General features: G+C 43.2%; 4 protein-coding genes across 9 annotated transcripts; 3 read left to right on the forward strand and 1 right to left on the reverse strand.

Moving 5' to 3' along the window:
• Positions 1-16,254: 16,254 nt before the first annotated feature.
• Positions 16,255-44,919, forward strand: TXNRD3 (thioredoxin reductase 3). Of its 2 annotated transcripts, none has more exons than XM_033141070.1 (16): positions 16,255-16,404; positions 26,754-26,814; positions 30,419-30,528; positions 31,558-31,677; positions 33,022-33,094; positions 35,634-35,753; positions 36,655-36,797; positions 37,379-37,494; positions 37,583-37,808; positions 37,999-38,091; positions 39,126-39,202; positions 40,126-40,282; positions 41,369-41,476; positions 41,976-42,071; positions 43,579-43,713; positions 44,213-44,919. In XM_033141070.1, exons 1-16 carry the CDS (start codon positions 16,282-16,284, stop codon positions 44,273-44,275), a joined length of 1,821 nt encoding a protein of 606 aa, XP_032996961.1. In that variant the 5' UTR covers positions 16,255-16,281; the 3' UTR covers positions 44,276-44,919. The 2 variants fall into 2 exon arrangements, with proteins under 2 accessions (XP_032996961.1, XP_032996962.1); XM_033141071.1 differs by lacking the exon at positions 16,255-16,404 and adding an exon at positions 16,666-16,694.
• Positions 44,920-52,598: 7,679 nt separating this feature from the next.
• On the forward strand, positions 52,599-123,791 carry LOC117042324. Its single transcript, XM_033141871.1, has 33 exons — positions 52,599-52,806; positions 55,065-55,133; positions 56,781-56,866; positions 57,032-57,118; positions 59,775-59,884; positions 62,310-62,432; positions 65,805-65,881; positions 67,291-67,508; positions 70,113-70,278; positions 71,487-71,693; positions 72,058-72,219; positions 83,422-83,502; positions 85,101-85,263; positions 86,555-86,629; positions 87,326-87,478; positions 88,524-88,614; positions 91,773-91,875; positions 93,715-93,920; positions 94,701-94,789; positions 96,307-96,381; positions 96,645-96,777; positions 98,609-98,763; positions 100,116-100,401; positions 101,985-102,052; positions 103,763-103,864; positions 105,268-105,328; positions 109,715-109,746; positions 110,617-110,639; positions 115,594-115,668; positions 117,284-117,411; positions 120,599-120,734; positions 121,370-121,510; positions 123,441-123,791. The coding sequence occupies exons 1-33, from the start codon at positions 52,739-52,741 to the stop codon at positions 123,586-123,588; spliced, it is 3,897 nt and encodes a 1,298-aa protein (XP_032997762.1). The 5' UTR covers positions 52,599-52,738; the 3' UTR covers positions 123,589-123,791.
• Positions 123,792-136,608: 12,817 nt separating this feature from the next.
• CHST13 (carbohydrate sulfotransferase 13) lies at positions 136,609-184,265 on the forward strand. Its single transcript, XM_033141072.1, has 3 exons — positions 136,609-137,006; positions 178,435-178,517; positions 182,723-184,265. The coding sequence occupies exons 1-3, from the start codon at positions 136,913-136,915 to the stop codon at positions 183,566-183,568; spliced, it is 1,023 nt and encodes a 340-aa protein (XP_032996963.1). The 5' UTR covers positions 136,609-136,912; the 3' UTR covers positions 183,569-184,265.
• Positions 184,266-198,190: 13,925 nt separating this feature from the next.
• On the reverse strand, positions 198,191-242,127 carry SLC41A3 (solute carrier family 41 member 3). 5 transcript variants are annotated; one of them, XM_033141074.1, is made up of 11 exons: positions 241,796-242,127; positions 235,945-236,259; positions 223,556-223,663; positions 221,344-221,415; positions 219,310-219,454; positions 216,837-216,983; positions 208,148-208,292; positions 205,827-205,906; positions 202,068-202,202; positions 201,518-201,666; positions 198,191-199,928 (listed from the first exon to the last, which is right to left on the reverse strand). In XM_033141074.1, exons 2-11 carry the CDS (start codon positions 236,233-236,235, stop codon positions 199,743-199,745), a joined length of 1,458 nt encoding a protein of 485 aa, XP_032996965.1. In that variant the 5' UTR covers positions 236,236-236,259; positions 241,796-242,127; the 3' UTR covers positions 198,191-199,742. The 5 variants fall into 5 exon arrangements, with proteins under 5 accessions (XP_032996965.1, XP_032996966.1, XP_032996968.1 ...); XM_033141075.1 differs by lacking the exon at positions 241,796-242,127 and adding an exon at positions 238,133-238,311; XM_033141077.1 differs by lacking the exons at positions 235,945-236,259; positions 241,796-242,127 and adding an exon at positions 238,133-238,310.
• Between the last annotated feature and the right edge of the window lie 46,231 nt (positions 242,128-288,358).

Here is a 288,358-nt window from a genome sequence, read left to right on the forward strand (position 1 = left end):
CCAGCTGTTAACTGTTTAGGTGAATCCTGCCCAATGAATTTTTGCCACTTTGGATTCTTAGCAGATCAAATTCCAACTAGAATAAAGAACTGGATTGGAATGACACAGGGTGGATCTGTAACAGATCAGGTTGTTTCCACATGATACAGATACGTGGTGAATTGCTGCACATCCCTTAAATCTAGAACCAGAATCTCAGACCTGCTTAGCTAGAGCTAAGTTCCCAGTGTAGAGCTTCTTCCAGATGTTGGGGCAATGCAAACAATGGGTTAAACCACACAGCACTTGGTCTCTTGTCTCTAGTTAGCATATCCCCCACATCTGGATGTTCAGAGATAATAGAGCAGATGCACTGGGTTACCATAGCAACACCAGCAAGGTTGAGGGTATGACTTGCTGAGTCATTCACCTGCCTGTTGGTTCAGGAGTGGGTATAACAGTCTCTAGGGCATTGCTTTCATTGTGTCCTGTTGCATGTTTGTGTCCTGTCCTGTTTGCTGTCAGGGTCTGACTCTGAATCTTCAAGAGTCGGGGGAAGAGGCTGTGGGTTTTACACAACAGCATTAGCAAGTATGATGATAGTGTTAGTAAATCTCTCTATACATATGTATCTGTATTTCAAAGTCCAGAAGAACAGTATATATTAGATATTCTGAAGAAGTGTGCATGCACACGAAAGCTCATACCAAGAACAAACATAGTTGGTCTGTAAACCAACTAAGAGATTTTACATTCTTGGGCTCCATGATCACTGCAGATGGTGACAACAGTCACGAAATTAAAAGATGCCTGCTTCTTGGGAGGAAAGCAATGAGAAACCTAGACAGCATCTTAAAAAGCAGAGACATCACCTTGCCGACAAAGGTCCGTATAGTTAAAGCTATGGTTTTCCCAGTAGTAATGTATGGAAGTGAGAGCTAGACCATAAAGAATCGCCGAAGAATTGATGCTTTTGAATTATGGTGCTGGAGGAGACTCCTGAGAGTCCCATGGACTGCAAAAAGATCAAACATATCCATCCTTAAAGAAATCAGCCCTGAGTGGTCACTGGAAGGACAGATCCTGAAGTTGAGGCTCCAATACTTTGGCCACCTCATGAGAAGAGAAGACTCCCTGGAAAAGACCCTGATGTTGGGAAAGATGGAGGGCACAAGGAGAAGGGGACGACAGAGGATGAGATGGTTGGACAGTGTTCTCAAAGCGACTGGCATGAGTTTGGCCAAACTGTGGGAGGCAGTGGAGGATAGGGATGCCTGGCGTGCTCTGGTCCATGGGGTCACGAAGAGTCGGACACGACTGAACGACTGAACAACAACAACAACAAGGTGCTACTGGAAGGATTATTATTATTATTATTATTATTATTATTATTATTATTATTATTATTATTATCATCATCATCATCATCATCATCATCTGACTATGGCAGACCAACACGGCTACCTACCTGTAACTGGAAGTATATATTAGATAACAGTGTTTAGCTTTGTCTTATGTCTGGAAACAATAAGCACTTTGTTACTTTGAACTGTGTGGGAGAGGAGTTTTTCTAAACCAGAGACACTGGAAGAAGCAGTTCTGCTGGAAGTGGGAAATCTCTGAAGACACTGCTAGGGCTCCGCATACTCTGTTGATAGAACGCACTGGCTGAGGTGTGGTGAATTGCTAACCGACTTCCACAAGTCACCAACACCAAATAGGTGTTCCTGGTGGCATCGCTGTTCCTAATGCATGCAAGATTCTCTTAAGAGTCCATGTGATGTCCTCTGCACCAAAATGCTGGGTTGAATTCCTTCTCATTGTGTGTGTGTGTGTGAGTGTGTGTGTGTTAGATAATAAAAAACACTTCAGAATACTTTGCAAAGTAGTACTGTACTATTATCACCATTTAGTGGGGAGGGGGAGCAAAGGAATTAAGACTGAGAAATAGGCCCAGAATCAATTAAGCTGATATGCTTGCAGAAGCCAGTACAAGCACAGTAGGGCTTTCCCCTCTTCCTCCCATGTGTCCCCCATATCTCCCCCAAATCCACTCTGGAGGGTCGGGAGATCCTGCAGAACACTGGGGGAAGAGGGGGCTTGTTCCATCTGCTAAGCGGAAACACTTGCACTGACAGACCAATTATCATAGTATACCTTCAAATTCTTCCCATACTGTTTACAATTCCCTCCAGCCATGTGTACATATACCTGAACTCAGGATAGCACATCTGATGAAGTGGGCTGTCATCCACAAAAGCTTCTACTATTATAAACTGGCTAGTTTTTCAGGTGCCACAAGACTCCTGGTTGTTTTTACTGTATTTTCCTGCTCTTCTGTGGAGAAGCTTATCTCTTTTCAATTTGTAAGGCAAAGGGAGCTTCTAACTGTGCCCAAGCTGTTTGTGGGTTCCCTGATCTCATACCCCTCCCAGTTTGGAAGGCAAATTTGCTGTGTGAATCACACACAGTTGCAAGTTATAATTTACTTAATGGTGCCAACATATGTGAAACTGCTTCAAAGATCTTTTAGCATAATTTGCTACCAACGTTAGTCTGTAAATCTGAGATGACAGCTGTTTCCATGTCACCCAAATGACCGGATACCAATGAAGCTTGCAACAGTCTTCTCTGGAATGGCTGCCTCATTTCATCATTACGCCTGCAAAGTAGATCAAAAGTCCTTAGGATAAATATCTAGGGCTGCCTTCCAGAGTATGACTGATTCATGTGGTTATGTGCGTAAGGTCAACCCATTACCATCTATTTCAACAGAGGTACCAGTTCCTGGTTTTCTCCAACGGATGCCTTCAGCACCTCAGGTGCATTTTTGCATTTGTTTCCAAAATACCTACACTGACTTTCCAATGCAATTTGCTCAGGGTAGGCAAAAATGTACAAAGCTGCTTTGTCCATTTCGGCACTGACATTGCTTGCACAGATTGGCCACTCCAAGGTTTCAGGAATGTTTCCCAGCCTTACAAGAAGAGGCCAGAGGTTGGACCTGGAACCTTCTGCATGCAAAACCTGTGTTATATCACTGAGCTATGGAAGTACCAGTACATAACAATAAAAAAACATGAAACCACAAAGTATGTAAAAGCTCATAAAATAATTAGGAAAATATCACTTTAAAGAGCAACAGAAAAAAACTTATTCAGGAGTGGTCTGTGTGGCGATCACCCAAACGTAGGCTTGGCATACAAGGAGTTAAAAGGGAATAACCAGTAAGAACCTTTAGGGGGCGGAGTTATGTGGGCTATATAAACCCCTCCCGGGGAAGGAAGAGGGTTCTTTAGTCGGTTCTTTGGTTCTTTAGTTCTTTGATCTTGGGTTCTTTAGTCTTGAGTCTTTTGGGCTTGTCTTCAGGCTTGTCGTTTGTCTTTAGCCAGGGGGCTTGTTGTGGGTATTGAGAGGTTGGAAGAAGGGTGGCAAGGGAAGGAGTAGGAACAGGGGTGGGAGAAATCGTTGGACACTGTTGTTAATAAGAACACAACCAAGAAAATACTGTTTATTCAGAAACCATATGCTTATGTATTAAACTTCAAATAAAACAGTTTTGTTCCAATATTCTCCTTGACTGAACTGAGTGAAGTAAATACCAGACAGACTGGTTGGTGGCAGCGGTTAATTAATAAAGTGGTGAGTGCAGGTATCAACGGACCGTTAAACGTCTGGGGGACCTGTGCAGGTTGAGCGAACTGCCACAGTCTGCACCTGGCTTTCTTACTTTTGTTTGTTTCAGCATAGGAAATCTGTACTGTGATCCTAACTGCTAACTTTCCCCTTTCCCCTTTTTCAATTTTCTCTTATTTGATCAAAATATTATGGCTACAACTGGACAGAAGTTTAGACATGCAATATATCATCCATGCAATTTTTATGCGTGTATATAAATATTTTCTCCCAAGCATTTATCTGCACTCTACATTCTTTTTTATATATTCCCCAGAACGGAAATTTAGCTTAAAAGAGAAAAGGCATTTCTCAACACTGTCCTCCAGGTGGCAGATTTTGCCAGGTTTTTGCAATCCTGAGCTCCAAAAACACAATATAAAAAGCACATGTATGTAAAAAGTTTGCAGGCAGATGTTTTAAAGTATCGCATACATCTAGGAGAGTTCAAACCATAGTCTTGTGACATGTTAAAGGCTAACATATGTACTGTACGTATGTACTGTACTGCTCCCATGGGTTAGAGTCTGCTTCATCAGATATCTGTGACAGCTCCATGTGAAGCTTTAAGATAAACAAAGTTACTATTTCCAATAGCACTACATAACATAAGCAGACCAGTTTCGCTATGTTAATTAAGACCTGTAGCAGGACAGGAAACCATTATATGGGTTCAGGCCCAAAAGGATACAATCAAACTTCTTCGTAAGTTCAGCAATTTCATTTTTATCATTTTTATTTTTTTGCTTGGAGAATGGCAATTAAGGACTTAATCAGGGATACTCCTTCAGCTTTACAATTTGTAGGAATAAGAACAGCCTGCCCAACTAGTCCAGCATCACTGTTCTCACAGTGGCCAACCAGATGTCTGTGGGAAACCTTTAAGCAGGATTCAAGCACAAGAAGAAGAAGAAGAAGAGTTTGGATTTGATATCCCGCTTTTCACTACCCGAAGGAGTCTCAAAGCGGCTAACATTCTCCTTTCCCTTCCTCCCCCACAACAAACACTCTGTGAGGTGAGTGGGGCTGAGAGACTTCAGAGAAGTGTGACTAGCCCAAGGTCACCCAGCAGCTGCATGTGGAGGAGTGGAGACGCAAACCCGGTTCCCCAGATAACGAGTCTACCGCTCTTAACCACTACACCACGCTGGCTCTCAAGAACAAGCTTCCCTCCTGTGGTTTCCAGCAAATGGTATTCAGGAGCATCGCTGCCTCCAACTGTGGAGGGAAAGCATAGCCATCATAGCTAATAGCCGTTGAAAGCCCTCCTCCTTGAATTTGTCCAATCCTCCTTTACAGCCATCTTGGCAGGGGGCCATCACTATCATGGGAGCAAGTTCCATAGGTTATTATGTGAAAAGGTACTTCATCTGTCCTCAGTTTTCCTACATTCAGCTTTATTGGATGTCCAACAACAGTTCTAGTAGTATAAGAGAGTGAGAAAAGTGTTCCCCTAACCATCATGCGATGCATAATTTTATTAACTTCTGTCATGTCACCTCTCACTCACCCTTTCTCTAAGCTTAAAAGTCCCAAACGCTTCAACCTTCCTTCATAAGGGAGTTGCTCCACCCCCTCGGTCACTTTGGTTGCCCATATTTGCTTCAAACATGCAAAACATATTTTGAAATTGAACATATTGTTACGAAGGTTGCTCACCACCCAAAATCTCTGCTGAGCAGTAGCAAGATTACAGTAGCAAGGTTCCAGGCGCACACCCAGGGTAGTGTTTCTGTTGGGGAAATCGAGGCACAGTGGAGGCTGGTGTCTTTAAGAAAGATGGTTTGTTTTACACATATTTACACCTAAACTCTTCAATGGAGGGGGTGCAGAACATTATACCCCAAGAGCGTCTCTCATTGTCCCTTTCATGGCTTCAGCAAGCTTGGGTCCAAGACAGCAGTCATGGTCTCTTGGTGCAACCTCCTCCAGCCAGCGCTGCATGGAGTCCTGCATACTTCCTCCTCCTTGTTCCCAGAACACTTTTAGATTTCAAAAAGGACACATTTTTCTGTGACATCATGCCCTCTGTCACCTTGGCAACCTCCCAAAACTCCTGTCTCAGTCTGTGCTTCGGAGCAGGAGGGGAAGGATAGCTTTTTGCATTGCCAATGGCCTCAATGACACAGTGCCTGGCTTCCCGTTGTTTCTCAATAGCTCTGCACTTAGCTAACCCGGCTAGGATGCAGTTACAGGTAGGTAGCCATGTTGGTCTGTCATAGTCAAAACAAAATAATTTTTTTAAAAAAAATCCTTCCACTGGCACCTTAGAGACCAACTAAGTTTATTCTTGGTATGAGCTTTCGTGTGCATGCACACTTCTTCAGATACACTGAAACAGAAGTCACCAGACCCTTATATATAGTGAGAGAGTTGGGAGGCATATTACTAGGATGGTTTGCATAAGCTAACCAAGGAATTTCTTGTCTGCACAGTTCTGCAGCTTGTATCTTCCCTTCATATCCCAAATATTATCTAAATACTACCGTATCACTTTCTTGGGTTCCATGATCACTGCAGATGGTGACAGCAGTCACGAAATTAGAAGACACCTGCTTCTTGGGAGAAAAGCAATGACAAACCTAGACAGCATCTTAAAAAGCAAAGACATCACCTTGCCGACAAAAGTCCATATAGTTAAAGCTATGGTTTTCCCAGTAGTAATGTACAGAAGTGAGAGCTGGACCATCAAGAAGGCTGATCGCCGAAGAATTGATGCTTTTGAATTATGGTGCTGGAGGAGACTCTTGAGAGTCCCATGGACTGCAAGAAGATCAAACCTATCCATTCTCAAAGAAATCAGCCCTGAGTGCTCACTAGAAGGACAAATCCTGAAGTTGAGGCTCCAGTACTTTGGCCACCTGATGAGAAGAGAAGACTCCCTAGAAAAGACCCTGATGTTGGGAAAGATGGAGGGCACAAGGAGAAGGGGACGACAGAGGATGAGATGGTTGGACAGTGTTCTCGAAGCGACTGGCATGAGTTTGGCCAAACTGCGAGAGGCAGTGGAGGATAGGCGTGCCTGGCGTGCTCTGGTCCATGGGGTCACGAAGAGTCGGACACGACTGAACGACTGAACAACAACAACAACCGTATATTAATTTCTGCCGTTCACTAACAGACTCAGGTACCCCAGATCTACAATATGCGGTCATTATTTTGAAATTTTTCTCCATACAAGGCAACACTATATAGCTTAATACAAGGCAAGTGGGCATGGCAAAGGCATTTCAAGGAGAATAACACCAGCTATATACAGATTATAGCCTTGTGGTTGCTTATTCATCAGTTATTCCAGTCAATTGATTTGATTCCACAAAGTTCGTGTGGAACTTTGTTTTCTAGTAAGATCAAGCAGGCTTTGCTAAATATATTCATGGATCAGAAAAAGTAAGAATATTACTGAATGTAATTACAGCAAATAAACAAAGAATCCTCATGCGTTAGGAATCTTGTCATCAGATGCTGAAAAATATTTTGTCTGTGTTAGTTTTTTTTTGCTAACTCCCTATTTATTCACTATTGAAAACAGCCATGTCATCATTATTTTTCCCCATGCTAACTCCTTGATGATACCTGATGGGTGCTTATTTTTATATGTTTTGTTGCAAATATTGTGTATGTGTGTTTTAAATTTTATATTCCCTCTCTGATTGTTTGCGGGGAGTTATTGGGTTGTTCCTGTTTTTATTTTGATTATGTATTTTTTGTTTTAATATTGTGATTTTATCTTGTGAACCACCCTGAGACCTGTGGGTATAGAGTGGTATATAAATTTAATTTAACAACAACAACTGTCCAGCATCTACTACAATAATCATCAATGACTGCTGCTTCACATTATTTGTTTTGTGCAGAGATACAAAACAGCATTTGCCCTCATCTCTGTTTTGGTTAATCTTGCACTAGAGTAACTTGTGCAGTTCAGTAGGATAAGAGCCTGCTGGATCAGGGCAATGGGGCAATGGCCCTTCCAGTCCAACATCCTCTTCTCACCGTGTCCAGCCAGATGCTCATGGGAAGCCTGCAAGCAGCACATAAGCACAACACTCTGCCCACTTGGGATTCCCAGCAACTGGTATTCAGAGAAATGCTGCCTCTGACAGTGTAACTAGAGATTAAGATAAGATGGAGGCAGACCAAAATACTTTTATATGTAGATGGCAAGCCTTTCACACTTTCACATATTGAATGGTTTTTGGAACTTACTAACAGCTTCAGTGAAATGTCAAGCTTGCAAAATTAATTGGAGGAAAGTAGTACAGCAGGTCCCAATCTGCTGGTTAAGTAGCTATAGGATTTGGCAGAAGCATATGGAGACTGGCTTTGGTTGCAGAAGGCCCCTGCTGCCTTTCTTGGTAGGGCTGGGAATGTCCCCCACCTAAAACCCTTGAGACCTGCCTCCTATTAGTGTAGACAACACTGAGTTAGATGGACTCATGGTCTAACTCAATATGCAGCAGTTTCTTATGTTCCTAGAATACCAGACACGTGCCACCATGACAGATGTACCAGAAGAACAGCCTTGATACACCCATTGAACAATCCAGCAAAGGTGTGTCAGTGGGACAGTTAACTAGGGGAGTCATTTACATGGCATGGACGCAGCACCGACTCTGTATCCTACACTCCTTTAATGTGAATAAAGGATTGTGTACTTTGGTTCCTTAGGTTCAGTATGGCACAATCCAATATGGAACATGGGAAGTAAAGTCTCTACTGGGGAAGGGGAGAGACCTACAAACCTTTGAGGAGGTTACCAGTAATAATGGTGTTCTGCCAAGTTTTGTAGCATGCCAAAACAGGTGTTCTTTACCATCCCACACAAATGGCATTACTTCATTTGCAGCTTATACATCTATTTGACAACAAAACCCAGTGCGAGATGCTTGTGCAATTTCAGAGACTCCATCAGCATTAGAATTATTACAAAATACACCAGAGCCACCTCACCCAGTGGTGGCAATTTATGATGCGTAATATTTCAGACGCACATGGAAGCTTCAAGTAAGGAGTTCAAAAAGGCAATTCAGCCTAATCAATGGAAGGCAGTGTTGCAGCCCATTAAGCAAACAAGACTGAGGATAAGATTATAATTAATACTACTCCAAATTATTTGCAGTGTTTCCTGCATGCCTCAGTAACATGCAGATAGAAACCAAATTGCTGATTCAACAAGCTGAAGATGCTCTGCGGTGTGTGCTTGTTTTATCAGTTCTGTGTAAACTTGTTTTATCAGTTCTGCAGTGAGGTGACTGGCATTGAATGAATTTGATTTTGAAGAAGGTAGTAGATTTTAAATATAACTATCATATGTACTTAGACAGTTACAACTTGTGTGGTCCCTATTTAAGCATTAGTGTCATAGAGTGGTTGGACACAGAGGAATATTGGGGGGAACCAAATGGGGAACCCCCAAGGGAAGAAGACTCAGAACCTGGGGATTTGTGGTGGGGCAACGATGGGTGGTCAGAGCGAGAAGAGGAGAAGACTGGGAGGAGGAGGTGTCAGAAGCTGAAGAGGTAAGAGGGCTTGGTGAGCTAGGAGAGTCTATGACAGAGAGAAGTCCAGAATCAGAGTCAGAAGTTGAAGCAGGAGAATGGGATAAGGGAGAGAAAGAGGCAGAAATGATCCTGCTGTGATGAGCTCACCTCCCACATTGTTTCCCAGAACCAGAAGACACATGAAAAGGGCAGAGAAGCGGTTGTCTTCACACAGGAGCATTCTCTACTTGCTTGAAAAAAGCCTTGGAGAGAAGGGAACTTAGACGGCGGTGGGGACTTTCAGTCTCAGCAAATAATCCATGGGGCATGACCTACTGGGGATGAGCTGCTGTGTTTATTAGGCCTAACACTCCACCAAATCTGTGCAGATCGTATTCTTGCTAATAAAGAGCTAACTCCAACTTGCATGGTATGAGAGCCAGTGTGGTGTAGTGGTTAACAGCAGTGGACTTGTAATCTGGTGAATTGGGTTCGCTTCCCCGCTCCTCCACATGCAGCTGCTGAGTGACCTTGGGCTAGTCATACTTCTCTGAAGTCTCTCAGCCTCACTCACCTCACAGAGTGATTGTTGTGGGGGAGGAAGGGAAAGGAGATTGTTAGCCATTTTGAGACTCCTTAGGGTAGCGATAAAGCAGGATATCAAATCCAAACTCCTCCTCCTCCTCCTCCTCCTCCTCTTCTTCTTCTTCTTCTTCTTCTTCACTCCTGACAATTACATGCCAACTTCTGTTTCAACTCGACTGACCTTTTCATGACCACAGCAGTTGTGAAAGACCATCTGTGGGAAAGCCTACAGAGGAAGGGAGGGAGAGAAGTAATATACCCATTACACGCCTGATTTCCTGGAACAGCTAAAATCTTACTCTTTTCCTGCACTCCTCCCACATGATCAGAGGAACTATACATTTTCTATGTTTTTTTGTTTGTTCAGCTTTGCGTTCTGGAATTCACTGCTTGAAAATTCTGGCCTGTTTTCCCCTTATATATATCCCGCTGCTCCTTGCATACTGGAAAGGGACAGACACATCTGTCAATTTCAGTTTCTTTTTTTTTAGCCTTAAGTTCAGTTCTCCATATTTCCGTATAAGTTGGCATTTTTTTAAAAAAAAAGTCATCATGAGAATTCACCAGGATTTTAGTGTAATTTTTTCCTATTATCCATCTTCCTATGCAATTTTCCATAATGTACACATTTTCGCAAAGCAATCTTCCCTTGTGCATTTTTGTGTGTTATTTTCATTAATCTATGCATTCTTATGCACACTTTACCCAAGTGTGTTTTTTTTTTGGTAAACATTATTGGCTGGAGAGCTGCATTGCAAAATTTGGAGTAGTGCCAATTTCAAAAGCTGTGTTTTGGTTTGTGTATTGATTCAGAAGCTGCAAATTTGGTAAGTCAACCTTTAAGCATGGGCTGAATCATATTTATTCCCCATTCCTAATTATTGTATTCTAATGTGTGTGTGTGTGTGTGTGTGTGATATTTATTTATATATAATTTTATATATAAATATAAATACTATATATAATATTTTTTATTATAACATTTTAATTGAATGTTTTAATGTTTTGAGAGTCGCTTTGAGGACTCCTGTGCAAAAAAATGAAAATCTATTAAATAAATACAAATAAATGCTGTGGTTTGCCGCACCTTCTGATTTTTTTTTCAGGTTTTGGGCGTGCCCACTAATTAGCCAATTTTGTGGGGGGAAATGTGTAAGTTAATAAAATGAAATTACAGCTTATTATTTCTCAATCGAGTCTCATGTGTTCCTACTACATCATTTCAAGAATTTTGCACTTGAAAGAGATGAATAATGAGTTGATGGCCGCAATATGTGCCTTGCAAGTTACTGGAAAATATATTGCTCCTATTTCAGACTATTTTGGAAAACATCTCAAAAAGTTGGAGTTCTTGATGAATTGATGCAGGAAATAATAGAGTAACAAGAACTCAGGCCACAGTAATGGTTTGAATAATTTCAGTTTTACAAGTCTTTAGTAAATTTATTTCTTAGTATTTATATGTCGAGTAGAAACAAAGCACCAGGACAAGGCCCTGTTCCCGAAATTCTTCCTTCTTCTCTAAACAACACATTGGTACACGTAGACCTTAAGACTTCAATACTTAATTAGCTGAAGAAGGAAGAATTTCCGAAATAGGGCCTTCTCCTGGTGCTTTATTTTGGAAAACATGGCATATTTTGAGAAACATGGGGAAACGAAAGCAAATTCTGATTTTTTTCATAAGAAAGTGGTATTTGTTTATTTATTTATTTAAAGAGTTTGGGAACAACGAATGCCAGGGTGCTGTACACAACAGTATTCTTTATATTATGAATCATTGTGTCTGATTAGTGGATAGTGAATTTTGTATATGAATGTTGTCTTCATTGCAAATATACAATAAAGAAAAAATACAAATTAACACAGAGCACAGAGATTCATCACTGTTGGCAGCAACAGAACACCCAAGTACTGAGTTCATGAGAAAAGACTGAGATGCACCTGCAATCTAGGAACAGGCAATGAGACAAAAGGGTTCCTTCATTTTGTAAAAAAAGACATACTTTGGATTTACTTTTTTGGAGTCCATCAACAGCTATTGCATACTCTCCAACATTTCTCCGATGAAAACAGGGACGTCCTATTCCATAATAATAATAAATTTATTATTTATACTCTACCCATCTGCTGGGTTGTCTCTGCCACTCTGGGTGGCTTCCAACATAATAAAACATTAAAAATTAAAAAAAAAAAACTTGCCTTCTGAAGATTGTATGATTACTTATCTCTTTGGTTCGGGGGGAGGTCACATTGTAGCCTTTTTTGGCAGACCTTCTCCGTTAACCCTGGGGTTCGCGTTGCACCACGAGTTGAGGGAGAGAGAGTCAATAATGACACCGAAGAATTGAGATAGAGAAAGAATTTATATTCTGACTGCCTAGGACAGCAGAAGGCATCCGCGTGATAATGCACAGCGAAATACCACAGGTGAAAAGATACATCCAGCTTTTATACCCTTTCAGAATCCCTCTCCCCTAATTCAGCCTCATGAGTTCATGCACGTCACACCATTAGTAACACCTTTGAAAATCCCTGTTCTTATAATCCCATCTTCAAAGCAAAAGGTCACTTTAGCCTCGAGTTCCTGGTGCCTGCCTGTCTTCATGTGCCAGGCCATCTATCTCTGGCTAAGACAGCCCTGAGTTCATTATTGGATGAATGTCAAAGCTTTTCACTCTCAAGATATGGGCCAGTCTGCCCTTTGGCTGGCTCCAGTGCCTCTCTGCCTTTCCCTCTAATTGGTAGGATCACCCATCAAAGGATTATCCAATCCCCTTCACATCTCTGGCCAATTTCTGTACCTTCCATGGGAAGGGGCTTTCTGACCTACAGCTTCCCATTGATTAATGATATGCCAGCGAACAAAGGTATGCACCAAGAACATGTTTCACAAAAGGAGCTTACAGAGAAAGCTGAATATTAAATGGCCAGAAAATTATATGAAGCAAACAGGCAAAATCTAAACATCAAATAAAAGGAAAGAGAACCTACAGAAAAACTGAACATTATACCAATAACATAAAAATACAAAGGCCAGAAAATAATACTAAATAAATCAGGCTAAAGTTTCACAAACTCAGGTGACATCAATACAGTGTACTTAAAAGGAAACATTAGAGAGGTTTGCACTAAGCACAAAGAGAGCTTTCAGAAAAAAGCAGGAAGGTCCATTAGGAGGACTTTTAGAAGGGGCTTGCCAAGAGATTTTTTTAAAAGGGAGAAAAGGGAATTTCAGAAAAGGATTTAAGAAGGAAAATAAAAGAGTATCTTTCAGAAAAAGAACTTAGAGAAAAAGGTAAAAGGGGCAACTTACATCAGGCTTTCCAAGAGGCTTTCAATATATAATCATAGAATAGAATCATAGGATTGGAAGAGACCACAAGGGCCATCCAGTCCAACCCCCTGCCAAGCAGGAAACCCCATCAAAGCATGTCATTTTTTTTTTTTTAAATTTTTTTTTTATTGTTTTTGCAGCTTTAAAACAAAACAAAAGAAAAACATAACACAAATACACTATTGTCGTTCTATATGTTATACAAATTAACATAAACTCCGCCGAGTTTTTGACTTCCCTCCATCACTACATTAGTTTTACAAGATACATCATTCGTCCGCTTTTTCTTCATTTTACCTGATTATATCTGTCAACATATTTCCTCTAAATTTCTCCTTTTTCCTTCTGTTGCTTTGCAAGAGTTTCGTCACACCTGTAAGTGAATTACACATTTCTACTATCTTTTAAATACTCTAAGAATTTACTCCAATCCACATCTATCTGCTGATCTCTCTGATTTCTTATTCTACTTGTTAATCTCGCCAATTCTAAATATTCCAAGAGCTTCCTTCTCCACTCTCCCACCGTTGGTAAATTTGGTGTTTTCCAATTTTGGGCTAGCAAAATTCTTGCTGCCGTGGTGGCGTATAAAAAGAATCTTTGGTCTCTCTTTTTAATCTCATTTCCCACCATCCCCAGCAAGAAAGCTTCAGGTCTTTTTGGAAAAGTGTATTGGAGCATTTTTTTCAATTCATTATATATGATCTCCCAAAATATTTTGACTTTATCACATGTCCACCACATGTGGTAGAATTCTCCATCTTTCTTGTCACACTTCCAACACCTCTTATTATTTTTCCTGTACATTTTTGCTAGCTTCACTGGAGTTAGATACCAGCGATACATCATTTTCATGATGTTTTCTTTTAGTATCGTACATGCAGTGAATTTTAAGTGGTAATTCCATAATTTCTCCCACGTTTCCATCTGAATGTTATGCCCCACATCTATAGCCCATTTTGTCATAACTTCTTTGATTTCCTCATCTTTTGTGTACCACTCCACCAAATAATTGTACATTTTGGATAATAATTTCTCTCCAAAGCATGTCAATGGCTGTCAAGCCTCTGCTTAAAGACCTCCAAAGAAGGAGTCTCTCCTTGGTAGCAAATTCCACTGCCGAACAGCTCTAAAGCCAGCCATATGAATATCAATTAAAATACTTCCAGCTCAGAAAACTGAGAACTAAATATTATTTAAATGCCTTTCAGAAGAAGAACTTACCTGTATTCAGAGAGAAGGAGGGTCTAGCTTATCCAGGGGAAGCCTTCCTTCCCAAAGGAAATTTCTAGCCCAAAACATCCAGCTCAAATTCCAGAATGAAGAAATCCCTTTCTCTCTTTAGAAAGGCAACATACTGACTTCTCAGAGAGGTGAATGCGCAGCTCTGAACCACAAAAAAAAAGGAACTTTCTCTCAAAACAGAAAGTTGGCAAATCTCCCGTGCCAGGCAGAGCTTTTTAATTGGAATAGACTTTTCATGCCAGGACTTCTTGGAGCTTTTTAATTGGAATTCGCTTCTTGGGTCAAGATGACCCTATCATGCTATGCAGAACCAGGAAATAATAATAAGGGCCTCTTAGCTGCTCACTCTAATTCACAGCATGTCAATAGAGAATATATGAACAGAGCTAGAATATTGATACAGAAGAAAAAAACTCCTATAGGTCTTACAGGCTATACAGAAAATTATAAAACTGAATTAAAAGACTAGAGAATAAAACTAGAGAGTTAAATTCTCCTCCTTCAACAGGACTCCATATCCTCCAACATTTCTCTGATGAAAATAGGAACGTCCTAAGGAACAGTGGGACATTCTGGTATCAAATCAGAAACTGGGGCAGCTTTTGTAAATCTGGGATGGTCCCTGGAAAACAGGGACCCTGGGGGGGGGGTCTGCAATTGTTATTGCTTGCTATATGCAACCTCCTGCATCAGACGAGCCATGCTTCTCAATGTCAGTTGCTGGGATACAACAGAAAGACTATTGCTGGATCCGGCCAATGACCCATCTAGTCCAGCATCCTGTTCTCACCCAGCAGCCAACCATAGGCCTGCAGGAAGCACACAAGCAGGACCTGAGCACAAGAGCACTCTTGTCACCTTGCGATTCCCAGGAATTGATAATCACGGGCGGAATGCCTCTGAAATTGGGGCAGAGCTCGGCCCTTGTGTCTAGCAGCTGCTGACATAGCCCTCCAAGTTGGTGGCTGTCACTGCCTCTTGTGGGAAGGAGTTCCACAGCTCATGCATTGCGTGAAAAAGAGATTCTTAGAATCTTAAGAGTAGGAAGGGACCCATGCGTCTTCCAGAGGAATGCAGGAATCTCAGCTAAAGCATCCACAACAGATGGCCATCCAACCTCTGCTTAGAAACCTCCAAGGAAGGAGAGCTCACCACTTCCAGAGGGAGTCCATTCCACTGCCGAACAGCTATGTCAGAGAGTTGTTCCTGATGTTGAGTCGGAATCTCCTTTCTGGTAACTTGAAGCCAGGGTGCTTCAAGGTGCACAACAGTATTCTTTATATGCATCCCGAAACTTCCAGCATTCAGCTTTCTCGAGTCTGAAAGGCGTTATAACAGAGCAAATAAAACTTTTGTCTACTTTCCCACGCTTTTTTTCTTGACACGAAAAAGTCCTATATGATGCAACCTTTCATCATAGGGAAGCAGCCACATCCCCTTGGTCATTTTGGTTTCCCTTTTCTGAATCTTTATTATTATCATTATTTTTAAGAGAGAGAGATTCCACATTTGGGTTGACGGAGGGAAGAGAGTGCGAGCCGGGGAAGGTCCTTTGAGGTCTCCACGAGAGTAACCCTTAGTTTTACCAACTGCGCAACACGGGGCAGAGAGAGGCAGGGAAAGCTTTGTGCGGCGCCAGAATCCTGACTTCCTTCACCTCCCGTTTTGCTCAAGGGCTCATCCCTGGAGAGGGCTTATCCTACACGCCCGCCCCGAGGAAGTCCGAGGGGTTCAATCGTCCCTCTCCCGCCTCCTCTCCACTCCCCTTCGCGGGCCCGCCCGCTCCCCTGGGGGGGGAAGGAGGAGAGGGGCGGAGCCGAGGGCCGCACCCACTGCCCATGCGCAAGCAGGGCGAGTGAGTTTACCGCCTCAGCAGCAGCCGCTGGTGCATTTAGCCGTAGCGGCTCTTCGCCGCTGACACCGCCGCCGTCTCTTCTGCTCCTCATCAGGCCAGAGAAGCCAGCCAGCCAGCCAGCCATGCCGCCTCCGGGTCAGGTCCGGATGCCGGACTGGGACGCTCTGAAGCTCCGCGTGCGGAGCCTGATCAGCTCCCACCGGGTCATGATCTTCAGCAAGAGCTACTGCCCCTTCTGCAGGAAGGTGAGGCGCGGAGGGAGGAAGCGGGCGTCGCCTTGGCAACGACCCCGGGAAGGGCAGCGGGGGCGTCGGAGGCCCGAGGAGGCCGCGCTGCCCGCCGCCGCCGGTAGAGAGGGGGAACTAGGCCCCCCAGCTCTCGGGGGAGCGCCTCTTCAGGGCGCAGGCTCACGCCGCTCGGCTGTGAAAGTGAGGGCAGGGCGCGCGCAAACAGGGCCCTGCAGTATCCGCGGAGGCGCCCGCGCATCCTCCCCGCCGGACAGCCCGCTCCCTTGAGGCTTGGCTACGGTTGCGGGGTGAGTGTCCCGGAGTGGATCCGCCGCCAGGGTCGGCTCTGTGAGCGTCGAGTGACAAGAGCCTAGCAGGAATGGCGAGGGGCCTCGGCCGCCCTCTGCCTAGGTGGATTTTATTGGTTTATCTCTAATGGCATTCATATTGCATCCACCTTTTCCTCGCCCTCCTCGTTCTTGCAAGGCTACCCAGATGCTCGGAAAGTCTGGTGCGAATTCGAATGTGATTCAGTGTTTTAACTTATTGTATGCGTTAACGAGACCTCCGGGTAAAGGACAGTACTGTATATAAATTCAATTGATGATGTGGATGTGTAGCAATTTCCGCGTGCCCCCGGTTTTATGGTTTTAGCTTTTTGTAAACGGTTCTGAGGTTTGCTTGCAAGCAAGCTGTGTATAGGTTTTATGAAATAAACAAATAGGCTGAAAAGCGGTGTCTGGGCCAAAGGTCACTCAGTGAGCTGCATGGCTGAGTAGAGATTCATTCACACTCTTGCCTCTGACACACTAACCACTACACCATACTGTCTCTTGATGTTGACCTAGTATTGCTTTATTGGGGATTCAAGGTGGGCCTGAACTAGAAGTCCAAGTCTTCATAACCCACTGCCCTCCTGCTTCTGTTTTTTAAAAAATAATCAACTTTAATGCCAGGGTTTTCTAATTAATTATCAAATGGACTAAAATTTTAAAGGTGCTGTTTTGGAACGAAACCTCATTGAAATAACTGAGACAACTGTGTCCAGGATCAGCCTTCAGATCTGTGTGTAGGTCGTATGTCTTTGATCGGTTTGTGAAATCCAGTTGTGATTCCTGACTTTATGTGTTAGAGGTATGGGGCATAAGATTGGAAATAGAAAAGGCACTAAAACAGTATCTATTAAATAGGGATTAAATGTGGTTTTTTTAAAGACATATTTGGGATCTGTAGCTCAAAATAAGTTCACTTCAGCTGACTTGAAGATAGCTCAGCTGTGTTAGGCATTTAACTGGCTAAATCTGTCATTCAGGGGAAATAAGTTTTGACCATCAGAAGCCTGTTAAATCTTTCCAGTGGGGGGTGAAGATCCTGAAGTAATCGTAGGGTTGTAAATAAATTAATAATAATAATAATAATAAGGAGAAGAAGATTAATTAAGGTGTGTATTTTTCTCTCCCTTTGGTGTGTCACTCTCAGGCACCCACATCAGAGCTTTTGAAATAAAGGTTTCCCTGATGGAACTAGGGATGGGCAACAAGTTGAACCGCAAGAGACAGTCTGTAACTTTATCTTATGTTTGCGGCTGCAGCTAATATGTATGCTTTAAGCAGATAAGCTGCTGATTAAAGCTTCTTATATAAAATTATCATGAGGAACAACAGATCAGTTAGATCAGTGTTTTTCAACCTTTTTTGGGCAAAGGCACACTTGTTTCATGAAAAAAATCACGAGGTACACCACCATTAGAAAATGTTAAAAAATTTAACTCTGTGCCTATATTGACTATATATAAAGTAATTCTCTTGAATTTTTCAAATTTTCCCACGGCACACCAGGCAACATCTCGCGGCACACTAGTGTGCCACGGAACAGTGGTTGGAAAAACACTTAGTTAGATGACTTGTTTATCTCTGATTACTTGTGGACTTTCTGACATGTCACTGGAAATGGAAGTTTTGTATTAAGAGATGTGTATGATTTAATTGGGTTACTTGTCAAAATATTGTTTATGGACCACCGTAATGTTTTTAAGTGTGGTTAGTTTTTGCATGTAACATTGACATGTAAAGGAAAGGTTAGGGAAAAGAGGAAACAGAACTTTGTGGTGAGCAAGTGCTTTTTCCTGGCCTTGTACAGCTCTTACCCTTGGTATGGAAAGTCATAACTGGTCCAAATCAGGAAGCAATCTAATACCAAAAATGAGTCATAGCAGAGCTAAAAAATTATGTGGTTAAAAGGTCATATGTTCTTCTTGAACTGGTTGTCAAGACTGAGTATAGGCTACTGTATGTTGAAATCCCCTTCCACTACCAGAAAACAATAAAATAACATAGTAGTAAGCAATTAGGGAGCTGAAGTGAAATGTTGATAGTGAATTAACACAAGTAAAACCAGGTAATAGTTACCTAAATAATAGCAAAGGCGCAAACCAACAGCAGAGTGAGAAGGTACCGTTAAATGAAGATGTCTGGGTCAAAGAGGGGACTTTTTCGAGATTAGGAGACTATGTGGCTCTAGATACATAGTACTTTTTTAAAAAGCTGGTGATTGTTTCTTCATGCAGCATTATTTGGCTAACCATATAATAGAATCAAATATTATGTTTCCCCCCACTGTCAGTTATTAGTTACAGTAAGCTGTTTTTCAATGTATAAGGAAAAGGCATGAAAATATAAAGTATTGAACCCAACAGACAATTACTTGGTTGGTTAGTTCAAAGGAGAGAATTTCAATCCCTCCCTTGTTAGGGTTTAACAATGTAAAATGTGTCATTTATAGTTAGCGTATAATACATTGTACTGCTTGGTATATTTATGAAAGGTTTAACATCACGAGAAGAAGCCATCATGAGCAACAGTTCTTTCCCATCCCCTCCTATTCCTGAGCATTCATGAAAAGCTTCTCTGTGGGGTTTGGGGGAACATACCAAACATTATGGGCTGTGTCTTATGATGCTGTAGTGCAAGGGGGAAATAGCCTACTGCTGAGATCTTCGGGTGAGTGTTGTAGTATTCCTTTGCCTGATTTGGGGTGATTCCATATCCCGTTGTAACCTTGTTAAGACACAGCCCACAATGTTGGGCAAGTCCTCCGGAATCCTGCTGGAGAGCGGGTATGGGTGGGGAGGAAAAGATTGGTTGCATAAGGTCCCTTCCACTCTTGTGATGTTGGATGCAACTTGAAAGTCACAGAGCAATTATTTCAAAGTTTTCTCTGACGTATCTTTTTAGTGGAGCTTACACTCAGATGAGCATGCTTTAGATCAGTCTCAGAAGTAGAAATGCCTTAGTTCAGGGGCCAGCAAACTTTTTCAGCCATGGGCTGGTCCACTGTCCCTCAGACCTTGGGGGGCGGACTGTATTTTGAAAAAAATAAATGAACGAATTCCTATGCCCCACAAATAACCCAGAGATGCATTTTAAATAAAAGCACACATTCTACTCATGTAAAAACACGCTGATTCCCAGACCGTCCGCGGGCCGCATTTAGAAGGCGATTGGGCCGCATCCGGCCCCCGGCCTTAGTTTGGGGACCCCTGCCTTAGTTCTTTACATTTGTGAATATATGTACAGTCGTACCTTAGTTTTCAAACGCCTTGGGAGTCGAACGTTTTGGCTTCCGAACGATCGAAAACCAGAAGTGATTGTTCTGGTTTTTAAATTTTCTTTGGAACCCGAATGTCCAGCACGGCATCCAATTGGCTGCAAGAGCTTCTGCAGCCAATCAGAAGCCTCACGTTGGTTTCCAAATGTTTTGGAAGTCGAACGTACTTCCGGAATGGATTCCATTTGACTTCCAAGGTACATCTGTAATACTAGAGATAACTGTAGATAGCTACATGCGGTATGCTTGTTTCTAGTATCTCCAGGTAGCACAAAGATCACCTGAAAAAAGCAAGAAGCCATTCAGAAGCCACCAAGACCCTGTTTTCCTGCTTGCATATAAACAGCAGCAGCAAGGTGCAGAAGTGCATCTTGTATTTGAGTGTTGTATGTAATAGTATTTACAGGAATTATCATTCTCTAATGATATAGATTGTCATACACAAAAATCTTCACATGTAAAACGTTTTGAGTAAAGCCTTGTCCTTAAACCATTTCACTCATCCCAGATGATAAATATTCCACACTCTAACCAACTGAACTATCCAGAGGAGTTGTTTTCAATGTTCCTCAAAGCATTTTTCCATTTGGAAAAAAACTGAAGAGAAGTCTTCAGGGGACGGTTTCCAATATTTCTCCAAGGTTTTCCCCAGGTTTCCACATTTCTGAGGTAAGCTTTTTCTTAAGCTCTTCTTATATCAATGCAGTGATACAAGTTTTCTGGAAAAAATTAAATTAGAAACTTTCCCCATTACTCTAAATTGATTGGCTTATGATAAGCAAAACAAAATGCCATTTAAGCATGTTATTGTTTTTATATGCTGTTTAAAAACTGTCAGAATTTTTAGTGGCCAAAAGTATTGCCCTTACAGTGCAATCCTATGCATCTCTGCTCAAAGGTTACTGCCATCTAAAGGTGTATAGCATTGCAGGCTAATGTCATTTGGAGTTTATACATTCATTTTGAAATATGTTTTGTTGAAATACTTATGTTTTAAAACATAATTCAGTAGCATGCACTTGTTACAATTTTAAGAAAAAATGAAGTCACAGAAAAACGACACAATTTTAGAGCAGAGACCACAGCTTTGCATACACAGGGTCATGGATTCAAATGCCAGCCTCACCAGTTACTGCTGCGAAAGATTCTTGGAGATGTGCTGCAAGCTGGTGTAGACAGTACTGAGCTAGATGGACCCAGTGGTCTGATTCATTATAAGGTTGTTTCCTCTAGTGTGTGGCTGGCTGCTTTGAATCCAGGGAGTTGGTCTTTCTATCCCCTTTTTTACATTCTCTGTAGTAATATAGCCCAGGCCTGCAGAGCTTCATGTAATAACCATTTGGCAGAGTCACTCATAGGCCAGTCGTCTTGGATGATAAGTACTGGAGAATTGGATGTGGCTTAGAGGTCATTGCTGGCTGCTGCTTTTACTTCTATTCTAATTATGGATGCTTGTTAGTTTTAACTTTTTCTGTTGGTTACAGCTTCCACCACTTTTTAAGTTCTGCTATAGGTAAAGATATAAAATACCTTTGAATGTTAGGGGTGGGACATTCCCCCTGCCCCAAAAACTGATGTCAGAGTGGGACAAGTAGATACGTGGCTGGATTGGCTGCTCACGTGGCATATTCCTGCAGAAAGCAGGTTTGATCTCCCTGCCCGTCAGCTGATAGGTGTGGAGTTCAATTCTGCTTAGTTTTGCTGTGCAGTGAGTTCCCCACAAGGAAGTCATTGGCACAGCTGATCTCGACAGAAAATGGGATTGAAGTCCCCACCCGTAAGCTGATGAGCAGAGAGTTCAGTCCTGCTTTGTTTGGGTGCACAAACTTGTTCACTTGTGCAACCTATCACTGCAGAAAGCAGGATTGAACTCCTTGCCCATCAGCTGAACACCCACCCACCTGTCAAAAGTTGGGCCGTGGGAGGTGAGGAGTTAAAATCTAGCCTCCTAGGCCAGAAAGCTTCTCCACTCCTGTTGTAGACAATATTGACCTAATCAGTTAAGACACCTGTGAAGCCAAAAAGTCAGATAGAATTATTGTAATAAACGCATATGAATTATGACAGACTTTCTCTACAGAAAACCTACACATATACTGGGTGATGCCCAGTGTGGGTCATACTTGAAGTAGACACATTGAAATCAATGGACTAGTGCTAGAATTTTATCTTTGGTAAGTCATAATCCACAAACCACTTTTTCTAATCACTGTAGCACATTCTTGTTTTCTGAGGTTGTAATAAACAGGCAAAACACAATCACAAACAGTCTGGAAACTTGAGATTTGTGAAAGGATTATCGCATATGCCCATCACATTCAACAGCAATTTTTTAGCATGCTTGTAGGATGCCTGCCTGTCACCTTTGTTGCATTTCTTTAGGCGCCAGACAAAAATGTATCTCCATAACCAGGCCTTTGGCTGATTTAACATTCAGTGGCCTTTTAATTTTTTTGGGGAGGGGGTTATTGGTTTGTTTTGGTTTATTTATGTTATTTTGTGTTCTCATTTTGTATTTTTATGTTGTAAACTGCCCTGTGATATTTGGATAAAGAGTTGTATACAAATTTAATAAATAAAAATAATAGTGTGTATATGAATATAAATATGTGTGCATGCATGCATATAAGTAGTATCCAAGTCAGCATGATTTATGTTACAAAATCCTAATTGGCTCATAAAGTAGCAGTCATGGGAGCCAGCTAATTAGCTGCACAGCAGTTTTTAATGTAGGTGAACTGGTTTAAAAAAAAACAAAAAGCAGATCAGATGCCAAGAATTGTTCTGGAAAGTAGAGTATCACACCAGACTCTCTTAAATAGTACTGTTCATTTAAACTACCACAGTAGCTGCTTCTGTTGAATATTATACTAGCAATATTTACATTAAATTCTCATTTTATGAGAGAGGAAATAATTCAAGGGTAAAATAAGCACTTGTCAAATGTCCCTATGCAGTTTTTCCTTAATATTGGGCCTGCAGTCTGTGGCCCAGAAATTAAGGATTTGTTGAAGGGAAGACTTGTTCCCATCTGCTTGGTTCCTTATTGCACCCTTGTTAACATCCTTAAAATGGTTAAGAAGAAATAAGAAGAAGGAATTGCTTATTACTAATGATATCTTCACCATCACTCCAGCATTTGCAGTTGCCTCATAATGTTGATCGGGTTATGCCATTAAGTGTAGGCTAGTCATTTGGGCACCTAACCAGTTCCATTTTACATTGCACAGTTTCATCAGCCTAGTGGGTTGATGAGAATAAAGCAGGGTGGATTATTTTTGGGGAAAAAATCTTATTTAAAACCATGATAAGACAGCTTGTAGAAGACCAAAAAAACTAATGAAAAGCCTGATAGGTAATCCAATACAAGCAATGGAAATATGCAAATTCAGAATTATATTCTGTTTAACATTCAATACTTCCTTCACAAAAAAGTTTTGTTCTGTTTTGTACCTAAGAAATGGGTGCAATTCTTTAAAGAGCTTTCTGTTTTTAGTCCATTTCACAATATTAGTTTTTACTTTAGTGTGCCTCCATTATTCTGTTGAGGAAAGAGCTTGTGACAAATACATTTGCAGCAGGCTTCAATTATACCAAGAAGTTTCTTTCCATCATTTTTTTTTTTATAAAAATGCTTTATTTTAATGTTTCAAATTATAATACATACACATATTTCCGACAAAACATACACAACCTACATACATTTTTCAACATCTTAAAAACCAAACACTCCATCATACTTTCCTTATCTTCATCACACTCTACCCACCACCTTCCAACACCCCACACCCCACCCTGTGCATGACTTCCAGTCAACTCAGCTATAATTTCTTTCTGTTTCTCCTCTTTCTTTCTTCTAACACACTATTATTCCAATTTCTCGTTTATTTACAGTTCCCCTTTGTTGTCTAACTTATTTAATATCCAATAGTTGTAACGGAACTTGTTCATTATAATAGGAGATTTGACTTTTCAACATAATTTTTCAAGTATCCTCTGAACGCTTTCCAATCTTTGTCTGCCCTTTCTTTTGTGGTCCTTCCAATTTCTTCCATTATTTTAGACATATTGTGATATTCTAGAAGTTTGGCGAGCCATTCTGTTTTTGTTGGGATTGCTCCACTTTTCCAATTTTTTGCTATCAGTAACCTTGCGGCTACTGTTGCATATAAGTATAATGTTTTATCTTCCTTCTTTCCATCATTGCATATTTGACTTTGCTAATCAATAGCAGCAAACGGCCATACATTACTGCATTCTGTTATCTTTTTAATAAATCATAACTAACTGCAAACACTTCAGCTGTTTGCATGACAGCTCATTCACATGTAGCAATATGCTTTGCTCCTTCCTGGTGCAAGTGGGAATGAGAAGCCTATAAACCATGGCTTATTACATTTAAACCTAGGATCATGTGTTTGCTCGAGAACAAACCAGTATCAGCAAGCTAAGATCAAGCCACAACTTCATGGTCGTGGTTGGTTTGGGAGAAACAAACCATGTTTGTGGGTTAATGACAAGCCCATATGGCTTGTTGCTTTCAGTTAAACCATGGCTTGTTATTAATCCACATACACTGGATCATTGTGAGCTATTCTTTATTATATCTCCATTAAGTTAACCAGAAAATTGCAGACATTATATTCATTTGTAAAGGTAAAGGTAAAGGGACCCCTGACTGTTAGGTCTAGTCACGGACGACTCTGGGGTTGCGGCGCTCATCTCACTTTATTGGCTGAGGGAGCCGGCGTACAGCTTCTGGGTCATGTGGCCAGCATGACTAAGCCGCTTCTGGTGAACCAGAGCAGCGCACGGAAACGCCGTTTACCTTCCTGCCGGAATGGTACCTATTTATCTACTTACACTTTGACGTGCTTTTGAACTGCTAGGTTGGCAGGAGCAGGGACCCAACAATGGGAGCTCACCCTGTTGCAGGGATTCGAACCACCGACCTTCTGATCAACAAGTCCTATGCTCTGTGGTTTAACCCACAGCGCCACCCGCATCTCTACTATCCATTTGTACTGGTGTGTAATACCAATGAAACAACTAATTATTAAAAACAAAAACAAACTTGAAAAGCTACATCCAAAGAGTAATGGAGCCCTTATACTAGGGCTGCAATACGCCTGGATTTTCCCAGACATTAATGGGATTTCAGAGGCGGAATTGACACCCAGAGGGAATTTCCGAAAGGTGGCACTTTGTCCTGGATCTTAGACAAGTCAGTGAAAAAAATCATGTTTTTTGATTGGTGTGTTAAAAAAACAACAACTCAATAACTGGGCTTTTTCTAAAAAAAAGTTCAACAACTTATGGAGTTTCCTGGTTTTTACTTTTTGAAATATGGTAACCCTACCTTATACACACACAGTTCCTTTGGTTGTCAGAAATACTAGGTAGAAAGGGTATTGCCATTTAACCCAGACAATATCATTGCCTGGTTTTAGAGAGTATTTTAGACATTAACTTACTTTATAAAAGTAAGGTACAAACAATCTAGGACTTGGATGCTGAGATGTCTTACATGAGCAGAAAGGCACTTCTACTTGCACAAAGCAGTCCTGCTGAACTCTGATTTCCCTGTTCTTCTGCAGAGGAGGAAGGTGGAATGCAAGCGGGGGTGGGGGCGGAGAGCCACAAACTCTTGTGTTGCATGAGTGGAGTTCTGTTCTGCTTTCTCTAGATCTAGCCCTAGAAGTTCAAATTTGATATGGTCGAATTTGAAGTGTTGCACAATTTTGAAGATGGTTTATTTGAAAATAATAAAACAACAGTGGGTTAAAATCCACTATGATACATCACTTGGTATAACACAGATGTACATTGGTACCTCGGGTTACAAACGCTTTGGGTTACAAACTCTGTTAACCCGGAAGTAGTACCTCGGGTTGCGAACTTTGCCCCAGGATGAGAACAGAAATTGCACTCCGGTGGCAGCGGGAGGCCCCATTAGTGAAAGCGCGCTCAAGTTAAGAATGGTTTCGGGTTAAAAACGGACCCCTGGAATGAATTAAGTTTGTAACCTGAGGTACCACTGTATTCTCAATAAAATATCTTACAAAGAGATAACCAGTAGATTGAAATTATCTAGCTTTCTGCCTCCGTAAATTGCTTTCACTTGATAAGTGGCATTAATGGAAAAAATATCTGCTACAAAATAGTATTTTTTCTCTTGGAGAATGTGTGTGTGATATTAATATATTAAAATATTCCCACAAAAGGTCTGCCTTACAACTAGCTTTGTAAGGGGTTTGTGACGTTAACTTTCCAATCCTATAAAGGCCTACACATAAGAAAGTCCCATTCAGTTCAGTGGTGCTTTCTGTGAAGCAGGTGGGTATGGGATTGTAATGCTATCCAGCCCCACAGAGGTGATGGGAAAGGGGTTAGGATAGCACATAGTGATCCCTCTGCTAGTGGAGAGGAGCATGTCTGGTGGGAAGTCTATGCCCTGACCAAAGGAAAACTGCTGTTGGTGGTTCTTCCTCAGCCATTAGCCAGTAGAAATGCTGAAATGGGACATTTCAGGACAGGATGCCAATGGCTTTGTGTGCTTTTAAATTACATAAAATAAAACTAGCAATCTTCCGTATAATGTATCATAAACAGTTATAGCCAACACTTGCTGGTTACCAACATACAGTATGCACTCTATAATTTCATAAGAATTTTTTTGCACTATTATTCAAAGAGAAATAAAGGTTCCATTTCTTGCCTTTCCCTGGTGTCACTTATCAACAAAATACTGTTTTTTGCAGGTGAAAGATCTCTTTCAATCTTTGGCAGTAGAATACAGTGTTCTGGAACTTGACAAGATTGGTAAGTAAAATTGACTTGCTATTTCATTGTTGATAACCATATATACATTACACACATGCATACCGTTTTACTGAATAAAGGCATCCTTTCAGTCTGCATGAAAGAAAACAACAAACAATGTATTTTTTTGGCCAGTTACTTAATTTTGGATTTTAAGTTTTTTGTTGGGAAGTAAAATTTTGTTGTTTTTTGGAATTTTGAAGGACTGTGTCTGCTCTGTTCGTATGAAGCTGTTTCTGTTGCAAATGTAAATGTACACTCCTTTATTTCAAATATTGTCTATTGTATTGGTTGCCAACTTATTAAGGATTGACATATCTAACCTTCAGACATAAAGTTGCTGAATCATTGGCAAGAATTCTAGCACCAACTATAATCTGAATTTATTGTTGAGCCCAGGCATTCTGAGATTGATAGTGCTGATTCTGATCCATCCTGGGGAAATGTTTCAGAAGTTCCTGCTTGCCAGTGTGGTGTAGTGGTTAAGAGTGGTAGACTCGTAATCTGGGGAACCGGGTTCCTGTTTCCACTCCTCCACATGCAGCTTCTGGGTGACCTTGGGCTAGTCACACTTCTTTGAAGTCTCTCAGCCCCACTCACCTCACAGAGTGTTTGTTGTGGGGGGGGGGGAGGGAAAGGAGAATGTTAGCTGCTTTGAGACTCCTTCGGGTAGTGATAAAGCGGGCTATCAAATCCAAACTCCTCTTCTTAATTCTTTCATGTATTTTGTACTGCATTGGCTTAGTTTGGAGTGAATGTTTTGGCTTTTTAAAGCATGGTTGTATGCTTGCTTACTTAGTAAAATCCACCATTCATTGGGGCTTTTACCTAGATAATGTTATCTTTGTAAGATTTATTACAGAGAGCTCTCAGGCAGAATAAAAGGTAACTCATTGGTATGGTGAGAACTTGCTTAATTATTTTTACCAATATAAGATGACCAAATTAAATGTTTTCCCCTCATCTGTTTTGTGTGTTGCATTATCTGGACCAATACAGCAGCATGATGCTGATTTTGGATTCTTTTAGCTTTAATCAATGTGTCAGGTGCCAAAACATTAAATGAATAGTTCGATTTGATGCATGTTCTGCCACATTTTGCTTCACTTTTCTCTGCATATATATTGTCAACAAGTTAAAAGAAAGCTATAGTAATAGTAGAAGAAGAAGAAGAAGAAGAGTTTGGATTTGATATCCCGCTTTTCACTACCCGAAGGAGTCTCAAAGCGGCTAACATTCTCCTTTCCCTTCCTCCCCCACAACAAACACTCTGTGAGGTGAGTGGGGCTGAGAGACTTCAAAGAAGAGTGACTAGCCCAAGGTCACCTAGCAGCTGCATGTGGAGGAATGCAGACACGAACCCGGTTCCCCAGATTACGAGTCTGCCGCTCTTAACCACTACACCAAACTGGCTCTCCAAACAAAACATTTTTTTAGATACAACCAATTAACAAAGTAACTGCTGCCTTCATAGGCTATATTCTTTGTAGTGTAGATTGAGGTTTGTTTTTGTTTTGAACATTCATTTGTTTTGTTGATCCCTGTATCCAATTTGTGAGCTTCCTTGGAGCCTCAGTCTAGGTCAAAAGGCAGACTAGAACATTAAAAACAGGGGTACATTTGGAAGAAAGGGCTGGTGTCGTTTTGAATATATATTGGCTTTTAATATGCATCAAAGTTGAAAAGCAAGGCTGAGGAAACAAGTGAGTTCTTGTCTCTTATATGAAACCCTCATGCAATAATTGAACATGAGGTTTAGTAAAACCCTTTTGAACTGTATCACTATATCCTAAGGCTTACAATTCTACAGAGACATAATTTTTATGAGTTTATAATTGAGACTGATCTTGTGTTTGAATTATGACTTGAAGTACAAACAGGATTCTACTGACTTAGGCTTAAGCCCAGTGTGCTCTAAAATTACATCATAGCTAAAAATAAGCCATGGTCTAACATGAATGAGCAACATGCTTGGAGCTCACTTATTAAATTGTACCCACCCTGCTTTAGAAAACATATTGGAGGCTGGCTTTATGTGCAAACCAACACTCATGCCCCTGCCACCAACCCAACTGAGTGCTGTTTTGCATGTATTGTTAAGCCAGTCTGCAGTATATTTCTTCCTAGCTTTGGAAAGGGAGAAGCAACGGGGTGTCATTTCAGCAGTGTGCATCAACACACTACTCATTTGTGATAAATCCTGGTTTATATTAAATATGGTGTTACGTTACATGTGAAGCAGGCCTTAATGATGCAACGTTAAGGCTTTGAGATTGTGAGGATCTAAAGGTGGTTTCACCACCCATCTAACACACTGCTGGGCTTGTGCTGGCAGGTTGGAGGAGTGCTCTTGTGCATCTCCATCTACTTTATGGGGATTAAAAAACAACAACTTTCCCCTCCATTGGAAACAATGTGAGTGGAAGAATAGGAAGAGATTTAGACCAGTTTGTGAGCTGGTCTAAATCTCTGCATTTTGGGGATGTATTGGAACACTGGGATTGTTTTGGATCCAAGGCACTCTGTCTTTGAGCCACAGTCACACAAAAAGTTGCTGCAGGGAAGGGGGAAATTTGACATCAAAGCTCACAATCTGATGTCAGGGAGGGAAATCTGATGACAGATCCCCTTCTCTACCACTGCAGGATCTTCCTTGGCCATGGTGCAGCCAATGTTGGGACTCTGGTTTGGCCAAGGCCAAAAGGTGGGCATCCTCCCAGGGGCCATAGATTGCTACCTCAGCTTAATAGGTCTTGCCCTCTGCACAGTGCTTTGTAGATTGATCAGTCTATTTATTTCTCAGCAAGGTACTTTGCATTTCATACTGTACTGGAATGTTAGATTTTGGATTTAGAGAATTTCCAGGTTCCTATTAGATTCATGATGTTAAGTGACTTCTTTCATGTAAACTGCCCAGAATGAATGAATGAATGAATGAATGAATGTACAGTGATACCTTGGTTTACAACCATAATCCATTCCGGAGGTCCAGTTGTAAACCAAAACAGGTTGTAACCCAAGGTGCGCTTTCGCCAATGGAGCCTCCCCCCCAAAATTGGTTGTAATCCAAAAAAATTGGGTTGTAATCCAAAACAGTTGTAATCTAAAACAGTTGCAAACCAAGATACCACTGTATCTGCAATCTGCTTCATTGCTGGAGCTGAGGCACACTGATCAATCTTACATATAATTAGTAAAGACCAGTCAACTGCAAAGCATAATTTATGAAGTTGTCTTGCTTCAAATAATCATAGTTAAGATTAACTACGTTTTTGGACTATAAACTAAACAGCAGTTAATCTAAAACAGATGCAGAAATTTATAATCTGCTTGTGACCATGTTGCAGAAGAAGAGGGAGCATTGCTGAAGATCATTCTCCATAATGCTAAACCATGATGAGTCTTTCATGTGGTCAGTCTGAACGAGATGTTTTCCTGATGCTTATCTGCCATACTTATGTAATGACTTTACATAAATTATCTCACCTCTGTGTACTTCTGTTTTAAGTGCCACTTTTATCATAGCTGGAGGAATAGTGTCTTGCAATGCATAGATTTTAGCAGAGTTGTATGTTTTAATTCTACCCTCCCCCTTCTCTCTTAGACGAGGGACCCAGCATTCAGGAGGTGTTGCTAGAATTGACAGGTCAGAGGACTGTTCCTAATGTATTTGTAAATGGAACTCATGTGGGTGGATGTGATCAAACTTTCCAGGTAATCTCGCTCTTCCTCCTCTTGGCATGAAAATGAATTGTTATGAGATAATGATTATGCTTTTGTAGCCAGCGTCTCCAAACTGTGTCACTTGTGCTATCTTGTTATACAATGCATAAAGTTTGGAATTCATAAAGTTGCAAGTATCCTTTGTATCAGGCTTAGGAACTATATGTACAACTAAGAAGCAAACAACCACCCTGTTTTATATGGGTTCTTTTTATCAGGAGGACTTAAGGTTACATTATTGATATCTACATTTCCTAGTATTGCTCTTTCATTGTTGTTGTTTTTAGATGTGCAGCCAGAAACTATATATGTTTACTTTTGCCTTCTATGTTCTTTCCCAATAAAGAGTATATAGAATTGTGGTACTAGCTAAGTTTTCTTAAAGGTCAAGCAAGTGCTGGGATGCAGCAGGGCTTCCTTATCAGGCAGCTTCATCTTAAATGAGTAAAACAGACCCTGATTTTAAAACATCTGTACACAATGAATTTGTATCCAACACACACACACACAAATTCCTTCCAGTAGCACCTTAGAGACCAACTAAGTTTGTTCTTGGTATGAGCTCATACCAAGAACAAACTTAGTTGGTCTCTAAGGTGCTACTGGAAGGAATTTTTTTATTTTGTTTTGACTATGGCAGACCAACACGGGTACCTACCTGTAATTTGTATCCAACAGTTCTACTGCTCACAGAAGGCTCTTGGATATAGTGGAGGATTCAATGAATGGAATGGGGAGGCAGGTGTTTTTGTTCTGAGTTTCCCTTACTTCTGAGACAGCCTGTGTCCCCAAAAAACTACTGGTATGCTTCAGAGGGCAAGGTAACCCTCTGGAGCAGAATGGAAGGTGGTGCAGGGCACTACAGAAAAAGGTAGAATTTGTGGAAAGTTGCCTCCTCCTGCTGCTGCTAGATTAAAGAGCTGTCCATTTCTAGGAGGAGAGCATTGGATATAACCTGGCTTTGTAATACTAACAAAGTATTCTGTATTCTGATTTCTGTGTCTTGTGTCCTTTTTACAGGCTTACCATAGTGGCTTATTGCAGAAGCTTTTAGGGGATGGGAAAGGTGAAGAGATGGAAGCCTACGATTATGACCTAATTGTTATTGGTGGTGGTTCCGGTGGGCTTTCATGTTCTAAGGTATAAACTCTACAAACAGGTTCCAAGCATATAGTGAATTGTATGTGGTTTGATTCCCCCCCCCCAACCTACTCCTTAATTTTTAAAAATCTTAGCAGCATTTCATATCTGGGTGGGAACCACAGTTCAAACAGCTTGCCTAAATCTTTTGACCTTGCAGCAAAAGAGCTAAAGAAACCTGGCCTGGTTTGTGGGTGGGTGGGTGTGATGATGTTTCTCTGAGAGATTCAAGTTGCATTCTTCAAAACAAAACTAGGATTAAGTTTCATTGAATAAGTTTCCGAGCAAGCATGCATAGGATTGTGCTGTCAAGACTTTAATGTTATCTCGGAGCAACCAAGAAAAAGGGGGTGTTTGTATATAACAGCAAGGGAAAACCTGTGACCTTCCAGATGTTCTTAGAATCCCAACTTTCATCAGCCGCCACCAGTGTAGTCAGTGGGACAAGGATGATGGAAGTGGTAGGGCAACAGCATCTGGAGGGCCACAGGATCCACATCCCTGAAGTATGCCATCCAAGTTAGCTTTACATACAAAAGACCCTGCAGTCTAATTACTAGGAAATAGCTCTTGAGGATCTTGTCATCTGATTTTTAAGAGAGTAGCTAATGGATTGCTAGGTTTTGTGTTGTGTTCGAGAACAGTTGTTCCCAAACATTTCTCCCCGTGGATGACTTGAAAATGACTTGTGGATCACTGATGGTTGTTTAGTACTAAACTGGTTTGAGAATTAAACCATTCATAACACATTCCATATGTTTAAGTTTAACACCCCTTCTCTTGGAGAAGGAAAAAGATATTAAGTGACAGAAGTCTCTTTCACCTGTATATCGTGATACTACAACACACCTATTGTACATATTTAGCCAGTGGCAACTTCTTATTCACATTTTGCATTACCCTCAGTTTGAACATGGAGGGAGGCGGTATTTGTATGTATGGGAAATCTTTGCATTCTACAGAGAGTGCCGGGGGGCATAGGTGAGAGTCCTAGGAATGAAACTGCTTAGAAAATAACCCTAATGTGGTAGAACAAACCAAAATTTAAATCAACTGTGAGAGGTGAAAAAAGAAATGTTTTGTGTAGGGTGTGTCTATGCGTGGGAGAAATAAGGACATATGGCTAAGAATGCTAGTGTGAATTATGTGCTAAATTGCTGTGTTGAAGAAACATGAATAACTGCATTTCAGCCAGTGACTGTTCTCTTCCTTGTCACAAATGTTAACTTTTCTGTTCCTTAGGGCATAACTGTTTTCATGAATGTGAACTGTTAAACTGCACCTAAAAAGGGACAGTCTTCTATATCTGCATAGGTCTGATGTTCACTTGTTGGTTATTTACAGGAAGCTGCCTCCTTAGGAAAGAAGGTCATGGTGCTAGACTACGTTGTGCCAACACCACTGGGTACAACATGGGGTAAGTAGTGATTTGAATAGATTTCAGTGTTCTACTTAGTCAGCCACCTAACATGCTGGTGGGTTGTTTATTCATTAGTGTCTGTTTTGCTGTGTGCTCTTGAACATAACATATAGCTTTCTCATTTCAGCTTTATTCAAATCCTCAGCAAACCTTTCTGTAGATCTGTGTCCTACAAAAAGTATTCTTTGGCTAATGTTTTTGTTAGTATGGAAGGACTTGAATATTTCTCATCAAATGAACTCTTAAACCTATGCAGCACAAAATTGGAACCATGGCCATGATGTTCCTGTTACATAAGCACATACTGGTCTTGTGACTGTGACATTGGCTTCCTTGTTCAAGGTTACAGCAGTAGAATAATGACTTTAACAATTTAGGGCCTCTAATCCAGTGGAGGTTGCTGCTGGAGGGAAGCAACTTTTGCCAATCCCTCTTTCCTTACCTGCAGCCCACAGTCTTCCACACTGTTCCAAAGGATCCCCCAATCCTCCAGAGCAGCTGTAGGGGGGAGAAGGAACGGGGGGCTGATTTCTGCTCCGGTCGTGGTTGGTCTGATCCAGCCCAACAACTAGTAGCAGAGATGTTGAAGGTTTGTTGTAGAAATGTTGACTAGTTTTTATTCTGTAAGGTTATTTGAAGCATGTGGTCTTCACTGTAAGCCCTGGAAGTTCACTACTGGCAGCTTTACAATAGCTCAGAGGGATTGTGCAATCCCCTGGTGGCATGACAGGATTCCTTGCCAAAGTTGATTGTATCTGAGATATGCTTAATGTACACTCTTTGTTTCTGATATTATTGGGATAGAATTAAACCTTTCAACAGCCATTCAGCTACTGGATTTTATGGACCCCTGGTGATGAGTGTGCATGTAAGGTCTCAATTCATATTTAAATCTTCCTGATGTATAACCTGCATGGTTATGAGAGTTGCACCATCTAAGATATTTGGATATGTATTTCTTAGCTTCTTCCTTTCCCACAGGCATGTGTTGCTCCCCATCATGTACACATACTGTATATGGAATTGGAAAATTTAGTCATTTTTAGTTTGGTAAAGCCATTTCTGCTAGTGTGAGGCTTGTTAGTAAAAATAGTTCATTGCATTTCACTTTCAATTTGTATACCGCCTTTCTATGTTACTATACACAAGGCGGTTTGCAGCAACAAAACATAAAACACCGAACTCGCACTTTATAGTAATCTGATCCAATACAGAAAGTCACAATAAAACATAACTTTACAATGTGACTACTTATATCAAATTACCATATTTTTCGTTCCATAAGACACACTTTTTTCCTCCTAAAAAGTAAGGGGAAATGTCTGTGCGTCTTATGGAGCGAATGCATGGTCCCTGGAGCCGAATTGCCTAGGGGCCAAAAGCAGATTGTGCTCTTTTTTTTTACAAAGAGAGAAGGGAGTGTTGAAAGGAAGCTGCTGAACAGCTGTTCAGTAAGTGATCAGGAGAGAGATAAGGCTCCCTTTCCAGCTCCGCCCCCTTGCCCAGGCCTCCATTGTTGAATGCAGAGGGAGGCTGCTTGTTTCCCCAGCGACATGTGACTGGCTGATTAGATTATCTGTCTGGAAACTGTAGAAATGGCCGTAGGACTAGAAGCTGCAGAACTGTGAGTTGAACCCCATAAAAACGGGCCTTTTCCTCTTTGAAAAAGAAGCTGCACCACTTTCAGCTGATCCTCAAAAAAGCAGGGCTTTTCCCTTTGCAAAAAAAGCTGCACCACTTTCAGCTGATCCTCAAAAAAACAGAGCTTTCCCCCTTTTCTCCTCTAAAAACTAGGTGCGTCTTATGTTCAGGTGCGTCTTATGGAGCAAAAAATAGGGTGATATTCAATAATCATTATCAAGTGCCTCCTGTTTCACTTCTGTCTGTGAAAGGATACATAGAACAGGGCAAAGGCAGGAAGCCTAAATATGTGAAGCTGTGTAAGTTGTCAAGTCTTAACCACCTTTAATACTGCAGCTGGAACTGGTGAGGCTGGGGAAGAGGTCTCACCAACATTGCCCTTTCATTGCTGCCAGCCTCCTATGCAGGAGATAAGATTAAGATGGCTGTGAATAATCAAGCCTGGTGAGAAGAGTCACTCCCTCTGAACTTAATTTAAGCCAGACTGCTGAGGTTTGGAGTGCAGTCAAAACCAGCAGCTAGAGCTTTATTTATTGTGTGTTACCTTTCTTTTTTTCCTTTGTTCTTATGTATTTAAGCCTAGATTATTAGTTTTGCAATAATGAATTGAATCAATGTTTGACGGGTTGTTGATTTTGTCCTACGTTCTGTAAACTGGAAGACATTAGTTGCAAGCAGCTTTGGGCATAGCTCCATATGTAAAGTAGGCATATAAATAAATAAACTTGATCAATAATAAATGTTGCTCGGCATGCAGTAAGGGTTTGTGTTGTTGATTGTGTATGTAAGGTATCTAAGATACGCCAGCAGTTCTGTGCATCATAATAGTAGGTCTTAAGTATTACAGTACAGTTAATGAGAAGTTTCTTAATTAAATGTACACTTTGCATTTTAGGACTTGGTGGCACTTGTGTAAATGTTGGCTGCATTCCTAAGAAGCTGATGCACCAGGCAGCCCTGTTGGGTCAGGCACTGCGAGATTCAAGGAAGTTTGGCTGGGAGTATGATCAGCAAGGTTTGTAAGAAAGCAAATAATGTATTTACAGGGGGAAAGAGCAATTGGTTCCTTTTTTTTCTTTTGGGACCAAAGCCCTGAAACTGGTGTAAAGTTAACTAGGCTACTAGCATGTACTGGTGAAGGAATGTAAGGAATTTGGGGTGCTGCTTTCTCTCCCCCTCCCTTCAGTAGGCTATTTAATGGCACCAAGTGATTGTTCTACATAAACTTGTGCTTGTCTTCTTTATACATCAGTATTTGGAATCTTAGAGAGTCACTTGTCACTATCTTTTCAAAAGTTGTTGGTATAGGCAAATTTTATTGCAACTACTATCGGTATTTATCTGCAAATATTGAAACATGAGACCTATGAGATCATTCTGAGTACCTGCATTTGTTTCAGTGGCGTAATGGAGCCCAGTCCTGCTATCTGTTTGCTCGCTATATGAAAATTCACTTATCTGCATTTAAAGACTTCTGCCCAAGCCTCACTATACACTCCGCAGAGTCATATATATGAACATCCGGCTTCCTTATTTCCTTGGTTTTTTGTGCGGTGCTGGTTGGTGGCAGCCATTTTCGGGCAGAAACCATGGGATGGGGGAGCAAGATCAGACTAATCAGAGTAGGAAAAGTCAAACAAGTTTGTTTGATTGTTTGTTTACTTTGTCTGTCTCTCTCTTGTTGATATGCTGCAGTGATTTCAGGAAGAAACCATCGAATGGAGGGGGGGAGGAGAGTGAGCAAATCTCACATTGGAAGTGTTCTCATAGGAAATAATGGAAATTGTGGACTCACTATGCAAATGTGTGACTAATGATTTCATGGGAAGGCATTGTGTTCATTAAGCAGCACATGCATGCTTTGGTTTCATTGGTGGGATCTGATAAATTAATTTTTGTATGAACATTTCTTTTAGTTAAACACAACTGGGAGACCATGGTAGAAGCGATTCAAAATTATATAGGATCATTGAACTGGGGATATCGGGTCGCCTTGCGTGATAAGTCTGTGACATACCTCAATGCCTATGGAGAATTTGTTGGACCACACAAGATTAAGGTACCTGCAGACCCTTGTCATTGTTGGCATTTGATCTATTCAGAAGTGTTGCTTATACAATCATCACTGTGTATGAACAAGTTAAAGTGATAGATTAGGAAAAGCAATGCTGTTTAACCTATTTTGTTTCAGTTGCAACTGTATGGTCTTGTACAACATCAAACATCTCAAAAGGTATTACACAAATGACATAATGGATATATGATTAGCCACAAATGAAGTTGCTCTGCTGAATACGTTTTTTCCTAAATACTGAATTAATTAAACTAGGGCAAATATTTTGCTGTGTGAAAAGAGGCAGTTGAGAAACAATAACTTCAGTTTGTACTAAGTTGTAATTGCAAATTCAATTCAATACTGTAACTACATGAAGATTATTTTAATTTTTAGTGTTAATTATTCACAAGTAAAACAACATAAAAATCTGCGTGATGTAATATTGGTTGATAGATTATTCAGATCAGTGTGTCTTACTGCCTTGTAAGTAATTCTTGGTAAAGTTATTTGCTGGCAATATCTTGGGGGAAATGCATTGTTTTGTGGAAGAATACCAGTTCTAAAACTTTATTTCCGTTGACTAGGCAACCAACAGAAAAGGACAAGAAACGTACTGCACAGCTCAGACATATGTTATAGCTACAGGAGAAAGGCCTCGATATCTAGGTATCCCAGGAGACAGAGAGTACTGTATTACAAGGTGAGCTTGAATTAAATGACTGCTTTTCTGTAGATTAAAAGGGCTTCTCAGTATTTAAACATTAGTGCTAATACTGTTTCATTTTCAGCGATGATCTCTTTTCTCTGCCCTACTGCCCTGGAAAGACTTTGGTTGTGGGAGCTTCTTATGTAGCCTTGGAATGTGCTGGATTTCTTGCTGGACTTGGTTTGGATGTCACAGTTATGGTACGCTCTATCCTTCTTCGTGGCTTTGATCAAGAAATGGCAGAGAGAGCAGGAGCCTATATGGAAACCCATGGTGTAAAATTCATCAAGAAGTTTGTTCCTGTTGAGGCAAGTATGGTTATGTCAGATAGGAAAACGCTGAAGTTTGAAATCTTTTTGTGCAACTTTGAGCAATATAGCATATGTGTAAACACTGTTGGGAGGGGTTGCCCTGCAAAGGCTAATAAGTGAACATTGTAATAAAACGGTATTATGTGGGTTGAGATAAAATTCCTAAGTTTATGACTGTTCCATGCAGGTTGTAAAGTTGGAGGAAGGCATGCCTGGAAAACTGAAAGTGATTGCAAAATCCACTGAAGGAATACAAATGATTGAAGGAGAATACAACACTGTAAGTGCTCTGCTTGTGATTTTTGTTTTGTTTTGTTAAAATTTATTATTGTGGTGGGGAAGTTGGTAAGTTAGTTATTCTTAACTTGGCAGTGCTGACACACTTAGGCCAGAATCTAGCAGTAACCCTAACACTTTTGCAACCAAGTTCATTACTGGATCGCTCCCTTTTGCTGTCTGTCTAGGTTCAGTCATAGAATTGGCAAGATGGTAGCTTGTCATGAGCATGTTGGAATCTATTTTTAGACCCTGAATAGTTTTTGAACTCCTTTTTAAACCACTTGTGGGGAACCTTGGGCCTAGGAGCCAAATGTGGCCCTCAAGTCCTTATCTGTGTGGCCGTTGGGTACTATTTCTGTGCCACACCCCTAACCACCCTTGTGTCATCCCCTCCTTGTGTGTGTTTATGCCTGGTTAGAATATAATTAATAATAATAATAATTTATTTTTTGTACCCCGCCCATCTGGCTGGGTCTCCCCAGCCACTCTGGGCGGCTTCCAACGAAGATTAAAAATACATTAAAATGTCACACATTAAAAACGTCCCTAAATAGGGCTGCCTTCAGATGTCTTCTAAATGTCAGGTAGTTGTTTTATCTCTTTGACATCTTGAAAGGGGGGCGTTCCACAGAGCGGGTGCCACTACCGAGAAGGCCCTCTGCCTGGTTCCCTGTAGCTTTGCTTCTCGCAGTGAGGGAACCACCAGAAGGCCCTTGGCGCTGGACCTCAGTGTCCGGGCAGAACGATGGGGGTGGAGACGCTCCTTCAGGTATATGTCCTTGAACTCTGATAACGGCTCTTGTTTGCCCCAATGAAAGATGGAGAGGGGTGTCAGTATGTAAAGTAGCTCTGTCCAATTGCTCTGTCCACTTTTGCCTCTGGCCCCACCCTCCACTGGCATGTAGCCACCTGTAATTGCCTAGAAGACAGTGCAACCCTTGAACTGGTTTAAACCAAATAGTGCTGCTTGGATTACATGATAGACTTTTCAATACAGGACCACCAAAACAAGATACCTGATTCTTTTTTGTGCAGGTTTTGATAGCTGTTGGCCGTGATGCTTGTACTAGAAATATTGGCTTGGACAAAATTGGTGTGGCAGTTAATGCAAAGTAAGTATTCCAACTCTTTAATTAATCTTGGTACATACTGAAATTTGATTAGAAATCAGCTTTGGTCTTTTAACAGACTTCCTAGAATATCTACTTTCAGAAGTCTGTTCTAAATTATCACCTAGAACCCGTGAGCTCTTAAGGGTGAAACTAGGTATCTTAAGCATGCTGACAAAATTAGTTTAAAACTAGCACTTTATGCCTATAAATTCCAGCATTTCACTATTACCAGTTGTTAAGTTGCAAATCCATCTGTAGAGCATGAGAATCTTAATCTCAGGGTCGTGGGTTCAAGCCCCACGTTGGGCAAAAAGATTCCTGCATTGCAGAGGGTTGAACTTTATGATCCTTGTGGTCCCTTCCAACTCTACAATTCTATGAAAACCTGCTTAATTTTTCAGTTTTGAAACTTAACTACAGCAGGCTTTATTTATTTTAAATTAGTATGAAGCCAAGCAAGAGAGTCCACTTCCCATTTAATTAGTTTAATTTGTTTTATAGCTTAACACTTAGAGAAGCATCTGATACTATTATATCGAGGATTAAACATCATATAGCCTAATGAGTTTGGCTGTTGGAATCTGCTCATTGTAGAAATTGATCTGGCCTGACAAGTATGAAAAATTGTGTGGTACTCATTAGACGTTAATTTTCTTCAATATCGTGCAACCAACTGTTTTCACATATAGTAATGTCCAAGGCTGCATGAGCAGATTTCCCTTTGCTCTCTTTTCCATGTCATCCTAAATCTGCTCCAGAGGTTCCACAACCACTCTGGAGCAGATGGGGGCGGATTGCTGCAGGAGAGAGAAGAGGAAGTTGTTGCCTGAATGGATTGACTTAGTTGGATGTCTCTCATTATTAAGTGTAATCAAATCGTTGCACTGTCAGTGTTAACTCCCCTCCCCCTTCCATGTCACAAGGAATGGCAAAATACCTGCAAATGATGAAGAACAAACCAGTGTGCCTTATGTCTATGCTATTGGAGATGTTTTGGAAGGAAAGCCAGAACTGACACCAGTTGCCATACAGGCAGGCAAGCTGTTAGCTCGCAGACTTTTTGGAGGGAGTAATATAAAGGTAAACGTGTGATTTCTTATGGTTATTACAGATTGCATGTTCAGAAAAATAGTTTTTTGAAACGGTCTTCAGGTATGGTTAAGATGCTTGGATTTGGTTCATACTTAAAGCTATTCCATGTTAGTGTCACCACTTTAAGTAACTTCTGGCCCAGCTTATGCACCATATCAGTTGCTAATATAGCATTGGACTTATGAATCTTAGTGGAAAGCACTGATCCCTGTCCAACTCCTGGTATAGCCACAGCCATTTTTTGTATTTATTTATATTCCACTTGATTACAGTAGTCTCTAAGCTGAGTTGTGATTGCATGGTGACTATCTTATGCTCCTAACAAAATTTGGAAGTACTACACGGGCTTTTACATGAATTGAACTTTGGAAGAGTTTCCAAGGAACTCTTCTCATTGTGAGACTTTTGTGGGTGAGTTGAGAGTTTGTTGGACCCTGTGTGAGAACCTGGAGACTGAGATGGAGGGTATGTCAGAAGGAAAATGAATTGATGTTGATAACTTTGTATTACCGCAACATTTGTATGTGTAACACTGTATTTTTCTAATATTTTGTTTAAGTTGTCTGTTGTTGCTTTAGTTTTCTGTTTAGAGATATTTATAATATATTAAGTGGTATAGAAGTTAAATAAAGCAAATAATGAAAAGGACAGTGCTAGTGACTGCATCATATTGCAGCACCCTGAGAGTTGGTGGGGTGAGCTTGGAAACATATACAGTCGTACCTTGGTTTTCAAACAGAATGCATTCCAGAAGTCTGTTCTTCTGAAACGTTTGGAAGCCATGCCGGATGTTCGGCTTCCAAGGCAAAGTTCGCAAACCGGAACACCTACTTCCGGGTTTGCAACATTCGAGTTCCGAGTTGTTCGTGAACTAAGCTGTTCGAAAACCAAGGTACGACTGTACAGAGCAGTATCTATGCCCTGCTTTAAGTGTTAATCTTGGGCTGCTGCTTTTGCTGCAAGAGTATAAGCCACTGTTTGTACTATGGCCAGTGCAAGTTTTATAGAATTGTTGTTGCATTTTCATCTCAATTGCTTTTATGTGTGAGTCATAGTGTATGCTTTCAATTTTAGTGTGACTACGTCAACGTACCAACTACTGTGTTTACACCTCTGGAATATGGCTGTTGTGGATTATCGGAAGAACGAGCCATTGAACAACTTGGACAAGAAAATTTAGATGTGAGATTGAAATCTTAAAACTTTGCAATTAAATATGGGTTCTCTTCAGGGTATTAATATATGTGCAATCATATTGTGCCTTATAATCTAGTTTATTTTTGTAGGAACAGTAGCTGACCTGCTATATTCTCCTTCCTGAAGAAATCACAGAATTTGAGGAACTGTGTCCTCTCAGCCCTGTTTCCCTAGCCCAGTGTTTTTACTGGTGGAAGGGTAGTCCCTAGCCCTCTGTTGAGGTTCACTCTTACACACAGGCTTTTTCCTTGACAGCATAAATGTGGGGGTGGGGACATTCTCCCACATGCTTTTTTCCTTTTCCTTTTTGCAAGGATAGGGATAGCAGCTTCCCTTTCTTTTCCATCCCGAGGGTGTAGGTTCCCGAGATGCTTGCACGCACCACTTTAGAGATATTGTAAAAAGTGCAAGGGATATTATTAAAAGTGCAGTACAAAGTTATTAAAGGGAAAACAAACTTTAAAAGCCTAACTTTCTTTTTCAGGTGTATCACGCACTGTTCTGGCCACTTGAATGGACAATACCCAATAGAGACAACAACACTTGCTATGGAAAAGTAATTTGCAATAAGCTTGACAATGTACGTATTCTGCTTTAAAAACACTTGTTTTCTTGCATGTTCATATTTTCCAAAATATAAAGAAAGGCAGGGGACATCCACTTCAAAGTTGTGTGGATTGTTCTGCCCAGGGTGCTAAAATGTAGGAACAGAGAGAGTTGCCCTATAGCGAGTCAGACCATTGATCCATCCTGTTCAGTATTACCTATACTGACTGGCAGTGGCTGTCCAGATTTTCAAGCAAGAGACTGCCTTAGCCGTACCTGAAGATGCCAGGAATTGAATTTGGGACCTGCTGTAAGCAAATGCTGTACCACACTGACCTACAGCCCTCCTCCAAGTGTACTGTAACTTAATTTATCTGTTCTATTTTAAAACTGTACTAAAAGCAACTTGCAGCTTCTAATTCCCTGGCTTTATTTAGCTGCTGCTTATTGAAGCCACAAAGCAGCTCAGCTTCTTGGAGGTGTCCAGCTGAAAATACCCTATTGGTGCACAACTTGGCACAGTTTATGAAGTTGTCTCACTCGTAACTGGATTGTAACCACAACCCTGTTGTCTAGACTAGCCAATGTAGTGCTCTCTAGATGTTGTGGGCTACAGCTCTACAACATTCCCTAAACATTCAATCCTTGAATGGATGGGGTTGATGGGATTTACAGGTAATCCAGAGTATACGGAGGGCAGCCCATTGGCTATCACTGGTGTAGTGACACACTTTCAATTAACATAAATTCATAGTGTATTTTAAAGGTAAGCTTGCATAGTTCTATATGTATTTAAGTTTGGGTCTGTAAGCAAAACTGCATTCATGCATGAGGTCAAAACTCACTATCACACTGGAAGCAGGAATCTGGGCAAAGCAAAGCTTTATGAAAGATGCTACTGCTCTTCTGAAATGGTTTTCTTAAAGTAGTGTGAGAAAATGTATTCTTGTCTTCTGTTTTTACGATGCGTAACTTTCATTAGTGGAGCTAAGTCATCAAACTAATTATAGGAATGATGAAAACCATCCTTCCTATAATTTCAACCAGCTTGTTAGGGTTAGACCTGTTCCATGTTCCTTTCATGTAGTGGACAATAGAACTAAACCTTTTGATTGGTTTCTACCCAACTTCTCATTAATGTGATGTATCAGTGATTACCTTTATTCTCATTTATTTTTACAGTAAGTAAATACATTTTTATATGAGCTTGTGGCTTAGAAATGAATAGATACTAATAATTCAGTTTAAGTACATTTAATAGCAGTTCTAAGCATCTCACTTTTGTATTTTTTTCCTGTTCTTGATTGGTGTAACATACTAAGGTAGTGTCTGGTATGGTAAAATTGATTGCCATCTTATTCATGTTGAAATATTGGAAACTAATTCAATATTCAGATTGCAGGGTGTTGTTTTTTTTGCAAATGATACACCAGAAGTAGGCAGAACATCTAGCAAATAAGCAGCTGCCTACAATTTAAGGAGAAATACTAACTGGGACAACTTACCCCTCTCTTCTCCCTTTCCCCCCCTTTTAATTGAAGAACCGTGTGATAGGATTTCATGTTCTTGGACCTAATGCAGGGGAAATTACACAAGGCTTTGGAGCAGCAATAAAATGTGGTCTCACAAAGGAATTACTTAATGATACAATTGGTATACATCCAACTTGTGCAGAGGTAAGAGTTTCAGTACCACTCTTACCTTATAACATACATTTGTGGCATTTTGAACTGATTTTCCTCTCTACAATAACTTATCTCTTAAGGATCTCCTATCTTTAAACAAACAACCACTCCTTGTCCTGTTACATCTCTTTGTTGCAATGCGTGTTTTCTTTTTTCTCCCCACTCCCTTGTGATTCTTCTCTAGACACCTACAGTATTTACCTTTTTCTCTCTCTCTTGGGGGTCCTGGGATAAACACTGCTTAGGAGGCATGACACTGAACATTACTCTTTAAAACAAGTCTTTGAAAGCACATTCATAATTTTTTGTGCTAAAAGAATCACTGCTGCTCTTTTTTCTTACGCATTGGAGATTGACGCTCACAGTAAGAGAATTCTGTGTTGGGCTTTTAGTCCAGTTACAGAGTTGCAGCAGGAATGGTGTTGAATGGAATGTGGATTTTGAATAGTATTAATAAAAATTATTTGTGGATTTCCCCCCTCTCTTGCAGGTGTTTACTACAATGGATATTACAAAGGCTTCGGGGCAAGATATCACTCAGAGTGGCTGCTGAGGTTAAACCCTGCTGTTTTAAACTGTTTCCTGTTGGTCCCACTTACCTACATTGAAGATTTTAGGAAGCATTCAGATATACACAGGTAAATGAATATCTGAATGCTGTATTTTGCTACCACAGACATTGATTTTCTAAAACTTCAATGGCAGGTGGTGGTGTCTGCAGGAAATGGCAAAACAGCAGGGGTAAACTTCATCCTGACTTGCTTAGAAATGACACTCTTGTGTATTTTTGAAGCTTTGGCTCTGAACCCCATCTGGAGGCGAGTCATGGCTGATGACTTCTATGCAAAGTTGGGAAAACCTATTTGTCCAGTCAATAGAGATTCCTTCCAGAGGAACTTCTGAATCATCCAAGTGAAGTTTAATTCTATTAATTTCAGGGCTTTTGTACAAATGCAACAGGCACAGTGAATGTATAGTTAATAACATTGACTAGCAACAGCTATTGACTTTGATGGGTCAGTAGTGCATGTTGTTAATTGTTAACCTGAATGGTGAGATGTTTGCAATGTCTATAAATAACCCCGTTTACACGGTCATAAGTTGGAGAGCGAGTTTACGAAGTTAATGTGTTATGTCCCCATATGCATCATAGCTCACAGGACACAAAATGGGATGACTTGATTTTTTTATCAATAGGTACTTGGTCACCAGAGAAAGCAGTCATCCTAAGTCACAAAATTATCACTCTTGCATCCCCCCCCCCCCCGGAGTTTCTCTAGTTTTTCCTTAATAACTTTACCCTAGATTTTAACCCTGTATTTGACTACCCAGAAAAGAAATTCCCAAGTAGAGTCAAAATTGTTTCATGGTAATATTAATATGTTCCCTTTTTATGCAATAAGTACATTGTTTCAGCCATAAAATGGAATGCATTTGGTCTAGATTACTTGTATGCAGGTGATTAGCTTGAACTGAGTCATAGCAATAAACACAGGTTTATTGTGCTTTATAAAAATTCCAGTACAGTGAAAACCTGAAGCCCCATTGGCATTCCCTACTTACTTTGAGAAACGTATGCTTGAGTTTAGTTTATTGTGATTAAAAAGTATCTTCTGAAATGTATTATTTCATTATCTGCTCATTATCATATGAACAGGTTTTTTTAAATCTATTTATGGTGTATCATGAATTTAAAGTTCAGTAAATGAGCAATGTAATGTGTTGTGCACTGTCTCATCCCTGAGGAAAAACTTACCTCTTTTCAAAGAGAAATATCTCTTATGACTCAACATTTGGAGACCCAGAAAAGTGTATGGGATGGGCATGTTACTTCCCCATGCCCCACCAATCATAAAAAGCATCGTCCAACAGTATGAGCAGTCTAGCCTTAATGGCAACCATCGTCTTTTCTCTTACTGGGGCACTGAGTATGGTGGGTGGGGAAAATGGCACAAAACCTAATGTTTTAAAAGGGTGCTTTAATAGTGGTGTTGGAAATATTTTAAATACAGAAACTTGAAGCCCTCAGTTTCTCAAATGCACAGAAATTCCAAGTGAAAAATTTGCTATTGCTGTCCCTCTTAAGGATGCTCCAGCAGAGCTGTCTGCTAATGTAAGAGGAGGAGGAGGCACCTACTGAATCAGTGAGCTACAACTGTTTTACAAAGATGTAAAAAATATTTTAAAACAAAAATCTGTTGCTCACAAAGGGAATATTAACAGCAACATCAGACACCAGAAGTTTTACATGCCTTACTGGAGGCAACTGCTAGATAGCAGATGTGGTTCAAACCAGATTTAGCAGGAAGAAGACGATGTCTTTGCACTGAAAGTATTAGCAGCATGTGAATAATTCCAAATTAAAATCAAAGTATCAATGTGTAAGGTTCGCGTGATGGTGCTTCACGAGTAATGGAGCAAGAGCCCAAACTGTCTTTTGCAGTTTTATTGTGCAAACTATTTACAGTGCAGAGCTACAAAAAGCATGTCTGTCTCAGTCACTGGCAGAATCCGGGAGTGGCCCCTTCCGGCTTCTCCCCCAGCATAATAACTTTGGCACCCCAAGTCTCCTCCTACCCTCCTTGTTTCACCCCTCTGCGCAGCTGGGGCACCGGAAATGGTGTGCCTCCCTCCTGACTAGCCGGTTGAGGTGAGCGCAGGGTCTCGGCAACATCTCCCTGCTTGCGGCTCCTGGCTAGGAAAGGCGCTGGGGCTCTCAGTAGCATCTCTAAGCTCTCTCCCTGCCTGGCCGGTTCCTTCCCTCTCCTCCCTCTGGAGGTGTGGCGGCTTTCCCCGCTGGAAGAGGTGCTGCTGCTGAATTGGCACCAGGGCTCTCTGTATACTAACAGACCCTCCGTTCCCCTCAGCGGGCCAGGTGGCAGTTCCCTGACACAATGCTATTTAAATTTCTGTCTTTCTCCCTGCTTATGCACCACCCTTTTACTTACCATTGATTTTAAACCTTTTTTGTCATAAGCAGGGATAAACATGTGCAAATGTTTTCTGTAAGTTGGCTGAATGCTAATATGCTCTTCTGATTCTATAACCTTCCATGTTATTCATTGGACTTGTTCTCCTTGGGGCTTCTTCACAAGTGTATACACACAAAGGAAAAAACTGCACACTAAGGCAAAGCAAATTTTGTACTGTGACGCACACTTTACGCGTACATGCGCACATGCACATACACACACATCTGCCCTGTGGGAAGGGTTGCAACAGAGGGATGCAGGCCAAGACCCACTCTGAGCCTGTGCCAGCTGGACTGTCCCGTGCTGCAGAGTCTTTCTAGTATACTAACTGCCCTGTGGGAACGAGCCTTGTGACCTTCTTGTATGTTCATATTTTGTGTGTGTTTATAAAATTGTAATGTTAATTTGTATGCCACCTTGGAAGGATTTGTATCCTGAAAGGTATAATATTAAAAATTGTAAAAGAATAAAGAAAATTGAAGCAGTTGCTGAAGGGTACAGTAGCCATGCTCTCCATGTGACAGGACTGCTGTCACATATGAACTTGTAGGAAATCTGTCAGTTGCTGCTTTCCAAACACAATACTCAATTCATCAATATAAACACTTGTGTAATATGTGACCTGATGGGTGAACATTGCATTGGGTGTGCGTTTTCTTCATATTTCTTGCGCCAGTTCTTTGGTTGAGCAACGATCCTCTCTTCACATGGGTTAAAGAGAAACACATTGACTACCTCGGGCGGGGGGGGGGGGACAGAAGTCGCAGCTACTTCAAAACACTAAAGAAGCCTTTATAGAGCCTACCTCCTACTTTATGCTTTCTACAGTAATTCAGATCAATAACAAGAAGCAGAGTACAGGACCGTGTTGATAATTACATTTAGCTAGGTTTTTCCCCCCGTTTCTATGTCTGAGAACATCAGTAAAAGAAAGGCTGAGACCTTACATGATTTTGGTTTATGTTTTAGCCAAGTTTTGTTAGCTGAAAAGTGCTCTACATTTTTAGCTGTAGTTTAAATGCTGCAGGAAAACACAGGATTGACTCCTGAAGGTGTGGAGCATTACAGATCTTTGCCCAAGGCCCTTGTCTATTTTTACTGGGCCAGCTCTCGACAGTGTTGGGCAATTAGTTCTATCTTGAACAGAGTTGTGAAACTCCCAAGGATTTTGTTCCTGATAACAGTTACGGGAAGGCTTGATCAAATTTTAGATTAAATACATAAGCTCACACCAATAGTATTTGTCAAAGTATTTCAAGCTTCTGGTAACATATAATTTTAGGACAGTTCAGTTGGTAGATCATGAGACTCTTAATCTCAGGTCATGAGTTGGAACCCCATGTTGGGCAAAATATTCCTGCATTGCAGGGGTATTGGTCCCTTCCAACTTTATGATTTTATGCCAGCTAAATTTGGTGTATCAACTAAATCATTGCACTACTACAAAAGAACTTACCCTTCTACCCTATATGCCCCCCCTCAGTCTGTTCTGGGGTTTCCCTCAACTCTGGAGCAGAATTGGGGCAGTGTAGGGTGGGGGGGGAGGGAAAGTTCCATTGTTACCCTGCATGCACAATGATTTAGTTGTATAACCATACCTCTGTAAATGATGATAGTCCCTTACCATAGCAGCCCAAACAAAAAAAAAAAAAAATCCTTCCAGTAGCACCTTAGAGACCAACTAAGTTTGTTCTTGGTACTGTATGAGCTTTCATGTGCATGCACACTTCTTCAGATAGTGTGCATCCACATGAAAGCTCATACCAAGAACAAACTTACCGGTAGTTGGTCTCTAAGGTGCTACTTACTGGAAGGATTTATTTTTTATTTTGTTTTGACTATGGCAGACCAACACGGCTACATACCTGTAACTTAGCAGCCCAAGTTTGGGTAAACATATGATTCTATTGCCATGTTAACATTGTAAATGAAGCTGTGTTGGCCCATGGGAAATTCTGAAGTCCGTATTAAGGCAATAGCTTTCTTCAGCCAACCAAAATGACAAAATAGTGCACACATTTTCTCATCACCTAAAACTTCATTGGACCCTCCAGCTGTTTTGGGACAGTTCCCATCAGCCCTGACCACTGGTCCTGTTAGCTAGGGATGATGGGAGTTGGTCCCAAAACAACTGAAGGGCCAGGTTTGGGGATGCCTGGACTAGATGGTAAGCTGAGCAATGGGGGCGAAATAATGGTCTGGTGTAGAAAACCACGTCTGCATTGAGGAATGGGTGAGGAGGCCAACCTGATGCCCTCTAAGCATTTGGGATAACTCCCATCATCCCAGACCAGTACAGCTGACACACAGGGTTGATGCGAGTTGTAGTCCAAAACAAGGGTACCAGGGTGCCCTCTGGGAACATGAAGCATTCGCTTTAGTTAAGTCGGAAGCACTGTATCAATAGCAGACTAGGGGTTGCACCTCGGGGTCCCTAACAATTCTATGATTGACCACTGCGAAAACAGGAGGGCCCATTGGCCTGATCCAGCAGCAGGCTAGTCTCATGCTCTTCTGGTCAAGTCTCTCCGGCGATCAGGCTTTGCCCTGGAGAGGAGATGGATTTCCTTGCTGTCTTTCGCGCTCCTTCCTCGTCTCTGAACAGGCCTTTCACGGGAGGACCAGGTTGCGCTACCCGCTCCGCTGAGAACCGGCGCACCTGCCCGCCCTTCGCGTGCCTGCGGAGAGCCTCGGCCTCCAGGCAGCTTTCAGAGAGCCGAAGCCCCGCCGCGCCGCCCTTTCCAGCGGCTTCACCTCGGCCTTGGGTGGGAAGGGGAGAGCATAAGCATCCCGGCGTGTCCTGCTTTGGGCCCCGTCTAGCCCTGGCTGCCTCTAGGCTCGTAGCAAGAAAGCCGCCGGTGGGGGAAGCGGGCACGCCCTCCTCGGCCGCCCACGCTCCTGGAAGGTTCGGGCGGGTTCCGGAGGTGGAGGGGGCCCGCGGGCGGTTGCCATTCCCACCTTGCCATTCGCAGGGCCGCGGTGTGAGAGGGCTTCCTTCTGGAAGGGCTTCGCCAGGTGGCGGGGGGGCTCTTCACACCGAAGTGGGAGCCGGAGAGGCAGCCTTTCAACCAGCAGGAGACAAGGCAAGGTCCCCCCCCCCCATTCACTCAGCATCCTCGGACCCTTCTCTTCCACACAGCCCTCCCTTCTTCTCATTCCGCACTCCCCCCCCCCCCTCGAAGCAGGGCAGGATTAAGACCTTGAGAGTACCCAAGCACTTGGAAGGTTTGGGTGTTCCCATAGGCCTATTATATATGCATCTAGTTCAAAATATAAACAATCAACCATAAAATGAAACGAAATGAAGTGAAACCTATGGCAAGATGGAAAATAATGCTTATTTTTGTGTACTTCCACTTTACTTGTATTTTGTGGGGGGGATCTTCCCCACTTTTCTAATTGCAAAGTCCTTGATAAGATCATCAAAACTAAACTATACTTAGTAGAGATAAGGCATCCAGCCTGGTAGGGACGCCAACTTGAATAAAATATGGGGGCGCAAGTAAGCCCTTCCCTGCATAATCAGTCACATAATGCAGTGCACATTATGGCAATGCCCATCAGTTTTGGTTGGGCCCAGAGCCTGCAAATATATATATGGGGGGGGGGCTGAAGACCCCTCAGCCCCTAGGAGTTGGCTCCTATGCAGCCTGCCTTGTGTAGTTCTGTTGAGATTTTTAATATACAGTACCTCGACTGAGAAAATGAATGCTCAGCAATTTGTGACCATTAATTTTTTTAAAAAACTAGCAATGGAAAATTGCTGAGGTGCGAGGCACCTGGTGCCTGCCACTGCCCCTACCCACCCTCTGCCCCAAATTTACTAATAGTAAGTAGCAGTACAACTGCTGGACTTGGAACTGTGGCATCACCTAACATATCTTATTGTGCTGCCTTTGGTGCCGCAAGGGCCACTAGCTTCTTGTTCTTTCTGTAGTGTCATTTGTGCACATGGTGCTTTGCAGAGATCAGGTGTGAGGTTCCCTGTCCCATGGGGCTAAGAAGAAGGAAGACAACAGCAGCAGAAGTAGGGAAATGGTGGAGGAAGGGGAGGGAAACCCAGGCAGGGTTAAATAGAGGATTATTTCCATTGCACATACTTTGTATTCGCCACGTTTGTTTATTTATTTCTCAGTTCAGAATCAGAACACGGTATTTCCTAAGAAATGGGAGGATAGATATTACTGTGACTAACGTTGTTGTGGGTACACCGCTTCCGAAACCAGTGGTGGGGACACAGTGGATGCAGAGTAAATGGGAGTGTGTACATGACCACTGTTACTGGAAGAAGTTGCCTTTTGTTCATCTGAAGACCTGTTCTGGCTCAGACCAAAGGCTCCTCTAGTCCAGTATCTTGAGACCGCAACAGAGCCAGCCAAATGCTTCTAGGAATTATTCAAGCAGGGAATGAAGGCATCCACCCTTCCCTCATCAATTGAGACCCCAGCAATTGTTACTCAGGCAGTGCACTGCCTTTGAACATGGAGCTTCCATTTAGCAATGATAGCTAATAGCAGTTGGTACACCTATCTTTTCAGGACCTGACTGCATAAAGCCTTTTAAATATAATCAGGGATTATATTTCAACACATCTTGTAGCAGCAAAGCCTATTAGTTAACTATGTATTGTGGAAAGACGGGCTACCTTTCTTTTTGTCTTGAATGTACCTCCAGTCTGTTCTACCAAATGATCCATAGTTCTAGAATGAGAGAGGGGGAAAAGCTTCTGTCTTCTTCTCAACACGATTAATAACGTAGTACATTCCAGCTCTTTTCTACCTCCATCATTTGATGAAAAATGCAGATTCCATGGCAAGTGCATATCAGCAACAAAAAGAAACTAGGCAGTTATTATATTAGGAAAAATGGAGATAAATTTGGGTTTTAAAAAGTCAGTACAAGCCAAACTGGGGGGTTAAAGTGTCCTTAGAGAATAAAGCCCCATCTTCAGGTGCCATAATTTCCTCCAGTTTCAGATCCTGCTGTTTGTTTGTTTTTTAATGTTACTTATATTGACTACCTGCCTTTAAAAAAAATATTTTCTTGTTATGTTTTATTGCTTTAATCCTTGTTGTGTTCCACTTTAAGAGTCTTTACATTAACAGTTAGCAGTTACCATATTGGAAGGAGTGAGGGCCTGGTACTACTGCAAAAATAAAAGGGCAGGGCAGGGATACCAGTGGGGTGGGGTGGGGTGGGGTGAGGCAGCTGCTAGAAGACCACAGGTGAGTAAGGAACAGGAACAGGAGATCAGAAACAAAGGGAAGAGTAATAGGTCCAGCTGGTGAGCCAAGCAGTGGGATAGCAAAACTTGGGATGGGGGTGAAGAGCTCAAAGTAAGTTATCAAATGTGACACAAAGCAAGCAGAATGGGGAAGAAAGAAACAATTTAAAACTTCCTTGGAAGGTGGTGGACTCTCCTTCATTGGAGGTTTTAAAGCAGAGGTTAGATGGATGCCGTGGATGCTTTAGTTGAGATTCCTGCAGGGGGTTGGACTAGATGACCCTCAGGGTTCCTTCCAACTTTCTATGATTCTATGAAAACCGGCACCTTGAACCAGACCCAGAATCAAGATGGCAACTATTAGGTAATATACTTTTAAAGTCGCATTCGTGTCATGTCCTTCATCTGCAGCAAACATGGAACTATTCCATTTTATCTTAACAACAGCCAGTGATAATTGCTAACAGTTTATGACTTCCACCAGGAACTATTCTTATAAAATGTTGATTGTCTATAGACTACAGTGCAACCTTCATAAACAAGGAGGTAAGTTGTGCATTCTTCAAAACCCTGGGGTTTTGTGTTGTTGTTTTTTTTAGTATTTTTTAGTATTGAACTGAGTTTGTGGAAATACGCAAACAAAATCCAAGCTATTTTTTACAAATGGGATTTTCCACTTCATTATGTAAATTCATGTTTTTGGTTTTTGAATTTCAGGTAAATGTTTCATTGCTTACTAGTATAGTGAATCTTCTGCACCAGCCAGAAATCAGCATAGGGTCTTATTTGTTCTGCACCTACTAGTCAATAGCTTTTGGTAATGGATATAGGCCAAGGGATTACCAGTGCTATAAAAAAGCAAAAACGAAGAGGTTCCAAGAAAAAAAGGTGAATATGGTACTATATTAAGATTCAACATATTAACTTTTACATTATCCTTTTGGGTTTATGTGCATGTAACTTTGAAAACATTTTTGAGTGATGCACCCTTATACAGTATGCCTCATTGTCACATTTCTAAAAAGAAATGGGTTGGGTTCAAGTCTAACTTGATCATTTTCTAAGTCTTTAAGCCCTTTCTGCTATTATATATTATATATTAATTATATTATATTATATTATATATAAAAGGCACCCCCTTTCTCATTATTTCATATGTCCATATACTGAGCCCTAAAACAATCCCAAAATTCACAATAAATATACCCCCCCAGCTGAAAGACCAATGCTGAAAGTATCACATAATGTCTAATGTAGGCTCCTGCAAACAAAAATTAGTTAAAATGTTAAGTGCTAGTAAGACCAGGTTAAGGCTTTTTTTTTCTTTAAAAACACCTCTTAATTAGGAAGTTTGTTTTGTAGAAGTTTGTGGGCGAGGGGGTACTTTTTGGCATGCTAGACTCACTGGGATTGGTGCATCCTAATGCTTAAGGCAGGAATGTACTTAGCTTTCAGGAACTTTTAACTAGCTGACATCCAGAAGAGTTACAGTTCCTGCCTTCTGCTCAAGGCAATAGCTTGGCAGTCTTTCCAGCATTCCTGCAGTCAGACGTGTGTTTCTTGTGTGCTTGGGATCCTGCAGACTGTTTGCTGTGTTTTGTTGGTGTGCTTGCTTGTCTTTTGTTCCAAGTTGTGCATTTTAGTTCCCCTCAGGAGGGAACATATTTGTTCTTGCAATTGTTAGAGCTGGCTACTGGAAGCCAAAGCTATGTTGCTGATTTTGCAGTTATGTTTGTTGTGTTAACCTTTTACTTCTATTTTCTGATTGCTAACTGCCACATTTGTTTTGAGATTGCATCTGGGGTCTGTCCGTCCCCCATTAGTCATCACTTCTGTTATACAGTGGTGCCCCACTAGACGAATGCCTCTCTAGACGAAAAACTCGCTAGACGAACGGCATTCGTCTAGCGGAAGCTGCCCCGCAAGATGAAAAAGTCTATGGGGCTGCTTCGCAAGACGAAAATTTTTCGTCTTTTTTCCGTTTAGTGGAGCGCGGCTGTCATTGCTGCTTTGCTAGACGAAAAAACCGCTAGACGAAAAAATTCGTAGAACGAATTATTTTCGTCTAGCGGGGCACCACTGTATATGTGTAACATATAAGATGTGTTGCACGCCACCTCAATCTCTGATAGATGTGAGATTCTTAGGAGTTCCAGGTGCTCATCTTGGGTTCATGTTTCCTTTTGGAAATAGGGCACAGTGGAGACTTTGGTGTCTCTATGATATCTGGTTTATTTACACACATATACAACCTGAACTTATGGTGGAGGGGTTCACAGCATCAACACCCAATAGGAACTTGTGTCTCCCAAGGCCACAGCCTTGGATTCAAACAAAAATCAAACATTGCTTTCTGACCCTCTGCATGCTGCTTCCCATCTCCCCACCCAAACTCTGACCTAAAAAACTCAGGCTCCCCCCCCCATTTAACCATCTGTGGGCCACCATTTGTCCTCTATCCCCTTAATGGCCCACCCCCCAGGCAATGACCTCATGAGGAAGCTAGCCTGGTTTATATTTTAACACTTGCTAGGGTAATACAGATTAGAAGTCTGACACCCACAAACTCATAACAGATGCAAGATATAAGATGACCTAGTTTCTGAGGAACCATAATGTGGTCCATAACTCATAATAAAACATGACAATCGTGTTATTTGTGATTAGCTGCATGGCCCTTCAGCTGTGAAACCATTTTGAATTAAATGTATAGTTAAACTGGTACTATATTAATCTTGTTTGGGATATTTTGCCCCGTGGTAGAATTGCTGGAATATCTTTATGTTGGTCTTTACACTTTTTTAGGCATGTTTTGCCTTATAAGCAATCATGGCTGAAAGCTATATTAAAATTTAGAGTCATAGGAAAACAAAAGTGCACTCTCTTTGAATTCTGTGGTTTTACACATGAGGGCATAAAAAAAAATCTTCCGTTCCTTAGTAAGTCTTAAAATTAGGTGAATGCAACCTCAGATGAGCAACAACACATGACATATCACACTGTGTTGTGATTTATTTAACAGAAATAAAGCCAACGTGGAGATGCTATTGTTTCATCATGTTAAATGTGGTTTCTCTTCCGTTTTCACAAACTGCATTGTAGTATATTTCTTACCTAATCCAAATTTCTATTTCATTATTGTGAAGATTAACTTTTGAAGATGAGGCGCCTAGAACTGAAGAGCATCTAAAACCAAAGGCGATACCACCTCAGGTGTAAGTATATACACACACACACCACACATATTATCTCTGGAGATCTGTCTCGAATAGAATCTAAAATTTGTAGCATATGAGCACCCTTGTCACTTGTATACCAAATATGTTTTAATTCTGTTTTGCTAGCATTTTTGTGCCTGTGTAGTAATCGTGCCCCCCTTAGCCCAACAGTTTTCCCACTGCTGGCGCCCCGGGAGCACGCGTTACTCTGTCTGTTTGAATCCCAGCCCCTCCAGGCTGGCCCAAACGCTCTTTTCGCTGCCACCACCCTCTATAGATTTCACCTTAGCTGCGAACTCAGGACAGGGACAAGAGGGCAGTCCCACCTGTGCTGGTCACGCAGCCTCCCGGCTCAAACCAGAGCCACAGATAATTATGTTCCCTTATAGTAGCATGGACTCACGGCAGACCTGGATTTAGCCAAGCATAACTCAGAGATGAACAAAAACCCAGAACAATAGTTCCTTTAAACGTTTATTTAAAAGTTACTAAAAAGATACCTAAAGTATAGTTCCCAATAACAGGTTACATGCAAAGAAAACAAAAAAAAAGCATTCTAGTATGCTAGCATTAAAGACTCACTTAATCCTTCTCCCTTGAGCGGCAAGGATCTGACATTTAGCTGAAATCTACATCTCAAAGAAAGGTAGCTCTCTCTCAGGCGTCTCACCCTAGAGGCTCCGGCATGATGACCTTAGGTTCCCATTCTGAGATGTTTCCAAGTTCCTCGGCTGTCTCTAAGTTCCTAAGCTTCTAAGTTTTTCCATCACAAAAGGCCAGACAATTATAGGACTTTCCCCACGTGTCCTCCCGATTTTCCTCCTATGAGAGACAGTTTCTTAACCTCATTGACCAATCCACACCTTTTGATCATTACTCTTCACCTGTCAGGGAAGAAGGGCAGCTGTAGCCTCTTTTTGATGTTCACTCCTTAATTTCTCACAGCCTTGACAATTACCAGCTGGCCCCTAGTGCTTATCAGGGTATCAGAGTGACTCACTGCAGTTGTGAATCTCACACTCCCCAGCGCAGTGTTTTTCAACCACTGTTTCGCGGCACACTAGTGTGCCGCGAGATGTTGCCTGGTGTGCCGTGGGAAAAATTGTTTCTTTGATTCCTATTCAAGAGAATTACTTTATATTATAGTCAATATAGGCACAGAGTTAATTTTTTTAACATTTTCTAATGGTGGTGTGCCTCGTGATTTTTTTCATGAAACAAGTGTGCCTTTGCCCAAAAAAGGTTGAAAAACACTGCCCCAGCGGATCTGCCGGTTGTAAAAGTCTTAAAGATAACCCTCTACATTCTTAGCCGAGGGCAATTCTTGGTCAGTTTCCCATAGCAAAGCAACCCATGATCCCCAGCACCCACAATCCCTTGCTTCAGAACCAAGGAGTTTTTGGTCTTACACTACAGCCTGAAAACAACTTTTCCACTCCAAAAAGGGTACTTTGGTTATTTATTTGGGTTCACATACTATATAAAAACTTGCTTTATTTCATTTTGTTTTTTGTTTTTCCACTTGAATTTTAGAACTTTGAGTTCAATGTGGCCAGTGGAAATAGGGTATGCTTCAGTCAGTTCCATTTTCCCAGTGCTGTTTATGTATGTCTCTAAAAAGTAAAATTATTCTTCCTGTTGCAGATTTATAGGAAAGGGCACTGCCTTTCTTTCTTTTGGCTTCAGATTAATTAAGAGCCACACCCAGCAAGGTTTAGATATCATTGGAGGTAAGAAGCGGTAAATTCTACCCCGTTAAAGATAAAACGCCTGTAGAAACATTAGGATCCACCTCCCCTTTCTTTTGTGTATCTCAGTATCCTTCCAGTCATATAAATCCACAAATGTTGTTTGAAGTCAAGGCCTAAAACCATCTTCTTCACAATTCCTTTTAGCAACCTATTGTAACAGGAGCAAACGACTGGTGTTGTTAGATGGGAAAGGATTTTTCAGTCTGGATTTGCTTCCTACTAATCGTTCTGGTAAGGTAAATCTATAGTCTGCTTTCAATTTCATTTCACATTTGTGTGTACTTTCAGAAGGAAGAATTAAACAAAGTACCAAATAGTGTGCCCACTAAGAACTTTATACCAGCCTCTGCCACTTCACATTTGACTAGTGTCTCTAATGACCTGTCTTTTGTTGTTGTTGTTTTAAACTATTTTTCTGATGACATCTGGCAATATTCAGCAAGTAATTGTGGAATGGGTCTCACTTGTGTGTGTCATACTGCAGGGGGTTGGGTTGAGAGAAACCCTACAACAGATTTAGGAGGGGTGGGGTGCGGTGCGGTGGGGAAACCCCGTTGTGCGATGAGAAATCCTTGAGTTGACAGAATGCCCGCCTTAGTGCTACATTGAATTCCACCTTTAATGGTTTTGTTTTCAAGTGTATTTTCATTTTGTGTCAATCCTTTTGATCAAGTAGATCAGATTTCTCCCTTTTAAAAAAGGGAAACAGAACATTAATTTCAGCATTAAGGTTATTTTTTGATCAAAGTAAGTATTAGATGTTTTGTTTATTTTCTCTTCCTGTATAGTGTGTGCGTATAGATGTCAGTAGTATTGTGAGGGGTGTCAGTTTGCATTTCTTAGTGCAGAAAGTATTGATCTGATGTGTAGAGATCTTTCCTATTCTAATTAATTCAAGAGGGTTATGGCAGCTTCTCTGTGTGAAAGAAGCAAGCAGACGGTTCGTGATGTTTGGGTTATTCCTTCAGGGAAGCTGAGGACAGATGGTTTAATCTGGTTCTCTTATCTCTTCTGTCAAAGGTCATGCTGACTATATAAGTAAGGCCAGAAGCCTGGGTTTTACTTTCTCTTTCTATCTTTTTGTAATGGTGTGGTATTCTGTTCTGTATATAGTGTTAAGGTTTAGTTTTATTATAAATTCTTGTTAGTTTGAGATTAATCTGCTGCAACTGGAATTCTTATGGACAGTGCCAATCCTGAATGTATTGAATTTGTGACCATTATGCTCATTTGCCTTCAGTAGCAGTAAAGCTCTGCTAGATGAAGTACAATTGCCTCTGGTCTATTTTTGGGAACTCTGCAACATGTTTTAAGTTTTTCCTCCACACGCACAGCCCTGGAACCAACCTCCTGACACCTACGCCACATGGCTCTGACCTTGCCCCCAGCCTGGTCCAGGTAAGCAGCAGTGACAATGGTGTCAGGAATGTGGTTCTGCAGCTCTTCCTCACCAGTCTCTCTCTCACACACACTCTCTCTCTATCTATGTTTGTTTATTTGGTGGTTGTATTCTGTAACATGTCATTGACACAATAATAGCACATTAGTGGTGGATTTATACTGGACTGCCCAGACATCATTCCGCTTTATTACTTGTTCTGCGATGTTTCCCTAATACCACATTACTGCCGTCTGGAAGGGCAGCACAACAAAAGTGGAGCTAAATAAACAAATAATTGGAACATTTTGCAGTATGAAAAGTTACAGGATTTCAGCAGGAAGTCACAGCCCTGTTAGTGTACATGCAGGTCCCACAATCTGCCCACTCGCAATGTGAAAATTCACCTATCCAAATGCAAAGAATTATGCCCGAACCTCACTATGCACTCCGCAGATTTAGCCCACTCCCTTGCTTGTTTGTGGTTGCTGGGCAGTGGCAGCCTCTTTTGGGAAGAAACCATGCAAGGAGGGAGCAAGATCAAATAGAATCATAGAATTGTAGTGTTCGAAGGGACCCTGAGGGCCATCTGGTCCATTGCCCTGAAATTCAGGAATCTAAGCTAAAGCAAAGGAGAGCAGGAGAGATCTGACAGATCAATTTTTCCTTTGTCTCTCTTTTGATGGTTGGCTGCAGCCAAACAAACCATGGAGAGAGATTGGGCAACTCCTAGATTAGAAATGTTCCCATAAGAAACAATGGTGATTATGGACTCATTATGCTAATGCTTGTCTAATGAACGGTTTCCAGGGAACACATTGTGTTCAATAAACTGGACTAGCTTTTATCTTAATCTATTCTTTGAGGTCTCCTAGGTAAGGAGCCATTTATATTGATAAATCTGCTCTATTCAGTGTCCCAAACCATTTTCCATTTCTGTTCTGCTAGATACAAAGCATGAAATTGTTCATAATCCTATACCAACTCAAGTTAGTCATGTTAAATATAATTTTAAATATTTATTCTATGGAATTGTAGAATATGAATCTTCTACTGATTTTAATGACTATATTCTGAGTAGTTCCATTGAAGATGGAGCCAATAGTATAAAACAGTTGGATTAGCTGAGTTTGTACTGTATTCAACTACTTGCCAGGAAGACATAGGAAACCAGAAATTCTATGCAGATGATTGAATGGACTGGTGGAAGAAGACAGATCTCACCACCTCTCCTCTGCAGAACTACTTGGTGGAAGGCTAGTTAGAAAAACCTGCCTGCTAAGTGGTAGCACCTTTGCTGGCTGCAGAGGAGAACACTTCCCTTTCTCTGTAGCCAGCATGGAAACACATGCTAGTACTGTAGTGCCTTTGCAGCTTGTTTCCCCCACCCCCTCCCTATCTAGTAATGTTTGTGGATTTATTTACAAGGCTAGATTAGATTATTATTATTATTATTATTATTATTATTATTATTATTATTAAAAATATTGTTTGTGTTCAACTTTTCAGTTAGAAGAGAGTTGGAGTTTCCAAAGTCTCAGCTCAGCTCGGCAAGAATCATCACTTACTCTGAAAAGTATAATGTCTACTTTGTTCTGCAAAAAGATTTCTCAATTAAGGTAAAATTGTGTTTTGTCATTCTTGATGCAAGTATTTTGTTTTTTTCCTCATGAGAAGAGAAACGATTTGCAGATTCTGGCAGCAAAGTAATAGGACTTCAGTATCTGCCTGTTAGGGAAGATTTGCGCAGCATGTGAGCATATGGAACTAGCTATATGTCACTTTCAGAGAAGTGTAACCGAGCCCAAGCATTTTATTTTAAAGTTCAAAGCAGCTTGGGGAGAAGGGAGTTCTGAGTGGAGAAACTGGGTGTGGAAAGGGTTAAGTGCTCCACTTCCATTTGCAACATCTCTGCTTTAAATTATACACTTTCAAAGCCACATTTCACTTTTAAAAGCAGTGTTGAAGCTCAGTTGCGTGCCTTTGCATGTGACATGTGAAAACTGTTGTCTGCTTGAGCTGCCCCTATATACCTGAAACTCCAGTTTTTTAGTAACTGTCCATGGTAAATCTACTGTCTCTGCTTGCATATTCACCCCCCCCCCCATTTTTTTCCTTTGCCTGTTTGGGGAGATTTTGTGGGTGCCTTCTAAACATTTACAGAGCAATCCTAATTATAGGAAGCCAGTGTAATTTAGGCTAGCCTAACTCACATCCACATAAACTATCCCATTCCAAACTCCATTCAGGAGCTTTTGGCAAGGGCTAATGCCAAGTGTAGGAGACCAAGTTTTGAGGTGTGGGCCCTGAGTCACATGACCAAGCTGAACAGGGTTTGGAATAGGTGTAAGTTTCTCTTTGCCCCAACCTGCGCCCACTCTTCCTCTGCAATGTCCCTTTTAGTTCAGCAACATCTGGCAGACCAAAGGTTTCCCACACCTGCCTTAGCACATTACTAGCAGGTAAGGCTTACTCATGTTGGCCACATGGCCTGGAAGCTGTTTGCGGACAAACGCCGGCTCCCTTGGCTTATAGAGCGAGATGAGCGCCGCAACCCCAGAGTCGTCCGCGACTGGACCTAACAGTCAGGGGTACCTTTACCTTTTTTAACTTTAAGCTTTACTGAATCAGCGGGCATTGAGTAAGCATGCTTAGGATTGCAGTGGCAGTTTTGCTTTGTAACCCAAAGCACAGGCATCCCATTTGCTTTTTCATTCAGTTCAGAGACACTTTTGCAAAGGTAATGAATACAGGCATACAGCAGTCACAAAATAGCCTTTAAAGAGGTTCTGACATTGATGCTTCTGTGAGGATAGGAATGAGACAGGAACACAAGAGGGTCCCTGTTTCCACTTGCAAGATGCTAGAATCTTCAACACTGCTTATTACTTTGGTAATCCAGACAGCATTTTTCGTCTACTCTCCCATATCTGAGCTCATCAATCTGGTTTGCTTGTCACAGCAAGCCAAACTATAATGTTTGTGGATGTTGTTCACAATTCAGAGTTTGAAAATACCGTATTTTTCCGTGTATAAGACTAGGGTTTTTTCCTAAAAAAAAAAAATGTCCAAAATTTGGGGGCGTTTTATACACGGATAGATCTTCCCCCATTTTCTTAAATTGGAGTCCCCCAAAATACATATGGGGCGGAAAAATACGGTATATATGTATCAGGAGACATATTGTCTCAAAACTATGCAGAACGTTGCTTTCTTTTGGGTTGCGAGAAGAAACGGGTTATAAACTGAGGGAAAGATTTAGGATTCTTGATAATGTTTGATATTCTGTAGGATATCTGGACAGTGAGTCATTATTTTTTCATTGTACACTAGTATAGAAGAAAATTATTTTATAGTAATAACCAGATGATACACGACTGTCAAGGCTGGTCTATTCCTCTTCACATTACCACACAAACGTCTCTTGGTCTTTTATAATTTTTATTAAGAATTCACAAACAGTATTAATAAATAGTTCTTAACTTCAACTATCACTCCACAGAGTCATTTAGTTCAGATACCTTCTGAGCTCTGCTACTCCCCTGACCAGCAACTCTCAAAAGGCTTTTCCCGCTCTTTTTCTAACCTCCTAGTGAGGACTGGCTTGTACCTCCCCTCATAACTTAACCCTTGCCTCTGTGAACATTCTAACTCTTTTACTAACTCTACCCTGACAACGACAACAAAAAAGTTCCATAAAATGAATGCAGTGCTTAAAACGTGAATCTAATACTGAAAGGGGTTTTCCCCCTCATTCATGGTGAAAGCATGAGAACGCAAAGAAATTTTGGATACAAATTAAACAGGCCATGGAAATAATAATGCAGAAATAGTAATAATACTAAATTATAATGCAGTAATAATAATAATAATAATAATAATAATAATAATAATAATAATAATAATAAATAATTAGAGCCCACTTTATTTTTACTGACAAAGAAAGAAAGTATGTGCACATTAAAAAGAGTTAACGTTAGATGTAATTTGAAATGTTGTAAAATACAAGATCTTTGACATCAGTATTTGTTTTTGTTTTTTAAGGTTTACAACAAGGATTATAATGAGACTTGTTCAGCAGAAAATCCAGGTTTTGGACGGCTAAGCTTTATGTCATTCAACCCAGTGAGAGATGAACTCATCTGTGGAGGAATCGGGGGAATAAAGGTATTGCCATTGTCATTTTATTTATAAGCCACATTTCCCACAAATAAATCTGTGCTCAACAGTGAGTTCAGGGGGGGGGGGGGGAAATCAAAATACAACAATACATAGTAAGCCATATAATAACAATGCAACATAGCACACACAAACAAATCACCAGCAATTAACAGTTCATTTGACCTAAACATTTAAATAAACATACACATTACTAATAGATCAAGTCAAAATATATATTAAGCAACAGTTGCTCTTCCCTTCTGAACAGTTGTTCCCTTCTGAAGGCTTTTAGGGCTGGATGGAGGGGCAAGACCAGTAGAGATAGCCATCCTCTGATGTCCAACACAGAGTCTCTCACCCCTCACAGTTATTCCTCTGGAAAAAGCTCCCTTCTGAAGGGATGTAAAAACAATGCAGAGGCCTGGGTAAAGCGGGTACTAAAATTCAAAAATGACCTGGGCAAAAGAGGAGAGAAAGGCTAGTCTGCTCTCCGCATGGTACCTGTTTTGTAACTAGCCAGACTCAGCCATAGAAATATCATTTTGTGGTGGGTGCCCATGATGTTTTCCAAATCTGCCTGCAGGCCCAGTAAGTTTGGCAAACCCTGCTTTTTGTTGGTTTGTTTATTATTTTAATAGTCAAGTTCATGATTCCATGATTACAACACTGGATACTTTCAGGCATAAACAAGACAATCCTTGTAACATTTTAGACAGAAGGCATCTTGTAAGTTGGTTAATCGCATCAATTCCGTAAAGAGGTGTGCTGAAAGCATTGTTGCCAGTCAGTCTTCAGCCGAGTGGACATTGTAGGTGCATGAACACTAGAATTATGTTTTCCTGCATTAGGTTTGAAGGCATGACACCAAATTAATGTTTACTACATGTTTAGGGGTACTGATCAGGAAAATCAGGATATATGAGGCCTCTTATTTTGTGAATCAATCACTGGAGTCCAGATTTTATCACTTATGTGTATATGCATTATTATTCCATGGGCACTTCTGATTATGTCACTTGGTAGATGGCAGATCATGCAAAAACTATTGAACAATTAATTTTGATTTCTGATCCACATACCGGTAAATATTTATTATTCTTTTTCTGCTGAATTACTGAATTAGGTGGATTCAGTTAAAGAAGAAGAAAAATATTCTAATGTTTGTTTGGTACAGAAACATGCAAAACTATCATTGCAGCTCACTGATGAATATTTTGCCTGCTAATAAAAGATTTTTGAGAATAGATTTTTTTTGGGGGGGGGGGTTCATTAATTATAATATATATATTGCTATTTTAAAAGAACATGAGTATTTCTTCTGTCTGGTTCTAGCAGTGTCCTTTCTAATAAAAAACAAAATAGCGACTTCCGGCGGCGACGCAATCGCCGGGTGGTCGAGGGCTGCTTCGGGTCCGAAGCGCCCTGTCCATCCCGGGGGTCAGGAGCCCCGCTACCGCAAAGCGGGGCTCCGGTTGGGGTGCGGGAAGAGCGTCCCGCACCCTGGGCTCCCCGGCAGCGCCCGCGGAGGCTCCGAACCCTTCCCTCGCTCCCCCTGTAAAGGGGGAGTGGGGGTGAAGGGACAACCGGAGCCGGGCTTCGGGGACATGCCCCAACCGGGATGCAAATGCGGCGACAGAGCCCGCGGTGAGCGTCTAAGTTCTACCTGTGAAGAATGGAGCTAAAGGAACCCGGTGGTCGTGAGTAAAGAATTTGAGTAGAAATCGTGCTTTTGGGACGATCCGGGGGGAAGGAGAAGGGCAGCCTGCCTCCCTCCCTTCGAGCTCAAGAATCTAACCAATTTGAGTGATTGCTGCTACAGAACTGGTTACAATGTATTTAAAATTGACACATGAGACTGGCAAACTTTTTTTTTTTCGGGAAGTTAACTAGAGGAAAATATCTCCATTTAAAGTTGCGGTATTTGCGCTCCAGCTCAGGAAAATGGCGACGAACAAAGAGGGGAGTAGAAATATGACACCCACTTCCTCCTCCTCTGCCAGTATGTTGGGTCTCGTCCTTGAACTGGTATTGAACTCTGGACTAACGGATGAACAGAGACTCACTGCCTTGAAGGTGGAACTGCTTTGCAGAAAAGTCAAAGTCTTGTGTGGGGGTCTGAAATGGAACCAATTGCCCACAGAGGAGGCTTTTAAAACTTTTGACATTTTGGAAGAATGCCTAGCCAAGGAGCTGAGAGGGTTGATGCAAAGTTGGAGAGAAATGAGTGAGCTACTTCGGAGAAGAAATTCGCTTTCTGGGGGTGGCAGCCCCAAGGCGACGTCAAGATTTCCTATATCCAGTCCCCGAGGTGTGAGCTCGGGGGCCAGGGACAGAGAATTAAGGTATTTACAAGAAGAAAAGAAATGTTACAAAGAACCGAAGAAGCTGAGAGATGATGAGATGGATACCTCTGATTTCGTGGCAAGGAGAGATTTGGACTGTGCCTGGATCTGTGGACGTTTGGAGAGGGAAGCTACATGGAAGTTTAGTGCTGAAGCCACCAGGAGAAGAATAATGGACAGAGGGGGTGTGGGGTGAAGCATTAAGTAAAACTTAAGGTAGCCTGATATGGTAAACTGAAATCGGAGGGTGAATACTGTCAACAATCTTCTGTTATATTTTTTATTTGAACATGAAAGGAGATATTTCAAGTTATCATGTTATTAGCAGCAATCTTAAGGATAGGAGAGATAGATTTGATCGAATGAGTTGTGAAGATCTGTGAGGGGGAGTATAAGTAAAGTGAATTTAAGTGGATTAAGTTTATGGATTAAGAGGATTGAGATCAAGATGTAGATTAAGATAAGAAATCGATAAGAATAAATGAAGAAGAATTATGACGAGGTATTATTATGATGATGTATTTTTAGTAAAATGTTGAAGATATAATTGATTGTAATTACACAACTGAATTTAATTTCTTTTTTCTTTTTTAGGAGAAATGGTTATAAAATAGATTAAGGATATAAACTCGAAGGTGAAAAGGCAGGGGAAGTCAATAGTCAAGATATGGAAATAGAAATTTTTTTTTTTCTAGAAAGATGCAATAAGAAAACTTGACATTGTTTGTATTTGTTTTATTTGTTTTGCATTTGTTTAATTGTAGGTGTGGGTGTGGGTATATGTTGTTATAGAAAAATGCCAATAAATTCTTATAAAAAAAAACAAAAAACAAAAAAAACAAAATAGCACACTTTCTGAAATGTAAATCCCTTGCCAAAAAGATTTCAACACGGCTCAATCATATGCATATTTACTTGGAGATAAATCTCACAGCGTTCCAAGTAAGTGTCCATAGGCCTGCAGTCTTAAACTTCTAGATTTCCAACTGATGCTATTTAAGCTTTTCAACTAAGTTTATAATATTTTCTATTTTAGATTTGGAAGTTTAAAGAAAAGAGGATCTCAGAAGAATCTAGCATCTATCCAATGTGCAATTATGGCCTCTTCCCCAGGTACATGAGTTTGTTTGAATTTTGGAATGAGCATTTATACTGAACAGCCCAGACCCAGAAGCCTGTATATGTGCACCTTATTTCTTTGATGCAGCCCATCACAATTTATGTATGTGAGTTTGAATGTACAAATATGTGGAAGTATAACTATGAGAAAAGTATCACCCTTTCCATTTGTGATTCAAGCTTTCTGGTGCTCATGGAGCTGCAGCCAAAATATCATCACTCACACACAAGAAAAGAGGTGTCAGCAGACTCAGAGTAACCTGAGGTTTGCATATATGCAAGCATTGTTTAGAATATACATGAGGGACCAACACCCCTGCCCCAATAGCCTCATCATAACCATAATAATGTTGAGGGACTGAGAGCAGGGGAAACGGGCAACAGATTAAGAGAGGAAATGGAATTAAGTAACCGAAGAGAGGAAGAGACACATAGATAAGAGAGAGAGAGAGAATGAAATATCATATTGTCTCAATAGATCAGCTCCTGGTTAATACTGAGAAGCTATTTTCAAATATGCTTGGGGCAGAAGTGAAAGTTGCCAGTATACATTAATGGAGAAACCAAAGATGTTAATTCAGCTGGGATCTGACAGATGTGTGTCTTCCCCTCCCCCCCAAAAAAAGTTTTCACAAATTCTATTTTAGCTCACAGCTTTGCAAATGGAATGAGATTTTTTACTTAGGCTGAAATCCTATACGCTTCCAAGGATAAGCTCCATTGAACAGATCTTTTGGCAGGCTTTGGGCAGAGATGTGGAGTGAAGTGTTAGGTGATATTTTGCTGCCAGACTTTTGTAGAATGATGAACAATTTAATGCTGATTTTTTATTGTTTTGTTGGAGATATTGTTTGTATTATATTTTATTTCAGTTATAGAATATTGTTTAGTATTTTTATTGGTGTGAACCTTTCTTGGGCCTATTCATAAATAAATAATAGTATGCAATACATTTAGCAGTGTGTGGCTGCATCCATGACTTGGGTCCAGAGTTTTCATGAGCAGATCTTGGTTCATGGGGTGCTCCAAACTGGATGGAGGAAGGGAGGAGTTGATTTTTGCTGATTCCTTCTTCCCTCTGTGGCCCTTAGTGATGCTTGAAAAAATGTGCTGGAGGGTTGAGGAAGTGACCCTGGCTCCTGCAGCTAAAGGAGAATTTGTGTGAATTGCTTCTTTCCTTCCACCATTGGATCTCGGTGTCCTTTCCACAAACAGAAGCAGCCCTTCCATTTGTAGAAGCAACACATTGGATCCAGCCATATATTTCTTGCTCAGTAGTGACAGTTCATATAAAACATCTGGCTCTAGCAGATTTTCTGTTTTTATCAGATTCAAATAATTCCGTCCCACAGTTTTTTCACATTGCTATGTTTTATTTATATATACATATATATTTAATGCAGTAGAGAATATCCACACATGGGGAAAAGGTGGTGCACAAATATGGATTTTGATGTCCTTATGCAAAGATACTACTGCTTTTCTGAATGTCATTTCACCTGCTACAACATCAACGGGAAAATGCTATTCGAGATACCAAATGCACATACAACCGATATTACCTCTTGTGTCTACTCATCTGACTTTAACGTTTTGGTTACCTCCTGCAAAGGCAATGAAAGTAAGTTGTCCCAGAGAAGCTGCAAATAATCCAATGTTATCTTCATACTTATCTTCATATTTTATAGCACATTCTATTGCTGTTAAGTAAAAAAATACAAGGGTTTAAATCAGGGGTCAGCAAACTTTTTCAGCCATGGCTCGGTCCACTGTCCCTCAGATCTTGTGGGGTGCCGGACTATATTTTTTTTTGGGGGGGGGAATGAACAAATTCCTATGCCCCACAAATAACCCAGAGATGCATTTTAAATAAAAGCACACATTCTACTCATGTAAGAACACGCTGATTCCCGGACTGTCCGCAGGCCGGATTTAGAAGGCGATTGGGCCTGATCTGGCCCCCGGGCTTTAGTTTGCCTACCCATGGTTTAAATCAACAGTCTCCGATTACTGTTAATTTAAATGTGAGATTTGTAGGCGTACTTACTTAAAATATTTTTATCTTGCCCTTTTATCATCACTGATTTCTGGAGGGGTACATGCAGTAAATTCATAAAATTAAACCTCAGCAGTGAAATACAATACAGTACATAAATGAAAGCAACTAAAATACCATGGTTAAAAAATATTCTTTATAACAGCAGGGCAGACTTCATCCTTCCAGTCTGAAACTATGAAACTTATAACCAGCAGAACCCTGGGCAAATGCATAAGTTTTCAGTTGGCACCAACCTTGGTACCATAGATGGGCTGCCACCACAGAGCAGGCTGCTTACCACATCACTGCAAAATGAACTTTTTGTCAGACAAGACCTCAAAAGGGCCTCTGACAACTGCAATGCATGTTTTAATTAGTACAGGAGGCACTTCTTCAAACAAATTAATACATTTCGTGTATTATTTTATACATCATTTAAACCATCCATATCCTGCCTTTCCTTCAAAGTGCTCAGGATGGCTGCCAATAAATATAAAACCACAAGTTACCAATGAAAAGTTTGTTAAATGCTAAAGCAGCAGCAAGAAATAAGGAAGTGTTTAATGAAATACAAGCTTTCACACAAGAAAGCCAGAAACTTAATGGGGACAATGGATGACAGATCACAAGGTGCAATGTAGCCTGCACTATCTCCGCATGGAATTACCAATGGCAAATCGTACAAAAATAACTAGACTAGATGCACTCTTAGAAAGGTAGGCCCTGAATTGGCTCTGATTCTATTTCTCATGGAGCCAAATGACACTATGGCCACACTTGCCAGTCCAGGAAAACTGCTTTCTTGCTGCTGTGACTATGCTAACAGTGAAATTTATAATTTGGTGGGATAAAATATTTCTCTTTAATCCAAGTTCTCAGTTTTGACGCAGTCATGAAGAGATCAGTTATGGAAGTATAGATCCCCCCACCCCAAAAAAATAAGACAAGAATTTTGGAGTTCACGTGTTACAAGCTAACTGTTATCTCTTTAGAGGAATACTTAGTACCAAATCAGTAATGGATTTATAAGCAGGCCAGATTTGTCTGTTGGATTTTAGAACTATCTACTACTTATGCGGGTGGCACTGTGGTCTAAACCTAGGGCTTGCTGATCAGAAGGTCAGCGGTTCAAATCCCCACGATGGGGTGAGCTTCCGTTGCTCGGTCCCTGCTCCTGCCAACCTAGCAGTTTGAAAGCACATCAAAGTGCAAGTAGATAAATAGGTACCGCTCTGGTGGGAAGGTAAACAGTGTTTCGGTGCGCTGCTCTGGTTCACCAGAAGCGGCTTAGTCATGCTGGCCACATGACCCGGAAGCTGTACACCGGCTCCCTCAGCCAATAAAGCGAGATGAGCGCTGCAACACCAGAGTCGTTTGCGACTGGACCTAATGGTCAGGGGTCCCTTTACCTTTACCTTTACTACTTATATGAAATATAGACCTCTTGCAGCATTCACTAATTGGGACTTCAGATTTGGAGATGGTTATCAGTAGAATTTAAAACTGGATGTTTGCAGATAGAATTATTTGGGGCTATGGCTTAGATCCAAGAAAGATATTGCAATGATAAAGCCAGACTAGATGTCACTCAGGTCTCTTTCAGCTTTAGAATTTTATGACCTTACATTACTGGAGAGTAATTTGCTGATATAGAGTTGGATCCAAGTCTTTGTACAATGTACAGAAGGAGTTTCTACCAAATCTCTTTCTCTGTACTTCTCAAAACCCAAGCTACTTAAATCCCAAAATCCCACTCCTAACTCCTCTCGCTTTCAGCCAAACTACCCACAGCCTTCTAAAAAAGTAGTTTATGGAGCTATCATAAAAGGTAAGGAAACAAGTCAGATCCCCTCTTTCCCCTTGTACTGTAATTCAAGCACTAAACATAGGATAGATCTTGACAGAACAGTGCAAAGCTGGAGACTGGACTGTCCTCCTTAGCCAAGCAAATAGCAACATGATAGAGCGATCCTGGTGAGTTTCCTTGCACAGAAGTGGAAGGCATACCACACCCTCTCTAACATCCTAAAACTGCAACTAAAGAAGCCACCATAAAAGGAAGGCATTGACATACCCAATTTCAAACAATGATTTCAATAACAAAATCTGTGGATCCAACTCTGTATTCATAACTGAATTGTTACAGTTTTACTAATTTTGTGTTTTCCTGTTATTCTTTTTACCCAGTAAAATCTTGGAGTGACCAAGGCTCCTTGCTGCACACATTTCAAGGTCATTCCAAAACTGTCACAAAGCTTCTGCTGCACCCAAACTCTACCTCTTTATTTATCTCTGGATCTCTAGATGGATCAGTCAAACTCTGGTCATTTGATACAATGGACATTTTTTACAGGTAGTTTAAACAAGGTAGTACTCCCTAATTTATAAATATATGGGTTTATGTCTGGGGGTGCATCCAGTTCATACATTTTACACACCAGGAGGTTGACTAGCATTTCATACAGCTTCTAAAATACTAATGTTGTAATCCTATGGACACTTACTTGGGAATAAGCTCCATTGAACTCACTGGAACTGATGTCTGAGTAAACATGTGTGGGATTATGCTATGAATTTGTTTTGAAATTCTCCCCCCTGAATATATTGATTGTGAAAGATAATGCATCACTTACTTTGTATAATTCACTATACCTGTAAATCATTCAAAAATATATATAATTATAATGACTATTAAATGGCTTTTGTAGGGACTGATGTTATATATTGCTTATGGTAGCATTTTTCTGTTATATTTGCATATGATAAAAACAGTAATTACCTATTGTTACAAAGTTCCTTCTTTTTGCTGGCTGTTTGACAAATGTGCCAAACTGACTGATGATGTTGCCCTCATCGACTTAGCATCAGTATTTGCACATAATGTGGATGACAAGGACAATTTTAATGGATTTGATGTGCTTCCAAGAGTGTCATGTCATGAATTTCAACCATGGAGTGGCTGGATGCGGGGGATTGGTGGGAGGCACTAGCTGGGGAACCCCCAAGGGAAGAAGACTCAGAGACAGGGGACTGGTGGTGGAAAGACAATGAGTGGTCAGGGGGAGCAGACAGGGAGGAAGAGGTATTGGAGGCTAAAGAGGCAACAGGGTTTAGTGAGCAGGAAGAGGCTGTGTCAGAGAGCAGTCCAGAATTAGAGACAGAAGCAGAGGCAGAGGGGAGGCAGGCTGCTGAAGAAGCCAGGGAATCTCCCCCCTCCTGCTATGACCAGCTTCCCTCACACTGGTCCCCCAGAACATGCAGAGAAATGAAGAGGGCGGAGCAAAGAGAGACAAGACAACAGAGGCTGGGGAAGGACCCTGGGGAGATCCTTAGATAGCATTGGGAAGGTGGGTAACTTCAGTCCTCACAACTGCCTTCGTGGAGCAAGACTTAGTGGGAAGAGTTGCTGTGATCACTAGGCCTGCCCTGTTTTGGTTTCTTTGAATGCAGAGTTAATTTCACTGACACCAGGTGTTTTATGGCTGATCTACTCCTAATTCCAGCTCCCAGCACTTTTCTTCAGCTCACATCTGGCCTATAATACCATTCTTTTATATCCAGCATATCACCATTCAAGGAAGGAATACGTTGGATTGGCACAGTGGATGATAAATTTCTGTACTGCTGTTCTCCCCGCAATCTTCATATATATGATCTGAACTCATTTACTACCTTTTGGACTCATTTCAACAGTCCAGTAACTAAACTCTACGTCTGTAGTGCACATGAGAAGTCCAGCAGGGTGGTTGCTATGGGTGCTGACAACAGGTATGTTGAAATGTTGGGATTTCTGTAAAACAGGTTTCTTAAAAGGCAAATTCTTATTGTTTCCAGTGTGAACACATTGTGATCCTTCCCAAAATAAATATATTTATATTACTATCTGGATGATAGCAAATGGTTCAGAGTCATTTTAAAGTGTATACCAGTGTTTCCCAAACTCAGCCTTCCAGATGTTTTTGGACTACAACTCCCACCATCCCTAGCTAGCAAGACCAGTGGTAGGGATGATGGGAATTGTAGTCCCAAAACAGCTGAAGATCCAAGTTGGGGAAACACTGATGTATATAATAGTTGACCTATAGTTTGTTTGTTTTTTAACACTGTTTGCTCTCTGTTTTCCCCCCCAAAGTTTAAGAATATTCTCACTTCAAGACGGGGAAAAGTTATGCACAGTTCTGCCACCTCCTTATCCTGCTCTGATCCAGCCAATTCTAAGTTTTACCTACAACCGAGCCAGTGGAACTGTTTTCTTCCTCCTGACACCTTCAGAAATATGGGTCTACACTGTAAGGTAATCATGTTAACCGTTTTGCTTGCCGTTCCAATTACTGCATCAATCCAACTCTTACACAAGTGTGGTTCACAATTTGTTCAGCGGGTGAGGAAGCCCTGATGAATACAGAGATAAATTAACATATTTTATCGCTTCTGCAGCAACTGCACCGGCTGCCTGTGCTCATCTGAACCCAGTTCAAGGTGCTAGTGCTTACAGCCCATCATGGCATCAAATCCATATATCTTACCTGATCAACTCTTCCCATATTAACTCCTTTCTAATTAAGATACTATGACCAAGAGCTACACTGTTTACGTTCTTTGCATTAGATGAAATCAGCAGCAGCAAGAAACAGGACTTTACAGTAATTAAGACCACAAGAAGAGCATGCTGGATCTGGCCAGTGGCCCATCCAAGCCAGCATCCTGCTCTTACAGTGGTCAACCAGGTGTCTGTAGGAAACCAAGAAGCAGCACCAGAACACTCTCCCCTCTGGCAGTTTCCAGCTACTGGTATTCAGAAGCTAGTAACAACTGATGGCCTTATCTTCCATTAATTTGTCTAATCCTCTTTTAAAGCTATCTAAGTTTGTGGCTGTCACTGCCTCCTGTTTGAGTGAGTTCCATAGTTTAACAATGTGCTTTGTGAAGAAGTGCTTCCTTTCATCTGCCCTGAATTGCCCGGCATTCAGCTTCCTTGGATATTCATGAGATCATGGGAGAAAAACTGTTCTCTGTCTACTTTCTCCATGCCATGCATAGTATTATAAGCTTCTATCCTGTAGCCTTCACGTGCCTTTTTTCTAAATGAAGAAGTCCCAATTGCTGCAATCTTACCTCACTGGGCAGTTGCTGTATCCCCTTGATCATCTTGGTTGCCCTTTTCTGAACCTTTTCCAACCCTACAACATCCTTTTTGAGGTGTGGCGACTAGAACTGTACACAGTGTTTCAAATGCGGTCTCGCCATTGATTTGTATGGCATTATGCTATTGTCCCTAAGGCCGTCGAATTATCTCCCTTGGAAGTCAAGACCTGTGAGGCAGGCTACAATCCTAATCCCTCGCTGGCTGGGTTGGGGACTGATGGGGTAACACAGCCAGCACTGTATGCTCCTCAGCCCTACCAGTTTGACTGGCCACGACAAAAGTGGGTGGGTAGGTAAGGAAAATGCCCCTTCGGTGTTCCAACTTCTAGGCAGGCATAGTGGAGAGGCTTAGGTTGAGTCTAATTGCTATCATGTGATAGCAGGACCCAGCAGATCCTATAGCAGCCAATCCCCACTCCCCAAATGGTCCATTTCAGGACTTTTCATTGACTGGGATATCGCCAGTGGTAGCTTCTGGCTGCCATTTGGGTGGATGCATTGGGGTGTTCCTCACTGGTAGGGGCTTCTCTTCTGATAGAGGCAGGCAGGACTGGACACCTCCGCTCTATCCAAACTGCCTCCAGCATGGCGGATCTGGGGTGTAGATTGCTCTTCCTGGCAGTTTGCTAGCTGGAACTGTCTTATCTGTCACTGGGTGAAGATTGGGGTCACGGGGTAGGGGAAGCTTCCACTTATTGGGGTAGAGTAGCAGAGGGCAATTCAGTCAGCACCATACAACCATGTGGTTGTGGACAGAGTAACAGTGGCATAGCTTCAGTGCCACTTCTTACCTGTTAAAGATAGGACCAGCTTTCACCTCCCTCTTTGATCGACTCACATCCATCATGGGTAGCTTTCCACAGAGAATCATTTCACTAGCCTCTGCTCTTTGTGAACTTTCAAAGCAGCTGTGAATCCCTCTTTTTCCATGTGGTTATTTACTTATTTAGCATATTTGTTATGCACCCTTCACCAAATGTTCCCAGGGTGAGCTACGTATAACAATAAAGCAGTGACTTAACAATATCATATGTGCAATACTAACACGTACTGTACATAAGAGCATTCCTAACAGCCTAAAAAAAAAAAACAGCTGATGAATAAATGCCAACAGTTCAACATTAAACCTCACCTGGAGGTGAGGCTGGAGTCCTGGAGGCTGACTGAATGTGGGGCTTGACTAAATTATTGTTTTGCTGGCTGCTGAATTATTTTAAATGTCTTGTTTGCTGTAAAAAGTATGCTAGTCTCATTTTATTGCGGTTTTATGTTGTTTTGTGGTACTTTTATATAAACAGCTTTGAGCCAAGTAAATGCAATATTTAAATATTTTTTTAAAAAAACTAGTTGAGTAGAGTAGGTTAAAGAACAGGCCATTTGTAATTTGAGGGCAAGAATGTGTGTATATACGCCCCTTCGGTACTTCTTCAACTGCAGAAACAGAAACAACATGGTGAAGCCTAATGCAAAAGGTGTAGGCCTAATTTACTGTTCCAGTTTACAAGGCACCTCTAGCTTGTGGTTCTTTGCTCCACTCATCCAGCCATAGAAGTTGACTCCAATTCCCTCTGTAAAACCTTTTGTTGTGCCCTTTCAGCTCTTGCCAAAATGGCATTGTCTCACACAATGTGCTCAGTGAATTGTAGCATTTTTGGCTTAAACATGAGCCCTGGTGATTGATAGTAATCATCCACCCTTAATTCCAAAGAATTAGTTTGGATTAACTCTCGAGAGATTTTTTCCCCTCTATTGGGTGATGTTAGCAAGTGACACTGGGGAATTTTGAAGCGCCTGAAGATTTTACTGTTATTAGGTGCTGAAGGTTTTTAATAGAAGCCAAAAATAAATTTGCTGATGAGTAAGATAAACTTGCATTCCCACTGTAATATTGAGAACAGTTGATTGTTCAGTTTGTATGTGTTGCTGCAAGTTAAAAAGGTATAGAAAAATGAAATGATATTTTCCATATTGTTCATTCTAAGGCAAAGAGGCAGTGAAGTGAACATTACATCAAAATACTACATTACTTGTCTATATTGACCTATTTGAGGCACATTTGTAATGATATTTGATTTGTAGACATCATTCTTAAAGGTGGTACAGAATTTAAGGAATCTGTCCCCAGGGAGAAGTTTCCTCTGTCCCCATGTTTAGCTACATGTTGATAGCTTTTAAATATTTGATTCGCACTGCTTTAACATATTGTTTTATGCTGGTTGCTGTGTAGGATGTGTGTGTATTCTTGGTTTCTATATTTTTACTTCTGGATATGAAAGCCACTCGGATTACTTGTGTAAACAATATAACAATAACCTGAAATTAATTAAATGTTCTGGATTTTGGAGAAGGAAACGAAACAGTTGAGGATACTTATGCCAGTAGATACTTATGGTGCTGGAGGAGACACTTGAGAGTCCCATGAACTGCAAGAAGATCAAACCTATCAATTCTGAAGGAAATCAGCCCTAAGTGCTCACTGGAAGGACAGATCCTGAAGCTGAGGCTCCAATACTTTGGCCACCTCATGAGAAGAGAAGACTCCCTGGAAAAGATTCTGATGTTGGGAAGGATTGAGGGCACAAGGAGAAGGGGATGACAGAGGACAAGATGGTTGGGCAGTGTTCTCGAAGCTACCAACATGAGTCTGACCAAACTGCGGGAGGCAGTGGAAGACAGGAGTGCCTGGTGTGCTCTGGTCCATGGGGTCACGAAGAGTTGGAAATGACTAAACAACAACAACAACAATACACCAGTAGAACACGATAGTGTTATAAATATGGCAACTACCTGTGTCTAATGCTCTGAGGCTAAATATATGTGTTTGCAGTAAATTTGACTGAAATCCAATGCTTTTTATGGCATTTTCCATCCTAATATTGGTGCTCTCAGGTTTATTTATTTTTTTAAGTGAATTCTTTAGGACATTACTTGAAAATTTGTCATCTGTAAGTTGAGTTACAATGTATTCTTTTTGAATAAGTCCTAACTGTAGGCCTATATAATTGTACAATAAAACTGAATATGTCTCCTTAGGGAAAACAGACAGCTGTGTCTTCCCTATCCATTTTCTCCCTTTCTCTGTGTAGATTTCCTCCTCTGGTGATGTGTCATTGCCCGCTTCAGATGGTTCTTCCTGGCTGGGACAGTGGCACCTTCAATATTGGCACCTCCAGTGATGTTATACTTCAGGTACCTGTGATATAGTAGGCCTAGTTCTCATACAAACAGCATGTAAATAAGTGTCTGGACTGTAGGGATTTTTGTATAGTTGGAAGAAGGTTCAGAAAAGGGCAACCACAATGATCAAGGGACTGAAGCAATGCCCCTGTGAGGAAAGCTTTGAGACATTTCAGTTTAGAGATAAGACGAGTAAGAGGTGACATGGTACCAGTGTATATAACATCATGCATGGAATGGAGAACATGGATAGAGAAAAGTTTTTCTCAGGACACTAGAATTCACGGATATCTAATGAAACTGAAGATTCAGGAAAGCGGCATTATGGAACTCGCTCACACGAAAGGCTACCAACTTGGATGACTTTAAAATAGGATTAGATGCGCTCATGGAGGTCAGAGCTTTCAGTGGCTTGTATGCTATGTTCTTCCTCCATGGTTTGAGGCATTATGCTTTTCAGTACCAAATGCTGGAAACCACAGGTGGGGAGAGTCCTGTTACTCTCAGGTGCTGCTTGTGGGTCTCCCACAGGCACCTGGCTGGCCACTGTGAGGAGAGGATGCCGGACTGGATGGGCTACTGGCCAGGTATAGAGGGCTCTCCTTATGCTCTTAGGTGCTGCTGCTTGTTCTTGAACATGTTGTTCTTTAAAGTATTGCTGAGCAGATGCACACCTGTTATATTAGTTCAAATATGTTTAAAAGTGTGGTGGAAATATATCTGGGCTTTGCAGAATTTGGTAAATTATGTTTTGCTGTATCCTCAGTGAAAGACAATGGTAGAACACAGAGGCAGTTCAGGGAATCTCTGCTGTGCTCAAAATGGAGCTTATTCCTGGAAAATGGTGGGTATCACCTCCTACTCAAAAATTTCCTGGCCAAAGGTGTGGAAACCGTTCCTGAAGTGGCTTATGGGAACAGAATGGCTGAGCAATCCCCAAAATGGAACATGATGCGGGGAGAAAACCCGACAATGAAAACAAAATTAAAGCCTGATATATGATGAATGCATTTCCTCTGCAATAGTCTGTCTGGTGTTAGCTTTTGAAGCAGGGTTAGTTAGAATCTGACCGTAGTGGTTTTCAATATTTTTATTCCTATTTTTTTACATCTATACTCCACTTTTCAGACTTTTGTGGTTTCAGTTTTTAAAAAAAGCTTTAGAATGTTCAAACTCACAGTTTCACATTCAGCAACGTTTGTTGTGGGTGTGAAATGGAAACCAGTGCACCACTGTGCATACTAATATTTTTTGTATATTAAAGGTAAAGGGACCCCTCACCATTAGGTCCAGTTGCGCACAACTCTGGGGTTCATTTCTGTTTCATAATGGGGTGTGTTCATTTCTATTTCAAGAATGAGGAACCTGCCAGCTTTCCCCTTTTGAGCAGAAGACAGTGGGGCTTGTCTTTAGAATTAATCACCCCTCTTCCTTGAAGCCTTGAAAAGCGATATCTCGTTTTTGCCTTTGTTCTGGTCAGTTTCAGTTTCTCCGCAGCTTCATAAGTAAAGTTATCCATTCAAGTAAACTGGATAAAGCTGAACTTGCTAGGTTAGTGGTTTTGAAACATGGAAACTCATAAGGGATTCCTCAAAGAACAGACTGATAACAGCAGACAAACCTGTACAAGCTTGCACACTAGTATTCATGTTCTGTAATGAGCAGATGGAGGAGAAAGTTGTTTGCGTTCTGGGAAACAGTTTAAATGGGTCACTGGAAATGCTCAATGGACCACACACCTTAGAAGATGATGCCCAAACCTTCTGCTGATGTGCAAGGATTCCTCATGTGACAAGTCAACGTGGAAAGGGCTGGGTGAAGCCAGGAAGTTTTATAACGAGTCTTCTTGGGAGTTGTGAACCTTTTCAGCTTGTTTTAATTGAGAGAGTTTTTCTCGATTACATCAGAAGTATCTAGCAGATGAAAAACCTTTCAAGCAGCTATCTAGCTGCTGAGACTTGGCAGTGTTGTTGTTGTTTTTAAATCATCCTTTCTACAAATCAGTCTCGGCAAGGGTATATACATGAGAACATACAAACAGAAGAATAATGTTTTTCAGCACTGCTTGGCAGTATGAAGGCCTGTGCATACTTTTCCCTTTCAGTGTATTTAGGAATAAGACCTGAATGAATGGACATACTGTATTAAAATAGCTACAGTGGTTTCATTTTCTTGATTATGGTTGATTGCATATGGTAATCGCAGAAGACCCACAGAATATAGAGAGTATCTAAATTTTCATCTTCTGGATACCTGATTTCTTTCCTTTTAAAAATCAATTTTATTAAAGGTTTTCAACCTAATGTACCATAAAATTCAAACTAAACTAAAGAGAATAAAAAACCCAATATATCAAACAAAAAACTAAAGAAAAAGTAAAATACATTAATAATAACCCTCAAATGATCCTCATAAAACACAAAATTATAAATATATGTAGCACTCAGTATACCTGATTTATGAATTGCTTCTCTTCTGCAACATTTTGTAAAATCCTGTACAAATGATAACAACCAAGGACTAACAATAGTTTGGATGGGAAGGTGAATTTTGCCAATTCTGTCCTACCATGAAGCCCCCTCACCACCGTCCACTGACTCTGGTCCTAGGAGTTGGGGAACCCTCCAGAATGTTGTGGGAGGTGGTGATGGGGGCTACTGGGGAAAACAGGAGAAACCACCTTCTCATCTCTGCCAGCAAGCTCCTTCTGCTGAATCAGAAGGACCTTTTCCATCCAAGGCACAAGTCAGCTCCATGGCAAAGAGTGCCTTTTACCAACACCAACTGCATTTATTCCTGGGCCAGGGATAGTAGTAGTAATAGGAGTAGTAGTAGTAGTAATTAATAATAATTTATTATTTATACTCTGCCCATCTGGCTGGGTTTCCCCAGCCACTCTGGGCGGCTCCCAACAGAATATTAAAAACATGATAAAACATCAAACATTAAAAACAGGGCTGCCTTCAGGTGTCTTCTAAAAGTCAGACAGTTGTTTATTTCCTTGACATCTGATGGGAGGGTGTTCCACAGGGGGGGGGGGGGGCGCCACTACCGAGAAGCCCTTCTGCCTGGTTCCCTGTAATGAATCTCACTTCTTGCAGTGAGGGAACCACCAGAAGGCCCTTGGTGCTGGACCTCAGTGTCCAAGCTGAAAGATGGGGGTGGAGATGCTCCTTTGGGTATACTGAGCCGAGGCCGTTTAGGGCTTTAAAGGTCAGCACCAACACTTTGAATTGTGCTCGGAAACATACTGGGAGCCAATGTAGGTCTGTCAGGACCAGTGTTCTATGGTCTCGGTGGCCACTCCCAGTCACCAGTCTAGCTGCCAGTCTAGCTTAGTCACAGTGGTCCATGCACTGGTAGCTTCACAGTTGGATCTCTGCAATGTGCTTTATATAGGTCTGCCTGTGGGCTTGGATTGTGAGTTGCAGCAGGAACAGAAAGCAACAGTAAAGTTGGTGGCTACCCACAAACTTAACACCAGTTCTGGAGGAACTGTACTGACTGTCAGTTAGTTACCAAGCTCAGTGTGTTGCATTAACTTACAAAGTCCTACACTGCATAGGACCTACCGGTAGGTGTTTGCTTGACTGCCAACCCTTGTAAACACCAACCCAGTATTTGAGATTGGGTGGACATTAAAAACCCTTGTAGAAATATTTTCTTCTACTCAGGCATTTGGTTTGTTGATTGTAGATGTTTTGTCACTCATGGTGCTGTAAAGTAAGTTTGATTTATTGCTGTTGCAGCTTGATTTTTGTTTTTGTTTTATTTCATTATGTTTTTTATGTTGTGCCTTGCTGTGGGAATGAATTTAATGAGCAGTGGGTTTTAAATTACCTAAACGCAGCACAGCTCTAAATTACCTAAACACAGCAAAGTGTTTAGGTACTTTGAATTTGGTTTTAAAAATACTGAAAATATAACTCGGATGATTTTTGTATAAAAGTAGATGACATGACTTCTGTATTATGAAAGTGAGTTAATACCATTTGTTTTAAATATAGCAAGAATGACAGACTTATTATGTCCCAGTTTGTTCCTATTGTTTGGTAATGAATCCGTGTTTCATTTTACACATTCAGTGGGATAATGCGTAATTGCTAATTAACATGTGACAAACATAATGCTTGAACTCATGATGAGCCATTCTAATAGTCACAACCCTTAACGCCTTGAGAAAATGGGGTTATTGCTTAATTAAGTTACACCCATTGTTATTGATGCGTTGAAGATTACTATCGGGGACTTTGTACATACTAAGGAACAAATCTGCCGAAAGCACTAACACTGAATACAATTTTTTTTTAAGTGGGTAATTTGGCTCAAAGGGAGAGGCTGCATAGTGAAATTAAGCAGATGTAAACTTAATGAACTCAGAGTTGTATTTGATGTAGCACTACGGCAAAGGTTCCATTGGTGCAAGGATTTTCCCTACAAAACAGAACCTTCTCTCCCCCCCCCTCCTTAAATCTGCTGTGGGGATCCCCAAACCCTCCTGAGCAGATCTGGGAATGGTATGGGCCGAGGAGAGGAGGAAGTTCCCATTGCACTCTCAAGAATCTTTGTGCTGCCTTCCACTAATGCAACAATCTGATTGAATTTGGCCCTCATTGCCTTAGGCTGTGTACAAAGCACCAAGCAAAGTACAGAGGCACTTGTAGTACAGAATACCAGACCCTCTAAGTGCCCCTATTTTCCAGGGGCAATCCTGGATTTAAAGAAGTCATCCCGATTTCTTATTTGATCCCAGAATGTCCCACTTTTCCTTAGGATGTCTCTGTTTTCATCAGAGAAATGTTGGAGGGTATGGAGTTATGCAACCCCAGAACTACTATACAACCTTTAGAAAACATTTGACAAGGCAACACTGTATAGGGAATTTTTTTTTTTAATGTTTAATGTTTTATTATGTTTTTATGTATGTTGGAAGCAGCCTGGGACAGCCCAGTCAGATGGGTGGGTATAGATAATTATTATAGTTTGTTGAGACAGAAGCACTCTTCCCTTTTGTAACTAATGTTCAAATGTTTCTTTCTTAATAACTAGCAATGAGCTAAATCTAATGGTTCCTTGCTTATATAAACTACCATAAAAGTTGTCCAAACTGCCCTAAAACTGAATTTTTAGCATCTTATGCCACTGGGGATTTAATAATGAATTTCTGTTCTATTAACCCTATTGATTTTCGGTTACCTTATATAACTGTGATTTGTGGTGTAATATGCAAGGATTTGAGAGATTATATTGCTTTGAGGTTTGACTAACTAGTTCCTAAACTGTTTCTAATCTAATATTGTAAATGTCACTGTCATTTTTAATAGAGGATGTGCTGTTTATTCTGGGAGGTTGTGGTTTATGCACATGCATATCAGAAGCCATAAAGGGGGGGGGGGGAATTACTTGCTGAGCCAGCAATCCTAGGACGTGCCCATTTGAACAGCAGTAAATAAATTTTGGTAGTTTCCAGTGGAATTTGAGTGGAACTTTTGCTTGGCTTCCTTCTCAGAGTTTTGGCCAACCTGTCATGAGATGCAGTGGTCATGTGACTGTGCTGCCAGCTAAGAAGCATTCAACTTCACTGGCTGCTTCCATGAGAGCCTCCAAGAGGGAGGCTGACCATGTGTTTTCACCTTGTAGGCATGAGGGCAGCGTGGCAGTCTTGGTTCCCCCCCCCCTGCCCCCCAAGAAGGAAGAAAGTAAGCTTTCAGGCAGTGAAGAGGTGGAGGAGGGGTTCAGCTCTTCCCACCTGTTCTCTGCAAGGGACCTCAAGCCATTGTTGAAGGAGGCCTTATCTTTGCAGATCACTTCTGGGGGGAAGGGATGTTGTTGTTGTTCAGTCGTTCAGTCGTGTCCGACTCTTCGTGACCCCATGGACCAGAGTACGCCAGGCACGCCTATCCTTCACTGCCTCTCGCAGTTTGGCCAAACTCATGTCAGTAGCTTCGAGAACACTGTCCAGCCATCTCATCCTCTGTCGTCCCCTTCTCCTTGTGCCCTCCATCTTTCCCAACATCAGGGTCTTTTCTAGGGATTCTTCTCTTCTCATGAGGTGGCCAAAGTACTGGAGCCTCAACTTCAGGATCTGTCCTTCTAGTGAGTACTCAGGGCTGATTTCTTTGAGAATGGATAGGTTTGATCTTCTTGCAGTCCACGGGACTCTCAAGAGTCTCCTCCAGCACCATAATTCAAAAGCATCAATTCTACGGCGATCAGCCTTCTTTATGGTCCAGCTCTCACTTCCGTACATTACTACTGGGAAAACCATAGCTTTAACTATACGGACCTTTGTCGGCAAGGTGATGTCTTTGCTTTTTAAGATGCTGTCTAGGTTTGTCATTGCTTTTCTTCCAAGAAGCAGGCGTCTTCTGATTTCGTGACTGCTGTCACCATCTGCAGTGATCATGGAACCCAAGAAAGTGAAATCTCTCACTGCCTCCATTTCTTCCCCTTCTATTTGCCAGGAGGTGATAGCATTCCCCAAATGCAAGTCCTTCACGATAAGGTTTCCTTTTCCAGAGAACTTTAACTTTTTGTTAGTGTGGGGGAATGCCTGGATCCCCCAAAGCTTCCCACTCCTTGCTCAGGTGCCTTTATCTCTAAGATAAAACTGAGGAGGATTTCTTGAAGATCAGAAAGACTCTTGCATGATCTCACTTTAACGTTTGTTGTTGTTGTTTAGTCATTTAGTCATGTCCGACTCCTTGTGACCCCATGGACCAGAGCACGCCAGGCACTCCTGTCTTCCACTGCCTCCCGCAGTTTGGTCAGACTCATGTTGGTAGCTTCGAGAACACTGTCAAACCATCTTGTCCTCTGTCATCCCCTTCTCCTTGTGCCCTCCATCTTTCCTAACATCAGGGTCTTTTCCAGGGAGTCTTCTCTTCTCACGAGGTGGCCAAAGTATTGGAGCCTCAGCTTCAGGATCTGTCCTTCCAGTGAGCACTCAGGGCTGATTTCCTTCAGAATGGATAGGTTTGATCCTCTTGCAGTCCATGGGACTCTCAAGAGTCTCCTCCAGCACCATAATTCAAAAGCATCAATTATTCGGTGATCAGCCTTCTTTATGGTCCAGCTTTCACTTCCATACATCACTTTAATGTTAGAATAGTAATTTATGTAAGTTCAGAATGTTGTGGGAGGGTTTAACACCTGAAATATGCTTTGATTCTAGGACTAATCCAGCATGTAGAGCAGCAGTATGGACTATAGGAGAGCTACAACAACACTTGCATAGGAAACATCCCTTTGCCTCGTAAGTTTCCTTAATCTGTTCAGTAGTCTTTCTAATTGTTGTTGAACTACTTTTTCATTTGGCATAGGCTTCAGTTCATTAAATATTTTTGTCTGTTCAAGCCTTCTTTGGTTGCATTGGTAGAGTGTATTAAGCCAGTTAATTTCTTCAGGAATAGTTTTGAAGTAATTTCATTCCACATGACTAGAGCACCATATGTGATCCCTAGTCAACAGGGAGTGATGAATGTGAACAGAATTATAAAAAGGGTTTACAGATAAGACGATGCTTATATTCAAGAGATTTTTACCTGCTGAATATTTCTTACATGACAACAGAATCCCCTGTCCTGACAGCCTGGGGAGTCAGGATGAATTATTCACTTCATTAGTGGGCTTGGACTTCAAGCAGACCTATAGAGGTCTGACTGAGTCATAAACTGCCTATGGAAGAAATGACATTTGCATTTTGATGAAATTTCAGATGAGCAACAGGGGAAAAAATGGTTTTGAACAAGTCACCGTCCTAGAATGGTGTGTTGACAAGACTATAATGCATGTATCACTCACACATCCAAAAGGAGAAAGAAAAAACACATAACAATATTATGTTGATGTTTACTGTCCTGGGCTTCTTTGGGAGGAAGGGTGGGATGCAAATGTAATTAATAAATAAATATTTTAATTATTAAAAAGCAAAAGTTATATGAAAAAGGGTTCTTTTTGCATATACAGTGGTACCTCGGGTTACGAACTTAATTCGTTCTGGAGGTCTGTTCTTAACCTGAAACTGTTCTTAACCTGAAGCACCACTTTAGCTAATGGGGCCTCCCGCTGCTGCTGCACTGCCAGAGTACAATGTCAGTTCTTAACCTGAAGCGTTATATCTGGGTTAGCAGAGTCTGTAACCTGAAGCGTCTGTAACCTGAGGTACTACTGTATAGTTTTCTGTGACATTCCATTTATGGGTCCCCAGCTTTTTGAGACCCATGGCCACATATGGGATTTCTAAAGAGAGAGAGAGAGAGAGAGAGAGAGATGTGGGCAACACCACAAAATTGTTGTTTCGGGAGGCTTTGCTAGTAGCAAATTGTTGGCAGTAACCCTGCTTGCTCACACTGTGTGCTTCTTGGGTGCTGGAAGGGATGCAGACAGGCTGGGAGGGAAAGAAAGAAAGAAAGAAACTACAGAGACCCCCCCCCCCCAAAAAAAGGAGAAGGGAGCTGCCCCCCTTAAAAAGACCCCAGAGATGGAGGAACTAACAGACACCCAGAGAGGAGGTGGCAGCAAACAAACCTCTCAGAGATGAGGAGGAGGACCAACTTCCTCTGGCAGATTCCCATAGTGGGACGAAAAACAAATACTGATTCTCTCCACCTGCCCCCTCCCGCAACTGGCAAAATGAGAGGCGGGAAGGAATACAGAGGCTTTCTGGGTGCTGAGGGGCAGGGGCTTCACAGGTACCATTGGGTACTCTGCACCCACTGGTATTATGTTTGGTGCAGCAATTTTACTGGCCAATTTTTTTTCCATGAAATACTCATCTCTTGTGCCCATGTCACTCGTATTGCATCCAGTGTGTGCTCCCACCTTTGAAGTTGCTTCAATATGTCTTCCTAGCTGTATTCAGAAGAATGAACATTTTCAACATACTCGAAAAAGAAATTTCAGGACTTCAGTGAAATGCGAATGCCTCTGCAGCTTGTCTTCGCCATTGTGCTACTTGATAGATGAAGGAGTGGTGTTTGCAGATAATCAAGAATTTCTGGTTCTTGGTATGCAGGTAAAAAGCCAGATGATATATGCATAAAATTAATTTAATCAACTAGATTTGTACTTGCTGGTATAGGTTAGTGTGTATACATTTGCATGCTTCACAGGGGTTGGAAATGCAAATGCTGAATTGACAAATATTTATTTTGGTGCTTAAGGTATGTTCATAGGCTAAGTCAGCTTCTTATGGACTAGTGTTAAAGAAACTAGCACCTTCCAGAATATGTTCACCATTTTAATCTGCTTTATGCAGTGTTCTGCTATGGGGGATTTTTCATCTTCTTCCTGGAGGAACTGCCTGAAGACAGAGGTGTGCGTGGGCAGGGGAAATAGGGCATGCTTTTAGAAATGCAAAGTGGTTACAAAGACACCCAGAAAAGCTTATTAAGATAACATCCAAATGTAGTCATATGAAACTTAAAGTCCTCAAATTAACAAATTGTGCATTTGATACAAACGGGTGGCGCTGTGGGTTAAACCGCAGAGCCTAGGGCTTTCTGATCAGGAGGTTGGCGGTTCAAATCCCCGCGACAGGGTGAGCTCCCATTGCCAACCTAGCAGTTCGAAAGCACGTCAAAGTGCATGTAAATAAATAGGTACTGCTCCTGCAGGAAGGTAAACGGCGTTTCCATGGGCTGCTCTGTTTCACCAGAAGCGGCTTAGTCATGCCAGCCACATGACCTGGAAGCTGTACGCCAGCTCCCCCGGCCAGTAATGCGAGATGAGCGCCACAACCCCAGAGTCGGACACGACTGGAACTAATGGTCAGGGGTCCCTTTACCTTTACCTTACCCTTACATCTGTTGGTCATTCATCCCACTTTTTCCTACTCTGGCAGGCAGTGTCTTTCCAGTGTCATAGCCAGAGGTCTTTTCCTGATAGGTTTCCAGAGGTCCTTTTCAGGGTCCCTTACATTTTAGATGCTAGGGTCTGAGGTGTGTGTTCTGCTCCCTGAGCTATATAGTCCCTCCCTTGATAACAGATCGGCAAACTTACCACTGCACACACTATTTCCGGTGTACTTCCGGGTTGGTGGAGCACCAGAGGCAGCTTGTGCGCATGCGCTATGCAATGGGTATGATGCTTGCACAAGCTATTTCCAGCTCTCCGCCAACCCAGAAGTGGGCCGCCACGCCAGTAAGAGCGGGCTGCGGCAGCGGGCGGCAGGGGTCACCAGAGGGCAGATAAATGAGCCCCTTGGGCCGTATCTGGCCCCCGGACCGTAGTTTGGGGACATCTGGGCTGGAGCAACCCAGTCGGATGGGCTGGGTACAAATAATAAATTACTATTATTATTAAAGGATGGACGAATTCTATTTCTCCATACATCAGTACAGAATTTGGTTTATTATGAAATGACTGCTTATACAGATCCAGTAAGTACGCTTTTTCTAATCTTACTTTTATCAACAATATGTAAAAATGCTTGTTTTAGTCTAAATATAACCTTTTTTATACTGCTTATTTTTGAGAACTGTCGGGTTTGTGAAAGATCATCACGTTACATTAATTGGTCCAAAAAGGCTGCTACAAGAAGTGTCCTACATGTATTATCTTGAACTGCTAATTGTCCTCCTCATAGCATATATTTTAAAGGGTGAGGCACATCACGTGCACTTAATTGGCATAATCTAGTTGTTCCGTGTCTGCACAAAATTTCCTCTAGGCAGGGCAAAGCTGGGAGTAGAAAGGCATGCCCCTTTCCACACAAATTATCCAGCTAATTCCTTAGTTATCCAGCTAATTCCTTAGTTATGCAAAGACTAGCCACTGAGGCCCATCAGTGCTAGCCCTCTCAGCAAAAGGGAACTCTGGCAGGCTAAGCTTGTCCAGCCAGTTTGAATAATTATAGAGCCGCAGTCTTAAGAAGCAGGGTTTTGGAGAGATCATCCAGAGCAACGTATCTCATTAAATGTTAATATGAAACATTATTGTGAAACCTAATCATACCAGCACCTTTCCAAAGAGTATATGAAAATGTGCTCTAAGTGGCCCGCTGATTTGGTTTTTTAATTTTTAATTTTATCCATTCAGGAACTGCTATTTTAAAATATAAACATCAATTGATTTAGGTGGTCCATTTAAGACACGATGTGGCCCATCAGCAGCTAATAATTATGTGCCAGAGCCCAAGATGCAAACAGATACACTTCAGAAGCTTACCTGGTCTAGAGCTCGTGTCGCAAGTGAACACAGCAAATGATACCATTGTTTTCACAAGGCTTGTGAGTAACCAGAACAGTTGGGTGCTAGTGTGAGAATGTATCTGTGTGACACGTTAATGGAAATGCTAGAGTTACTGTGCTGTGTCAAGCTGCAGTTGCTGCAAAAACACTGCTGCATGGTTGCTCTCTGTGGCAACCGTGTGAAAGAAACCTTTGTTGAATGGATTGCAGTAGCTGCCAGTTTGCTACCAGCCTAGATTCAGTGTTTTACTACTGGTGTATACCTCTCCTCCTACAGCCCACCCCAATCACTTAGGTCTGTGGTTGAAAATCTGTTGCTGGTGTGCCCCCCTCCACACAAGGTAAAAACTGTTGTAACTTGAGCATTGTGGCACCAGTTGTCTGAAATCCTCTTCCCTTAGAAATGGAACAAGTCCCAACTTGATTATGTTTTTGACTTCTGTTGAAAACTTCTTTTCTCCCTTGCCTTCCCAAGGTAACCTATTTTATCTCTCCAGTTTTTAATCCTTGTTGAATTTTATGTTTTAATACTGTTTTGTGACTTGTTTTGTTTTATTCTACTTCTGTGGTCACTTTTTATGCTGGCTTATTGCTTATCTATACTATATTCTGTATTTTTACATCTTACCAGGTAGAGTTGGTTTTTATTGGAGATAGTAAGCTGCTTTGTGCAAGGGCGAAACTAGGCATACACACCCATGCACATTTGCGTACACACATGCTGGGAGCCTCAATGATGCCCTTCTGGAGGCTTCACCCAGGGCAAAAAACCTGGCTAGCCCCCCCCCCACCCCACCCCATAGCTATGGTTCTGCTTTGTGGAGCAAGTTCCTTTAAAAAAATAGTATAAAATTTTAACTAAATAAAAACAAATAAACCCTTTTCTTATAGTCATTGTAGAAGCTGTGTAAAAGGAAGAATTGGGTTGAAGGAAGATGAATGGCTTGATAAGATAGTCATGAAGGAATGTTCTCCATAAAGGGGTGGCAATCTGAACACCATTCTTTTCTTGACTATAAGTTACTAGACCTATAAAGAACAGTGAGTTTGTATATACCGAACTAAAATTATATACCTCTTTCAGAGCAATTCACTCTTCATTGGCATGACATCTGGAAGTGTGGATATTTTAAAAATAAAAGAAGACAGCAAAACAAAAGATGGGAAATATCATGGTGAGATCCTTTTAAAATAATTTAATATACATACAAATAGGAAGAGTGAAACCATAGCCTTTTTATAGTAAAATTGTTAATGTCTTTTTTGGAGATTTGAACACATTCATGCTGCAATCCTACACGTATGTCTGAGAAGTGATGACAGGATTGCATAGTAAATGAGCATCAAAAATAAAAGTTAAAACATTGTTCCCAAGTTTTACTCAGTAAATTATGCTGCTATAAAGGGCATGACTTAGCCAAAGTAATCACTTTTAAGTGAAGAAAGCGTTCAACACACATTTAAATCTTTCCCACTGAAGACAGTGGGATTATATAGAGGCCAATTTTGGCAGAGTAGCTAAATGTTGGTGACATTATTTCAGGTCAGGCCGGCCCTGTCCTTGTGGAATGTCCAGCAGGCATTTTAACTGAATTCTAATATTATCATTTTAACTGATCTTTTTGTCCTAAGTAACTTGTATACTGCTTAGAGCAGTCATCCCCAGCCTGCGGCCCTCCAGATGTTTTGGCCTACAACTCCCATGATCCCTAGCTAACAGGACCAGTGGTCAGGGATGATGGGAATTGTAGTCCAAAACATCTGGAGGGCCGAAGGTTGGGGATGCCTGGCTTATATTGCAATTAAGCAGTATATAAATGGTCAAAATAAATAAAGTAATAATCAGACATTCCCCCCCCAAAAAAAACCCTCAAATAGTGCAGCCTGTTTCTACTTTCGCTTGAAATAAGTCCCTTTGATTTCCATGGGATGTACAAGCCTGTGTGCATAGGATTCCAAACTCATTCTTTTGGCAGATGGAGAAATCCTTAAATTACCGTATTTTTCGCTCCATAAGACGCACTTTTCCCCTCCTGAAAAGGAAGGGGAAATGTCTGTGCGTCTTATGGAGCAAAGGCACTGGACGGCAGCGGGATCCCTCAGCGGCGCGGGAGGGACAAGCAGCCTGAAATTGGGCTGCTCCCCCTTCCCCCTCCGCCTCTGCCGGCAGCAGAAAAGTGGGAGAGATGGAAGCAGCCTGAAATTGGGCTGCTTCCCCTTCCCCCGCCAGCAGCAGATTCCGGTCTCCTTTGTACAAAGACTACTTTGTAGGCACCCCCTATACACACACCTTGACTTGATTCAACACACACACACACACACACACACAGCCCTTGTGGGGCAACAGCAGCGGACAGGCTGTTTGCTGTTGCCCCACGCTCAGAATATCTCCAAGTATCTTGAATAAACATCCTGAAGTTGCACAACTGGACACTGTGGCTGAATATCTGCAGAAGGTGTGGGGAAGCTTCCTCTCTCAGGTCAAGTTTCCTAGGGCCAACATGACCAGAGTGGGGCCAAAACATACATCATTCTCACACGGGTATCGAATTATTATGCAAACACCTACCATTCTGTCTGGTTTCTCTTGCTCGCTCACACACCCCGCTTGCATTTAACCTCTGTGCACTGAGAAAAGGCCCGCTGCACAACTATATCACTTCAGATCACACTAGGCATGGACATTGGACAATGTGCTCCTCTCAGCAGATGGCTGAGCTTTAGCATCCTCCAGCCTCTCCTCTCACATGCACCAGGAGGTATAGCGGGCCAGTGGAGCAGGTGAGAGAACAGACAGTGGGCATGACATTTGGAAATAAACAAAGCGAAGCCAGAATATTTTAGTAATAAAGTAGTTGTTAGGTTACAGAAAGAAATGGAAACAATAAAGCTTTCTTGGTCCTCTAGCACAACATATTCTGCTCAGGTGTTGGTGTTGTGCTAACATAATTATTGAGCGGACATCATTCTGTGAGAACACTAGATAAGTAAATGAATGTGTGTAGTTCTAATCCGTTCAGTTATCTCAGTAGATCTTTTCATGACATAATTGTTTCTTCAAAGGCACAACTTCTTATTGGGCGTCCTGTGAACAAGCCTGCAATCCTTAACTGAGAGTCAGCCACACTAAATATCTGAATAAACATGCATAAGATTGCATGGTCATCCTCATTCTATATTTGGATATGTGTGATATCCAGTGAGAATATTGATTATTTCAGAAAATTATTGATGCAGTTTCACATTCAGCTGTTGATACAACCTTCTGGCCATGAATGACTAACCTGAGCAGCTATTTCATGATCAACAGTAGCACTGACTTTTCCCATGCCTAACCTTGTGTACAGAATTAGCTTGCCATTTAATTCCACCCACATATTTTAGTCCGTAGCAGATCTTTCGAGTTTTACTGAAGTTTTGTAATACCGTACATTTCATAAAGGATTCACACTTTCATTCTGTAGGTGCTGACTTGCTAGTAACCTATTTTTAACTAGTTGTTACTAGTAATGGGTTCTTTTAGTTCATTTCTTCTGGGGTTTTTTGCACTCTTTTATATTGATAGAACTTATAAAAACAATGAAGAGTTCAGAAACTTACAAAGAAGTAATATATCTGTGTTGTTTCATATACGTAAGCTTCTGGGTTTGTTTGTTTGTTTGTTTGTTGTTTTGAGATGAATGAAGGTTGGAACATTCTGTATTTCGGTTTCAATGGCCTGGGAGTATCTGGTTAGAAAACAATTCTTTTCCTTTGGCTAAACATGGGCCTATTTTATAGTTTAGATAGGATCAAACCAATTGTGTTTGGTTTTATAAAAAAACATTTTTAAAACAGGGGCAAGAGTCAAATAACTTGCTCACTTGCTCAACTGATAAGTGGCCATTTAGGGCCAATCTGTACATGACAGAGACAAACATAACTCTGCCTCAGGTGGAGAAAGTAAAAGTAGATTGGTAGAGTTCCAATTTTAAGAGTAAAAGAAGCACCCAAATGAGGAGTGCAGAATTCCCACCCACCCTGAGCAGCTTATCCTCCAGTGTTACTTTACCCACTGGAGAGAGAAGTGGGGTGAGGGAAGACCAGGGGGGGAGGGGGGACCCAGGGCAGACACATCGTCATTATAATGTTTTCCTGACGGTGCCCACATTGTTTGGGAGAGGGTAAGGTGAATGAATAGCGCCCCACCAAGGCTGCTCACAGAGCCCTGCAGACCTTAAATCCACCACTGTTCTGGCATATGATAATATCATTTCCTGACAAGGGTGGATTCAGAATCTGAAATCAGATCCTCAAATTCACAAATTATACCAGAGTATTCCTTTTCTTTAAGGGGAGAATGAAGAAGAAGAAGAAGCTTTCTCGGACAAGTACCACAATGGCCGTGTACTGGCAGTGGATTCCTGCAAGAATTATTCTCTCTTTTTAAGTTGTGGGTAGGTGAATAGTTTAATGTTACCTTTTGTAACATGGGAAAAGGGAGACAGGATGATACATGTGCTATAAAATCCATAAATCTATATTATGGCTGCATGCCCCAGACCAGCATCCAGCATAGTGGGGCAAATGCCACCACTGCTGACACCAGCATTATTTTAATCTTTTCTTTAAAAAAAAATCTTAAATTTTTTTTTTTAAATTAAATCTCCACCCTAAGAAGAGAAGTACTGGGTAGGAGGGAGATGGCTTCAGGCAAAGCTGGCATGCTTTATCATAATTTCAGTATTGTTGTTGCTTTTTTGTTGTTGTTTTTCAGGTGGGGTATCACTCTTGTTAAAGAGTATTTGAAAAAAATAAATAAAAACTAAGTGGAAATAAATATTATTCCCCGCCTCAAAAAGAGTACAAGTCTCCATTTTGCCCATTGTGAAATATGATAACTTGCAGACATCCAGTGAATTTTTATTTATTTATTAAGTGTGCAACCTGGAGATAGAGAAATGCCTGTGTGCATGGAAGAAGGTTGCAGGGGGGGGAGTGATTTAGGGGAGGGACAAAATAACACAGCCCAGACACATTCCATTAAGCCCACCCACTGGTGTGGGCAAGTAGCTGCAGAATAGTAATATAGTCAATATCTATTTGGGTTTTTAAATGAGTGTGTAGAATCCAATCCCCCATGCAGAAAACCAAATCTGAATGACCTGCTTGTGTTTCTTGAAGCATCTCATACTAGAAGCATGGGGAATTAGATTTAGCTGGCAGGCCAGATCTTCATTTACCCCAGCCCCTGTGGGTCAACTTTTTTCAGGTGGTTGATAATGTCCACCAGTCAATCACCTGCTGCCATAACAAGAGCATGTAATTTCTTCACCCACCCACCCCCGCTCTGCCTCTGCAGAGAAAGATATTTGGATTCAAAGCACCTCCTTCAGCAATTGAAATTGCAACTTCTAGAAAAAAAGAAAATGCAGCATTTTCTCTCTCCAGGGGGAACAGAATGGATTCAAAGCACTGGAGGAAGATCTTTGAATCTATACCACTTCTACCTGACCCCTTGGCTATACTAGGGAGTTCCCAATACTAGTTGATTTTGGGGGCTGCGTTTTGAAGCACTGGCAATCAGCTGATTGACACCTGTGGAGGGCTTTTTTCAAGCACCTATAATTAGCTGATGTCTAGCTGATAGTACGAGCTTCAAATTGCCTCTTCTTTGAAGCTCTCTTCGGCAACAAGCTAAGAGAGAGGGGTATGGTGCTAACAGGTAGAATTAGTTGGGGGTATGTGCTTTTAGCTCACTGAAATCAAAGAGTGTGGCCAAAGTATATGAAAACATTTTTTTAATAGGAATTTAAGCAGGAAATGAATAACGTGGGGAGGACAACAATTTTCCTTCAGCCTCCCATGCCCCTTCTAAATCTGTTCTGCAGAGTCTCTTACCCCCTCTGGAGAAGATTTAAGTAGACATGGGGGGTTGCAGGGTAGAGGGAGAATGACTTAAAATTACTTCTTCCCCATTCTGCTCATGGAAGTCTTACCATCAGCTGAGCAACACTGTTGGATACAAGATTGTGTGTCTTTTATAATTTTGTTTTATTTTTCAAACGTAGGATTTCATTTATTTAATACAAACAGTAAAAACTCATGATTTTAGAAAAACCTTCATCCTGTAATCAGGAACCTGGTATACTCAGTGCTAAACTGAAGTTCACATGAAATGTGTATGATTTAATTCCAGTTTGCTTTAGTACTGTGTTGGTCTTGAAAGTAAGCTTCTGCATAAGAGTGAGTTAAATTCTAAGACCATTTCCTATGATGTTCCCTTTATTTTCTAGTTCAGATTCCACAATAAAGCTATGGGATACACAGAAGAATTTGGTGGCAGATATCACTCTCGATAACACTTTAAGCACAGCCTGTTTTCTGAATAGTTCGGGTGATATTTTACTGGCTTTCAAAAATGATATTTACGTCTTGTCTCACAGTAAGACACTGGGCTTATTGAATGCAAATATTGATGCCTCTGGCATCTCAGCAACAGGTAACCTCTATAATTATATTAACAGAATTTCTTCATTTTTAAATAATATGTCATACTCAGGCAGTCTGATCCCATCCATTTTTACTCAGAAACAAGTCATACTGCATTCACTATGGCCTATTCCCGTGTAAGTGTGTATAGGATTGCAGCCTTTTCTGCTAGTTGGTGTATAGGATAATTTGGCATGATACAATTAGCAAACTTATCTCTAACCAGCATTTAGTATTCATAGGTACACCAACACTAACCAGTATTAACAGAAACCAAGGTTTCTGTCATAACCATGTTTTGAAATGGGGTTTGAACTCTTGGTCTGTGTCAATCATGGTAAGTACGTCCTGGAATTTCTGAAAGTCGGCACTTTGACTTGTCTTGGGCAAGTCAATCGAGAAATCGTGTATTGTACATGGGGTTTGCTCAACAATTTTGGGTTTGAACCTATTATTAAAGAGAAGAAGGATCCATTCTGGAAGAGGAAGTGTACTTTGCAAATTGGGAACCAGACTCAGGAAATCATGGTTTTCAGGGAAATTGCCTACCCTGGCTCATTGTGGTATCTTATTTGGCAGTGTTTTACTGTTCATTTGAGTCAAGAACAGAAAAATTAGTTGTTGATAACCAATCTGCATGTGAAAAACAACTCATATTTCTTTTTATTGTTTTCGGGGGTATAATGCTAAGTAAAAATTGTAAATAAAATAAAAGTGGTTTATCATTACGATTTCATGTTGCAATGTGAATGCTGCAATATAAATGCTGCTATCATGATCTCTTCTCCAGAATCCTATATTTTTGAAAGTCAACCTGTAGAAGACCTAGACAGAGGGAAAACTTACATCTCGAAGCCTGTTGAGATGGCATCATATCTGGTATGTTGTAACTGGCAGAGCATTTTTAGCAACATGAAGAAACAGAGGTTGCCTAAATACTGTGCTCTTGGAGACATGATTCACTAAACTGAATTGCATCTAAAATCAGGTGCAAAGTCTGCCACCCGCTGTTAGATGCAGTACATTGCAATAACTGCAAAACTAACATGTGTTTTAAAACTTAGATTTGGAATCTGTTATTAACAAAATAATATACAGTGGAACCCCGGGTTACATACCCCCCCCCCCGTGTTGCGGACGTTCGAGTTGCAAACGCCTGCAACCTGGAAGTGTTTCAAGAGCACGCGCGACCCCCAGATGTGCAGCAGCATTCTGCACACTTCGCGCATGCGCAGAAACGCTCAAATCGCGCTTCTTCCGGGTTGTTGTTTTTTGCGTTTGTGATACGCACGCCCGCGTTACATCCCGTGACCCGGAACGGATCGCTTACGTAACCCAGGGTATCACTGCCCCCCCCCGTATGATATGTTGAAAACTAGATTGCCACAGTTTATTTAAGTAAATTCAACATTATGTAATGTTTCTAGAATTAATTTATAGTAGATATGTTTTGGGGCCGTTTGAAAGCACGTAAAGTGCAAGTAGATAAATAGGTACCACTCCAGCGGGAAGGTAAATGGCGTTTCCGTGTGCTGCTCTGGTTCGCCAGAAGCGGCTTTGTCATGCTGGCCACATGACCCGGAAGCTGTACGCTGGCTCCCTTGGCCTATAGAGCGAGATGAGCGCGCAACCCCAGAGTTGTCCGCGACGACCTAACGGTCAGGGGTCCCTTTACCTTTACATTACTTCGGTGCAGATCAATTTTTGTATAGGATCAGATTTCACAAACTTGCAATAAATACTTTTCATAGTCTCACTCTCTTAAGTCTTTAAGGCTAAAATATGATAACCACGTACTTGGTAGTAAACATAGGCGGAATCTACACACGTGTAAAAACCACTGTGAAAATGCTTTTAAAACAAACATTTTGAAAAATACATTGAATTTTACATTGCTTACTGTTTACATCTTGTGTCACATTTGTATGTGACTTTACACACTTTACAACACATTTAAAACATTTTATTTGCAGCTGTGTAGCTGAGTCCATAATTTAACTCGATGGGACTTACCGTACAGTGGTACCTCTGGTTAAGTACTTAATTCATTCCAGAGGTCCGTTCTTAACCTGAAACTGTTCTTAACGTGAAGCACCACTTTAGCTAATGGGGCCTCCTCCTGCTGCTGCCCCACCAGAGCACAATTTCTTCTTTTCCTGAAGAAAGTTCTTAACCTGAAGCGTTATTTCTGGGTTAGCAGAGTATGTAACCTGAAGCGTATGTAACCTGAAGTGTATGTAACACGAGGTACCACTGTACTTCTGCATGTATATATATAGGATTGAACTATGACTTGAACACACTGAACATCTGTAACACATATTCCTGTTCATTAATAGCAATATTATAAAAAATAGACTTTTATCATACCATGAATATCTTTTCTATTTCTCTAGGTACCTTACAAGGGATATGCCTTCACTGAAGACTTCACATCAGACTTGTTGGTTTTACCAAAGAAGAAAGGAAAGGTTGGGTTATAGTGTAATGAAGCATATTTTGCACAGTTATGACACAGATCCTTCAATATCACAAAAGACACCTATATTGAGTTTTAAGTTATATCAACAGCTATTTAAATTTAATTGGCAAATAATGAATTAATCCGTTAAAGGGCATATAATTAGTTGTAAACAGGTGAAGTAATTTTAGATGTTCAATTATAAACAATTTTATAAATAATAATAATAAGCAGATTACATGCATTTGGTTTTTTTTTCCTCTTCCCTATTAGCCAGTCTGGAGATTACCAGTGGCTCCCTCAGCAATCTACTGCTCTCCCTGTACCTCAGACGTTTCTCTGAATATATGTGATTTCCTGCTCCAACCTGCAACTCCCGACTTAGAAGAACGTGATAAAGCTGAAAGTAATGGTTTTAAAATAAATATAATCAGGGGGAGCCGTTCTTTTAATGATCTTTGGGTTTGCTCTCCCCTCCATCTTGGAAACCTATCCCAAAACAGTGCAACTGTGTTTTTCCCTGGCATGGCAGAGCCTGTTCCTTATCAGCTTGCTTCAGCACACAATACTAGAAGTCCTTTGTGACTCAGAGAAGCTGGGAACTGGTTTCGCCCTTTTCTACCTTGCATCTTGATTGCTCCTGTCCATTCCATGGCCCCATTTTCATTTTCATTTCACACCCATTCCCCTTTTGTTCCCTCGGTGGTATCTGCAGTGCTTCTAACTGTAGCTGAGGAACGGTGTGAGCTGATGAATTTATTGGCTGCTTGTTAGGGCTTGTTATTTTGTTCACAGTCAGAAGCACAGCTGAGCGAAGCATGGGCTCTATCACACTGGTCTTCAGCTGGTAGGTCAGGACCCAAAGTGGGTCACAGCCTGATTTGAGGTGGGTCATAGCAGGAGCACTACTATCATGCGGATATGTGGTATAAGATTAAGAAATGGGCGTGCATATTTGGATTCTAAAGGGGTCCTGGGTCTGGAAAGATTGAAGATATTTACTCTATCACATTTCTTTTGGTGCTGAACAGTGAAAAACTGCTATGCAATATCTAGCAAATTACTCCTTTTAATAGCAAGGTGGGGGGCTCCCCTGTTGGTTGACTTGGAAGCAAAGCAGGGCCACCCACAAATACAAAAGAGGCATCTGCAAGTTGGGGGCAACCCTGAGATTTTACAGAAATAAGTCTTTCAAAGTTAGATTCCCAAGGGAGTCCCTGTGCAGCATGTCACAGTCTCATTGTTCTTCATTGCAAGTCCACAGCAGGGCAGGCTACAACAAATAGCAAGTACCCTTTTAAAACAGATAAAAATCACTACAGACCATTCCTAAATGAAACAGAGAAATAAAAATTCAGCAAGGGAGGTGAGTCACAGAAAACAAAGTCCCTGAACTATCAGAGGTCAAGGTAAAGAGGTATGACTTCAGCAAATTATATAATGAAGGCAAATTATATAATGAAGGCAGTTGATGCAGTTCTGTGGGGAGGGAGATCCACAGCTTAAGGGCTGCCACGGTGAAAGCCCACTGCCAGCTACAATTCCCCACACTTCTGAGGGAGGCGGAACTACTGAGCAAGATTTCTCTGCATATCGTAACTCTCGAGAAGGTCGGTAGGGATGGAGATAGTCTTTCAGATATTTGGGGCCTACGCCAAGCACAAAAGGTAAAAGCACATCTCCACCAGACCAGCATTCTTGGAGGTTACTCTCATTGTAATAAATTTTCAGGTAATTGCATTTAGGAACATTGTTTGCAATAAAGCAAAGTTAAAAGTATATATAGTCACACATCACTCAGTTCTATTTTCAGTGTTTTGATGATATAGATTTCCCCTTGTAAATGTGAGAGAAATGTTCTAGGCTGCACACTGCATCTCCAAGAATGAGTCTTGGCTAAGAAAGTAGGCTAGTAATTAAAGATAGGTCAAACCAGAAGTGGGGAATATGAAAGAAGGACCAAATGAATGTAAAACTGTTGGCTGAAGAAGTGTGCATGCACACGAAAGCTCATACCAAGAACAAACTTAGTTGGTCTCTAAGGTGCTAGTGGAAGGAATTTTTTATTTTGTTTTGTTTTGATGTTGGCTGAATATTTGCTTTGCTTAAAGAAGCGTGCTATCTCACTTTGGTCTAGTAAAGTCTATCTCCCTAGTCAAAAGTTTCATTGACTCTTAAGATTGCAGGGAGCAGAAGCAACGGATATGATTGGAATTCTCACTGTTTTCTTTCCTCAGTGTCCGAAAGAATGGTTGTGACAGAAGATAAGAAGTATGTGCCTGGGCCAAAATTTCCAGCACAAACTCATTTAGAAATACCTTTCTTTGGAGTTTCTCCATGTTCATCTGTAGTCTGTGAAGAGCCCAAGACAGAAACACAACCGAAGGAGCAGGTTTGTATTACCTTCTTTATAGCTGATTTAACTATACTGTTAGAGTAGCAGGCTTCACTTGGAGAGTGGAAAAACAGAAGCTATAGGTTTCTTTGTCTCAATATCCTGGGCATGCATCCCCTTTTAAAATTTTCATTGGAGCCAAGTTTGTTATATCATTGGCTTACTATGCAATTTTAAAAGAAATGTTCCTGCTGATTTGAACTGAAGCGTACAGCAATACTCTATATCTCGTGTGATACATGACTCAGATAAGACTTGGACCCCTTTAAGAGACACAGGGCTAAGGGACACCACAACCTCTCATCTGTGGCTAAGGGAGCACTTTTCCCCAGTACTCCTAGAGTTGCTAAGAGAGCAGGTGTCTGTTCGAAATATCAGAAGACTGCTCTCATTATGGGCTGAGTTTACAGCCCCACTTCCTTGGCTCAGAGGACCTCAGTGGGAACTTCTGTCTGGTATGACACCAGGGCAGAGCTGTCAACCTTTTCCCTTTTTTGTGGGAAATTCCCTTATTATAGCATTGGGAAACAGCAGGGAGGGTTGACAGCTATGCACCAGGGAAGATCAAGGGCAAAAAAATTATGCCTTAATAATCCCAATTCCATATGTGCACCATGTAATTTATGATCCTGTACTAGATTTTGAGCATGGCTTTATTTTGGGAGTCTTTTGTAAGCTGCTATGGCAACCTAGTTTGGACTATAAAGCAGGATAGAAGAATTCTAAGTAAGTACCTCAGAACATTTGCTCTACTACTTAATTTTAATGGCAGCGACCTCGTATGTATTGATTCCCTGAATTTGTAGACAGGTGGCCAAAACAGAGATGTTACGACTACTTTATACCATATGTGGACAAGCTTTTCCCATCAAGGGTAAAAAGCCACAGGAAAATTGTTTGTAAGGTCAGATAGCCAAGAACACTCTTGCAGAACACACTATGTTCACAAGAGGGGTTTAAGAATTGCCTTCTTTGGCACATGTCTATTAAATGGCAGCTTCCTATGACTTTGACAGAAAAGTGATCAACTTCACCAGGTCCCATAACTCCAGATTCAGCAATTAGCTATTCTGCTTCACTTGTATGCTAATATTCTTGAGAGGAAAACATCTCCTTTTGCTCTTTCACTCGCTCTCTTGCCCTTTCCTTCTTAGCTGTCTGGACTTATAAAACATGGAACGTTTCCACAATTTTTGATTTAGCTGGGGTCTACATTACAGTTACAGGATTGCCAGATTTTATGTTGCCAGACCTTTGGAAATCTCAGAAAATGTGTGTGTTTTTAAGGGTGTTGGAACTGAATCCTCTTCTTCTTCCTGAAAACTAATGCTACTTTTATGCTTGTTAAGGTTGCTTCAACAGAGAGTGTGTTACCCATAGTGGAGCCAGTACAGGACATTATAAGTAAAGAGCTGTGTTTGATAAAAGAAGAAACAGTCCCAGAAGCTCCAGAAGATTCAGGAGCTGCAGAAGCTCCAGAAGATTCAGGAGCTGCAGAAGCTCCAGAAGATTCAGGAGCTGCAGGAGCTCCAGAAGATTCAGGAGCTCCAGAAGCTCCACATTCAAAGCAAGAGACTATCCAAACTTTGAAGAAAAAAAGGACCTCAGAGGGCTTAGATTCAATTCCACACATAGGTATTCCAAGTTATCTACTTCCACTATTTGCTTTCAGTGGAGTTTCCTTTTCCTGTTCTTGACCATGCCCCCCCCCAATGCCTCAGGTTCACAATTTGGCTTGAAAGATGCCTTTCCTTGGCTAGAAAAGGAGGCATTGTTCAAACCTAGTTTCAACAGAGGGGCAATTTCAGTTGCAGCTGGCGAGGAAAAGATTAGCCTTATCTCACCAGCAGAGATACACGCTCCTGTACATTGAAATCCTCCCCCACCAGCCGCACTACAATTGCACTTGAAAGAAGCCTTCTATTATAGCCATGGGGGGGGGGATGCAGGCCTAATTACTGGCACAAGAGTTTAAGCACATCTTTTGTTTTAGTTTCATTCTTTTCTATGGGAAGAGGGCATTGGAGGGCATTCCTTCAACTGAGGGTGATATATCCCCTCTGATACATATAGACAGAGTCCAGTTCTTCAGGTGCCTCTCCAGAGGTAGAGCTAGCCTTCTGTTCCAGATCAACCCTGCCTCGCACACAGAATGCTTGGTTCCTGCTTGAACTTTCAAGAAGCTGGCTGTTTTCCTTCTTCAGGCCTAAACTTTAAAAAATCGTTTCCTTACAGTGTATTTCCCTCCCTGCCCCTTTCCCATTCTCAACCCATCTCCCAATGCATTGAGCACAAACTTGAAATGGAGGACCACAAACCAGCAAATGGGTTTAGGAGCCTTCCTCACTCCACCTGCATCAAGAAGAGCCCTTTACCAGGTAGTGCAGTGGCATTGCATCCTCTTCCTCAGCACCAACAACTACCCCATAAAGCACCCATGACAGACAGTTCTGGATCAGTGGCACCATCTGTAGCTCACCCAGAAGCATCCCAACTCCCTCCCCTTCATATAGGGCAGGTAGAGGACAGCCCAGCAGAAGTTGGAGCACTGCAAGTCCAGTGAACTGGAACAAGGCCAGGTGCCGGAGGAAGTCTGGGAATAAGTACTCAATTTAACACAAGCCCAAGCTCACTTTGAACCTCTCTGGTGAGAGACCTCCCAGAGTTCATACAATGAGCCAAATACTTAGTGGCTCCATGAGCCGTTCCATCAGAGGCAGCCAGTTCCTTATGTATCTACTCCATGCCTCATTCACCCCCTTATAAACACAAGAAGAGCAAAGCAAAAATTGCTGTATTGATAGACCAAGACATAAACTTAAGAAAATCCACAGTTCCCAAGGATCTCAGACTGCCCTTTGTCCAAGTGGCTTCCTTCCTCTGCCACGATGTCCCTTGACCATGAGCACGTGTCCTCCATGCAAAAAGACCAAACATCTCCTGAGAATCAAGGCAAGTAGACGATAGTTCTCCAAACTGGTCATAGCATAAAATAGGGTCATATTTCCCCCCTCCGGGATCCTCTATCTTGACTTGGATGCGCAAAAAGGAGAAAGAAAGCATCTGAAGAATTGGACCCTGCCTATCTCTGCCAGGTGTTAATCCAAGGTTGAAAGAATGCTTCTCATGTCAGGGCACCTTTAGATCCAACCCTTTATTTTCATGTAACTGGTATGAAGTCTCATAAAACTGAGAGGCTTTTTCATAATTTTTTGTAGATTCTTTAATTTATGAAACAACCAAAGGAAGATATTTGCACAAAGACAGACTATTCGAGCATGTAAAGGTATTAATCATCCTGTTTAATATTTTCTTTCATGTTGTTTAAATTCCATTGATTTAAACAGAAGCATTGATCATAACTAACTCCAGTTGAAAACAGTAAACATAAAGATACTTAATATTGGCCAAACTATATCACTAATTTACAGGGATGATTTTGGGTACGTGCTTTCTAAAGGCTATCTTACTAACTTACTACATAAATATCCCAGTGTTGATGTGAAGTATAGGTTTCACACCAAATGAAGCATGAGTTCTCAGCTATCCTTCTCTGGAGATCAAAAGTATAAAACAAGAACAAGCCAAACTTAAAACAGGCATAGGCAAACTCAGCCCTCCAGATGTTTTGGGACTACAACTCCCATTATCCCTGACCACTGGTCCTGTTAGCTAAGGATGATGGGAGTTGTAGGGGACATTGGTGCAAAACATCTGGAGGGCCAAGTTTGCCTATGCCTGACTTAAAACAAAAGCAGGCCTACAGCTCTCTGCTAGCTTCAGACTCTCCTTTCATTTTCTCTCCTAGACAGAACAACCAGGGGGTGATTCTTAAAGATACAGCAACACCAATTTATTGAGATTTTGTTACTTCACAGCGGAGGTTGATTGAAAATTACAGTTCTTTTAATTTTTTACTTGCCCACTTTACTGTAATCTCCAAAATGTTAAAAGTCCCCCCTTTCTTTCTCTGCTGTATCATTCTTAAGCTCAGTAACACAACCACAGCATAGGGCAAAACTTAAATTAGAGCTTACTATGCAATGAAATGGTAGTTTCAGTGATATAGAAGGATGGGTCACTGTGCAATGCACAATGAGAGGAGAGATTTCCCCCTCCCCACTCACTTCATTGCGCACTGAACAGCGATCTAATTGTATCCACCACATGATTGTAACATGCAATCAGTATGATTTTGGTTTTTCATATCCGTTCTTAGTTTGACACATGGAAGTTGCCTTTGGAGAGGACTGAAGTTAAGTAAACAGTGAAGGTCTCTGAGGTATATTTTGAGCTATCCAGCTCAATCCTGGGTAGAGAGAGATGTGGCCCGGGTGTTCAGGCATGCCAGTTGAACAATGCATCCACTTCCAGCATTAGCATCTCTTCTATGCCTGTACTGGGTGACTTCTAAAGCATTGGTCTTGGCCCTAAAGCTGGCATTGGTGCAAGACTCATGAATGCTGCCATCTACAGTGGCACACTGTCCTCTGTGGCATTGGCCGCATCTCTGTGGCAGGGCTATGTTCCTGCCCTGAGGATACAAGGTGTGTCCCATCAATGTTTACCTGGAGGTGGGACTGTGCTGCTTTCTCCTGGTGATGCTCACTTCCCAGGTGCTGGTTGTGCTTGTGATATTGTTGCTGTTGCCATGGAAGAGCTTCATTAGATCAGGGTAAGGTGAGATGCTTAACAGAAAGAAGCAGCACACTACATTTGTAGTGTTTGAATATAAGGCAGTGGTGACCAAACTCAGCCCTCCAGCTGTTTTGGGACTACAATTCCCATCATCCCTGACCACTGGCCCTGTTAGCTAGGGATGATGGGAGTTGTAGTCCAAAAAAGGCTGGAGAGCAAAGTTTGGCCACCACTGATATATGGGGTTTCTAACTGGGACAACTAGTTATATCATGTTTCTTATAAGATTAGGTATTTGAATTATGTGACGCTATGAAATATGCTGCATAATTTTTCAAAATCTGTGTGATATGCTTAGGAACCCAAGAAGCTCGTGCCCAAGAAGCTCCTGAAAATAGGAAGGTTGAGTCTCAAAACGATGCGGACACCCAAACATGCAAAAAAAAGTTTGCTTGCAAAGGTACTTTTTGTTATTCTAACAAACGAAATCATCTGGATTGCCGGTTGTTGGGGTGGAGGTGAAAGAAAGTTTGTTGTCATTTACATAGTAACTTTGCATGAGAGACACTTTTTTTTTCTTTCTCCCAAAGACAACACTTCTTATAATATGGCTTGGGTATAATAAGATACATGAGTATAATAAGATAAATGAGAGCCAGTTTGGTGTAGTGGTTAGGAGCGGCAGACTCGTAATCTGGGGAACCGGGTTCGTGTCTGCACTCCTCCACATGCAGCTGCTGGGTGACCTTGGGCTAGTCACACTTCTCTGAAGTCTCTCAGCCCCACTCACCTCACAGAGTGTTTGTTGTGGGGGAGGAAGGGAAAGGAGAATGTTAGCCGCTTTGAGACTCCTTCGGGTAGTGAAAAGCGGGATATCAAATCCAAACTCTTCTTCTTCTTCTTCATTTATTATTATTATTATTATTATTATTATTATTATTATTATTATTATTTTATTTTACACATTAATTTCTTTCTTGGATACTGGCAGCCATTCCACCTGGCTGCAGCAGACACACAGGTGAGGCAGCGCACCCACTCCATTGGGTCGATTGGGATAAGCTGCTATTTGATCTTCCTCCTCTGGAATTGTCTCCTTAGTGACTGTTCCAACTGGTCATTGCACAAGGAGAAAGCTTTGGAACCCAAATTGGCTTGTTTTTATTTCTCTTTCCATACCTCCCCCTTTTTTTCATCATGTCTTTTAAATTGTACATTTGAACACAGGGCATTATAATTATTTTTAAAAGAAATAATAAGGTACATATTATTGGGGAATGAAGGAAGCTTCAGCAAAAATGAGAGCCAGCTAATTTTCTTCAAGAAATGAGTATACATAGTCAGCCCCCAAATGCAGCACTTCTGCTTCAGACAGCTTGCTCTTAGAACGTGGGGCATGGTTGGTTCAGCATTGGGTGAAGTGAGGAAGGGAAATGCAAGCCAAGGACTTAATTTCAGTGGTCTCACTGTGCACCTGGGATAGTTATGGGCATGCTTGCGAACTGCAAATGACCCTGCACACTGCACCGAAGCCTCTGGCCACAGGAGTAGCGACACCACTGCTTGACAAAGGTGGACTGTAAGTGACCATTCCCATGCTTTTGTTCAAACTACTGGAGTTACAAGTGCAGTGGAACCACAATTCTCTTTCTAAGCAAAGTGGATTTGCAAGTCCTGGTTATAATTGAATGTAGTTGGTGTCAAAATGAAAGCCAACCATGGGTGGGAGGGAGGGAGGGTGGGTGGGAGAGCCCAAGAATAAGCTTCTTCCAGCATCCCAACCATGGTGCACCCATGATGTATGGCTTCTCCTGCAGAATGCTTGCTGCGGAAAAATAACTTTCCTTCTCTTTTGCCCTCTAGAGTGCTATGAGATCTAGAGACCACACATACGCCTCATGTGCCAAATCAGCTATTTCTGTTGGTAAGATCATATGTAGCGAAGGCAGGAATAAAAATGAAGAAGTAATATTTCACAGTACATTGGGAAAACATTGGTTTAAAAACAAAGGTTGGAATTCACCATCATACTAATTTGATTGTTCTGTCAGCACAAGCATTTTTGCTTACCTCCCTTCTCCCCACCCTGTGTGCTTTTCTGGGCATTGTCTGAACCCCCAGAGTGAACTTGGAGAAAATATGGGGCATGCAGGAAAAGGAGGGGGGGAGCCCCATTGCACTAACAGGAGTCCTCTCCTGGCTTCTGCTAGTACAAAAGGTTCGTTGAATCCGTTCCAAAGTACTGCTTTTTGTTTTGTTTTGTTCCATAGTACTTTCAATCTTTAGAGATGAATGAAGACTGTATTTAATTGATATTTTTTTATTTATTGAATTTATATACCGCCCTATACCCAGAGGTCTATTTCTGAATTTTTTATGCCTTTTGTTTTTTAAAAAATTACAATTATCTGTTGAGTTTATGGGAATACTATATTCTGTTGGGAATCTTGTATAAACTAGTTCTTTTCCTCTGCCTCATACATTTCCATTTCAGATTCAGTGGGTTGGATTCAGGCTAACTGAGCAGTCCTAACATGGCAATAGTAGGGGAGATATCACCATCTTATTAAAATTACATTTGCCTTCCTTTCGTTGGTTATTCTACCAGTTGCAACAATTGGTGATAGCTTGAGTTCCTAGAAAAAAGCCTTACGCTGTACCGTTACCATAAATAACCAGAAGATGGAGCATATGCTACACTGTTTGGGAAATGTGAAATTTGTGGATGCAGTTACTTGTTGAACACTGTAGAGCAGTGGTTCCCAAACCATTTCTCCCATGGACCAGCTTGAAAATTGCTGAGGGTCTTAGCAGACCACTTAATGACTTTTCTGACTTGTCACACCAACTGCAGTGCATTGTGCTACATGCTGTATGTTTTTAAACTATAATCTTATTGCTTCTTTCATTTCTTACATTGTATTTTATTGTATTGCAATTTGCATTTCGTAAAATTCAAACTGTAATGCAATATAAGAAAGAAAAGAAGCAATAAAAATACAACTAAAAAACAATACTGTATGCCTATTTAATGCAAGACATGCCATGGTCCACCTGGATGAAGCTCACATGGGAGGTCCAGGGACCACAGTTTGGTAACTCCTGCAGTAGAATGTCATGGTCATTGTCTTGCCAAAGAGAAGCATAGTGATATGCCTGGTGAATTGTGGCTGAAAGCCACACAAATAAAGACACTGTATTTTCTTTAATAGTAAGCACCATGACCCAAACTTACTGAAGGCCCAGTTTAGCACTTACATAGCTGTTTGAATTCATGAGTAATTCTATTCATAAAACCTCAACACTATATTTAAATTCACACTGGTATGTAATCTAATATTTCAAAATGCTAAGAAGGAGATATATGAAGGATATGTAGTATTTTTTTAAAAAAAATGGCAGGTAGCCATGTTGTTCCATTAAAAAACCAAAATCAAAAGTAAAAGTAGAACCTCCAACTACTATTAGAACAAACTAAAAAGTTAATGACAAATTGAAGTGAGCGGGTTGCAGTTTCATCAACAGTTTCATCAACAGTTTCATCAGTCTGGATATTAAGGAAACAGTTGGTGTGGGGTCAGAAAAGACTAGGCTCCCTCGGCCTATAGAGTGAGATGAGCGCACAACCCCAGAGTCATCCACGACTGGACCTACCGGTAACGGTCAGGGGTACCTTTACCTTTAGCTTTAGCTTTAGCTTCCATGGTTATTAGTGTCAGCAAGCTGGCCCTACATTCTTAAGCAGCCACTAAGCTGAAATCCAAAATATTAAAATGGTTAACTGCTTATCCTGTATGGAATAGCTCTGATACTTCCTTAAGCAGAAAAATTGTCTCTTTTGAAAAGGGGCAGCAGGGAAGGCAGGAGTTTCTCTTTGGATCACTGTCCAATCAGCACCCGTCGGAGCCAAGTTCAACACTGCAAGCCAATCTATGATTTTACCAAAATTCCCACCCTTGTATGGGCACTGACTGTTGTTTCTTTTGAAATTAGAATTCACTCCATATGTTAAGAGTGGGTCCAAAATTCACCAGTTTAGATTCCTTATAGGATTAAAAGTCTGGCCAGAAGAGTTCAATACTTCAAAGGCACAGATGCACCATTAAACAGAGTGATTGTTTGGTGAGAAAAATTGGTTGACAAATGGCAAACACACCCCAGTGTTCTCATTGAAGATAACAAGAATAACTTTAGCAAAAAGAAAAGATTAGTCATTGGATTAAAATTCACATCCCATGCCCTCTGTTTACATTAAAGCTGTTTACATGGGATGGCTGCTTCCTCTGAAAGTATACACAAAATGTGTTTTTATTTCCCCAGTCATGCAAAATCCTTTAAATGAATTCCTATGCCTTAAATGCCTTGTGGAGGACAGGGACCCTGAGATTACCCTGAAAGTAGCGAAATACTGTGTAGCAGCCATGAGGCTCAGAGAACAAGCAGTGTTATCGCTATGAACAGAACCCTAAATGGCAATTTTTAGGCAATATTTTAAATGCCCCGATTCTAATCCATATATTTTAGATGCTGCTGTATACGTGCATATACGTGTATGGTATTTGCTGTGCAAATTTTAATGTATCACTTTTGTATTGTTGATTTAATGAGTTGGTCTGTGACCGTAAAATAAATTCATTCATTCATTGGTATCAGGTGCAATGACAATTATACAATAAACAAACAAACAAACCACCAAAACTGGCTTATGAATATAAAGGTCAATGTTTACTAGAATAGGTATATAAACTCATAAACCTACTAAGCAATGAGCAAACTAAAGTGCAATGTGCATAACCAAGCCTGGAGATACTCATAAACATAGAATGAACTAATGTCTCTCTCTTAAGTATACCGGTTGTGTGTGCAGTAAGTATTACAATACACAGCTGGAACAAACAAATCGTTCTTCAAATAGTCGTTCCACATTGCACTTTAGTTGTATAATGCTTCCTCTGAAAGCAATCTTGGGGTCCAGGTTACAGATGGCTGTTGGTCCAAATTTTGTCTCTATGGACTTTTCCATCACAGTACACTCCCCTCCCCCCAGTGACACTGCTCCTGCTATTGTGATGCGATGTAAAGCTCATTATAAAAAAAAAGGGTTACTCTCCACCAGTTTGACAACATCATACTAAGGCAAAGCAAATGAAGGGCAAAAGAAACTAAGCTAAGGTTTTTAATTCCTATACTATTTTTAAAATTATAATTGCTATCTCAAGCATTTTCTGAAGGTTGAAAATTTGTGTAGCATTCTGACAGGCTAATGTTTTCACAATATCATATGTTCAGAAAGTCTGTAATTGAAGGAAGTGCCACGGAGAATGTTTTGTTCTTTCTGCTTGAAAGATATGAAAGTAGAATAGCTGTATAGTATAGTATAGTACAGTATAGTAATTACAATACTATACAATATGAACTGCTGAACTTGTCAGTTGAATAAAGGCAATGGCTTTAATCAAACTCATTAAATGTTTTTTTTCTTTCTGGAATGAGCTTATATATAGTGATGTCAGCATGTGACTTGTAGGTGAACCTCTTTTACCAGCTAAGGTTGCTTCCTCTCCTTTGCCAGTAGGAGTGTCTTATGAGTTAAATTCCACTCAGCTGATCTTCTGGCTGTTGGGGGGAAAGTGACAATCCATTAGACTATTAATACAACATAAATTATTTATGAGTGCGTTCGTAATGAGGTAAACTGAAGTTATTTGGGACAGACTCACATTTCCAAGCCACACCATGGCCTTAACAAGGCTTGGTTCACACACAATGCTAAGGCATGGTTGTTTAAAGCAGTGTTTTTCAACCTTTTTTGGGCAAGGGCACACTTGTTTTATGAAAAAAATCACGAGGCACACCACCATTAGAAAATGTTAAAAAAATTAACTCTGTGCCTATATTGACTATATATAAAGTAATTCTCTTGAATAGGAATCAAATAAACACAATTTTTTCCACGGCACACCAGGCAACATCTCGCAGCACACTAGTGTGCCGCGGAACAGTGGTTGAAAAACACTGGTTTAAAGCATGGTTTATATACGTAGGAGTGTCTGAACCCAGCCTAGCAGACTGGTCACTGTTTGTTTTCTGACCTTCAGCAGCAGTGGAAAGCCCTACATTCATATGGGAAATAACAGTGCACATGTTTCTGGAAAGAGGGTTTCATTTGGGTATAACATGCAAGAATAATTAGACTGCTTGTCTCATCCTATTCCAGAGCAGGCTATTTAGGTAATATTAATTAATGGATAAAGATGAACCACATATGTTTGAATTGGTTCCTGATTTTCTCTCTCTCTCTTTGTACCAGGACAAAAACAATTCCCTGCCCTTGGGACTGAGGTATGGCATACTGTATGTTATATTCAGAATAATGGGATTGATTGTATGTTTTAGAATTTATTACCAGGATGTTATGCTTTGAAAGATTGCTGTTATGCTTTGGAATTTTGAAAACTAATTGAAACAGCAAAACTGAAAAGGTATCTTTTCCACTTATACAATACATTTGCTCTTGTTTTGGTAGCTTCATCATTGGTAGTCTTGCCACCTGTCAATAACCAAATTGTCCACGCCCAGGCAAATTTGTTTACAGGTACATTCTTTATACACAAAGCAGCATACATCAGTTTAATCAGAACCTCCCATCAACCCACCTGACCCATAGGTGACAACTATCCAAGGCTTATAGCTAGCTCCCTTCTCTGAGCCAAGATCCCAGGGCCCACAGATAAGCATAATATCAAAACAAGCCAATTACCATGTATCACAGCAAGTTCATAAACATAGGGGAGCTCATTGTTGCTGCAACTACCAATTAGTTTCAGGCTTATCCTGACTACCAAGATAGGGTTTGCAGAGCTTCTGGAACAGGCCCACCTTTGCTTCAACACATACTACAAATGTTTGGATTCCCCAAGCCTCTCAGTTGTGCATGGTGGTGCCATGTGGTTAGGTAAAGATTGACAGAGCATGTTTACTTTTAGTTATGTTAGAAATTGTTGGGGATTTTTAGTGGTGGTGTGCATCTAAATGGGGCAATGGGAGAATTTCCATAATCTTTCCCAAGGAGCGCACCAAATTAGCCTAGGTCTTGAAGGCCTTCAGTAGAAGTAATGAACATCCACGTTTTCTACTTAAGTAAACAGCTGTTAGGATCATTATTTTAAAATTTACAACCTCTGTTTTATGTTTTGTTTTTGTCTGTTTTAGGGTTTGGTACTTGCTGACAAAAGGTATGTGTGATGAAAGTACGATTAAAACACGTATATTTTCACAAGATTTTGTTTCTCATTTCATTATCATTTGTATACTTCCTTTCTACATCGCTGTGCTCAAGGTGGCTTGCTCATGCCTTCTGGCAGGCAGCGACACTCTGCTACAGCAATAAACCAGTAGTGTAGCTCACTAGCAACTGGTAACCTATCCCGTTTCTCCCTTTCCACTTGCCACCACCCACTGGCAAGGGGTGAATAATTACAACTGCATTGCGGTGGTATACTTGGGAGCAGCCAGCTGAATTCCAAGATTTCTGTTTGGCAACCTCAGCCAGTCTCCCCTCTAGGTCCCACTCTCTCTCTTTTAAAAAAACCCTTCCAGCTATTTGAGGCATTTTAACCACTGGTTGCATACCCCATGGTCCAAGTAACATTGGTGTGAGGACCACCACCCCTAGAGTGTGCCCATAAACCAGCACAACCCAGAAATCTAACTGAGCAGCTTATTTAAAAGGAGTATAGAAAACAGGGCAAGGGAGAGAAACAGAGTAGGCATGAAAATTAAACACTTAATCAGACTATTGATCCTATACTAGGTACACTATCATAGCAAAAGTTACTCTCAGTGGTCTCCTCTAGTGCTGGTAGCTTCTGGAGTTGGTTGCAGGATGAGGGATCAAGAATAGAATGTAGAGACCATTTTTGTGGCTTTTTTGTGCCCAGGTAGCTTTGAGTTACAGGTCACTAAGCCCAGCCAATCTCAGGATGGGCATGCACTAAGGAAAGAGAGTTGAGAGATAAGGCTGTCAAGGTGTTAACTACTAATGGAGCTCCCCATCTCCCTGTGAAACAACAAATCTTTCCTTGTGGGGGGTTGTTGGAGAAACATGGACTGTCCGCCACCAGGTAATGGAAGTTGAGACAGGTGAGCCAACACATATGTGGTCCTTATTTCTTTGGGTGATGTGTAGCCAGAGTAAAATATTTCTTTAGGATTTAAAATATTTATAAATGTTGGAGGAAAAAAATGTAATTAGAGCAGCTTATGCTATAGAGCATAACCTGAGCCAGATCTCAGAAATATTCCTCTCTAATTATAACCAGATATATATCATACATGATAGATAGATAGATAGATAGATAGATATAGTGTTTTACAGAGAATTGTACATGCTGAAAAAGTATTGTAAAAACAATCAGAAGCCAGTGCTGCTATTTAAAGTTTGTTTGATGAATCAACAACTATTGTGAAGGAAAGCTGGATATATTTTTCATCATTTGCTTGAAGCTATTCTCTACTTTTTTGATCCTTCAGTGAATTTCAAACTAGTTTGCTTGCACAATGAATGATAAGGGCCTGGGGGTTTGCATTTCTGCTACGAACATCCAGAGAATTCTTTTAATCATGCTTGCAGTGGTGCTTTCTGTGGTCGTTTCTCAGCTGCCGTAGCCCTTGCTTTCATCCTGTGAGCTTTTGAAACTGCTTCTAAAGTTCAGGGCAGGATGAGGATGTGAATATGATTCTGTTTGAATCCCACCATTTACTATATAGAACCACATCCTCGGTCCTTGTGGTTCAGCTCAGGTGAACAGGGTGCTCCGAGACCCATCTAAAATAGAGTTCAGTAAAGTAGAAAAATCTATCGCATAATGTATCCAAAATATCGAAGCTGTTTAAACTTTACTAAATATTCCAAGGTACAAAAAATAAATGTGACGGAGATGTTTTTTGTTTTTGTTTTTAATTTGAAGCCTGTCCAGTGATGAAGCTGTAGTTAAAAGTTCACAGAAAAAAAGGGATTTGGGACTTTCAAGTGCAGGCATGCATGTGACAATATGTATCTTAGAACACAGGTTCAAAATGCAAAGTGAATTTTGCAGCTTCTCCTGATCTACATTTTCTAGATAAAATATTATAAAGTAAAGAAAGTGTGCGGGGTTGGGATCAAAATCAGTTCTTTCCATGAGTGAGTCACACACACTTGCAGAGTTAAAGCTATCATTCCTTTTTCGTCTACTTAAAAATGTATAATGGAGTGCTCAGATTTCTAGAAGTCTAATTCGTTGCCAGCTGTGAATATCAGTATGATGTGGGAATTTATGCCTCGTCTATTTTTATTTTCCCATGCAGCAGAGTGATCACTGCATGGGCACCAACTATTATTTATGGCAGACATTTACAATCTTTGCTTTTACAGTTTTTTAATTGAGATTCATAGATTCAGTTAGGATTTCATGCCTGTAAGTAGTAAACTGTGTGACTCAGAAAGAACTCATCGTGGTACTTGGGTTGAAGTCTGACTATAAAGAATGAATTTAGCGGGTAGCTATGAAAAGCAAAATGACTTTGTGTGACATATCTACAGGTACCGGTATATTATAACACTTACCTTAGGTCACGGTTCAGGGCTTAAATAAAACAGATTGCATAATCTGCAAAAGTTTAAATATTCCTCCCTTAAATGGAAAAACCTGCCATGGCTCTATGCCAAGGAGAATGGGCACTGGGAATTTGTTGCTGCTAGGGTTGTAGCCATGGCCACAGGGTGAGAGGTAGAGCTGTCAAGGCATGGCTGCCTCTGGGGTTTCTCCATATCTCTTCCCCGAATTTTCAGCTTCCTTATTTATTTCATGAAATGTATACACCACTTGATTCTTTAAAAAAAAAAAACTTCAAGACTGTTTACAAAAAGATTTTTTAAAAAAATTAAGAAAAAAAATACAACCATACTTTAAAACATACAAAGGCAAAATGCTAAAACAGATTAAAATTACCTCAACATTCCACGCATCTGGGTAGGCTTGTTGAAACAAGAATGTTTTAGCAGATGCATAATTTTTTGCAGTGAATGTGCCTGCTGGATATCAATAGGCAGAAACTTCGAAAGTGTAGGTACTGCCACACTTAACGTTCAAGTTCTTACAAATGCAATACAGGTATTATGTAGCGCTGGTGAGTAGTGCAGATTCTGCTGATTGAAGTGGTCGAGTGGGCACCTGTGAGCTGGTAGATAAACTGGTCCCGAACCGGCCATTAAATAAATCTCCAGCCATTTTATTTGTGAAAAGGAAGCTTTACAATCAGTTCTTTGGCCAGTGTAATTGACAAGCACCAAGGCATTTGTTTTTAAATTTTGTAAAAATTCAATGTTTTATTATTACTTCTGAATACAATTACACAAATTCAAACCTATTCAGTGCTCTGCATTTAGGTTATTGATGTTCTGCAGGGATCCTGTCCCCTGCTTTCTATCCTGTTTTTCAAGAATGCAAGACTTATTTCAGGGGAAGCTTAGCAGTTAGCATCATGTTAGTGGTTATCACAGTAGGCTCAATCATAGGTACTTGCCACATCTGGTAGAGTCTCAGCAGAAATAGTCAGGTGGGGGTAATGACAGAACTTTCAAGTTCAGGTTAAACAGGTTAGGACCTTGGATAGCTCCCAGAGACTGCACCATGCTTGTGGGTATGGGTGTCCTTCCCTCCTTAGGCAACATGGAGCCAACTGTGAGGCAGACAACACCTCTTCTGCTATGGGCCCCACCTTCTAGAGGGAAAATGCTGCCTGTACTCATTGTCTGATTTTGCATTCTTCAGCTTCTGCAAAGCTGAGAAAAGGTGATGTGGCTCAGAGCTTTTCCTCAGAGCCTGAAGATGGTGGTTGCACCATCCGGTCAGTAGGACATAAATTTGCAACCGAGAAAATGATGCTTTAGAAAATAAAAAGTTTAAAATAGGATCAAGAAGTTACTTGGTATCTATGATGGCTATTGTCAGCATTTTCATTCTCTCCCGTTGCTGGGTGTGGTCTGAGGTCTTGAGATATACGCTGATGCAAGTTTTGGAAGTGATCCCACAGATGGGAAAAGCACTTCAGGAGTCTGTTATATACATAATGACTGTATGTTTGATTGTGTACGGCTGCGTTAGGTAATACAGCAACGGTTACCATGAAAAGGGGGAGGATGTTAGCATTTTCATTCTCTCCCGTTGCTGGATGTGTGATTATTACATCACATGTCTGTGTTTGCATTCCATGCTTGGGAAGTGTGAGAACGGAAGCCAGCCCTATCTCTTCCGTTGTATTGTACTTTTGTATTTTCTCTCTCTCTCTCTCTCTCTCTCTCTCTCTCTCTCTCTCTCTCTGAGAACATGTGTGAGGGCACCATGATTGCTTTGTCCTGTATATATTGCTTAATAAATATAACTTAGATGTCACACCTCATCGCCTTAGCTTCCAGTTTTACTCTGCTGTGTGAGTGTGCACATTTTTCGGATATGTGTCACTGCTGCACACCAGGACGGAAGAATTGTGAACGTCCTGGGCTGCGCTCCACAAGGAAGACGCCCGGAGAGGTTTGTCTCAGTTTGGGGGCTGTGCAGTGCCCCCCACCCCCCGGCGCTTCCAACAGCTATAAGGGTTTAGGCAGTCTGTAAACTACTCTAGACCCAAGTTCTTCAAGGACCTTGAACCTGGCTTGGCTGTAATTGGGCAGCCAGCCAGTGCAGATGTGACGCTATTGCTAAGACATGTTGCCAGCCCTGTCACACCCCACCCCCGCCACTTCAGCAGCTGCATTCTGCACCGGTTGAATCTTCTGAACCAGGCCCAAGGGCAGCCCCACATAAAGCACATTGCAGTAATCCAGCCTCAAGGTTACAAACACACAGGCTACAATGGTCAGGCTACCTCTGTCCAGGCATGGCCATAGCTGGTGAACCAGATGAAACTAAGAAAAGGTACTCCTACCTACTACTACTACTACTACTACTAATAATAATAATAATAATAATAACTTTATTGTCAATGTACAACCTGTGTACAATGAAATTATATTCAATCAATTTTGCTTAATAAACAATCGCTTCATAAATCAGTTTCCACATGATGTTAGTTAGTTTGTTCTTACATAAAGCATCGATGCATTAAAGGGTGACTTAAATTTTATTTATAAATCTTTTTATTTCATAGGCCCCATCCAAGAAAGAAGACCATCCCGCAGGAAAATGAAGGTTATGAGACCTCTTATGAAAGAGATATTTTAAGGTTCAGTGTTTTTTAAAATTAATTTGTATTTAAATGTTAATAATCTGCCTTTCTGTCACTAGGGATGCTCTGTGAGACTCATGCTAAACCATAAAATACTATGGGATGTATTCAACTGGCTTTTACTTGGAGTAAATCAATTGAAATTAAAGGGTCTGCTCTGAGGAAAAGTAAATTGAATACAACACAGTATTAATAAAATACTAATTAGGGACTAACCCTAAGCCTCCAAGGAACTATTGGATGCTGCCAACCTCCCTCTCTGACATCAGAGTGAACACAAAAAAGGGGCATTCCAGAAGAAGAAGAGTTTGGATTTGATACCCCACTTTATCACTACCTGAAGGAGTCTCAATGCAGCTAACATTCTCCTTTCCCTTCCTCCCCCACAACAAACACTCTGTGAGGTGAGTGGGGCTGAGAGACTTGAGAGAAGTGTGACTAGCCCAAGGTCACCCAGCAGCTGCATGTGGAGGAGCGGAGACGCGAACCCGGTTCACCAGATTACGAGTCTACCGCTCTTAACCACTACACCACACTGGCTCTCAGAGATGTGTCAGGGGTGTCTTGGATCCATTGGACTGAACATCCCTTCTTCCCAGTGGGCCTCATGAAAGGTTAAAATGTTGTGAAGGCCTGGAACTGGCTTAGTTATTAAACTTCCCATTAGTGCCAGTCAAAGTGAGGGAAATGGAGTGGCTTAGGAAGTACTGGTTCCTCTGTTGTGGAATCTCATATACCATCACCACCTTAAGATCGCTCTGTTAAAACAACAACAAAATCAAATTCAATGGAAACTAATGCAGCAGCATATAAATACCCACAGCCAAATCCCTGATGAAATGGTTCAAAATTTTAATTACTTAGTTAGCACTGATTGTATATAGCACAGCTCCTTGGGAAGGAATTCAGATGTTAAACCATCTTAGTTTTATCCACCTTGCTCTCCTTAATTGTTTCCATCAGCACACCATCCGCCCAACAAAAGTAATTTTAGCCATCCAGGAACAGCTTGACTGGCATGCAGGGTTCTTGCTGCCTTGCATGTAGAAATCAAGGTGACAAGTCTAGCTGAGGGCGATGGATTTTGACATGCCTCCAAGTCTCAGATTTTTATGTACGTTTTGCATCATTTGCATTCAATTTCCCCTTAGTCTTAGGGAAACTTTTATGTGCATTTTACATATCTTATTTAGAATTCCCCTTAAGAATGCGTGAAGTTTAAATAAAATCCCCCGAGTGGAGATTGAATGAATACACAGAGAGAGGGTGGGGGGGGGGGAATATGTAGAATTCCCACTGAAAGTGACGGCACATCATCAAGACTTGTGATTCCCAGTGGGACTTGTGGCATTGATTTCAGTATGTGTGGCAGCATGAGCTCAGTGCAATAGCGAACCCCTCTTAGACAGTTGAAATTACTTCTTATGGAAGACAGACAAGAAGTCCTCAGATCACCTGGTATGGAAAACTGGAGAGAAGTGCTGCCCTGATCTCACATTGGTCCAGGCAGATAAGATCATGTGTGTCCACCTGGGAACCACAGCTCATTGGATTCCCCCAGCCCTAATTCAAACTAAACTCACAGCAGCATACAACTTTGCACTTTGTTTAGGGTGGTGGCCTGGAGGAGGAAACAAAATGAACGGATTCGCCAAGCAGAGGAGCGGCGTCTGATGCATGAACTTGCAAAAAGGTCGTGTTCCCGGAACCACTGTTTCACACCTAGCAACTCCCAGCAGTGTAAGGCGGTTGATTTCATTAACACATTGTTATTAAATGTAGAACGTGGGGGAGGGAGGGATTAGGAATGACCTGTGTCTAAGGCTTTGCTCACGCAGCTCTTAATCTCAGAGTTTGGGGTTTGAGCCCCATGTTGGGCAAAAATGAGTCCTGCACTAGATGATCCTCGGGATCCCTTTCCAACGCCATGAATCTATTATTCACAGCATTGTAAGGGGTCCCACCCAACTTTACAATTCTATGGTTCTTCCGTGAAATAGGTGTCAGGCTAAAGCAGAAACTATGACTTAACAGAGCTATTTTCTTAAATGCTCTTAGCCATCTTTAACACTGAGATCCCCTGCAATTGCACAGTCATGTAGTGAGATCTGCAATTTGCTATGTTTGAGATAGGATTTGGACCAGAGAAACCGAAGAGACAGAAGGAAAGGCTTAAGCATCCCGCCTTCCCTACGCTCCTTCACTTTGAGTTCCCTCTTTCCAAAGAGTCTTTTGTTCTGGGTTTTTTTTTAAAAAAAAAAACAAACAGTAACATTGGGGCTTGTTACACATATATTTGCCTAGAATGTGGAATTAGCCTCTCACTGCCCTAAGGAATTTCAACATGCATGCTAAAATTAGTTCCTCAGGTTGGCTCTGCACATCTTTGCCTGAGGGAAAACTGCAGTTCTGCTTTAAGTCGCCATTGGCTCAGCATACGTACACTATGACACACATTTGATTTCATGATCTCTCTGAACTTCCTTTAAAGCTCCAATAATGTGGGGTTTAGAACAGGCATTACTGTTGCCAGAGGCATACCCAGGGGTTGAGTAGGTTGGCCCCCGCCAAGGGAGCAGGCCTGAGGAGGGGCACAAAAATTGTGCTGCTGCTTGGCACCCCTTGGGCAGCAATGAGTTTTCCTGGGGCAGTGGAGGGCACCAAGCTATCACTGCCTTTGCCTCCACAGCAATATATTTCTCCCCTGCCCCTGGTTTGCCCCCCTCTTTCCTCCCAAGGATCCATCAGTGCCACCTCTTAACAGAACGTCTTTCCTTATGCTTAACACTTGTCCTTACATAGCGACCCCCCCACTCAGAAGGAACACACTGCTTCCTGTAGAAATATGCTAAATTTTAAAAGTCACCGAGCACCTGGAACTAAGAATCACAGTACTGGTTTTCAAAGCAACCCATCAGAGCAGGCGTGTGTGTGTGTGTGTGTGTGGTTCTTTTTTGGTGGAGCCACATATTTGCACGAGCAAATGAAACAATCGTTGGTGCCATCTCGTTTTTGTTTCTTGACATGCATGTATGTACAACAACCCCACATCCGTTTAAACAAAATGAAATGTTTCTGATCTTGTTGGACATTCCAAAATATTTTTCAAAAATCTGCTGAGAAGAGTCACTCAAACACTGCTTGTTGTTTATTTTGTCCTTATTTCCGGTAAAGAAGAGGATGAACTTACTTTTGAGGGCCATCCTGCTGGTACCATGCATGCACTGCGGAACACGTTTAGCCCCTCACAAGAGTCAGCAGAACTCCCAGCCCCCAGCCCTGGTGAAAGCCCTCCACACATCACCCTGACCCTATGCTGCCATCTGCCTTGCACTGCATTCAGGCCATTGCTCCCTCCCTACATGCCCATTCTCCTCAAGGACTCCTCATCCAGCTCTACTCCTGCTTTTTCTTGAAATAGCCTGCATCCTGGGGACTCCTCCCTTGGACAGAAAGACCTGACCACAATGCTGAGGTACCTGGCAGCACCATGGGGACCTGGTGGGAGAATGCTGGTAGAGTGCTGGCACCATGTGGAGCAGCTTCAAATCCGTCACATTTTTGCAACAACAAAGAAATTAAGCGGAGCTGCCCTATGAGTGGAGAACAAAGAAAAGGACAAGAAAAAGTTTATTTCTACCCTCTACTTCTCTTTGGTGCTTAAATCTAGATGACATAAAAAGCAAATCGGTTTTAGAAGTTATGATTCATTCATTGCCAGCATGTTTCCAGCCTTGGTTTACTTGATGATGGCTTCTGTTCTAAGTGACAAGGAAGGCTGAGTGTGTGGTTTACATCTGAGGCATCCATTTGAGAGGGAGCAAATCTCGCCATGTCCGAGGGCCTTCCTTCAATTCTATATAATTATGGCACCGGCAATTTTAAGTCAAGTGCACACACCCTTTCCATGCCACCGCAGACAGATGACATCAACAAAACAGTTCTGATAATTAAAACAAAAGCTTCCCTTTAGTATTTTTCTAGTTATACAATATTCTACCACAAAACAGATGTGCGAGCTATTTTACTGGTGAAATATACTTGCATCCTTGCACATGTGAGCAGGCTTAGTAACGTGAACAAGGCGTCACAGGTTAGCTGAGTGATAACTTGATGTATTTTAAACACAGATTGGTGTATTTTAAAATAAGCAAAGCGGTAGATTACACACCTTTAATACATGCCTTCGTAACATACCTCAAAATTCCAGAACAATTCATAGTTTTTATAAAAACACACCTTTCATTCCCTTAGCCCATAATGTTTATCACAGGTATGATTTTTTACTTGAAGACCAGCTCATTCTTTTTTACTTGAGGACATATTCATTCTTATCCAGAATCTCATATTCTGCAACAACAAAGCCATTTTGAATATATGTAGTAAGGATTTAACCATGCAAGCATTCCATGCATGTACACTGTTAACACACTAACCTGCTGGGCTACAGATTCATAGCATACTAACATTTCACACTGGCAATAAGATCCAACTTAAATGAGATTCTAGGTACATGTAATGTTTCACAGGTAAGTTTTTCTTGTGTACCCATCATCCTGTTTAAATTAGGCCCACAAACAAGTGAAATACAATGTTGTATTCCATATGGTTTGCACCATAACTGGCAGCTGCTTTTGTGAAAAAATACCAGTACAGCAATGCCTCACAAACAAAAAGGGCTTCAGTGTGATAAGAAATGCAGATAATACATGAAAGGGTGTGTTTATAAGGCTTGGTATCAGCAGTTCGGTATTTTTCTCCATGAGTATACACAAATGTACATAAAATAGCAGTCTTGAACTCAGTGAGTACAACCCAGAGAAAGCTTACTGAGCTTAGGTCCGACTGAAAATCACTGGAGCAAATTTAACAAATGATGTGGAGCATATTCATCCTTTTAGAGTTTCTTCTCATCTTAATTACCTAGATCAAAATCTACAATCTTCTGAAAACTTCCCTGAAAATTTATTTACCTGGATGAAGCCTTACAAACAACACCACGGCCGTCCATACACAGTGATGGAAGAGACAACAATCAATCTCCCTAGAGATTTCCCTTACAGGTAGAGGAAACATTAAAACATTTCTGTGTTGTTGTTGTTTTGTTAGTTTGATTCCTCATAAAATGTCTTGCAAATGTCTTGCAGTGTTTCATACAAATCAAAGTTCTATTGCCCTGAAGTTAAAGTGATTGAGCACTAGCTACTCTACTGAAATGTTAGTAAAGAGCATCAAATCTAGCAGAGCTAGACCTCCTCCTTCAATTTGCTTTTTTCCAGATCTCTCTTCAGGGCTCTGTATTTAAGCTAGGTTTAAAGAAACATATGGGGACAACATGATGGCTATCTTGTCCAGGTCATCCATTATATGCAGGGAGGATATTGTGCTGGTATCCTGGCACTGAGACCTAAGGGAGTATTAGGCAAAGAATTAAATGCAGTTGGTGCACATTTCACCTTATGTGAAAAAGCTCAGAGCCTGATCCTGTTGATGTTTTCCTGGAAATATGTCCCATTGTCCATTGGGGCTTGTTCCCAGGTTAAGTAAGCATAGGATTGCTATCTCAGATCAAAACACCTAGAGGTTTTTTTGTTTCTTTTTTTAATTAATATTTATATTCACAAACTATGCTTCTATATCTTTTAAGAATTCTGGCTTGCATTATCTTAGAGATCAGTGTAACCTATTATATTCATAGGCTGGCCTGGGGAACACCAACCACTCAAGATGTAGACATAAAATTGTATCATCCCAAGGTGAAGTTCGATAAGGAACACAAAATAAGCGGCCTGCATTTAGAGAAGAATTTGCAGCCAACTCAATCAATCCCAGCCAGAGGGTATGTTTGGAAGATAATATTTGTTCCTATGCCAGCTAGGTCCTGCCATTCTGTTCACCCCTCAGTTCCTTATGCCTTTATTCTCAGTCTTTCTGATGACAGAAGACAGCATCACATCTTCATTTCATGGAAGAAAGAACTTTGATTTTCACCATGGTTTTTGTTTCTAATTAACAAAGGTTTGATGGCTTTTTAAGCAAAAAAAAATGGATTGTGTGATTATGGAAGAAGATTCACAATTCAGCTTTCTGTCACAGAAAATGCATTGGTTAATAGATGCTGGTTTACTATATGATATTACATACAGGGATTACACTATTTTTCATTGTCACTAACATGTACAGATCTGGAATCTGAACTGGACAGACAGGCAGAATTCACCAGAACATTTTATGGACACTTATTTAAAAAATCTGGTGACAGAGAGTTCTGAGTGATCTCTTGGACAAACTTAGTGCAAGGCCAGCATGTTCCAGTGATGTTACTAGGGCTGTGTACACATTGTACTTTTGAGGAGGCACATTCTCTCCTTTAAAGAATTCTGATCACAGTAGCTTACCCCTTGCAGAGTTACCAACAACCGATTAAAAAACTATAATGCCCAGGATTCTTTGCAGTGAAAATTTTGCTTCAAGTGTGCTTTAAAGGTATACTGTATACTCGAGCCTAGGACATTCCAGAATCCAGATGGGAGTCTTTGTGAAGGTGCCTAGTTGCAGAGATAGTGCTGGTACAATAATAATCCTATCTCTCCAGTAGAGTTATTTAAGGGAAACAATGGGCATCTCATCTTCACATTTGTTATACATTCATGCACTTATACCATATTTTTCCATCTATAAGATGCCCCCATGTATAAGATGCCCCCTATTTTTGGGGACTCCAGTTTAAGAAAATGGGGGGGGGGAGAGAGAGATAATCGGTGATAAGACGAGCCCAGATTTTGAACATTATTTTAGAGTAAAAAGAACATAGTCTTATACACAGAAAAGTACGGTATATACATATACATACAATACATAGTGTATATACTGTACATCAGGGTGGGCCAAGTGGACTGCAAGTGTACTTCAACACAGACCCCATGGGCCACACACTGCCTTGTCGTGGGGCAGGGGGAGCAAGGCCCAAATTTGATGCCTTCCAACTATCCCCAAGCTCCCTTCTCAAGGCCGGCTGAGCAAGGCACTGGGCTATGGGCACAAGGCTCTGGCAGGGTCCTAGAGCCCTCCCACCTCATTCCCAAAGCCCAGTGCCTTGCTTACCCAGCTTTGGGAAGGCAGTATGAGGACTGTGGGGTGTGGCATCAAATGTTGCCAAGGGCCACCCAAAAAAGCCTCAAGGGCTGCATGTTGGACTGCCCTGCTATATGATTTAAACATTGCTACATAATTAACAGTTACAATCACCATCATCCCTGGTGCAAAAAGCCTCTGGAAACAGCTGATAATCTGGCATCCACAGTAAATATTTAGGAGCCCTGGAAAACCACACTTCCCATAATTCCTGGTGCCTAGGTTGCTGCCATGTCAATGTTCCTGATTCCATGGAGCAAGAGCCTTGCAAAGAGGCCTCTCTGTTACCATGGGCATCACGGAGGAAGCAGCTTCAATTCTGGGATACATTGGCACCAGGCAAACGCATTACGAGCCAGACTTGAACTTTAGTGGAGTTTTGTCTCAGCTTGTAATGAACTGGGAGTATTGACTCTTCAGTTTACCATTATGAGCCCCAAAATTCTGCACTTACGGTTCTCAGCGTTATAAGACACAACCTTTGGATATAGTACAGTATGAAAACCATGTATTTTTCCCATCCCTGCTTTTGATTGCTAGTTGTTTTTAAGTCCCATTGTCAACATTCCTTAGGGTTAAAAATAACTGTTTACCACTTGGTGATCTGTCTTCTTTCTTTCCTTCTCTCTCTCCAGGAGATTCATCTTAGTGAATGACCCCGTTGGAGTACCTTCTACTCCTCCTTTGAGCCCACTGGAGAGCAGGTTACTCAGTGCTCGTTTCCCAAAACAGAAAGAAAGGATTCTGAATTCTCTCTTCACAAACATGCAGGAACCATTCTAGGCTTTGCTTTTATTTTCAGCAGCTTTGTCTTAGTGAATGAGATGCCTTCGTCATCTGCTCCTTCTGTAGGTCCATTGCACATAGCTTTCTTCATTCTTTTCTCCCAAACTTGTGGGCACAGTGCTGTCTCGTTTCATATTGTTTGAACTGGTCTCCAATGTTGGTTAGCCAAGCAATTACACCATATTCCAACTCTCAGTTAATTTTGCAGTATGAATTATTTTTATGTTGGGCTGTTTGTTGCTCTTAATTGATTCTTACTTGGATAGTACATAAATTATTTTCCTCAGCACCAAGCACTATTTAGTAAATAAGTACTAATGGCCAAATGGAAAACTACTTAATGTGAATTACTAATGGAGTTAAAAGCCAGAGATCTGATTTGTGCAAATGTCTATAGCCTATGGTTGTGAGAATTTTTGTTTTCCTGATAGAATGAAGTACTATGCTTTCGTTGATGTCAACCTCATTTGGGCTTTGGGTGAAACTTCCAGTCCTCCCTTACAAACTACACACAATCTTGTTCTCTTTCTTCCACTCATCTTCATGCATATCTAATAACTGAGGCAGGAGTAAAAGTATAGGTAGCAGTAACAGGACTTAGAAACTATGGTTTGTCCTAAGCTAGCTTCTTTGTTATTTCCTGCTTCCTTTTATTGGTTGCTTTCATTCAGTTGACTTTATTCCCAGTTGCCTAAAGAATCACCAGAGAAAGTCAGTATAATTTTGCTAAATTAAAAATGAGTTGCATGTTTAAAAGCTTTGATCAGTATTTGTTTTTTCTGAAGAATCTGAAGAAGTGTGCATGCACATGAAAGCTCATACCAATAAGAAACTTAGTTGGTCTCTAAGGTGCTACGGGAAGGATTTTTTTTTTTTTTGTCTTTTCTGTGTGCAAGATCATGTTTTTCAGTTGTACTCTAAGCATTGGGCCAGTCTTTTCGCTCTCTTCCAGATACAGTTCAATATGTGTGGTTGCTGTATATATCATAGATACTTAAACACACACACATACGGAAACATTAGGGCTGCCTTTACCCTAAAGTAGCATGAAGTGGTTACTTCAGGCCACAGGGTCCAGAAGGGCCACCACTTTTCTGCCCCTATGTATCCTCAATAAAATGAACTTTGTGTTGTTTTTATCTCTCGCTTCAAGTGTTAAAATGTCTTAGGCATGCACTGAAAAGCATTTTCCTTGGTTTCTCTTCAGCAACGAACAGTCTTCTTATTTCTTCCTAAGCCGGAACATCTTCCAGAAGCCTGGAATCTCTAAACAGGATTCAGCAGTATGTTTTCAATTATTCTGTGCATATATATACATACATACATACACACACACACACACACACACACACACACACACACACATATATATATATATATATATATATATATATATATATATATATATATGGTTTTAATATTTTTTCCCTCCTAACATTTAGTTTTTATGGGATCATCACTTACTCTAAAGGCTGGAAATGTATCTTTGTACTTAACATGCAGCAACGTAGGATGCCCTCCCGCTGCAAATAATAACCTCAAATGAGCAATTTTCATGAGGTCCATTGCAGTCCCTCCCTATCTGATGTGATCCCCTCCCACCTGCTGTTTGCATTTTTTGAAAGTGAATGTTAAATGCAACTTCCCAGTTGGCCTTAGGTTTAGGGGAGCTGCATATCTTAAAACATTTAAATAACTTTTAACAATTGCTACCAATTTATATTTATTGTGAATTTCCCTATCCGCTTGAACGTAATAACTTGGTTAAGGGGCCAATCTTTTCCCCAGCTGCTGAACCCTATTCTCCCTTCACTATTGGCATTCTCCCTATGCACTGAGAGTTCCACATGATCTGTGGAGCACGTAAAGGAGGTGCTGGATTCAGGGCTGGATTTAGGTTTGACGAGGCCCTAAGCTACTGAAGGTAACGGGGCCCTTTATATTTCCAGCTGTCCTTTGCCAACAACAAATTGTCACTTTTTGTGTTGAATATATGCTATTTGGTAATTTATGGACCTAATGGGTATCTAAAACCATTTGCACACAACTAAATATGTATTTTATCGAAGTAATTGTTGAACTGAAATACAATTAAGAAGAAGTATATTAATAGTGAAATACATTTTAAGTTTGGGGGGGCCTCCAAGAGAGTGGGGCCCTAAGCTATAGCTTGTTTAGCTTATACGTAAATTTGGCACTTGCTGGATTAGACCTAACATTATATTCCCCTATTTTGCAGAGCTGCGTTTTCCTCTCAGGTCATTTTTCAAAACTTTGCATCAGTTCTCAAAACAGCAGCACATTCAGACTTTAAATGCTGTGCTATTTCAAGCACAACTTGAGGCACAGAGGTTATAATTTGCTTTGCTTGCACACACACACTCACACACCCCTCTACTCTGTCATGACACTGGTTGCATTTACTTAAAGCTCTGAAGAGAGCACATATGTATTCCTTGTTTTTTTAAAAATAAATAAAAAGCAGCTAGGCAGTGTCCGATATTGCTAGGGAAAACTTTGGCAGTGCTGAATCCGCCTGGACAGTATTGAATCCTCTTTTTCATTTCACTCTAAATGGCAAGACCTTTGAACAGCCAAAATGTCTTCATAAGTGAAAGCAAGTGGCAAAGCAAGAGACTGTGACAGCCGCCCCCAGCCTTATACTCTCTAAATGTTCCTGAACTACAACTCCCATCATTCCTGACCATTGGCTGTGCTGGCTTTGGCTGGTGGGAGTTGTAGGGCATTCCAGGCAGGGGGGTATTGCAGAAGAGATGCTGGAAGGAAACTGAGTGGTTCCTCGTCATGTACTGAGCCATTCCTTGCCTTAAAGTAGGGATGGGGAACCTGTGGCCTGCCAGCTGTTTGACTATAACTTCCACCATCCCTGACCATTGCCCGGCTAACTGGGGCTGATGGAAACTGGAGTCCAACAAGATCTGGAGGGCTGGAAGTTCCCCCTCCCTGCATTAAAGGAAATGGGAAAACAAGACGCAGAGGGCAGGTTTACATCATGGAAAGCCTTGATTATTTGGGACAGAAAGTTATGCAGATGGTGTTGGAAATGAGCAATAAAAAGCCTCGCCTCCCCCATTAAATGGTCTTAAATGTCTACACGCTGGGTGCTTTCCCTGCGTGACTAAAGCAGGAGAATGATATACCACTCCCAAAGCTCGGAATACCAGCAAGATTATTCTCTCCACTTACCTCCAGTTTTGGAAGCCCCTCTAGGGGCTCTTTTCTTCCGTCTATAACCTATTTCCTTTTCTTCTCCAGCCTGCAAGTGTTCTTAGAAATATTGGCGAACATGATTTCCTCGCCTTCTCAGCAGGTCTCTCCCTCTCACTGCCATCAGGGTTCCTGCCACACGCATGCACTCGGTAGCAGCACTCCTTTGCTGCATCCCTAGATGGGCCAGACTGCAACTTGGTCAATTTCACTGGTGTAGCCATGGGCTACACCAGTAGCCTTGCAGCAGCAGCTCCATCATCCCATCCAGGAAAGCAGCAGTAAAGTTGGTATCGGGGAAGATGGCTCTGCCCCATGACACAGGCCACTACTGCACACACTTCTGCTGCATCGCTGTCACATGCTACTGTCCAACAAAGCCTAAAATACATTTGGCATGCTGGTCTTGTCAGTAAGTGCCGAAGTCATTGCTACAGATTTCCCCCCTTTGTTTGCATGCTTTGCCAGTAGTTTAGGAGACAGAAATAGAGGGCAGGAAAGGGCCTTTGGAATTACTATGTCTGCTCATATCACTAATTCTGTGTGCCCCAAATTACGTTGACCTAACCTAGAAACTGCTGGTAATCACAAAGGACTGGGATGTAGTAGTTATGAATAAGAAGATGACTCTTCTGTGGGCTGGTGTCTCGTTTTGAGTCAAAACAGAAGTCATTTAAAACATTTTTACAGAGCTACAGTTGTGCAGATTTCCCACAGAGGTTTATTTTTCTTCTTCTATTAACAGTCTCCTAACCAAAACCACTGGCTGGAGCCTAAAGGGGAGGGTTATTTGATCTAACACACTAACCTTCCAGAAACTATGTTACCTGGATCAAGACTGGCAAAGCACCTGGGTGGATGGGTAGGGATGAAATGGTCAGATAACGTATATTGAAAGAGAGTACCATTTCATTTTTCTGATATATATACCACTGAGCCTCTTGGGCTTGCCGATCAGAAGGTTGGTGGTTCGAATCCCTGCGACGGGGTGAGCTCCCGTTGCTTGGTCCCAGCTCCTGTCAACCTAGCATTTCAAAAGCACCCCAAAAAACAGAGATATGAAAGCTAGGAGCTAAATGACACCTTAAACCTAGGTTACGGGTGCAACAACAGAATGTCTAGGCGGGCTTTTTTAATAACAAAAATACAAAGCTGAAAATGAATGAACTGCATCTAAAATATTATGTTCTTTTTTCACACGGTCTAGTCCTTCCCTTGTCCTCCCCCCTAATATTCTTAAAGAGGGTCTCTTCTCCAGTTTTCAGAGAGTAGCTGGAAATGGGGAGGCAAAAAAAGTCCTCCTTTCCTTCCACTCTGCAGTTTTAATCTGAAATCTTAGGCGCAGTACTGTGCCCAGAGCTCAGAAACGGCTCGCGCTGATGAAATTCCTTGTCACAAAATGCACCTTAAACAATGGGAATTTCAAACACTGTGTCAAAGGACAGCACTGCCCCCGGTCCACTGGATTATGAGCAGATAGCTTCATCATAAACTAAATTACTATGTATTATAAATTAAACTATCTCGTGTATATATTTTCCCCCTAAGCCGGATGCACACTCACACACTGGGTCCTTTGAATTGTGATGGGGCCTGTCCCTTCTCTATTAAAAGAGCTGAGAGGACAGAAATTTGCTTTGGAGGAAACATTTCTTCTGAGATCATTCCTATCTCTCACACAATATAAACACCAATGATTTCCCCCCCCCACACACACACACAAAGGGTTTCACTTGCTAAATCTAGAATCCAACTACTGATTTTTTACCTCCCATGGACTGCAACTTCCTAGTGACAGGGAAATATTGCAATTTGATTATTTGATCACTCCAGAAAGTTGCTGAGTACATACTGCCGCAAACTCAAGCTTTACGGTGACCCATAAAAAAATGAAGTCACAGATGTGCAACTTCCAATACAAGTCACTGGTTTTCTTGTCCAAAGACAGCTTAAAGTTGGGGGGGTTTCAGCAAAACTGGCAGTGTTTGAATTGGAGGAAAGTACATCTGTTTTATTCAATAGCAAATTCTGGGGGAAGCATAGCCAGCACTCATACCCTAACACTGTTTATTGGTATAATAAAAGACAGCTCAGTCTCGATTTCCATTACCTGTACTCTAAAAACATATTATTGCTATTAAATCAAGATACTAATAAGTTATAAGCACCATTGTAGAAATTTAAACATTGTCATGCTTTCATTTCATTTAGCTGAAGTTTTTTTTTGGGGGGGGGGGTGATTTTCTACAAACCTTGAACTCTCTCAGGCTTCATAGAAAATTGTAGGGATTTTTATATTGATGTGAGGCTTTCTGTGGGGTTCGGGCTGCATGCTTGTGTTCCTTGTAATTCCTGGATCCAACAAGGATTCAATTGCTGGAATAGCCAGGTCATTTTCTGGTGTGGTAATGGCTGAAGTATGGGTCATTAAGGTAACAAAGGAAGTGGCTCTGTGCCAGAAATAAAATGGATGGGGGCGGGGCCTCCCTCAACTGTCCATTAATGAGAAAGACAAAGACCAGAGTTGAGGTGTGTGAGCTAGCAGCTAGAAGCATGCTGGGCAGCTAAGAGACAGAGCCATTGCTGATTTCTGCTGGGATCCAAGGCTGCGGTTATGGGAGAAGCGAGACCTTCTTGGGGTGTTAATGCTGTGAGCCCTTTTAATGCTGTGATCACCATATATCCTAAAGACACTACCTTCTCTGCTTACCCTAATTCTGATTAAGCCAAACCCTGAATAAGTGCCTGGAACCCCGGGAATCTCACACCACTCAGAGAATTGGGATGGCATGCAGCAATATACTTGCCTGATGCTATCCAGAAGCTATTAAAAAATTATTGAGCAGGAGTGGCTTTTTAACACGATCAAATTCTCCGTGATGTGGACATCTTGATTTTTAAAATCTGCAGTGTTACATTTTAAAATGTAAATGCCAAATAAAAGCTTCACTTGCCAGCAGCTCTATTAGGATGGTTTCTGTGCTATAAAATAGAAGTATGTTTCAAGCAGATGTGAGCACCTCATGCAGGGAGGAATTCTGCAGCCTGTAATTTGGCTTCATCCCACCCTAGCCTTCCTTTGAAAAATAAAGCATCTGCTTTTTATTTTTAATTGCACTACCAAAGAAGATAAAAGAGGTAGAAATGATTGATTTCCCGAAACCTATTTTGGAAATGACCAACGTGTCGTTGAATATAGCCCTAAGCATCCAGCCTGTGTCAAACACTTTCCATGGATATTTTCCGAAGCATGATTCAGAAGGCTTTTTGCTAAATAGCGTGTGGCTTTAAATTTCTATTCCTAAACAGATGTGTCAGCAGTTGTACAATATTGCTGGCCTAGAATCGGCATACCGAATCTAAACTTACTGTTCCTTTCCCCTGTAAAAAAAAAAAAGTTTAAAGTTGGCAAGTGATTGGTTGTCAGTTTCACCCTCCACCTCCTGGTCATTTACCAAAAGAGAAACATATGCAACCAAAATAACTTTATAGATATACATTATTTCTGTTATACCCCTAGAATAAAGTATGTTTTGTTAAGATAGTTTCCTGCCCATTCACAGGGCTTATCCACATTTACCTTTTGCCCAGATCTTTCCAGGCAGAGGTTTGTGCTTGAAACACTCTGTGTCCAAGTGGTGGCTTGTGTGGGGGGGGGGAGGGCGGGGGTTTGCTCTGAGATTTCCCCACAAAAACCTGCTCTTTACAGCTGAATCAGAGCAAACGTCAATTCAGGTTTTCTGCAGGTTGCCATTTGCTTCGACTGGGCATTAAAGAACGGGTTTTCGGAGGGAGGGGGAAAACCACTCTTGGACATGGAGCTTTCAAGTGTGGATTGTGCCTGGAAAGTGCAGAGGAAAGCTGTGTGGATAAACCTTCAGTGACAATCTTTGCTTACATTACAGATATCAAGTGCACTATATATGTACCCAGAACATAGCTGTCAACCTTCCTTTTTCTTGCATTGGGAAACGGCGCTGGAATGACCGCTCCCCGCATCAAACGGGGTGCGCATTTTGTGTGGTCGTGTGTAGCCTCCTGAGATCACAGTGCAGCTCTTGGCAGTTGGGTCTGGCACCACCTTCCCAGGTGCGATACCTGTGGTCTCAACCCACTCAAGCAGCCGCCCAATGCCGGCTGGGGAGGTGTTGCTGGGGGGGGGGGGATTGGCCAGGTAGAAGGAGGGATTAGTCAGTACACACAATAGGAGTTGAGTCATACCTGGGAAGCGGCCATTGGATTCAGAGCTTCCCCACCCACCACTCCCTCATTTAACATTTACTCTGCAGGTTAACCATTTTATTTCCACAGGCACGCAGGCGCTGCTATGTCAAGGTCGCTGTTGAAGGGCCGGAAAGGACTTCCCCTGCATTGGCAGGTTTCGCCTTTCCCGTAACAATTCGTCACAACTTTGGCGGTTGCAGGCCTTGGGCAGAATCCTTTAGTCATCTACAAAATGGGGGGGCGTGGGGCGGTGACCCCCGCCCCCATTGTGGTGGCAATAGCAGGGTTCCCGTTAAAGAGGTCTCAGGGAGAGGCATTGGCCCATACGCCCAGAGGTCATCATTGCCCACCCCCTCCAGCGGCGGCGAACAGAGGGGGTGGGTTATCTGCTTTAACATATGTTCTCCAGAGTTAGCCCACTCCCCACACATGCTGGATAACCCTGATATTACCCAGAACCCCAGCTGGGGGGCTGGGAAGGATAAATGCCCAATGCCTGAGCCAAGGTCTCCCTACACCTGAATATTAATAAAGTTGTGGCCAATTTAATCCCGTAGAACGTTGTCACATGTCATTATTTCCCTCAGGGGCTGCCCGGGGTTCGGGGGACTCCGCCTGGCCACGCAATAAGGGAATTTCCTGCAAAAAAAGGGGGGGAGTTGACAGCTATGACCCAGAAGGATTGTGACCTCAGACTCATTTCACACAGAACAGAATGTGCTTCATCTTGCAAGTGAAAGGCATTCTGCAGGTGTTCAAAGATTGCTTGCCTTTAGGTTTCTCCCCTCCCTGCCCACTTTTAAAAATGTACAATCTCCATTATGCAAGCAGGAAAGGAGACTTAAAAGGAACTAATACTGCCTTTAAAAAAAACATGATTCAGCCAAGAGCAATGACTTCAGTAGGTCTCACTTGAACGTGCTTAGGATATTTTCGTTAAAGAAGAAAATCCATAACAGCAAATAGAACTCTTTCTCTGTATGAAACAAATCATATAGTTCTGTAAAAATATGAAACTGGCAGAACAAGAGGAAAGTTGGCAAAACTGAACATACTGCAGAAACCAATATTGCTTGCATTTATGGCAAATCCCACTGTATTCCTAAAGCTGCTGGGATTTATGCTCATGGCTACCTGGGATTGTTTTGATTCTGAATCCTTTTCATGGCAGATACTGTTGTCTCCATCTTATGACCCTTTATGGGCTCAATAATGCACATGTGGAGCCCTGTTTTATAGGTTTCTAAGCTTTGAACACCCAAGAGGATTGTAAGGTGAAGCTCCTGTAAACACAAGACACATAGACTTGCTCTCTGCATTGAACTGGATGTGAAAGCACATGTATTTTCCACTTGAAAGTACTCCATAACAGACCCCTTCAAATGGGCAGGGGAGAAATTATGCCCAGGCCTATTGTGATAGGGCTCAATCAATCCAGTTCAAATTACTGATTGAAATGCCAAGCATTGCTTTGAAAGGTGAGTTGTCATTCCTTCATTCCCATAAGCACTTACCGGGCATTGCACAGATAATAAAACTTTCAACTGTATCAATATGATTCTCCTGGGAGTAACCGCAGACAACATTCCTGTAAACTGCATTGTTGCTTGGATTTCAGCAGATGGCACTCTTATAAAAATGCAAATTTTTTGAAAGGCAATTTGTTTAGTCAGGCGAAAAGGTGTGAAATCAAAATACTGTCAGAAAAAAGTTCTTTCTGGCAGCACTAAAAAGGGGGGAAATAATATGCATCCAGCTTGCTCACCTCTGAAACAGGTCTGGTATTCTACTGCATTCACACATTAGTAAGCCAGCCTCTGGGTTGCTGAGACATGAATGTGGGGGTTCTAAGAGAGGAGCTTACTGCTCTCTCTCTCTCTCTCTGCTAAGCTAAGCTTGGGAGAAGCAAAGTGGCTGCAAGGTGCTCAGAGCACTCCCCACATTCACGTGGTCTGCATAAGCCATAGTTTGGCTGACTGTGATGTGCGAACCAGGCCACTGTGATCATGAGCAGGAAAAGCAAAATATTTTGTTTGAATGAGTACTAGAGGAAGCTACTGATGGACCTTCTTAATTAGCGTGCCAGATGCCATGTAAGAACATGTTGAATTTCAAGCAAGTGGGGTACAGCATAGCACAAAATAGCGGGGGGAGGAGGGCCACAACATGGTCTGGGCATGCTCTCCCCACACCATGCATATAAAGCACCTACATCAGCCATGGCCACATCTGATCACAGATAGAAGCTCTTTTCAACTCTCCTCTGTTCACAATAAGGGACCCAGGTGGTGCTGTGGGTTAAACCACAGAACCTAGGGCTAGCCGATCAGAAGGTCAGCGGTTCGAATCCCTGCGACGGGGTGAGCTCCCGTTCCTCGGTCCCAGCTCCTGCCCACCTAGCAGTTCGAAAGCACGTCAAAAGTGTAAGTAGATAAATAGGGACCACTCCGGCGGGAAGGTAAACAGCGTTTCCGTGCACTGCTCTGGTTCGCCAGAAGTGGCTTTGTCATGCTGGCCACATGACCTGGAAGCTGTCTGTGGACAAACACCGGCTCCCTTGGCCTATAGAGCGAGATGAGCGCCGCAACCCCAGAGTCGGACACGACTGGACCTGATGGTCAGGGGTCCCTTTACCTTTACCTTACTGTTCACAATGGATGGAAGGGTGGGTTCTGTTCCCGGCATCTAATGAAATGCGGTTATGTTTAAGAGGTGCATGTTCAGTGTTGGAGAGGCTGAGGCACTGTAAACGATCTGAGCAGGGAGAGTAATCGGTCTCTTGTGCAATGTGCACCTGCTCTTGATGGACTGAAAAGAGCTAGATTAAGATTCTAATACAGATATAAGGTTCATTTGAAGTCATCATTTAGCCTACTTCACTGGATGGTAATGAGGATGAAATGAAATTATATATTGGACAAATATTTAACATTATGCTTTCTGTGACAGGAGTACTCCATGCTTTAAGATCTTCAGAGAAGCAGCTCTGGGGAGCGAGGCAGTAGTGCTATGCAGGGCCTTTTAACAGTGGGCACAAAACTTTGGAATACAATACCAATGAAGCCCTTGAACACAGACCCCATGAAAGCCACCTTTACCCAAAAATAGAGAGCTCTGTGTTTGCAGCTTTACAGAGATGACATTTCATGGCTTTCACGTTCATTTCTTTTAGAAATGTTCGGAAGGGGGGCACTTTCCTGAGTCTACCAAGGCCATAGTACAAAGATTGAAGGCAAACAGTCTGGTTCTTCTGTCAGGTTTACATAACCTGCTTTGATTTTTCTCATCACAAACAGCCAGCTGAATCATTGTTTTTGTTCTTGCAGAATTCCTCTGTCCCCATACAATGCCATAGATGTTTTAGACCTGGCCAGGGATATCAGAAAGGATATTGCTTCGCCCACTCTCTTCCACAAGCAGTGGAAAAATTGGGGCAGACTTTTATTTCAGAGGAGAATACACACTGGAGAAAGCTCTGTTAAAATCTCTTTTCTCACTATTATAAAGATACTGTGGGTATCTGCTTAAAAACTCCAGTATGGCTTAGATGCTTAGATACAGCCTCAAAGGAACAGCAGCAACTCACTGCCTTCACTGCACACTTACATGTAAGAAAGTCCCATTAGACTCAGTGGGAGTTACATCTGGGTAAATGGCAAAGGATTGGAAAGCGCATAGCAAACCATTTTTCTCCAAAAATCTCTTGAGCACTTTGTGCACCTAAGCAGCATGAATTTCCCCTTCTACCCTACAGGTGGGTAAGTTGATCACCATGGTGATCTGCCTATCAATAAATAACGTGGTGAAAAGTGGGAAAGATGAATGAATGTTCAGTGTGTAAACACCACACAAGCAAAACAGGATGAGACTGGGATGATTTTAATTGTTGTAGCCTATAACAAGCAAATCAGATAAAATGCTCAGTAACAAGGTTGTTATTATTACTTATTAAATTTCTATACTGCCCTTCATTTGAAGATCACAGGGCAGTTTACAATATAAAAACACAAAAATACACACCATACCCACACAGTTTAAAATGCCATAGATCAGTGTTTCCCAAACTTGGATATCCAGCTGTTTGGGGGCTTAAAATCCCCATCATCCCTGACTACTGCTCCTGCTAGCTAGGGATGGTGGGAGTTGTAGTCCAAAAACAGCTGGAGACCCACATTTGGGAAACTGCATAGATGGTTTAATTAGTCAAAGGCCTGCCATGCTGTCTGGAGGAGTTGCAATGTGAAGTCTGAAAACAGGCCTATAGAATTAAGCAGGAATCACCTCTCAGGTGAAACAACTGGCAAAGGGTTAGAAACTAAGGGACAAAAGGTTTGACCAAGTGTTTGACTAAGGGCCAAAGGGTTTAAGGGCAAAGGCTTTGAGACAAGTCGGATTCCACTTCCCAGCAAATTGTTGCTCTGCAGACCATGTGTGGGGAACCTGTGACCCTCCAGGGGTTCTTGAACTCCAACTTCCATCAGCCCCAGGCAACACAGACCAGGGTCACGGAGGGTGGGAGCTGTAGTCCAGCAATGTCTGGAGGGGGTCACAGTGGAACCTCGGCTTTTGACTTCCGAGGTGTGTTTGAAAACGGAAGCATTCACTTCTGTGTTTTCAGCGTTTGCCTTCTGACACATTCGGCAGCTGAGACATTTGAAAACTGAGGTTTGACTGTACTATCAAAAGCCATGGATCTGGAGGTAGAATCATAGAGTTGGAGGGGAGCCTGAGGTTCATTCTAGTCCAACACTCCCTGCAATGCAGGAATCTCAGCTAAAGCATCTGTGACAGATGGCTATCCAAGCTCTGCTTAAAACTTCCAAGGAAGTCCACCACCTCCTGAGGAACTGTTCTAGATCAGTTCCCTGTGGGAAGTCCAGTTAGAGCATTTCCACCAGATGTCCTCAAGCAGAATCTGAAGAGCCATCCACCAAGGAGCTGCTTTGTACCACAGTTGGACCAAAGACCCATCCTTATTATTTGGTCTACCAAGCAAGCCAAATTCAAGTGCCGGGAACCTTTGGCCCACCAGGTGCTGCTTAACTACAACTCCCATCTTCCATGGCCACGGTCTGCGCTGCCTGGGGCTGATGGGAGTCGTAGTTCGGCAACATCCGGAGGGCCGAACGTTCCTCACACCCTCCCCTAATCCACCCCCACGTCCTACTCTTCTTACCCTTCCCCGGGAGGCTAAACCTCGACGCGTAGGGACCAACGACTGTGCCTACTAAATCGCGCCAAGAAGAACTCTTCACATGCTCAGAGGCAGCCGCGCCTTTCTTTACGAGCATAAAAGAAACACACCCCCAACTCAGGCGGGACCTGACACAGGTACGCGGCTTGGGAAAAGAAAGCCGCAGCTTGGCGCGCGCCTAGCGACTCCCCTTTCAGCCGGACGCATCCACGGAGCAGGAAAGGGGGGGGGGCCTTCCGCACGTCCCGAACGAGCCGCGCAACGAGCTTCCGCTCGCTTCACTCCGCCTGATCTCCTCGCCGAGAAGCGTCAGTGGCCGGGCCGGGCGGGGAGGGAAAGGTGTGGGAGGGCGGCGCGCCTCCCTTCGACGCCCTCTCCCGCTGTCTCTTCCCCCCCCCCCCGCGCCACCGCGCCGCCTTAGTCCGGCCCTGCCCCGCGCCGAGGTTTCCCTTTGCCCTGAGGGACTGCGCTGTGCTGCTCTCGCTTGGCGCCGGAGAGGCAGAGCCGGCGGCCGGAGGAACTCTGCGTCTGGAGGCGCCCGCAGCGACGCCGCCAGCGGCAGTGGTAGCAGCTGCCCGAAGCCCGGGCCATGAGGAGCCGCCGTGACTCTCTGGCGACTCCGCGCGACTCCCTCGCCGCCGCCGCCGCCCCGGGGGATGCCCTCTAGGCGCGAGGATGAGGCAGAGCAGGGGGCAGCGGATGGTCCTGGCCACTTGCCTGGGCTCTCTGCTCCTCGTCGTCTTCTACTTCCAGAGCAGCTCCAACCCAGGTGAGTTAAACATTCACCCGGCAGGCAAAGGTCCTCGACGCTGCCCCGCTCGCTTCGCCTTCTCAAGGCGCCTTGCCTTCTCTCAACAAGTTTGGGGTTCGCTGGGTATTTGGACTTCCCAGCAAACTTCGGTAGCTGCTGGTCCTTCAAAGTGACTCTTTCTAACGGGGTCTACTCGGAAGTAAGTCTTAGTGAAGGCAGTGGGGCTTACTCCCGAGTATATGTGGAAGTAGGATGGTAGCTGTGTTTATCTTGTTAAACTTTTGAGACCACTTATCTAGACCGCTTCTCCAAGCAGTTGACAGAAGGAAACCTATCTCCGGAATGAAATCATTAGCATTTAAAATCCATTTCCATCCAAGGTGCTCACACCAGCATGCCATGAAATAAAAGAAAAATAACCCAGCTAGCTTGAAAACAAAATCCGAGTTACAATTTAATATTAATTAGCTGCCAAAGGCCGTGATAAACAATTAACATTTTAAGGGCTTTATTTAGATTAAATGTGTAGGATTGCCTCCAAACACAGCTTCCTTTCTGGAAATTGTTGTCCTGTAGTTGTCTGAGAGAAGCAAGCTGCCCATTAAAAAGAGTGGAGATGAGTGAATGTAATGTCAGTTGTTGTTTTTTTATTAATGAGTCTATCAGTCAGCTGCTGGTTTGTTTTTAAAATGATACTCTTAAAGGTGGGTTTAAAACATAAGCAGGTCAATAAAAAATGGTGCAATTCAGTCTTTATTCCTATGCATGCCTACTTGTGTGTTAAGTCCCATTGAACTCAGTGAGAAAACATAGGATTGGATTTACACAGTAACTTTGAATAATAGAGTAGCTGAACAATGCCCCAAACATTTTCAGTAACTTCGATACATTTAAGCCCATTGATTTCAGTGGAAAATACTTAAGTGTGGGATTCACTTTCATCCTGAGTCAAAGAAGAACAGGAAGTCAATACCCGGAGAAGGCCTTTTTATGGTGTGAAGATAGAAAAGAAGCTTCCTTACACTGAATCTATCTACCGGTAGTTCAGTATTGTCTACACTGACTGGCAGCAGCTTTCAAGGGTTTCAGACAGCAATTTCTCTGAGCCCTACCTGGAGATGCTGAGAATTGAACCTGTGACCTTCTGCTTACAAGGCAAATGCTCTACCACTGAGCCACAGCCTTTCCTCAAGTGGTTTCTAGGTAGGCCTTCCTGGGCAGTGAGTTTGAGAGAGTAGAGGTTGCTGTGGGGAAAGTCTTCATTCCAGGTCCTACTTAACTTTCCTGGATAAACAGAGGGTCACAGAGGAATGCAAATGTGCTGACTCCTCTTAACTTAAGTGAGTCTTCCATATCATTTTCAACATATTTCTTCAAGCAGGTCGCAATGTTTTTTGCTGGAGCGTACTTCCAAGTAAATTTATGAGGATCACAGCCTTGGGGGATCATAGTCCTAAGTCCAGATTTCACTGAAAAAAGATGAATATGAAGCAACTCTAGATCTGTGAGATTAGCCGTGCCTTCTGTTTGTGGAAACAATCAGTCAGCTTTATGTGCTGAGTTTTCTGAACCGCAGCATGGGTGCATCTTAACGCCAGGTACTGTACGTAAAAAACTTTAGTAAGCAAATACCAACTTGCTGGGAAATCCTTCTTAAGTGGAATCAAAGAAGCAGCCTAGGGCAACTCACTCTGAGATATTACATATTTTCTAGCTAAGATCATGTTCTTCATCAATGCACATTTTTGCAGTGGGTTGTGACACACAGACTATGCTTACTGCAAACAAAACTGCGTTTTAAAGCTGGTCTTGGCGTGGGTACCAGTGCGATGCAGTGCATCTGTAGCAGAGACGGAACTGACCTTGTGTTTCCTCAGGTATCCCGCAGAATTCAGTGGGGCTTACTCACAGGTAGCAGGTAAAGGATATCAGAGTGGCTTTGTGCCCTCTGCTTTTGAGCTTCTATCCTAGCAGTGTGTTGCTCCTCCTCACAAGGAGTGGTATGTATAGCTGTTTTCGCCCACTTGCTTCCCTTTATTGCTGAACTACTTCTCAGTGGTGGGGAGCAGCACACAGTGACAAAACAGTGCAAGTGAGGAAGTGTACTTGTATGCAAGTTGAATGGCTCTAAAATAGAGGTTGTTTCTGATCCCTCTGTGCATATATACATCAGTGGGCTAAAACATGTTTTTATAGTGACCTGATAAAGCTATAGGGAGAAGAGCCTCAGCAGAGAAAATGCACGGAGAGTCCTTTCAAGGTGGAGAGCAGTCCCCATTCCTTTCCACACCAAGAATGAATCTTCTCCATCCCACAATAAATCATTGCCTATATTGCAATTCATCCTATTGGATGAGGTTTTACCCCTTCAGGAACATGCACACAGCACACTTCTGGAGCTGGGAGTCGGCTCACAGAAATGTATTTCACACATGTTTGACGTTAGCTGCATCTGATTTCAGCAGAACAATTTGGAACCAGTGTAAATTCACACCCTGTATTTATGTTCTGAGGCCTAGGACAAAAGTCTCCTTGAGATGGGTGCAGTCCAGGTAACTTTAAGCACACGCTCAGAAGCACTTACCTACTCTACTTGGTCTGTTACATTGATCTCAATGGGGCTTAAGCACAGCACATATTCTGTGTGTGTACTCAGGGGTAAGTCCCATTGAATTCAATGGAGCTTGTTCCCAGGTAAGTGTGTATAAGATTGCAGCCCTGTTTTTTAGTTTTTTAAGGAGGGCTAAAGCAGGCGTTTCAGTGAATTAGGGTTTAACTTCTTTGACTCCTGCTATATTTAATGAGCTACCTCAAGATGTTCTCTGGATGTTTTATGAAGGCAGCAATTTCTCTTGTGTAATGAAAGCATAGATCTTTTCTTTTCTGGAAAGTCACGGCCCAAGAATTCAGATGACGGATGATGAGGCTGTCAGCAGCAAATAAACTCTCGCAGAGGGCCAACTTGAATTAGAAGCTGGGTCAAATTCTGTGGCCGGTGAATTGATAGATTAATCTCCAAATTAATGTTTTCATTTGAACAGCCAAACAATGTGAAGCCAAGAAGAGTTATAATTTTCTTGCATCTTTCCTGCACCTTTACTGGAAAGTGTGTTGCTTATTATTTTCAGAGAAACATGCTTGTGTAAAGCTTATGATTCAACAATATGCCAGGGCCCTGCATAGCACTCTCAGCCAACGTTAAGTTGACCTAAATGTTCACAGATTTGTTTTTCACCATGATGGATTGAAAGGTGGCATTTCCATTTTATTGTGTTAGTTGAAAATATAGAAATTAGCTGGATGAGTATCCTAGAATTCGAATAGGTCACTCTGTGCTTTAAACCTACTATGGAAGCATCATATAAGGCCACCTGGATGAGGGATACAGTTTTGAGAAAACTGTGCTAGAATATCTGTTGAGATAGGACAGCTGCCCACTCTCTGTACTTTACAAAAACAAAAGTTGTATGTATTTCAACAAACTTCCGAAGCCGGCTGAATGCATGTCTGCCAAGGGTGTAGCTGCCTGGTGTTGTTTTTCAAACTTATTTGTTTGCATTTATCTTTGTTACTTAAGTTTGTGGAAGGTAATAAATAATGTTGGTGAAGGAAAGAGAGCTCCAATTCATGACATGACTTTGTTTTTTAATGAAAAGGTAGAGAATTCTGCAAGCCACTTCCCACTAGGTTTAAAGATAAACAGAAGTACCCATTTGAGGGAAGGGAAGGCTACTGTGATGAAATGAAATGGTGCAGTTGATGTGCAGAGTGTATGGAGGAAGGTGAATGAATAATAGGGCTGAGCTTGGTTTGATAATGGTTTTGTAATTTTTGACCTGGCAATATATCGTGAATCACGATGTGTGCGCATGTATGCTGTGCAAAAATCACAATGTGGGGGGAAACTGTGAAGCCAGCCAATGCTTCTCTTGATTTCTGCAGGCCCTGTTAACTCTGCCAGCTCAGCTCTCCCCTGTCTCATGCAGGGGGCAGCGAATCGCAAGAGCAGGTGCAGGCAAAATTCATGATGCAGGAAAAACCGCGAAGCCAGCCGTGAAGCCTCTACATTGCGTCATCCTTATTTGAGACATCATGATATATCGGTATATCGCGATGTTGAAAACCAGTTATCACTCAGCCATAATGGATGAATGACTAGGTTGGTTCATGTTTGCTTCTGAGTCTTTTCTTTTGGAGGACAGAAGATGTGCCCCAATGCCAGACACAGGTGTAGTTCAGCTGTGTTATATTAGTGCCATCAAGGCCCTTGCTTGCCCCCAAACCAGGCTGTAGGGATGTGACAACACTGGGGGAACTACACTTCAGATCCTGACATTCTGGGTGTGGCAGCCAGCTGATCTGTATATGATGCCAAGAGGCATCTTGCCAGCTAGGCTGATCTTCTGCTGGTGTTGGACTGTAGGCTTGTCTTGTGCCTGATTCACCTGCTCCTGGTTTTCATGTTTGTGCCTGAAACTGAGCCTTACAGCATTTCTGGAGAGGCAGACTCTGGAGTCCCTCTATATATGTTATCTTGCCTCTGACCTTGCTTTCCCTGATCCATGCTGCCGCTGCTGCTGCTGCTGTTGTTTTGTTGTGTGGGGCCAGCCTCGGACTGAAAAAGTGTCCACATCCCTGCAGTAGCCTATATTTCCATTCTCTACACTCCTCCAGTTTTCCTGAGCAAACACCCAGACAGTACCTAGCTAGTTATTTGAAATGTCTACACATTTTGAAAATCGGTGGTTTGCCACTTGACACATTTTCAGTTAAGATATGAGGAAATCTTCACCTGGGGGGGGAAAAGTTTGGTGCTTTTATTTCAACTAGTTTTTAAAACAACACACTCTTTGTCATTTCAGATAGCAGAAGTGACTTACTTTCAAGCTGAGGAAATACTTGTCTGCTTTTGGTTTCTTTAATACCACAAAAGGGGGGGGGGAGAGAATTTAAAGAACGAAGTGAACCTGTCACACGTTTCCTGTCAAGCTTCTTGCTTTCGTTTCCTTTTAAAGTTGTCTCATTTGTTTTAAAAATATTGTTACGTTTATTTGGGTAAACCTGATTTGGACAACAAGGCTGAACGTAGAGTTTCCCATTAAGTGTGAACATAATTCATGGGGCATTGCTATTTCTGGGGGCGGGCGGGCAGGCCAGCAAAGTTTTTAGTAGGCCAGTAACTATTATTTACAAGCTTTAAAAAAAACCTCACTCAGCCGTGTGCAGCATAGAATTGTCCACTGAGTAAGCCAAGTGGGTGGGTGACATTTCTGAATATTAATTAAGAGCCTAAGAAAAGCCTGCTGGATCAGACCAGTAGCCCATCCAGGCCAGCATCCTGTTCTCACAGTGGCCCACCAGATGCACTCTCCCTTCCTGCTGTTTCTAGCACCTGGTATTCAAAAGCGCAATGCTTGTGGCAGTGAAGGTAGAACATAGCCATCATGGCTAGCAGCCGTTGGTAGCCTCTGCCTCCATGAATTTGTCTAAGCCCCTTTTAAGGCCATGCATGTCGGGGGCTGCCATTATCTCTTGTGGAAGCAAATTTCATAATTTAACAGTGTGAAGAAGTGCTTTATTTTGTCTGTCCTGAATCTACCGATGCTCAGCTTCTTTAGATGTCCCCCACCAGTCCTAGTGTCATGAGAGAGCAAGAAAAACTATTCTGTATCCATTTCCCCAATGCCACGCATACACTTTTTGTGCTTCTATCATGTCACATCTTAACTCGCCTCTCGTCTAATAAATTAAAATACCCCAAATGCTGTAACTTTTCCTCATGGGGGAGTTGCTCCATTCCCTTGATCAGTTAATGAAAGGTTTTTTAAAAAAAGAAGGTAAAGGACCCCTGACTGTTAAGTCCAGTCGCAGATGACTCTGGGGTTGCGGCACTCATCTCGCTTTACAGGCCGAGGGAGCCGGTGTTTGTCCGCAGACAGTTTTTCCGGGTCATGTGGCCAGCATGACTAAGCCGCTTGTGGCACAACGGAACACCAAAACCAGAGCAGTGCACGGAAACACCGTTTACCTTCCAGCTGGAGCAGTACCTGGGACCGGGCAACGGGAGCTCACCCCGTCGTGGGGATTCGAACCGCCGACCTTCTGATCGGCAAGCCCTAGGCTCTGTGGTTTAGACCACAGTGCCACCCGCATCCCTTTGATCAGTTAATAAACAATACACCAATTCCAAGTTTTAGACAAACCATTAACGATCAGCCAGGACTATTAATGTGTAGAGAAGAAGCTAAGTAGCAATTTCTGTGCACTGGACAGATCCAGCTTTTTTGGGAACATTGCAGGAAACTGCTCCACCCACTGATCTGTTCAGGGCTCTGCCCTGCCTTGATGCAGATGGCTTTAAGCCCAGAAACTCCTAGCAACCTGACTCTTTGAGTCCTATGGAGTGAGTCTGTTATAAATTCTGCAGTCCTGGCTTTTGTTATTTTGCAGTGGGGCAACAACTGAGGCATGTGAGGGTCACAACCAAGAGGTAGGGAAGCCCTTCTGGTGTGAGATGCTCTGAGGAAACAATGTGCTTGAGTCTTCTCTCTCTCTCTCTGAGCTCAATCCCAGCTGTGCCTGTTTTAAAATGCAAAACATGAAAACTGAACTGAGAGGCAGGGCTCTCTCCCTTTCTTTATCGGTTAATTATGTCTGCAGCAGTTTTTCCACACCGTTTGCACAGAGTTTTATCTTTCTGATAATTTGAAGGAAGGATGTGGCTCTCTCCTGTGGTATCACTACGGAGGCTGAAAGCATCAGTGAAGTGCCACTGAGTGATTGGGGGCAGTTTACACTGTTGCCTTTCAATTCTGATACAAAATGGATAAGATTAAAAAGTGGTTAAAATGTTTGCAAAGCTAGATAAATTCAATAGGCTGAAGAATGAATGCAGAAAGAGAGGATGTGAGGAGGTCCCTTAATAATGTTAGGCAATATTATAAGGATAATTAAATAAGTGTTTGTGTTTTTGTTGAGATTTTTTAGTTTTGTCTTTTTTTGCATTTGTATTTTTATCTTTTTTGTAATTTTTGTAGTGTTTTGTTGTGTTTTGTTTTTGTTGTATTATCAAAAATTTAATAAATTCTTATTTAAAAAATGATATCCCACCAGCCCCAGAAGTTGGGTGCCATTTCTAAATGTGTTGTTTGTGCATCTGTTTCATGGTGTGCATGGCTGATAATGCCAGCAGATGTTGAGAGTGCAGGTTCCTGTCAGCCACAGCAAGTGTGATCACTGTAGTCCAGCAACCTCTGGAGGTCAGCCCCTGAACGTCTTCAAAATCAGGATATTTGTATATAGGATTCAGTTGTGCATGGGCTATTTAGGTCATGAGTGCATGGATTTCAAGCTTGCAAGATCTACTTTGGAGAGTCCTGCACGTGTTTCTGTACCTCTGGACAACTGCGTATCTGTTCAACTGACCTCTGTTTTCCTCAAGAATATGATTGAAAGTACAGCCCCACAATGAAAAAATAACCTCTGTCTAAATTCATTGTTGTTTGCACTCAGCTGTGTATTTTTATTATCACGCCCATCTTTTAAATATGTAATTTCCTATTAAGATAAGGAGTAAGAGGCTAAACAAAGAGAGGTTATTTTGGGATAATTACTTATCTACCAGTAGCAACTAACCCTTTGCTATAGTGTTAGGTTTTTTACACACACACACACACACACAGTTAAAGTTTTTCTTGATCAAGGCCATTGCAAGAGGGTAGAAAATATTCTATGTACCGTATATACCCGAGTATAAGCCGACCCAAATATAAACCGAGGCACCTAATTTTCCTACAAAAACCTGGGAAAGCTTATTGACTCAAGTATAAGCCGATTCACCTTTGCTGCTGTGGAGGAGGAGGAGGAACGAGCAGCCCAAAAGCAGCCCTTTGGGCTGCTCCTTCCTCTTCCTCCTTTGCCAAGTTTGCATTTATGCGAGCAGTTCAAGAATGGAACAAGCTGCTTGGGGAGAGTAAAGAACCGCTGTTCTTGTACGCTTCTTAAGGAATGGTTGACTGGGGAGAGCGGGTGGCAGCATGAGCGGAGAGAAAGGGCTTCTTTCTCGCCACTCCCACCGCTCGCCTCACTCAAGTATAAGCCGAGGGCAGCTTTTTCAGCACAAAAAATGTGCTGAAAAACTAGGCTTATACTCAAGTATATAGGTAAATTAGCTAATTTAGTTCTCTGCTTATGATATCCTCAACTTCTGATTGGTTGAGAGTCAAATGGGCAGTCTAACTTCTTATGACATGTGCATGTGCAAACACACACAAGAGAGAGAGAGAGAGAGAGAGAGAGAGAGAGAGAGAGAGAGAGAGCGCTTCCAGGAAGCCATTGCACTGACTGTCGCATACCTGACTCTGAGGTGCAATTGTGGGCAAAGGATTTCTTAACCCTTCTCCAGTGGCTGCACATATTCCAGTGTTTCTTGCTGTAAGGTAAGCCCACCACTTATCTTTCCTCCTGCAGACGTTCTATACAAATACTCAAACCAACAAGATCTCATTGCAGAAATGCAGCCCACATATTAATTTTGGTTATTATTCTGATCTTAGTTTCCGCATGGCAGGGAATTCTCAGTGGGTCGCTCCCCACAAGTTATAAAACTGCCTCCCATATGACTTTTGGTTGTTCTCATTTAGGTGCCAGGTGAAAAGGTTTTTTTTTCTGTTTACTTAGGCCTTTGGAATGTAATCTGCGTCTTTGTGTGTGTGTGTGTGCGTGCCAACATTGCTGTTTTGTATACAGGCACATCTGGATGACCTGTTTGTTGAGCATTTATCATGACTTGTTTGCAGGGAGATTAGATGAAGTTGGCTGTTTAATGAGCATTAATTCTGATTTCCTTTGCATGGAGGTTAGATGACGGTGAGTCAAAGCAAGTGTCACCCCACGTGTTCCCCTGTCTTTTCCTTTCACTTCCCCTATTGCAAGAAGTCTGATCTTTAGGGGAAGTGGGTTTCTTGGGCAAGACCTCTTAATCAACTAGAATAACCAAGTTTAATTAATTCAAGCTAGCCATTAAGAGATTAAAGATTGTGTTATGTAGCTTGCTGCTCTGTGCTCTCATTGGGAGGAAGGGTGGGGTAGAAGCACAAGGAGATAATGAATGAATGAATGAATGCAGGCAGCTGTGAGTACTTGGAGCTCTGGTTCAACGACAGGGATGGAACAGATTTCACTTTGCCTGTGACAAGTAGGCAGAAGTGCAAAACTCTGAGAGGCCCTCTTTTTCTTTACTACCGGTACTTCTAACTCAATTGTTTCAGCTGCAGACCTTTTGTCAGCTTAGCTTCCCATATGCGTGTAATGTGAGAGGCTGTTGCTAGAGAGAGGGGGAAGAGAGCAGGGCTGTGCTGAATGAAGGTCCTCGTGTCAGCAGAAACGGCAACGCTGGATAACACATGTTGGAATTTCATTTCTGCAGACACCACGGCTTCCTTCAGCGTTGAACAATAGGGGCGCAGTACAGGCTTGGCGATCCCATTCCTGCATGCATGCTGCCTGGATCATGGCTGCTTTGTATGCAGCACGAGGAAAGGGCGATAGTGTAGTAGTGCATGGGTAGGCAAACTAAGGCCCAGGGGCTGGATCCGTCTCAATTGCCTTCTAAATCTGGCCTGCGGACGGTCTGGGAATCAGCGTGAGTAGAATGTGTGCTTTTATTTAAAATGCATCTCTGGGTTATTTGTGGGGCATAGGAATTCGTTCGTTTCCTCCCCCCTCCCCCCACCATATAGTCCGGCCCCCCACAAGGTCTGAGGGACAGTGGACCGGCCCCCTGCTGAAAAAGTTTGCTGACCCCTGGCTTAGTGGCACAGCACATCCGTTGCATGTGCAAGATCCCAGATTCAGTCATTCACAAGGGCATTCTCCTGCCCAACCCCCAAATTACCTTCCATGTCTGTAGAATGGGTTATGAATAAGAAATGCAGGTAGGGATCCAAAAGTTAAAAAAATAATAATCCCATGCTTATCTTTCTTTTTTTAATCATTAGTTTTTGCTTGATTCTGAGTTTTTGGCTCTGGCGGATTAGAACAGCTTGATGGCTGGTGCTTCCTGTTCAGTCTACAGCACCTCCCTTTCCCACCTCCAAGTTCCATACATGCCCATACATAGCCTACAATCCAAAGGACTTCTTTCTTCCATTTTTTGCTTCCACTATTTTCTTAGGTACAACTTGAGCAACGGTTTTTTAGATGTCCTTCTCTCCCAGCAGTAGCAGAGCTTTTCTCCCGTTACGCATCTCAGCTGGCTGCTTCCCATTGGTTCTTGTCTTGGCTTTTGTAAGAGAGTGAGTAGCCAGTGTGGTATAGTGAGAGCCAGTGTGGTGTAGTGGTTAAGAGCGGTAGACTCGTAATCTGGGGAACTGGGTTCGTGTCTCCGCTCCTCCACATGACCCTGGGCTAGTCACACTTCTTGAAGTCTCTCAGCCTCACTCGCCTCACAGTGTTTGTTGTCGGGGAAGAAGTGTGTGATGGCCTGGGATTCAGACTTGGATGCTGAACCTGAGGGATCCCAGCCTGCACAAGATTCCCCGCCTCCAGAACCAGCAGAGCCGGGGCTAGGGCTTGAGTCTGAAGGGTCCTCACCTGTGCTGGACCCTCAGGTGCGGGCATCTGCTGAGTCTGCTCTGGCTCCTGATGGGATGGAGGACCCATTGCCTGCAGTGCTCCACTCCCAGCCCCGTCAGAGGAAGCTGAGGTTGCCCCTGGGTCCAGTAACCCACCAGCCTCTCCTGAGCTGCAGAGGCTCAGGGCAGAGAGGCAAAGTTCCTGCAGGAGGAGTGCTCGCCTCCAGGCCAGAAGGAGAGGCGAGTCACCAGAGGATCGGGGCCGCCCTATACCTCGGAGCAGATAAAAGCCAGCCAGCCCCAGCCCCAATATGCGTGAGCAACACAGTTGCTACCGTGTACCTGCCTGTGTCCTCGTACCTGATCCCGACTGTACCTTGCCCTGCTTCCTGCCAGAGTGACCCCCTGTTGGACTGCTGACCACACCCCACTCAGCTCTGGGTGAGTTTCTGGTTTTCCCACTCGGAGTCCTCAGGGCCGGGCACCCCCGGGGCCAGCAGAAAGGGAAAGGAGAATGTTAGCCGCTTTGAGACTCCTTCGGGTAGTGATAAAGCGGAATATCAAATCCAAACTCTTCTTCTTCTTCTAGCTGAGGGGGAAAGTTCTGCTAAAGCCTCTGCTCACGTTGGGGAGGAGAGGGTTACAGATTCCTTAGTGTCTTGGCTTATCTGGGGGTGAAGCTGCTCAGTGGACAGAGCTAAAAGTGCTGGCCTTCCAACTTTTGCTCAGTCCCAAATATGTATTTTATTACATTTTTTTATTTTTATTTTTAAATTGTTGCTGTTCAGCAGACTTTATTGGAAATGACTTTGGAGCTGTTATAGCTGGAGGATTGCTTGGCATGGACGTCCCAGCTGTCTGTCGGCCTTTCTATTTTAGCATTGCAAATATTGAAGCAAGCAAGCGGGTTTGTTTTTCCGTGTGCATTTCTCTCTCCACATGTTCCGTTTGCAGTGGCAGCTAGAACTGTGCTGTCTTGTTGCTGTGTTTGGGGTGGGATTGGAGCTTCTCTAAACTTCACATCCTTGCAAGACTTCTTTGCACCTCACAAAGCCTGGAAAGCTGCTCAGCAAGACGGACTTCGGAAAACACTTGGAGAGGTCCATGAATTTGCTTTGCACATTCACTAGACCCTTGTTTTGACTCTGGAGCCCATGCTATTTGACTCTGGGGAAAAGGAGCAGTTGTAAGGAATCTACATTTCACAGTAATTGCACTTACTGTACACTCTGGGACTCCCTGACAGGAGCCTGTTTTAGGCACCTGCTAAAAACTCTCTCTCTCTCTCTCTCTCTCTCTCTCTGTGTGTGTGTGTGTGTGTGTGTCTCTCTCTCTGTGTGTGTGTGTTTAGGCAAGCCTGCAAAGACATGTAAAGTTGCTAGGTATTTCAATAGGTAGTTTCATTTTATAATGTGTATTTTAAATTGCTGGTTTTATTTATATTTTGATTTTTTTAAAAAAAAAAATTAAACTTGTTTCAACTTCTGCTAATAATTTGAATGTATATTTTAAATTTTAGGTATACAGATTAGAGGTTTTTAATAACAAAATAAAAGAATAAGCTGCTCCTTAACCCCTGCAACAGCTCACCTACCCTAGCTAGATAAACAGGGCTGGCCCTTAGAATCGCCACTGGCTGACTACAAGATGGTGTGAGGTTGTAGCATCTCTTCCCTCCCCTCCCTCCAAGATGCCGCTGGATTATTCTGTTTTGAGATTGCAGTGATCAGGTGATAAGCATCCTCTTGCGGTCAATTGTTCTAAGTCAGGGTAGCTAATGTGCCACCCTGCAGATGTTGTTGGCTTTCAACTCCCATCATCCTTAACCATTAGCCCTTCTGGTAAGGGCTGGTGGCAGCTGTACTTCAATGGCATCTGGAAGGTGTCACAGTGGCCACCCCTGCTCTAAGGCAAAGATGGAGACCCTGTGGCTCTCCAGGTGTTGTTGGGCAACTTATAGGCCCCTCCTGCTCTCCCTTCTTAGGGTTATTTAACTGAGTTTGGACTGAACAGCCATTCAAGATAGAGCACCTCTCCAAACAAAGGACTCTCCTCTGCATAGTAGGGCACATGGCCACCCTGTCTGCATCCTGAAGCTCAAGGAGAATATTCTACATTTCCCCAGCTGAGTAGCTACTCCCCCCACACACACACTTCCTGTTATTTTTCCTTATTTAATTTTTAATTATTGGTATTATTTACAGAAACCTACAAAGAGCGTAAATAAAATTCCATTCTAGAGACTAGCAGGCACAGCAAACAGCAATGCTGTTTGTTAGCAACCCCTCTCCGACTCCTTCTTCAAACAATTCAAATTCCCAGGATTCCCTGTGCGGAAGAAGGAACCATGACACTACTTAGTCATTTTAACAAGCCGTCTCATCTCTGCTTCAAATGCAGCGAAGTCTTTGTGATTCACTCAAGCCAAAGGGAATGAAGATACGCTGGGAAGATCTGGAAAAGATAGGCCTCTATCTTCATTCTCCCATAATCTGGTTGCTGTACCGTGGGCTGGAATTCATCAGTTCCAGATGTGGAACTGGCAGCCTCTCTAGAAACAAGCCAACCAGGCTTGCTCAGCCCTCTGAGGAACACCAGGCTGTGAGCAATACATCATCAGGGGAAATGTATTTCTCCCACTTGTGCGTGTGACCTTGGGAGTTCCTTGAATTAATTTGGTGATGTATGAAAGCAATAGCATGAATGAATTGTGCGGTTGTTAGAGGAGAGACAGGTGGGTCACATTTTACTCTGGAGGAATCAAAGGATTGAATGCCTGAACACAACATGCATTTGAGGCTGGGATAAGAGAGTGAGCGAACATGGAGCAGAATTTGAATTAATGTGGAAAGCTCTCAGATCCAATATAGTCCAAGACTAGATCCTCTGGACAGAGGCCAGCTTTTTGTGCTGAGTCTGTGGAAAAACAGCTTGCTGCACGATTGCATGTGGGTCTCTGGTGTTGCCTTTGTGGAAAACCTTCTGCTCTGTTGTATCCAGACCAAAGCCTGTTGCTTTGTCTCCATACCTGCACCCTGCCTCCACTGGCAGCCTTGGTATTTTTGGCACCAACGCATCCAAAGGCCATGTCACAAAGGAAGCATACTTACTTAAGCATTTGTGGGTTGGACATGCTGTGCCACTCTCTTCCATATGCTGCTGATTCCATCCATGGCCAAGCAGCTATTCAGGGATATAATGCACAAGGCCAGTTTTGGGAGATAACTCTATAGCTTGGTAAGCAGGAGGGACTCTTTCAATATCACAGATGTTGATACAACCATTTAAAAAACCCCAGTATTGTGGGCTGGTTCAATGCACCAAGTTCTCTGTCCAGTGCTGGATGAGGAAAGCAAAACATAAATAAAAATGAAGTCCTTCTGCATCCATACCTGGTGATAGGGCACCTTGCTGCTCTGGGGACAAAGGTGGACTTTGTCTTGGTTTGGTTGAGTGGATTCCAGGTAGTCTGCTGTTGTGTCTTCTGTTCTGGAATTTTGGCAGGCTTTTGTGACAGGTCTCTGGATTTTTCAGTGCAAGATTTATAACAGGTTTAAACCTTCAACTCTGATGTATCTCCCCTTACTTTCAGGCCATTTGGCTAGAACGATCTGTTTGTATGCCATAATGTATCCCATAATAAGAAACAGTGAAAGTGGTTTGCAGGCGCACTGGCAAAAGTGCTGACTTGGCTCTGTACACGTCTTTGGGACTTCCTTTTGGAGGCCAGGTGTGCAGGCATCCAGGTAACTAGTACTGATGGCTTGGAAACTGGAGTCTCCTTTAACCAACAGCAACACGTGCTTCATTCTCAGTGAGGTAGTAAACCTGTTTTCAGGCTGAATCACTTCATATTGCAGGTGGTGACTTGTATGCATTTGAGTGCTCTCCATAAAGTAATAATAATAATATCCTGCATGTAGTATTATTTAGTGATATATGATTAGACTTAAGGCTATCTCATGTTGGTTCAAGCTCTACAGAGCCAGGAAATGGGAAGCTAAGGCCGATGCCTTAACAGACATGATCATAGATTGTGTTTGCTTACAACTTGGACCTCCATAAGCCAACACTTTCCCTTTGTCTTTTAAGTCCAAATCCAGACGTAGAGGGTGAAAACACCTCGCAATGTCTTGTATTGCCTTATGAAATGTTTGAGTGTTGCTTGAGGGATCCTCCTGTGAGTTTGACCTATGCTGCTTCGTTGCTTACAATAGTAGCCATCAGAATAGGTTAAAGAGTGGGAGATGGAGGATTCCTTGAATGCAGCAGGGGCAAGGCTCAAACAGAAGTTGAATCAGCTAGTTAGACAAAATGGATGGGAAAACACCATAATTTGAGGGGCATATTTCCAATCTTGGTGCTTTTGCCATGACTAGGTCTGACTGATCTCAATGCCCATAAAGTCTAGAACCTTTCCTTTTGAATGTGGGGATGCATTCCATAGTTAAATATCCAACTCAGCCTTTGCTGCACTTAAGCTCATCAAGGGAGCCTGATTCTGTTGGGTTGTCACCAGTATATATGTAGCCAGCCACTGCAAGCCTTTATTCAAAGTGGGCACAAGTGGTGAAAAGGCATTGCACAGTTGCAGTTCCCCTCCTTCTCCTCCCTCCCCCCCCCCTCTATATTAAAATAGGGAAAGCTCCCCTACTGAGATGTCTACCTCCACTGAATTTCCAAGCCATTAGAAAATAAATTCTGGCAGCTGGGTTTCCTCAGGTCACAGACACTTTTTGTAGTGAGTAATACCAGCTGATTTTAATGTCATTGTTCCTTAACCCAATTGAATTGGATTAAGGTAAGGAAACTGTCTGGCTTAATTAGGATTTATCAGAGGTCAAGTTCAGAGCAAGTGATCAAAGCCTAACTAATCCTGATATATACACATTTTTTCACTCTTCAAAGTGACAATCATCACCAGTCATTTTATGCTGCCAGCCCTTAATTCCATCTTTCAGGTATACCCTTTTTCAGCAAAACCACACCACAGGAGTGCAAATGGAAGGCAAGTACGGAATGGCCATGTTTTCCTTAGTATCAATAATAGGATGTTCCAGAATGTTCCAGAATCCATATTTGGACAATGCCCGTATTAGGCCAACCAAGGGTCTTTGCTGACCTAGCATCTTATTGGTGCCATCTAAGGGTCAAATCATAGAGCTGGATGGAAGGGGGTCTTGTAGACTATCCAGTCCAACACCCAACTTCAAACAGAATATCCCCAAGTCTGTGTGGGGCTGATGGGAGTTGGAGTCCAGTGGCATCTGGAGGGCCACAGGTTCCCCAGCTGTGCTCTACTAGTAGGTCTCTGGTAAGGATTAGCCCATCAACCACCAGCCAGCAATAGCTCAGTTAAGCTTTTGGTTTTGCACTCTGCCTAGAACTGCAAAATAAAATAGGTCCATTCCAGAGCAGGTCACAATATATGGCTTATGGTGTGTTGGCCTGCCATGGTTGGAACAGGATGCAAAACAGTGACAACTGTATTCAGCGGAAAAGCCAGGCATCCCACCCCCAAACAAATTCTCTTAACTGGAAAGAGACTGTCTGACTGGCATGAAAATCAATCACAGTGAACTCTTATTTTCCCCCTTTTCCTGTGTGTTTGTTTTGCTCAACTCTGAAATAGTTCTGAAATTAGATATTGCAAATGTTCAGAACTTAAAAAAATCTCTTGGGTGTGCTGTGATCAAGTTGGTGTATAAATGAATAGCTGTGAACACTCCATAATTTCTGGGCAGAAAGCTCATTTATTTTGTGTGCTTGCACACGAAAATTTTTAAAATACAGGATGGATTTATCATTTATTTATTGCAAAGCTTTTTGTGATGTGGTTTACATTTTCAAGTCCTTGCTCAAATTTTCTGTTTTCCATGGTTGCTCCAGCTTCTTTCTACAAAAGATAAGATTATGTGTTCTGTCGATCCAGCCTTCCTGAGACTAGCAATGGCAGTTCCCCTGCTCAGGGTCCCACTCAGTCTCTCACTCAGTCTCTGAGGGGTCTTTTATTCTCCCAGCCAACACCATGTTCGTGATCAGTTTTGATACAGCTGGGAGAACATTTAAGTGATTCCCACTTAGGAGTGTGGCATAATTGTGTGGATCCTACAAACAGGATTCCTAAAAGGGGCAAGGTGGCGATTTCATGGGAAAGAGATGCACACACCAGGTTTTGCTCACCTGGCTGGGTACTGAACTCTTTTCTCAGTTGCACAGAAACCACTCATGGATAATCAGCTGCCTGAAGATGAGGGAATATCAGAAGATCATAGGAGAAGGGCTGGAGCAAAGAGAAGTGACACCATCCTCATCATCAATAAATAAATACATGCTGTAACAAATCCAAATGCCATCAGTGAATGCAGATGTACAACAGGTTACTTTTATTCATTGGGTTTTCTAAGATAAGGAGAAATCCAAATGATTTTTTAAAAAAGGGCTTTCGGGTTGACGACAACATTGTGTGGATGCTGCAAAAAAAGTGTGTGTTTATACGCAACTCAAATTGCAGTCGTTAACAGTCATCAACAGGTTTTCCACACCCATCAGCCAATCACCCAATCCCACCACCCTTCTGAGTAATACCCCTCCCCATTCTCTCACTATATATAAGGGTCTGGTGACTTCTATTTCAGTGTATCTTAAGAAAAAATTCAATTTGAACTTTTGCACAGGTGCAAATACCACAAAGAGCAAAAAGTGGGCAGTGCTGAGTCTTTTGCTTAGCAGGAAGCAGGGTGGATAAAAATCAATGATTTTCTAAATAAATAAATAAATAAATAAATAAATGGATTTTTCTGATTTAAATCAGATTTTTTTGATTTAAATCGGATTTTTTAAAATAAAATGCTTTTTGGTGAAAATATATTACCATCCAAAGGTTATTCAATCATGAAATAAAGATTAGTTTTTTAATTATGTGGAATAAGGCTGTATATGTTTAATTTTTTTGGTAAATAAATTCCATTAATCCATTCACAATGTCATTTATGCTCTTCCAGAGGTTTTTGTATGATTATTGGGCAGTTTCTCTGCCTACAAGATATTATCACAGATGCTTGGTTTACTTTTGCAGTTCTCAAAACTGAATTTGACTCAGCAGAGATCACATGCCTCTTCACAGCAGAAATGTTATAACATGAACAGAGTTGAGAAAAGGACCTTAATCCTATTGTTCTACAAACCTATGAATACAGAATCAACCCCTTCAGTGTTAAGTTTCAAGAAGTTCAGTGAATAGAATAGAAACAATATTTTTCTGATTGTTTGGAGTGGAATGGATCTAATAAATCTATTTAAATTGTTATTATTAAGGTAATGATTATTTTTCTCCTTCCTAAGTACAACAGAAAAGTTGTCCAAATATGAATGATTAACCTATTAAACTGGGGATAAAAAAAAACTAAAATGAAAAGTTGTTATTCTAAAAATCTCCATCTACTTGCATATTAAAGTTACACCAGCAAGAATTAGTCTTTATGTAGAAAACTGTGATTTAAATCAAGCCTTATTGACTAGTGATTTAAATTGTGATTTAAATCGTGATTTAAATCAGTTTGATTTAAATCAAATCCACCCTGGCAGGAAACAAACTCTTTATTTGAGGAAAAGGTGAAATGTCATATGCATTGATTACTGTCAAAAGTATAAAAGAAAAGCACTAAATTCATTGCACATAATGGGAGTTTTCTCCGATGACCTGGGCTATTGCATCATGCCCAAAGCAAACAAATTTGGAAATGGCAGACTTGAAGTTTTTATTCCCTTCTAAATGTTACTTTTAACACATCTGGAACTGGTTTAATTGCTTTTCTTCAGTCACAAATATTTGCATATAGCTGTATTTTATTTTTAAATAGAATAAAGTGTGAGTTTTAGAAAGTAGCTAAGACTGAAATTCAGAGGCAAGGAAATTAAAAGCTAAGGACAGTTATTTGATGCTCTAATGAGCTTCATCCAGTCTGTTTCCTGTCCCTGAGAGCAGTGGAAAAGAAGAGTTTTCAACTTAGCAGTCGCATTAAAAAAAATTTGGAACCCAGCTCTTTGAGATGACTTAGCTGTGGTTGCTGGCATTTAATTTTCTTCTGTCTCGATGCCTGTTAAACTTGTTAACAGCAAATGCGTCTCCTGGTAGGAGCACATCATATAGCTGACTACAGTCTCCAAAAATTATGCTGCCAGGAATAACTAACAGTACGTCAGAATTGGCCCTGGGACAGAAAACATTTTTTTTTTTTGCTTTATGAAAGGAGTTCTCTGGAGGGATCCATATGAAAAAAAAATAAAAATGAAATAGGAGTGCAGAATTCATTTTCAGAAACCCAGTCTCCTGCTTCTGGATCTTTCATGAAAAAACCATATGGATTTTGAATATTGACAGCGTTCTCCACCCACGCTTTAAATGGCTTTTTCTTAAATACATGTATTATTCTTTGGAGTAGGGAGGGTGCCTATATTGACCATAGGCATTGCTCCGCAGAGTAAAAGAAAAGAGAGAGAGATGTTTGATTATTGTGCCCTACATCTCCAGAGTTGACGAGAAGTTAGTTTCACAAAACTATGGAATTTGCTCCCACCATAGGTAGTAGTGATGGCCACCAATTTGGGTGGTTTTAAAGCGAATTTAGAAAAATAAAACTATGGAAGATAAGGCTATTTATCAATGGCTACTAGCCACAATGGCTTTGTTCCACCTCCATCAGAGGCTGGTGGGGGCAGAACTGCACCACATTGGCACCCATTGTGGTTATAATAATTTAGGTGCTACTTTTTCCTCTTCTTTCTGCTCTCTTTCATCTGGGCTTGCTGCTTTCTTTTTGCCCCCCCCCTTTAAAAAAGAAATAATTTTAAATGAATTGAGGGAAGAGAGTTCTAACTTTTTACTGCTGTTTGCTGGATGGCTGCATATGAACCAGTGACTCATCAAACCTTTCCAAGTATGTGTGTGTGTTGGCCAGAAACTTGATTTCCTTATCGGCAGGGGATGAGGTGGGTGAGCAAGCAGCTCTTATTACTTTCTAGCAGTCTACATGCTCTCTTATGGAGGAGCCGCAGCCTGTTTTATCTTGGGGTGAAGAGAAGGAAAGGAAGGATCCGTGCAAACTGTGCCTTTAATGGGGTGTGTATGGAACTGTTTCCCTCTGACAACATTAAGTTGGAAATGTCTGTACAGGGAAAGGGGAATTCGCTATTCCAGGCAAACTATATAGCCCATCGCCCCATGCACCATGGTCGCCTCCAGGCTGTGCCACCATTTTCCAGGAGAGATTCAGTGGCATGCTGGCAGTCAGTTAGTGTATGTTAAAGTGCTCTGTCAATACAAATCTGCTCTGAGAAAAACGCTAACTTCTGAACTTTTTTGTGGTAAGGAAAGCGAAGAGGGGGTGTGCTAAAAAATGTGGGATGGCAGTCAATTGGTGTGAAGTCTTATAACCTCTGTGCAATCAAATTGGAACAAATACTTGATAAAGAGCAAGCACAATATAGCCTCCACGCAAGCTTTGGGTTAGCAAATCAGGATTGAATGCTCAGCGGACAGAATGTCTGGAGGAACTCCCAATTGCCCCCAAATGCAGTTTTGCTGTTTCCTCAGTTGAGGGTGTGCATGTGTGAAAGAGGGAGGAGAGAGAGAGAAAAAAAACTGTTTACATGGATTTTGAGAAAGACCTTGTATACACCAAATTTTACTGCAGCTCAAAATTCCATCTTGTTTGTTCAGAAGACTTCCACAGCCCCTTTATCAGTCTGTCTACGCTTTCAGTAGTGAATCCTGAATTGGAAGTGAATTTTGTATTTACGCAACAGAGTGTTATCGCATGCCAACAAAAACAACGAAACAAAACATCTTCTGTCTACAGGCACAAAGGAAGATTTCATTATCTTTTGTTATCTTTTGTCTTCATACAGTTCAGTGTGTGTGTGTGTGTGTGTGTGTGTGTGTGTGTGGAGAGAGGGGGAGGGATTGTGCTCTGTTTTGTCTTCCAAAAAACAGGCAGTTCTATCTTCCCGCTGTACTGAATCTGTAGAATGGGCACAAACCAATATGGACTGCTTGTGCCATGGACAGCCAAACTATAGAACTGTTTGGGAAACTAGTATCCAATGGGCTTGAGATTAATCTTTACAGTGGGCAAAGGCATGATTGGGGGAGGGGGAGAGACATGGATCCTTCTAGAGTGGCTGTTCGCATTAGGGGTAGGTGGCACTGCTTTGACATGGATGGTTATTCACAGGGGGATCTCCTTCATGTGCCTCTTCTATGAGAAGTCTGGAGGGTGTCCTTTTCTGACGTGGCTCCCTGCTTGTAGAATGCTCTCTCCAGGGAAGCTTGCCTGGCACCTTCATTGCATATTTTTAGGCGCCAGGTGAAAACATTCCTCTTCTCCTAGGCCTCCTTTGGCTAATAAAACAATCAATGGCCTCTTAAACTGTAGGGGGTATTGTTTTTGTTTGTTACTATGGCATGTGTTTTTATGTTGTAAACCACCCTGTGATCCTTTGATGAAGGATGGTACAGAAATTAGATTTTTTAAAAAATAATAATAATGATAGATAGGAAGTTATCTTAACACCAAGTTGGACCATTGGTCCGTTTAGGTCAACACAGTCTCTGCACAAACTGGCAGCAGCTCTGCAGAATCTCTTTCCTGGAACTCTACTGCAAACCCTTTGCACTATTTCTTCCCTCATTTCACATCTGGCACTGCCCTCGCTGAGAGCTGGAACCACCTAGAGTGTGCTGAAAGCTGAAAAATGTAAATGCCAGGCTGAAAGGGAAGGGTGTGGAATGGCATTACCCACAAAGGGCGTGATGCAGGATTCCGTTCGCCTACCTTTTTTTGCATAGAGGGCTCAGCTGGAGCTGGGGAATTTTGCCCCTCTTCAAGCTAGCACCACACATAAAAGGATCCCCAGAGGTTTTTTGTGCAGCTGATGCAAGGCAGGCATTAGTTACAGGTACCCCAAATAAGCTAGAAAAAGTGATGCCCCCTGAACAGGAAACAATTTGGGGGACAATTGGTCACGATTCTGGTTTTTGTTTTTTTTGTTTTTTTTTATGAAAAGCCATTTGTCTCAAAAGCGGGAGAAGAGTGTCGGTGTGATTTTCCAAGCCAGGCCTGGCAGGAGTTTTGTCTGAAGCTGTGCTGGAGCTCACCATGTAGTTTCTGCATGCTGCTTCTGAAAAGGCAGTTGTGCAAAGGTGGGAAAATCTTGGAAGATTTCAGGTCACGAAGCTCTTCTGGTGGAAGAAGACTCGAGAACAGTTGGAATGCTGGGAGTTTGCCTGCACAGTCTAGTTTACAGTTGGCAAATGAAACCAGGATTTGATATATGTAGTGGCATCTTTCACTTCAGAAACCCTGGTTGGCATTTGAGCCTCCTCCCTCAGCTGCTTTGCACTTCTTAATATGGGGTGATAGTCAACTGAGTTTTACACAGAGTAGACCCATTGAAGTTAAAAGCTAGGTTTTTCAATTTCAGTGAGTGTTCTGAGTAAAATTTAGCTGAATCCCTCCTGTGATTTCTAATCGCTTGCATGTTCAGGGGTATTGCTTGATTACTGAGGGCTGGATGACTGACAGCTGAATGTGTAAATGGGCTCTGTGGTGAATTAATTCTGCCTGTTGTTTTTTTATTAGTATTCTGCATCTTCAGGGGAGAAATACTCCCATTAAAGCCCACTCAAATAAATTAAAACAAAGGAATAAATTCATTGTATGACAACACTGGTAAAAAGAGCAGCGGAACAAGACACCACATCGTTACAATGTGCTAATTAAAACCGCTTAGCTGGGTTTAAAAACCTGCTGGAAAGATGAAAGGGTAGGTGCCCTGTGGGTGTCTGTTGGAAGAGCACCCCATAAATGGGCCACCCTCTCCACAGTTGCCACTCGCCTTTAGCTCCAGCTAAAGACACTTGAGGAAAGGTCTCTTGTCTGGCGGAGGTTACCAGTACATGGATAACTGTGGCCAAGCTACACCCTTGAGCTGGCACACCAATCTCGAATGGTGGAGGCTGCTCTGTAACCTGGAGGCCTGACACCTCCTGTAACAACACTGGGTCCGTCAGCATCCTCACCAAACAAAATGTGATGCTGGTTCTTGAGGTGGAGTGCAACCCCTCCTCCACTCTCACCAGCGATACCTCCATCTTGTCAGGATACAGCCTCAGTTTATCAACCTTCCTCAAGTCCATCATGGACGTCAGACACTAACTCGGCACTTTTCCTCCTATGAAGTGTAACCAGAGGTTCTGAGGTGCTATTGGTGGCCATGCGTGAGAGAGGACTTTCTCTGTGGTGGCGCCCTGTCCCTGGAACTCCCTACTCCAAGAGGTTAGGCTGCAAGGGTATCTTCCTCTTCAATGGTTGAAGGCATTTCGTTTTTTTAAAAGCTTTTGATTCTCTTGTTACTTAATTTGACTTCTTGGTCAATTGGTGTGTGTGTTTGTGTTTTGGCTCCTTGTTTTCTTGTTCTGTGATACTGCTTTTTGGTCTGTTGCTTGTTTGTTCTCTCCCTTCCTCCCCAGACGATGGATTTCTGGTGTTTTTATATTTTATTAGTTGCTTTGAGCAACCCCTTTTTGGAGGAGAAGAGCTGGATATAAATGTTTAATATAAATAACAATAAGAAACATTGTTGATGGCAGCCCAGCTCTCTAGGCAACTTCATCCAGCAGTTTTCATGCAGATATGAAATAGAATGGGGACTAGATAGGATCCTGTGATGAGGGGTTGAACAGCAGTTCCCCATAACTATCTTCTGGAATTTGCCCTTAGAGCAGGAGTAGATTCATGGCAACTCAGTGTGCCATCAGTCCCAGCTGCCTGTCCAGAAGGATTTCATGCTCAGTGATGATGAATAGCATTGAGTGGTCCTTCACTTAGCTTTTGAGGCACTTACCAGACTGAAATTAACCCAGGTATGAAATGATATGGTATAATATTGTGCTAGATCTCTGGTGGCCCATTCAGACAACCAGATTTTCACCTGACATTCTAGATAGTGGACAGTTTTATTTGTGAACTATTCACCCACAACTTACTGAATTGTTTCTGAGACAGGAAAACCGGCTGGCTGCTGCATAATTTAATTCAACCTGTGCTGGGCTTATTTGTGAAGGACCTGGTTGAAACAGCCAATCTGAGATGAGGATTGGGCAGTATTGTGTGGGTGAGCCTGGGGAGACAGGAATGGAAGGGTCCTTATAATTGGTATCACATCATGGAAGTATCTATCTTTTGTTTTAAAAAAATAACAAAAAAGGGAAGTTTGCAGCTGTTGGGAGCCCTAACTTGGGTGTTAGGGAAAGCGTGAAGGCAGAGGCAGAAAGTGAACCACAGTTGTTTCACTTCATTATTTCCTGGAGATATCTGGTTTCTCTGGTAAGTGAAACTTTACATCAACACATCCCCCTGCAACTTTTTTCTTCTGAGTCAGGAAAGCAATCCTTTAACATGCCGAATTGCAACACAGCCAGCCAGTGTTCTCCTGAGCCAATATGCAGACTGCCACAATCTCCATAGTTTACTCAGCTGAAGCCTGGCTGCTCTGCCCATTTCGGGCTCTTATCTAGGAATGCTGGAGAACTGTGAGGGGAGCATAAATTGCCAGTGTTTGCTTACTCATTGTGTTTCCGTAACAGAAATCAACCCAGCAAATAAAATTGGTGTTTGCTGCCACTGTTGTTTTCAGTCCACAAAGATTACATTGTGTGCTCACCCCCCCCCCCATTATTATTTTTGGGCACAATGTTTCCCTTGCTTTGAAAAGAATGGGGTGGAATAAATGTAAGGACAACATAATGACATCAGTTACAAAATTTTGCCACATTGGACAGTGAGACACATAATGTAGTTTTGGGTGGAAGATGAACTGCAGTGGAATGGAAACAGTGCTGCATGAGAAAAATACAATGAAATACGTTTCTTTCACAATGAGGGATTTTGCTGGATCCGTGGCACTGAGAGAAACTGCCAGTGGGGAAATTGGAAACCTGTGGCCCTTCATAGAATCATAGAATTGTAGAGTTGGAAGAGAGACCAAGGCCCAACTCTCTGTAATGAAGCAATTTCATCTAAAGCATCCATGACAGATGGCCATCCAACTTCAGCTTAAAAACCTCCATGGAAGGAGAGTCCAGCATCTTCTGAGGGAGTCCATTGTACTGTCAAATGGCTCTTTCCATCAGAAAGTACTTCATAAGATGTAGTTGGAATCTCCATTTTTGTAACTTGAAGACATTGCTTGTTGTCCTACTCTCTGGAGCAGGAGAAAACAAGCTTACTCCATCTTCCATGTGATGTGACAGCCCTTCAGATATTGGAAGATCTCCTATCTCCTCTCAGTCTCCTCTTTTCCTGGCTAAACATACCTAAATCCCTCAACCATTCCTCATAAGGCTTGGTTTCCAGAACCTTGATCATCCACAGGTTCTCCCTCCTTGTCATAAGGCGAATAAGAAGAGCTCAACATTTCATATAGTTTATACATGTCCCCTTTTTAGTGCTAATATAATGGTTTCCCAATGATTTGAGCTAGGAATACTGGAAAATAGAGTCTTTGCCATCCCAGCTACTTTGAAGAACCAGCTGGAGTGCTTGCCACATTTCCAGCTAATCACATTTTCCACTTGCATTACTAAAATAAGAATGCCATTTGTGGCTTTTGAGCTTGTCCACGATAAGTCTTCGGTGCAGTCTTCTGTTTCTCCCAGCTCCTGTTAAAAGTCTGTCCTCATTTCACTTTCCTGTACAGTTCTAAAGATAGTATTCTGTTGCGTGGTTGGGCTGTTTCCCATTTAAGATGGCACACTAGTTCCTTAAAATTCACATTATATTTACTCACTTAGAATCATTGGCCCATTCCTACCTTTATGAACTTCCAATAGAACTCTGGTTGTGGCAGTCACTTCACAGGTGGTGGAAGGGAGGGTGGGGGCAGATGGAAGGTGGGGAGGAACCTTCTAGAACTTCTGGTAAAAACCCTCCTTAGTAGTGGGTAGATAGATACGGGTTTGAAAGAAGGTAAGGGGAATTGATTTGAAAGAGCTGAGTGCATGGAAAACATACTTAAGGAAACATATTTGAGGGGAAAGAAAGAACAGAGGAGTGGAAGGGAGAAGTGAGTGATTCTTCTTAGGGTTTCTTTTTCTTCTGATGCTGAGGACAAACAGTGGAATGACTGATGGAGCTGCTCTACTTTGAATGCCAAGCTCGGCTTCACAAACATTGGCATTCCTCAAGGCCAAACATTAAATCTTGACAGAATGGCGAGACGGCCTCAGGTAGACATGGAGCGGCAGCTGTTCCGACATTTATGTTTTTATTTTATATTTATGCAAGTATTTAACTGAGCATTTATTTCTTGCCCTTCAGTGTAAATTCAGCTTTTGGGGCAGATCACAGCATATAAACTTTCAATTTCATAACAATGGGACTCTGTGTGTGTGTGTGTGTGTGTTATATATATATATATATATATATAAAGAGAGAGAGAGAGAGAGAGAGAGAGAGAGAGAGAGAGAGATGCAGTACCGGATTTAGGGCAATGTGGACAATTGTCCTGCATAGGGTACTGAGCCGAGGGGGCACAATGATGATGAAGAAGAAGAAGAAGAAGAAAGGAGGAAGAGGAGGAGGAATTGTGGAAATAAGAAATGTTTAGGAGCGGGTGAGAAATTTAGTCATCGCTCAGGGCACATATTAGCAAAGTCCATCACTGATATATATGCAAATTTAGACATGATTGCTATAATTCAAGTAGAAATACAACACATCTCATTATGGTGGGGCAGTCACCAGGAAACCTGTGTGCTTGCTCAGTCTGCTGACCAGGTGCTGCTAACAGTTGACAGGCAGCTTCGGAGCTCCTGCTCTCGCTTCTTATGATTCTTTAGCTTTAACCAGACTTGGACTGGACAGCCAATCAAACACAGGACTGTCACATGTAGTGTAGTTACAAGTAGGTAGCCGTGTGGGTCTGCCATAGTCAAAACAAAATAAAAAATACAAAAATTCCTTCCAGTAGCACCTTAGAGACCAACTGAGTTTGTTCTTGGTATGAGCTTTCATGTGCATGCACACTTCTTCAGGAAGGAAGGAATTTTTTTATTTTGTTTTGACATGTAGTGTAGGTCACATGACTGCCCTGATCACAAACATGTCATGGCCTAGAGATTTCCCTGCCATAGTTCCTCACCCAGCTAGGGGACATTACTAGATCTTGGGTCTTTCCTTTCTTCTACCCTCTGATTGCCACTCCTACTTGCCCACTTTCATTTCCTCCCAAACTTCCCTGGCAGCAAGAAGGTCTGATTAGGCCCTATAACACTTCAGGAACAGTATCCCAGGTTCCCGGTTCCGTGGAAAATGGTTTCCTGGGGGCTTGAGCCACAAAGTGCTGCTTCCAGGTCCAGTGAACATCAGCTTGGGGTGTGTGGGAGAGTTGGCTCCATGTCCATTCAGCCAGAAACCTGAAATCCCCAAAACTCTTGGGATGTTTCAGGTTTTTTTGTTTTCTTTACCCTAGTTTTAAGACTCTGCTTTCTCCCTCAGTGACACTAGAAAATGTCATTCTGGCCTAGTACTCCACTGCCACCCTTTGCCAGTTCCCCTCAAGAAGCCTTCTGAGGCAGCTGTGCCAGACACAGGACTTTGCCAGTCAACAGCCTCCTGTTGCGTTGCACAGGCAACGTGTTATGTCTGTATGCATGCTTGGTAGGTTGTCCAAGCCACTCGGAACAGACTCCTGCCTGTTGTGTGCTGCTTTGTCAGACCACAAGCATGCAGGTCTCACTTGGCAAAGGAAACCGCCTTAGTCAGGAGACGGAGATGCATCTAGAGGAAGGGAACCCTAGTGCTTAGGAATAAAGGTGCTATTCAAGGGCAATGTAGGTCAGGGCCTGGCTGGCACAGGAGGGGCTGGATTTCCTCCATTCAGAAAAAGATTTCTTGGAACAGCTTGGTTTGGGGAAGGGGGTCGAAGCGTGGAGAACAGAACAGATCCAATCGTCAGTTTTACAGGGGTGCATCAATTGTAGATTTGAGAGTGAAAAGCTTATCACATTGCATTCCACACCTGGGCAGTGTAGCACACAACCAAAGGCATCAAGAGTGTGTTGGCCAAAGTTGGTGGACAGACTTCGCCTGTACAAACCCATTTGATCTTTATGATCATTCGAGGAGGCCCTCCACGGTTAGTGGATTGCCACCTAGGGACAACACTGAAGTGGGCCTTTTCTGTATATATGTGACATCAGGCATGGGGGCCGTGGCTTGTGTAAAAACAGCCTTGTGGGCCAAATTATAACCCTTGCTGGGTCTATTTAGGCCCTTGGCTGAAGTTTCCCACTACTGATTTTAGGAAAGGGATAGGCAACTTGAGTGTGACAGTTTTACAGAATTGTTTTGTGAATTTTGAATGCACCCACCAACATTTTCTGTCTAACAGCACAATCTAACCATGTCTACTCGGAAGTAAGTCCTGTCAAATCCAGTAGTAAACAACATTAGGATTGTAGCCTAAATTGCTTCCCTGCCACCAAGCAATATTTATTTTTGGAGAAGCTTATATTTAAATGAGAAAAGCATGAATGTGGTAGTCCATAATATGTAGACTAAGGAATGGTGACAGTGAGAAAGTGTTGTGAAGGCTGGCTTCTCCTTCCTTGCATCTCCTGAGAAAGCCTTTAAGACAAAAAAAGATGTTCAAGCTAATACTTTCTCTTTTTTTAGCTTTGTCTTTCTACAGTGGTACATCAACTTACGAATTTAATCCATTCCGAATGCACATTCGTAGGTCAAAAAATTCGTAAGTAGAAAAAAGCGATTTCCCCATAGGAATGCATTGGAAACGAAAAATTCGTAAGTCGAGTAAACCGCATCTAAAATTCGTAAGTGGAGTAAACCCCATCTAAAACCGCCAACGGATGTCATTCGGATGTCGAAAAATTTGTAGGCGTGCGGGCACTTTTTTCATTCATAAGTCGAAAAATTTGTATGTCGAGTAATTCGTAAGTCGAGGTACCACTGTACTTCATTTCCCATACCCTCTGTGGTGTGCGTCACATACGGCATGTTGATCTAGTATAGCTCCTACAGGGGCAGCAGTTGAGTGGGTGAGGGCAAGGAGATGGGTCTGTTGACCAAAATATTGGTTTTCTGAGCTTCCTTACTTTTATTGTGGTAAAAAAGATGATGTTTGGGAGCACCATAGTTTGGGGAAGCAACTCTTCAACCAATGTGACAAGAAAATGCCCCATGTGGAAAAAAAGTCTAGACTTTAGGTCCTTCTCTGCTCTTTGTTAACAGTATTACATATGGCCCTATTAGTGAGAGCAGGATAAAAGCTGTATGCATGTTAGCATTACAGGTGAAAATACTCTTAATTTTGGACTGCCCTGGAGAGCATTGGGCGATATATGTTTATTATGGCCTAGAAAAAGGACAACAACAACCAGTTTCAGTTTTGACAGATGTTTCTCAGATCTGCAGGAATCCAGTAGAGAAAGGCATGCTGCTCTTGTGCGTTTCCCATTTTCCCCATTTGTGGTCATTGACGAACATTTAAAATGTTAGCTTTAACCAAGGAGGAAAGGTAAACAGGATCTAAATGCAGTTATCCCCTTCAAATCAATACTCTTCCAAAAAGCAACAAAGACTGGCTTCTTCTTTTTAAGATCTTCTGGATCACTTTTTAGAATTTCTACTTCCAGGAAGACCAGTGGCTGTAATTGTTGCCCAAAGCTATAATTTCTGGCTTTAAAAAACTCTTTCATTTCCCCCTCTTTTTATATCTTGGGCATATGCAACAGGAAGTGAAGGGGGTGGCTGAATACAGTAACTGATGGGGCAGTAGCATGCTCTACAGACTACATATGCAAGTACACTCCCCTTCTGTGTCTTTTCCAAGGACACGATCCAGTCGTGGCTAAGGACCTTTAAATCTCACAATTGATTTCAATGGGAGAGCAAACATTCCTGCCGTCTTGCGTTGTGCCCTGGATTCCAAGTTTGTCATACACCCAGCCAGTGGTTTACGTCCAGGGTTGTGAGCTTTGCATTTTGGGATCTGTTCCTAATCATTGCTGTACAGGGAAACCCTGTTGGCTGCTGCCTGCATGATGTCACCGCCGGCTGCCTTGAAATCTGGAGCGCTGTCCCTTCACTTCCCAGCCAGTTGGATTCATCATTTGGTGCGTGTCTGATCAGTACGCAGATCTAACGCCAAGAGGGAACTACAGCAAACACGTAACGTGTTCCTGAATCCTCTTCTGGAGGGGATATCATTCTAAATGTCTCCCAGTCAATTAATGGCACCCTTCAGGAGTGCAGCCTCATTCTGATTAATAGTAAGGTTGTAGGTACAGTGGTACCCCGCAAGACGAATGCCTCGCACAACGAAAAACTCGCAAGACGAAAGGGTTTTGCGATTTTTTTGGTTGACCCGCAAGACGAATTTCTCTATGGTCGTGCTTCGCAAGACGAGGCATTCGTCTTGCGCGGTACCACTGTAAGAAGAACCCTCCCGCTTGCGCTGGCCCTCCCTGCTTGCCGCTCACTAACGATCGCCCTCCCCGCTCCCCGATCGAACTCCCTACACGCGGCTTCCTCCTGCTCGCCCTCCGCGCGCTGCCCCATCGCAGTCCCGACACCTGGCTTCCTCCTGCTCGCCTTCCCCGCGCTCCCCATCGCCCTCCCCACGCCTGGATCCTCCTGCTCGCCCTCCGCGCGCTGCCCCATCGCAGTCCCGACACCTGGCTTCCTCCTGCTCGCCTTCCCCACGCTCCCCATCGCCCTCCCCACGCATGGATCCTCCTGCTCGCCCTCCGCGCGCTGCCCCATCGCAGTCCCGACACCTGGCTTCCTCCTGCTCGCCCTCCGCGCGCTGCCCCATCGCACCCCTGACACCCGGCTTCCTCCTGCTTGCCTTCCCCGCGCTCCCCATCACCCTCCCCACCCCTGGATCCTCCTGCTCGCCCTCCGCGCGCTGCCCCATCGCAGTCCCGACACCTGGCTTCCTCCTGCTTGCCTTCCCCGCGCTCCCCATCGCCCTCCCCACGCATGGATCCTCCTGCTCGCCCTCCACGCGCTGCCCCATCGCAGTCCCGACACCTGGCTTCCTCCTGCTCGCCCTCCGCGCGCTGCCCCATCGCAGTCCCGACACCTGGCTTCCTCCTGCTCGCCCTCCGCGCGCTGCCCCATCGCACACCTGACACCCGGCTTCCTCCTGCTTGCCTTCCCCGCGCTCCCCATCACCCTCCCCACGCCTGGATCCTCCTGCTCGCCCTCCGCGCGCTGCCCCATCGCAGTCCCGACACCTGGCTTCCTCCTGCTCGCCTTCCCCGCGCTCCCCATCGCCCTCCCCACACCCGGCTTCCTCCCGCCACCGCCGCTCACTACAGTACTGTAAGTAACCTCTCTCCCCGCTCGCTTTCCCCACACCCGGCCCCGACTGGTTTTTTCCCATAGGAACGCATTAATTAAGTTTCAATGCATTCCTATGGGAAACCGTGCTTCGCAAGACGAAATTTCCGCAAGACGAAAAGACTTGTGGAACGAATTAATTTCGTCTTGCGAGGCACCACTGTAGTGAATATTTCTCTCATTACAGAGACTGTGTTTAAAAAGGTCTTTGTGGCGCCCGCAGCAATGGACGGTTCTCGGGATTACTCAGCACTTGTGATTAGATGCTTATATGAGCATTTCCCTCTTTGAGTGTTTGTGGCTGTGTTCCAGACAGTAGTGTTTTATGGCATGTTCACGTCCTTTTGCCAAACCACAGGTTCAGGCATGTTAGAGCCACATTGTTCAGTGCCCTTGGCCCTTTTCCCTTTGTCTCCTCCTACATGCCTGCTTTAGAAGGAAGATGAACAGCAGCAGTTTCCACCTCACAAATTGGGGGTTAGTGGGCAGAAATGGGAGTCCAGCCAATGCCCTACTCTGAAGCTGTGAGGAAACCTGACACGTTTTGGCATCAGGTTCCAGATGTGCAAGGCTGTGTGTGTGCTTTTCCAGTTCTTGACATGCTAAACTGGTTTTGGGGCAAAATGCAGTGTTCTGGAAAATGTCGTGGTGGTGGTTGTTGTTCTTGTTGTTCTTGTTTTAAGAAAATTAGGTTTTTGCTCTTGAGGCTGTGAATACAGATTTGGGTGATGTCTGGCAAAATCTTGGGAGTATAGGAAGAGGTCAGGGGTTTGAATAGGAATTCCAGATGTTGGGAGCCTCAGTGCCATTCATAACTTGTCATCCTTTCTGACCACAAGTAGGAAAAGGTTAAGTTAAGCAATTTGCAATTAAATTGATGAATAAAGGCCTTGGTATACAGCACCCCCCCCCGGAATCTTGGGTTGCCTTAGTAAAAAAAAAAAAAGAATTGCTTGTTTTAGCAAAGATCACAAGTAGCCCAATGGACAGGGGTACTTTTTTCGTATAAAGAGCTGAGGCTCATCCAGCTGTTAGCTTCTATCTGTTAGGTGCTTGTGTAGTAAACTGGAAGTAGGACAAAATGGAAGCCTTTAAATGGAAAAAGTACTTTACACACAACAGGTTAAAAATACAGCTCATGTCTCATACTGTTCCTGTAATTGCTTCTGCCTTCTCTGTGAAACAAAATAGAAAATTCTTTCCAGTAGCACCTAGAAACTGTTAGAAACTGACTCTTGCCTTTGTACAGTGGAAACTAGGTATGTTCCAGACAGACAGACAGACACTCATCTCCCTTCAATTCAGTTTAAAATCCAGTAAATGTTAAGTGGACTAGAGGCACCTTTGTGGGACTCTCTCACACACATGTGGCCTGCCCAGCTCAGTCAGTTCAAAGGTTCCAGAGAGGAACAGGAACACTTCGATTCCTAGAAGGTTGTGAACCAGGGTTATATGCAATTTCCATGTGCTAATTTTGTTGATGTCATAGGGATTCTTAATGGTTTTTATTATGATTGTATTGCATTGCCTCACTGTGGGTTGTGCATAACACACACACACACACACACAGACTGTAAGTCAATCCATAGTGAAGGAATATATTTATTAAGACCAACTAAAATGTCACAAAATGGGGGGGGGGTAGTCTTTTCATTTCTCCAGAGCTTGTTGTTAAAGCAGGGTGTGGGATAGAAAACAATTGGCTGGCATTGAAGCTATGTTGCCTGCATATAGTCACAGTTTTATGATGGAATATGGGAGGGAGCAGCAGACTTGCATAGATTAGGCTGTACTAGATTCTAAGAAGGTTTCAAGTTGCATCTAGGGCTGCCTCAAGGGTTTCTGGCTCCAAGAAGCTTACAATGGTTCACACAGACCCCAATTTTTGAAATAAAAAAAATCCCCATCTGTCTCCATCCTTGGGTGAAATGCACAGGTTCCTTAGTAAGTAGGATCCAGAATCAAGCAGGAACTGGGAAGTTTTAACAAAGTTGGAGACTAATTATAAGAGATATACATGGAGGGAGAGTCAATGCAAATTAACTGGGTACTGTTGCCTACTAAATAGTGTGGCCCTCAAAAAAAGGTCCATTGTTTGATTTGTAGATACTTTTCTTCTTCATGGGGCTATTAGATTATAAAAAGACAAGGTAAACAATGAACAAATACATGAGTGTCAAAATCTTGCCCTTTTGGCACCAAATTTCAGAAATGATTTTAGGTTCTAGGGGGTACAAATTGATCCAGGAAAAGCAAAGAGTTTGAAAGCCAGCTTTTGAAACTGCAGGGATGCACTTGCCATAATTTCCAATGGAAATGCCAAAGGTCACCATTGGGATCGTTTCCAGGTCAGCATTGGATAAATATCTGATTTCTGATCTTCAAAAGCAGCAGGGCTGTTCTCTAAGTATGTTCTCAAAAGGTTCCGAGGAACATTCTCTCTTTATCCTCTGCCCACTCAATTAGTATAATAAACCAAACAGGCTTAGCTTCAGATTGATTTCCTTTCTGTTTCTGAAAAAGAGTGATGGGAACCAGCTGGCAAGTCATTACAGGGCGCTGGCTTTAAAGCTATTATTGCCATCAAACTGCTGGAGAATAATAGCATCACTGTTTAGTAGAATATTACTTCCAATTTGGAGTGGTATTTTCGTTTTCCTCAGCCCTGCAGGCAAGATTGATGGCAGTGGTGGTGAACTCCACGAAGTCATTCTTCATACATGGAAAAGCCTTAATGCAGTTGGATCAACCAGGGTTATTAAGTATTAGTTAATTGTGTTGCTGCACTTCCTAATGCATGTTGGGTATTTGGAACAGAGGAGATTCTGCCTAGGGCCACGTTGCAGATTGCAGAGATGATGGCGGGGGCATTTCACGCATTAGATTCGTTTCGTAATGCTCATGTTAGCATACTCCTAGAAATTTAAAGACTTAATCAGGGGTGTTGTAGCGGTGGATTTCCTGTTCTGACAGAACTATAGATGACCTTTGTGGTTCGTTATAACCTGGGAATTAGGACCTTAACAACACCTCTGCCCTAAGAGTTTGAATTTTGAACTGGTTTGGGGACTCTTCCAAAAATACACACCAGTATATTCTGTTACATAGAGCTCCTTTCTTAGATCAGAGTTTGACATCTGGAAGAAGATGACTTAAACAGAACAGGATTGAGGGGCTTTCAGGGGCTGGCTATGTTTGGCTGTATCACACTCACTCCTGGAGCTACTCAGCTGTGTCTCTGCTAAACCTTTCAAGGGCCTTTGCATACGAAGGATGTCACATACAGCACCTGATGCATCATAAAGTTAGGTGGTTTCATTCCAAGACATTGCAGTATCGGAAAGGCTTTTGTGATGGTGAATCCTGCTGTGCTGATGGCTGTAATCCCGACTTCTAGTGGTGACTTAGAATAAGATCTTGCCCTTCAGGAGCAACTATAAGTCAGTGGTAGATCACATGCTCTGCATGCAGAAGTTCCCACATTCAACCTTCTCACCTTAAGCATGAAATGAAATTGTGCTGAATTTCCCAGCCTTGAAACTGTGTGCCATTTCTCCTATTTGTGTGTGTGTGTGGTGGTGTGCATCAGAATCGGCCACCATTCGGAGGTGGTGGCTTATCTTTAGAAGCAGGGCTGTAGCGGATCTTCTCTTCCCCTCCTCCTTTTGCTGCTACTTGCAATGGCATTGGCAAAGGGAGAATTCTTCCTTCACAGTTGGACTGCTGCCCTGATGTAGCTGAGCCATTTTTGGCTCCCTTGGGGCCATTTTTATAAGTGATGCTTAAATCATGTTTTTAGGTTTTTTTCCACATTCTGCAAATTGAAAAGGCTACACTGAGCGGAATGGACATTCAATTTTTACAACGGCTGCCTCCTGTTTTCTCTACCACACTAACATTCAGAAAATAATATTTCTGACTATAAGGTGTTCTTCAGTTTCACTAAAACTGTTCCCTGTTATGAATAGAAAATATGATTCAGTTCACATTTAAAGGTGAACCTACCTATTTGGCAGTTTCTGAAACAATGCAAAAACTGAAGCAACCATTCTTCAAATTTTGCGCTTCCTTGAATTTTGCATTGCAGTTCTCCAGCCAAGTAACATGCACCAGAATGCAGGCACTGGGTAAAGTGTGCATAAGATGCATATATTAGTGAAAATAACATAAAAATGCATTTTACAAGGGAAAAACCACTTTGCAGAAACATGTATATTAAAAGAAATTAGCACTCAAATGCTGATGAATTTTCATGAGGGCTTTTTAAAATAATACTAATCACATGCTGATGTGGAAATGTGGGGAAATGAGCTTAAGGTTGGAAAACTGAGAAACCTAAATTAACAGGTTTCCCAATCCCTAGTTCTAACTGAGATAGGCTGCAGTAGTTTAATATTGGGAATAGCTGAGTATAAAGCAAACAGAAGTATTATATATTAAGGCACTTACTGATGCACAAGTGTTTGTGAAATCTGCCGTCACTTCTGACCCAAGCCATGAAATTTGAAAAGCATACAGACAAAAGAGATGGCGTAATCTTTTATTTTAACACCACAACCGCCAGGTCCCATGAAATGAAGAAGCTTGGCTGCTGCCCATTTCTAGGCGAGAGCTTCAAAGTTCTTTCACCAACAAGTTAGCAGCTACCTTTTTCTAAAAGAATAAAGATTACATAGCCTTCTCTTCCCCTTTTGCCAAGCAGACCACATATTCTGCCGAGTATTGCAGAAGTGCATGAATGGGTCCTGCATATATATGGCTGCTGACTCCTGAAAGGCAGCGTTTTGGTCCTTGGTTGAAGCCCAGCCTAGTGGTGCCAAGAGGGGTCTAGAACCTCATGCACTCCTTTTTATTCTCCACCCACACAAGCAAAAGCCATGATCAGAGTTCAGGGACATGTTGCAGCCAGCCAAAAGCACTCTAGGTGGGTGCAAAGCAGGGGGGGGGTAAGGAGCATGGTTGGGAAATGTGGCCTGGGTAGGGTCCCAAGAGCCAGACAGAGAGGCTTGGAGAGCTGCATTTGACCCCGGACCTGAGGTGCCCTACCCCCGGAGCACAGCTATCCCATTACTCAACAAATCCCCTCCCTTTTTTGACTTTCCAGGTAAACTGACCTGATCCACACCTCCCAGACTGATGTGAAGATTAGGAAGCAGTTATTCATTAAATTTCACACTTCTTAGAATTCTGCAGTAGAGCTCTTGGCATTAAAACCCACACCAAACAGCCTTTAAAATACATCTAGAGAAGCTTACATTGAGACAGAATAAGCATCTCAGTATATATTTTGTAATAAGATAAGGTCAGGATTCACCTAGTGAGCCCGTCAGCCAAAGCCCTGCACAAGGACTTCTGCTTGTGTGAGGGAGCTCTCCACTCCCCCCCCCAGTGTCCCTCTTTGAAATTAGCTTGGGAATCTGAGAAGCCCCAGAACAGCATGCAGAGGGAGGAGAGGGGCATCATAGCTATCGGCTATTCCACTGGAGGTGGTGGTGAGGAACAGTAAATGAGCCTCATGTGCTGCCCATTGTGCTGCTTCCATTTCTCTTATCTGCCATATATATGGGTGCATTTGGCACTTACGTGAAGATAGATAGATAGATAGATAGATAGGCTTGAAAACTGGGTCACAGAGCCAAGCAATTCCCTATTCAGGTCACTGTATTGTCCATAACTACAATGCTTGAGTGGGGCATTCCATGGCTACTAGCACAATCAGTAAATATCCTGCGCTGATGGTTCCCTTGATAGCTCATATGCACACTCTCCGAAACAAGATATCTCGAATCCCAACTTTGCCTGTACTTGGCGGGCTATGAACATTTATCCCATTCCCACTCTTCATGTTTTGTTTCCCCAAAACTGGCTGTTGAGATTCTCTTTATAGTGGAAGTCCTGCACCACATACCACCCTGCTGCACTCTGCATGAAGAATTATGTAACTGCCCTCAGGCTACTTGCCCCTTTCTTTAAGTGCACTCTTTAAGTGTGTTTTCGTAAGGCAAGCTTTCATCTCTGCTTTATGATCAGTGCAGAGCAGGCACAGCTAACCTGTGGCCCTATGGATGCTGCTGAGTGATAGTATCCATGCCCTCAGCATTGCCTATGCTGGCTTTGGCTGATGGGAGCTGGTCTCCCAACAACCTCTGCAGGGCCAAAGGTTAGCCACCTGGCGGAGAGATTTAGAGACTTCTGACAACTTGATAAATAACTGCGCCAAAGGGTCATTTATACATCCATGTGCAATGTGTATCTGACAACTGAGGATCGCACTCCTTGCATCTGACAAAATGACCCCAAGTCCACAAAAGCTTATGCCGTAATGAAAAACTGTTAGTGTTTAAGGCATTGCAAGACTCTCTGTTATTTTAGGAAGAAAAAAAGTCTTAACTGTGCCCAGTTGCCTTTTAGTTTTCAGGTGTTGCAAAGATGCCAAAATGAGGTTCCAAAAACCATATTAGAACCATGTCTTCAATTAGGCCAGCTGAAATAGTGTGCAAACTCTTGAGTTCTCAAGAACTCTTCATTAAGCCACGTGGGGAACAAATTAAGCAGTGAGCCTCCTGGGCTGATTTTATAATACAGTTCCATGGATCTGTTGTGTGTGCTCCTGTGCTCCCCTCCTCTCTTCCCAACACAAATGCTCTTGTACACATTGTAAATATTATCTTGGCTTGAGGAGATCAGCACTGCTAGCCTCCTGTTGCCTTCTGTTGAGAAATCCCTTGATCAAGCCCACACAGCAGGAAGGGGGCATATTCCCTTGACCGCACAGAGCAGATTGCTACCAGTACTTGGTGAAGGAAAGCCTAAAACACAAAGTTGTCTTAACACCACAGGAGGTGTATAGGCAGTTTTAAAATTAGTTTTTGAGTTACACATACCTACAGTTCTCATTTGCCATGAGGTATCTGTATGAATCCTGAAATTGAGGCTCCAGTACTTTGGCCACCTCATGAGAAGAGAAGACTCCCTAGAAAAGACCCTGATGTTGGGAAAGATGGAGGGCACAAGGAGAAGGGGACGACAGAGGATGAGATGGTTGGACAGTGTTCTCAAAGCGACTAGCATGAGTTTGGCCAAACTGTGGGAGGCAGTGAAAGATTGGCGTGCTCTGGTCCATGGGGTCACGAAGAGTCGGACACGACTAAACAACTGAACAACAACAATCTGTATGAAAGCTGGTTAGTTAGCAAGTTTCTAACATGCTAGGTGTTGTCAAGCCAGGGTTGAGTCCAATTCAATGCCAGTTCTTCCTCTCTCTCTTTTTTTTGGTATGTGGTTTGGTGCACGTTTTATGGCTGGCTGGGTGTCTTCCATGCATTGTCTTGGAGCAAAGGCTGCACTCACATTAGAAATTCCCTTTGTGCTTTGAGTTCTGTCTCTTCCCAGGCAAGAGAACTTGGTCTAACAGTACCAAAATCCAGTCAGTTTGGATTAGGTTTGAACATTTCCAATCTAGGACAGGGCAGGGAGAAGACTGAAATGCAGATTAACACTTGGTTCCCCATATCTAGCAAAGCTCACGTGACAAGCTCTTCCTATCACCCCCGTAACGGTACCTTTGTGGGCATGGGTTGTGGTTACTTGCAACATCGCACTTCTTCAGTAACCTGCCGCTTTCTCCCCACACTTTTGCATCAGATCACTTGCCCTTTAGCAACTGCCAACCTTGCATATAGGCACTGCATTTGCCCAAACTGAGTAACTTCCCCTTTTGTCATGTGACAAGCATGTGGTAGGGCTGGTGATACTTTTATGGATGATTAAATTCTCCCCCTCCCCTGCTGATTTCCACAACCACTCCAAGCTTTCAGGTTATTCTCTGTGTAAGAATGTGACCAGCCTTACTCCCACCCCCACCCCCACTTCCCTTAGCATGCTGAGTTGATTTCCCAAGTACAAAGCAGTATAAGAACATGCACATGCATTTACTTGCTTTCTCAAGCCAGGGACAATAGCATTCAGATTAGTGGTCTGTTACTTACGACTTACAGCCTGGAGTTCAAAAGCTTGCTCCCCTTCCCCTAGCATGCTCATCCTGATTCTTCATATTCATGCTTCCACCGCAAAAGATCTAGATTTGCTATTTCGAACATGCCGCCTTGAAACCCACCTACTGTGGCACGTCTACAGCAGGAGCAGCAGTTCTACAAAGAGATGTTTGGGCCAGTCAGTTCTGTTCTGTGCTGATTTGTCGTTATCCCAGAAGTAATGAGAATACAGAGCATAGGCCTAGGGTTTGGCATCGTCCTATAAGCCGTGGATGACTTTGGGGCGAATTCATGAAGGATAAGGCTGTTATTGGCTGCTACCAATAATGAAGGGCATGCTTTGCTTCCACAGACAGAGGCAGTAACTCTTCTGAATACCAGTTGCTGAAAATCACAAGTGGGGAGACTGCTATTGCACTCAGGTCCTGCTTGCAAACTTCCAGCAGGTTGGCCACTGTGAGAACAGGATGTTGGACTAGATGGGCCACTGGGCTGACCTGGCAAGTTCTTCCTGTGTTCTTACATTGAGCCTACTACAATAACAAATATCTTAAAGTTCTTATTATGGGGAGCAAAACTAATGAGCATGCCCTTCTTACTTTTTTTTTCCAGAATCCTGGCCCCCTGCCTCAATAGGGTTCTTAGTCATTGCCATGAATGAATGTTTAAAATCTGCCTTGACAGGTTTCTGCTTTTTAATTGGTAAGCCACTGGCAGTGACGCAGGCTCAGAACCTCACACATGAGCAGCTCACCAGAGTGTGGCAGCTTGGCATGCGTTTGATCAGGCCTCATCCCAGCACCACAATGGCTTCCCCTTGCTGCAGGCCGAAGGTTCACTGGGTTGAGCAAGCCAGCAACTGTTACTGACAGCCACTGCTTCTTGGGTAATTACCTGGAGAGTCTGGCCCAGCGGGAAGTGGTCTATCCTTGTGCCCACAGGGGTCTAATTATTTAGCAAGTGACGACTGAAGGGTTTAGGTACTGTAAATGGGAAGTACTAAATAAGGCAAACCACAGAATTTTGGTTTCCCTGTCTTGGACAATGGAAGGCAAAAATAAGAAATGCAGTAGAATTAAACAACAAACCAGGATAAAAAGCAGAGCACAGAAATATAGGGTTGTATGTGGTATGTGACGTGCTCTGGTCCATGGGGTCACAAAGAGTTGGACACGACTAAACAACAACAACAACAAATGTGATATAGTGCTAGGTGAACATTCAGTCATCAGTGCAAGGATTTCTGCTTGCAAAATGGAACATTCTCTTTTTCCCCCATTCCCCTGGACGGTTCTAGGGGTTCTCCCAACCCTCTGGAGCAGGTTTATGGAGGGGGAAAGGGAGGTGGGGAGGGGACAGAGGGGGCAAAGTCCTGTTGCACAAGTGGATATCTTTGTGCTGATGGAATAACACCCAAAACGTAAAATACAAATCATAGAAGCAGAATTAAGACATAAAAGCCAACAAGAATTAAAAACAGCAGGGATAAAAATAGGCCAATTTGGGAAGGACTGGGAGAAAAGAAAAGTTTGCAATAAAGGCTAAGAACATCACAATGTTGGGTCTTTCTTCACTTCTAAGGGAAGAGAATTTCAGAGAACTGGTGCCACAGTACAAACAGCATGTGCCCATTTGTCATGTTTTATTTTGCTTTCTACTGCTAGTATTTTTGCTATTACTGCTTTCTTGTTTTATTTACCATTTAATGTTTCAGTCTGTTGATAGCTTCAATCCTTGTTAATAATAATAATAATGATAATAATAATAATTTTATTGTTTATACCCCACCCATCTGGCTTGGTTTCCTCAGCCACTTTGGGCAGCTTCCAGCAAAATAGCAAAAAATAATAAAATGTCAGACATTAAAAACTTCCCTGAACAGGGATGCCTTCAGATGTTTTCTAAAAGTTGTGTAATTCTTTTATCTCCCTGACATCTGAAGGGAGGGCGTTCCACAGGGATGCTTTGAAGGTGTCTCTAACAGAAGAGTGGGATTAAACTAGTAAGTGAGAGCCCAATCTTATTCTCTCTAATAATTTTTAGTGGGAGGAAAAAGTGAGAAGTGAAGCAAGCGAGATGACCTGTTTATCAGACCGATTGGGCATTCCAACTCCATTGGGGAGTTGTTGTTGTTGTTGTTGTTGTTGTTTGTCAGGCTTAGGTGTTCATCTCGACCCAGGCATAACAGAGCACGCGTGAAAACCATTTCCCAGGCAGAATCTTGTCCTAGATGCCTACCACCCAAGCATCTCAGTCACATACTACAACCAATTTGGTGCCTTCCAGCTGTTTGGACTACAGCCCCTACCAGCACATGCTGGAGGTCACCAGGTTGGCAAAGGCTGACACTGTGTGTGTGTGTGTGTGTGTGTGTGTGTGTGTACATTCATTCATTCATGAAACAGAGCTGCTAGTGGCGATTTTTAAAACTTCCCCTTTTCCTTTCCAGCTGCAGAGGACGGGATTCTGAAGTCCAGTTGGCATGGAAAGTCCGGTCGAAGTCCACTTCAGGCTCTTTACCACAATGATCAGGTGAGTGAACGCGAAAAGGGAAAGTGGAAGGGCGTGGAGGGAACCGGCAAGAGTTGAGGAGTTCTCATTGTGTGTCAAAGTCCAGGCAACACACAAGGCCTGCTATGATGCAACTTCGGTGTTACTGTCTGCAGAGGGAGATGTGCATTTCTTCTTCTTTTTTGATAGGATAACTTTGCAACCAGGCCACAATTTTTTGACCCATTTTATTCTGCCTTGTTGAAAGTTGGTGGGCAGAGGAGGTAAATTGCCAGTTTGGTGGTTTTGTGTATCTGGAAAGGGGATTAAGTTTCTCTCATGCCCTGGCCACCTTGCTTTCAAAGCACCCAGCAAGCAAGTCAGGAGCAAGTCTTCCCAAAGGCTAGCTCCTCTGTGACCATATTGAGTTTTCCTCTCTCCAAATAGTTTGCAGAAGTTAGAATCAGTGGCATCGAATGCTTCTGCTGCATAGCTGAGGCTCTTGGGCTGCAAGTATTCTGGGAGGCTTCCGGCAAATATATCTAGATCTAGAAAATTAGGTGGAGTTATTTCTCTCTTAGAGATGAGACTCAGTTGTCACCCCTGGGGATCTAACCTGTCATCTTTTGCCTGTTAAAAGCATGTGCTCTACTGCTGCACAATGGCTTTCCCCAAAGGTCCGCAGCTGTCTCTGCTGTTGCTCAAAGATTTGGTCTAGCAAGAGATTTATCCCCATAGGTTTATACCCTACAAACAGTGGATGACATAAGCAATCCTATGTCTGAATTGTACCACTTTAGGTTGCAGGGGGAGGCATGCATGATTTAACAATTCCCTACACACTTTTTTTTTTAAAGACCTAATTGCTGGTAGCAAGAATCCTTAACCTTTCCCACTAATGAGGCAGTTGCCTATTTGTGGTGATTTTTTTTGTATGTTTGGAGGATCATTCATGGACATCAACCCCCACCAGCAGTTTGAAATGGTGCAGTCCAGGTAAAGGTTTTGCCACCTTACCCGATGCCCCTGACTGCTTGGCCACAGACTCCATTTAGCAGTGTGATTTATGCTGGGTGACTGATGCCTGGCAAGGGCAACCTAGGAACAAGGAAGGTAGAAAACTCTCTGCAGTTCAGATACCACAGGATACACACAGCCCTGTTTGTGGCTGTTGGAAATGGAGCTTGCCAGAATACATTTTATTTTCTCCTCGTAACCACCTACTCTTCCCTTCCTTTTGACAATTAATTTAATGGAAACTGGAGAAAATGAAAGCCAGATAACTGCTCCCACAGCAGCGACGATGACTCCCCAGTGAACCCATATAGGAAACGGAATGACTGCTTTTCAGTGTCATAATGTTTCTGCCTTAATGTCTCAGCTGTGTTTTTTAAAGAGGAGCCATTGCAAGCGTTCTATAACTTTTAACCCTTGTGTTACACAAAAGCCGCCTGGCCCTTGTGAAACAGGGTGAGTAAATGGCCCCCGACATAGTCAATAGTCATAGCTTCCTATCTAAAATGTGCCCCAGCTCTGGTAGATGTGAGTTCAAATCCTGGATCACTTTATGAACATAGGAGCCCTGCTGAACCAGGCCAAAGGCCTCTCTCTAGTTCAGCATCCTGATTCTTGCAGAGGCTAGCCAGGGAGGTCTCAAGCAGGACCAGGAGCAGCATTATAAATAGTCCTCTCCCAGAAACTGGTATTGGGAATAATGCTGCCTCTGGTCCCAGCCACCATCACTAGTAGCCACTGGTGGTCTTATTCCCTGTGAGTCTGCTGTCTTTCTTTTCAAGTCACTGTGTCTGAGCATTGCTCTTACTCCCCACCTAGGAAGTGACCACAATCAGATCCAATTTTGCTGGATGGCCAAAACAATAAGGTGTGATGTGCCTGCTTCACCCATCTCTCTGTCTGGCATTAAGAGAGTGGGTTGGGTGTTTTTTTATGTTATCCCTCTTCCTTTTGAAGAGAGTGAACAAATCTTATTTGGCCTGGCAGATGCCAACGGGTGAGTGAGAAATTGAGGCAGGCATGGTAGGTTGAGTAAGCAGGCTCCTGGGCTGTGATCTAACAGTGCCTGACAGCTGTCAGGAACCCTCAGAAGACAAATGTGAAGGAAGCAAAAGGTCTACCTACACGTTGCATAGCCCCTCCTAGGAAGAAAATGTTGTTGCTACGTAGTGGGAGCCTTACTTGAAAAGGTTTCGTGTTGTGTAGGCCAGATTGTTGGTTTCAGAGCCGTATGTTTTTTAGTAGAAGCTCCGTGCTTAAAGCTAGGAATGCTTTTCTGGGCACAAGACAAAGAATCTGCTTAATTGTGTAACAAAATGCAGAATGCACCCTGCACAAATGTCCAAGTTCTACCGCACGAACAGAGCTTTAAGCCCTCTGTGGGATGGCGTAGCTGATTTCCCCCTTCCCCCAGAGAATATTCCGCATACGGGGATCTTCAAAAGCACGACATCAGAACTTGTGTGACGGTGGAAGGAGCAACCGAAGGAATAAATGCAACTGAACCCACAGCTTCAGTTCACGTGCCGAAATGAGAGCTTTCTGTCTTTAACGAAATAGGAGGGAGAGAAACAGGGCGGACTCCTTCCATAAATTGGTGTTGCCTTGTGTTTCCTTAAAAAAGGGGGGGGGAGACACTGGTGGGCATAAGTGTAGAAGAAAGCAAGAGGAACACACATGCATACCCTCCAAGTCAAGAATCGAGTTCTTGAACTTGTTCGGAGTAGCAAGCCCTGGGGCAGCACCATGACCTCGGAGTGGCCTGACCTGGCCCCTTCCTAACAGATGGCTTGCACAGGAAAGAACCGCAATAAGGAGCAGGGAGGGAGGGGGTGTTTGAATAGCCCAAAGGCAGTCTCCGCTCACGTCATCCTGTCCCAGAGTTAACTTTGCCCTGCCAAGAGCACTCAGCCAGGCCTTTCATGAAGGATGCTTTGATGCTCCCTTTTCCTTTGCCTTCAGACTGCGCACGTAACAGCGATGACTTGACACACTTTAACAGCACCTTCCTCCTCCTCCTGCAACTCTTTTGTACACACACAGCCAGGTTAGATCACCCCTTTCCAAGTGCGCCGGGTGGCATTTTAAATCTTGTGACGTTTAGTTATCACCAAAACAAATTAAGCAGATGTACAGGGAGAGAATACACACAAAGGACCCCCCCCCCTTTGTGATTCAGGTTGCTAAAAGCTCTGAAGGGGTCGTAAGGAGCCTCGTGTCATGCGGGCACATCTACATTACAAAGCTGTATCAGGGTGTTTTTGTTTTTAAAAAAAGGATGTATGCATGTTAAGAAGCATGTGCTTTTGAGTGTGCGTTTCTATAAGCGTATTTAGACGCACACCACAGTAAAAATATCTATAACAATAAAACATTACAGTGCATATAAATAAAACAGCACAACTGTGAGGATTTATAAAAATGAGTTAGAATATGCAGACTTTCAAAAATATAGGCTATACCAGTTGACCACTCAAATAATTCTGGGAATTGCAGTTAGGTGAGGGTGCTGCACATTCTTGGTGGCTGCAGACTTCTCTGGGGTATAAATATGCCTTATGTGAATGCCTTTTTTCATCGCAGCAACATAATTGAGGTAGAGGTAAAGGACCACTGGATGGTTAAGTCCAGTCAAAGGTGACTATGGGATTGCGGCGCTCATCTCGCTTTCAGGCCGAAGGAGCCGGCATTTGTCCACAGACAGCTTTCCGGGTCATGTGGCCAGCATGACTAAACCGCTCCTGGTGCAGCGGAACACTGCTAGGTTGGTAGAAGCTGGGACAGAGCAATGGGAGCTCACCCCGTCACAGGGATTCGTACCACCGACCTTCCGATCAGCAAGCCCAAGAGGCTCAGTGGTTTAGACCACAATGCCACCATTGTTGAACCCCGCCCCTAGAATTGTAGAGTTGGGAGAAACCCTGAGGATCATCTAGTCCAATGCCCTGCAATGCAGGAATAAACTGTCCCTCCTTCCTCCACTTACTCTTTTGCCAACTCTGTTGCCAGCCAGTGAAGAGGTAGGTGCAGTGTTGTTTTTTTGAAGGGAAGTTGTCCCAGTAGCAGGTGATTTCCTGACAACTGCCTTAGAAAGGCCTCCAAATTCTTTTATCTTCTTGACATGTAGGTGTTTGTGGCCCTGAGCAGAGAATAGGTTGGGGTCTGGCCAAATGCACTTTACCAGCCAAGTGTACAGTGACTCTTTTCAACCCCCCCCCCTTCTGTCTCCTCAGTTTGAGCAATCCTCCCTGCAGGCGACGCACCAGCGCAGGCGGGACCTGCTGAACAAGGTGTGCAACCGTTACACGCGCAAGCGGCGCCTCCTCACTCCTGACGACTTGCGCCACCTGGTGGTTGACGATGTTCACGGGCTGCTGTACTGCTACGTCCCCAAGGTGGCTTGCACTAACTGGAAGCGGGTCATGATGGTCTTGACCGGGCAGGGCAAGTACCGGGACCCGCTGGAAATCCCAGCCAACGAGGCGCACGTGGCTTCCAACCTGCACACCCTCTCCGAGTACAGCATCCCCGAAATCAACTACCGCCTGCGCAACTACCTCAAGTTCATCTTTGTGCGGGAGCCCCTGGAGCGGCTGGTCTCTGCCTACCGCAACAAGTTCACCCGCAGCTACAACACGGCATTCCACAAGCGCTACGGGACCAAGATAATCCGGCGGCATCGCCAGGACCCCAGCGACGAGGCCCTGGAGCACGGCCACGACGTGCGCTTCGAGGAGTTTGTGTACTACTTGCTGGATCCGCAGACTCAGCGCGAAGAGCCTTTCAATGAGCACTGGGAGCGAGTGCACTCCCTCTGCCACCCCTGTATCATCCACTACGACGTGGTAGGCAAGTACGAGACGTTGGCCAAGGACTCCAATTACATCCTGCGACTGGTTGGGGCTGACGCAGGCGTCAAGTTCCCCTCCTCCTCCAAGACCACCAGGACCAACGACGACATGACGGCTAAGTTCTTCCAGAACATCAGCCCCTTTTACCAAAGGAGGTTATTTAATTTATACAAAATGGATTACTTGCTCTTCAACTACTCCATCCCGACTTACTTACGCACCCGATGAGGTGGTGACCGAGCACCCGGGCCTCCCTTTGCCTTTTCTGATTTCTGCTGTCAGCCAGTGAACATAAGATAGGAGATAACCCTTCCCCTCTTGTTGTGGTGGTCAATCCATTGGGATTCCAGTTTTCCAAACTGCAGCCACTGTTACTGTCCCTTCCTTTCCCTTATTTCAGTTAAAGAAATCTACTGTTGTTTGATTATTCTTCCTCAGCCAAAGATAATTGTTTCCAGGGGAACACAGGAATTGTGGCCTTTTTTTGTAAGGAGATTGGAGAATCAACCTGGAACGATCAGAGAAGCAATAAAACATGATATGCATTTTATGTGTTGTTTAATATTCCCCCAAAGCCTCTCTCTCTCTCTCCTTGTAGATTGAAGAAGCAGGGGTTGTGAGCCAAAAGTGTCTTATTGTGAACAATGTCTTAGTGTGAACTAGAATTTTTTCTGTGAGACAAAGCCTTATTTCATGTCCCCTCCTCGCTCTTTCTCTCTCAACCAGTGTTGGATATGGCTGAGCACTTTCTGCACAAAAAAAGCCCACCAAGTTATACTCCCAAGCAAATTCCATTTATATGAATAGACATTGCACGGGGGCAGTGCTGCTTAATATATTGTCCATTGGAGTAGGGCGGGGCATGCACACATATTCACGCATATCAATGGTCTGAACCAAAGCAGAAATGAATGCCTTTGTTCAATCCTTTTAAAAAAAAATGCCAACATGCAGTGATCGCATGAAGGAATTGCTGTGGCTTTCTCTCTTTATGTGCATAACTCAGGAGTAGCCAATGTGATACCTTCTATATATTGTGGACAACAACTCCCATCAGCCCCAGCCAGCATGGCCAACAGCCAGGGTTGATGGGAGTAGCAGTCCAAAACATCTGACAGGCACCCTATAGGCTACCCTTGGCCTAACTCACCATGGGCCTAACCAATTTAAGCTCCAGAACCAGGTTCTTTAATCTGTGAAATAAGGGGTGGAGATGGAGACAGAGTTGGGAACACCCTTGGGATTAGAAGGCTAGCAGTGTTTTGTTTTACCAGTCTGAGGGAAAATGTACTCTGCAACTTACCTTGAATTAGAATTGAGCTTTTTGATCTGGTTCGCACAACCCAGTAAGCCAAACTATGACTTATGGGGGACCACATGGGCATCTGGGTTCCCAGAGAGGAGCTTGCCACTGCTTTGTTCTCCCACCCTCAGTCATTTTTGCTCCTGCATTGTGCTAAGCCAAGCTTCCGTCTGGACCACAGCTAAGTGATCTCTCTCTCACTATGAGAGAGAGGCCTTGGTTACAAGAGCAAGCCTTTGGTTTCTCATGTTGTGTGAACCAGGCCTTTGTGCCCCACACCATTTACAGTCCCACCAAGTCTAGCCCCATAGAAGGGATCCTGCCCACCCCACAGACCTCTCTTGGCAAGCGGAGAATGTAGAACATGCCTTGTAGGACTAGTCAGTTTCCTGCTTCTGGGAGATTGCCCTTGCAGTTATCCATCTTTCTCTCATGCGATTTCCAGAGGAGGGAGATAGAGTCCCTGGGAAGATGGTTGCCATCTTCTCTCTAGGAAAGCCTGCATCCTTTTTACCAATCAAATCATTATTCTTAGGAGGGAAAGAAGTGTATTATTTTTAGCGGTGGCCTTCACCTCAGAGCTAGCCACTCTCTAAGCCTGAAACAAAGGAGAGGATGTAGGGATGTAACTCTGAGGTGGGGCAGGCAGCATTCTGTATTTAGCTGCTGAGCTGTGGGCTGCTAATTGCAGCTTCAGAATAAATGCAATCCCTGTGCCCTGTAAATTAGGGGTGTCCGGAATGTTCAGAGCAAAAGCTGGACTTTTAGAAGTGGGAAATAAAAATGCCCCTTCCCTTCCAAACCCCCAACCATGCTTTAAAAAATGTTGCTTATAGTTCTTCACAACCCTTTTGTTCCACCCTCTCTTTTGCTCCTTCAGTGCCATTGTTTTCCTGCTTTCCCAGCCAAACGGGGATCACCCTATGAGGTCACAATGCCATATAACCAATTGATTTTACTAAACGGTGACGTCATGAAACATACTTGGAGTGGGAGCTGTGCTTCTTTTGCTGACCCTGAGAGGGCAACTGCTTTCTCCTTTGTTTCCAGTCCTCCTGGGAAATCATTCAAACAGAAGAGGAGTACCGGTACTTTCCCTAAGGGAAACACTCTTACAAAAGGCACTTCCCCTTCATGCCAGCCTCACTACATATATTTATTTATTGCCTTGTTAGGGTAATGTCTCGACTGTTCCCCCCCCATAGAATAGGCATGGGCAACCTGTGTCCCTCCAGATGATGTTGGACTCCCATCCGCCCAAACCAGCATAGCCAATAGTCAGGAATAATGGGAACTGTAGTCCAGTGATTTCTGGAGGATCACAGGTTTTCATGCATGGCCTAGGACAAGAGTGTAACAAAGTGTGTGTGTGTGTGTCCATGTGTGTGTCCATGTCTGTGTCCTTTAAATGGAAGAGGGGATTTCTCCTCCCAAGTGGTCGCATTTCTGCTTGGCACATTCCTCAGCTCCTTCCTTTATTCTCCTACCTCTGATTCATACTCCACACATTCAAAAGCATTTTTAAACCTCCAAACTCTTGTACAGAGAAAATGAAAGGGCTGAATGCTGAAACTTGGAGCCTCCCCTGCCTTGGGGGATATGAGGCTCCCTCATTTGTGTTTTTGCAAGTTGTGCCTCAGCTGGGCCAAGGTGCCATTCTGAGCAAAGGGATGGTGGATTTGGAAAGAGTTGGCGCCCTTAAAATTCTTCTTATCAGCTGGATTTGGTTCAGGAAGAGTTTGGACAGAGAACAGTGTTCATTGATTAGGGGTGCCCTGCTCTGTACAAATCCTACACCCAGGAAGACTTGCCTTACATTAAGATTGGATTATATTAAGACTGAATGCACCATTTGCCATAGACTGGTTTGCATATTAATCATTGCTTCCCATCCCCCATCCCCCCCCAAAAAGCTGCCTTTGTTTCATGGGCCAAGTCAGTCCTCCAGCATATCCATTTTCATTTTGCTGCAAAGCACTTTGAAATCCCAAAGAACTTGAATGCACTCTAGAAGTGATGGGTTCAGTGATGACATGGGTTTTGGAGTGGAAGAACATGTTTGGAGTGGTAGACATATTGCCTAGATATGGACATGAGAGAGAGAAACTTGTAAGCCATGGTCAGTCTGCCTAGGTTTGGAGCATTTGTACTTGAAGAGACAATCAGTTCAGTCCAAATGGACAGTTTTGCTACAATAAAGCAGCATTTTTCTCTCTACAATGTTACCCTTGTCTTTGCCTTTGTCCATAATGCATCAACTCTGTTAACTAACTGTGCTGATAAAGAGGATGACTGTGCTGCAGGCCTGGATCTGGTGACTTGGGATGGTCCATCGGGGATCTTGAGATGATGTGGACAGCTTCAGCCAAATGGTCAGGAGAGCTGGGAGCTGCCATTTGCCAACATCTGGACTATCCTTACTGTTCTGAGTGGGCTTGGGATAAAGAGACTTGAGTAGCCATTTGGAATTGCTCCCCACAAACTGAATCGGGTTATGCAATAGCTTAAAAGCGTGTTTCATATTATTCAAACCTGCTCATATATGCCCCTGTGACTTCTCTGTTTGTATGCAAACTTTCCATACAAGAGTGCAAGCCTCTTGAGACTGGTGGCGCCTAGAATCAACATAGAGCTGTGGGGACACCTCGAGGCCGATTGGGTGAACGACAACCATTTAAACTGAATGCGATACTCTTCTTGCACCTTGACATGCATGCTGCTGTTTCTGTGGAGCAATTGCAGGTCTGTTATCTTCCGCATTCTCCTGCTTTTTCAAATGGGCAATTCTGATGCCATTTCAAGTTAAGAAGCCCCAAAACAGCAGGAGGGGAGAGTGCTGTTGTGCTCATGTCCTGCTTGCATGATTCTGTAGGAACTTGGTTGGCCACTGTCAAAACAAAATAAAAAAAAATATAAAAAATCCTTCCAGTAGCACCTTAAGAGACCAACTAAGTTTGTTCTTGGCCACTAAGTTTGGTTGGCCACTGTGAGCATAGGATGCTAAACTAGATGGGCCTCTGACCTCATCCAGCAGGCCTTTCTTGTGTTCTTTCTGCTTAGGAAATTGACTCAGCGGTGGTTATTGAGAGATTGCATAGCAACCAACTTCGGGAAGGGAACTTTATAGGGTGCTTGCTACCTTTTCTTTTAAAAAAGAAAAATTTAGAAAGATACTGGCTCAGTACCATTGGGCCTTATGGCATAGACAATGGGTAGGGAACCTGCCATTGGACTCGCAACTCTCACAAACTCCCAGCAGGCTGGCTGATGGCCAGGCGATGGGATGGTTGTACTCAAAAAAAAAACACCTTGGGGGAGGAGGTACTGGTTTCCCCTCCATGACATAGTTTTACTTTCAAAACAGCAGATCTAGGCACTATTATATAACAGGGCAAGCCAATTAGAGCTCACTCCCTAAAACCTTCATTGTTCTGCTACCCCCCTGAATTCAGGAATAGCAGGCAGAAATTGCATTTCCTTTTAGGAGCTTTTGTGTTCACAGAGCAAAACAAATTTTCAATCAAAGCAATTTACTCTAGGATATCCCTCCCCACTTAAATATTCCACAGTATGTTTTTTGGTAACAGAATGGGCAGGAGAGAACTGGCTAGCAAATATTTCAATATGAACTTTGGACCGATGTTTCAGTATGAACAATGAGTTGACTCTGCCTGTCACTGGCTCTTCCTACTGTTGCATCTCCCATCCTATCCCTGATCCAGTGGGCGCCAGCCACCACTGCTGGAAGGATCCGTGTGCCTTTAACAGGCGAGCGGCAGGCAGCAATCCAACAGATGCAGCTTTCCTTCCCAGGCTGGAGATGTGGTGACAGGTGCTGATGGATGAGCCTTGGCAGCTGTGGTTCTAAAGAGAAGCATGTGTGAATCTGCTGGATGAAGAAAAAAAAATGGTTTGTTTCAGTTGGGGGCGGGGGAGTCAGCTGGCTGTCCTACAAGAGCCTGCAATCTACCAAGAAGAAAAACTTGGTTTTGTCAGAAGTTCCACAGCTGCTGTGACCTGAAGCCTCATGTGGGTCTTTGAAGTTAATTAAGGGATCTGCTTATACATGTTGGCTCTTCCTGGGTATGGCTGCCCTCCTGGTGCATCAGAGCAGATTGCAGAATTCGCCCCACACCCTCTCCGCCCACCCGCCTTGCTCTGCGTCATGGGCTGAATGATGGCACTCGTCCTCTTTGTCTCTCGCATTTGGTGCAGAACCAGCGAGGCCATTTATCACCCCTCTTCTGCTGAAAAGTGTGAATAATCTTATGTGGATTCAATCTTTGTCAATTAGGTTAGAGAACATTGCATAAAACGGATTTAAATCTGCTCTCTTCCCCGGCTGCATTAATCAACAAGCTGCCACCAAATTGCCACACTTTCCTCTCGCTCGCTCTGCGGCAGGATGTGTGCCTGCCCTCCAAAGAGTTCTTGGAAAGGGGCCTTAATCATTTCTTTGCAACATAACACCATAGGTTTTGACTTAGTAATAAATCTTCATTACCCCCCACAAAGATTTTTATTTAAAAAACAACAACAACCCAACCCTGACCCAATTGCAGCAAGATGGAGAAAAGTCTGCAGGTCCAAGCTAACCCCCTTTTCGGAATAGTCTGCAGAAAGAAAATGCCAAGCGTGGCTGTCATTTCTAAGGGGAGCAGGGCAGCTCCAGTTTGCGCTACTTCCCAGGCAAACCACAACTCTTCCCTGCATAGGCCCATAGCTCAGTGACAGAATCTGTTTCACATGCAGAAGGCCCCATGTTCAATCCCCAGGTGGGGCTAGGAGGGTTCCTTGCCTCGGCCCCTAGAAAACTGCTGCCAGTCAGTGTAGACAATACTGAGGTAGATGGACCAATGATCCGACTCAGTATAAGGCAGCTCCCTATGTTCACACTTTGGAGAGAATCACAGAAGGCACCATTGGCCAGTGTCTGCACAGCAGCCCTTAAAGACGTGGGCCTAACCCACACCCCCTGCCCAGCCAATTGATCAATGCTTGTGTGGGAAGGAATCTCCAATCAAAAAGAGCAACGTGTGAGGCCTCTGATGGTCAACTTAAAGTGCTCGTGCCTTTGTGCAATTGCTGCTTCCTCATCAGAGTCCACACTCCAGTGAATAATAATAATAATAATAATAATAATAATAATAATAATAATAATAATAATTTACAGTGGTACCTCAGGTTACAAACACCTCAGGTTACAAACACTTTGGGTTACAAACTCCGCTAACCCGGAAGTAGTTACTCGGGTTAAGAACTTTGCCCCAGGATGAGAACAGAAATCGCATGCCGGAGGCGTGGCGGCAGCAGGAGGCCCCATTAGCTAAAGTGGTACCTCAGGTTAAGAACGGTTTCAGGTTAAGAACAGACCTCCGGAATGAATTAAGTTCATAACCCGAGGTACCACTGTATTACTTATACCCCGCCCATCTGGCCGGACCTCCCCAGCCACTTTGGGCGGCTCCCAACATAATATTAAAAACATGATAAAACATCAGACTTTAAAAACTTCCCTAAACAGGGCTGCCTTCAGATGTCTTCTAAAAGTCTGATAGTTGTTTATTTCCTTGCCATCTGATGGGAGGGTGTTCCACAGGGTGGGTGCCACCACTGAGAAGGCCCTCTGCCTGGTGAGGGAACCGCCAGAAAGCCCTCAGAGCTGGACCTCAGTGTCCAAGCTGAACGATGCAAGGGCACATTCCTTGGGTTACCTACAAGGCTGTCGCCTATGACGACAGTCACTGGATGTTGCCCTTTAATACTTAAATCTCCCCCATTCCCTCCCTGGTTCTGTTGTCTTCTTCCTTCTCTCACCTGCTGTGAGATGCAGCTGGAGTTCCATCTGCTGCCGCCACAGGTGAGTGAGGGCTGGATGATAGGATTGCAGCAGGAACAGATTGGAAGAGCCTCCTCTGCCCTTTCTCTACCTTCATTTAGAAGGGAAAGGCTGGTGTTCAGGATACAAGATAGCAGCCCTAGTGGCAAAAGGTAGTGCAGTTACTTCCCATCCTAGCAGCAGAGACCCTGATGGAGTCAAGGCACCACACGGCTGGGGTTACCCATCACACTTTCGAGCGGTAGAAGCCACTCGGGAATTTGTGGGTAGGCATAAACTGTTGACAGAACCGTTAACTGGACTTAGCTTGGTGCTTCTCAGCTGTGTGGAAAGAAGACCTATAGCAGCGTATCCAGTGAATAGTCACTGTTGTGAGGTTGTTGGGCATAATTTGCTAAAAAGGTGCATCTACTGTACGTGTGTGTGGGTGTTGACCCCGGAAAGCTTTCAGTGTGCCACTGTGATCCATGGGCTGAAATAGGTTACCTAATGCTGGATTCGTGCATATGAGGTAAAAAAAATTAAAAATGCACCCTCATCAACAAGAATGCAACTCTGTTGACTCTATCAGATTGGCTCCTGGTGTTACATAGGGGGGAAATTGAGCTTCTTTTCATGCAAAATAAGCAACAGCTGAATTCTTTCTCTTGACTGTTGAATGCATTTCTTTAAATCACTTAGAATTTTCATAAACAGCACCCTGCCTGTTTGTTTAAAAAACATTGTGTTTTGTGCCAGACCAGAATATTTGTGTGTGTGTGTGAAATGCCCAAATACCAAAGTCTCCTTTCAGAGTTTGGTGTTAAATAACACAGCTTTGACTGTTTACCAGGTAGAGGGATGAGGCAAATACTGTGCTGGGGCACCTGGGGCATTTTTAAAGGAGGTTATTCAAATCTGACTGTGTTGACCTGTTGGCATTTTGCATCTCTTGTCAAATCTTTTGTTGCTGTTGGAAAACTACTGGCTGATGCCTGCAGAGTGGCTCTGTGTGGTGGGGAATAAGAAGTGCATGTTTTGTCATTTGGGTAGCCCAGATTTTTGGAGTTAAGGGTGGGCACCACTCCAAGCTTTATCAGGAGAAACATTTCTGGCTACTTTCAGTTGTGCCTCCTATTAATGGTTCCATCCAGTACTTTTTTCTGGGGGGACTCAGGAGTACACATACCCCTGAACATTTTGTGAATCTAACGAGAGAAGAAACTATTTTTTAAATAAGTTTCTTTTCTAGCATGGTGAATCGTCAGTTCTGCTAATACCCCTGATGGCGGCCTCATTTCCTATCCTGGTGTTTCCTGAGTCTCAGACGGAAGCGAGCGTTTAATGTGTGAAGGAGGAGTTGGAATCTAGCACGGTGAATGGTCAGTTTCGTTGTTACCACCTCCAATGGCAGCTTCCTTTCCTTTCCCGGTGTAATGCATGTTCTTTGTACTTTTGTCCATTAACTGTATTTATTTTTCCCTATTTGAACTATAAAATGGTGATTTTCTTGAGTCAAAATGAAAATACCCCTAAACGTTTTTTTAGGGGGGGGGGAAGCACTGGTTCCATCGGGCATATTGGTGAGAATCCAGGGAGAGGGAGAAAGAGTTCCCTGGCTGAACTATGCGCCGGTACCTTCTTTTGTCCGCCCTGACTCCTCCAATATTCAGCTTCATTAGAGCTCCACAACTTCTAGCATTAACGTGAGAGGAAATAGTCTAACCACCTGTGACCCCTGTGCCATGAATAATAATAATACTTTGGTAAACTTCTATCAAGTCAACTTCACTTGCTTTATCTCTAGAAACTAGTAAGCCTCAAATGCTGCAACCGTTCCTCACAGGGCAGCTGCTCCATCCAGAGTCAGTTTAACCACAAGGAAAACTAAGTGGCTACTTAGGCAGAGAGAAAAAATCAGGGGTGGCAAAATTAGAAGAGCAGGAAAATTGGAAAGCGGACAGGCGATGATGGTAGAAGAGCCAGCAGCCGCCAGTCCCAGTGATCTTTGGTGTACAGTCATACCTCGAGTTGCATACGCTCCATGTTGCGTACATTTGTCTTACGGACCTCCGTGACCCAGAAGTCCTCCCAGGAGCGCGCACGACACGCAGGTGTGCAGAAGCGAAAAAATACACGAACCTCCGGGTTTTTAGTTTTTTTTCTGGGGCGTTTGTGTTACGTAGTGCGATCCGGAACGGATTGCATGTGTAACACAGGGTACCACTGTACAGAAAGGCTTCCGCCATTTTATCTTGAGGTTAGAAACCTCCTGAGTGGGTCTTGGGGAGTGGGCAAGGGGCACCAGTGGCTGCTTCGGATCTCCCCTCAGAGCTGTGGTCATAATGAAGAGGATGTGACTGGCCCAGCAGAGTTTGGAGTAGAGGCTATATCCCTCATGCTGGCTCACTGTCTCCCTTGTGCTGGGGTGGGAGCAGGTTCAGCCCCCCTTTCTCTGTGCCCAATATGGACTCAGTACCAAATACAGTGTCATGGAAGACCCAGTACTACCTACCACCTTGTACTGACTCCACTCCAAATTCCAGGGAGCGAGGCAGAACAGAGTCTGAGTTAGCAGCTTGGGGTGGCGACTTTCAATTCTACCCCCCCCTTAAAAAAAGTGATAGTCTTTACTCACTTCACTTCATTTCCATGTTTGAAGGGTAGTTAATGGGAGGCAGAGCCTTCCATTGTTCTGGGATGGACAGAAAGATTGTTCATGGGTGATATAAGGCAGAGTTAACACATTCTTTAAGTGCTGCATGTTGTTATTTATACTGTATGATTTTGGTGTTCCAGCTATTGATTTCCCTTTTATTTTTCTTTACAACCTACTGTCATTGTGGAAAGAATTGCTTTCTTAAATAAACTGGGTGTTTGATACTTACAGGCAAAGAGCCTGTTGTGTTGTTTGGTTGAGCGGGAAATCGTTCCTTCCTTGCCAGATGTAGTGAGAGGTTTTGTGCTGTTCTTTGTATATAAGACATTGAAAATGAAGAATAATGGGACTACCTTCCTTCGTTTCTAAAGATGGATGTGAGACAACAGTCATAACATCATGAAGACAGTGATTTTTAAGAAAGGATTCCCCTCTGTGCCCTATCATGCTTTGATCACAGTCCTGCTAGCCATATGCTGCCTTGCAACTTATCAGTGAAGCATGAACATGTGAGATCATCCGATATCCACAGGAACATGAAAGCTAGTAAGATCCTGGAAATATGTTACGTGTGGGCCAGGTGGATTTTATCTGCAGAAACCTGCCATGTACAGAAAAGGCACAGAGATTTGGCCCTGAAATTATCTGTGGGACTCTTGTGTATCTGCCTCGTGATGAGTTCCCATCTCTCTACTAGAGAACGCAAAGATTGGGATGTGTGGGCCCCCTGGCAATATTTTTTTAAAAAAGGTTTACTAGACAAACAACCTTAAATATGTGCCTTTGAAATCCCCTTTTATTGAAACTTATTTCCTCCTGTTGCATCATATGTCTTGAGGATGGGATGAGGGGGTGGGAATTAGTGCATGCCCTAGATCAGGGATGGCCAACTCCCAAGAGACTGCAATCTACCCACAGAGTTAAAGACTGGCAGTGATCTACCCCCCTTTGGGGGGTTCAGGTCAAAGTTTTTGAGCTTTTTTTTTTTTAAAGAAGGGAAGCCCTGTTATGTGGGGTTCAGGTCAAACTTGTTGAGCTTCTTTTAGGGAGGAGGGAAGGCCAATGGGGCGGGGGGGGGGGTGAAGGGCCAAAATGTTGAGCTTTTTTTAGGGGAGCCAAAGTTGTTCAGCTTCTTTGGGTGGAGCCACTGATCTACCAGTGATCTACCACAGACGTCCAGTGATCTACTGGATATTCAGAGGCATATTTTTGGTGTGGCTCCCTGCCTGCAAAACATCCACAGAATTCAAAAGGAAAAATGTTAGCTGAAACATATGGGTCTTGTCTACTTTTCACAAATAGGTGCACAGCAGGTATTGATGAGGCCTTGCCCACAGCTAAGACCATCCATCAAAGTGAGTTAGGTAAAACCATTAACGTTCGCCCTAAAATATCGTATTTTGCAAACTGAGGGCTTGTCCACCCATGCCTAGAAAGCACAGGTCTGAGAGGTTTTCTGCTTGCCCCATGCTTTCTAGCCATGGGTCTGAGAGGTTTTGCATTTGCCCTGCAGCTTTTCCTGAGAAAACACACTCTTTGCTGCTGAATTGGACCAAACAGCAATCCACAGAAAACAATCATTTGGTCCGATTCAGTGGTGAACAGCAGGTTTTCCCCAGGGAAAATAGCTGGGCAAATAGAGGTGTAGGCAAGCCCTAAATAATTAGAGCAGTATGTTTGTTTGTCAAAACAAAGTAAAAAATAAAATAAAAAATCCTTCCAGTAGCACCTTATAGAGACCAACTAAGTTTGTTCTTGGTATGAGCTTTTGTGTGCATGCACACTTGGTATCATTTTACAAAATTTTGTGCCATGCTTGGCTTACTGGCATGAGGCACTATTTTTTAATTTTTAAAATTTGCTTACTTTTCAGAAGAAATTCAAGGCAGCTAATGCTACAGTGTCAGGGGAGACACTGATCTGCATTTCTCCTGAGTTGCAGCCTAGGTGGCTAGCTATCATGTGCTCTGCAGTGTTTCTGTTCCTCTAGGATGCCACGAAGTACTCAGGAAAAGGCATTATAATATGCCATTATACTATGGCAGAGTATAATGAGTGCTTTAAAATATTAAAGGGTAGGTATTATTTTCAGATCTCTTTGTTTCATCTTGTAGCAATAAGCACCCAATCCTGCTCTACTCATCATCAGAACTGCAGAACAAACAAATTCTTACTTCTTGCAGCAGACAGAAAACGGGCTTCTTTATGGGTGGAAAACACAACTGAAACTGAAAAGCAGGGCAAAGGAAAGTCCAAGGGGTGAAGTTTAACTCCAGCCCATAATGCATAAGTAATTATAGGGTGACTTTGATAATGAAAAATCCACCCACAGCCAGGGAAAGTCCTGGATAAGCAGTCCGGGGGTGTGGAGCAGGGAGAGAGGAGGCTTTTGTTGTGCATTCGCCCTGCTTTATTCACTGAATTTTTCAGAGGGCCCTATTCTTTAAAAAGCTGTCATTATTTTAATGGAGACTGTTATCGTCTACCATATAAAAAATTACAAACCATTCCCTGGAGGAAGCACAGCAATAGGAGTTGGTGGGGAATAGAATCATAGAATCATCGAGTTGGAAGAGACCACAAGGGCCATCCAGTCCAACCCCCTGCCAAGCAGGAAACACCATCAAAGCATTCCTGACAGATGGCTGTCAAGCCTCCGCTTAAAGACCTCCAAAGAAGGAGACTCCACCACACTCCTTGGTAGCAAATTCCACTGCCAAACAGCTCTTACTGTCAGGAAGTTCTTCCTAATGTTTAGGTGGAATCTTCTTTCTTGTAGTTTGAATCCATTGCCCCGTGTCCGCTTCTCTGGAGCAGCAGAAAACAACCTTTCTGCCTCCTCTATATGACATCAGGTGCAATGTCAACCAGTACTGGAGAAAAAGGGTTCAAGGTTCTTTTTCTCAGTAGGAAATAGGATCCACCACTTAAAAAGCCTATGCTCTAGATCAGCCCTCCAGATGTTTTGGGATTATAACTCCCATGATCCCTAGCTAACAGGACCAGTGGTCAGGGATGAGGGGAATTGTAGTCTCAAAACATCTGGAGGGCCAGGTTTGCCTATGCCTGCTCTAGATGGACCTATACCAGGGATGGAAAACCTGTGACCCTCCAGAGGTTGTGCGACCACAACTCACACCATTCCTTACCGCTGACTGGGCTGATGGGATTTGGAGTCTAACAGCATCTGGAGGGCCACAGATCCCCCATCCTTGGCCTAGATAATCCACTGGGTTGTTCTCTATGTGACATGAGTTGCGTCTTTTTATTTACAGGTAGGTAGCCGTGTTGGTCTGCCATAGTCAAAACAAAATAAAATAAGAAATTCCTTCCAGTAGCACCTTAGAGACCAACTAAGTTAGTTCTTTGTATGAGCTTTCTTGTGCATGCACACTTCTTCAGAAGTGCATGCACACTTCTTTTTATTTGTTTTTAACCTCTCTTGTCCAAGAGCCCCACTCAAATGAATATGAATTGTACAAGAGCCCAGCTGAGCTGACACTTGGATGGATATTCTCCCCGAGCCGTGTCCAAGGCGGAAACAAGCCCTGCAGTAGGTCTGGATGAGAAAATCCCCCCCCACTCTACTAAAAAGGGGACAATTTCTTGTTATGACTCCAGGGGAACGAACAGCTCGAGCCCTAGTTTGAGTGACGAAGTGGGATCGGTGAAATTAAAAGCAGATCCTGTAGCAGCAGCAGTGATACACAGCACTGTCAAAAACACAGAAGTCCTAAAGTAGCGAAACTGTTGGGTCACACTGGCTAACCAAGCATGCAGAGGGTTTGAACTGCCACCACACACCCCCTACAGGGGGAGTCTTTTCCCTCCAGGCCTGCTTTAGGAATGCCTTTTTTTCTTTGCACCATGCCTCAATTCTTTCAAAAAAGGAATAAGCCTGTTTTAAGATTATATAAAGCATTGTGCAACTTATTATGCCTTCTCACCACCTTCTTTCAATTACTGGGAGCTTTACTCCAGCTTTAGAGCAAGGAACCATTCTTCCTCGGCGGACCACAAGAGTTGTGGCACATCTGGGTTTGTGGCTGAATACAGCTGGAACCAAGTAATTCTGCCTTTGTGCAAAAAGGGATACAGATGTTTTGCTCACACGCTGAAAGAGCTCATTCATTATATTTTGTTATGAAGATGACTTGCAAGAGGAGAGATCCAAGTAGTTTGGGGTCAGGATTTGTTGTTGTTGTTCAGTCGTGTCCGACTCTTCGTGACCCCATGGACCAGAGCACGCCAGGCACGCCTATCCTTCACTGCCTCTCGCAGGGGTCAGGATACCTGAAGGATATCCCATATATACTTTCCCAGTCCTGCCAAGTCAGGTGAGGCATGTGAATACTAGAGAGAGGGCCTTTTTTGCTGGTGGCACCTGTTGTGGAATGCTTTCCCATAGACTCTCATCATAAAGTTATTTTTGGTGCCAGGATATTTTTTTTTTACCTCTTCCAGGTTAATAATAGAAATTTACTGTTTCCTTTGAACACTTTGGTCCCCACCCCACCCCCCTCCACTGAGTTTTAGCTTTTCGTTATTGTTTTCATATGTTTGGTGCTACCATTGTTGTTGAGATATTAGCTTTTTCCGTTTATTGCTTTTGCTTGCTTTTTTATTTTCATTTTTGATTTGTGAACTGACCAGAAGACACAATGGATTGGATGTCTTGCTCCTCAAACATATACAGTGGTACCCCGCTAGACGAAAATAATTCATTCTTCGAGTGTTTCGTAGAGTGAATTTTTCGTCTAGCGAAGCGGCAATGCAGCGCAGAGGTTTTCGCGCCGAAAATAATAATATTTTTTCGTCTTGCGAGGCAGCCCCATTGACTTTTTCGTCTTGCGGGGCAGCCTTCTGCTAGCGAATGCCGTTCGTCTAGCGGGGCACCACTGTACTTTGAGGTTTTACTTGCATAATTTTCCATGGCTAAAATGTGGAAACCAAACTTAAATCCTTCATTTGGAAGGGAAGGCTTCCTCATCCATACCTGAAGGAGGTATATCCAATATATTCTGTCCCAGTTCTAGACCAGGACCCACAATGAAACGCTCAAAACATGAACCATTTTTACACTTTTATTTTACATGTGGGTGGATGTTTCTACAAACCATAAAAACTCATGAGATTTGAAACTGCAAAACAAAAAACAAGGGAGAGAGAATGACAATTCTACTACGCTTGGCACTGATGCTGATGACATGGTGAAAATCCACCCTTGGGTCTTTCCGACAGGCGTAGGTAACCTGTAGTCCTCCAGGTGCTTCTGGGCTACAAAGACGATCATCCCCGACATGCTGGCTGGGGCTGATGTGAGTTGGAAGCCCAACAACACCTAGAAGGCCAAACATGCTCTGCCTCTGCTGCAAGCCTTAAGCAATAACTCGCTGGGTTTTTAAGAGCACTGTGCCAGGGATAAATGCGGCTGATTTTCCTGCCTTGGGAAGGACAGGTGATTTGAGGAAGTCCATGGGCACAGAACTCTTAAAAGGTTCTGAGTACTATCAGCACATTGCTCCCCAGGACAGTGACTTCCATGCAGAATACAGAAAGCTCACCCCTACCCCCAGATGAGCCTTCAGAACACACTGTAGGGAACTCTCTCAGTTGCTCAAGAAGTATTTACGAAGTCCATCAGCAGAGCTGGCCATTTAATCTATGAGTATTCTTGCACAAACCCTGAAAGCAGTTTTGGACGGGACAACTGGAGTGGAGAGTGGGATGAGAAGCTGCTCAGCCTCTCAAGATTTTATGGGTGGGTAGGGTTGTTTGAAACCATTCAAACAGCCAATATGAAGCTTTAGTATTCAGTTTTGGCTATTTTATGCCTTCCAGCTACATTTTCCCCATCCTCAGCCACCTTCTCCCGCTTCTTAACTTATACTGCACTCCTGCTACTGCAGTGTCAACACTTCGAAACTTCTGCAAAGCACTCAAATTAAGCATCGGCATGCAAACTGAGAAACGTAAAGTACCCAAATTGCTATATACAATGCTGCAATGACTGGTATTGTGAGGCAGAATCTGAGCTACTGCGGTGCAAAGTTTTTTTGGTTTCCTTTGTGTAGGATATACTGTATTATTATTATTATTTGTGCAGAGTGTGACTAGCCCTGGACATAATTCTCTCTCCCCCACCCTGCTCTGTGTGGGAACATATAGAAGAAATACAGACAGGAAAATGTCATCTTTGATCGCCAGCTGATGCCTGGCAAAGACAGTGAAACATCCTCATCTAGGACATAATCTAAACCCCACTGAGATCAGTGGATAGCCTCCCATTAGCATCAATGGGCTTTTCGGACTCGACCATTTCAATAACACTTCTTAACCAAGAGGAAGGTAGACAGGAGCAGCGTTCCACAACCCATTCATTACTGACACTTTGGAAGCTGCGTCCACGTTGATGCCATTTCATTGGTAGGTATCTTTCAAACTTCACACCTACATGGTATTTAGATGGAAGGGGAGGGATATCCAAGCCATTCCCGTTTAAGGAGCTGGACATCCTCTTCTCCATACCTTGTTTGGACCGTGTCAAGAGCACCATAGCGATTTTATTTTATTTTTACTTGTTGAAACAGTAGGCAGGTCAGTGCTGCAGCAGAAGTCCCCTTTAGTGCTTTGGTATAGTCTTCAACCCATTGCAGATCCAAACCAAGTGAAAGCAAAGGGCCAGGAAGCCAGTGCCCAGGAGGTCTCCCAGAGCGGTGAGGTAGGGGATGGAATAGTTGTCGGGATCCATGCCCTTTCTCCAGAACAGCCGCACGAGAATGTCAGCCAGGTACAGCAGGATTGCCACCTGTAAGCATGGGGGGGGGGGGAGAGAGAGACACACACAACCAGGTACAGCAGATCAGCCACAGTTCCATTTTGCTGGGAATGGCTTCTGTTACTCAGGCACTGGACTTGGCAACAACAGTGGGGCACAGAGGAACTTTGATTCCATGGCCTAGAGGGCAGGAATATTTAGGGCTGGGTCAAATTCTCCCCTCCACCCAGTTTTGCCGCCACATTCACGCGTGCTAAAGTGGAAGGATGAGGTCACAAGGGGGGGGGGAGTGAATGAATGAAAGTGGGCCAAAGGAAGTGTGCTCTGTCCACCCCTCTCCCTCTGCCAGCAGGCTAGCAGGTAGACAGAGGGCAGGAAGCAGCATTGCCTTCACCCAGCCTGGTTTCAGGACTGACATGCCCTTCCAACCTGCTACTGGTTTGTGTGTGAAGTGGGTGGGTGGGTGGAGCTATGGCATCTGCAACAGGGAAGACACAGGAGCCGTACTGATGTGCCACTCACAAGGGATTGCATTTCTGTGCAGCACACAGAGCAGGCCACAGGTTGCATGGGGTTGCCTGAAGAGCAGTCCTGGTATACTTGTGTGTAGAGCAGGTATCTACAACCTTTTCAGACCGAAGACCCACTTTTAGCCCGTGTATGCCTTGGGGGACCCATTTCTCAAACTTCCCCCAGCTATCTGCATGGGGGCAGTGCTCCTGTTGTGGCCCACTTTGAATCAGGCCGCGACGCTCCAGCTGAAGAACAGCGGCACAGGAGGTCCTGCACCACCAAGACACCGGTGCAACTGGGTGTCCCACTCACGCACAGCTCCTACACACCAGGAGGTGCTTGCAGAGAGATTTCTCTGTAGATGATTGTGGGCAATATGCGGCTGCTGCAGGAAACTGTTGCCAGGTTGCGGGTGGGGCTAAAATCACAGCACTGCTCTTCAGTCAGCGCAGAAATGCTCTAAATGCAAGTATTGCAGGATGAAGGCCATGGCAGCCCCTGGGTATAGTCTGCAGGCAGATGAGACCAGCACCTTCCTAAAGCTAACTAAGCAGCTGTCAGTCTGAACAGTGCCTGAACATATCTATGACACCTTGATCAGTTCCAGGATCCCAAACTCTCCTTACTTCAAGCCATTATAGAGATTTTGACTCAACAATTCAAATATCATGGGGAAAGGAAGGTGCTTGACTGATATTTTTTTTTTTAATATATATATATTTTTATTTGCATATTTTAAAGTTTCAACTGATATTTTTTCTTAGTGACATGGGGAAGGTGTGAAAGCAGCCTAAAGAGGGTGATGTGTTCTGGCTGGAAATGGGGGGGGGGGATTTTATCTGCCACCCTGCAGCATTTTACACTGACATCTCAATCAGTTTCCCCCTAGAAATCTCTACTTAAAAAGATACTGTGGCTTCCAAGTAGGTGCTGTTAATTTAGAAATCTAAAAGGGACTGGGATGAGGATGGCGGCCTGCGGTTTGTAGAAACTGGAGTCTGTCCCCGGTGCATTCATATAGCTACAGTGGCTGATCGAATCTGGAACACATGGCAGGACCCAAACTTATACTAAAAAAAAAAAGAAGAAGTCAAGTTTCTGGTTACCTGTAGAACAGCAGCCATCAGGTAGAAGGCGACAAAAGTGAAGGTGGGAGCCGTGTGGCCTGCCTGCAGGAAATGAATGGTGTAGATGAACAGCAGGTGCCCTGGGATCACTAGCAGGATCAAGACACGAGCAGACTTTGAATTTATTCCTGCAGAGGAGAAAAGGCAAATGACATCATAACTCTGGTTATACTGAGCGAATACAAAATGATCCGCTAGTAAGGAGCTGGTCCCAAATGGGAGATCCATTATATATGCGGTTTGCCATTGGTGTCCATGTTTTAGCTGCGTGGGGCTGGATGTGTCTCTTTCATGTTACTTAAGGATGAGCACTTTCAGTGTTTTTACTCTTCTGATGTGTACTTGATATTGTATGCTTCTTTTGAAAAACAACAACCCTGAACATTGCTTTGGGACTTTTTTTATAGTAAGCAACAAATAAATACAACTAATATTATTATTAAGAACAATAATTTGGGCTAGTGCACAGTTCTCCCTGGGGGTTTAGATGCGAGAGTAGCTAGGCACCAGTACCTAGAAAGCAGATTACCTGAACTGAAGAAGGTGGTGCATGGATTTGGCCAGTGCTGCCTCATCTTGTGTGGCAGGACTCCAGGCATGCTCCAGAGATGCAGAAATGTGGAGATGCGGCTGGCCTGGATAGCTACCAGATTGCCGCCGACACCTGCAAAGCCAAAAAAAAAAAAAAAGAGAAAAAAAGCAGAACACACCCTTTAATCCTCAATAGCTGGGAGACACTGGGAGGATGGTGATCAGTCAATATCCACTCATGCACTCCCACAGGTCTGAAAGCTAAGCAGAGGTGTCTGCCCTATAAGCTACCGAACCGCCTTACTGCCACTGGCTTACATCGCCTTCTCTAGCTCGGTATCCTTTAGAGCATTGCTCATGAGCGGATGGTGAGGCAGGAAACGCTGCTGTCGCCTGATCAGCGGCGAAGCACTAGAATACCGACAGAACAAAAACTGGATTGGTGCTATGGATGCTTCGTACAAGAAGAACTGCTTCTGTTGTTACTGGCGTTGCCCCAGATTTCTACCAACTGCCCGGCAGCTGCACAAGCACACCTGTACATATCACAATGCCCTGCGTGAGCTTTAAGCACGGCCAGCAATGCCAACGCTCAGCTGGTGGGGAAGTGAGAGAGCAGCCAGGGTGGGAAAATCATAGTTCCCAAGATCTTCTCTCTCTGTCAGTTTGCATTTCTTAGTACAGAAAGTATTGATCTGGTGTAGCGATCTTTCCTATTTTACTTAATTCAAGAGGGTTATGGAAGCTTCTCTGTGTGAAAGAAGCAAGCAGAAGGTTACTGGTGTTTGGGTTATTCCTTCTGAGAAGCTGAGTACAGCTGGTTTAAGCTGGTTCTGTTACCTCTTTCTGTCAAGGTCACGCTGACTATAATACCGTAGTGACGCCAGAAGGAGCCTGGGTCTCACTCTCTCTTTTTCTTTCTGGTGTGGTGTTCCATATATAGTGTTAAGGTTATAGTCTTACTATATGTTTGTAAGTTTAGGTTACGTCTGCTGCAACTGGATTTCTTATGGACAGTGCCAATCCTGAATGTATTGGATTTGTGACCTTTATGCTCATTTGCCTTCAGTAGCAGTAAAGCTCTGCTGGATGAGATACAATTGCCTCTCGTCTATTTTAGGGGAAATCCTGCAACGTGTTTAAGTTTTTACTCTGCTAACTGTACATTGGAATCTGCTCTGGATCAATACTGAGTAGACTTCCAATGACAATCTCTACTGTGGTATTACACAAAGAAATGGAAAGAAGCTACAGGGGCCGCAGCAACTTGTGTTACTGCCTTGAGGCCTCAGCAGGCATTGTAAATCTTTCAGGGGACAGAGGCCTCCTCAAATTTCTAACTACCAGAAAAGGAATTGCAAAACTGCTGCATGAACTGCAACAGGGCTTCTCCTTTCGTTTCTCCTGCTCCAGATATATAACCAAATAACGTACTTCCAGTTCTGAGAAAGATTTCCCTCCTTCCTTATCACATACTCGATATTCATGAGTTAAGAAACCCAACACAGGTGCTCTGTAATGCAACTTGTTTGACTCTTGTGCATAGACAGGTTCTTTTATAACAAACAGCTAACAGGTGCTGCAGTGCTTGGCTGTGAAACCACCTGCAGTATATCTGCAACTGTGGTAATTACGGTACCAGCAATTTCTATTCTGACGAAAGGAACCATGGAATGAAAGGACAAATTAAAAGTTCAGCACCATCAATCTAATTAGTCTCCGCTGGATATGGGCCACCCAGCATTCTCACAGGCTCTTGGCATGCTAGCTTATTTATTACTTGCGACAAAATTTCTATCCTGCAACTTCCTGCAACACCTGGAAGAGGTGTTCAAAGCAGAAAACAAAAACAGAACGAAAAACATAATTTCCTGCAACACCTGGAAGAGGTGTTCAAAGCAGAAAAGAAAAACAGAGTGAAAAATGTATTGCAATCAATTAAAATGTGATAGGACAGTAAACAATGCAGAGTGTTTGAACAGCATAACAAAGCTAAAACTGAGAGAGGCTGAATTAAAAACAGCCTCTGGGGGAAAAGAGTTGGACTAAGACTTCCCCCAGGCCCATTGCCAGGGACTCGAGTCGTAGCTCAACATCTTGAGGGACACAGATTCCTGCTCTAGGGCCTCACTCCATTTCCTTCTCTACTGTGCCATCTCTTGAGGCACACTGTATAATACTACTAATTTCTGGCTGTCACTCAGGTGGAATCTACACACATGTAAAAAAAATCATTCTGAAAATTCTTTTTAAAAAAAGTGTTTATAAAAATACATTGAATTTTCCATAAGGCTCACCATCGGCATCTAGTGTCACATTGTATATTGCGCTTAAAACACACTTAAAATGTTTTATTTGCAGCTGTCCATAAGCTTATGAGAAAGGACCCATAAAGTAATTGAAAGGAGAAAGCCCCGAGTGAACGTCTCCCTTTGGGGTGCTATTTTACAGCAACATTATGTCTTCAACCACCTCAGATTATATGAAGCAATTGTCCTATAAACCTTTGGCAATAATGAGTCTCACGGACATATCTGGCACAGCAACTGCAGCACTGGAAATCCAACAGCTGCTTTCAATCCCCCTTCTCAGAAACAAACAGAACCAGAAAACTCTTAAGTTTTAAAAGCAAAGCATGGCAGAGCATTGTCACAATGTTCTTCTGGAAGCACTGAATTCAGCCGAGTGAATCAGCTCTATGTAAGGCCTGGTAAAATTGCAAGACAAATATTAACTTTCTGAAGGAGAAGTCACCTTTCATGTTCAGCAGATAGAGGTTAGTTCTGTCGAAACCTGACAATGTCTTATATGTCTGGGATCTTCCACTCCTTGTAATGCTCCCTGATGCTGCCCATGTGGGCGCACTGATGGAGACAACAGTTCTTGGTAAAATCCTGTTCACATGAATGCTGTTCCTGAGTTCAGAGTGGAGCAATCCTCTACTTCATTCTTGTGTTTTATTTATTTAAAACTTTTTTATATTTGCCTTATTTATATCCGTATATTTAAAGAAAGCTTAAAACCACATTTGTTCCAAACCCATTTTGTTTAATTTCCATATCTCACGATGAAAGGGAAATTCCAGGACTATTCAATTCATTTCAATGGGTCTACCCTGAGTATGACTGACATTGGATCTCACCCTAGACAGAGCTGTCAACCTTCCTTTTTTTTTTGCATTGGGAAATGGCCATAGCTGTCAACTTTCCCTTTTTTTGCAATGGGAAACGGCGCTGGAATAAGGGAATTTCCTGCAAAAAAAAGGGAAAATTGACAGCTATGCCCTAGAAATCCAAACTCCAGTCACTTGTGCCTATTTCCAGGGCCAGCACAAAAGTGTTAAGTACTATACACAGCTTTTGAAGCATTTAATCTTCCACTGGAAATTTAACATTTAAGTACAAAGCAAGATGCTTTACTGAGTCAGACCAAGGGATTGTTTATCTCAGTATTGTCTTCACTAAATGGCATTGTCGTGGGTGTCTTATCCAGCCCTATCTGGAAATACCAGGGTCTGTACCAGGACCTTTTGCACAGCCAATACATGTGCTCCACAACTAACCTTAAATCTCTGGTCTATCCAACCCAGACTTAAAGCTAATAAATTAAATGTGTGGCAAGCAGGATTCGTCTCGCTTACGGATCTGAAAATGGGGATTCTCTTAAGTCCTACCACGATGAGGGTGAAAACAAGGACATATATTTCACTTGCAGCCTGACATGCTTAAAAAGAAAAAGAAAAAAAGAACCAACCTACCATTGATCACAGGAGTGAAAATAGCTATGCCTTCAAAGTTTGGATTGGTTATGGTTTTGTCCAAGATAAGTCCCCCAATGCTGTTTTCAAAAAATGAGAGAACATGAGTATATCCTTCATCTGTTAGTATCCCACTACTCAGTGACTGTGTAAATAATCAATATCTTCTGTGATTACATTTGCTTCTCATCCTGATTTCCCCCCAGCAATATTCTGTGGAAATCCTTACTTTTGCTGATGCCACTCAGGCGGACAGCTTTACTAAGATAACAAAGATTTCACCTCAGTTCCCAGGCTAGGAAGACTTGAAGGAAAATAGTACGTATCTGAAATCCCACAACAGGAAAGATTTTGGGATGAAGGGAGGTATACATTTCTATTATTATTATTATTATTATTAAACATTCTACACACACACACGGTACACTGAGGAAATGTCTTCAACACCGAAGCAGACCAAGCACAGTAGATTGAAAAACAAAACTTGTAGCACTTTATAGCATATCATTTTAAATAATATGACAAGTACAAGGCCATAAATTTCATTTATTATGGGTACCATCATCATTTATGGCTTCAGAGTATTTTCTTGAGAATATAGCCATGCCATGACTGTTAGAAATCTGATCTGAACTAAGGTGGAATAAAAAGCAAAAGAAAAGTTGAAAAGAATAAACACATGTGATTGGAACAAATTTCAAGATAAGAACTAAAACTCTGGAAGGTACCTCCACGTAGCAATATGCATACCATCAGCATTATTCTTATTATTCTTATAATTCATTATCTGCCCTTCACCCTAAGGTTACAGCAATTAAAAAACACTACTAATATTAAAAAAATAAATAATACAAAAATAAGGTGGGGTGTAAAAATAGTTTTGAGTTTGTGATTACCAGACCCCCCTAAATTCCTGGGTCCAGTAAGGGTTAGAATTTAATCAAGGCAAATGTTAAAATATAAACCAGATCAGTTTCCTGACCAAGAAATCGCCTGGGGAGATGGGCCATTAGGAGGACAAAAGGAAGGTAAGGAGCCATTAGGAAAGCGAAATTAGAAGGGGCTCTGTGCCAGATGGCAAATGGGAGCGACCTTCCGCTCAACTCAGGGTTAGTTTTCGGAAACAAAGCAGAGTTTGAAGAAGAGACTTTAGAGTTGGCTATGACAGGACCTAAGAAAAAAGGTTGCAGTCTGTTAAAGTCAGCAGGCTAGAAAGAGGGTCAGAGCATGATGGTTGATTTCTGCGTTTGAATCCAAAGCTGCAGTTATGGGAGAAGCAAGACCCTGGGGGGGGGGGGGTGTCAGTGCTGTGAACCTCACCCTTGCATGCTCAGGTTGTATATATGTGTAAATAAACCATATATCATAAAGACACCATAGTCTCCGCTGTGCATCATTTCTTAAAGGAAACACGGACCTTGGGTGAGCGCCTGGAACCCCTGGAGTCTTGCATTGCTTGGATATTGGGGTGACACGCAACACTATGCATCTCAAGCTAGGGTGAAGAGGTACATCTTCAGCACTGGCAGGGAGCTGTATAGTGAAGGTACCAGACGCAACTCGGTGGGAAGGAAATCCCACAACTTAGAACTGCCCTCTCTTGGACCACCACCACCCTGTGGGCAGAGGAACTACCAAGAGGGCACCCTGCCAAGTTCAATACTCAAAGGGTCCTGCCTTTTTTTTAAAAAAAACATGGCTGCATTTCCACATGCCCTGACCTCCCAAGGTAATCATAAATAAGCGTGTGTCCAGCCTGTGTCTTATTAGATAGCAGTTGTTTGGTCACTGAATTCTAAAATAAGTAGAGATATGCTGTTTACAGTTCAAATTAGCTCATTGTGCAGTTATCCCAGCTGATTCCTTTCAAGAAGTGGGGGCCAATGGAAATAGAGTTATATTGCAAAAGGACGTGGCTGGAAGCCTGCACACTGCAACATTTTGTTGCAGGCCTAATTTGTCTCGTTTAACACATGCACATAAGCAGTTTTGGGGCTGGTTCACGCTTATACCAAGAGTCCGTCAGCATCTTGTGGTTACTGAACACTGTCCTCATTGCACACTTTTGGGAACCCCCCCCCACCTTAGAGTTTTCTTCTGTATTGTATTTCTGTAAACATTGGGCATTCCCCCAGCTTGCCGACATGTCCTGTGCATGTATGGCACTGTTTGGGCTCCCTAAGGCTCCACACTCCAAGAACATGTTAGCTACAAACCAAATACACAGGAAGAAATTCTCCCTGGAAGCGTCGTATTTGCACCGTTAGCATCAGGGACAAGACCTCTTAAATTCCCGTCCATGTCTAGCCCACTATGCTTACCTGCTGATGGCCATGGCAACAATGACTGGCTGCCACCCAGACTTGAGGACTTCAGCAACGGGAGGACTCTGCCTGGCAATAGCCACCCAAAGAGGAATCATAACAATGAAGACGGCACAGATCAGAGGCGACAGGTACCTCACCTCTGCCAAAGAAAAGGAAAGGTTTGTTATTATTTTATTTTTATTTATTAAATTTGTATACTGCCCTATATGCATAGATCTCGGGGTGGTTCACAACATAAAATCGCAATATAAGAAACAAACAAAAAAAATACATAATTAAAAACAATGACAATGACAACTCAATCACCCCCCTTTCCACAACACATCTCCAAATCTGAAAGGATACAACTTTGTAGGGAAGACCATTCCGCTTTCTCAAGCGAATTACAGATGCAGTGATGAGTGTCCAAGCCTGTTTGCTCTAGGAATTATGCAGTATTTCTCCATCACTGCCTGCTTCCATCGCCATCTATAAGCAGCCAGCAGAATTAGCTGACATGGGGGAATGCATTGGTTGCCGCAATAGAAAACATAAAGCAAAAATAGTAAGCATGCTCTAGCAGGCAGGAGACATAGTTGTCAAATTTTCCCTTTTCTTGCGAGGAATCCTATTTGGAATAAGGGAATTTCCCTTAAAAAGTGGGGAAAGTTGACAGCTATGGCAGGAGAGTGGGGCGTATTCCAGAGAACGTTAGATGTGTAAAGTCTCAAAAACCAATGGACCAAGTTACATTTATTTTTAAATGTAATTAATTTATATGGTTGGAATTCAATGTAGTGCCAAGTGGGGTACATGCAGAGAAGAGGACTTGCTTGTGAAAGGGGGGCTTTTCTCCCCTCTTTTCCCTGTGCACCCCCTAAATCTGTTCTGGGGCTCCCTCCAACCCTCTGGAACAGATTTAGGGAGCATGGGAGGAGGAAGGGGGATGTTTTGTTGCATGAGCAGACCTTCTTTGTAATTAATCTATTATCTCAACTTTCCATCCAAAAGGATGTGCCAAGTGGGTTTTACATCAAAATAAAGCTAAAGCCTAAATGAAGTATCACAATTACAGGACCAGCAGCAACAAAGCAACAGAGCTGGATAAGGACATAAGGAGCTACCATTAGTTATCTTCTCTTCCAAGTGCCCAGGTTCACATGGGAGAAGGTGATCCTTAGGATCCAGTGCTTTAAGTGGAATTTAATTAAGCACGACTAACTTCAGGGTCAGTGTGTTTTCTTGTTCCAATTCCATGTAAGCACCACCCCAGAGTATACAAACTGGATTTGCTACTAATCTTCAAACAGAAGCCCCTTCATCACGTTGGCAAGATGGAGTTGGCAGAAGCAGAATTACCCAAAGGTAGAAAATTAAGAAACCCTAACTGACTGCTCTTGTGGGGTAACAGAACAAGCTCATTACCACATCTCCAAGAAGTGATTCTGTCATACTGCAGAACCCGGCATTTAAAAGAAGCTTGTTAATCCGTACAGAGGAAAAAGGATACCTCCTAAAAGGAGCCAAGGAGCTTCCATAAAAGGAAAAGGCACACAGCTGATTAAAAAAAAAAAAGCTTTTAAGCAAGGTACAGGAGAGCAGTAAACTAAGCAATAAGTGAAGAAAGGTAAAGGTAAAAGAAAAGGTAAAGGTAAAAATAAATGAAGAACACTAAGGCCTGGAAACGATGCCTTATGAGGTAAAGGTAAAAATATGAGGTAAAGGTAAAAATAAATGAAGAACACTAAGGCCTGGAAGCAGGGCAAAGGCTAATAGAGTTCTGTCAAGAGAACAAGCTGGTCATCACAAACACTCTTTTCCAACAACACAAGAGACGACTCTACACATGGACATCACCAGATGGGCAACATCAAAATCAGATTGATTATATTCTCTGCAGCCAAAGATGGAGAAGCTCTATACACTCAGCAAAAACAAGACCTGGAGCTGACTGTGGCTCAGATCATCAGCTTCTTATAGCAAAATTCCAGCTTAAACTGAAGAAAGTAGGAAAAACCACTGGGCCAGTAAGATTCAATCTAAATCAAATTCCTTATGAATACACAGTTGAAGTGAAGAACAGGTTCAAGGATTTAGATTTGGTGGATAGAGTACCTGAAGAACTGTGGATGGAGGCTCGTAACATTATACAGGAGACAGCAACGAAAACTATCCCAATGAAAAAGAAATGCAAGAAAGCAAAGTGGCTGACCAATGAGGCCTTACAAATAGCGGGGGAGAGAAGACAAGCAAAATGCGAAGGAGATCGTGAAAGATACAGGAAATTGAATGCAGATTTCCAAAGAATAGCAAGGAGAGACAAGAGGGCCTTTCTAAACGAGCAATGCAAAGAAATAGAGGAAAATAACAGAATGGGAAAAACCAGAGATTTATTCAAGAAAATTGGAGATATGAAAGGAACATTTCGTACAAAGATTACCACAATTAAGGACAAAAGTGGAAAGGACCTAACAGAAGCAGAAGACATCAAGAAGAGGTGGCAAGAATACACAGAGGAATTATACCAGAAAGATATGGAGGTCTCATACACCCCAGGAAATGTGGTTGCTGACCTTGAGCCAGACATCCTGGAGAGTGAAATCAAATGGGCCTTAGAAAGCCTTGCTAACAACAAGGCCAGTGGAAGTGATGATATTCCAGCTGAACTATTTAAAATTTTAAAAGAGGATGCTGTTAAGGTGCTGCACTCAATATGCCAGCAAGTTTGGAAAACTCAGCAGTGGCCAGAGGATTGGAGAAGATCAGTCTACATCCCAATCCCAAAGAAGGGCAGTGCCAAAGAATGCTCCAACTACCGCACAATTGCACTCATTTCACACGCTAGCAAGGTTATGCTTAAAATTCTACAAGGCAGGCTTAAGCAGTATGTGGACCGAGAACTCCCAGAAGTGCAAGCTGGATTTCGAAGGGGCAGAGGAACCAGAGACCAAATTGCAAACATGCGCTGGATTATGGAGAAAGCCAGAGAGTTCCAGAAAAACATCTACTTCTGCTTCATTGATTATGCAAAAGCATTTGACTGTGTCGACCACAGCAAACTATGGCAAGTTCTTAAAGAAATGGGAGTGCCGGATCACCTCATTTGCCTCCTGAGAAATCTCTATGTGGGACAAGAAGCTACAGTTAGAACTGGATATGGAACAACTGATTGGTTCAAAATTGGGAAAGGAGTACGACAAGGCTGTATATTGTCTCCCTGCTTATTTAACTTATATGCAGAATACATCATGCGAAAGGCTGGACTGGATGAATCCCCAACTGGAATTAAGATTGCCGGAAAAAATATCAACAACCTCAGATATGCTGATGATACTACCTTGATGGCAGAAAGTGAGGAAGAATTGAAGAACCTTTTAATGAGGGTGAAAGAAGAGAGCGCAAAATATGGTCTGAAGCTCAACATCAAAAAAACTAAGATCATGGCCACTGGTCCCATCACCTCCTGGCAAATAGAAGGGGAAGAAATGGAGGCAGTGAGAGATTTCACTTTCTTGGGTTCCATGATCACTGCAGATGGTGACAGCAGTCACGAAATCAGAAGACGCCTGCTTCTTGGGAGAAAAGCAATGACAAACCTAGACAGCATCTTAAAAAGCAAAGACATCACCTTGCCGACAAAAGTCCGTATAGTTAAAGCTATGGTTTTCCCAGTAGTAATGTACGGAAGTGAGAGCTGGACCATAAAGAAGGCTGATCGCCGTAGAATTGATGCTTTTGAATTATGGTGCTGGAGGAGACTCTTGAGAGTCCTGTGGACTGCAAGAAGATCAAACCTATCCATTCTCAAAGAAATCAGCCCTGAGTACTCACTAGAAGGACAGATCCTGAAGTTGAGGCTCCAGTACTTTGGCCACCTCATGAGAAGAGAAGAATCCCTAGAAAAGACCCTGATGTTGGGAAAGATGGAGGGCACAAGGAGAAGGGGACGACAGAGGATGAGATGGTTGGACAGTGTTCTTGAAGCTACTAACATGAGTTTGGCCAAACTGCGAGAGGCAGTGAAGGATAGGTGTGCCTGGCGTGCTCTGGTCCATGGGGTCACGAAGAGTCGGACACGACTGAACGACTGAACAACAACAAAAGGCCTGGATACGATGCCTTATGAGGAACAGCTTAGGGAGCTGGGTATGTTTTGCCTGGAGAAGAGAAGGTTAAGGGGTGATATGATAGCCATGTTCAAATATATAAAAGGATGTCATATAGAGGAGGGTGAAAGGTTGTTTTCTGCTGCTCCAGAGAAGCGGACACGGGGCAATGCATTCAAACTACAAGAAAGAAGATTCCACCTAAACATTAGGAAGAACTTCCTGACAGTGAGAGCTGTTCAACAGTGGAATTTGCTGCCAAGGAGTGTGGTGGAGTCTCCTTCTTTGGAGGTCTTTAAGCGGAGGCTTGACAGCCATCTGTCAGGAATGCTTTGATGGTGTTTCCTGCTTGGCAGGGGGTTGGACTGGATGGCCCTTGTGGTCTCTTCCAACTCTTTGATTCTATGGTTCTAGGTGTGTTAACAGTAAACAGGCTGACCAGAATGGAACTAGAGCCCCTTTTCCATTCCCTAACAGTCACTGCTCACTGCTCACTAAGCAACACTGTTGGAAAAATAAAATAGACCCCGAGCTTCTAACTGAACCAATGAAAAAAACTGAGCATTTCTGAGTTCAGCCAAGGGAAGGATGCAGCTCAGGCTTAATCAAGGGAGAAGACCTGACAACCAAGCGTTTCTGACACTGTAAGGGCAGTTCGACACAAGTCAACTTTTGTTACCAAATTTTGATCAGCTGCAAATATGAGAAAAAGAGCTCCGGAATAGGAATTTCAGTTCAAGTGCTGAATGACGTAATGAAAACTGGCTCCCGCCCCTTTGACAATTACCGAGACCTCACAATAGATTTAGATGCAGCTTCAAAGAGTTAGACCATGTGCAAAAAGTTCCAGACCTGGCCTCAAGTACTCTAGAATTTATAGCGGACACAGACCTAATATGTATGCTGCTATTGTTCATGTTATTTCAAAAAGAGCAGCTGTCTTGGTCTGTTTACTCGTAGAATCGTAGCGTTGGAAAGGGACCACGAGGCTCAACATGAGCAAAGGCAACAAAAAACCACATGGAACCTTGAAGTCTAACAAATGTACAGCACAGAGCTTCTGAATTATTTTGATGGCTATCCTCTTTATGTGGGTTCCCCCCCCTAAAATATTGATTGTGGTATAATCCACCTGTGTATCTCCAGCTTGTGAGGTGACTTTGTTTTGTGCCAGGCAGGCTGGATCTAGCTTTTATATACTTCTCTGTGAAGCACCCAGGACTGTTTGTGAGGCTACCAGACTGTCTTGTCAAAAAGGGGGATAATGGACTAGAATGCCAGCTACTCAGAGCTAGAGCAGTTATTGCCCTATTCATCCCCACCCACCCACCCCTGTCCCTTTAGCTTATATCAGCTCCTGTTGTTTTATTTCTGCCTGTCTTCTGAATAAGTCAACCTTGGGATGACCTTTAGAAGTGCAGGGAACGTCAGGAAAGAGGGAGAGGGAATGCTGCTGCTCTGACAAAACAAGCATGACTCAGAAGCAGAAGGAAGCAAGCTTCAGAAATACCTTCAAGCAATGGGGATTATTTGCGCCAGGCCTTTTGATATGCTAATGATCGTTCTCCATCTGCTCTTTATAACTGGTGCAAAGCTGGGCCAGTTGCAACACATTTTGCAGGTAATGGAGCAGATGAAGCATTCTGGAAATGTGCTTTGTATATTTTTTTTCCTCCCTCTCTCAAAACAAGATTCTGTTAAAGCCTGAGGCTACGAGTATGAAGTTATCAAAGCCTTTAATCACAAAAGTTGTCTTAAATCATGAAGGATGTCACCCAGAAAGGGAAAACACCTTTCTCTGGGGGGTGGAGCATGGGATTTTCACAGCCCTTAGCATCACCCCAGGTGATACAGGGCAGGAGGCGAGTGCAGCAGCAGCAAAGGGGTGGGGGCTTCTCCACTGATTTTATAACTGGAGGTAGGGAGTGTCTGATCCTAAGCAACTCTGCTTTCAGAGACAATTATACAGCTATCAAGTGGGAGACCTTCAACAGGGAATGGGGACCAACTGGGATTACAGGTGTTACTTTTTACATCATACCGGTAGGACTGCTACAGAAAAGCTAGATCTGTCAATATTCCTTCATCCACACAATTATCAGAAACACAAGAAGCCCCATAGCCCTTTGCATTTGTTCTCTCTTACAATGTAAGCACTCAGGAGCTCCACAACAGCCCTTTCAGGTAAGCAAGGTCAAGAGCAGTGAGTGGCCCAATGTTAGACAGCAGCCAGAGATGGATGAATCTGCCTATTTTGGTTTCTCTGTTTCTCACTTTCCAATTCTAAATTCAGGTCTCCACATTCCCACATCAGTTCCCCCCCCCCCCAGGTGTTGATTTATCTTAATATAAGGTTACCAGATGTCCCCGTTTCCCGGGGTCAGTCCCCGGATTTACAAATCAGTCCCCATACGAAATCCATCGAAGTTGAAAAGTGTCTCCGGATTCATTGAAGAAAATCTGGTAACCTTATCTTAATATACACATTTTGTATGCAATTTTGCCAAACCATTTTTCCAAAGCATAGTCCCTCTAGTATATATGCATTTTAATCAGTGGCGTCGCTAGCCTCTGCGCTGCTGGGGGCGGCGGCAGCGCAGAGGCACCCCCTGGGGGAGGGGCACGACGCGCGCCGTGACGTCATCATGACGTCACGACGCACGTGTATACAGAAAGGGGGGATTTCCCCCTTTCCGAGGCTTTTTTTCGACGGGGGGGTGGTGACCAGCGAGGAGGGGGTGATGGGTGACCCCCACCTCGCTGGTCGCCCCCCCCGCCGGAAAAAAGCGGCGGAAAGCGGAAAAAGAAGCAGAGCGGCGCTTAAACGCGCCTGCTCTGCTTCCTTTCCAGGCTTTCCCCGCCCCCCCCCGCGGTTTTTTCGGCGGGGGGGTGGTGGTGACCAGCGAGGAGGGAGTGACGGGTGACCCCCACCTCGCTGGTCGCCCCCCCCCGCCGAAAAAAAAGCGGCGGAAAGCGGAAAAAGAAGCAGAGCGGCGCTTAAACGCGCCTGCTCTGCTTCCTTTCCAGGCTTTCCCCGCCCCCCCCCCGCGGTTTTTTTCGGCGCGGGGGGGTGGTGACCAGCGAGGAGGGAGTGACAAGGGTGACCCCCACCTCGCTGGTCGCCCCCCCCGCCGAAAAAAAGCGGCGGAAAGCGGAAAAAGAAGCAGAGCGGCGCTTAAACGCGCCTGCTCTGCTTCCTTTCCAGGCTTTCCCCACCCGCCCTCCCGCGGTTTTTTCGGCGGGGGGGGGGGGTGACCAGCGAGGAGGGAGTGACAAGGGTGACCCCCACCTCGCGGGTCGCCCCCCCCCGCCGAAAAAAAGCGGCAGAAGCACCTCATCCATGTGCTGCTGCTCCGGGGGTGACGGAGGGAGCGGCGGCGCGTGGGAGTGGCGGGAGGGGCCGCCGCTTGACACCCCCACCCGCCGCTGCTCACCCTGTCACTGGGGGCGTCCCGCCCCCACCGCCCCTCCCCAGCGACACCCCTGATTTTAATGCAAACTTTACCTCAGTATATGCATTTTTGTACACCTTACTTGGTTGAAGAACTGTACAGTACTGCAAATTTCTAAGGATGGTTGCGTTTTGAATTGAACTGAATCCATCCCCAATCCCTACCGGTGGACTTCATGACTACATTTTTGTGGTCCTAATCTAATGCCCTATTATGCTACATTGGTTCTCTGGTTTTTCTGAAGGGGAGGAGGGCTGAAATGGGAAGAAATTATTAGGCCACCTATCTCTGTTGGGGTGTAGCATGTTTGCTGTCATGTAAAATGAGCAACAGCATACAGGAAACAACTAAGTAACCCACATTATCTGCTTTCAATTTCCAGTTAGCTTGGACTGCTGTTGCTACAAAATTCCAAGAAGAAGAAAAAAAAACCTTAATCAACTGAGAATAAAACACAAGCCAAAATCTCATCCTTCCACAAACTCCTCTCAGACAGTCACGCAATAACTGCCTTGGCAATTTTAAAATTTCAGTGAAAGTGTATAACAGATTAGGAAACTTTTGTATCAGCTTTTAATATGCAGGCTGCATTGTGATGGGATATCTTTTCCTATCCGGTGGGGGGGGGGGTGTTCATGAAGAGGGAGCACAGAGAAGGGATAACTGAGATGGAGGGTATCCTATTGTAGAGAGAGGACCATCAAGGCCAAAGAGGACAGGGATGCCATACTTTTAGGAGCACCTTTGTAGAAGAGGGGATCTTCGCATGTTGTTTTCTCTCCCCCAAACCTACAAAATTTCATTTTTCACACAACTAATAGGCACAGGATCCTCTATTTCTATCTAGTCTGGGTAATTCGCACTGGGTAATTTACAGGGTGCTTCAAGTGCAGGAGTTTTGATGGATCTGTTGCACAAATTCCAATTTCCCCTTGTTGGTTACCAAAATGGATCCCACTGTGCCACATTAAATGAACTAGGAGATTCATAGAGCCTGAAGGCTCTCTCTCAACAAGCAGAACACAGCTGTCCAGCCCTGCAGACCCTAGTCAGTCTGGGAATCTGCTTTCCTTCCAGCATGGGCAGCTGTCTAGGGAGAGGCCACTCTGTGGTTTCAGAGCTCCCAGGCTTCTTTAGCTAACGTACCTATGTATTTGTAGAGGGTGCTGCTGATGGCAGCTAGCAGGGCAAGTGTTATCAGGTCTCCGAGGCTCGCTGCCAAGGGCGTAGCAATGTTGTCTGGGTTTATCCCCGCCTTCCTTGCACCGAGGATCACGCCGATCATCACCAGACCTAGAAAAAGAAAAGAAAACGAGTGGTTTGGAGGAAGTTCAGTTCAAGGTGAGGGAGACTCCCTGTCTGCTGAGCTCTCCTAAAGCCAATAGAGGGAGCAGTAGCCCTGAAATTTGCCCAGGGCTTGTGCCCAGGATGGCATGGAAAGGCAGGAGAAGTCGGCCTGGATCTGGAAGAGAAGCAAGACCCGCTGGAGGAAGAAGATGAAAAGAGAGTAGCAAAGGAGGCTATTTTGGGAATTGAAAAAGAAGTTGACAGGGCCTGTGGCTCTTTTTTGTTGGGGGGGGGTGAGTTAGTCCCTCTATTAATGTACATTTCCCAAACCATAATCAACAAGCCAAAGGAGGTACATTAACTACAGGAATAAGTTGGGGTGAGGTGATAAGCTAGGGAGAAAAGGGCTTCTGCACAAGGGATTGGGGGGGGGGGGAGAGAATATATCAGCTGAGGCCAGGTAAAACATAGATATCCATACCACATGCAGTCCAAATGGACTCCCTTTCACTATGCCTGAAAGCTTTCCGAACAAGAGGGTTCTAACCTGAGAACTGCAAGAATGATTGGTCCTTCGTAAAGGCTTGAAAGCCCTGGCAAACCACAATGTGCTGGGCATTTCCTATTGGCAACGCTTTCGGGCCTAATGAAGGCAGGGAAGGGCTATGGCTCAGTAGCAGAGAGTCTGCTTTGCCGGCAGAAATCTCCAGGTACAGCTGGAGAAATGTCCTGCTTGAAACCGTGGAGAGCTGCAGCCATTCAATGTGGACAATACTGAGTTAAGATGGACCAAGGATACAAAATAGAAAATTCTTTCCAGTAGCACCTTAGAGACCAGCTGAGTTTGTTCTTGGTATGAGCTTTCGTGTGCATGCACACTTCTTCAGATACCCAAGTATAGATAAGTGTGCATGCACACGAAAGTATATACAAGTATAGATAAGTGTGCATGCACACGAAAGCTCATACCAAGAACAAACTCAGCTGGTCTCTAAGGTGCTACTGGAAAGAATTTTCTATTTTGTTTCGACTATGGCAGACCAGCACGGCTACCCACCTGTAACAAGGATACAAGGCAGCTTCCTGAGTTCCTAAGGCAGGGGGCCATACACTGTTCCTTATCCCCAGCAAGTGATGTTCAGAGGAATAAGGCGCCTGAACGCATGGCAGATACACTTAGCTATCAGAGCCAAAATAAATTCCTCCATGAAATGTGTCAATAGTATCATATTTCTCTTTCAGACCCACTCAGATCACTGAGGAAAACAAAGGAGTAGCAATCTGGCATCCTAAACCATCTCGCCTTGTTCAAACAGGAAGGAGCAGTCCATCATCCTAAGATGTTGCCCTCATTTCTTTGTATTTTAGGGTGCCAGCATTTCTGATGCCGCCACCTACTTCCTTCTTTCTTAAAGGTCTTATGCTGCTCTCTTGTGGAAGACTTGCAAGCTTCTCCTCTTAGCAGCAGCGATGCTCCATTTGGCAAAAAGCACTGTGAAACAGTCTTTCTGGAGTTACATAAAATCCCCACGGCACAGAGAATGCCAACATATTACGACGGCTGAAGTTAGAAGATCAGAAATGAGAGAGGAATGCACTTAGTACCTAAGACTGCTTATCTAGATTTCGACAGAGTTTTCTCTAAGCCAGGGATCCCAACCTGTGGCGCATGGGCCGGAAGCGGCCCACGGAGGCCATTTAACCGGCCCATGAGCCACCCCCAAACTGAGCCGCCCACTCGGCGAGTCCCCATGTGCTGCGCTAAACTGGTGCAGCGTGATGCGGGGACTCTCTTCCGTGGCTCCAGAAATCGCTTCTGCACAGACGCCAGAAATTGCGTCTGCACATGTCTGCGGCGCTGGAAATCGCTTCTGTGCATGCCCAGACGCAGGCACAATTTTGGGCATCTGAGCATGGGCAGAAGCGATTTCCGGCGTCGTGGACATGTGCAGACACAATTTCCGGCGTCGCACTGCACTGGTCAAGCCCACAGAGGATCTCCGCAGGAGTGATGTGGCCCATGCCTGGTAAGCCTTGCCGACTCCTGCTCTAAGCAGACAACTGGAGCCCATGAAAGGCAGAAGGTGGGACATTTGGTTTGGGTGAAGGGCCAGAAAGCTGAGGGTACTTGGGTTCCTAAAAGCATCAATCAATTTTCTAGCAGCTCTGGCTCAATGTGAATAGGCAGTCATGACAAAACTACTGGGAAGCATACCTGAGCACTGGAGTCATCCTAAGAGAGGAAGTGGACCTGAGACTGCTTATGGCAAGGTACAGAGAGAGGCTTCCAGAGACAACTGGATCCTACTCTAAAGTTGAGTAGTTTACTCACCAAGCGAGAGGGCGGCTATGAACGCTGTCATCAAACTGCTGGCACACAGGATGGCTGCTTGGTTCAGCTCCAAGGAGCCTTTGGCCAAGGCACCAAGAAGGACTGCTGCCACTGCAGCCAGGAGCCCCACCACCGTGGCCTGCAACTGTGGAGCAACAAGAATGGAGGACAGAGAGTCTCAGGAATTATTCGTTTGGTATCAACGTGCAAGCATTCCTGCAGATTTCTGGTCTAAGGCAGCACAGGAACAAATGGCATGTTACACGCAAAAGCGCCAGAAAGACTCAAAATTTCTTTTTTACCAAAAAGGAAAAGCAGTTTTGAGGTAGCGAGGCACTGAGCAATGAAGCAGCAGTGTGTGTGTGCACGTGCTCACAAAACCTTTCCCCTGCCAGCTATTTTTCCACTTGTGTGTGCACACAAATATTTCCCCTTTTGCAGGGTTTCAGACACACTTGTGAGGGTAGATGCAGGTCTGAAATCTCCAAGGCAGGAATGTGTGATGTGGCGCTCAGAGTGCCATATTAAAATTCAGACATCTTTAGGTTGTTCACAAAAGCTTACTGCTGCCCCCTCGAGGATGAAAACAAACATTCTTCCCAATATTTCTACATGCACTCAACAGATAGGGCATCTCTGCACTACAAAAATATCAATTTCATATCATATTAACCACCATGGATCCCACTCCCAAAGAATTTTGTGATGTGCTGAGGATTCCCTGTTAGAGATTCTTATTCTCACTTCACAGTACTACAGCCTTAGAGTTTCCTGAGAAGAGAGTTTAAATCTGTAATGAGGATATGGCCAATTCATTAGGACCGTTAGCAGATTTGTCTGTTGATAAAGAAGTATGAAAACATGTGATTTACACAGTTACATTTCAACCCTGGTAAGTAGTGTTATGTAACGTAATATATTGATATCTCCTTTACCAACAAAAATTGACCCAATAAAATTTAAATCATTATCGTGTATCTTTAAAAGGCAGTTGAGAAAATTAAATTCTTTAAGCTGACCAATTTACTGACCAAATAATAGCTCAGTTCAATTGCTATTATTGGGGTATCTCCATGAAGATGTATTAAACAAGCTATCCTTAAAAACAGTCTTAATCAACCTGGCAGAGCTGATGGGACACCAGGTTGAAAAGACAGATTTAAACAATCACCTTCAGGGCATTTCCTTAAGCAATGAAAATACTAGGAATTTAAGTCAAAGTGTAAAGTAAGCTTCCAGAATTCTACAGGACGTATTTTCATATAATATGTTCAGGACTAGAATCTTAAGATGGGTTTATAACCAGGCCCAGGAAGATAGGAAGAGATAATGAGATAAGTACATTTAATAATCTAATCAATATTTAGAAAACTATTAATATCTCTAGTCTGAATAGCTGGCTTTCATCGTTATTATATTTCAGAATATATATTCAAATGAACAGGCATTTACTTTTGAAAAAAAGAAAATCTGAGGTTCTACCTCGACTCGCAGATAAACGTTGAGTGAACACAGCATATGGCATAGGAATGCCAATTAATTCCTAGAGGAGCACAGATATGCAGGGTCACATTCCTGTAAAGGTGGTGGCATTGGAAAAATCCCAGACTACAGTATATGTAGACATCCAGCAAGTTCCAAGCTATTCACATGTACACAAAATGATTCCACATGAGCCATTCAGTACACTAAACCTGGGACTTCATAAGCCTGTCCTTTATGAAGCCTAGGTCACACTGTGAGCTGTGTAAATGAAGAAAAACTGCTGTGGATGCGACGCTCAAGGCTCAGCTATTTAGGTCTCTGGTTGCAATTGCTAGGCTTTAAAAGCGTGCAGCCAACAGGACTTTGAACAGAAAAATGAGGCCTCCTCCACCAATTGTAAAGCACAGTTTTGAAAGGACACAATGAGCAGGTACCCTAAGCCTTGTCTTGCCACTCACACCACTCCACACACCCGTGAGAATGTCCGCAGGGTGTGTAGTTTGACTAATACTATAAAGAGGTCTCAAGCAAAAGTTTAGATCTACTTACCTGAATCAGAGCCAAATTGCAAGTAGCCATTTTCCACTGTGCCTGAGTATTATCCATCCTTCCAGTATTAGCCTGGGAGGCAGAAGAGGGAAAACTTAAATGTTACTTGCTGGCAGACACCTGCCACAAGGAGGCTGCACCCAGACTTTGGGAGCACTGTGGTCGCAGCCATCTCCACCCTTTCCATATGTATCAGGGCATTCCACACCCACCCCTGTGGGGCGTGGGTTTTCTTTTCTTCCCGTTAGCCGTGCAAACAGGATCTGAGCATATACAATGTGGCACCAGATTGTCAAGGATGGTGGCTCAGACCGGGTGCACCTAGTGTGCAGGTACACTGGTGACCAAAGAATGAAAGAAGGAAAAAGCTTTTTTTAAAAAAAAAAAAAAATCTGTTCTGCCCAGGGATTAAAAACTTTGAAAACCATGTGCGTTTTGAATGAGAGAAAAAGAGGGGGGGGGGGGAGAGAGAGAGAGAGAGAGAGAGAGAGAATTTACAAAAGTTGGAAAGTTGGGAAAGAACTTATGTAGTCCATATCCTCCAATGAATTTATCTTTACAGGCAATCTATGTAACTCCATCTTGCAGCAGCAAAAACTCCCACCATAATAAAATCCTGTCAGAATGAATGTGTATGACAGTCATGACTAAATAAGTAAATACAACTTAACACATAACTAAGTATTTGTTCATGTACTGACAAATGTATATATACATTTTTTTTCATTCACTCAATAATAAAAATATGCCTAGGATCAGGCATGACCAGGTCTAGAATGATATCAAATCTGGCTTCCTATGGTACCAAATATTTTAATGTGGGCACATGTGGATTTTGACATTTTCCTATTCCAGCCTGGGCTCACACAAAAAATGATCGCTGGTTCCTAGGAGTTAATTCCTCAGCCCACCCCTCAAACCAAAACCCTGGGCAAGAAATACAGCTGCAGCAGTATGCTTAGTTAAAACCGAAACTATCTGGAAGGCAGATTGGAATGTATTATTAGATTGTAGGATGGTTTGCCATTAGCGCCTAATGGTTTGTTCCTCAGCAAAAGGCAAAATTTAATTCACTGTATATTTAATAGTTGGTTTGTGTGTGCGTGGAGCAATAGGTTGCCGCTGACTAGGCAATAGTATTCTCTTTTATCATGGCCATTCTCCGTGTCCAACACAATGTTTTGGGATTATCTGTTTCACATGTAGCAACCCACAGCCCACGTAAGGCCCACCAAGCCCTAGATAGCCCAGCTGTCTTTTCCTCGCTGCTCAGCTGATTGGTTTACATCGAGAATTAAGCATTGTTCCTGTCTGTTTCTTGGTCGCACCAGTGACCTGGAAGCAGCGATTCTATCATGAACAGAGAAAGAAGTGGCTGCAGCACCTTGAAAGGAGAAAGGGAGGTTGCTCTTTCAGGAGTCTCCACCTCCATCATCTCTTGCCTTTGCCAACAGGCAAAGGAATCTACCTTCACTAAGGGGCTGCTGCCTCAACCCTGCTGAAGTACCTCAAAGCAGCACTTTCTCAAAGGTGTAGCCCCCGATTTGCCACTGCTGAGCAAGGAGGTGGGGCAGGGAGACTACAGGGAAGGGTGTTTAAAGCATCTTTTTCTCAGGACAATCTACTGTGCATGCCCCTGCTTGGTTGTGCAGCAGCAAAGAGCTCTGTGTCTGTGTGCACGTGTGTGGGGAGGCCATGCCCAATTTTCTCTTAGCCATGTCCACCATTGACTATCTGCCTCCAAAAGACAGGCCACAAAAATGTGGACCTCAGGTGGAAAAAAAAAGTTCCCCACCCCTTGTGTAGACAATACTGAGCTAAATAGACAAATGCAATGATTAAGTTTAAGGTGGCTTCTTTTAACTGTTTCTGGTATAAGAGGCATGCAGCATGTTGGTGTTAGCTGCATCAAATCAACGCTTACTTTTAATCAGATTTAATCAGCCAGTTTCCTGTAAGTACCCTGTAAGCAAAGTTTAAAAAAAATAGAAAAAGAGAGGAACAGGGAGGAGATCTAAAGATCTGGAGCGTTAAAGATCTGGAGCTCAGGCTCCTGGGATACCCTGTAGCAACACCACTGGCAATCGATTTTCATGGATGGGCAGCTGAGGAGACTTCTTTGATTACACCTCCAAACTGTCCTTGTGAAATAAAAGTCATGAACACATCTCTGCATATTAAAAAGTAAAACAACACCAAGGTTGACACTTACAGCAGTAGAAAGTCGAGATGCCAAGGTCATTTCAAGGTTGCCCTTCAATCCGACAAGGGCTGGAATCAGGATAAATATTTCTGTGATGGTCTTGAACACAGTCCAGTGCTGAGAGAAAGGGAGAGGAGAGGATGTTAAAACCATCGCTATACCAACCATAGTCTTCTTTAGTCACAAACATGGATGCACAATTTCCACACATTGTACTTGGCAGCATGGTGATGCAACACTAGTTAAGAGAGATCCCGAGGCAATGAAATCTTTGAAATTGCTCGCCAGAGGACTAAATTATTCTGTTCACTAAAGAAAAAAAAAGTAGTGAAACAAACTAGTATTATCAGCCACCATAAATAACAAAATATATAACAAAAACTGAGGCAACCTCTTTTATGTGACCACCTGCTTGTTGGCATAGGGATATGCAAGTTTAGTAGACATACAGAGCTCTTCATCACAGAATAATGTTGTGTTTCTGTCATGGGAAGCTATTGGATGATGCCAATGAATCACTTACTCCTCCTTCCCATAAAATTTTGTGATGAGATGTTTTGACAAAGTCATTAAGGGTGGCAGGTTCCTTCACTTGCTCTAATGAGCAACCATGACCTCAACTTTTTGTTCCTGGATCCTTTGCCGGTCAGTCAGAGCAGAAAGCCCTGGGTTCAATGAACCAAAGGTCTGATTGTATATATTACTATCCCTGACTATCCCTGACTGTTGTAGTCCAACTTCTAGATGGGCAGAGGTTCTCCAATAATGACATGTATGTCCATATGCCTTCATTCCATGGTGTGGGAACAGGAGAGACAACATGGTGGGCCACGGCAGGAGACAGTTCAAGTGAGAACAGAGCCACACGTCAGCATTTAATACCAGCTGATAAACCTAATGACAAAGACCAGTGAAGGTCTGCAAAATCAACTGGAAATTACCACAGAGGCTCAGTGGGCCTTGGAAAAGGAATGAGGCGAAGAAGAAAAAGAACCAGTTCATTGCTAACAGCAGCTTCATTTCCTCAGTTGCCTTCTTCTCCATGAAAAATTATCTATTTCCTCCCAAATTGCCTACATTCCTCCCCTCAAACTACCACCTACCTACTTATCTCCCCACCAAATTTCCCTTCCTGTAACCCACCTTTCTCCCTCAATTCTCCCCAGCCCCTGCTCATATATCTTCCTCCTCTTTCAGTCCTCCCCAACAGAACAAAACCCTCACTCTTCTTCTCAGAACAAAATCGAAAACAAAACAAAATCCTTCGATAGGCTGAGAAGAAGAGTTACAGGTGGGTAGCCGTGTTGGTCTGCCATAGTCAAAACAAAATCGAAAATTCTTTCTAGTAGCACCTTAGAGACCAACTGAGTTTGTTCCTGGTATGAGCTTTCGTGTGCATGCACACTTCTTCAGATACCTGAAGAATCTGAAGAAGTGTGCATGCACACTTCTTCAGATTCTTCAGGTATCTGAAGAAGTGTGCATGCACACGTATCTGAAGAAGTGTGCATGCACACGAAAGCTCATACCAGGAACAAACTCAGTTGGTCTCTAAGGTGCTACTAGAAAGAATTTTCGATTTTGTTTTGACTATGGCAGACCAACACGGCTACCCACCTGTAACTCTTCTTCTCAGCCTATCGAAGGATGCTCACCAAGAGTGCAGCAAAAGCCTCCCTGAGTCATCTAGGCCAGTAGCTTCTTAAGAGTTCCACATCAGGAAAAAAAATGTGGCAAGGCTAGTGCATTTGTATGTTGTTCTGCTGCTGAAGACACTCCCCTGAACTAGTAATAAACAAACCTAATCTTCAGGACTTTGAGACAGCAGATGGTGGAATGACTCTCCCCACTATTCTTCTGCAAGGACAGGCAGTCCAAAACTTGTCGAGCATCATTAGATATGGATTGATTAGTATGGGTTCCAACTATTAAGCTATGCACTTACATGAGTACCAGAAATGCTCAAAGGAACAGAATTGGGGTGGGGGGGCACTGAGGAACAAAGCAATATGAAAGAAAGATGCATAGGAGGACAAAACACAGTGTAAGTTGCATTAGTAGTGATTAGTAGCTTTAGCATCCTGGAGCATGATATATGTATGCCTTCAAAAAGATGGATTAGATGAGAAAAGTAACTCTGGAAATTAGCTAGCTAATCTTCCAGACTTGATTGGAAAGGGGTGTGTAGACCCAACAGCAAACACTTTGGTGACAACAAAAGCAGCCTAAACATGGAGGCGTGATATCCTAACCACCAGAGGCTGTATTTCCTGCATCAACTTAGGAAATTTAAATTGTCCCAGGAAGTGTTGATCCAATTCTACAGAGGCATCATTGAAACTGTTCTCTGTAATTCTATAACAGCTTGGTACGGTACAGCCTCCAAGAGAGACAAGAATAGGCTCCAACGAGCTGTAAGAATTGCAGAAAGGGTAATTGGTGTTAGCTTGCCTTCAATAGAGACAATTTATGCTACCCGAGTTAAGAAGAGAGCAGAGAGAATTGTAGCAGATCCTTTACATCCCGGTCATCATCTGCTTGATTTACTTCCATCTGGACGTCGCTACAGGACTTCATATACAAAATCGGCCAGGCACAAGAATAGTTTTTTTCCCTTGTGCCATTAAATTGTTAAATTCGTAGTTGTATAGCTGAAGGGGAGGTAAATTATGGGTGGGGTTTCTTTGCTTCTTTGTATTGTGAGAGGAACAGTGTCTGTATGTTTACATTGCAATGTAGCTGAAACAAATTCAAAGTATGTTGGAAAATGTACTTGGCCAATAATAAATTATTCCTATTCCTATCTTCTGTGCACGTTAAAAAGACAACACCTGTAGTTCAATTACAGGCAGTAACAGAGAAATCAAGTCATTATGTGTGACTCACAGCCTTAAGGGTTTTTTGTTTTTGTTTTTAATGCATCAAATCTAACCTTCAGCACAAATAAAAAAAAACCCCACAAAAATGAATGCAAGTATTCTGAAATTACAATAGCACCATCAACGGCATAGGCTGGCTCGGTGACCTCTGCATTCATCTCAAACTGGAGCCAAGAGTTACTCATTCCTCCCTTGTCTGCACCTCTTAATTTTGCTTTCCTCATGACACTGTATACCTCATAAAGCGGTGACGCACAGAGACTGCTCTTTTTGCAAAGTGGACAGTGTACACAGAGTGAGTAGTGTCAGTTAATGTTTTTATTACTTTCTGCTCAGTTATGACGAGGTTGGGATCTGTCCTTATCGTCTGTATCCAGTACAGTCAGCTGAGCTCTTACATTATGTGGTCCACGTGGCTGGAAATCCTACATGACACGGCTATCAATTAACATGGAGCTCAACAGTGCAATATCGTCTTTGTGGCATCTGATTCTAAGTGTTCAAAATGACGCCTAATGTGTAGCATACAGCTACGTCCTGGAGTTTCGTTAATTAAATTATCGGCATCATGACCCCTTCTCCTCCCAATCACAATCAGAACACTAACTGCAGAGATAGGTGGTGGTGGTGGGGTCCAATTGGCACTGGTGGGAATGCCCTCCCTCCCAGAAGCCAAATGGGGAGGGCAGAACGTCTGTACCACTTGTGGCTGGAGAATGAAGAAATAAGTCTGTCCATACCATAAACTGCATTTATGGTAGGAATTTCCCTCACTCCACCTGTAATCAATCATGCTACTCATTAAGCATTGTGTGCAATTTGTCCCCAAGAGTGACAAAGAAAAACATGGCGGGGAAAGTGGCAAGCTCAGTGCTGCCAGAGATCTAATGGTGCATGTTTGATTTCCATTCCTTATATGTCATGCATGAGCTGGCTGTTTCCTTTTCCTCCCCCCCCCCCCGGTATATCAGCTGATGCTCAGGGGAGGCAGCAAGAGCACTGGTGACATTTCTACCAGGATCAAAAATGACAGGGAGAGGAAAGGAGGGGGGAGGGAGAGGATGAATGAATGAATTTGGGCTGATATGATATGATATGATATGATATGATATAATATAATATAATAGTGACACATGTTGCAAAGATCAACAGCATGATTCTATCAACAGCATGTGGGGCTTATCCCCAAAGACTTGTGCACTGAGTTAAGCTGCAAATGATTCTCTCCTGGTGCAAGCAAAGTCACACACATGAGGGACTGCCATGGGATTCAATGGGACAGTGAAATGAACCACCCACAGACAAGGCAAGAGTTGTTACATACTCAGCAGACTTCCCAGATATTGAAGAAAAACATTAATTTGGAAACTACAAACAGAAAAAGGACACCACGTCCTCCCACAAAAACTGACCAACGAGGACAGGTATCATGGAATGTTGAGTTCAAACAAGTGTCAGTTGAAAGAGAGAGGAAAAGAGAGATGGAATTGGCCTGTCTGAGCAACTCACAGTACGAATGAAATAAGGGTCAAGGGTGGCACCCCCAGCCAAATTCCACTACAGTGGTACCTCGGGTTACAGACGCTTCAGGTTACAGACTCTGCTAACCCAGAAATAGTACCTCGGGTTAAGAACTTTGCTTCAGGATAAGAACAGAAATCACACGGTGGCGGCGCAGCGGCAGGAGGAGGCCCCAGTAGCTAAAGTGGTACCTCAGGTTAAGAACAGTTTCAGGTTAAGAACGGACCTCTGGAACGAATTAAGTTCTTAACCCAAGGTACCACTGATCTTCCAAACATTTTTATCCTCCCCAGGATTCCCTGTTGGCCCCTCTCTTGTTAGTATTATACAACTCATCCTAGTAGCTGTGCTGCTGGACAGTTAGATACAGTCTCATGTGCCTTGAAAATGAATGAGAGCTTTCCTCTGAAATACCTCTTTGTGACACTAGCATGCCCATGGAAGGCACTTTCCCCACAGACAAGGAAGCACACAACACTGTTCACAGCTCCTAGGTACCCACAATTTAAAAAGTGATGCTCAAAGTCACCCAGGCAACATTTACCAATGTTGTTACTAACGTACTTGAAAGCACATACATACTTGAACAGTATTGATCAACAATCCAGCACATAACAGGCCGAAACCTGAAAAGATGAATGGCACAAAAATTTGTGATGCCATGGTGAACGATGATTCTGGAAGGAATCCACTGACTGATCTGATGTAACTGCAGGTGAAACCTCTGAGTTTCTTCCCATGGAAGCACAGCTCCAATTTCAACTGTGTGACCACCATGACTGAGCGCCATTAACGCATACTCAAGAAGCAGGTGGGCTGGAGGAAATCCAGGATATGGAGGTGGTCCTCCCTTTCAGTTGTACATTCCAGAGCCTAAGGCACTTTTTAAGTCAGGGTTCTGCCACCACTTGTCTCCTGTTTGCAGTCTTCTCTCTTCCACAAAAGGCTACTTTCTAAATTCCATTTGTCTTAGATAAATGCAGCTTTCATTAACGCTTCAAGGCAGCTCCTTCTTTACATTATACTCCAGAAAGGAAACAGAACCCAGAGGAAGGAATTTGATTCTTAAGATATTTACGGATAAATACATACAAAACCACTTCTTCGGTGACTGGATGCAAAGCAGAAAGACCAGCTTAAGCTATGGCACCGAGTTCCACCAGCGTGAGGAGTAACAGACTGTGCACAAACCCCTCTTGAATATTTCAGTCACTTGTGTCCTTTCTCCTTGAGTTAGAAATACGGTGGTTGGAAATGTAATCCTGCGCTGCTGAAACGGTCACAACTGCTTCCAGCTCATCATGTGTTGACACTGAACTATACTTGCTTGCCGTCCCGAGTCAAGGAGGTGGAGCGTAATGAACTCTTCAGTTTTCTCTTGTTTTCCCTCTTGTTTCCTCAAGGTGAAGAAAGGTCATCAGGGATAGGAGGCTGGTCCCACTGAAGAGGTCAAGAGGAAGAGCTTAGGAGATGTACGAGTGGAAAAGCGCTCGTGTCCCTCTGCTCCCTTTTCTTCTCTCTGTTTCCCCAAGCTTTGCTAAGGGTGTAAAAGTTCAGGAAATATGTGGTTGCTTGTATCTAAAAGACTGACTTTCAGAAGAAGGGGGAAAAAATTCCACAGCAAAAACCAATGAGCTTCAAAGGCTAACACCCTTATCTGCTGTCATCACTTCAGCCTTCAGCTACTATGCAAAGGCCTGTGATAAGAGTCTGTGCACAAGTTTTATTTAAGGTAGTTCTGTAGTCTTGTTAGTCAATGGAAAAGTTTCCACGGGGTTGGTTTTATGTGGTTGGTTGGTTGGTTTTTACTTCCTGTCCTAAAAGTCTGCAGGCACTGTTATGCATAGCTTTAAAAAAAGAAGACAAAAGAGGGGGGGGGAGTGACACAGTCCATGGTGGCTTGAGAGAAAGGGCATTTGGCAGGTTAAACCACAGAGCCTAGAAGGTCGGCGGTTCGAATCCCCGTGACAGTGAGCTCCTGTTGCTCAGTCCCTGCTCCTGCCAACCTAGCAGTTCGAAAGCACACAGTGCAAGTAGATAAATAGGTACTGCTCCAGCGGGAAGGTAAACGGCCTTTCCGTGCGCTGCTCTGATTCGCCAGAAGCTGCTTAGTCATGCTGGCCACATGACCCGGAAGCTGTACGTTGGCTCCCTTGGCCAGTAAAGCAAGTTGAGCGCCGCAACCCCAGAGTCGTCCGCAACTGGACCTAACGGTCAGGGGTCCCTTTACCTTTACCTAGTGTAAAAATGATCAGTGGGACTCTATCAGCCCAACCCCTTCGTGGAATCCAGGTGGGAAAGTTCTGGCCCAGGTGGTTCAAATTTTGTCAACTGTGTGGGAATTTAGATGTGGGAAGTTTCTGTCTGAGATATGTTGTCATCCCCTTTGATCAATTCTTTAAGAAGAAAAATCTCAGTACACATTCTTGATTAGGACTGAGACCAGGAGGGGGCTGTCATTAATTGGATGGCAAATAGTTTGTGGTGTAGTTTTTGTCCACCTTGAGTCTAGTTTTGGATCAAAAAGGATATAAAAAATGGATAGAAATCTGAATATTTAATTTTAATTTTTTTAAAGACGTGGAGGGTCATGTTTTCTTTAAATGGAAGTTTTGCATTGACGCAGAGTTACATGTAGGACATATAGGCATTTGGAGGACCAGAAGCTTCAGGTAACAAACTTACCTGATTTTTGTTCTGTTCTGTTATTTACTAATTTAAACGGTTTCTGTGCCACCTTTCGGTACCACAGATCCTCGCAAAGCGGCCTTTCCTTCAAATGGTGTTACACAACGCTAACGCCCACTTTATCTCTGCAAGCATCCCCATAGATTTCACTCTGATTACTAAAAAGTGGGTTGATCATGAGGACCAAATATGGAAGCCTTTCTGACACAAGCTGGATGGTGTGGTTTGTTGTTGTTGTTGTTTTTAAAAAAAGGTTTCCGTGATAATATCTGCCTTGACACTAATCTTTTTAGATGCTTTCCTCTCCACGGGGAAGAGGCATCTATTCAGTTAGACACATGCCTGGCTTAAACCTAGTCCGCTGAATGGTCCTCAGACATTACCTTGCTGCACAGGAAGAGGAAATAAAACGTCTCCAGGCTTCCTGTTCCTATGAAACAGCATTACTTTCAGATAAAACAATATTCAGGTCCCTTGTTCCCTTCCAGAAATGGCAACATGGAGGGGTACTGTGGATTCCCCATCACACCTACCCACACCCAGATCCCCTTAATCTTCTGGCTGACGAGTCTGAAAACAACTGGCAGTTTGAGCCGAGTGTTCTCTCTGGAAGGGAGGGGGTGGAAAGCAAGCTCCCCAGAGCTGCTTCTCCTCCAGCTGACTGCTGGGGGGGGGGGGTCATGCTGGTCTCCCCCTTGACATAATGTTTTCCTTCTGAGAGGCAGGGGGTGCACACCATCCTTAGGTCTCTCTGGCCAAAAGACAGGGTCAGAACGAGATTCCCTGATTAAGTATGGCTGCCCACCAGCAAACACTCTCGACCCAGTTTGGAGGCCCCAAAGTCAAAACAAATCAAAGTATTAACAGTACAATGCGCAATACAGTCATAACTTGGTTTACGAACAGCTTAGTTCTCAAAAGTTTTGACTCCCAAACGCCGCAAACCCGGAAGTGGCTTTTTGGTTTGCGAACTTTTTTTGGAAGTCGAACTTTCTGCAGCCAATCAGAAGGTGCGCTTTGGTTTCCAAACTTTTTAGAAGTCGAACGGACTTCCAGAATGGATTCCGTTCAACTTCCGAGGTATGACTGTACTTAGAAAACATTTTTTTAAAAATCTGTCTAGTGGAAACAGAATAAAACAATTAGATTAAAACACACACAGATTATTTCTCTCAAATCCCAACTCTACAATTCTATGAAATGGTGTGAGAGGCTTATTTAAAACAACTTTTAAAAAAGGGTGGGGAAAAATAGCTTTTTGGCACCATAAAAAGGACACCAGGCAAGCCTTTTGTGAGGGGGAGGGGCAATTCGGCAGCCAGGATGCCACTTGCCTTGCTGTATGTGCAAAATACACATACATTTTTGTTGTTGTTGTTGTTCAGTCGTTCAGTCGTGTCCGACTCTTCGTGACCCCATGGACCAGAGCACGCCAGGCACGCCTATCCTTCACTGCCTCCCGCAGTCTGGCCAAACTCATGTTAGTAGCTTCAAGAACACTGTCCAACCATCTCATCCTCTGTCGTCCCCTTCTCCTTGTGCCCTCCATCTTTCCCAGCATCAGGGTCTTTTCTAGGGATTCTTCTCTTCTCATGAGGTGGCCAAAGTACTGGAGCCTCAACTTCAGGATCTGTCCTTCTAGTGAGTACTCAGGGCTGATTTCTTTGAGAATGGATAGGTTTGATCTTCTTGCAGTCCATGGGACTCTCAAGAGTCTCCTCCAGCACCATAATTCAAAAGCATCAATTCTACGGCGATCAGCCTTCTTTATGGTCCAGCTCTCACTTCCGTACATTACTACTGGGAAAACCATAGCCTTAACTATACGGACCTTTGTCGGCAAGGTGATGTCTTTGCTTTTTAAGATGCTGTCTAGGTTTGTCATTGCTTTTCTCCCAAGAAGCAGGCGTCTTCTAATTTCGTGACTGCTGTCACCATCTGCAGTGATCATGGAACCCAAAAAAGTGAAATCTCTCACTGCCTCCATTTCTTCCCCTTCTATTTGCCAGGAGGTGATGGGACCAGTGGCCATGATCTTAGTTTTTTTGATGTTGAGCTTCAGACCATATTTTGCGCTCTCCTCTTTCACCCTCATTAAAAGGTTCTTTAATTCTTCCTCACTTTCTGCCATCAAGGTAGTATCATCAGCATATCTGAGGTTGTTGATATTTTTTCCGGCAATCTTAATTCCGGTTGGGGATTCATCCAGTCCAGCCTTTCGCATGATGAATTCTGCATATAAGTTAAATAAGCAGGGGGACAATATACAGCCTTGTCGTACTCCTTTCCCAATTTTGAACCATTCAGTTGTTCCATATCCAGTTCTAACTGTAGCTTCTTGTCCCACATAGAGATTTCTCAGGAGGCAAATGAGGTGATCCGGCACTCCCATTTCTTTAAGAACTTGCCATAGTTTGCTGTGGTCGACACAGTCAAATGCTTTTGCATAATCAATGAAGCATACATAAAAATATATTAAAGGCAGGCCATGTTACAGAAACATCTCCAAAATGGCAGGGTGGTGACTCCAGCTCCCAAACCTCGCTGCCACTCGTTTACTTTATCAACCAATTTCCCCCATCCTTCATGCTGAATCTTACAACCTGTGCTGAGAGTTAAAAGAGCAGGGCCTCCTTGTAGCCCATTTCCCACAGAGGTGATGGGGCTCCAAAATGGCGTTCGATCTCTGCCATTTCCCACCACCTGCTCTCTCTGCTGCTTTCCCTCTCACACACAGCGATTCCATGGCGCAGGGAGCAGTTCCAGTTCCTACTGGGATGCGGTAGCAAGCATGGCCTTCAGTAAGGTTCAACAGTCTTGGGTGAATGAGTTTATTGCTCTGCATCTCCGTCCATTATTAAGTAAGCACCATAAAAAAGCCTACGGGCAACAAATCAATATTCAGAAAGCGCCAGTTAACTCGGGAGACCTGAGACTGTACAATTTCTTCCTTCCTTTATTACACAGTTAAGGTGTCTCCAGCCAAGAGGCCTGCATCTGCCAGCACAGAAATAAATCAGCTTATGTATCTGTGCCCACTTGAGAACAGGAGGTAAACAAGACACCTACACACAACACAAATGAATAAGAAATGCCATCAAAACCAAAATAACAATCCAAGTCAGCCAGTCAAGGATTAAGTGCTTTCAAACAAAGCTAGCTAGCTAGCTAACTAACTAGACAAACATAACTAGACAAAGATAGCTAGCTAACTGGACAAACAGATATAGTTCATGGTCTCCGATACTCATTTTTTATATTAATAATTATCTATTGACCTTGTTAGTTGCTCGTTATGCAGAAAGGCATCCAAGTGACTTCAACAACATATTTAAGAGCATAAACGAAGGTAAAAATCCAACATGTAGGATTTCTATTGCACTTCTATTGCACATTGTGAAACAGTCTCCCTCGGGAAATTGTGGACTCTCCTTCCTTGGAGGTGTTTAAGCAGAGGTTGGATGGCCATCTGCCATGGATGCTTCAGTTGAGATTCCTGCCTTGCAGGGGGCTGGACTAGAAGATCCAACTCTATGATTCTATACTTCCAAAGCACTTCACAGTTATCGTCAATTAGGAATTAAAAAGAGAGATGGGCAAAGTTGACTGAACTTGCATAAAACTTCCCCACAGCTAAATCAAGAGGACTTTGCTAGACGCAATGGCTATATGACAGAACAGACGTAGAGAACCTTTTTCAGGCATTACCTCAGTGGAAAGATGTGTGTCCTGGGTTTAGAGCAGGCATAGGCAAATTCGGCCCTCCAGATGTTTTGGGACTGCAACTTCCATGATCCCTAGCTAACAGGACCAGTGGTCAGGGATGATGGGAATTGTAGTCCCAAAACATCTGGAGGCCCGAGTTTGCCTATGCCTGGTTTAGAGCCATGAATGAAAAATTGGAAGTCCTTGGGGAATTCAGGTAATCAAACAGAAAGGTTGCAAGGACTCAGGCCAGGACAAAAATAAACAAATTTTTCCTCTATTTTTGTTGCTTAAAGTATGAAACAAATTCCAGTTGCAATGATTTTTAACTCCAGGACAAGGCCCTGTTTAGTTAATTCTTCATCAGCTGTCGTTTCTTAGTTTTATGGTCAAAGTGTACCGAGTGTGTGATTCTTAATAGCGTGTACAGTATGTCTTTCATTACCTAGTACTGTACAATAAAATGAGTTATGGAACACGGTGTCAATTTGAAATAGGTGGGACCTCTAACCTTATGGGACCTAACTGATTTGCTAAATATCCAGGAGAAATATTAACTTCAGCTCTGTTAAAGTGGTCAGGAAATGCAGGAAAGGTTCTCTGTGCCGCCGCCCCCCCCCCTTGTTGTTTCAGTGTCATCCTCCTATCTGATAGATAAGGGGCAGCATGACCTGGTGCCTTGCTAGTTAAATAAATCAGGCAGTGGGAGAAAAGGATCGCAGTCCTTAAAAAAGCACCCATTAGGAAGTACTTATTCAAATTCTAGTTTTAACTTACAGAATATACAGAAAAAGTTAATAAAAATAAAGCAGAGGGTTGAGTCACCTGTCTCTAGTAAAAAAAACCAACAACAATTCACACTTGATTTAGTACTTTTAAAACCTTGTTTGTTTAAGACTGTAATCCAATGTCGACACATCTAATTGACATCAGTAGGACAAACCTCTGAGTTTAGGACTGCAATTCTGTTCTTGATTTTCTTGTTTCATCTTTTTGCAAAACGCTTTGTTGTTGTTGTTTACAATCAAGCAGTGTATAAAATTTTGAAATAATGAAATAAATAAATAAGAGTTTGTGTTTAAGACTATTTATTTCAGACATTATCTACAGCTATTGCACAAAGCAAGATTAAAGCAATAAATACGTAACATTAACAACTAGCAGCGATAGGAATAGAGAATAGCAGAATCTGTAGGTGCTATACAGTATACAGAAGCCATCTCTAAACATTCCTAGGCCAGGAAGGGACACAGTGACACAGTGTTCTAATTCTTGAATCAACTAAGGAACTTAGACACCCTAGAAAAATACCAGTACACCCCTACTCCAGGCATATTTACTAACCTCAACAGACTTGCAGGGCTTACATAACCTCCCATATAAAGTGTTTGCAGAAATTCAGCCTTAGTCTTGAAGGAAATACAGGCAAAGGGATTCTGCAACTATGGACAAAAGGTGGGTGTGAATTAGCTACCCAAAACAATATGAGATCTTGGGTTTTAACTGCCCTGGGCTGTCGACAGCTAGCAGAGAAACATCACAGAGCCTGTCCTCTAGTCACAGGACACAAAGAAGCAAATGCACAGAACTTTCTGTTCTTCCTACCTGAACGTAATCCAAGACCATCCCTGCAAGGACCATGCCCATGCCCGCCATCATGTACGGCAGGAGCACCTGTAGGCCAATCCTGATGGCAGACTCCTCCTGAAGCTTTGCCATAGCCACTTTTGCTTCAGCAGGCTGCTTCTGAGGCAGCAGCAAAGAGCCATCCTCTGTCCCCTGGCTGCCAAGTTTGCTCTCTTTGTGCTTAACCTTGCCCTTTGCTTTGTGCCTGGACCGCTCTCCATTGCGAGTTCTGCCTTCCTTTCTCCGCTGCCGAGTTTCTTCACCTTTCATGTTGGCTCTTCCAGTTCAGGAGTCCTTTCGGGAAGGGAGAGATGGAGACCAGACCAGAGAGAAAAAGAAAGAGAGAGAGAGAGAAAGAAAGAAAGAAAGAAAGAAAGAAAGAAAGAAAGAGACAAAGGCAGTAAGAGGGAGCCATTCCACCTTGCCTTTGAGAAGAAAAGTAAATTGGCACTTTTCATTTCTCCGTGTATCCAAAGGAAGGCAACACATTTCACCAGATTCACCCAACTTTGTGCACAGCAGGTGGCCTTTAGAGAATGGACTCAGGGTACACAATGTTGTTATGCTGTAGCTCTCTCAGCCTGAATGGGAGACACTGCCTGAATGGGAGACCTAGAAGCTGCACAGAGCTTCCCCCCCCCAAAGGAAGCATATAAGTGTACTAATTAAATAAAATGCATAGCCCACAGATATCCAGGAACCCTGGTTTGTAAGCTGATCTCTGAACCAGTTCCATAACTGGCTAACACCAGAGAAACAAGCACGTCTGTGGGAATCAATCCACGTGCTGCCCCTTGGGTGTCAACCAGATGAAATTCACTTACAGAGCTATCCTAATCCGCAATCCATGGTGCTGGTGTGGGTAAGGATTTGGCAGAGATGACCCTCCAATGGGCTCTGCTGCTGTGGGGGCACCTGCTGAAAGCACAGCACCTGCTACTAGCAGTGGTGGTCTCACCATCTGCAGCTAGTTTAAGCCCCCCAAATGGGGCATTTCAGGGGTGGAGAGCAGTGACGGGACCACTGGATCCAAAGCTGGTCCAGTTCCTAGAAAAGGGCCCGATCCATGGAGCTGGCCCAGCAAAGTAGATGCAAAAACATGTTGCTCCATGTGCCTTATCTCCATTAGGATAGCCCCCCTATTTCTCTAAGGGCATTTGTTTATGGTTGAAGGAGACAGCTTTGATAACATTTTTCCCAGTAGCTGGTTACTCTGGTGCAGTCACAGTCACAGTTCCTGCTGTTTTTCCTCTCTTCTTCTGTATAGCCACCTTTTTTCACTTCCTCCTGCCCAGAGCATTAGAGAAAACCCAGTTGTTGGCTATGGCAGCTCCTGGTCTCCACACTCTCCTGGTATTAATGCCAGAAGTGAAAAATGGGGGGGATCCATTAAGCACGATTGTTTGAAAAGGGTGATGGTTTCTCCTTCAGTAGGTTTATTATAACCAATGTTTTAATTTCCCTGGGGCTGTTTTGGAATCTGTATTCTTGTTTAAATTTCTGATGTTAACATTTTGATCTTAACGGGGAACTGATGTTGTGATCCGTTAGCCAAATCGAGTTTATTTTCTAAAGCTAGGTGTGGAATTAATTTTCAAAGCAAACAAATTTCTGTGGAACGTAAGCGTTCTTAAGTACAGGATGTACCTTACCTTAGAGAACCTCTGACAAAGCTAATAAATAAAGCGCTCTGGTGCTATTTCTGCTGCTGGATACAACAACGGGGTTGCTTTCATGACCAAAACCAAGTAACATTAATGCCATTCGTGCACCTTCAACTGACAGTGGTGGACCCCAGGTGAGCCAGAGGTGAATGCTGAACTCTGCCCTAGCCTAGGCTTAAGAGCGTCACAGATCCACACCTATCATGTTAATGCAGCAGGACTGTCCTCTTCTGGAGCAAGTCGCTTGGATCACACAGAAAACGCTAGATTATAGTACACTGGGGACGGGGGAACACCATTCCAAATCCTACGATCGGGTAAACAATTGTTTCCCCGAGACAGACGGATTCCAACTCACTCAGTCACTACAATTTTATTTTATTTTTTAATTAAGGGTGTGTGTGTTGAAAAGATGCGAGAAAGCAAAGGTATATAAAGCAACGCTCCCTCCGCCGCCCCTCCATATAAGGCGCGGAGAATCACGCCCCTCGCCAGCAACTTACCGGCGGCCGCCTTTGTCCTTCCCCCGCCGGAGTCTATCGCCCCCTGGGACCCGACAGGGGCATCGCGCGCATCGGGAGCGCATGCGAAGCAGGGCGCGCCGCTCCACCCTCACCTGGAGTGGTCTAAGGGCTTCCTAGCGCGCGGCCCCGGGCATCGCTCGCTCCGCTGGCAGGCAGCGGAGCTTTGGCCAGGCGGCTCCGCGGCGGAAAAGGAAGCGGCCCGCGGAAGGGGGAAGCGGAAAGCCCGCGCAGCGAAGGCGAGGGGCGGGCCCGCTCGGAGGGACGCGCGGACACGGGCGGAGAATGCCGCCCCTTAAGCACATGCCGCCTCAGGACTCTTGCCCCGTGGTTGCCAGCGCACCTCTGCTTGCAGCGCAGAGGGTTTTATATGCTGGAGTGTTTTTAAAGAGAGAGGGGGAGTCGGTTTCCAGGGTTGTCTGGGGAGGCTTATTTCGCCCCCCCCTTAGTTGCTTGGAGCACTCTGCACATGCTCAAGGGGACGCTACTGCCTCGCCTAATGCTGTTGGCAGTGCAGAGAGGCTCAGGGAACGCCAGTGTCCAGCTGGAGAACGACAAGTAGAAATGGTGGGCGCTGCCAGTCACTGCGCATGTTAAAAAAGGTAAAGGCAAAGGACCCCTGGATGGTTAAGTCCAGTCAAAGGCGACTATGGGGTTGTGGCGCTCAACTCTACTTTGCCAGCATTTGCCCACAGGGAGCTTTCCGGGGCACGTGGCCAGCATGACTAAACTGCTTCTGGCGCAACAAAACACCATGACAGAAGCCAGAGCGCATGGAAACGCCGTTTATCTTCCCGCTGCAGCGGTACCTATTTATCTACTTGCACTGGTGTGCTTTCAAACTGCTAGGTTGGCAGGAGCTGGAACAGAGCAACGGGAGCTCACCCCGTCACGGGGATTCGAACTGCCAACCTTCTGATCGGCAAGCCCAAGAGGCTCAGTGGTTTAGACCACAACACCACCTGTTGCAACATGTAGTGGGGGGGGGGGGTTACATGTTTCAGCGTTGATGCTGAGAAAATAGGTTATTTGTGCCCTGCAATGGCCTTCTTAATATGAGCAAAGATGCTTGCACCCACCTCAGAGCTATTGAAATGAGCATCTTTTACCAGCTTCATCTGGTGCCACCGCTACAGCTGTATCTTGACAGCCTGACCACTCTAGTCCATGCATTGCTAGCTTAAGACTGGATCACTGGAATGCGCTCTGTGTGGGGCTGCCCTTGGGCCCTAGCTAGTGCAGAATGCAGCTGCTAAAGTGCCAATAGGGGTAGATTAGCAACAGCATGTGACATCTTTGCTAAACATCTGCACTGGCTTCCCATATCCTAGCAGACCATGCTGTGGAACGCTTGTCCAGCAGAGATTCAGGCATCCTTACTGCTAACTTCCAGGTCTCTCTTGGATATATTTTAATGCCAACAGGCATTTTCAAGAAGAGATAGTCATTTTTTATAATTATTTTGCATTGTTTTATGATATATTGCGCTTTATTGCAGCTGCCTCCCCCCCCCCTGTACACCACCTTAGTCGTTTATCTGAAAAATTAATTAGATTTGCATAGAAATTTCCCCAAATGATTTACCTCAGATGTTTACAGGTACTTCCAGGCAATCCCATGGTATTTGTGTGTTTCTGCTAAATTGAATAGCACACAGTTGGGAGCTACGTGTATAATACATTGAGATTTTGAAATACTGGATGGTAGCCCACACAGAACGATCTGCCAGATACTGTACAAGATTTATTGCTCACATTGCAAATGTATGTTCTGCAAAGGAAAATTAAATAAATAAATAAAAATTTAATCCTGACAACAGCATTGGCTTGTGGTTTGTCTTTGCTGAAATGATATACAGATTTTTGAAACAATAACCTTTCCTTTATTATTATTATTATTATTTTGTCCGTTTATCTCCTAATGCCTTTGGCTTAAAGTTGTAGGGGAGTGGGATTTGCAAATAAATTCTGTACTGTGAACCTCATGGGCTTAATAAACAGGAGAGTAATGGATGTAAAAGTCTGAAACAGTGAAAAAATGGTCTCTTCTGCATCATTAACATTGTGTTCCATATGTGCTAGCACAAAGTTTAAAGGCTTCTTTTTAAAAAAGGAAAGGAAAGGAAATGTACCAAGAGGAAAGTCTGAAAGGATAGGTGGATTAAAAAAAAAAAAAGTATTTGACCACACACTTAATTCCCACTTCATTAATAATGTGTGCTGTCCTGTAACTTTTGTTTTTAATGAGCCATTATAAATACTGGGTAATGCCTGGTGGCCCATTTATTTTCTACAGCAGTGTGTGTGCTGCTTTCTCTGTGCCTCTTTTAATCAATTGTAGGTCTTCCCTTCCATAGTGTGTCGGCAAACATTGTCACCCCAGCACCATAGAATCAACTTTTTCCCCCATAGGATTTAAAACACACACACACACACACACACACACACACACACACACACAAAAGCAGGGCCAATTCCCAAGTTCAAAGGGGCATTTGGGAAATAGCCCTAACTGTCCCATTCTGTCTTGGAGCCCAGCAGCCATGAGTGGCTACAAGCCACCATTTTTTATTTCCCACAGTGCCCTGGGAAATTTAAAATGGCGGCTCATAGCCTAGCTGTCTGCCACCCGGCATAAAATGCTCAATAGCAGCACCAATTTTGTGAGGCCCTTGTGGGATTTTGAGGCTCTGGCAGCTGCCCAAGGATACTGAGTGCTGATTGTGAGCCTGTGACCCATCTGACTAAATACAGTCCACCAGTCATGTATAGCAGATTATAAAAGGAACTTTAACAAACTTTTGCTGCCTGCCCGGGATAGCAAGAATCAGAGAAACAGGTTGCTGTAGGTGGCCAAGGAACTGACAGGAAAATATAATTATGCTGTATTGGAAGGAGATGCAATTCTGTGTCTAACTCCTCAGTAAGGTAGACCAACCACACCAGGAATATTATAATTTCACCCTAAGAGCTTTGCTTTGTGCAATTTTCCCCTTCCGGTGAGAGTATCGTATTTAATAGTAATGTTGGTTGTTATTGAAATCCTAGTATGGCATATATTGGAAGCATGTTAAAAAGATGAGATAATATTTCATAAATTACAATTGTGCAACCTAGGAAGTATTCTCAAAGGATCTTTTTGATCTATTTGGCCCTAGAATATGGTTTAAATAGGATCTATGTAATAGCTATTTCAAAACCCCGAATTGCATTTGTACACAAGGAAAACCTTTTGCAGTAGTCTGAGTGAATGGGAAATTGTATTTAGAACCAGTAAACACATGCATCGTTTGCACAAGAAAGGGAAATGATTGATCTATCCCGTACTAACTCATTTGTATATCCCTTGATTAGAAGGAAGTACATATACTTATCCCCTTTTATTATTGCCTGTTTGGCATTAAAATTACTAATCACAACAGCTAAGAAGGAGGAACATTCTGTCAGCCATTCTCATGTTAAATTGATTGGAACTCTTTATGTTCTTTAAAGTTTTCAGCCCTGTTTAGGGAAGTTTAATATTTGTTGGAAGCTGCCCAGAGTGGCCGGGGAGACCCAGCCAGATGGGTGGGATATAAACAATAAATTATTATTATTATTATTATTATTATTATTATTATTATTATTCAGGATTTAGAACCCTTACCTCCAGGTCACAGCTGGAACAACTGCCTGTTTCACAGAAGCTCAGTTCAGGAAATAAGGTGGTTAGGCAAGAAGCTTCTTAATGCCAGAAACGGTGCTTCACGTGGTCCTGTAAGGCTAAGGCTTCAACTCCACAGCTACAAAAGAGTTGCAAGATTTTGCAAGTGGCAGTAACTGAACCCTGCAGCTGCTGTGTCCCAGAGCTGTGCATCGTTTCAGGGTGTCATTTTGAAACCAGCCAGGCTTAAATTTCAGCTCGCTTGGCAAAATTGTGTGTCTTCGCATCTTCACAAGTGGCGCTCCCTGCTACGTGATCTGCGGCAAGGAAAGCTTTATTTTTCCATCAGAGGAATCGCTGGACCACAGTGGTTGTGCGTTGCTTCACCTTGCTTTCGTGAGTTATTATGAGAGCAGGCTTAGATGAGAGAGAGGAGTGTGTTGGCTTTGTTAAAAATAGTGGCCTCGCCAAGATGGTTTTAGACTTGTTATGACTTATGCTATCAGTTTTCAACTGAGCTTCAAAAAGCAAATGAGAAGTGCCTTGAGAAATGCGGCGGGGGGGGGGGCAAACTTGAGACCCATAGCTAATTATGTAAGTACAGCACTAACTTGATGCATCCTCAGTTAACAATGATGCATTATTAGTTGGAGAGGGCCTTGCAGGCGAGTAGCAGTGGTGGCACTGCTTATCAACTTCCTCTGTGTCCAGAGCAGCTGGACTACTGCAATGCGCTCTACATGGGGCTACCTTTGAAGGTAACCCGGAAACAACAACTAATCCAGAATGCGGCAGCAAGACTGGTGACTGGGAGTGGCCACCAAGACCATATAACACCGGTCTTGAAAGACCTACATTGGCTCCCAGTACGTTTCCAAGCACAATTCAAAAGTGTTGGTGCTGACCTTTAAAGCCCTAAACGGCCTTGACCTAGTATACCTGAAGGAGCGTCTCCACCCCCATTGTTCAGCCCGGACACTGAGGTCCAGCATGAGGGCCTTCTGGCGGTTACCTCACTCTGAGAAGTGAGGCTACAGGGAACCAGGCAGAGGGCCTTCTTAGTAGTGGTGCCCGCCCTGTGGAACGCCCTAGATGTCAAGGAAATAAACAACTACCTCCTAACTTAGAAAACATCTGAAAGCAGCCCTGTTAAGGGAAGTTTTAAATATTTTATGTTTTATCGTGTTTTTAATATTCTATTGGGAGCCGCCCAGAGTGGCTGGGAAAACCCAGCCAGATGGGCAGGGTATAAATAAGTTATTATTGTTATTATTGTTGTTGTTGTTGTTGTTGTTGTTGTTGTTGTTGTTGTTACTACTACTCCTTCATCATCTCAGTTTTACCCCTGTAGTATTTGGCAGGGAGGCAGATGAGAACAAAACTAGAATTTGTTGGCTCTGTCTGCCTTTGGCTCCACCTACTGTTGGCCTCCCAGCCTTCTGCCCAATAGGGACCAGCCACTCCTGCCATCCAGTTCAACCTGCTATGGCAGAATAACTCCAGAGCTAGAACATTCCCAAAAGATGGCTGCCCAGCCTCTGCTTGAAGACCTCCATTGAGGGAGAATCTCTCTTTACAACTCTCAGCACTTGTAACAAACTACACATCCAATAATCCTTTGGTGGAAGCCATGGGTGTTTAAAGTGGTATGATACTGCTTTAAATGTGTGGAGCAGATGAGGCCTAGCTCAGGCTCAGTGATGTATTCAAGGTCAAACTTTGGGGCAGAAGTCCAGGGCCCCATATGATCATTTAAAGAGTGGGTCCCTCCACAAGACCATTTAAAGTAAGACAAATTAACATCCAGCGTCTAAAATTATTTAACTGTTCCATCCCAGTTCCATCTTGTACAAAATATTTACTGGTACTTCATTTCCAAGGCTCCAACAACAGTTTTCGTAAACATGCTACCACAGATGAATAAGGTTGCTCTTTCACAATCTGGCTTCACAGAAACAATTTATGTACTGTTTTGATATTTATGTTACTGTCACAATGACAAATTAACTGGTGTGTACAATGTGCCAAATGTGCAGTGCATATATATGCATGTAAGCATAGGAATGAAGAGACAAAATTGAACATAAGAACAAAATAGCAGCCTGCTGGATCAGAACAGTGACCCATCTGGTCAAGCATCCTGTTCTCACATTGGCCGGCTGGATGCTTTCGGTAGTTTATAATACTTTGGTCTGAAATACTTCTCAGATTGGATTAATCAGAGGCCTCAGCTCTGATTAAATTAAGGATGTGGGTGATCTCAGCTAATCAAGGAACATGTAGTCAACAGAATAACATTGCAACATTACATAACCAGATAAGGTTAGGATGGTGAGACAACAATTGAGAGCAACAAGAGAGACCAAGGCAAATGAACAGGTTAAAAAACAGTTTGGGCATCCTGAAAAATCACGAAAAAGAGGGATGCTTTTCAATGTTGACAAGTGTTGGAAAAATATTTGGCTCACACCTAGTTAAATAGGTGGATGGTTTGGAGGAGGTGTTTTTTGATGCTTCCGCGCAGATGTGGTTTTTATGCCAGTGATGGTTAGACCACATCTGGAGTAATGTGTCCAGCTCTTGGCACCACATGTAAAGAACAGTGTGGACAATCAAATGTGTCCAGAGGAGGGTGGCCAGGTTGGTGAGAGGCTTTGGAAGTTCTAAGAGGAACAGTTGAAAGAACTACGAATGTTTACTCTGGAAACAAGGTCAAGCTGCCTTCACATATCTGATGGGCTGTCACTTAGCAGATGGAGCAGATTTGCTCTCTGTTGCTCCAGCAGGCAGGATTAGAATCATAGAGTGAAAATGGCAAAGAAACAAATTTTGACTTAACTTTAGAAGAAACTTCCTAATACTGTAGTCAGAGCTGTTTTGACAGTGGAACATCACAAGAAGTGATGAGCTCTCATTTTCTGAATGAGCAAGCAGGGGCTGAACAGCCAGCCTTCTATGATACCATACACACTTTCCTTGAGCAGGGGTTGAACTGGCTTCCAAATTCACCTTTCACAATAAAATCTGATGATTCTGTGGCTAGCTGGTGGTGTATGGACTACATCCAACTTCCATATTAAGGCCAAAGATTTTGGCCCTCATGAATCTAGACCCCTGTGTTCTTTCTCCCGAGTGACACTTTTGCTTGCATATGCTCCTCTGCATCCCTCCCACAGAGCTATCTCCCATGCTAGAGACACATCTACTCCCTTGCAGTTGCCCTTTGGTCACATCGCTACCACAATGAGGGGCACATGTTTCTTTGGTCTCTCAGCTGCCAAGGATCTGCCTACCAAGATCAAGCACAGCTGCTCATAAACAGGATGGGTGCTGTGTCTGTGAAGATGTGTGTGCTGTGGCTCATTGTAAACACTGTGAAACAACTGTAGAGGTGCCCCATTAGTGCACAGAGACTTCAGTCCCATAGACCTGCCAACTGATACAGACACCCTAAGGACCGGGTGTGTGTGACATATTTGATTCAGTTCACATTTAAAAGTGACCGTACCTAATTTGCAGCTCCCCAAACAGTGCATAAACTAAAGCACTGCCATTCTTTGAAATTTGTACTTCTCCAGTCAACTGATGCGTACACAAATACACATACCACAGTACACAAAAACACATTAAATTAGGTATACAAAAACACATTAAATTAGGGAACACTTTTTTTTTTGCAAGGATGTATATGTTAGGCAGGATGGCAAACAAATATGTGCATATTTAGGAGAAATTTGCACAACAACGCTGATTAATTTTCACGAGGACTTAAAAAAAAATCACAATCTGATGTTAAAACGTGGAGAACTGGATTTAAGATGAGAAAGATGAGAAACCAAGAGAAACCAAAACAGACAGATTCACTCAGCTCTAGGGCACATTATTATTATTATTATTATTATTATTATTATTATTATTATTATTTTTAAAGCCCTGCAAAAAAAAAACCAAGCAAGAGCTGGGACAGAGCAGGTTCACATTAATCAGAACTATCTGCTACTTCATGCTGTTTGTTTGTTTGTTTGTTTGTTTGTTTGTTTGTTTGCAGGTATCAGGTGCTGATCCAGTGTGCTGTAATTGTGCTCTTCTCTAATATGCTATTATGTGGAGATTGGGTGCTTTTGCTTGGTCCACTTTTCCATGGTGATGAAGAGCATGCTGGACCCATCGGTCTCACTTTATCCTGTTTTCCTCTCCCCACGTAATGCAGTGTAAGGGATCCCCCTTCATTAACAGGAAAGAATCCAAGAGGCAGCAGATTCCATTTTGTACGGACAGGACTTGACACGCAATCGGGTATCTTACTGAAGAAATTGTATCTCTTTCAGAGGCATTTTCCCATCAGCTTTTTCTGAGACCAGGGAGGCCTTGCCTTGATTGAGCTCACCGTCATATGCCTCCTTGCATGAGCAGAAAATTTGTAAAACTATGTGAATCGCTGAGGAGTTGAAGAGGCCTATAGAAGGAACCAGCGAGTGTCCTGAGAGGAGGTTATCCTTTCTAACTGCACCAAGCAAGTCAGACTCCGTTTGGTTTGGGGTTTTCTTAACAACAACAATAACATGTGGACATTGTAATACTTGAAAGCTTTCACACATGGGATCAGTTTGAGATCCTGGGAACTTGATTCCGGAAACAAGTAATGGATAAGATATTTTCCACATGATGGGTAACACAAAACATTTTGGGGAATATGCACCTCCTGTTGTCACTTCTTAATGGTCACTGTTCATCTGCAGGGACTGGATGAGCTCCCCAGAACTGGGATACTCCACTGTGGGACACAAAGATGAGTTCAGCCACTTGCAGGCACCACCCAGCCTGTAGAATGAACTTGTCCATCCTCCGAGAGGTCCTTGAACAGAGATGGGGAACCTTTTCAGACACAAGGACCGCATTCCTTCATGGAGAGCCGCCCAGGTGCCGCATGTCAGTGGTGGGCAGGGCCAAAGGAGAAGTGGGTGGGGCCAGAGGCAAAAGTGGGCAGAACAATGGGTGTGACTCATTGTCTGCAGAAGCCAGAGATTCACTGCCCCCCCCAACATCCTCCATTGTCTGTCCAGGCAAGGAGAAAGCAAAATCACAGTTTGAGGACACGTTCTAGGCAGGCAAAACACCCGAGGAGGGTATGGAACAGGGCTGGAGAGAGCCGCAGCCTGGCAGGAGCAAGATAGAGAGGCCTGGAAGGCTGCATCTGTCCCTACTGAGGTTCCCTCCCTGTCATGCCCCCCCTTCAGGGTACAAGCTGGGAAGGGGTGGGAATGGCAGGACATATCAGAGGAAGAGGACCCTGAAGTCTGGGTTTGGGAAATTCAGGTGGTAAATGTGTTGCTGGATGCCTTTGTCAAGTACAGGGAGTTACGTGGGCCAGCCGCATATTGTTATTTTTGGAAGGAGGGGCGCTGGAATTTTCTCTTGACTCCATGGGGCTAGACAGTGGAGAGGGCTCTAGCTGAAGCTCCCAACTCCCTAGAGAGAAGCTGGTAACTCCTCTCACACCTCAATTTGGACATTTCTCTATGACACCAGCTTCTCCAAAAACTCTTTTTAAATCCCAAAAGGGCAGCACCTGGTGTTTTGAGAAACAGTAACATCAATGAGCAATTTATTTTAATGAGCAGCACTAATTTCATCCAATGCCACAATGCGTACCAAATGTATCCCCAAAGCACCAGATCTTCTCCACATGTTCTTGCTTTAAAATGCCATTATTTTATTCACTGATGTTCAACCAGCAGTAGCAGTTTCAAGAGATGTAGAGAGCCCCATTCTAGCTGTAGGTGGCAGCAGAAGCTCATGAAAGCCAGTCGTAAAGGGAAGGGAAGCCAAGCAAACTGCTTGGAATGTCTGGACTTAGAAGGGATGGGGAACCTGTGGGCCTTCACATATTGTTGGACTCTAACTTCCATCAGCCCCAACCGGCATAGTCCATGGCCAGGGATGATGAGAGCTGTAATCCAGCAACACCTGGAGGGCCACAGGCTCCCCATCTCTGCCTTATAAATGTGGGGTGGAGACCGCGGTCTGCTTGCTCCATGGAACATGGAACTTCCCCTCTCTCCTCCACTCTGTTCACCCCAAAACTGTTCTGGGGTTCCCCCCCAACCCTTCAGAGCAGTTTTAGGGGTTGCAATGGAAGATGAGGGAAGAGAGAGACGGTCCTGTTGCACCAGCAGCCCTCATTCTGCACATGCAACAATGTACTGTACTTGAGTCCCACATAAGAAGTAAAAAACCCACCAGGAAGTATATTACCTGTGCAGTTCCCTTTCAGTTTACTAGGACATGCTGGGTGAATTGCTTACCTAAGCCTCTGCCACATTCTCTGTGTGTATTGGCTTCATTCCTTCGCATATCTGAGTTCAATACTTTCATGTACTGACTTTACCCTTGCTGGGTTGGGATGACCAAGGACACCAGAAGAGCCCATTGGATCAGGCCAGTGGCTCATCTGGTTCAGAATCCCATTCTTACAGTGGACAACCGAATGCCTGTGGGAAGACTCGAATTTGTCTAATCCTCAAAATGATCCAAATTGCAGGCCATCACTGCCTGCTGTGTTTAGCTATGTGCCTGAACCCCCTGACGGCCAGCTTTGTTGGATGACCACGTATTCCAGTGTTATGAGAGAGGGGGTGAACCTTTTCTCTATTCACTTCCTCTATGCCAGGCATGCCCGAACTTTTTGAAAAGAGGGCCAGATTTGATGAAGTGAACATGCATTTCCCCAGGAAATAAACTTCCTTAGGGGCCAGATTAAATCGACCAGAGGGCCGGATTAGGCCCCCGAAACAGACTTTGGACATGCCTGCTCTATGCCATGCATACATTTATACACTTCAGTCATGCCTCCTCTTGTTCTCTTCTTCTCTAAACTAAAAAGCCCCAAATGCAGCAAGCTTTCCTCATGCTTCAGCTGTATCATTTACTTACAGAGGGGCATTGCATAATCCCATCCACTCACCCGCCCCACCAACCTGCATCTATTAATTTTCAGTTCTTTCCGCATTGGCTCCAGCTCCCATCCATCCCAGTCTGCTTGGCCAACAGTTGGAGATTATGAGAATCGAAGTGCACCCAACTGGATAAGGCTAAAGTTGTTGAAGCCAAGGAGACTTGCACTCACTGCCTTCAAGGGAGCAGGAATGGTGGAAGTGGCCTACCTGCTTCAGCAGGTGCCTGTCATATCCTTGTGTTCCTGCCTCTTCCCTCATCCCCCCCTTTATCTACCTTTTCCCCTCTCAGCAGCTTCTTCCACCCCTTCCCCAGTGTGCCCTGGAATGATAAAACAGCCAGGACAGTTGACATTGTGTATGTGTGTGTTAGAGAGAGAGAGAGAGAGAGAGATGGTGGCTTCTAGGAAAGTCTGCAGAAGTCTTTTCTGCTGCTGCTGCTTTCACAGGTCAACTCTCACCAAACAGTACAAAGGAAGAAAAACAAATGAACAAAACAACAATGATGAAGGTGAGCAATGTAATCTTGATTAGTAAAGCGTGAAGGCGGTCAATGTGATTTGTATGAATTGAACACAACCTTATATAATGCTTATAAATTATATACGTGTGTTGTTTTTTTACACTCACAAGCAGGGATGGGGAGCCTGCAGTCCTCCAGATATGGCCGGACCACAGCTCCTCATCATCCTTGAGCCCTGGTTATGCTGGCTGGGGCTAATAGTAGTTGAATTCCAAGAGCATCTGAAAGCACCACAGGTTCTCCACCCCTGCTTTACAGTATGTGCACAAGAGGGCCTCAAATCTATTGTTCTAGGCATTGACCAGAAGGACAGAGCTGAGCAGCCACTTCCTCCAGCTGCTCCAGCTGCAGATTGCCCACTCAGTAGGGAAGACAGAGTGCTCATGGGAAAGAACGGTCCTCACCAGGGGTAGCCCATCCCATTTCACTGACTGAGGCAAAATGGCAAAATGAGAAGCAGTGGCGGCGGTGAGATCTTGGGCGGAGCCCCTCAAGAGCTCGCAAGAGCTCTGGGAGATTTTGCAGAGTTCTCGCAAAATCTTGCTGGAACCCACTGCCATTTCGCCTTGCTTCTCCAGTGGTGGGGGAGGGCAGATGGGGCATCTATGGGGCCACCGCCCCATTGGAATTCCACCACCTGAGGCAGCTGCTTCAGTCTGCCTCATGAGTGGGCCAGCCCTGGTCCTCACCCATTGGTTGTCTTCCTCCAGCAGCAGTGGAACTGCTTTCAGAGCCCTGCCGTCCGTACCCCTCCCCTCTTTGCAGGTTTCTCTCCATCTCATTCATGGGGTGCTCCAGGCTCCAGCCCACAGGTTCTAGAACAAGCCCCTGGTGCTAATTATTGATGCTCACTCACTCGCAGAGTTTTCAGAGAGGCAAAACAGGAAAACCCCAAACTCTCTGATCTCATGGGAAGTCCTGCAAATAGATGGTGCTGTGTGAAAATAAGAAAACAAAGTGAAAATTGCATTGGGATCGTGTGGTATGTGTCTGGGTCTATTTTCTTCCCCCTGTGTTTTTTGTTTAACTGTTCTGAGAACTTCTTCTGTTTTTTAAAGGGCTCTTGCTAATGAGGTGATTTACATTCCCAGTTTATTGTTACTACGAAGACCATAAGAAATGCAGATGTCTTGCTGAACACCGAAGGCGGCCTGCCAATAATAGCAACAGAAATACAAATAAACAGAAAGGGGGAAAGAAAAAAGAAAAAGAAGCCCAGCGAACCCATGAGATAAGCAATGTGCCCAGAAAGCATATGACTCTGGTACAGTTCAAGATTGTGTTTGTCACACAGCTCTCTCTGTTCAAAGAAGTGAAAAGCATGCAGCTCAACGAGCTAAGCAAATCCCTCCAGGCGCTTGGGCAGCCCTCCAGCCCATTGGTTTGCCTTGCTGCTAATGAATCAGCCTCTTTTGCAAAGTTACCTCCCCAGCTTGTTTACTTGGAAACCAAGTGCTTAAAGAACAGGGTGCTCTCCGCGCATAACAATGACCCCTGTTTGAGATGCTCTGCCTTTGCCCGCTGGAATTTACCGAGGGAGGGGCACAGGCGCAAGGGTGCCTGTATCTTGACAGGAACTTCCAGGAAACTGTCCCAAAGAACATGAGAACATTTTCATTTCGAGAGCTGACATTTAATGGTGCCAGCCTTTTCACACACACACACACACACACACACACACACACACACACACACACACCCCACTGTATCAGAAGCCAGGCCTAGATTTTTTCCCCTCTATGTATATAAAAAATGAAGACCATAAGAAGAGCCTTGCCTGATCAGACCGGCTCCAGCATTCTCCCATCTAAACAATGGCCTGCTACGTGTTTCAGGCAAGCTTGCAAAACAAGCTTGGAAAGTGACATGATTCTCCTGCTTCTGAACGGGGACACACAGTTTTACTAAGTGCGGGTGCAACGAACCTCCCTGTCACACTCCCCTCCCCTGTTACTAAGTTTATTTATTTTTATTTTTTATTGCTGAGGTGTTCCGGGTCAGACCAATTAGCCACCCCACCTGTCCCTCGGAGGTCCGTCAATGAAGTTAACTCCCTTGTAGTTACAAAACGGGAGTATCTTAGTAACCGGAGTGTCTTTGTCCAGCTGCCGCGGCCGTTTATAATCCTTGCTCTGGGCTTCAGGGGTTAAACACCTTTTTGCCTACAGCCCCAGGGTCTCTCTCTCAAGATCCCTCACTGTAGCAGTCTGCTAAACCCTTTTAGCAACTCAGTGGCATACACAATGTTTCAGCCCGCCAGCCCCTCCTGAGTGAAACCCCTAAGACACAAACTAACACCCCGCAGGACAGTTTGGACTCTTCCCTGGGTTCACCTCTTCATGAGCAGTTTATAACCCACTGGACCCACAAATTGACGACGCCTGACTTATAGCAACAAAACTAGTCTTTATTTTTTTAAGAGCATAACGGTTTCAGAGAATCAAAAGTTTAAACGTAGTTTCATAACAGCATAAAAGGTTTTCTATTCAGTATAACATATTAAACCTTCGACCTAGGCTAACCTACCCACCACTATCCTGGTCTATCTAACCCTCTCTCCCTCAGTCACCACTCACTCCCTCTTTCTCCCTCCTGACCAACTGCCGTTCCCTCCTTTTAAAGGGCGAAAAGACCCGCCTCCTGTGAGTGAACTGCCCCTCAAACAGACGGAACCTTAACTCTTAACACGCTGGGGGTTTCTGACCATATCCCAACTAAGGGCAGATCCGTTACACGGGTAACAGATCTATTTTCCACAAACAAACTCTGCTTATATTCAGAAACCTTGACGTTCTCTTTCTTGCTGCCTGTCTGACTGAATTGTCCAGAGCTTTTAGTTCAGCTCTGTTCAGTTGGAGAAACTCAAGTTCATTTGACAACGATGATCAAATAATTTATTGTATTAACCAAAGGCCATGACAATTTCTTTAGAATTTGCCCAACTGCAAACCATTGCATACAGTACACAGCAATCATATTGATGTTGATGGATGTTGTACATATATGGGTGTTTGCATATGGAACTTCACGTTGAAGACGGCCCACGGTACCAGGAGTGAAATAATAATAATAATAATAATAATAATAATAATAATAATAATAATAATAATAGGAGTTTGGATTTGATATCCCGCTTTATCACTACCTGAAGGAGTCTCAAAACCGCTAACATTCTCCTTTCCCTTCCTCCCCCACAACAAACACTCTGTGAGGTGAGTGGGGCTGAGAGACTTCAGAGAAGTGTGACTAGCCCAAGGTCACCCAGCAGCTGCATGTGGAGGAGCAGAGACGCGAACCCGGTTCACCAGATTACAAGTCTACCGCTCTTAACCACTACACCACACTGGCTCTGAGTGTGAAGTTACTCTGGAATGTTTGAGGGCTCCGTCTCTTTCACACGAGGCAGCTGAGGAATGGAATAAGTTTGAGTACAGTGAGAAAGGAGTGATGCTGAAAGGGGAAAAAAGGAGTTGTTTTAAACAACGGCAGAAATTTGAGCAAAGCAGGGATGGAAGGGTGCATTTTTGTATATAATTTTCCCCAATATATGGATTTTCATGCACGTTTTCCCTAATATAGGCTTTTCATATGCATTCTTTGCTTGGAAAAGTGCGAATTTCAAAGAATAGCTGTGTTTCCATTCCCATATTGTTTCAGGAAGTGCAGATTAGGTAGGATCGCATCTCTCCACACCCCTAATGAAGAAAGCTGCGCCCACCCTTTGGAAGTCTATGCCTATTGGCATCAGGCAGGCACACACTAAAAAAAAAAAACATTTTTGTTTAAGCAGGCCTACCCAGACATGTCAATTGCAATGCTTATTTTAATTATATTTTGAATGTTTTAAATAATCGTTTTTAACTGATTTTTAAAAATTCTTTGTGTAAACTGCTCTGATCAGTTACAAAGTATATGAACCTTGTGAAATAGAAATAAAAAAATAAATTTGCGGGAAGGGACCTCGCCCAGTAATTTGAGAGTTAAGAGGAGAAGGAGAAGCAACATGTCAAGTCCACAAGGTGTGATAATCAGGTGTGAGAGTAGGAAGAAGAGGGAGATACCTATTTGATTGACCCACCATGAATAAACCAGGCAATGGCACAGCAACTTCCTATTGCAGGAAGTTCCTTTGCCACCATTTTTTTTCCAGATTCACTGGGGCCAAATTGGACATGTGAACAGGATGACATGTGACCAGTCTCCTGATGGTTAGTTGTGATCGTTCCCCAAAAGCAGCTTCAGAGGCTGCGATCAGGAGCAGATGGCAGGAAGGGGCTGCTTCAGCCTTTCAACTGATGCCTTTGTCTGCTCAAAATTTACCCCCTGTCCCAACCGTAAGAGAAAAGCAACTTGGGGTGGGGGGTGAATCGATGCGGGAAAATTGGTGGGAAAGGAAGGGGTTAAACAGCCCTACGCTGCTTAAACTGGCAGGGTCCAATCCCCCCTTTTTTCTAGTTATAAAACAAGATTGGGAGACTATTCATATGTTTCTACTTTGGTCTTTAATAGTATATTTTACTTTGACATGTTGAGTACCTAAACACATCTAGGAATGCGTCTGTTTCCTTCAAACGAGAGGAATAAAGTTGGCATCCAACATTTCCTGACACATTAAAAGGCTCCTACTTAAAAGGAATAAAATCTAGACCGTTTATTCCCTTGAGCGCAATAGTATTAAAGTGTTTTCATTAAATGACTCACAAAGTGAGAATTCCAAAAGAATCTTCTTCTCCCCCCACCCCCCAGGCAACTATTTCCTTCTCAATTTGGCTGGTATATATAATTGTGCGCCATTGCACTTATAATTCATTTGCAGTTATGTTTGTTTGTTTGCTGTGAATGCTTGGTGGTTGCTTTCCTGCCCCCTCCAGCAAAAGGCACTTCATAAAAATAATAATATGTGGGTTTGTATCTCTCAGGCTTTATTGTGGCGGGCGAAAGAAGACTTATTACTGTGTTTGTTTCAAACAGGCTAGTTTGCCTATAGAGCTTGTTAATGAAAAAGTGGTGGAGGGATGAGTCCAGTATAGAACAACTGGGTAATTTAGAATTTCAGAAATAAAGAAAATCTCTAATGTATTAAGCCAGTTCTGAGGACAATATTTGTGTGAATTTTTAAAAGAGGGATGTTGTTTGGCCATAAAAGCCCATATCTGGGATTTAAAGGTTTTCTTAACCTGCCACTGAGGGCTAGAAACTTGAAAATTGTTAAAAAAAAACAACAAGAAATCCTCCACGAGTTTCAGGGGATTCTACTGGCCGCGATAAATTCTACAATTATCACAGCTGTGCAGATTGCTATGCTCTCTTTTCTTGGGAACAGAAGCAGTCTGGAACACAGAAGTTCCATGACATTGTACACGGCTGCGATTTTGAATATGGAAATGTCATTGATGGTCGCCCATCTAGTCTATTCACTAGGCCTCCAGTTGAAATCTTACTTGGGGCCAGTATATCTGTTAGAGGGGTGTCATGGGAGTATGACTGAACCTGATTTGGATATTAAACCCAAACCAGGACTCTCAGAAGCTCGCCTCAAAGGAGATGCACACACTCGCCCTCCCCAAATCCTCTCTATAAAGGTAAAGGAACCCCTGACCGTTAGGTCCAGTCGTGGACAACTATGGAGTTGCACGCTCATCTTGCTCTATAGGCTGAGGGAGCTGGCGTTTGTCTGCAGACAGCTTCTGGGTCATGTGGCCAGCATGACTAAGCCGCATATGATGAACCAGAGCAGCGCATGGAAACACTGTTTACCTTCCCATCGGAGCGGTACCTATTTATCTACTTGCACTTGACGTGCTTTCTAATTGCTAGGTTGGCAGGAGCAGAGACCGAACAACAGGAGCTCACCCCGTCGTGGGGATTTGAACCGCCGACCTTCTGATCGGCAAGCCCTAGGCCAGGGGCGTAGCAAGGGGGGGCGTAGGGGGCGGACCGCCCCGGGTACCACCCAGGGGGTGACACTCCGGGGCGGAGCCCCGCCCCCGTGATTGGCGCCTCCAAACCCTTGCTGGCCCGCCCCTCGCCTCCATGCCGTGACTCCGCCCAAGGAGCCCAGTGCCGAAAAAGCCGCTGAAAGGGGGGGAGGGAAGCAGAGCAGGCGCGTTCAAAGCGCCTGCTTTGCTTCCCCTTTCCCCCCTTTCAGCGGCTTTTTTCGGCGGGAGGAGCGGGCCAGCGAGGAGGGGGCGTCATGTCAGCAACAAGCGTGACGCCCCCTCCTTGCTGGCCTACCCCCTCACCTCCATGCCGCATCCACGTGTGTCGTGCCCCGCCCCCGGGGGGGGTGCCTCCACGCCACCGCCCTGGGCAGCGAAGAGGCTTCCTCTGCCGCTGCCCTAGGCTCTGTGGTTTAGACCACAGCGCCACCCGCGTTCCCTAAATCCTCTCTAGCTTAGGTCAATATCAACACAACAAAACAGATTCCACCAATCTCCCAAACACCCTGTTTTTCTTATGCTGATTGGGATATAAGAAGGCATCGTTTTTCCATTCCACACTGTATTTGTCACATATCACTAGCACCTCTGTTTCTGTTCCACTGCAGTTCACCACCCGCCAAAATCCATACTATTTGTCTCACTGCCTGCTGTGGTGAAATTACATATTCTGCCCCATTAATTTCAATGCAAAGAAAACACAATGCAAATCAAAGATGTATCATCAGTTTCTGATTTTTTAAAAAAGACATCATAAATATGTGCCAGCATTTTAGTGCACATTTTTTTTCTAATAGACACATTTTGCATTCAATTTCCTCCTAATCTGCATATTCTTTTTGCAAACCATTTCCTCTAATGTACCGTAGTGCATTTTTGCATTTTATTGTCACTAAAAAATAAAATATGCACCTATACATTTCTCCTAATTTTTGTACACATTTTGTTTCAGCTGGAGAACTGCACTGTGCATTCCAGAGGTACAAATCATAAAAGATAGCTGTGTTTTGGTGTTCTTATTGTTTCAGCAATGACAAATTAGGCAGATTCAAGTTAAAATGCAGATTGAACCAAGTGTCACCCTAAGCCAGCTACTACTCTTTTAAAATACAGTTATATTTTGTTATATCGTAAGATATAGTAATCGTCTTCTCTGTGCCTCTTTTCTCTATCTCATCTTTGATACTTCTGACACAAACAGTGCACACTGTGACATCATCACACAGTTCGCCTTCCTGCCAATATGCTAGCCAATGAAAAGAAAGCTCTGTGACTCTAATTCGGCTCTAAGAGTGACTTTTGGGTCTTGCTCAATCTATTCCTTGCCCCCACTATGCAATTGCAAAAAGAGACCCAGTGGTTGTTTCCATTCTCATTCTTCGGTTTCCCCCTAAAAGGGAGCAAACAGACAAAACAGGCAGCTTTCCTGAAGTAATTTTTATTAGAGATAAAGCACCTAGAATCTCTGACATGGGCAACATTTCAGGAATGTAGAAAAATAGCACTGATGTAATGTATCAGTTAGCGTATATCACATTTACTTGTTTTGTAAATCATGTAACTAAAGAGCTCTCTAAGTGGCATGCAAAATAAAATTATAGGCAAAACACAACTATTAGAAATCCAATATGCATAAAATAGTTACCAATTATAACAAGCGGGAGGAAATCAGCAAAAACTTTAAAAATGAAATTATATGTCTGGGTAGGCTTGCTGAAATAAAACTTTTCAGTGGGTGCCTAAAGCACCATTGCAGAGGTTGTGCGATTTTCTCCTTTGGTGTTAGCTTTCGGCTGGAAAAAAAACAGTAACGAAAGATAGCTTTTGCAAATGAAAAATCTGTGCACGCATTCCTGCGCTGAGTCGAGATGACAGCAGAGCCGCACTTCCACATTTGGACATTGGATGGATGAGCCGAAGCAGGGAGAATAATGCAAGGCTCAAAGGGAACGCCACCACGCTCGACCCCAAATGAATGAAATGTCTGTGAATGGAAGCGACTTTTCCTGCTGGGAGCTGCCCTGGCATCCGGCATTTGGGAGTAACAAGAACCATAATAGGCATGCAGCTCTTCTGCTTCCCATATTTGTGGCATGTTGCTCGCCCTGGCTGTTTGGAGCCTCAGGCATCTGGATTAGCAGTAGCATGTTACATCTTGTGATCAGCTCGCTAATAATACTCTCGCGGTGATAGTGACATGAAAAACACCCCGGATCCTTTCTTGGAGGCCGTCCTGCAGAAAGGGGAAATGTGGAGGAAATCCATCATAGAATCATAGAGTTGGAAGAGACCACAAGGGCCATCCAGTCCAACCCCCTGCCAAGCAGGAGACACCATCAAAGCATTCCTGACAGATGGCTGTCAAGCCTCCGCTTAAAGACCTCCAAAGAAGGAGACTCCACCACACTCCTTGGTAGCAAATTCCACTGCCGAACAGCTCTCACTGTCAGGAAGTTCTTCAAGAGCCTTGCTCAGAAATGCTGGTTGTGACTCTCTGTTTACAGGACTTCTTGCCCATCTTTTATTTCTGAGAGGGAGTAAATATTTCTTCAGTTTAATCGGTGTGAGTTATTTAAAAGCTCTTACATATGGACTTGAACATACCTCAGGCAACTGCAATTATGCTAAACCAGCACCAAACACCCTCCTACTCCGATAAGGTTTATGCTGCCCTGTGAGGAACTCAGTGGCAGAAAGGATGAACCGACAACATTTTGTATTTTGGATGTTTGTTGTAAGCCACTTGGGGCACAGCCCACTCTGGAAAAGGTGTGTGTGTGTGTGTGTGTGTGTGTGTCCTAAATTAAATCAATCTGATCGCCAAAGAATTGATGCTTTTGAATTATGGTGCTGGAGGAGACTCTTGAGAGTCCCATGGACTGCAAGAAGATCAAACCTATCCATTCTCAAAGAAATCAGCCCTGAGTGCTCACTAGAAGGACAGATCCTGAAGTTGAGGCTCCAGTACTTTGACCACCTCATGAGAAGAGAAGAATCCCTAGAAAAGACCCTGATGTTGGGAAAGATGGAGGGCACAAGGAGAAGGGGACGACAGAGGATGAGATGGTTGGACAGTGTTCTCGAAGCTACTAACATGAGTTTGGCCAAACTGTGAGAGGCAGTGAAGGATAGGCGTGCCTGGAGTGCTCTGGTCCATGGGGTCACAAAGTGTTGGACACGACTGAATGACTGAACAACAACAGTAACCAGGTGCCTTCCAGATGTTTCAAACTGCCTCTCATCAGCCCTAGCCACCATGGCCTTTACTAGGGATCAGTGCTATTTCTCTAGAAAAAGAAGTGCCAGAACTCTCAATGAACCTTGTTCTCTTGCAATGGCAATGGTGCCTACCTGAGAGGTGCTGGAACTGAGTTCTGGTGAGTTCCAGCTTAAAAAAAAGCCCTGCGGCTTAAAATATTTGGGGGTTGCCAAGTTGGGGAAGCTGTTGCATGGCACTGTGTGTTAAGTGATGAGCTCCATCCCTTGTCCAGAATAGCAAGTTTACTCCCCATATACATACTAGAGATATTTACACATTACATTCAACAAGTGTAAAGTCTGTGTACCTGTGCACAACAATAGTTGAGCAGTGCACTCATACAGTTATTCACTTGTGGCATTCAACAAGCGAACAGTCTGTGTACCTGAGTGTACAACTGTCGAGCTGTTACAAAGCAACAAGTGTGCACTCTTTCACACGAACACTTCTTCATGCATAGAGACAGCTTTTACCTGTGCTCAGTGTAATGTGTGGACATGCCAATGTAAAGAAGAAGAAGAAGAAGAAGAAGATGCAATGATTCAGGGTGGAGATGTTGGTGGGAGAAAGGCTGTCAGTATAACTGGGGTGTATGTGTGTGTTCAGCAGCCGCTCAAGGGAGAAGTGCTAGAATTCAGAGTCCATAGCTGTGGTCGCCATAAACGTCACTGCGCAGCAACAGGATGTACAGCTCTGCAGCTGGAGTGTGAAAGTGCCTCTGGGCTGCTGCTGCTGCAGCTGCTTTTCAGCCGATTCATAAAGCTCTCAGATCATTACGCTGATAACTGAACAGTTAACAGAGCTACTGTTTGGGTTTGCACTGTGATACTCAAAGGAACATGCTGTGCTTGGCAACACCAGGAGGAATTGGAATGCGCATTAAGTTGGTGAATTCAGCATGGCAGGGGTGCTAGAATGTCATTTGCGGCTAAGATCATAAGCAAAGCCTTGGGGAGAGTAAAAAAGGATGATTAATCATTGTTACTTAGAAAATTACAAACCATTTGTGGTGAAAACTGGAGTGCCAGGAGAGCTCAAGCTACAACACAGAGCAGTCTTTCTAGGATTGAAGAGTGGCGGAACAAAATATCCCAGGCTGTCTGAAAAACAAAACAAAACTGGAAGGACAATCCACAGGGATTTTTTTATTTTTTATTTTGTTTTGACTAAGGCAGACCAACACAGCTACCTACCTGTAACTGTCTCGTGAGGGTGTGTGGAATCCACTGTATAAGACAGCTTCACTAATGATAGTCCACTGTGTGTGATAGATAGAGCCATTTAAAACCACCTTCCCCAATGGGATGGCCCTGCATATGTTGTTGGACTCCAACTCCCATCAGCCCAAGCCAGCATGGCGGGTGATCAGAGAAGATGGAAGTTGTAATCCGACAACACCTGGAGGGCACCAGATTGTGGACGGCTGATTTGCAAGAACAGGTTCTGTGAAGAGTTCTGCCAAAATATGACTATAAGAAAAGAAGAACCTAAGAAATACCCTGCTGGATCAACCAAAGGACTTTCTAATCCAGCATTCTGTTTCCCACAGTGGCCAACAAGATGTTTTTGGGAAGCCCACAAGCTGGACATGAAGGCAACATTTCTCCCTTGTGGTTGATCCCTAGCAACTGGTATCTAAAGGCATGTGGCTGATAACCATTGACACCACGAAGCCAGAGTCCCAGGTTCAAATCTCCACACAGCTAGGTGGCCTCTCAGCTCAATATACCCGAGAAGGTTGTTTTGAGGATGAAATGAAGAGGTGAGAGAACCACATGCACTCAAACCAAGGCCTTTGAGTGGGGTTAACAAATGTGACAAAAAGCAAGCATGTAGCCTTTTGGCCACTGCAACATCTTGTGGAAGTGAATGCCCATGAATTGATAGTGTATTGCATGAAGAAGTGTTTCCTTTAGTTTGTCCTGAAGTAACTCACGGTGAGACTGAATTATTGGTGGAATAAGCCAAGGTCATGTGGATCTACCCTCCAAGTGCTTGGCTCAGTGGTGGCCAAACTTGGCTCTCCAGCTGTTTTTTTTTTGGACTACAACTCCCCTCAGCTCTAGCTAACAGGACCAGTGGTCAGGGATGATGGGAATTGTAGTCCCAAAACAGACCTTGGCTGATCATAAATAGGCCATTTATTATAGTCATGTGGAAATTGGTACTCAAACGTTATTCTGTACACCTGAGAACTTCCCATTTCTAGAAGTTGCAGCCTTGTAAGGAATAACAAAATCTGCTTTCGTCTTGTGCTGAAAAAGGAATTCTGCTACCATCACCCCAGTAGCATCATGGGAGCTGCCTTCTCACATTCAGGTTCAGCCCTAACCAAAGAGCATGTAGAACAGAAACCTATTGATTTCAACTCTGATCAGCCCCTGCCAGAATGGCCAATGAATGATGGGAGTTGTCTGATCCAGCAGGGCTCATCTTATGTCCCAATCCACTATGCTTTATGCATTTCCACCCACTTAGGCTCATATCATCCAGAAGGGGGTGAATTCCTACATCTAATGGCTTATTGTCCCATGGACTGCAAGAAGATCAAACCTATCCATTCTCAAGGAAATCGGCCCTGAGTGCTCACTAGAAGGACAGATCCTGAAGTTGAGGCTCCAGTACTTTGGCCACCTCATGAGAAGAGAAGACTCCCTGGAAAAGACCCTGGTGTTGGGAAAGATGGAGGGCACAAGGAGAAGGGGACGACAGAGGATGAGATGGTTGGACAGTGTTCTCGAAGCTACTAACATGAGTTTGGCCAAACTGCGGGAGGCAGTGAAGGATAGGCGTGCCTGGCGTGCTCTGGTCCATGGTGTCACGAAGAGTCGGACACGACTGAATGACTGAACAACAACAATGGCTTATTGGGCACCTCAAAGTTTTACTGTATGATGTAATAATTCTCTACTTTCCTCTTCAGTCACTAGGACTTCAGAACAAACTCGGTCCAGCCAAACCATGAGATTCTTGAATAGATAAAATCCCTTATTTTGGCATCTTGGGAAATCTCTAACAGGGTCATGGGAGCCCTGAATCTGAAAAGGGCCTTAGTGAAAAACAGGGACGTCACACTTTGCCCAAAAGCCTTCAGCTAATAACCACTAAATCTTGTGGATACGCGTGTGCTTTGACTTTCCATCAAGCTAAAAAATGTAAACTATGCCAGCCGGTACTTTCCTCCCGGGAACAATGTTTAGACTCAATCTGTGAAATGGCTTAATAGTGCAAGTTACATAACACAGTTATTTCTTCTGCTGATGGAATCAGTTCTTGCCGTGCTGCATCCTCTGGCGGAGGCCTTTGCAAAACCACGTGGCAAGCAAACAGCGCCACACTTCACTTGGGAGTCATGACAATTGGGAAGGGGCAGCTGATTACAGAGCATCTTCATTTTAAGGGGAAAGTGCTGGTTCTCGAAGGTGACTCACCATTTTCCCAATGCCCTGAGATGAATTCACTGAGACAAACGGTGTGTGTGGGGAGGATAATTATTAGCACTGTAGATAACAACCTGACCACAAGTGCTAATCTGTTCTCTGCTTTACATGCATAAATCTTAGTAACAGCTGCTGGGAATCACAAATGGGGGAAGTGATCTTGCAAAGTTGGCCACTTTGAGAACAGCATGATGGATCATTGACTTGGTCCAGAAGAGCTCTTCTTTCGCCAGTGAACCACTGGAAATGATATTGAAATGCTGGAAAAAGGAAAACGTCTGTGGCATGCATGGTTCTTGTTGAAGTAAGATTTTGGCAAATGCAGTTACTCAAATTGCTGAACCACTATTCAAAAGTTCTGGTCTGACAGATCCCTTCAAGGGAGACAGAACTCAGGCTGCACGCTCCACTTCTGTCTCCTCTATATGGGCTGCTTCTGCCGGGGTGGATGGCTTTGCTAGCCTATGGGATGGATAATCCCAAGTTTCTTTCTCTACACTAGTCTCCGGATGTGTTTTTTGTTAGCCCTCATCTGTAATTACAGTGGGAGAAATATCAAGAAGACGCCAGTTTGCTCCAAGCGAAGCATCACATGGAGATGCCTTGCCTGTTCTGCATAGTGACACAAAGGTAAGGAAACTCTATCTCCATGCTGTCCCTAATGCAGCGATGTTTTCCTGGCCAGGAACCAAAATGTCATCTTGGTGTAAACAGCATCAGAGGATTTATTACAGCTTTTGCATCTCTCTCTCTCTCTCTCTCTCTCTCTCTCTCTCTCTCTCTCTCTCTCTCTCTCTCTCTGTGTGTGTGTGTGTGTGCCTTTTCACATGTCATTTAGTTTTAGATTATCTGGAAAGAATCGGATTTAAAACAATATGCCCTGTGATTCTGTCATCTTAAAAAGTGTGTTTGCTGCTTTCACATATATGACCGTTCTGTTTGCAGAACAGGACCAGAAAGCATTGCACAAGGCCAGCGACATTTCCAAAGCTGGCAATGGAAATTCAGGAACAAGCTGCCCCGGGAAGGTGGGCCAATCTGTAAATAATCTGTCATGTGCCCTAGTCCTCAAAGGCCTGGAAATCTGTTCCTAAGTTTTTGACGCCAGAGGGGGGCTGCGATTACCACTCATCAGGAAAGCAAGGGAAGTGATTTACCTTACTGTTTTCTGCATCTTCTCAATCTATATTTGGTCTTGCTTGACATTACAGGAGCACTCCCTGTCACCTGAATTATCCTGTGCAGAACCCCCCCCCCCAAATGATTTCTATAGAAGGAAATCGAAGGGCAAAAGGAGTGAAATACTGAGCCTTAAGGGCAAGGATTGTGCATTTTGACACTAAATGTTTCAGAAGGAAGTGATTTGGCACCTACCTGCCATTCCTTTTTCCTGTGAAGTTCAGTACCTATTGCAAAGCTCTCTATGGAGCCTTGCAAGGGGAAAGCAACCAGGTGAGGTATGGGTGTGTGTGTGTGTGTGTGTGTGTGTGTGTGTGTGTTAAATTTAATTTTCAACAGAAAAGTAGCAAGCAGGGGAAGGGGTAGGTTAGCCTTTCCCAACATGGTTTTGGACTGCAGTTCCCATCGGATATAGCCAATGGTCAGGAATTATGGGAGTTGTAGTCTTAAACAGGTTGGGAAGGCTGAGTTAAACACTCCCCTCACACCAGCTGCTACTGTGCTAAAAAAAAATAATACCCCCCCAGCTGCTTTTCCCTACAAGAAACAGCTGTCACGGCCATTTGGAATTTGCTGCCTCTGATAAAAATGCAGCCTGGTAATCAATCCTGGGCAATAAATGTCATAAATTTTGTTCCACTTGAGGCAACATGTTGGGTTTCATCTGGGAAATGGAACAGAACTGAGCAGTGCTTCATGCAAATTTATTTATTTTATTAATTTGTATTTATTACATTTGTATACCGCCCTTCATCTGTAGATCTCAGGGTGGGTCACAACATACAAACACAATATAAAAAACCACAACATACATATTAATCCCCAATCCCGTCCTATAAAAGGTAAAGGTTCCCCTGACCATTAGGTCCAGTTGCGGAAGACTCTGGGGTTGCGGCACTCATCTCGCTCTATAGGCCGAGGGAATTGGCATTTGTCCACAGACAGCTTCTGGGTCATGTGTCCAGCATGACTAAGTCACTTCTGGCGAACCAGAGCAGCGCACGGAAACGCCGTTTACCTTCCCGCCGGAGCGGTACCTATTTATCTACTTGCACTTTGAGGTGCTTCCGAACTGCTAGGTGGGCAGGAGCAGGGACAGAAAAACGGGAGCTCACCTCATTGCAGGGATTTGAACCGCTGACCTTCTGATCGGCAAGCCCTAGGCTCAGTGGTATAGACCACAGCGCCACTCGTGTCCTATACCGTTCTATACCGGGTTACAAAATATTCAGCTGAAAGCTGAGTTGGTGGAACAGGAAACAAGCACTAATCATCCCAGTTTTCTGCCTGACCAAATACACAGAAAACTTGCATCTTAGCTGAACTCTCATATGAGTGTGTCTTTGATAAGCTTCTGGTATACTGGCAATCCTGTCCCTTCAGGCATTTAGGCAAGTAAGAGAGATTTTGTGAGTGGATGTGAGCGGAAGATCAACCCATTAGCCCCAGCCCCTCTGCTACATCTCCTTTGCGCAGGTCTGAGGCCCTCCTGGCGTTGTGCAAAATGAACTTCTGGAGCAGAGAACCCGCCAAGCTTGCATAGGCTCATTGTGCAATTTAGAACCCTGATTAAGCAGAGTTCTAAGCTTTGCCAAGAGCTTCCGCTGGGGTGGCTAACAGGAGGTCTTCCCGATGTTGCCAAACAGTAACTCTCATAATCATTTGGCAGGGCTGGATGGGGCAGCCCTGCAGATGTTCCCGGACTACAATTCCCATCAAAGTTGGCCATTTGCCATGCTGGCGATAGCTGATGGGAGTTGCAGTTCAGCAATATCTGGAGAGGAAAAGGTTCTCCATTCTTGCTGCATCACATGAATCAATGCCTGAACAGGGCCAGGGTTGCAGATACAGCAGCTACTAATATAAGGGCCCAAGTAAATTGCAATTATGTACATAGCTCTCTCCCCTCATGTGATCTCTCCATCACATGTATTTAAATGCCTGAACAAGACATCCTGTCTTCTCTCATGGGAATTCAAGGCCAACTTCTCAGGCTTATTTCTTATGCAACCAAAAGATTTTAATATTAATTGCCTCCTCCCTTTTGCATATAGAACACTTTGCCCCTCAAAAATGCTGGCAATTTGTCATGAGATCAGTCTTCATGTGGCAACCACCAGATCTCACTGCTGAAATAGGGTGGATACACACGGGGGGGGGGGGGGGTTTGCTATAAATACCAGTAAGTCAGAAATTAAATTGTTATAACGAAAGAAAGAAAGAACCCTATGTAAAACTCACATAGAAAATTTATTTGCTCTCTGGCACCATCTGGTGTTGCATGTTTATAACACATTCAAAGCATCATCTTTTTTTTACTAATGTAGCTGAGTCTGTGGTTGTGGTAAAAACAAAGGGCGTTCCCACACTTCTGCTTGTCCCATGCCTAGAAAGGATGGAGCCATGCAGTTTTCTTTTTGCCCTGCCACTTTCCCATGGAAAACATGATCTTTCGTGCTAACTCGGAACAAATGGCTATACATGGAAAACCTGATTATTGTTTGTTCACTGCTGAACCGCAGATTTTCCCTGGGGAAAGCGGCAGAGTGAATGGAAGTGTGTGGATGGGCCCAAACTCTCCAAAATTTGAGAGTCTGGCATAAGTTGCTCCTGTCAACAGGAGGCAGTCACGCTGCAGATACACCTCTAACATGGCAGGGCTATTTGACAACTTGGTTTTATTTCTTCATCACCATTTATTTAACAGCATTTATTTACTCAAACCTCAACACAGTATAGAAAAGACAACCCAACCTTGTTGTTTGACTTTCCCTTTCCTGATTGCTTCTCCTTGCTTTAAAGCTGGTAAGCAAAATATGCAGGGGAAAATGACACCACTGATTCACCCCTCTCCTTCTCTAAACTTTTGCAAGCCTTGGGGCCTTGTGTCCTTCCGTTTATGCCTCTTCTGCTTACTATTCATTACTATTAGGTGTCCGGCATCCCAGCAGCAACACATTGGTATTACAAAAATGTGCAAAGAGTTAATTTTAGATTCTCAGCTATATGCTAGGAATGGAGTGGCAAAGAATGCCCCACACCTGTACTGAAATATCTGCATGGTTTTTCCAAGCTGTTTTAAAATCTGCCAACTTCCTGCTGAACACAAATGTTGTTTATTTATTTTTACTTTTTGTCCCACTTTCGTTGCTCCTCTAGATGGCAAGAATGCAGTAACACCAGCAGAACAATGTGTGGATGGTCCAGTATAAATCCATCACCAATGCACTATTATTGCTTCAGTGGCACTCTGCAGAACATAAGCAGCAACAAAGAAAAACAGAATGGTCTGTAGGATGATGATGATGATGATAAGGAGGCCTTTTTCTGATATCGCTCAGCAAGCTCTATCTCTTTCTCTTCCTGGGAGCAGAATCCAGGCCAAGCGATACCACTGAATATAGAACCCTTTTTGAAGATCACTTGTAGCCGAGTAAGATTGTCTTGCATAAACACGGTTTTAGCAGTGAGTCCGTAAGTGACTGTGGAGGCCAATTCTGGATCCACACGTCCTTCCACAGTAGGGACATATGTTTCTGGGTGGGAGCTGATCACGGTGAAGGGTTGCCAAATGTGCCTTCCTCTTAGCTTGTTTCTCTGTCTCGAGTTTGAGCGTCTTCAAAGTCCATGACACCTTTGGTAAAGGCTGTTCTCCAGTTGAAGCGCTGCTCGCAGGCCAGTGTTCCCCAGTTGTCGGTGTTTATTAAAAAAAATTAGTTTTGCCTTGAGAGAGTCTTCAAACCTCTTTTGTTGACCAACCAGCATTACACTTTCCATTTTAAAGTTCGGAATAGAGTCATTGCTTTGGAAGACGATCATCAGGCATCCGCACAACATGACCAGTCCAACGAAGTTGATGTTGAAGAATCATTGCTTCGACACTGGTGATCTTTGCTTCTTCCAGTACAATGGCATTAGTCCACCTGTCTTCCCAAGTGATGTGTAAAAGGAATATGGAACCCACTGACTGCATGGTTGCAGATTGTTGCTCCCCGCTCACCTTTATTTTCCTCATCTGCTTCCTCCGGACCTTTCTTGGCAATCCTGGGCTCTCTCAGCCTCCAGGGGATTAAGCTGCATATGTCTGTCCTGGCAGAGAAGAACGGGAACATCATGTTATTTCCATTCCCTTCCCTCTAGTGTTCTCTCGGAGGCCTTCCATCCACCGCTCTATGGCTTCCACGCTGAGCAGCCTTCTCTCAGGTTGCCATGGTGCAGCTGCTGGCTTGTCATTAATATAGTGGGTAACTTCAGATCCTTGACCCCCTTTGCTTTTCAGGGCTTTTCATGGAGTATTTCGCCCCTGATTGCATAGCTCCGCATTCCCCAGCAAAAAGATAAAACGCAAATGAAAAGCTGCTGCTGCTTGAACAGAGAGATCTATTTCACAAAGGCACGCTGCAGCAACGGCAGAACTCTAGGGAAGAAATGGGAGATTAAAAGAGTCACAGACTCCGTCGGAGCAGTGAGGATGGCAGATGCTGGATTTTCCCCCCCAGTCTGCTTACGCCGGGACTGTGTGGATCACCAAAAGCTTAGGTTGCAATCCTAAGTGCATTTTCCTGGGTGTAAGTTGTCCTTCGAACTCAGCGGGGTTTACTTTTGAGTACACATTGTATAGAGCAAGATTCCCCAAATTTGGGTCTCCAGCTGTTTTTGGACTACAACTCCCACCATCCCTAGCTAGCAGGACCAGTGGTTAGTGCCTCTGTAAGTTCAAGGAAGTACAGTGGTACCTTGGTTGTCACACTTTACCCATTCCGGGAGTCCGTTCAACTCCCGAAACCATTCGAAAATAAAGGCGCAGCTTCCGATTGGCTGCGGGAGCTTCCTGCAGTCAAGCAGAAGCCACGTCGGACATTTGGCTTCCAAAAAACGTTCGCAAATCAGAACAGTTACTTCTGGGTTTGTGGCATTCAGGAGCCAATTTGTTCAGCAGCCAAGCCATTTGAGAACCAAGGTACCACTGTACAAAATACGTGTGGGACAGGAAAGAGCATGAGGCTTTGAAATGTTGAAGACGAGGTTTTTCAGAATTGCTTGACATTATCAGGGGGAGGCCTGGGCCCCAGTGATCTAGCTTCTGCTGGTTGGATAGCTGCCTGAGGCGATGAGACAATATTCACTGACAACTCAATCAAACGTTAGAATGATGCAGGATAAACAGAGTGAAGAGTCACTTGTGATTTTATTGTCATGTCAGACGAGAGACCTGCGAATCTCCAGAAGTCACTGGAGAGTTTCCGGTGGGGGGCGGGGAACAATGACAAAACAAACTCTTTTGGATTGTACAACAGAAAATGATTCCCATTTGGCAAGAGCTGTTCAAGTATAGCAATCGACCCTAGGTACAGCCTGTTCTCTTGCATTTAGTCATATAACTTTGGCTCATATGGAGTAGAATGAGACAAAGGCTCAGCTGTTGGGGGACTGTATAGAAGCTGTTTTGAATTTTGAGTGCTGAACGCATCGTCTTAACACACTGAAAATCACAATCTCCCCCACCCCCCAAAGCTTATTGCTGTTAGACAGAGCTTCATCTTGGGAAGAATGTGGATTTCTGAAAGGAAATCAGGCTTTGTTTCCAAAACCACAAATATTATAAGGAACTTGTCTTATAGTTCCTGTGTTTGGTTTCAGGGCATGCCAATCTCATTCTTTTTATCTGGCTACCTCACCTCGTCCCCAGCCACCCCACTCTCCCCAGATCACGGTCCTCAGTGGTCGTGCTCCACACCATCCTTGGCTGCAATGCTTTCCTCGGGCATCTTTCTCTATCTTCCATCCAGGAAAGTAAAAGGCATTATCAGAGTTCAGGTGTTTGTAGAGACTACCTACTGTAAGGGAGGCAGTGGCACTCAGGTGCATGGTGTTGCCTCTCATCTTCCCTGTCTCTGGTGGAGAAGCCAATTGGCAATGCTTGGACAAGGGCTCTGGCTCCCATTGACTTCAGCAAGGCTCTGGGGCACACGGCAGCGGAAGCGGGAGTGGGGTGGGTGCAGGAGGTGGCAATTCCTGTTTCACCTCACATGGTGAATGAAACAGGACAGGCCGCCCCTGCAGCGAGCCTTTCAGAATAACTGTTTCAGCGACAACTGTCTCAGAAATAATTTGGGCACAATTAGTCCTTCTTTGAGGCCAAGGATGGACTGGGTGTTGTTTTAATGTACCCCCAAGCCCCTAACGTTTTTCATGATTTTATAACCGGCTCATATGAATAAGACTTTACAGGCATCTTTCCCTAAACATATGACTCAAAGCGGGCTTCTAAATACATTCCTGGTGCAGGCAGCGCTCTGAAGTCGACAGAATAACGCAAAGAACGAGGCACAACTCATCTCTCAGACTCATTACATGGAGCGCTGCGAAAAGCAAAACACTCATGGAACACTAATTTTAAATGCACAGCCAGCCCTTTAGAAAGCTGATCTATATCTGGAGAAAGTAATGTGTGTTTGTGCAGAAACAGTAGCATCCACTGTTTCTAAATATGAAAAGAAGAAGCAGGAAATTATATTAAAACTTGGCTGAATCATACACAAGGTACACACTTTAGGGGGAAAATGTTACCAGCTTCTTTCTCTTGCAGATCATGCATGAGATCACCACAAGGAGGGAGAGATCATGGATTTTCAATATTAACATCTTAAAACTTGGAAATGTTTATATTTATAATCGAGTGGCTCCCTCCTCACCCCCCAAGCCCACATGGAGGATTTGATACTGGAATGGAAATTGCTGAAATCGTTTTATAAACTGACATCACTCAAGATAAATAACAGACCCAGAGCAAACTCCAGAAGCCTTGTTGCAGACTGTACATATTTGGACAAAAATGACATAATGATTTTATGACGGAGGGCTTGCTAATTTTGGAACCACCTTAAGAAGCTGTGTGCGTCACCAATTTATACAGGAATGCTGACCTCTTTGTATGACATCACTTTGCAAGAATGAGAATGTAATTATTCTACCTCGTGTTTAAAATCAGGGCTAACTTGAAACCACTCACTCGTAATTGGTTTCTTTTTTTGTGATTGTGCAAATTAGCGTTCTTAGCACTGCACAGTGGATTTCTGAAAACACACACACACACACACACACACACACATATATTCATACGTAACTTTGATAGGGCGACTGCATTGCACTCTTCATGTAATGATGAAATAGCAAACTGGTGTAAGCACTCTAGTAGTTGCCCTTTTGACCAGTGCAATTTCTGGATTGATGCGGACAGGTATAGTGACATCACACAAGCCATTCCCTCCTTCTGGTGTCCCCTGTACTGCTTAAATCAGAGAAGTGGAACCTGTGGCCTTCCAGATGTGGTTGGACTCCCATAAGCCCCAGTCAGTTTGGCCAATGTTCAGGGAGGGTCAGAGCAGTAGCCCAGCACCATCTTGAAGATCATAGCTACATCTAGACTCAGGGCAGAGACCTGCCTGCTTTTATTTTATTTTTTTACAGCTATTTTTTTTTTTTTTGCAAAAGTAGCTTATTAACCTCAGAGATTCACTAATGGAATTGGGTTCCTTGCATTTAAATCGAAGAAGGCAAGCAATGAACTCGTTACGATGACTGTTATTGCATTTCAGTTTGGCTGATGTTTATGAAGATACTCAGGGAGGTTTATTGCTCTTTAGGATTAGGTAGAGGAAACTGGCAACTTGCAGAGAGCATCCGCACCTTAACTTGCTCCCAAACTGACATTGCTGTTCTTGACCCAGATTTGTCACTGTCCCAAATGTACATCCTGAACTTTTATATACTGAATGCACATTTTTATTGTGCATTTTTAAACAGCCACTTCTTAATTTCTCTTGTCTTTATTTATTACCGTTCTAGAACCACAGCCTTTTTTGGCTTTATTAATTTATTGCTTTTTTACTCCACTTTATCTCTAAGGAGCTCCAAGTGGCATGCACGATCCCCCCCCCCCCCGCCTCATTTAATTCCCACAACAACCCTCTGTGAATGTGGTTAGGCTGAGAAGCAGTGACTGGCCCAAGGTAAAATATTGGACATGGACACACTCTGCTTAAAACTGTAAAAGAAAAATCAATATTCACCCCTATTTCATTTTATTAATCCTCCTTCAACATTCCAGAAAAAGATTTCTTGCCATTCTTACATTACCTTATCTTGCATTTCGCTAATTTACAAAACAAGTCCCTCGCTGGCCAAATTATTCTCCAGCAATCTTCCTTTCCTCCTTTGGACAAATATAGCTAGTTTATCCACTCTGCTAATTCAAGGCATTTCAATAAATGTTCCTAGTCCATTGGGATTTGTTGGCATTTCTTTGCCAACAATTTTTTTTTTTTTTTTTTTTTTGCTGCTATCAATGAAATTGAAACCAATGATTTCAAATCCATAGAATTGTTAACCTCAGCTGGATTGAACAAGATTAATTTAGGAGTAAAACTCAAAGCAGCCCCAAGCATTACAGAAATTCTGTATTTCAACAGAATCACTCTTCTGCTATGCTAATATAGAGACTGCCATGTTTCTCTTTATTGCTGCTTATCCCCCTAACTGGGAACTTCTATGTTTTCATTAAGGTATGGCACAGATCTGTATAAGATGTGGGCTTTATGGTTTCATATATGGGGGAGCAGCGATTGTTTTTTTTTTTAGCCTCAAACCCTAAGTTTGTAGCCTGATACCTGTACCACCTAGATTTAATCAGCCAGCAGTCTAAAAGCTGACTATGACTACAACAACTAGCCCAACTCTCTCTCTCTCTCTCTCTCTCTCTCTCTGTGTGTGTGTGTGTTTCTCCTCCTTGTGCCATCCTCCTCTTAGGCTTTGCTGGAAAACACAGGAGGGGAAAGAGCTCTTGTGCTTGGGTCCTGCTTGTAGGTTTCCTACAGGCATCTGGTTGGCCACTGTGAGAACAGGGATGAAGGACTGGATGGGTCATCAGCCTGATTCAAGGGAGCTATTTTTATGTTAACTAAGGCTGCCTACCATCAGTATTTTGTAAGCAGGATTCAAGTGCAAAAAATCCACTTTTTTTAAAAAAAACCCTGTTTGCAGTTAGGAAAGTGATGATGAAATGCATTGAAAACCATGGAATGAACAAATGCTTAACGGGAAGACCTATAAACGCTCTGCAAGTAAATCAAGATGAATGCTTATTGTCATATAAGCTCCCCACAAACAATTCAGAACAAATGCTGGTTAAAGACTGGGTATAATTTCACCTCCATGTAAGCATTATGCAAGAAAATCATGCTCAATAAATAGATCATCTGGAGGAGCCTGAAAAGTTCCAGGGAACTCAAAAGCCTGCTACTATCTTGTAATATATTGGTTGGTCCTAATAAAGTATTGCCCAATTGTGCATTTTAGAGTATATTTTAATATGTGATCTCTGACTTAATAGCACCCAATTCTTCATGCTGATGAATGTTTAACTTTTTCTGAAAGAGTGGTATCTGAAATGGTCCTCAGGTTATAGGAATGTTTTATACAGCCTTTGGGAAGCATATTCTACAGAGGAATACACAGAAGATATGCTGATGAAGAAAGCAGATTTTCTGATTTTCATATGCCAAAGATAAACAAGTTCTCCTTCAGGCCAAGAGGAACTATGAACACTGAACATCTGCCTCCAAAAACCAGGCCACATTCAAATAGAGTTTGATTTTTTTAAAAAAATATATCCATCATCCATTTATCGCCTTTGCTATCCACGTAGCAGCCCAGATGTTGATTTGGCAACCTTTCTTTTTTCTGTGGACATCATTTCATCATTAATTTGAATGCATGCTATATAAGAGGGAAATCTGTAACAGGATACCCCACAAAGGTTCCAAGATCCACAAGCTGGTTTTGGTTTGATTTTAAAGTCTGAATGAGAAATTTGAAGCAGGCAAGAAGCTCTCTGATGTAAGCCTGAAATGTTAAGGCCAGAGAAGATTCAGTAACTCAGGGTGGTTTGTTCCTAAGCTATATTTGTGTCCATGTGGAAATATTTGAATGCTAACATGTAATATTTTAATGTGAACTTTTTATTATGCTGGGATTTGAGATAACACATTTCTGGCCTAAGGTGGGGCTGCCATACGTCCGGAATTTCCTGGACATAGCCGGAATACAATTATTGGAAACAGTGTCTGGGTGGAAACCGCTGAAATGTCTGGGGAAATCTGGACGTATGGCAAACCATGTCAGAAGTCTAGATTTTGGCAAATTTCCTTAAAAATCACTCAGAAACTAAAATGTTTTTGAGATTTTTTTTGGGGGGGGGGAATCAACTTGGCCCAAGAAAGCTCAGCATATTTCACTTTACAGCAACCCTAGCCTAAGGCAAATAAATATCTCTATATTGTACTGTTTAGGTGTAGAAATTTCACAAGTTGATGTAGCGGCCATTTTGTTTTCTGATTTGGAGTCATTTCATATACAGATGCATTCAGGGTTGGAGATTCACTCATAATATGCAGCTGTGGTGGTTAAGAACAGAAGAGGAGGTCTGCTGGTGGTCGTGGGGAGGGCCCCATTTGGGTGCAAGGCTGGGAGGCCAATGATAGGTGGACCCAGAGCCAACGGCAGGCAGAGTCATATCTTGACTGGTTGTAAGAAAGGCAGGCCGTTGGGTTGTCTGGGGGTAGACTGAGGTTGATGGGGCAGCAGTGACCCATTCACCCTCATGGACCAACCTCCACTGCTTGCTCATCAATGGTCTAACTGTTACTGAGCTACAACTCCCATTAGCTCCAGCAAGCATGAACCTCCAGATGTTGCTGAACCATGACTGACCATTGGCTGTGCCAGCTGGGGTTGATGGATACTGGAGTCCAGCTACATCTGGAGGTCCCCGATTCCCTCTGTGAACTGAAGGTTTTCTGTTTCCACTTTTCCAATTGATACACAACATTCTGCAAACTCTGGAGGCCACTGAGCGTACGCAGCCTGCATCGGCATGTTTGTGTGTGCGTTTCACCTTTCTCGTTTTTTTCCTAACACTTGGCAGTTCTGCATACGTTCACCCCAGCATGCCAGTATTTCCTCTTTGTTTCTTCAAGCTGCATACCATCACTTTCAAGCACATTTAAAGTGCATGGCTTGGCCCCAAATATCGCTGGGAACCATAGCTTGTTAAGGGTGCTGGGAATTGTACCCCAGTGAGTTGTAATAAATCACAGTTCCCATGATTCTTTGGGGGAAGCTACGTGCTTTTAGTGAGTGGTGCATACATAGCCTCGGTAGACCTGTTTGGACACTGATCCTGCCAACACTCAAGCAATTGAATTTGGAGTGTGTGTGTGTGTGTGTGTTAGGTTGTTTTCTGCCCAAAGTCAAGCACTGGGAGAAATGTTAGGACACATGCAGAGCATGTGCTTTCTGTGTGTATGGGTCTATGTAAGGGATGAGGACACAAGAAGGATTCCCGTTGCACAGCACAGTCCCCCACAAAGGTGTTGGTTTTTTTTTAAAATGAATCCTCCAATTAAGCTTGAATCTGAGCCATTTGGATGTCCTATGAGTGGTTTTGATTTGTCCAATTCTACTGAGATGATTTGTGCTCTTTCTGGTGCCTAATGAGAACTGGTATTCCCATGATGAGAGATTAATTTAATTAGAGTATACGTCAGGGAGCTCAATCTGCTCGTTTGCAAGGGAGCCAGCCACACTGCTCATTTCGGGGAAAACTGTTTAAATTTTCAGAAGAAATGTCTTTATGGTGTCCTTTTCCCTCTTCATTCAAGGCAAGTGTCACAAGGTGCTGCTGATGCAGTTCTGAGATTCAGCCTGGGCAAGCTCCAGTTGGATAGCCCAAATTCTTCGCCCCTGTGTTTTTAATTACCTAACACCAAGAGAAGCCAAGGTTTAGCCAACCGCCAGGATTTCCAGGAGACTGATTGCATTCACAATTTTTGTAATCTTTTTATGTTCATTTAGAGAATACTAAACCTCCCCGCATCCCCCCCAAAACACAAAATCCAGTAATCAGAACTTGGCCAGTAAATTAAGCTCTTATTCAAAAGATTAGTTCACATCATCTGCACTCCATTAGATGTTCTCTCTAGCCAGGGAATATAATGCCAGCTATATCTTCTAGGGGGAATAACTTCAGCTGTTGCCAAGTGTTTGCAATTTACTGACTCTCGCAGTAGAGATATCGGGAGTTGTAGGGCTCCGGGCGCTGCAATTCCAAGCCCTGGCAGTTTATGGGATTAGCCATATGGAGTGCATCTGTTTCATTTGGGTGTTAAGTGATTATCAACGACATGTTTGTAAGGCAGTTGGGTGGCGGACAGTATGGCAGTTCACGCAGCAAACTCATTCTAACAGAATTCATTCAATAGCAGCTGCCATGCACCGCCCATTGGCCATTTTTGTCCACGGCTGCTGTATGCCTAATGGTCCTCCCTACCCCCATAGATGCTCTGCACCTAGTGGTTCCCCCACCCATGGTAGATGCTATACAGCAAATGGTCAGTTTTTCCCTTGTGAATCCTATACATTCATTGCCTTCTTCGTTCCTTCCTTCCTTCCTTCCTTCCTTCCTTCCTTTTCCTTTCTCAAAAAAGAAAAGATTCTAAAGTGGCGAATAAATATTAAATGGGGTGGGGAGTTCAATATTCCATGGTTCATAGCTGTGAAGCCACGAGTAGTAACCAAAGCAGAAATGAAAAACAGCAACTACCTGAATAGCTGGTAGAATAGAAAGGGGTGACGTGTGTGTGTGTGTGTTTCTGCTTGTGCTCTCAAACAGCAGGAAAACCCAGCAAGACTTGGGACCTAGGTATCTGAAGGAGCGCCCACTCCCAGATCAGCTACAATAAATGTGTCCATTTTTGTTTCTCTCACTTTCTCATCTTGTCAACCTTAAATTCAGTTCCCCATATTTCCACAGCAGCAGGGACACGGGTGGCGCTGTGGTCTAAACCACTGAGCCTCTTGGGATTGCCAATCAGAAGGTTGGCAGTTCAAATCTGTGTGATGGGGTGAGCTCTGCCCCAGCTTCTGCCAACCTAGCAGTTCGAAAGCACACCACTGAAAGTAGATAAATAGAGACCTCCAGGTATATGGCAGTATATAAATTCAATAATAAACAAATAAGTAAGTAAGTAAGTAATAAGTAGGTACTGCAGTGGTGGGAAGGTAGACTGCCTTTCTGTGTGCTCCAGCACTTATCACAGTGTTCCGTTTCGCCAGAAGTGGTTTAGTCATGCTGGCTACATGACCTGGAAAGCTGTCTGTGGACAAATGCTGGCTCCCTTGGCCTGAAAGTGAGATGAGCGCCGCAACCCCATAGTCATCTTTGACTGGACTTAACTGTCCAGGAGTCCTTTACCTTTACCTATTTCCACAGCAATTGGGACAATTTTTTTAACAAACAAACAAACAAACACATTTTTAAACTATTATTTATTTGCGGGGGGGGGGGTGCACATAAAAACCCATCAGCGTTTGAGTGCAAATTTTTTCCAATACACACATTTTTACAAGCAAACCCCACCCCCACCCCCCACAGCAGGATCTGGTTTTGTATGTTATTTTCACAAATGTGCACATTTTCACAAGCACTTCCCCTTCATGTGTACATTATTGTAGACCAGGGGTAGGCAACCTAAGGCCTGTGGCCCAATCGCCTTCTCAATCCGGCCCATGGACAGTCCGGGAATCAGCATGTTTTTACATGAGTAGAATGTGTCCTTGTATTTAAAATGCATTTCTGGGTTATTTGTGGGGCCTGCCTGGTGTTTTTACATGAGTAGAATGTGTGCTTTTATTTAAAATGCATCTCTGGGTTATTTGTGGGGCATATGAATTTGTTCATTTCCCCCCCCCCCCCAAAAAAAATAGCCCGGCCCACCACATGGTCTGAGGGATGGTGGACCGGCCTATGGCTGAAAATGGTTGCTGACCCGTTGTAGACACTGCAAACTTTGAGTAGGTACAAATGTCAAAGGATAACTGTGTTTTGATTGCAATGGTGTGACGAGTGCAAATCACACAGTTTCTGATGAAGATGCAAAGAAAACCGAATTTCTGCCCCTCCCTATTCTCAGTCTGCCCATGTCATTTTCCTCTAGGTACACTGAAGGAAACTGAGTAGCATTGAGAAAGGGGGAGTTCTTCGTCGTGCCACTCTGGTGGATTTCTCTCTCCAGGTAGCCTCACGTGGTGGCTGTCAACCAATTGCTGTCTTTCCCAGTGCCAATGATCAGCAATAGCTCCATTGGCCCATGCTAGCCCAGATGCTGACGCTGGGTCTCTTTGCAGTTACCATAATCTGCTGCTCTCTGCACGGTCATTTGGGGGATCCTGGACGCTGGCTCTGAGGTTCAAACCTAGCTTTAACCACTGGATGCTGTAGCAGACAGCATGGTGGGCTGGCGGTGGTTATCTGACCTCCTGTTGGCAGGGAGGCTGGTATGGTGCAAATGCACCAGCAGAGCCAGTCTGGAACTCATGCCAATATGTTTGCACCTTACTTACCTCCCTGCTGCCATGCCCTTCCAGCAACTCAGCTGTCAGGAGGTCAGGTAGGCAGATCAGTCAACTTTATTGTACATAGCCAAAGGACTTTACAGTGTTTAAGTACTGCCTTTCCACCACACCATCTGCTACTGTCTGGGTGAACAACCTGACCCTTCTCAGCGCAGAATGAAAAGAACATTTAAAAGCACCAATCTGATCAGAGTCCTTCACAAAGTCACAGAATATAATGTGAACAGTTCTCTAGATTGTGTATCCCATGTTTCTCTCTAGCTGTGACTCTGCCCTCCCAACTCAGTATAATATAGAGTCCTCCTTGACTAAGTTTCTCTGGTTCTAGACAGACTATTGCTCTGTGTTAGCAGGTTTTGGGAGTCTGACTACACTCCCTGATTACATCATTGATCGTACAGTTTAGGAACGTTTACTAGCCACAATGAATATCATTCTGTGTCTCTTTCCTGCTAGTAAGTAGTAAAAAAAATCACCACTCTTAGCATTAGTAGACCATAAGAGCATCATTGAGCCAGCAGCAGTGTATGTACAGATATACGTAAGTTGAACAGTGATCCAACTGTGGTGTTTGCTTCAGTTATACCATCTTCCATCTCAGATGGGGTTCATGGGAAACCAGCTATGTATGGTTGTATTTGATATTGACTCTACACAGCACTGATTGGTTAGAATCAATGACATTGCAAACCCCCCTCACTCCTCCCTCTCCTTTCTTTGTCAGATTGATTCCACTGCATTGCTTTTGTTTTTAAGGGTAGTTGAAAGGATCAATAAATGAATGCAGCCATCTGAAGCCAAGTGGTGGTGTTGGGAGATGAAGGCTGAGGATGCAATCAACCTTGAGCTCAGACGTATGTATGCATGTCCTTTTCAGAAAGAACCTGAGCTCACACCAGAAGGAATTCAATGAAGCAGTTCAGTTTGCCAGATGGAATGATCCCCTCCACCCCCTCTTTGTGCTGTTCTGGGGCTTCTCCCAACCCCTGGGCCAATTTGACAGGCCCATGGGGAGAGGAGAGAGGGGAAACCCCAATTGTGCTAGCAGGCTTCTGCTAGTAGGACATGCTAGCTGAATCCAGCTCATGAAGTCCCAGTTTTGCAGCATTTATTTATTTTTGCATTTATATCCCAATGAGCGCAAGGTGGCATACATGGGTCGCCTTCTCCTCATTTAACCCCCAGAATAACCCTGTAAGGTAGGTTAGGTTGAGAAGCAATGACTGGCCCAAGGTCACCCAGGGAGCTTTATTACTGGGTGAATATTTGGTCTCCCAGGTCCTAGTCCAACACCCTAACCACTACACCACACATCTGGTGTGCTTAGATTCAGAAGACGCTAGTTTGATCGCAGTTGTAGTAGCTTTACTACACATATCACAATTACATTAAAACTACGCTCCAAATCCTAGAGCTTGGCCTCATTAAGCAATACAGTAGGAGCTCTTCTTTTCCCCTTGTATTGCACAATAAAACTTTTATGTATGGAAACACGAATTGTTCCCAAAAATAGAGCAACAGTATTCCACTTGATATTAGCAGACTTAATCCTCCGCGATACTCCACCCTAGGCACTCTGGCTTCAGACGCTGAAAAACATATTTCTCACAATTGAATCTTGGAAATACGGTGAGATTTTAATTACTAAATTAAATGAGTTTTTAATTTTATTATCATCCTGCCCAATAAATATCAAGGGGCTCTTCCCTTTAGGAAATGTCAGCCAAGCATAACCTAGTGAAAAACGAACATTATGTTAGTTTTGGCTTTCTCGACAGGACCAGAGTGTCCAAAGAGAGGGTAGAACAAAACAGAGACCCAGGCAAACAACCTGGCCTGGAAAATGGGCACAGTTTGAGGCCAATGTGCTGGTATTCCAAGCCAAACCTGCTTGCCACTAAAGCCTTGCCAATTCAGATAGCTTTCCCTTTCAATTTCTGCAAGCCCAGGATAGCACCATCAATAAAGACCCTGGAAGTCAGGGGGAAATAGAACCACAGAAGATTGATAGCTTCCAGAGCCTCAGTCCAATATCCACTTTCATCTCCTTCGTAGTATTTTTATTTTTTAGAAGACAAAGAAATAACACATTTGAACAGCCCCATCGCTGTCTGGCGATCTCCGAGTCAGAATGGAAGAATCCTGTTGACGTATCTGCTACACATCGAAACTTTGTTGCAAAACATTTAGGACAATGGGGGTTAGCTGGACTGTTCCTTTCCCCTCCCTTCTCCACCAGCTGTGCTCCCAACAGACTCTGAGAGTCTGTGTGCGAATGTTGCCCCTGTCAAACAAAAGATGGGCATGATCTTCAAGCCTAGTGAGATCTTGCTCCAGAACTGCAACTGATCTGCACTCACCATCACACTTTCTGCTGCTTGGCCATGACCATGTTTCGTGGAGAGCAAGAGGTGGACAAAGGATCTGTTCCAAATTCCATTATTAAGACAAAAAACAGAACAGCCTGAACAGGGTCACCAAACCATTGTGATTGTTGACACACTTTGCAAATAGATGGTCATTATTCTTCGGAATTGTTTCAGAATTCTAGCCTGGAGACAGATGATCATTTTCATCCAGGGAGCTGAAGGTGGTTTTGAAAATGGACTTCTGCTGATGTTATGTGTGTTCACCCCATGTTTGCTTTTGGTAAACAAAAGGGCTCAATGAAAATTGGGTGGAGCTTAGTGATAAAGCAAATACTTTCCACGCAGACGGCCCTACTTTCAACCCTTGGCATCTTCAGGTAGGTGCGGCAGCAAAATCCATAGCAAGGACAGGGAATGTCCCCGTCTGAAATCCTGGAGAGCTGCTGCCAGTCAGTGTGGGCAGTACTGAGCTAGATGAGACAATGGGATGACTCAGTATAAGGCAGCTTCCTATATTCCCCTGCCAAGGCATTCAGAGTGCCTTTGATGTTCCTCTTAAGAAAGGCTGAGTGGAGCTTAACCAATGGCCACACCATAATCTAAAGCACTAGGACAGAGGCAGATTTTGGGCAACACGACTGGTTCCACCACACTGGGGGCTGAGCCCAGCGGGTGCCACAACTATGACATAGTGAATTGAGCAAAATGGAAGATGAGAGGCTGGGGGTACTGGACTTTGGGCTCGCACAGGGTGTGACTGAAATCTGAAAGACCAGGGTCTGCCTCTGCATGATGGACACCACTTTAACTGTCATGGTTCCTCCAACTTAGAGTCATTTAATGATCAGTCATTAAAGACCCTGATGTTGGGAAAGATGGAGGGCACAAGGAGAAGGGGACAACAGAGGATGAGATGGTTGGACAGTGTTCTCGAAGCAACTAGCCTGAGTTTGGCTAAACTGCGGGAGGCAGTGAAAGATAAGCGTGCCTGGCGTGCTCTGGTCCATGGGGTCACAACCAGTTGGACACGACTGAACGACTGAACAACAACAAATGATCAGTCTTGTTTCATAGACAACTCCAGGAATTCTAGCTCTGGCAGGTGAATGGGGGTTTCCTAACAACATGAAGCACCCCTAACAAACCTTAACAAATCCCAGCTCCCATAACATACCCTCCAACATTTCTCTGATGAAAATAGGGATGTCCCATTCCATAATGATAATTTTCATATTTATACCTTACACATCTTATTAGGTTGCCCCAACACTCTGGACAGCTTCCAACATATATCAAAACATAATGAAACATTAAACATTTTTTTTTAAACTTCCCTATACAGAATTACCTTCAGACGGCTCAGGGGTCGAATAACTCCATACCCTCCAACATTTCTTCAATGAAAATAGGGACATCCTAAGGAGAAGCGGGACATTCCGGGATCAAATCAGAAACCTCTAAATCCCTTGAAAATAGGGACACTTGGAGGGTCTGCCATAATTCTTTGAGGGAATCCATCACTGTTTGAAGTAGCATCATAGCGTATTAGATGACCGGAAGATTTGTGGGGTTGAGGACACTGCAGGGGGTTTAAGATGGCAGCTCCCTCACTCTCTCATGGCAGCCACTCAGTTCCAGGTGAGCGACAAGGGGATAAGTTTAATAACACCCCTCTAGCCCAATATACAAGTAGGCACAGCCAGCAAGTGGGCCTTGCTGAGTCCAGGCAGAGGGGTCTGGCATTTGCCCAAGTGTTCTGTGTGCTGATGCCAGGCCTGTGATATCATCACAGATTTAAAACCCAGTGTTTCAGGACACCAGAAGCCTAAAGCTACTCAGGATCCCAAGGTAAACCTGGATGTTTGTAATCTTCATGAAAGGCTGTGCCTGATCCATGGGTGGACTCCAAGAAGGGAAACCTTGGGAAACAGGAGAACTTTTAAAAATTACATTTTGAAGCAGCTGTTTGGCACCATGCTGCTTTTTTGGGGATGCTTGGAGTTGTCTTGGGAAGAGAGATGAATGTGAAAGAAACAGGTGAGGTGGTCAAAGCAGCTTGATAAATGGTGGTGGTTTTTTTGAATACCATTGTACTGTAAAAATGATAAACGAAGTGAAGGATGTTTTACTAGGTGTTCAATAGCACATGGCCCTTTGTGGGCTGGATTGATGAGGAATTACTGACATTACAATTGGTGGGTGCTGAGGAGCCCCATCTCAAAGGGTCATGTCTTTTATTTCCATAACTAATTCACTTTTTGTCAGTTCATAAAAGATACTCTACTTAATCGACAGCACCATCTTAGACATATCTACTCAGAAGCAATTCCTCCTAAATTCAATGGGATTTACTCAGGTAAATGAGGACAGGATTGCAGCCTGAGCTGCTTTAAGGAACACATGCTGAAATTTGCATTAATCCCCAGCCATTTATCAAAATGTGGTTCAGAAGAAGCTGGAGTTAGGCAGATGGTGGATATGTCAATTGTCTGGGGGTTTTTTTGACAGTGGGCAGTGGTATAATTAACTGGAAGTTCCATGTTTTAAAGGAATATATCTGTGATTACCAGAAATTGGAAGTGACCCTTACCTCCATACCCTGTTTATGAGCTTTCAGATACATCTGGTTGGTTACTGTTGGAAAAAGAGTGCTGGATTAAAGAGACCTTGGTCTGATCCAGCATATGTTCTTGAATATTTTTTTTTCTGGAAAAGGCACTAAGGTGTAATAAAATTGTCATTGCAATAGAAGCCAGCATAAGGATTAACTGTTCTTGTAACAAAGATGCCCAGCAGTGAAGGCGACAGGTTACTATTGCTATTGTGTTATATTTATGTCATTTATTATTAAATTTATATCCAGACCTTCCTCCCAAATGAGCCCAGGGAAATAACAGCAGCAACTCCCCCCCCCCCCCCAGTCCTATTAGTCGGACATCAGATATGAACTCTCTCCTCAACTTGATATGGCCATTGATGCTAGCCAAGTTGCACGGATCTTTGTTCATATAATTTTTCTAGAGAAACCATTCCAGATGTGAGGCACTGAAAGGTTTGACTCATGTCTGAGGACTTTCAAACAATGAGTAATATCCACCTAAAACATATTCAGTGTGGATGCATTGAAATTAATGGACTTACCTGCATTATTATTATTATTATTAAATGTTTTTAACATTGATTTATTAATTGCCTTCTAAACCACTGTCTCAATACAATTTACATAACAAATAATTAATAACAGTTAAAAACACAAAACCAAATATATTTAAAACAAGATTCAAATATTAAAAAGGGGGCGCTCGTGGTAAAGACCTATTTAGCCAGCTGGGAAAGTCTGTTGGGGGAAAAAAGATTGACTTCAATTGTTTTTGGAAAGTATAGATTATATATCTCGACAGGAATGCTATTCCACTGAACAGGGTCATCCACACTTAAAGCTCTGAGTTTCTGCAGACCAGTCTTCTGAGATCTTTTGTGCTGCAGACCGCAATGATCTATTGGGTGTATAAGGGATACATTGGTCTCTCAAGTAACCCAGTCCTGAGCTGTATAGGGCCTTGATTTCAATGGGTTGGGGTTGAGTATGGGTGGCACCCCATATTAGTCAACATCCTGTTTCTTTATCAGGACAGACCTAGGTCTAGGTGCAAAATAATAAAAAGCTAGTGGATTATGGGGGGAATCTACATACTGCCCAAGGCCGATAGAGAAACTCCCATGGGTGTTAGCATCACTGGGTTTTATCCTATGTTCTTAAATGCTCTTACAAGGTGGCTAGTCATCTTGTTGCTGTGAGACAGTTAATATCTGTTCTGTGTGTATATAAGATGTAAAATGCCATTATGCATGTGAGGAATCTGTACTCGTAAGGTGAGCTGTCATGAAATCCAGAACACACGCAGGCATTGACTCCATTGCTGGCTCAATCCCTCCTGCAAAGTTAGATGATGCGATAAACACTGTAAATAGAAACTGTTTGTTCTAAGCAATTGCTCTTAAAGAAATAAACAGCCAAAACTTGGGAGAAAAACCACTAATTTCCCCCCTCATTTATCAAACAAGACTATCTTCTTTATGCTTAAAAAAAAAAATTAAGAGAGAGTTCTGTTTGTAAAGATCGAAGACTGCGGAGGGAAAAACACAAGACGTTCTTTCAGATCCCGTCTCTGGATCAAATCTCTCCTGGTCTTCATGTCAATGGTGCATAGAAAGCTGAGTGATGCCAGCATAAGGATTTGGCAGTGCGGCTGTTACATAATACAATCCTGTCTTTCACAGAAGAGCAATCTCTGTGCTACTCAAATGTGCTAAATGTTAACCCAATGCTTGGCTTCCTTCAGCCAAAGCGGCAGTCCACTCTTTTAACAAAGTACAGAAGGAGAAGGAGAAGAAGGAGGTTCAATTTGGAAGGGTGTGGGGAGGCACAAAACTCCCCTGGAGAAAGAAGGCCTAGCGAGGTTAAAAAATATTTGCTTAAGGAAGTCCACACTTCTCTGATCCTTTCCCACAGAATTGGTGATGAGGAGGAAAGTGTTGGTTTTTGAAAACCAAACGTTGTATTTATAATACAAGCATGCCATGAATAAACTAACAAAATGTACCACAAGGGGCAAGGTTTGACCTAATCATGGGTAAGGTGTCCCTTTTTTCAGAAATGTTTGGAAGAATAGAAATGTCAGATGCCTCACCGTGGTGTTTACATGATGCAGGGCTGTTTGGCTGCTGTGAGGGGGAATGAAAAACAGGGATAGTTGTTTCCAGCCCATCTCTATATTTAACTTGTGTACTGCTTGACCAAAAAGCATGTTGTCTGCTCAGAGGTAGGCTAGAGTTGAGTAGGATTAATGCTTTGGAAAGTTGAGGTGCTCTGCGAACTGTGGCTTTATGGAGCTAAATATGGGAGAACTAGTGGGGTCCCTAAATAGTTCTAGTCTAGCAGACAGTGAGGAGGCAGGGCTCACATGACCTCTGGTCATGTTGCTGCTGCCTACTGGGGGGGGGGGGTAGAGGGCAAGGGGTGGTGAGGTTGTCATGGTGCCAGTACCTGCCTGTCCATGAGGCAGACTGGGGTAGCAGCCTTGAGTGGTGCGATGTGGCCTTCCCCCAGCATCCTGCCACTGGAGAAATGAGGAAAAGTGGTGGCGGCAGGTTCTGGTGAGATCTTGTGGGATCTTGCAGAACACTTGTGAGATCTCCACAAGATCTTGCATGAGTTCCATGAGATGTCACTGGAAGCCATTGCTGCGCAACCCTGGAAAGCAAGGCTTTAGTGGAAGGGCTGGGGGCTACCCCTGCATGGTGCAAACATATCAGTGGCTTTGGGGGGGGGTTTCCCCCCAGAAAACCGCATCCCACCACCAAACTCACTTGTTTTCTCTTTAGAACCAAGCTATATGAAGAGTGGGACATTCTGCCTCTCCTGGACACAAAACATATATTCCCAGAATAGCTCCATGTGTGTAAATAGGGTTCCATGCCAAAGTGTGAAAGCTTTTCTTAAACTGTTACTTTTATAATTACTGCATCTTTTGATATCGTTCAGTGGTGATGCACATTTCGCTGTCGCTCTTTGCCTCCAGGAAAAGCCCACCTGCAACACTCGGTGTTCTTCATGGTTCCAGGTTATTAAGTCTTCCATTATCAAAGCGATTGAGCAAGACATGTTGAATAAACAACCCCAATGAAGAGGCATTTAAAATGTAAGTGATGTTTACTTGAGTTGATGTTGTACCCTGACCATTCGTCATCCAAAGTGTCTTCAGATGTGAGCCATAATAGCATCCAAAGACTTGCACATAAGTCTTCCATATGTGCTAAGTGATGAGCATATAGCAGATATGTAAACACAGCTGTCTAGTCATTGGCGAAGCAAGAAGGTAAGAAGGCATGCATCCTTGCCAAATATCAGGTTCTAGCTGAAGAGCAGAACAAGAAACGTCCTTCAGTTATTCAGCCATATTGCTAGCGAATTTGTTTTCATCAAGCGTGCTTTCTCACGCTCAAAAGCAACCAATGTTGAAGCAACGCAAGCTATAGTCATAAACAAATTACACTGGGGGAATCATCCATGGGTCATAGAGTTGGACAAGACTAATACACCATCTAGCTTAGCTTGAGACTTACCAAGCCAAATGCAGACCGCTAGTCATGCCTTGTGGCTTGCAAGGGGCTTGGCGAGCTCACTTTTGCTGTCTCTGGCACGAAGGAGGAGAAATTGGCTGGTGAGCTGTATACAGTTTGGTGGGTTATGAAGTGCACAGGACTGATCTAGTTAACCCCCATGACCACCTATTTACTTATATTCCACAGAGCAAGCAACACTGTCCATTCTGTACTGTAGTGTGGCAGAAAGCAGAAAGAGAGAAAGAGCAATGTGAAAAGATGCACAAAGCTCAAACAGCTCCAGATGACTCATGCATCCAGTTCCAGCTGTATCTTACATCTGTATCTTGCAGCAAAACTCCCCACGGATCATTCTGGCCAATGTAAACTTGGGAATATTCCTTCTGGACTCTAAATATAGAATGAGTCAGATTGTGAGTGTGATCAAGACCCATCCACAAAGTCATTGGGAAACAAAATTTGAGGCAGGGTTGGGGACTCGATTCCAACTTACCTGACATCCGTCTTGAACCCATCACTATTCCTTGAAATCTGCTCCAGAATTTCTAAATTTGCTGGAATATGTGAACCGGGGCTTTCGATGTTGCTGTTATTTTGCACATCTCATTTTGCAGGGGAGCAGAACTGTGAGCTGAAGCATCATTCATGGGCAGTCCACATGTTGATGTGGGAAAGTGGATGCTTTTGCTGGCCACGACTAGCCCAAATGGACTAACAGAATTGGCACTGGTGGCAATGTTACCATTGTGACAAGAACACTAAATCAACAGGAAGTACTTTAGTTAATTGCTTCCTGTTTTGTGCTATCTCTGTCACTACTGTTGGTGGGGGTGTTGTTGTTTGGAAGTGCCATAAATCTTGCTATGCCTTGCAATATTCATGTAAATTGTCTACATCTGCCTGTAGATCTGTAAGGGACTCCTTGTTGCTTTCACATTCTCATGCATGTGAGCCCAGTGTGGATGGCAGAGAAAATCTGGCTCACCAGGTCATTGTTTCCAAGACTATAAATAATATCAGGCTGCTGTCTAAGAAAGCTGATAGATTGTGAAATTGTTTTCAGCAAACCCAAGGCTTCTCTTGGCTCAGAATCATACTACTATAGGCTAGCTAAATCACTGAAGTTGGCAAAAGAGAAACAGCTGAACAATAAGACACATTGCCAGATTCAGCAACGTGGTTAAATGTGGTTTGAACGTTTCTCAAAATCAAAAGCTTGAACCACATTCTTGTGCTGACTTTAAAACCACAAACAACTAGTTTTCTTTGAAAGAAAAGAACATACTTAAATAAAATAAAATAAAATAAAAAGTCTCTGCTTTCAGCAGGTTAAACTTTAAGGGATCTGAAACTTGTCAAGAAGTTGTTTCTGATATTTGATTGGCAATAAACACCACAGTCCCTTTGGAATGTTACTTTAAATCCGTCTTCTAACATACCCCATTCTCCTCCATGGAGACACCAGACTCTTAGTGGAAGGATAAGTACATTGAGAAATTGTCCTTAAATAAGTGTTACATGTACATTACATGTCCAGTAGCTAATTATCACATAGAAGAAATTCAATATATCTGCATTTTGTTTCGTGAAGCACACCCAAAGAAGCCTGGTTCATGTTAGCAACTCGGTAGCCTTGCCAAATCTGATCCTACAAAATATTGAAGTCAACTTAGGTGTTTGTGAGGCACGGAATGTTCCAACCTAGTAAGCTTTTTTAAAATTGAAATGTTTAGCACTTGCCTAATTTTACAAGGCAGCTCTGTGCCCAAAAGTTGAAGCTGGCCTCAGTATTGTCTCACGTCCCATCCCCCCCCCCCAATTCCTTTCAGCAGCAGGAAACTCAGAAGATTCTCTTTTTTTTTGGAGAGAAGACCTGGAAACGTATTTTGTGTTGTAAACATGGATTCAGCAGCAAGCTTTGGAAAGGTTAACCCCAAAGCAATATCAGTACACCCCTCCCTCAGAAATCCAATCCCCTCAAAAATCCAATCCAATGACCTCTTGGATGAGATTGTTCATCTATCTAGATCAATTTCAATCAGATTTCAGGTCAGGGTACAGTGCAGAGGTTCCTCTTTCAACCCTGATGGTTGTCCTACACTTGGAGGACAAGGAATGTGTAGCCCTGCAAATTCTCCTGGATACCTCAGTGTCTTTTGATACAATCAATCATGATATCTTCTGGATAGTCTCTCTGGGTTGGAGACTGAGAGATTATGTTTTAGTGGTTGTGTTACTACCTAGAGGGCCATTTGGAGTAAGGTGTCATCAGTTTACAGATGGCACTCTGTGTGATTGCTCCTTCT

This window comes from Lacerta agilis, chromosome 2, assembly GCF_009819535.1.
Source record: "Lacerta agilis isolate rLacAgi1 chromosome 2, rLacAgi1.pri, whole genome shotgun sequence".
NCBI classification, from domain to species: domain Eukaryota; kingdom Metazoa; phylum Chordata; class Lepidosauria; order Squamata; family Lacertidae; genus Lacerta; species Lacerta agilis.

Bases quoted from the DNA above. Each gene is read 5' to 3' on its own strand.
- TXNRD3 (XM_033141070.1), top strand. From the start codon at position 16,282: ATGCCGCCTCCGGGTCAGGTCCGGATGCCGGACTGGGACGCTCTGAAG. The intron at 39,203-40,125 runs GTAAGTATTCCA...CCATGTCACAAG, and splicing joins GGTGTGGCAGTTAATGCAAA to GAATGGCAAAATACCTGCAA. The intron at 41,477-41,975 runs GTGAGATTGAAA...TTTCTTTTTCAG, and splicing joins TTGGACAAGAAAATTTAGAT to GTGTATCACGCACTGTTCTG.
- LOC117042324 (XM_033141871.1), top strand. From the start codon at position 52,739: ATGGATATAGGCCAAGGGATTACCAGTGCTATAAAAAAGCAAAAACGA. The intron at 65,882-67,290 runs GTACATGAGTTT...TATTTAATGCAG, and splicing joins AATTATGGCCTCTTCCCCAG to TAGAGAATATCCACACATGG. The intron at 117,412-120,598 runs GTAAGGCGGTTG...TTAATTACCTAG, and splicing joins ACCTAGCAACTCCCAGCAGT to ATCAAAATCTACAATCTTCT.
- CHST13 (XM_033141072.1), top strand. From the start codon at position 136,913: ATGAGGCAGAGCAGGGGGCAGCGGATGGTCCTGGCCACTTGCCTGGGC. The intron at 137,007-178,434 runs GTGAGTTAAACA...TTTCCTTTCCAG, and splicing joins CCAGAGCAGCTCCAACCCAG to CTGCAGAGGACGGGATTCTG. The intron at 178,518-182,722 runs GTGAGTGAACGC...CTGTCTCCTCAG, and splicing joins CTCTTTACCACAATGATCAG to TTTGAGCAATCCTCCCTGCA.
- SLC41A3 (XM_033141074.1), bottom strand. From the start codon at position 236,235: ATGAAAGGTGAAGAAACTCGGCAGCGGAGAAAGGAAGGCAGAACTCGC. The intron at 219,455-221,343 runs GTAAGTAGATCT...GTTGCTCCACAG, and splicing joins GCAATTTGGCTCTGATTCAG to TTGCAGGCCACGGTGGTGGG. The intron at 205,907-208,147 runs GTAAGCATAGTG...TTTTGAAAACAG, and splicing joins GTTGCCATGGCCATCAGCAG to CATTGGGGGACTTATCTTGG.